The sequence below is a fragment of the Colius striatus genome, chromosome 3, assembly GCF_028858725.1.
Source record: "Colius striatus isolate bColStr4 chromosome 3, bColStr4.1.hap1, whole genome shotgun sequence".
Classification (NCBI taxonomy): Eukaryota; Metazoa; Chordata; class Aves; order Coliiformes; family Coliidae; genus Colius; species Colius striatus.
In genome coordinates, this window is record NC_084761.1 from 22,156,850 (window position 1) to 22,390,654 (window position 233,805).

A 233,805-nucleotide genomic window follows, 5' to 3' on the forward strand; every position below is an offset into this window, starting at 1 on the left:
AACCTGGGGGTGGTTTCCATGGCAGCACCTTGCCATAATAACACGTGTTTATGATCCTTCTGTGTATTGTATTTTGACATAAAAGCTTCTCCACGCTGTCAGAGCTGGAGGGGCAGCTCGATGGCCCCCGAGGGGGTTTACAGCCCTCCTTGGCATAAGAATAGTGACAAGAAGCCAAACTAGTGCTGGGGTGAGAGCAGCCGCACCCCAAGGGCTGGCGCTTGCTTGCTTTCATGGCACACATAAATCTTGCCAGCATTAAACAGCACGTTCCCCATACAGCCCTTGTCTGGCTGGCGGATTTGTTGGGCAGCTTTCAGCCTCCCTCCCAGGCAAACACCTCCGAGCCCAGGCAGGGAGCTGGCCCTTTAGTCTCAGGCACCTCTCTGCCAAGCCCCTGGATGCTCCCTGAGACTCAAAACGAAGGTAGAAGGCTTGGGAGGACTATATATTCAACTTCAGTAGCTCTCCGTAAATCTGAAGATGTTTAGGCTCAGTAGGAAGGGTCTAGCTAAAAAAACAAATTTCCTGAAGCCCTATTTGGATGCCTCGAGGTCCACCACTCCCAGGCTTCACTGATTACGTTATTGTATTGTCACAGTGACACCCGGGCTTCCTGATGGTGAAAAAGTTGTCACCTCCACACTGGGAAGCCACTCAATGGGGGTTCACCTGCTATGGGGCATCCTATGGAGCTCTCTAATGACCTTGTTATCGAAATGTATACGACATTAAGTAATTAAGCACACAATGGCTGGGTTGTTTTTTGGGTTTTTAACACTGGATACATTAGTGATTGCATAATGTTGAAAAATTGAAAGGACCAATCATCTGGGATATTAAACAGTTGCATGTTTTCTTATTTCTGTCAGAAAATACACATGCAACCTAAAGAAATTGCTCACACTTGCCCTCTCTGGTTTGTTTTAATCCTCTGAAGGCCCCATGTCCCCAGTCACCTCACAGAGCCCCAAGTGACGCAGGGGGAAAAAGATGGGGGCTCAGGGAGATGGCAATGGGACTACACAGCAGCTACTGCTCCAGCCGTGGGATGAGGGGAGGTCCCGGAGAGGGGCCAGGAGCCCCCAGGGAGAGAGATGCTGGACGGCCTGCCTGATGCAGGTGACCAGGGGATGCCTTGTTTTGGGCCTGGCTTACTCTCCCTGCAATGCTCTCGTGGGACAAGACATGCAGTGGGTCCTCCAGGCACCAGAGGACATGGGTGGCAAGAGAAATGGTATGAGTCAGGGGAAGATGTAGAGGGGCATGGCCCTGGTGGGTCTAGGCGGGCAGGAAGGGTCTCGTGGGTAGGAGCGAGCCTGGCCTTGCCAAAATCTCATCCCTGAGGGGTTCAGCTGTTTTGGGTGCCTGGCAAAGCGCTCTGCCCAAATGATTTAGGGAAAGGAGCTGCGCCAGTTCCCAGGTCCCAGCCCTCCTAGACAATGGTAACCCTCTTTGGAGCCAGCTCCCTGGAAATTGCAGTGCTGCTTTGCCTGGCAGCAGTGAAGTCTTTGTGACTCTCTGGCCAAGCCCGGCTTGTTCTGCAAGCTGCTCTCTGCCTGAGGAGGACATTCTGAGCATTCACCAGGGATGTCAACAGGCTGTCTGTTTCCCTCGACTCAAGTAATCAGATAAACTCAGCGTGAAGGAATAAAAGTGAGCCAGGAGCAAGGCTAACAGTGACGTGAAACTAAGCCGGCATTTTTCAAGGCAGCCTAGAAAGCTTAGGGGGAGAGCCTGCCTTGGGCAGCTGTGGCCAGCAGCACATCCAGGCCAGTGGGTGATGGGAAGGGGCTGTTTCACCTCAGCTTGTCACATCAGCGGGAAACCAAGCAGCAGGAACTGCCTAGGCCGCAGCACGGGGAGCTGCGAGCGTAGAGGTTGCTCTCGCAGGCCAGTGTTTGGGATAAGGCACACAGGTGCAAAATGGTCATTCGTGATCTTGGGAAGCCCCAGGGTTGCAGATAATGTAGAGCCACCAGAGACACTGCAGGCTCTGCAGAGGTGTAGGGATGAGGGGGTCACAATTTATCACTCGGGGAGTGAACTGTACACACCAAACCCTGTAAGGGCTTGGACTTCACAGAACCACAGAATCGTTAGGGTTGGAAAAGACCTTTACGATCATCGGTCCGACCGTTCCCTCAGCACTGCCATGGCCACCACTAAACCATGTCCCTAGGCACCACAGCTACACGGCTTTGGAATCCCTCCAGGGATTTATGATACCTTGCCTTTATTATGTGTGGATCTGGCCCACGCAGCCCCGATTCCCATCTTGAACAGGAAAACCCCCCCGCTGAAGCACCCAGCTTTTATCACAGTGCCGCAGTCCACTTGCAGGAGCAGAAATCCTGGTGGGATTTTTTGTTTTTGACCTGGTGCAGGTTGTTGCCTTAGTACATGGCCAAATCTCGCATCTTGAAGTCCGAGACAGACTCTTTTGCTCTGACAAGCTAACTGACACTTCTGCTTAAGGGTACATCCTGCCCTCAGCTTGTGATGCTGCAACATTTGTGCAGGTCCAGCAAACTCCTGGCAACCTTCTCCTCCCTGTCACTTCTCATACCAAATTCAGATTTCCGATGAAAGACAGGCTGTGCTCTTTAAGATTTAAAAGGAAGTCTTTAAAAATTGGTTGGAGAAAAAAATCCGCCGTGCTGCTGCCTGTGCTGGAGGGATGCTCAGCACCTCGCAGCAGCCAGCAGCGTGCGGGGAGGGAATACGGACGGTGCTGGTGTGGCTGTGACACACAGCCGTCCCCTTTCCCCTGCCTCCCTTCCCCCTCCTTTCATTAAAAAGAAGAGAGACTGGACCAAAGCTGATGGCATATTTACCTTCATGAGTTTTAAAAAAAGTTAATTACTGCTTGGAGCAAGTTGGTATGGCTGTCCTGAGCTGTCTTTTATTAGTAGTCGCCTTCATTAATTTCCCTCGCTGGATTTGCTGCTAATAGCTGCTTGGTCCTGGGCAGCACAAAGCAGCATCTGTGCCATTGAGCAGAAAAGCGAGAGTCAGGCAAAGGGGGGCATTGGGGAGGGCTGACGCCGTTTGCAAATCAACCTCTATTAACGTGATGGCCTGCTTGGAGGGGACTGCAGCCCCAGTAGTTTGGGCTTCACTTGGCTCTTACTGAAGGAGGAAAGGCAGCTGGGATTACCCTGCCCTTCATCATCTGGGCTGCCTGGGCACCTCTGGGTGCGGGCTGCATCGCGCTTGCATCTCCTTGATGGGAAGGGGAACTTGGGCACTGGTCCTGACACTGCGAGCCCTGTGCGTGCCCCTTGGTGCTGCAGGTGCTTCACACTGCTTTGGGCAGAGATGATGAGCAGGATCCTGCAGGAAACAAAGTATTAATAACGTGGTATTCTACGCTGAAGGATACGGTCTGTCTTAAAAATAGCTCAGGGGAGATGTTTTCCAATGAAAGAACAGGATTAAGTCCCATTTGGAGAGTGGCTGTGGGCAGGCGGGGGGGTGCTGGGGGCACCAGCAGCTCACACGAGCCAGGGCAGCGGGCGGCTGCAGAGGCCAACAGCCCCATCTGCTCCCACTCCATGCAGAGACCCGGGAGATGGTTTCACCCAAGCGGAAAAAAGGCGGGTGTTGCGTGCCGTCCCTGGAGAGGGGCGAGAGCAGCGCACGGCTGCCACAGGGCCGGCCCCAGGCTGGGCGCGGCACCGGGTGCCGCTGCACCACATCCCTCCCAGGCAGCAGGTGATGGTGGCAGTTGTCAGTCGATCCTTTGCTAAAAATATCCCCGTTCTGGTTGTTCCAAGGGAGCAGTGGTTACGACAGCACATGGCACCACCTGTAAATAGCATGTTTATCCCAAAACTCATGCGATGCCTAGAGATGCAGCTGTGTGTGCCTGGTCATCCTTCTCCTCAGGGCTTCCCCTGCATTGTCAGGGGGTCCCCACAGCTCTGCCAGCTGGGGTGCAGAATAAGCTGGGAAACTCCTGTGCTGACTGCCCATCCTGTGCCTGGAAGAACAATCCCTGCTACCAAGCCGTAGAGTGGGAAGGAGGTCACTGGGGAGGCTGCTGCTGCTGCATTCAGTGTTAGTGTTGAATTTTGCCAAGCAGAAAAGATTTAGCTGCCATTCTGAGCTTGCTTACATGAAGCTTTCCCCTCAGAAGCCATGAATAGCTCTTTCCGGTAAAGGGGCGATGCCTAAATCCAGCAGCTGGGCTCTCAGGGCAGCTGATGCCGGGTCTGTGGCAGAAGGGACGTGCCGCCTCAGGTGCAGGGGCTGCCTCACAGCTGGAGGGGTCACCCTGTGCCCGCTCTCCACTGGCCTTAATGGCTCAGGATGCTGCTGGCTCAGAGGGAGAGGGAGGCAGGCAAGCCTGGCTCACCCTTACATTGTTGGAATATATGGGGGTCTCCCTTTGATGCTGCATCTTTTGGAAGTTCCCTAAAATGCTTCATAGTGACGTTAGGTCTGGCAAATGAGTGAGAAAATCATCCTGCCTGTGGTTAATAGGCTTTGGTTGTATCAACTTGTTCCCTCTTGAGATCAAATTGACTAACTTTTATATATAAGTACATGACACACAGCAAACAAGGCCTTTGCCTTTCACCTGGATACCTGCAGAAAGGTAAGGGGGAAAAAACCTCTTTATCTCAATATCTTCCCTGAAGGACAGGGAAGTGTGTCATCACCTTGCCAAGAGCAGGGACAGTTCTGTGCCTGCCTGACTGCAGCACTTACACTGGGTACAAACTCAAGTCCTCAAGCTGGCTGCTTAACCCAGACAAGGAAGTGTTTCTTCAGTCTTTATGTCCCTACAGTAAATACTTTCTCGCTTGCTTTGATCAAGAGGCATCAGCTGGAAAAGGCATTACTTTTCAGGGGTCTTGAACCTGCATGTGCTCCTACAGAAGAGTTTGCGGGGCCGGCTGTGGCAGCGTATTAGGACACTTTGTTCTGCAGAGATTGTCCGGGAGGTTTTGTTTTGCCTTTAATTGTCTCCATAGAGAAGGGAAAGCCTCTGCAGTGAGGCTTTAACACAGCATCTCTGCTGCCTATTAATTCCTGAGATCTTGCTAACTAGCTTTGTTTCCTCTTCAGCGCTTGGCGCTCTCTTTTGCCGGAGCACGAAGCTATGTATGCAGAGTGTTTGTCACTTGGCTAAAGCCAGCATCTCCCCACTGCTGCAGACAAGGCCATCCTTTATTGGCTGCAGAACAAGATAACGGACTTAATCTTCCCAGTAACACGTGAGTTTTCATGTATCACTTTAATCTGCGAAACACTGGGGCCGAGTGTACCGTCACATGCCGATTTTACTTTTCTATGAGCAAGTGACTCCCTGGCTCAATGATGGATTGTTTGCTTGCTTTTAACAACAGTCAAGATGGTGAATGCCCCGGGGTGATAGACAGTGTGCAATGGGAACGGCAGCAAATCTGATGGCCCAGTTCAAGTTCACCTGACAAAGCTGAAGCAGTCTGCAAGCAGCATTCGAGAAAGGATTATTCACACTAGCATTATATTTTTGAATGCATTTTTCTTCCTGCGCAGCTGCCCAGCTCCACAACACTGAAGGTTTATGCACCATAATAAAGAGATTTATTTTTTTTTCTCTTCTTCTTCTTCTCTTGCCTCTCCCTCTTTACACCTAGTTCTAATCAGTCAGTGCAGTGATAGGGCATCTTTCCAAACAACTCGGCACAAACATCACCTAGAAAACAATAGCATTGCTAAAGAGCGGGAACAAAAGCCTAAAGATCTCTGCTGGCTGCAGAAACAAAAGCGGATGGTTTTGTTAAAGCTGATTCTCTGTTGGGGACCCCTCTTTTTTTGTGGAAGTTTGATGCTGTGTTCCCTTTCTCATCAGGAAAATCTCCCCAAAGAAAGGATCCCAGCCTTTGAGCTCGGAGGCTGTGGGACATCAGAGCTTTGGAGAAGAAGAGAGTTTGCAATGAAGGCAGCTTTTCACTGCTGATGGAGGGAGAAAGCTACCTACCTTTTTTCAAATGAAGAGCCCTGTAATACACGTGGGAGTGCACATGCATATGCATGTGTACACGTATTCTGGAGGTGCTGGCACAGTCTTGGAAGAGTAAAACCTGGGTCTTATCATAGTTTCTTTTGGCTGGAGAGGCAGCAACAAATGTTAGCTCCAGTCCTGTGTGTTACTCCAGTCTTATGTGGCACTGCTAAGGGGAACTGGTGTAACTCTTGCTTGAACATTCCCAGAAGTAGCTTTTCTGCCTGCCAGTTAGGCTAGGAACACTTGGAAAGATGTGCTGGAAGAATGGATAGATCACTTTCCTTCTCCTGTGGAACAGAAAACCATCTGCAACTTGTAGATGCCAAGATGTGCCCTCTGCTTTTAATCAAGATCTGCAATACATTCCTGACAGAAGTGAAAACAAGCATCCCTCTGGAATGGGTCACTCACCCATTACAAATGAAGGCTGAAGCCCACTCACCCTGGCCAGGCAACTCATCAGAAATCTGTCTGCAGTAGATGTAAAATGGGCAGTTGAATATTTTAGGACTAAAATATTCAGCTTCTTTGACTTGAAAATACTTCTTTCACCATTGTCTGAATTTGGGTAACATTGCCAAAAGTTGGCTTGGTTTGTTGTCCTTTTTTTAACAACCAGACACTCCATTTGTCTTAGTTCGGTATTGAAGGCGGGGAACATTTTGTGTGAGGAACTCCCATCTTCTTGGTTTTATGCCTATTTTCTTTACAGCAGACGTGTACATTATAAGACCATGCTAGTAAGTTTGACTCTTTTAAGCTAAACAGCCTGTGTGGGCCAAAAAAACCCACAAACCACAAAGATTTCAGGCGTTCAGCTAGAATTCACAAAGTTGGGAGGATACTGCCTTCCTCTACATGCTCCCCAAATTTGCTGTGACTGAGTAACTCTAGCAGTTGGGTCTCTTGGAGGTGGGTGAGGACTTATCGGTATGGAAGCTGTTGTAAGTGTCCAACGAGATGGCACAAATGAATAGGCAAGCTTTAGTTTTAAAAAAATCCCAACAAGCAACAAAATGAAACAACAACAACAACAAAACAACCCAACACAAAAGATTGTTTCATAAAAAGTAAAAGGCTGCAGCTGCCTCTAACCCAGGCAGGCACTGCTGAAGCATGTGGCCAGCGTACATGCCACAGGCTGTTCAGTCCTGGTGTTAAAAATCAGAGGCTCCCTGAGTACACTCGATAACAATCACAAACAATAACAAAACTGCTGCTAAAATGTTGAAGAACGAAGTTGCAGCTGTTCGCATATGTGATGATAAAGCCCCTTCCCAGCACAGGCAGAGTGGTCAAGAAACCTCCCCATAGCATAGGTACAAATTTAGTTTATGTTTGTATAAGTGGGGTGGGAGGATCAGGGTCTCGGTGACGGCTATTGTTAGTGGCAGCACGTAAATACATCACTTAAATATTATCAGACATCTGTTTCACTTTCATAAATGTATTTTCTGGGATGTGTCAGAATAACAGCAAGTTAGAAGCTCTACAAGCTGTGCCTCCACCAGTGCCAAGGCACAATGCATAGTCCATGGTGTCCTTGTTATGGGCATTAAATGGCAAGTCTCCTTCTGTCTGCTTCAGCCGGGGACATAGCTGGGAAAGGCACTTCCCGTTTCTGAACACTTTCCGCGTTGCAGCTCTGTCAGTCTGTATGACAGAGGCTCAAAGAGCCCTAGGGAGTGCTTTGCCTGCCTAGTTGGAACCAAAACTGGTACCGAGGCTGCTTACTCTGTGGTCATTAGATGCTGGAATCCCTGCAGAACCACTCCTTTGTACAAGCAGGCACACTTCAGTCAAGTGAGATTATCTCTGGGAATTAGTTATAGAATCAGACACCAGATCTGTGGTGTTCACAGTGTCCTTACAGGCAGAAGATATGTTCTTAAATGAGAGCTGCTTTTCTCTTGGGAAAGTTTTCTGAGGGTATGTTAAATGTAGCAGTCCTAAATTATTCACGTAAAGCATCTCTTGGTTCAAGAACATTATTTTTCCACTGCAGAGCCGCAGAGCTTCCTCAGCTGTTACAGTCAAAACCAGATTTCCATCTGTTTGAATGTTGTGTGGTCACAGATACACATACATATATATACCTCTGAAAGAAACTTTGTTATTTTTTTAATCAAACTGAAACATTACCATTTGTTCTCCTGAAGCATTTATACAAGTTTTTAAAATGTTTACAAGTGGTTGAAATGCAGCTCTCTGCTTCTGTCTCATTCTATTTCATAGTCCATTTCCAGAGAGCAGATGGTGCCTATTGCCATTACTGGGTCTCAATGCATTAGAAGTTTACAAAATCTCATAGTACACCTCCAGCTGAATTTGGGAATTGAATTACTCTTAGTATGTTCTTCTGTTAATTCTTACAGATGGCTATAACAACATGAGGTTCAGATGGTACACAAGATGGTAACATGGTATTACTAGCCTGGATGCAAAGACCAGAACCTGTCATTCTTGTGCAAGTAATGACTGACCTGACCCACCTGGGTATCATCTCAGCAACTCTGTTCTCACAAAGACAATGTGCCCCTAAAACTGTGTAGGATAAAAGAGTGTCCAGGTTTGTACGACTGTCTTGTACAAGTCTACATTGTCACTAAAGGTCTTGATAAAGAAAGGCAGTGACAGATTTCGTTGCATTCCACGTGCTGATTTTGAAAGAAGTAATAGATACCTTTCTTTCCAAAGTTGGAGCGTGAAATGTCTTTGCTATTCAGAGAATGAATCTGAGGGTCAGTGAGGTAGATGAGGCCTTTCCCGTTACCTGTCACCCAACCTGTGGAAGAAAGGGTTCTTGGTATGAACATCACACCGCCTTTGTATTATCGTGCTCAGGATTGTCTGCTTGGCAGCAGCTCTGTTAATGCTCCTTCAGTGATGCCCAGTTTGCACCTATGTCAACATAAGCAGAAGCCTAAGAGGTACATAATGGTGATTTAATGAAATGAATATCCCAAAGATGCCTGCATGCTAAAGGTTGAGTCTGAAAGGTTTTACCCTTGGCTCTTAACCAAAGAGCTCTGTTCTCCATTAGCTGAATAAAAGACCTCTTTTTAGACTTGACACTTTTAGGAAGGAGGAAGCGTGACCAAACCCACTGCCTCTTTTAGCAGTTCTCCTTTAGATGGTTCCACAACACACATCCTTGCAGACTAGCCTGAGTCTAATTGGATGCATTTAGTCTAATTGGGATGAAGCTGTGGCACACTTGGGAGCATGCAGCTTTTGTGCCCGTGCTGTGACACAGTGGGGAACAAGAGCACTGCTTAGGGCAAAACCATACTTGCACTCACCTCTCCCTCTTTAGGTCATTTAGAGACGGTACATCCTTTACACAGCGTATTCTGCAACATGAGTAGACACACAGGAAATGAAGTGCACTGTAATACAAACCTTGTAGATCAACAACAACGTCTGTTCCACTGGAAAACTCGTAGCAGAAATGTCCATAGGCCAGACCGTACTCTGTGGCTTTGTACTCATTCTTTGCTACCTTTGTGTTATTGGACAGCTTCACAAACTCCCCGAGGATGTAGGGCTCCACACTCACACATCCTTTTATAGTTCTGCCTTCCAGTATCTGAAAAGAGAGTGTTAATCACAGTCCTGCAAGTAGAGATGTGAAAACAACGCTGCGCTGCTAAAGCTCTGCTAGCTGGTCTTGGTTTTGCTTCCTAGCACTTTCCATCGTAAGATGGATGGAAAGAGTCTCCATATTAACCCGCTGCTGATTTAAAACACAGGCTGTTTAGGTAAGGAGCTCACACTTAAAGAGAACGAAGGTGGAACAAAATCCAACACAAAATCTTGTGAGGCTTAGACCTTTTTGTGGTGCTCAAAATGGGTCACTTTGCTGTTTAGATTTCATAACTATCCCTAAAAATAGATGACACAAAAGACTGGGCAACTCCTGGAGTTCATCTACAAATGAGTTTGTGACTTCTAACAGTACGTGTCATCTTTTCTGACAGCATACCATGAGCTTGTAGCTCAGCAGGTTGGTGTCCTGTGTCCTGAAATAGCAAATGCAGCTACCAGGTAAGATCCCATGAATGGCAGCATGTCATCTATAGTTGGCCTAACTGCTAGCATTTTAAAATCCAAATCGACTTAAGATACTCTTCCCATCAGTCCCTTTGTATTGCTTAGAAGACAGTTCTTACCAGGAGTACTGCAGATGGGATATAAAAGATTTGGGTGGGAATCTTTTGCTCATACAGCCTTTTGTTGAACTCTGTCACATAGTACTGAGCAGTCATTTGCCGTTCCACATCACTGAAATGATGGAGAAGTCCTTTTTCTTCTTTATATTCCTTCCCAACATATCTAAACAAAAAGAGAGGTGTTTGGCGTAGCCAGATTTGTGGCAGACTATTCCTGGGGAGCCTTACTTGTGATAGAGAAACACCACTACAAAGCAGTTTGTGTGCTAAGAAGCAAAGCCAGTTGTTGGTGATGTATTTAAAGTGTCAGTGATTAAAGTTTGGGCTTTTCTCTTTTCTAGCTCTTACAGGCATCAAATGCTGTACCGATCAATCAAATACTAGGATCGTCATAACACCAGAATGTTGAAAGTAACTCTTCTTGATCCTAAAGGGAGGCCTGACTTAAATACTCTTACTTAAGGTACTTAAAATACTCTTCTTAACCCATAAGAATTCAGAGGATGCTCCTAATAACAATCCCAAATCTGCAATTAGCAGCTAGCAGAGCTCCCCTTATGCAGAGATCTTTATGAAGCAAATAGATTATTTTAATCCTGCTTTCAGAGAAGATGCATCCATTGCATAAACATTAAAGAAAAGCAACTGAAATACCTTTCTGTTTATAGATTTTGAGATATACACGTATACTGCTATATTGATAACTCTCTGATGCAAAGCTAAAGGTCAAATAAAAATGAAACAATATTAAACTCCCATCAGATTATCTCAGCACAAATAATGTTAAGACATGCCTAAGAGCCATCACGAGCAAATAAACACTAACATGGCTGTTAGAAGATAACAGTGAAGTAGCTTTTTCTTCCCAGAAATCAAGAAGTAGAGAGTCAGATCAAGTGATGGGAAAGATTGCCAAAATGCCCAAGAGATTTGGACAAGGCATAGAACATTCTTGCTACAGAAGATCAGTAAAAATCTAACCAAATGTAAAGAATACATCAAAACAGACTAAAGACATAATATTCTCCCACTGTTACTATGAATCCTGTAGTTGTCCAAGTAAAAACTCGCACTACCTTCTGAAAACACTTGATAAAAGCTACTGTTTAACAAGGTACTGGACTATCTGAATCGTAGGTATAAGACTAATTTCACCAGGCAGTTTTCATCCCTATTTACACAACAGTAGCATTGATAAGCATTGTGTTGCAGTAAATCGGTTTCAGCAATACCTTCCCAGGCTTTCTTCTTGGTGCAGGAAATGTATCCAAAACGCATTTCTCTGTTTGCCTTCCTTTGCTACATTCAAGTAGTCCCCAATGAATACAGTCGTTTCTTGTCCTGTCCAGAGGCCTGATTTCTTTGAGTATTTCAAAAGAAGAGCAGCTAGAAAAAGAAGACACCACAAGTAGAATGGACAATTCCACAGGGCTGCTCTAAGCCTCTCCTGAGGGGTAAAATAACCAGCACCCAGGAGATAAGATATCCAGGCTTCTCTGAAACCAAAGTGCAGGGCTATAAAATGTATGCTAAGAGGTATCTAAGTACAGAGTTAGATATTTCACATTAAGGACAAAAAATTTTAAAACAGGCTTGAGACCTCTGAGATGGGATAAGCCCTAAGTGGGTTTTATCTAATGAGCTAAGGGAGGCAGGCTGTAGTGTTGTTGCTCCTTGATTCTGTATTTCTTAGTATATTGATCAAGTGTCTGCATATTAATGTATGACTGTTAAGTTACTTCTTTCATGAAGGGACAGAAGCAGGATGTACTGTGTGGGCATGGAGATGGAGCCCATTTCCATGAAGGTGTGACTGACGTGCAAATGAGTAAGGAGGAACAGGAGAAAATGGTTCAAGGGAATGTGCTTCCTTTGCTAAAGTTCTTATACAAAAACCCATAAACCAATAAAAAATTAAGTCCTAATTAATAATGACTAAAACACTATTAAAAAGCCTGAGTCAAGACTGTTCTCTATGGGAGTACCTGCTGCTATGTGGAAATGCTCATCACTGTATGGAAACTTACAGTATGCTTTACGGAGCTGTTTAGACTTAAAAATTCCAGTAGGCTTCAGTCTCTGGACAAGCCAATCATGTTCTACCCCTGCCAGAAGCTGCACGTAATCATCATCTCTCAGAAATCGAGCATCAAGGATTTCTTCCTTTGCTCTCCCAGGCATGAAGAGAAACCCGCTTCCCCTTGGGTTCAGGGATGCACCTTCAGGGGAACTCTTGGGCATCTGTGCTGATTTGTACTCTGAACTCAGAGATGAACCGGATTGTCTCTTGCCGCTCACCATGTCCTGAGATTTTTCTTCATCTTCTTCAGTAGTGTCACAGTCAAAGCACTTGGGTGTGGATATCTTTTTCCCAACGGGCAAAGCTGTTGATGCACTGGGAGCTGGTTGGTGCTTTGGAACAGATGCCATAGGATAATTGTTTACTACGTCTCCAATATTGACAAAATCAAATTCAGTATCATCTATTGTTTCTGCTTGGGTGTCAACTTCAGGCGCTTTGAGAGATCTGTCTCCCACCACAGCAGATTTCCTCAGCCAGTTGCACACAGAGGAGTCACTGGCCATTTTTGGCTCGATGCTCGTCGATAGGACAGAAGCATACCAATTTGTGGGTGGACGTGCCTCAATCGAGGGATCTTCTGTGTCATCTACAGTTTCTCCTTCTGGGTCGACCCACACAAACTGTCTCTGCGGCTGGGACGCGGCGCCCCCGCCGCTGCCCGCCCCGCCTCTGTCCTTGGTCCTGCAGCCCACCTCCACACGCGAGGAACACTCCTCCTCCTCCCCCTCCTCGCCAGGAGCAGAGGAAGGAGTGGAGAGGGAAGCAGCTCTGTTGTTCACGTCCCCTGCTTTCTCTTCTGAAGAGCTCTTTCCACGGTGTCTTCTGTCCCACAGCTCTTCTCCATGAAGAGATGCCTTATCTACCAGCCTCCCAGATGGGGGTGTATCTGCTTCAAGGGAAGGCTGAGGAGATCCCCAACAGCTACGTAGAGGCTCTTGGGCAGAAGGATGCCAGGCATGGGAAGACAATGAGCTCAAGCATGCAGCTTGACCATTTTCATCAGATTCTGTCGTACAACACCTCTTCTCTGCTGAGCCCCTCTCCTGCTGCTGCCTTTCCCTGGAAAACTCTTTGCTGCCACTATAGTTTAGTTCCTCCCAGCTGGAAGAGTAACTGGATTTTGACAGCTTGAACCAAGAACTCTCTGAAGTCGTGGTTTGACTCCTGTTTTGCCATTTGCTGAAAACATTGTTTTCACCATTTTTTTCTATTTCTAATGGCTCAATTGCTTCATCGAAGGAAATTTTCATCACATCAGAACCAATGTATTTATTTCCCCCACCACTGAGTCTCTCTGAGCCACTTCCTGCTGTTGTTGAATTCAGCATTTTTGCAGCTCCTTTTCTCTGGCTTGCTACTTCTTCAGTAGTACACACAGTGTCTATGGTTTTGGTTTCTGTTCTTAAGGTTGTAATACACACTCCCACTTGGGTTTCTCCTGGTGTGGTTTTATGAATCCTGCAAGTATTTTCAAACACTTCACATACTGACAGATGATGCTGAGAATGCACAGCAAGGATTTTCTCAAAGCTGGCTTCCCCTCGCAGGATAGGTTTTTCCATTGTGCTTTTATAACTGTCTGGAACGTAAGACCTGGCATCAGAATTAGGGAAGCTTTCCACTTGCAAGTGCTTCTTCATGGATGTGATCAGAGACATGATCTCTTTGGCAAGCATTCCTTTCTCTTCCTCTTCTACAAATGAAGTGCTGTATGAATGCAGTTTTCCCATGGCATCTCTGCATAGCTGCCTCGCCTCTTGGAGTTTCTCGCTCTCCCCATAGAGCCACCGATGCACAGTTGTGAGGCAGAAAGCAGCTTTAATAAAGCTATGGAGCTCCTGCTTGCTGGTGATGGGACTCTTATCACTCTTGGTAAGGAGGCCAATCTCAAAGGATTCCTTGGCTTCAGACAAGTAGACCTTTCTCTTTTCTGGGGGACAGTCTCTGGAATGACTATAGGACAGCAAACACACCCCACGGATGTTCTGGGAGGGGATGAAAGAGGAATGAAGGAATTAAAAACCTGGAACTCTGTCAGATAAATAAAAGGAGGAAAATCTATGTTTCTTTCCCTTATACAATTTGAAGCAAATGTTGGCTGTAATTGCCTGCTGCTGTGTTTCCTGGAGGAAATACTCTCGCTCTTTTTCCATTGAAACAGAGCAGTAGTTACAGGAGAAGCAGCATTCCCAGATGGGCTTGAAAGCGCATCCTCACTCTGTAGACTGCTACTGCTCTCTGCCCATCTGCTTAGTTTCTGATTGGAGTTCAGAGCAACGTACAGCATCGTACTCACAACACAATAGCCTGCATGATGCAATGTTTGAAAGCCGGATTAGAGCCAAATTTAATAGGGTGGCCTCTACCCTTATACAAATCTCACTTTCAGAGCAAAGACTAATACTTACCACAGCCGTGAGGACAAACAGTGGGGTGTACTGGCTGTAGGCTGCCGCTAGTTTGCAGGCCTCAGCAGCTGATAAGAAGCGATGACTGGACTCCCTGAAAAAGCTCTAATAAAATGGAAAAAAAACAAGAGGGAAAACTTCACCTCAAAGACACTGTTTTCAAAGAGATGAGTCTTCCCAGTAAGCAACTCTGTTAGACTGAAGCCAGGCAGACTGGGATTTGTTTCTTGTCTGCTGCAGGTTCCCCGAGCTCTCTGAAACCTTTGAGTCCTGATGAAGCAGGACATTATACCTTAAACAACACCACCCAGGTCTGTTTCTGCAAGAGCCTTTTTGCTCAGTTTTACCATTGATGTGTGAAATTTTGACCCTATAAATATGCTATATATTACACAGAGACACACACACTCTGTAAATATTGTCTTCTTTTTCCTGAAGCAAAGCATTCTTCCGTCTAGGTGCTAATTAAGCTTTTCTCCATGGAAGTTTCTTCAGCACAGGAGAGGAAGCGGAGGTGGGTGAATTTGTGGTAACAATATACAGTCCATCTGAAGAATCTACACACACACCAATACCAAACCAAGTCTTACCATGTCAATCTCAGCATTGGTTTTAAAGCGTACATAATCCTTCTCACTCATGGAAGCAAAGATGTCTGCCATAATACCCAAGGAAGTAGCAATTCCCTGAAAGAAACGGAAAATTATCATAGTGGTATTTTGACTTTTATTGCTCACAGTAAAATAGGCCCTGTGTAGAACATACCAGAGAAAAAAGAAAAAAACAAAAAACCAAACCAAACAAGATCCAAAGAGAAGCACTGGTAAGAAATACAGAGATGTCATATTGGTAGGATTTGAACTTGCAGAAAGTGTACACTGGTGGATATGTATGAATTTCCACGAGTGGTAGTGATCTCTGTTACCATTAGCTCTGGTTTCAACTAGCACTGCATTTTCCTTAGCATTGGTGTTTGTGACAATGAAAGTGAAGTCTTGTGATATCATCAAAACATACATTAAGCCCATGCTAATTCAATCTGCAAAAATATTCCATCTGGTTTGTGTTTCTGAAAAAAACCTCACAAAACAAAAAATGATTAAGAACTGGCCAGCTGATCCCAGTCTTTCTAAATAATCCGGAGTGAAGATGTCTAGAGTGATGACAGAAGTAATAAATGCTCATCATGCATGGCCTAAGAAAGCAAGTGTATTTTTTTAACACACTACACTAACTTATCAGCAGTTTAAAATACAAATAAACAGAGTTGGACAAAAGAAAAAAGTTCTTGGTGTTGATATAATTGAGGACGTTTTTGGTAATTTGTAGTTGGTTCTACAGAATCAATTAAAAAAAAAAAAAGACATGATCATGTAACATATAGATCTATGAACTTGCAAATTGTCTCTCTGTCTGGAAAATATGATCTATATGTGATAGCTAAGGGCCTGCCCAGCTAAACAGTTAAGAATGCCAGGAAGTACCTGTATGCTTTCTGCAAAATTCACAACACATCTTTGCTCCCATAGGAATGTTCTGAGCTTGAGGTCAAGCTTTAAGGTATTGCAGAGGGTAGGTAATGAGATCTGGTTTGTGGTATATCTCATGCTGGGTTACAATTACAAAACTTCTTAAAGCATCACCCTAGGACGTGCAAGACTTTGGTTCACATTCCTGTTTAGTTACGGACACATAATGTGACTGTTGCTTCATCTACAGCAGGAGGATTAATGTGGTGAAGCCTCACAAAGGTGTTAAAGAAAGATTTGGTAGCTGTTGCAAGGTGTTCAGAGATTGCAGTGCAAGGGAATCCATCACCCACAACAGACACTGTAGTGCAGCCCAGCAAATTGACATGCTTGGTTACTAGGGAAAAAATATATATATCCTCAGTCCTAATAAATAAATAAAATCTATGGCTGCATTCTGGGATTCATCTGCCCTCGTCAGAGGCACCTGTGACACTCTGGTTGATGGTTCACTTAATGAAAACTATTACTCTCATTCCCCTGCAGGAAAAAAGTGTCCGTAAGTCTGTGTATGCATGCGGAAACAACGTGCAATACTGACTAGGGCTAGAATATTTGTCCTGCATGTTAACCTTGTCCGAGGTGCCTAATTGAAACATTACTGCTAAATGACTTTTCTCAAGTAAACAAAAGCTAAGCTGGAATGATTATTAGATTGGCAAAGATATCCAAATTAAAAAGGAAATATTACCTTTTTATCTGGTTGAGGAAGTTGGAAATATCCCACAATCGAAGCCCAAATCAACTCTGCTGCCTCATACCACATCCCTGAAATAAATCAGAAAAACAGGATTACTGCTGCAGATGGCCTTCAGTAGTCTTTTAGATCTCCTTGAGTCACAAGCCCTCAAAACAGTATAAAACCATACCAAAACAAAAAAGCTTTGGTGACACAGAGCATTTATCAGTTTCCTTTAGCTTTTGGCTAAACACATATTTTATGCTCATAAAAGACTTCAGCTCAACAGTCATGGAAGATGAAAGGCCATATCAAAAGCATAAAATGAAGGTTGTTGGCCTCAAGTACCAAGCTCTGAATAGAAAAGCCCATCACACTGAAAACTAGGGATTTTCTTATCTTCAGAAGGGAAATTACTGTGATGTAGCTGTGATAAACTACTGCATGCCTTTGGGAACAGTAAATTTGGGAAAAGCATTAGCAAACATGCACAGGGAAAAAGGGAACAACTTCTGCTAAGATTAATAATAAAATGATAATTTCTAAAATGTATTTGCTTGGTACATGGCTCTAGGTCCTTTCTGTAAACAGATGGGTGTACAATTCAACTTGTACTAGAAAAGTACTAGACAAGCTAAAACTCTGGCGTATGCCAAATGCACCACTTTAAAGCTTGATTGCAAAGCAAAAAAAGATAAGGGAAAACCTTGAGCAGACCTTTCCAGAAAAAAAACAAAAAGCCTTTACCAAGCTTTTGTAGAATCTGTCCTCTGATTTGTAAGCAGACTGACTGAACGAGAATCCTATCGCTTTCCTTAGCATATCGCCAGGTACCTGCAGAAAGAGTAGGAAAATTCAGTACAGAATGAAAAATGGTGCTGTGATTTTAAGCCTCTGAGGGTAACCTAAATCTCAATAAACTGCCAGGATTCTCCACACTGAATTCATCTGGTTTGAGTCAGGACTTGCAGCCAGATAGATGACAAAGTGACAGTGCATTAAGGAATATAAGTAGACAGCTATATGTGTATGTAGCTTGAGTGGCAGCTACACAGAGCATAAAAACAATCTAAAAAGTGAAAGCAAAGTAACAGAAAAAAATCATTGTATATAAGTATTGTACAGACTTCCACTAAAAACGAGTCAAGAGGATTAATACAGGTATCTGTTGTCACCAGTATATATGGCAGGGCAAAACACTTTGAAGCACTGTCAGAACAAGATTTTCTTCAGCTATCAGGACCTCATGAAGCTAAAACAAGTATCTGTGTTGATACAGTACAATTATGTAGTGGGTCTGGGATGGCAGGGATTTTCCACAGCAGCTCTTGGAGTGCTGTGCTTACTGTTGGTATCGATATTATGACTACTGCTGGCACAGCATCAGGGCTGTCCCTCCAGCATTTCTTCCCCCACCTTCACCAATAGCTGTGGGTGGGCATGATCTTGGGAGGGACCATGGCCAGGACAGCTGACCCAGGCTGACCAAGGAGATATTCCATACCATATGATGTCAGCTCAGTAATATAAACTGGGGGAGAGGAGCAGGAAGGGGAGGCAAGATTCATTTTTGGCCTTCCAAAAGCAACTGCTACGCATAGTGAAGCCCTGCTTCTCAGGAGGTGGTTGGACATCACTGCTGATGGGAAGTAGAGAGTAACAGCTTTATCTGCTCTTGCTTCGCTTCTCGCACGCGGCTTTGCTGCTTCTTTATTAAACTGCTTTTATCTCAACCCACGAGACTCTCATCTTATTTTCTCCCCTTCCCTGGCTTGCTGAGGAGGTGGGGGATAGAGCGGTTTGGTGGGCACCTGGCATCCAGCCAGAGTCAAACTACCACAAATTAATTATACAAAGTCTTTCATTATCAAATCTGTATTGGATTTCAGAATATGACATAAAATTACTAAGTTTTCCTAAGCATTGTGAACATTTCACTGCAATTCTCAGCATAAAATATCTATTCAAGAACAGATTTAAACAAATAAATATTATCATTGAATGTTATGAAAATAATCTGAAAAGAAAAACATAAACCCAAGAGATGAAATGCAGTGTTTTGCATCCTAGCTAGTTCTACTTTAATAGTGGTGGACTATAGTATTTTGTTGAAAGTCTTCTTGCATGACGGCCTTTCTTGTATAAGAATCTCAGCTTCATATGAAAAAAAAACCAAACAAAACCCAGAACAGGCTTCTTACATTTTCTGACCCACATGGCTGTAAAGAAACCTGAATATATTGAGTAAATAAAACCTGAAGGCTAAGAAAATGGAGAACAAATATAAAATTCTGAAATACATTGTCTCCAAACCATAACTAAATAATAATTATGGATGCCTGTCAAAATTAATGAATTCTTATTAAAAATACTGCACATCCCTCCAGACCTGAAGCAAGCCACACAACCAGTAGTACAGCCATTTGACAGAAAGTGAAAAAAAAAAGTGATTTCTACAAATATCATCATCCATTAAGGAATGGTTCCATTTTACAGTTTTAAACAGAATCACAGAATGGTAGGGGTTGGAAGGGACCTTTAGAGATCATCTAGTCCACCCCCACTGCTAAAGCAGGTCCACCTAGAACAGGTCACTCAGGAAAGTGTCCAGGTGAGTTTTGAAGACTCCCTGAGAAGAAGACTCCACACCCTCCCTGGGCAGCCTGTGCCAGGGCTCTGTCACCTTTACAGTGAAATAGTTTTTCCTTATACCCCTTGTCCTATCACTAGATACAACAGAAAAAAGTGATGTCCCAACCTCCTGACACCCACCATTTAGATATTAGCACTGTGAGAACCAAAAGTCACTCTACTTTTTTCCATTACCCCTAAAAGATAGTAAATAATTGCACTGCAGTCTGCTACAGGTCTAGAAAAAAAATATTCATTCAGTTTGTAGTAAGCTTGGAGGATAAGCATTCTCCTTACAATCTGGGTTTTTTGTCTGGGGAAGGAGTTGTCTTGGTCTTCTGGATCAGTCAATTCCTTGAAATTGATCCACATTTTAAAATTCTCTGGGCGGAGAAACTAGTAGGAAGGCTGTCAATCCAAAATATTTTCCCACCCACATAAAGATACACAAGGATGAACTATGGGAATTTCAAACCAGAGTTGTTATTTCTACATTTTAGAAGAGTGAAGAAGAGAGAAACGTGATGCAAAGAGTCATTACCAAGGTCAGATTGTCTGTACTCAAAGCTTGTGTGATTGTTAAAATTAGTATCCAAAATGGCACCAAAATAGCAAATATGAAATTGGAAAAGAAATATATATGTACCTGTTGCTCCATTGTCATTAATAAGGCTGCTTAGGATATATTCAGCCTTTAAAAGTTTACCTAATGAAAAAAAAAATTTAAAGGGTAGAAAATTAATATAAAAATGTATCATGTGGCATGAACAACTACATTAATCAGAGAAAGCCCCTGAAAATTCTACTCTTCTTCCCAGCACCATCAGTGTGTTCACACTTAGACTCAACTTCCCAATTAAGTATAAGCCGTAGATGCTACCTCATGCTCAGGAATCTCTTTAACATAGGCTATTTCACATAAATGACAAATACTGCAGAAAACACTGGTGAGGCAACTGTTCCAGCCTGATGCTGACTTCAGAAAATGTCATTGAGAAGCTGTACAATATTTAAGCTGATATATTCCAGTATCACCTGCATTTAGATTTGTTGCTGTCAAATGCACATGCACTACATTCTATAATATGTGGTTGCACGGTAAGATGAAATTATGTATCTATCTGTTTTACTTAAATTCCTGGAAAAGAAAATGTGAGAAAGTCTCAAGACAAGCTCTGGTATTTCTGTTAAATTTCCATGCATGCTGTTCACGTTACACAGTGTGGCTTCAGAAAACTGACTACAAGGAGAAAATAGCAGACATCTCTCCCTTACTGGGGAGGCTAATGCTGTGTGTTGGTTTTAGAGCAAACCCAAGCTCCAATGAGTAGGCAGATGGCTCCAGGCACTCACTCCTGGCTCTTCTTCTTCCCATGCCTTGGGCTGCTGCAGGATTCAGGGTAGCTGACAAGACTGGAGCATGTACTGAGCTACCAGCCACTCCCAGGTTGGGATTCCCTGCTCTTCCTTCTCATCCAGAAGAAAGTAGTCTAGCCAGATTCATTCAGTAACAGAGAGCTGCATGTATCTGTCCCAAGGAAACATGGAGTTTGGAAACCCATTTTGGTCTCACTGGGGAGTTCACCAGGAGGGGAAGTCCTGTAGACGCACCTTAAAGTCAGTTGATGTGACATCCAGCCACAAAAAGCACAGCTGCATGCTATGCTACCTCCCTGTCACTCTGTACCTAGCTTTTAAGAGCCATCTTAAGCACAGAATACATGGGCAAAAAATACACAGAAAGGATGCAGCGTGTGACAAAGTGAGGAATCTGCCTTTCAGTCCCCTGTCATATGGTTCAGAGGTTTTGTTGCATGGCCAGTGTCACCCGTGGCAGACTTGATGGGCTGCAAGAGATGCCTTAAGGTCTAATTTGATCATCTTGATTCATGTTGAATCTTGCCTTTTGTCTCAATCATCCAGCTGAATTCAAGAAGGCTGCTCCAGCCAGTGATGTGTAAGTGTTGGCTGAACTAGCCCACTGATTGGAGCATGCCAGCACCCAGACACAAAGGGAACATGAGAAGTCCACAGGCACAAATAAAATTAGCTACGCAGGGAACTTATCATTCTTTTTTCCTGTAAATAAAACATTCCTCATTTGAGTTTTTCAAAGTAGATTCAAAGTAGGTTTTGTTTTCTTCTCTGCAACAGGACATGGGAAGATGCTTTAGAAATCCTTCAGGTGTTGCCCACGTTATAGGAATGATGGAATTTTTTTAAAAAAGCCTCAGTTTATCCTTGAGGAGTTGAAAGCTGCATTGTTTGCTTAGTCAAGTGGTACCACTTTAAAAAAAAAACAGCTGGGACAGTGCAGAGAAAATGCCAGGATTCTAATTTACTTTTTAAAGGCCCTTGGTCAGAAGTATAGCAATTCAGATATCCCTGTTTGAAACCAGCAGGGAAGATTTGTTAAGGAACAAAAGCTCCAATTAGTATTTTCCACACCCTTTCACAATTTTCTCTCCTGCTTTTGGCTCTGAAACCCTTTATACCAGCCCCTTTGTGCTAGTGAGAGGAGTTGTGAGGGCTCAAGGGGGCTGGGAGTGGGCTGTGTGTTTGAAAAGATGGCACCGGGGCCTAAAGCATGTCATCCCCAGCGAGGGACAAAGCGTCTTCTTCAAAGTCAAGTAGTTTCTAATTGGGCTTGAGCTGAGGAACTGGTGCAGTACCTGTGTTGACGGAGAGGCGAGCCTGGCGGATGAGCACCTGAGGACTGATCGGTGTAGTGGGCTGCAGCCTGTGCAGACCCTTGGCAATCCTGAGGAGTTTGCTGGAGGCATCAATCCAATAGAGGAACCGGTCAATCAGGAACACAATAGCAGTTGCCGTTAGGCAGTCCTTGACCATGATGGAGGCTTTCAAATAAACCTGAAAAGAACACCAGTGCTGTGGAGCAGCCTTGGAGAGACTCACCTCGCAAAGGCTCAGCCAACTGTCTGCAGAAAATATTCAGCTTTAGCAACCCTCTGCCTAAACTGTTTTAGAACAGATGGGATATCCTTAGTGATTTGCTGTGGCTACACAGTTTTACAGCAAGAACTAAACATTACGAGAAGCAAATATTCACTGACAAATAAAAGGCTGTCTCAAAATTTCTTCTCACATTATAATCTTTATGTTCTCAGGCATTCATATAATGGAAAAAGTCTTTGTGGCAGTGATCAAATAGGATTATTGTAGTCTACACTTATGACTATTTCTGATCATATTTTCATTTTTAACATGGGCAGGTTCCAGCTGTTTATTTTGTTTGAGCTGTAGATATCATTTCCAAGTTGTTGGGGTTTTTTTGGTCTTTCTAATTCTTGTTTAGAATTTGTAACTACACAATTTGGTGATCTGTGATGAATTTAAGTCATGCCCAACATATTACTAGTATTAACAATTAGTTTAAAAGGTGGGCATGAGCCTGGAAAGACTGGAAATGGTCACTATAGCTACTGCCCCAGATGGAGCTCAAGCCATCCATTCTTTTGTACATCACAAACAAGCGAAAAGGCCAGGAGTCTGAAGGTTTTCCACTGTAGGTCAACTTTACTGACTACTAAGTCTGCATGCACTCTCGTGGACTGCCACAGCAGCTGAGCCATCACACTGACACAAGGAATCAGTCGGAGTTCCTAAGACAGCATGCTGTTGAGCGACAGGAGACCAGCAAAGACAATCACGAGGAGGCACACAGCCTGATAGCAATTGCAGAAGTCTACACAGACCTGAGGACACCTACTGAAAACTGGCCCCTTCCCATGGGGTTGGTACTCCTGTCCAGTTGAGCAAGGAGATGCTCCACATGCTGACATGCAGGTGATTCCTTTTTTACAGGTATATCAGGCAGGACAGGGAGGATGGCATCCAGTCACTGTTTCACTGGAATATCTGCCTGAAATACAGTCACTGGCTGTAAGGAGAGACCCATCTCTTCAGCTACGGAAGTCTTGTGGGTGTCCCGACCTGTCTGGTCTTCATGGCCACCAGACATTAACCAGCCTCATGCTGCCTACAGAGAGGCTGGCTTCCTGCTGTCCAGACTGGCTAGAACACCTGGGAGCTGGCAACAGTTAAGTATTGCTTTGCAGTGTGGTCAATTACAAGAGGAAAGAAAACAGAGAAAACACCTTAAACCATACAAAGCTGCCTCAGGAAAAAGATACCTTTCTCATCTCACTCATGTTTGAGAGTTAGCTCCACTCATATCAGAGTAAAAGCAACAAAAAAGGGGAGAGACGATCAAGCCCCAAAGGACCATCAGAAGATAACAGACTGCCAAGAAAACCTTGTTCAAATCCCCACTAAAACATCAAGTTTGGCAGCTATCTCTCCTTTTTGTCTTAGCACCAGCCTCCTTCCTTTGTCCCTTCCTTGTGCAAACACAGGGGCAGAGCCAGGGAGACAGCAACCTCCACAAACTGCTTTAGACATTGCTCAGGCTTTCCTGGACTCTTCCCCAGCCTCATTTCTATTTTATTTGCTTTTAGCTCAGAGTCCCACAACCTGACAGCAAGAGTCCTCAATTCTGCACAGGTGTGCAGGAGAAAGCCCAAGTTAAACCAGTTGGAGAAGAGCCTACAGCATAGGACATGAAGGCAGGCTTGCAGCACCTACCCGTTGCAAGTATTTGCTGGTTTGTTTGCACTTCAGCGAGGTGGATTTGTACAAATTTCCTTTTTTTTTTCTTTTCCCTTTCCTGAGTTGGATTTTCTAAGAGGATGGCACTTGAAAAAGATTCCTGGGGCTGGGCACGCACAACTCCACTTGTGCTGGCCAACAATGGAGGAATCCCCCTCTCCAAGCACCTGTAAACTGACACTGCAAACCAGCCATTCGAAATGCTCATCAACAGGCCATATATTTAAGCACAGAGCATCGCCTAATCTATTTTTTTTTCCCTCCCCTTCTCCCTTTAATAGATTGGAGCACAAAAGCCTGAGAGAGGGTGACCTACCAAACAAAAGATCCTTTGAGTTCCTAGGAAAAGTAGACTTGGAGGAGGATGGAAGGAATCCAAGTGGCCCTATTATTTCCACTTGCACTAATTAGACATTTTTCTGTCAGCTATTGAGCACTGCTGAGAGGCCAAACTCACTGAATTCATTTCTAAAGTGTTTACAGAAGTTTGCATCTGTTTGTGTCTCTTCAGGAGGAAAATAAGCACTTCAATAGCATTGTGGAAAATCTAAATGAAGCATCCTATTCTGAAGGGCTTGGCAGTCTTGCAGCTGCATAATTTAACTCTCCACTCAATGCCGAAACCTCTTGTGTCCCTCTCCAAACCCAAATGGACATAAAATGTAGAAAAGTCAAGCCAGGGAGAGAAACTCGGCTATTTTTTTTCAAAGGCAGGGCTGCATGCTGTGTGGCACACAGCAACACGGTTCCATGTCAATCTCTGCAATTACGTCCCCCCTGTTCCGAGCAGTACACTGAGAAATTAATACCCGCTCCTTTCATTCCCTGCCAACTCGTGTGGCTGGAAAATTCCTCAGCACCTATATAGCTAATGCACCAGAGTGTCAGGCATGCACCCAAACCAGGCAGAAGGACCCTCCCTGTGTCACTCTGAAAGGAAACGGGGGAGCGGCTCCCTGTCACCCAGTCCAGACCCAGAGAAGTGCGATTGACTTCCGAGATGTCACAGCCTGCCCCAACACAATCAGAAATTCGTCACCACCCGCTGCAGCTGGACACTTTGTTCTCCATAGTGGGCTAGTGCCCCAAACCAGATTTACTCACTTCATCAGCTTAAAGGTGCTGTAGGCACATCGACACAGAGAGAGAGAGAGGAAAAGCGAGGTACATGCGCACTTTGTTTTCACATCTGTGTCCATGATGTGAAATGCATATGTCTAATTGAGTTTACGACACAAAGGGAACCTTGCGGCTGGGAAGTGGAATCAGGTGGTGAGAGAATTAAATTTGTGCCAGATTTCTATACATGGACCATTGGGGAGAATGCAAAACAGTCTTTAGTGAAGGGGTTTTTTCCTTAATGGTGATGAGTGGGAGGGTGTGCTGTTTGCATGGTTCCCTGCATTAGTGGGTTAGCTCCTCCTCACGACGTGGCTGAAGTTTGGGTCCCAGCTTTGGGTTCAAAGCCACGATGCCTCCTTTGCATTGACAATGGAGGCCACTCCCGAGAGAGAGGAGAAGCTCAGAACCGGGGCCATCTGGCACTAAGACTGGCAGGAAAGCGTCAAAGGGAAATTATTGGTGCATAGTAAATGAGGATGAGGAGGAGGGGAAGAAAATAGGGGAAAATCTTTATGTGGCAGCTGATGTAAGAGGAATTACAAGCCCAAATAAATGAAATATTGATTTAATCCACTCTCTCTGCCCTCTTTATAAAGCGAAGATCCCAGAGGCAAATCTCCCCCTTCAGCTTGTGGGCTCAGGAGGGTCCCCTTCGGAAAAACTCCTCTGCAAGCATCGAGGTTATAAAGCTGGGGCAGGAATAATTTCATTTTCAGAGTGTCTCCACAGTTTTGCATGTGCTCTAGATTTCTGCATTTGCTCATATCTGTTTGTCTCAGACTGTTTCAGTCTTTGTTTCATTTGTAACTGCAGCTGACGTTTAAAATCTTTAAAGAAAATCCAAGGCCAAGAGCAACCATCAAAGAATTTCTAATTCTGTGCATAAGGCAGCAGTTTCAGGGGCACGTACTTCCAGGTGCTTTAGTGCTCCCCCAAGAGCTGCTCCTAGTTAGCACTTCACTGAACCTTAACAAATTACCAGGTTTTATTTTCCCCTATGTTCGTCCCCTGTCAGATTAAACACAGAGTCACAACACCAATGGATTTGGCTGAAGTCTTTCACCCCACACACTGCTAGAAAAGCCTGTCTTTCCAAGAGACCAAAGCTGCTGTCACCGCACGGGACTTCTCTATCAATCTCTGCCTTTCAGCTGGCAATCAGAGCCCACTTGACAAACAACAAGGAATTAAGCCTCTACCACCTCTGTGATGGGCAGAAGAAAGCATGTCGGTGAGGTGCAGACAGATACGCTTGAAACACAGGAAAGTCAAGACACACAGTAAATAGCTGCAGACTGAGGAATAAGAAGCTCCTGAACACTTTCCTCCTGCTCAGAGCAGTGCAGAACACCATTTAATGGCTTGAGCTTCTGTAGCTGTTAATGAGCTCAGGTTATTCAAGGGAGAGTTGGGTGTTTATTCAATAGAAGCAGGATTAGGTCCATTATTGGCAGCTCAAAACACCACAGAATGGGTCAGTTTTATATAGTCGACCACATCTTACTTCACCAATTGAGAAAGTGGGAGATAACTCCTGCTTTTCTTAAGAGCCCTCTTCCCCCTCATCTTTTTTTTTTTTAACTTAGCTTGCCACTGATTTCGTTTTACTACTATTGGGATGTTCTGCACGCTGCTCTCAGCTTCCACTTTCCAGCTGAGAGCTATTGCTGGTTGTAGGAAGCAGGCCTCCAATGAAGCAATGCCTGGAGAGTCAGCTGGCAGGACCAGCTCCATCCTCTACAGGATGGCGAGGGCCTCTCACAGCCCAGGGACACAAAGCAGAGAAGGCACCATCCCTGATCAAGCTGCTCTTGGAATGTAGCTCCTGGGAGCCTCATCTATTTGACAAGGTAGCAGGGGTTTGAGGGACCACAGTCAGCTGCAGGAGCACCTCTTCTTAACTACTACCAAAGATAGGTACAACAATCATTTTGTGGCCCTTATTAGTCCTGCTGTGCTCAAGCTCCAGACTATTTACAGACTACTGTGGTGATTCCCTGTGGTACATTAAAATACCGTGTTGAAGGGGGATATTTTATTACTTACAAATAGATAAGTGACAGTGACAGACTCATCCCCAAGAACACAGCATCAAGACCAGCAAAAACAGCTAAAAATCCCCGAGTCTCTTTCCTAAACCTGTGTCCTCAAAACATCAATCCATTTGAGAAGCAGTTTAATTTGGAAGGAAAATACAACATAGAAATCTCAGCAACATGTCATTGGAAGCCTTTTCGAGAGAGGAAATGAAATCTCCATGAAGATGATTCTGAGAAGAGGAAATCCTGTCATGAGCAAAGTGAACTAACAGCCCTACAGACATCCAGGACCAGACTTTCCAGTTTTTTTATTTTGTGCCCCACACAAATTCTGCCCTAGTTTTCCCACGAAGGCAGCAAAAGACTGAATGCTTTGCAGCGTCACACGCTGGCAGCATCATGGCAGTCACCCCAGACAGCTGAAGATGCCTGCCTGTACTGGATATCTGACACTTCTCAGTTACAAAGCGTCAGGGATTGCACAGCATAAGGGAGGCTGGGGTGCCATGGGTTCCCTCTCAAGCTGAATTCAGCCCACAGTTCTCCCTTATGTCACTCCTCGTTTCACTGGGATCACCCAAGAAGCGCTCTTATGAGGCAGGTAGCAAAAGGTCAGCCTGAACAACCAAGATCCCAGGGCTACAATTTAGGGTTTTAATTCTCCTGTTACCACACCAACAGTTAGGAGGAGGAGAAAACTAAACCCTCAGCCCTCTTCTTTAGTTCTTTTTCAAAGGCTCCCAGCTCTTAAGTGCCACACACACACCTAAGGGTAGTTAGAGCATATCCCTCAGAATGGTTTCCTTAATGGCAATCCATCAGCACATAATTAGCCAAGGCCCAGCCTAGGGCTGAGGGGGCCTTATTTTCTATTCTTGTTGATATTCCCATTGACTCCCATGAGATGCTGTGGCCAGGATCCACCATGGCACAGAGCACAGGGTCAGCCTGCACAGCTCCCTACAGAGGGACCTGCAGGTGCCCTGCTATTGGTGGGGCTTTTCTTTTGTATTTGCACTGTACCTACCCCAGACGATCCTGGTCCATGGCTGAATGCCTGAGTCTAGATGCAGGAACTGTTGATACATACAATAAAAATGAGGTAAAGCCTCACATAATTACAATGGGTTTGCAAACAGGCTCTGATCTTGCAAAAAAATCATTCTAGTATTAAGATGGCATGAATCATCCCACAAGAGGACTGCTTCTGTGTGCACAGTTGTCCTTCATGGAAACCTCCAGCAGGGTTTGTGGGATCAAAGCCTATGTGTACATGGGCATGTTGCCCTCTATTGGCTATTCACTGAGAGTAAGGATATTTCTATCCCGTGGGACAGCAAAGATCTGCAGGAAGGGTAACCCCTGACAGCCTCCCTTTTGGACCTATAGCCCCAGTCCAAACCCCACAGAACATATGAAACAGAGAGTAAAAGTAATTCCTCTTTATTTATACCTGTCAGCAAGGATGCTGCTACAATTCTGATCTTGCTTTGATTTGTTAGAAACAGAAATCCCACTGCTCCTCAGTTTTTGATGTGGATACAGACATTGGTTATTACCCTTCAAGCCTCATGCAGATTGCCACCCAGAGGAGTGTTCAGGCTGGGATAGGGGCTGCAGGATGGGCTTGGTTTGCTAGCTGATGGTAGCTGACAGGGAAGCTGTCTTGAAACCTCCTAGAAAAACCTGGAAAATGGTATGTTGAGCTTGTTGAACTGAGATGACCTTTGTATTGGTTGGTGAATCCCTGGCAGGGAAAATCCCCCTCAAAATCCCCAAAATAAGAAAAAAAAAAACGCAAACCCTCACTCACTATAAGAGGCAAAGATTTTGTAAAACCAGAAGTGCTGGTTTGCCTTAAGGATTACAGTAAATCTGTTGCCTTAAAACCCTTGGGCGGTTCAGTCATTTCATATAGCAGAGAGAGAAGAGGAAAAAAAAATAGAAGAGTTTGTGTACATTGCCAAAATCTGCCTGAGAGAGCACCAAGGAAAGCCTGGCTTGCTGCTGTTCCCTGCCTTCCCCATAGCTAGTTTTGCCATGCCTTCCTATTGCTTCAGCCAGCGTGCAGAAGTAATGAGCATCCCCCCACCAAGGAGAAGAAGAGCACTTGAAAAGGCTGCAGGTGCAGGTGGCTTTGCCTTCTTGATGTGTCAAACTAGCATGCAGCCGCCAGCAATGGGTATCCCACTTTTTAAAGTGCCACACTAAGGCAAACTCTTGAAGCCAAAGCCTAATCCGCTTACTCACAGTGCTGGTCTCATGGAGCTTTTCAGCCTACTCACTGAGTAAAATATCCTCATGGTGAGCCCTGGTAGCCAGCTCTGCCTCCTTGTAACACCACCAGTGTGTTATGGTAATGAAGTGCTTTTCATTCATGGATCTCAAAGCACTTTTTAAATGTAATGAATTGCGGTTTATGAGCTTATTCTAAGCATGGCAAATTAAAATAAACAGAGATTAAAAATTTTAAAGGTTTTTCTGAACAATAAATTGACAAAGACTTTTTTTTTCCCCTCCAGGGAATTAAATTATCCTTCTATCCCCCATGCCCAAAAAAAAAAAAGAGAAACAAAGTTGCTCAGACTTTTATCTTTCCCCATCACACTGTAATCACTCTCTTCAGCCTCATTTCCCCCCCCAGCTTTTTATTCAAAGTACTGAAGCAGCCTTTGCTCTGCCTTGAAATTTTATTTTAAAAAAAAGGGGAGGGGGGAAGGAATGGATGAAGGGGAAAAAAAAAATCCTTTTTCCTGACTAATACTAATAATACAGGTCAAAATGTCACTCTATCTACAATTAAATGGAAAACAAAAAAGGTTTTCCCTTTTTCCCATGGTACAATGGCACTGGAATATAAATTACCAATGAAGATGAAATAATACTTCAAAGCACATGGGGAAAGGCAGCACAACGTTTTACAAAGTATTTTCAACCGCAGGATGAAACAGTGAAGACAACGGTAACCAATGGACTTCAGGGGGTGTTGGTGAATAGTCTAAAACTAGCATGCGGTAGGATTTTAGGTCCCTATAGTCTATGACCCCATGATATGCTTTGTTTAACAAGGGCAGCTGCAGTTATCAACAGATGTTTCAGCAATAAATAATTGGTATCATCTCAGAAAAGCTCCATCTACCTGGGGAGAAGGCATAATGCTGCAAACACTGCTCCACTATTACAGCCACATTAATCTCCCATCTAGCCAGGTCTCTCAGGGAGTTTACTGCAGGTGTTTATCCTGGGAGAGAGCTCCAAAGTTGGAGTGCCGCGCAGGGATTGTAAAGGAGGTCAACCTCTGCCATAAATTTCTGTCTAAGGCCACACACACCAAAGAGAAAAAGAAAATAAATACCCCAGAGGCAGCCGCTGCCGCCTCCCAAGCAATGTGAGACGCTCACGAGGGGATGCTGGGGCGGATATCTCCCAATTTTCCTGAGCTTCTCGTCATTCAGTGCTATTTAAAGTATTTGCTGTCCTCAAAACAAAACTTACAAGCCTTACTTGGGCAGGACTGTCTCTGAGGTGGGTGAAATTTCCTGGCCACCTCGGCCTTAATAGCAGCTTTGCAGCTAGGATTTCACCAGCGCCAGACCTCCCTGCCCCAACCCCAACCCAACCCCAAATTGCCCCTTCCTACAAGGAATGGGACTGTATTGACTTCAGACATGCGCCACAGTAAGCAGAAAAAAACCCAAAACCTCAGAAAACTCGTCTTCATGTCTGTCCAGTCAAAGGGATATCCATTAGCCTAGACATTGCATTCACCATTGAAAAGAGTCCGTTTGCTACAAGACATGGCTGATGTGCGTCTGAGAAAATTAGGAAAGCAAGCAACCCACATTTCTTGCCACTTACTAATCTTTAAGCTCAAACTTGTCACCTTACGGGACGGGATCCCCAAGAACCAATTGGATCCTGCAGGTCTTTGCACAGCCAAGTACCCTTTACTCACAGAAGTCACATTCAGTTCTTGCCTTTCCTGCTTAGGTTTTGGCCAGTTTTGATTCTCAAAGGGATCTGTCCAATAATCTTCTTGCAAAAAAGAAAGGCAGGTGATGAATTCTGCAAGCCCTATTGAAGTGAGTAATCCTCATCACCTTCTAGGAGCACTGAATTAAGGAAAGTACAGCATTCTTTTCAAACTAATGGGTTTTTAAAAACTTTGTGTAAACATCCAACATTCTAGTTTTATTACAATGCCAGTTTTTCAGAAAAGAGGTAAGCATTGCCTTAGTGGCAACAGAAATACAACTGCTCTGTGAAACCAGAGGAATGGACAAAACTAACATGGGCAGTGCATGAAAATGAGCAGAAACAGCATAAATACCGTCAAAGTTATCACCACGTTTCAACGAATGAGGCTGACGTTCCTCATAGACAATCCCTGTATACCACTGGGATCATTCCTAGACAAGGCAGAGCCAGTGCTCACCATTCTGCAATGTCTTTGTCATAACTACCTAGGCACATGGTTTTTTTCCTTGTACAGCAGCAGCCAAATGCCTTGACATGCTCAAAACTTTATCATTTGAATCCACTTTATCTTCCCTGCACTGGGAAAGCATATAAAACTGTAGGTACCAGCAAGGCCTCCAATCAACAGCCTTGTATGGTGTTGCACACCTATCCGCCATGAGCTGCGTAACCAGCAGACCAGAGTACTAACCCTGGGAGAGAGCTTCCACTGATCTCACAGCCTTGGCCTGGTTGCAGTGGCAGCAGAGGGTGGGACTTTCCCTCCCTTGGAAGATGCAGTTGTGACATAGAGAGGAGCTGTTTCACATGGAGAAGGAAATCATGATTCACACATGTTGCTTCATAGCAACTTTAATGATAAACACTGGAAAACATATGTAGCTTCTGGGTCTCTCTCTTGTCTGAGGACTGAAACAAATAAAAGTCAAATCTCTGCTTTGGTCCTTTGACCTCTGTGAGCAGTATCTTTCCACCACAGACTCACTCACCCCTGCTTGCCAAGGAGCTCCTCACCTGCTGCTACCCCCTTGCAGAAAATCAAGCCCCTGAACCCTCAAGCATCAACTACCAGAGCTCTGTGTTCCCTCAGCACCTCGATGGGACATTTTACACAACAGGTGTATTGAACTTCATACCAGCAAATCAGGGAGCCTCGCGCTGATCATATCTTGCAGATTTGTTTTGTCTTCTGGGACGAGGTCTTGTTTGTATTGCCACTTCTCTGGCACAAAGGGCCACTTCATTTCCTTTGCCTCCTCCAGAAGAGTCCTCAAGTCCTCAGGAAGCAAGGCTGAAAAGGTCAAAGAGCAGGTAAAAATATTGCAGCAGGTTCAGCTGCAACACTTATGACAGAGCACCTACCCCACAAAAAAAGCATACCTCCCCTCCCTCTCAGATGTCTCAGTTGCTACCAGCTTTTAACTCTTGCCATCACCCCTGTCCAGAGGCAAGCTGAGCTTGCCTGTCATCTGTTACCCTTGGCTGCTCTGCCCTCCAGGTAAATGGAAGCCATTAGCCGTTAAAAAGGCTTTTAGCAGGAAGTCACGCAGGCTGGTGGCTGGCTCCGCGTGAAGAGCTACTCCAAGACAGACGGGAGGAAACCTGTTTCCCCATGTGAAGAGAGGACTCCTGGTAGAGTAAATGGGGCCAACAGCACAGAAGACCTGTCCCATTTGCTCAGGGCTTGCTGGTGATAGTTGCAGAGCTAGCTTGAAAAGTCACATCCAAACTGGGAGACAAGTCCAGACCATATAAAGCAATTAGACAAGACCTAAAGGGCTATCATGAATAACAAGCATACACTCTCGAGAATAATTATTTAACTGATAATTCTATTAAAAAAAACCCAGTTGCTGGACTGAGTGACTCAACCTGCTCTCAAAGCAGTAGCGGTAGACTACAGGATACCGTCTTCCTCAGCACAGGAGAGCTCACTGCCATAGCAAGACAAAACAGTTTAAGTCATGTGCCTAGGAGCCACTATTAACACAGCAGTGTCCATAGACACGTGGCAGACGCCAGCTGAGGCCTTGCTCTGAGATTCCCTGTTTGAAACTGATGTACCTTCTTGGAAGCTGGCTTAGCTGAGTAATTTATGTTAGCCGAGGAGATGGCCTGAGCTCCTGCATTTCTCTGACAGTAACAGAAGTTAAAAAGAAGTTAAGAGGAGAAGATTATTTCTGTCCAGGCATGATCTCACCCAGGCACAGCCAGCATGGAGCCACACAGAAACCTCAGTCCTCACACCTTTCACCCGCGAGTTTCCAAATGCTACCCAAAGCACAGCTTCCCTCTCAGCTGGCAGGGTCAAGAACAAAGGAGTCAAAGGATGGGTTTGGGTTTTGGTTTTTGGGTTTTTTTTTATTAGGGCACAGTACTTCCAGCTCCCACACCCGTCCCTTGATCCTCCAACAACACGACAGCGCTTGCAAGGCAAAAGTGCAAGCTGGCTCTTCACCTCCTGAACAACCATCAGCTGCTGTTGGATCTCTAACCTGACCTAAGGATGCAACTGCTAGTAGGAGCACACAGTTAGAGACCTGGGCTTGGATTTGTCCCTTCCTTTCAGCTGCAGCCCACACTTTAATTTTCCTTGAAAGAGGGGTGAAGCTGCAGCCTGAGTGTGCTGTGCTAACCACTTGGCCAGGCAGACTCTCTGGCCAATAGAAGTGGATTAACAAGGATTATTGACCAGATGGGGTTAATGGCGATCATCAGCTGCAGATCTAGCCCCTTCTGGCCATTAATCCCCAGGAAAAAAACCCTGCTCAGAGACCATCATTGCTTTAATGAGGCAATGCAATAAATGTATGACTACATATTTTTTAATCAGTCCTTTACAGATGACTGTAGAAAAGGCACTACATAAAAAGTCTGTTTCATGCTCACATTACAGTGTATTCACCGGTACATTTTTCCCAGGAAAAAGAGAGAAGTCAAATATTTAAGGCCCTTTTTCAAAAAAGCCATCTTTTTTAAAAGACCGTTTCTCCCAACCCAAGTTTTCTCAGTTGTTGCTGCAGCCCCAGACACGCTTCCCATGAAGTGTCACAGCTGCACGTGAAGCCACGTTTCCCTGCCCTTCTGAAGGGGTGTCTGAGAGGCCTCAGCAAGATGGCCAAGCGGCAAAGCTGGAGGGGAGAGGAGGTCATGCTCACAGCTCACACCTCCCACTGCACCATCAGTGCAGGAGCAGCGATATCCATCACAAAGAACACGGAATGGTGGACAGAGGGTTTATCCCCGTGTGTAGAAGTGGGAAGATGGAGCTTCCTAGCTTTTTTTCCAAAAGCAACTGGGGGATGATGCTGAAGGCAGTCATGACAAGCCCAGGTTTCCCCAGATGATCCCAGAGGACTGACATTTTGAGGAAAGATCTAGTGAAAGAAATAAGATGCTCACACAGACCATCTTCCTGTTTCCACCTCCACCTTCTTTTTCTGTCTTTCCCACATGAGCTCACCCTTACTTCAATAACACTGAAGATAAAATAATAGTGTCAGCAACTGTGAAAACAATCAGTGGGATACCATGGACATTGGTATTCTCTAAAGTATAAAGGTATTGCTGCTGTCGTCTTGTTCTTGTTTTCCATGTTATGCTTAGTTAAACCTTAACCCTCCTCCTACCTGATGCACTAAAGAACAAAGAATACTGACAGATTCTTTAATATTGAACTTTCATTTTTAAAGAGGCAAGCTCAGCAATTGCTACTGCTGAGTTGGTTAGAAAAGGAACCTAGGGTAACACTTTCAGAAGGATCTGGCAATCTAGCAGCCTTCAGTCATCTTTGGGGTTGGACATTTGTGCAAGTCCAGCAGGATACTGCTTCAAGCCTTGCTGTATACTCTAGTTGTCACCACATGGAAATAAACACAATTTGCATGTTAATGACAACAAAATGACGTTGTATCATGCGAACATCCGCTAGAACCAAACCAAGCAGCTGGGGAGCTTGTGTGAACAGCCCTGCAGTTTCAGCTAAAATACAGGTCCCAGGACAAGAGTTTTCTCTTGTAACAGATTGCTCTTCTCACTGTAGGCAACAGAAATTAATTAATTCATGAAGGCTGAACTGGCACAAAAGTTGATTGGAGCCATTTCTAGCCTAAAATCCCTTCCACCTCTGTGCTGGGATAGTCCCCCGAAGCCAAGAGCCACTGACCTGCGAGGCCTTGCCTGCTCAGGGCACAGAACCCCAGCAGTTATTAATGTCCCTGTCACTGCCCCGCTGCTGGGTATTTTTCTTTCAGCTGATGGGAGCACTCCCGGAAAAGCCCGTGCATCACTTCAGGCTCTGATCGCCCATTTCCTGAAGCAGTTTACCTGACGGACCGTGTCTAATCAAGTGATTATAAGGGCACTGATTTACCTTATCTGGAACTAAACTGATTATTTCTCATACTTTGTGGTATTTAATAGGAGAAAAAGAGGGAGGAGGATGAGGGGAAAAAAGCACTACCTGATTAGGAGTTCAAGAGCTTATTCTAAGGAGCCATAATAAAACTTAAAAGAATTTGTGGTGAGGAAACAAAGTACCCTTTGTTGAATAAAAAAAAAAAAAAAAAAAAAGAGAAAAATCTTCCAGTATCCATAACAGAAACCCACACACCACCCTCCATCGCAAACAGACTTAGGTGCGTCACAAAAAGGCAGCTGACCTCCCAGCAAGAACACGGATGGTCAGAAAAACATATTCTCAACAGCTCTGCACTTTGAGACAAAGGATTTTAAAGATCAAATTAACGTTATGGTCAAGTCATTCATGCAAACAAAACTAAACATTATTAAAACTAAACTGGAAGATGGATGGTGCTGCAGATGTGTCATGCAAAGGAAAACCTGAACACAAAAAGAATTTTTGTTGGTTTTTGTTGGTTTGGGTTTTTTTTTGCTAAGGCCTTTGTTTTATTCCCCAGAAATTTCATCTTCATCCTTTACTATATTCTTCCATACTCAGTGAAGTTATTTTTATGTGTGGCAGAAAGGAGTATGCAAGGAGTATTCCCTACCCTGTACCGAAAAGGTATGATTCAAACAAAGTTCATCAATTCCAACATGGCTTTTACTTAATGAAAAAAAGAGCCGTGGCAAGGAAGTTGTAGACCTTTCAAAGTCTGAACTTAGAGAAAACTGAACCACGTGTATCACATCCTTTCCTCATTTACATGAACTAGATTTCCACTGGAAGTGAGGAACAGTGTTATACTTTTGTTACCAACCACTCTCAAAGCACGGTAGCAGTACCAAAATAAATGCTGGTTTCCAACAGTCAATGCCAGCATTAAAACAAATTAAAACCCCTTCTATTACAGCTCTTGCTAAATACTGCTTCCTTTCCCAGCTATTTATTCCAGCCATTAGCCAGTATGGATTTTCCTTTCAGAAGGGATATTGCAAGTTGTTTTTTGGATTTTTTTTTCACTTTGGACACCACTTATAGAGGTCACACACATTTTACAAGATAAAGATTCAGGCAATGAGCTCTTTAATATATTAGGAGAAGCTCACAAACAGAAAAGGCCCTCCCCCCGTTTCTATGAAAGGAGAGGAAATATGTGCCCTTATTCAGAAGTTGCATCCTTTTTTTTCTTTCTTTCTTTCTTTTTTTTTTTTAATAACTGAAATTTATGTGCATCAGCAAACTTTTGGGCATTGTTCTTCCCAAACTAAACTGTTCCTTACAGCCTCATGTTTACTGAAGCCTAAAATTAGAACTGACAGCAATTCACTGCAACAAAGTGGACTTCTTTCTCTGCCTGCCTGTGGCCCACATCCCATTCATGGCCTTGAAATCCAGGCATCTCTTGAACATTTATCTACCAGAAGAAAAATAGGGCAGGGCTGAGGACTGGCGGCTGCTGCCATGGTCCTGCTGCCTCTCCTGAGGATCTCACCTTGGCACCACCTGTATTCTCGCTCCTCTTCCTTGCTCGTGTCAGCCTTTGCCAACAGGAGCTTGTCCAGAGCTCGCTTGCACTCCTGCAGCAGCATGGCCACGACATTTTGATTATTCATGAAGGCTGATCCCACTCGGCTGTGAATTGGGTGTCCCCGGGTGCACGATGATCAATTACTTAAGAGAAGACACGGGCTCTAAATGAAAAGGATCCCTTCAAGGCTGAGGTACCTACAAACAAAGGAGGGGGAAAATGATTAACTAAAGTATCATCAATTATCTGAAAGGCTCAAGCAGAGAGAAATAATAGGGGAAATACATGAAGATACATGACAGCCTAGGAGGACTTTATTAGAGTAGTGTGTGAAATTACTGCAGGGTCTCGGTGACAAACTGTGCAAGGCGAACATCTCTGAGGTGCCAGGGAGAAAGGACAGGCTCTTCAATGGAGCTGTGAAGTTCCAAGCAGGGAAGTGACTAACCAGGCTGTGCCAAAGCCCTTTGCACCTAGGAGGCTCAGGCTGTCGCACACTGTTAGCCGGGATTGAATGGCAGAGCCATGCATGCTCTGACGAGGCCATCTCTTCTACCCTGGGCCATGGGAGCCCATTGCTCTCTCACCTTCTCCCACTTTAGCCTGGCTCCTGCCACATAATATGGCATCCTTACATGGTTTGGTTGAGGCAGTGGAGCAAAAATGATCTTTGAAGGAGTCTGCCAGAATGAAAAGTCCTTTTGCTGATGTAAAAGAGAGCTCACCTAGCACAGAGCTGCAGGCTCACAGGATGAGTACCGGATTCACAGCTTCACCAGCTCTGTCAGACAGAATGCACTCGGGCTGTCGACCATCTTACCAAACACACACAAGGCTTCTTTTTGTGAAAGTCAGGTCTTCCACAACCAGATCAGCTCTCAGGAGCCTTTCCAAATCTGATAACCCCTTCTTCCCACCTTCTGCACTGACACCATCCTGTAGTTTAAACCACAAGAAGGGTACAAAGGCCAAATCCTTTCCAGTTACTACAGTAATTTTGGAGGAAGTCCCTAGTAGCAGAGGTCTGCCAGGTTCAGCTTGGACTGCTTCTATCCCAAGCCACCTCTGTACATCTACCTCTCTGACTGGCCTGCTGTAACTTTTCCACTGCAAAGTCCTTCAGGTGCATAGGACATTGTCAATGGTGATGCAGGAAAAAACCTCACAATTTCAATCCAGACACATCTGACAAAACAGTTGAATAGCTTTCAAAAATTAAGCACAAAAGAAATACTTTTGTGTTTTTTTCCCACCAATTTGATGATTGTCTTACTTAGGAAATTACTCCCACAGATTGAAGCAATGTGGTCTGTAACAGCCTCTGTGAAAACACTCCTAAAATTAGGGAAACTGTAAGGCTATGAAAGAGGAAGGGGAGTGCAAAGGAAAACACATACAGGCACTGTTTGCCCTGCTGACTAGAAACAACTTACATTTCAGCAGCTAAAGTTCCAGAGAGTATTTTCTGTGACAGCTCCGGGACTGCTGGATCCCAGAGCTGGTGGCAGATAGCCTGTGTTCTCAATGACACCAAGTAAGAGCAAGCTGCCAGCCTGAAAAACAGAGGGCAAAAGAGATGCACTCATGCGAAAGCAGAGAGGATCAGAGAGCCTGACGGGGAAGGGCAGGTGGAGCAGGGGAAAAGATGGGATTCATCAGCAAAGAGCCTGGAGGCAGGAGCTAGTCAGTGGGACTGTGGCTAACTCTGCAGACAAATGTCAGAGAAAGAAGAAATTTTAAAAGTACTGTAAAAAAGAGACTAGGCAGGAGCACAGCCACATAAAAGCAACTGGAGAGCAGGGTGGACAAAAAAAATTAGATGCAGAGCCACGGATAAAAACTTAGGCACAACACTGTTAAACACTCAACATTTCCTAGCCAGCATCTGAGGCTTAGCTTTGTGATCAGAGTGGTGTTTTGCTGGAGTCAACCCTGTGCAACCCACACCATGAAGCACCTCGGCAGGGCTTCCTTCTACTTCTGCTGCACTCCAGATCGCAGAAGATGCTGGCACAGTATTGCAACCAGCTGCAAAAGCAGGCTATAGTCTTCACATCCAGGAGGGTACAACCATCCTCCACTAAGAATTAGAAGCACAGAACAGAACCACAGAATATCTCAGAATGGAAGGGACCCCTAAATATCATCAAGTCCAGCTCTCTATGTAAAGAGTCTCAAAAGCATGGCATCAGACTGAGATGCAGAGGAGCTAGCTTCAGTTCTTAGGTCTGTCGTTGATGTCCTGGTGATGTCAAGTTACATAGGCGGTGCCCCATTTCTCCTTGTCACATACAGGAGAGAGGAACAGAGATGCCATCTGAAATCAGGCCCGTTTGCTAGGCCTCTTAATGGACAGCTAGAAACCTCGGGTGCTGTGAAGCCAAGATTGTCAGGGTCTGCGAGGTGTCTGCCCTATGAACGAATGACAAACCCATATTAACTCTCTGAGGAACAGTACAGTTTCACTGTTGTGGTTGCAACACTCAGCCAATCAACTCTGCACAGAAATCTGTTAAAAAATTAACCCACCAGGAAAAACAAGCAAATAACATTGACAATACAGGTCAGAGTTCTTATAATTAGCGCAGGTTAAAGTCTGCACTCAGGTTCAGCTCCCATCCCTCCAACAAAACACCGAGGTAGGACTTCTGCTGTTTTCCTTCCCATTTATAACTCTGCTCAAGTTGATACTTCTACCTTCTTTTTCTCCAATGACTTTTATATTGCAAATGCCTTCCTGGGAGAGTATTTAGAGGTGTTTTCAGAAAAGAGGTGTACATGCAGGTATCAACATGGTCCAAGAATACAACTCCTAAGCATGGCAAAGTTAAAAGAAAGCCACAAATGCAAAATTTATAGCTGAAGACCTCTCCTAGCATTCCTTTTCTCCTTGTCCTGGTAAAGGACATTAAGAAACAAAGCAGAAGGAACACTCAGAAAGGGTTCTCTGTCTTTTTAAGCTTTAAGTGGGAGCGAGCAGGGCTGCCCCATGCAGTGCACCATTCCGCAGGGTTCGAGCCAGGTGAGCATGATAACGAGATGCTGGGATCACCCCTCATTTGGCAAAAGGATGGACCAGGCACAGGGCCCATTTAGGGGCTCCCATCAGAAGCAAATCAAGGTGGGGCAAGAGACAGGGCTGGAGACATGGTTACAGTGTGGTCCAAAATCCGTCCAGGAGATAGGACTGAACTGGCAAAGATAATTCTAAAAAAAGGCCACCACACTGATGGGATTTTCTCATAACACAAGGTCCTAGTCCACATGCTGGTTCACAAAGGTCCCCTCTCCCTAAGCACCTCTCCTTAAGCACAAACATCCCAACCTGGTGACAACATCCAGGGAGCAGACTCTTGGGAAAAGCAGAGTCCTCTCCTCCTAACCTGCCAGGTCTACAAAAGCTGATCCAGTTGTTAGTTATCCATCAGGGAAAAGAAAAGCAGCCCTCTGCTATCATCACAGTAATACACCTATGCTAGCGTCGCTTGCTCTGTTAACTGCACTGACATCTACTAATTGATTTCTCTGATTACCCAGCCCTGTGGGAACGAGTGTGCAGCCGTCCCACGAGTATCTCCTAGGTTGGGATGAAGCATCTCTGCCATCTGGCCCTGACTCCATTCCTTTGTGTAATTGATTTCTCAAAAATCTCGTTTGCTAGGGAGTCCTCCCCAGTAAGCTCTGAGCACGTATACCAACATCTCAGACCCACTGTGAACATTAGTCTGGCTGAGCGGAAGAGACTGCTTCCAGAGCATAGAAGCATGTTGGAGGGAGCCTGCATTGACTTCCATCTTGCAGCCCTGGTAAATTTATGTTCATAAACACATTTTTTGTGAAGAACCTACAACATTAAGATCATCCAAGAGAACTTACAGACATGCTCCAGCTTATCTACGTATGCTGTTTTCCAGAGCCTGAAATCAGCCTTTTAAACCTAGCTTGTGGAAAGGCTGGAGGGCTGAAGTGCCACCGCCTGGAAGATCATATTGTGTCTTTACTGTAAGCAGGAGGGCCCCGTGGCTTTGTGAACCACACAGATTGCCAGTCTCACAAAGAACTGATGGGGCTTAGAGAGGAAGCTTAAATTAGTGTAGAAGTACAGCACTTGGCTTCCTAGGATTGTAAAGATTTAACTCACCAGGAAACTGCCAGATCTATAACAGTGATATATGAATGTCAGCAAGCGAGAAATTTTTCTTCATTTTTCCAAAGAACTGAATAAACAGCAAGGACACTTGGAGCAATAAATAATGATTTACAACAGCAGAGACAACAAAGTGCTGGAACCATACAGAAAAGTGCAATAAACTGTACACTAGTACTCAGAAGGAGGAGAGCCTTTTGAGACTCATCACTAGGGGCAATGACTCGCATCATAAAATCAGCTTAAAATGCACCATCGAGCTTTAAACTATGGCAGCATCCTTTACACAGATGCCACTTTGTAAGTTGTGGTTTGTGACAGCTGTAGCATTGAATGACAGCTAGGATGTGAAAATAACCGAGCACGCAGCTTAGGGACCTGGGGCAAATGTAGGACCTGAGGCTAAAGCCCAAGCTTGGTACCAGGAAAAACTTCCAGAGGCCTTTAGAGCCCTCTCAACGCTTGCTAATTAGCTTTCTTAAAGTTCTTTGTTAAATCCTAACAAACTACTTTAAGGGGATTACAGTTCTGAAGTGCTAAAAATTGCTGCTTGATATGCTGCAAAAATGTCTAGACAAAAATGTTTTCTGAAGATGCACTAACAAATGTGGTAGCTACCACTTTCAAAACACATAATAAAATGATTTTTGCATCATATTGAGGACTTTTTTGTGACGGGAAAGTGTCTGTACTCCAGCTTTGGGCACAGAGTGTTTTTTTAATGGTCAATGTAATTGTTAGGCACTTCAGAAACATCAATGCTGAAAAAAGACATCTGTGACCTTTCTTGTTCGAGTCTGCATCAAAATAACTTCTTGCATCAAATACAATGGAAAAAATATTACAGAGGTCTCAGGGAATGAGAAAGTATATTTCTGTGCTTGCCCTCTAATCGGAGCTGGGGTTCAGAACAAGAAGGAGAGAAGGAAGAATCGGGTGAGCTGCAGTGAAGTGATCTCTTTATTAAAAAATGGTCCATACTGTGACATTTCAGAGGCCTTGGGCTAGAAGACCAAAAGATCTCTCAAGAGAAAGGAATTTTAAGTTCTACTAAGGACAGAAGGAAGCCTGAGTGTCAATCTATATAGTTTAAGACCACAGTTAGCTTTGGAGGCTTTAAGAACAAGATGTAATTGCTGCATTCAAACTTCATATACAGCAAGCATAACAAGGAATAGTTTCTCAGACAACACAATTTGGTAAATTTTCCACAGCATTGTGGTCTTGAAACACAAATTAGAGATCACTAGATCTTCTCTCTCTGAAAATATATTATCCTAATTTTCATCTTATTGAGGCTACTCTCCAGTTCCAGGGAGACTAATGAAAAGGAAGCAAAGACCTGATGAGTTCCATGTGGAGACTACATTTATGGATTAATCCCAACAGGGAGCAAATAAACCTTATTCCCAGAGCGCTCGGTTGGGACTCGACACAATCAATCGAGGAATGGATAGTTATTTATGACTGTGGCTGCTTTGACTTTCAAATAAACATTTTAATTATTTTAAGTGCTACACTGGAACTTAGAATCTGAGCCCTGTTTTCATTTTGATGGTTTGCTCTCCTCCCTCCTAATCCCAAACCACTCCAGTCATTATGATACCGTGCAAATTATACTGATTTTCAGACCAATAATATTTGAAAGTATCTTTCAAAGTAAAATCCAACAGTCAGACAAACGAGGGAAATGAAAGGAGAAAAAGGGAGGAGGATCCCTTTGAGCAAAGACAGTATAAATGAAAGCAACACCCTCAAACTACCCTGGGCCTAAAGAAGCAGAGGTGCCCAACTCTGAAATCCCCTCGTAATCTTGTTGGCACATCCCGATCCATCTTTGTGTGCTATTTTCTCTGCCTGCTCTTACAAGCAATTTTAATAATCAAAGTATTTAAGAGTGTTTCTTTTTTAACAGTTCTTTTTCAATTCATATAACTGTACCACTTGCATTTCTACCTTTTCCTTCTGGTCTAACTCAACAGGCTTTCCCACACACTTCAGCTATGCCAGCACCATGTGGATGCATTTTTCCTGTGTGTTGGGCTAGGAATTCTTGCCTCCAACTCTGTGAAATCCAGTTTCCTCATTCTAAGCAAGTAACTGCCCAAAAGACAGACTGCACATGGCAGCTGACGGTGCACTGTGGACTATCTACATGTAGCTAGACTGAGGTCAATGAAGCTACACTAATTTTTGAGGAAGGTTTTTAAGCTGGTATAGTCTCTTGCTATAGAAGGAGTGCAGGGGTGAAATCATGACACAAAGGCAGTGCTGGATCTATTCTAGCTGCACCGTCTCCTGCAGCTGATCAAGTTAGTCTCATCTTCATTCTCTATCATGATATTTTGTCTCCCTTTGCTTTCTGCAGGGAGACTGAAAATACAGCAAAAGATTGTCCCCCTAGAAGAACAATTGGACACTAAGGATGGTATTTTTTCCTTCAGCAGGTATCAGGGAGCACGCACATTGTACGGTACCCTCAACTGCTCTCCCTCCTGCAGATTTACACACAAGCCTCCTGGAGTCATTCCCATTACATGTCTCAAAAATAACTTGCCTAACTTTATTTTCAGATTTGGCAGCTCACAACAACAACAACAGCAACAAATAAAAAAAGAAAACATATGTACAATAATTTAGCAAAGGTTTCTGTGATTGAATTAATATTATCTTCCACAGAAAGCAAATTCAGCTTTCCTGACTATTTCAGTGCACACATGCTTGTATTTTCCTAGAGCATTTACCTTTCTTTTCAGTACACAGAGGCTTTGCCACATGAAAGAGAAAAGATGAGGTGTTTTTTTTTTAAATAAATCGATTTGCTAGGGGCTTTATTTATTTTGTTTGTTAGTTTACTTCTCTGGCTTAAAGATTAGATGTTTTCTTTTGGTAAAGCTGGATATACCAACTGGCATTGGCTGTATTAAAATAAGGAAGAACCTCAATCAAAAAGCCTCTCCGAAGGCAAGCTTTCTTGTTAATATGCACCAACATGAAAGGCTTTCTTTTCATCCTATACAACTACAGTGTGTGTAAATTGCAGGGGGCTCATTGGCATAAATCTTGGCTGTGACCTCTGAGGTAAACTGGATTTACATTACTTTCTGACAAGAATTAAATGAAGGCCTTGTGGATATATGAACAGCCTTCTAGACTGCAACAGATGGGCATGAATGTGCTCCCTAGGCAAACTATCAGTGACATCTGTGTCCTCCAAATTCTGGTGGTCTCAGCCAATTAGCAGGCAAAAGGAAAAAAAAAAAAAACCACAACAAAAAAAGCCCCAAGCCAGCCTCTGCACAGCTACTCCAGCCAAAGCTGAAGAAGTGCTTCTGTTTAGAAATAGGATCAAGAACAGCCTCCAGCAGCAAGGAGGTGGTTAGCCAGCTGGGTATAATACAGAGGTAACATTACAGAAAAAGCTGAAGTAATTAGGTAGAACAGATATTAACACAGAACAAACGCCAGCCTCAGCCAAGTCTGCGTAAGGCTAGTGTAATGGGCTAACCATGATGGATTAGCCCTGCTATAGCAAAGAACAGAGTTTTGGCAATCCTAAAAAGCAGAGGAGGGGTCAAAGTGAAGCCTGATGCCTGACATAGCTAAGGCAGGCATTGCAAAAGCCCCACTCCCCAGCCATCTTCAAATCTCCACTACATCTCACTCTCCCTGCAGCAGTGTGAACCACGTACCCACAGAGAAACTCAGCCCATAGGAATCACAGAATATCTTGAATTGAAAGGGACCCATAAGGACCATCAAACCCAACTCTGAGTGCGTCTCCTCAGGCAGATGGGGTTGAGTAAGCGACGTACTCAACGGCCACTGCATCTGCCTGCTCCGAAGTTGAGCTTCGTGCTTGGGGAAGAGCTTTCCTGGGCTTGTTGGTGAGAATGGGGTACCGGGGAGTCCAAATTGATCACTGAACTATGCAAACTCGCTGCTCAAGATCCATGTTTTTAGGCCATTCTGTTATACCAAAGGACTGACCCAGACAAATCCACAACATGCAATAAACCATTCCTTAGGAAACATATTCTCTGTCTCCCAGTTTTTAACAGAGCTCTACAGCCAGTCACACATCCCTGCCATGGCAGGAGCAGGCAGGACCTCTGGCTAAAAGCAGATCTGCAATGGAGCCGGCGCTGGGTGCAGAACAAAAGCACCTGTTGTTTTGCCCTGGTCATGACTTTTCAGAGAGGCCATTTGAGCACTTTCCCCTCACCATTGCTATCTCATGTACTACTAGAGGATGAAAAAAGGGGAATAATTGAGGGGCAGATCAATAAATTTAAGAGTTCTTAAAAAAAAAAAAAAAGACATAATGAATTTGGTACAGCACATATTTTTAGATCAAAGATGCCTTTGAAGTGACAAACCCTTAATCCATAAACTACTGAAGCACTTCCTTTCTCTCCCAAACTACTTATTGTCAAATAAAATGGAAGTTAAGGAAATTATCTTTATCTGAAAATGGCCAAAAGAAGCCATCACCTAATGACAGCCTTGTCAAAATGACAATTGGGGAAATTGTTAGGAAGGGGAGGCCTGTCGACTGGAGGAATAAGCTTGCTGTTTGCTCTAATCTGGTCAGGCAGGCCCCACACAATTCGAGTCAGCTTGCTGTGTGAAACAGCTAAGTCTTTGTCAATGCAAGCAGGGGCTGGAAAGACTTCTCTTTCATGAATATGTATCACCACCCTCCATGTCTACAGAAAAAAACCTTCCAAGTAACAAAATTTAAAAAACAAAACAAAACCACTCTTCCCACCACTAGAAAAGATAAATCCCAGAACAACAAAATCTTAAAGATATGGAGCTGTGCAGAAAGACAAAGCTATTAAGTAATGAAAGCACATGATTTGGAAACAGAGCCAGAAGCATCTTCTTCCCAAAGGCTTTCTTTGGACTTTTATTTCCCAGCAGACTGGGATGAGGCACTTAAGTCACCGCTTGTAAGCACATAAAAGCAAAATGGCCCATCAGGGTATATAGCATCTATCACTGTGTTTTATATCTAGCATTGGTCTGAATGTGCTGCACGGGCACCAAACCCCAGGCCAGGAATATACACAGCTGGGTTGGCAAGATGGAGCCTCACAGGAATGCTTGCTTACTTGTGCAAGGAAGTAAGACCCCACAGCAGGTCTAAATGCTTCCATGGGCAAAGGTTTCAAGTCCAGACAATAAGTCCGCTTTACACCAGGGTAACAAATTTCCTGTGAAGCTTACAAATATATGACATTAAAAAGAAAGATGATTCTAGGTTTTAAAAAACTACATAGGGCACATTAATCCAGTAAGAATGTTCCTTTATGTGCACCAACACAACCGAGGCTTTTGGAAGTGCTCCTACTAAAACAATTTTTGAAGAGATGTTCTTAACCTTCTGCAGCTAAAATCCTTCACAACATCTCAAGTCAGACAGTGTGAATCACAGACCCTCTTGAAGTTTGAGGGATTTTTTTTTACATATATATAATATTAAACTTCAAGCATTCAAAAGACTGGCATAAAACTGAAATAAGAGAGTCAAGTCAAGCCCATTGGACTGCCAGTTGAGCTGACATATAGGCAAAAAGTGCCTTAAAAAAATGAAATGGCTCAGAAATGCATGTCAGAAATATTTTGTCTCTGCAGAACTGATGCTGAAACTCTACTAAGCCCAACCATAGTGTTTGAAGCAATGGAAGGGAAAAACGAGAGAGTACATAGTATTGAACCAAGCCTACACCTGTGGCAGAAAACACAAAGATATTTTAAGATGTGGTGGACTTTGTCCCTGTTGGAGAACTATGACATCATTAAAGCATTCAACAGTGTTTGAAAAGTGGCCTTCAAATATCTGTTGTTATCTTTTTTACCTCTGCTTGCAAAACTGCAAACTAGATCTTAATTTACTATAGACAGCTTGTGATGATATTACAAACTTCATTTTTTCTCCAAGTAGAAAACAGAATATGACAGTTTGACTTCCAGAGGAGGTATCAAGAGACAATGGTCAGTTTTGAGGTTTACAATATTATGCAATGTTTGCTGTAGACATTTCCATTTCATTAGCATATTCTACTCTACATGAAATCCAGCAATGAATGCTGTCCCTGATCTAAGGCTAATCCTCTTTAAAGAGCTACAGGCTATATTACATGTGGCCACAGCCACGGTTATGCCATGGCTGAATCACTTTGAAGCCTATTGAACAGTGTTCCCTTGTGAGACCATAGACAGAGCCATAAAGCAATGCTCCCCGTGCTGTGAAATCCCACTGTTTTCACCAAGAGTTTCTGTAAGTGACAGACCCTCCCTAGTCCCAAGCAAGGGGAGGCACAAGAGGGAAGAGATCTGTGGCTGCCTTCACCACCTCTCAACGCTGATTTACAACTGGAGCCTATATGTAAACAAATGCCTTGTTTCTGAAACATCATCAAACAGCAACTGCTCCAAGGGGGAGTGGGGGGCAGAGAGATGTTACCAGAACAATAAAAGGTAAAGATGAACCAGGTACCTGCTTCCTTGGGCAAATCTCGCCTCTCAAAGTCCAGCAAAGCTTTTGAAATACTGCAGGTTGCAATGGCTCAATCTGAAAGGGTGACAGCCAGTATAACCTGGAGTGAGAGAGAAGATGCCTAAGTAAGAATATTTACTAAAATGTGGTTCCCTCTTGTCTTCTCTTTCTGCCGCTATTCCACCTTAGATCCCTTGCTGTGGGGAGGCTCCCATTTATTCCAGCAAGGTTCACATTTATTTCAGGTCAGTTTTTAGGTCACTTGGTTTTAGGATGCCAGTTTGAAGGCAAGAGGAATACCAAACTGATCCACTAGAAACTACAATTAAAGCCTATGTCTGAGGAAAAAGAAAAGTGCTGTATTGTACCAGTAAGCTCCACAACAGAAAGACATCACAAGTAGAGTAGTTCAGGACATGATCATATATATCTTTAAAGAGAAGAAATTAAAAAAGGTTATGTACCTTCAAGGCAGGCTGCATCTCTCACAGCTGGGTGCCCTTAAACTGAGATAATGGAATAAAGTTCTTATTGCCACACAGCACAGAATGTGGAATCTTTAATATCTTAACATCTGTACAAATTCAAAGGGAAAAAACCCAACCATGCTATATTCTCCAGTTGTGCTACCTATCAGCAAAAGACAGCTTATTTTAGTGCTTGTCTTTAACTCTCAAAAATAACTTTTTCTGTTCAATCCCAGGTTTTGAAGGGAGCTGGAAAGGTTGGTTCCATTCAGTCTGCACTATATACATGAAGTTGTCTCTATGTAAAAGTGTCAAACCAGACAGAGTGAGATTCAGTGCCTATGGTAAAGTCTTGGTCCTGGTGAAGGCAATGTTTAAGCTTCTTGCTATCTCATCCACAATGTCGATAATGCAACACATCTAGAATTGCGAATATGTACCTAGGAGACAAGAGGACATCGTCCCTCATGTGGCGAACGTGAAGAAGTACAGGGATGGTGTTCTGGAGGCTATTACAAAGTGTGCTCAGCTGGTGAAGCTCCTGCTTTCAACCAAACCATTTAACTGGAGTGTGTATCAATTGTTGCAGTTTTTACACTCCAATGGATTTGCTTCAAAGCAAGAAGAAACGGATTTTTTTCTAATACAGCAAGTAGACTTTATCATTGTTAGAACCTTATAATTTCCCAATACAGCATTTAAAATACTGGCCACTAGCCAAACTATGTATTGAGATGCCTTTGATTACTGCTGGTACCTGGCCACTTTGACAAAGCACAGCTTCCTCCATTTAGTTCTTTAGAAGAGGAAACAGCAAAGACCAGAAAACATCAAACTGAAATGCAAGGATCATGATTTAGAGGGAATATCCTTACCTCTACTGTAACATTTCTAGGAAACCTGGACTGTTGTTCCTTGCAAAGCATGCTGTTGGTCTCTTAACAGTCACAGTTGACTGGCAGAATTATAAAGGTTAATAAACGCCCAGTCAGTGGTTGTAATATAGCAGTTCAAGCCTTCCCTTGTTCAGATCTTCAATGTAAGATTTGGTGTGAAAGACAGAGCTTCCACTTCCTGGCATGCTCTGCTACACAGAACTCAAAGTCAAGGTGTCACACTGTTCCGAGATACTGATATCAACACAGATTTGTCCTAAGCAAGACTTGATAAGGTCTGATCTCACGGAGCTGGTGAATCTGACAAGGTCAAGAACAGAGATATCATAAAGATATCACAGGTCATATGTGGGAAGTTCGCAGCATATCTGTTGGGCGTGGAATCACAAGAGCTGCATTCTTCTTGGAGGTAATTACAGAAAGAAAAGCCTCGTCGATCTGCCAAGTATTTTATCTTTCTAATTTGAGAGAAGTTCCATAAAATAACAAATGTAGGGAGATGCATATGCCAGCTAGAAATGCACTAAGGGAGAAACACTTCAACTGGTACATCACCTCCACATACAAAGATGGGAGATGACCACCAAATAACCGAAAGCTAGACTCACGGCTATTGATAAACAAAGAGAACTCCAGCAGAGCTCACCAACATAAACCTCACAGCTTTCTAACTATTATTAGAAGATACAGAGGAATCCTGCAGGCATGGTTACAGCCAGCAGCTGTGCACAAACTACCCAACCTCAACATGTTTCTAAGTTGCACAAATTATTTTTTCATTTTGAGCTCTGCTGAAATTCATGAAGATGCTCTTCTCTGAGAAACGTGATGCCCTGACACACGTAAAACTCCAGGCTTTATTCCAACTTCCACTCCCCCCAAAAAAAGACAATAGGGAAGAGCTGACAATATTTCTTCAGTATCAGGGCTAAAAGATAATTTAATTTTGAGCAAGAAAGAAACACCTTCTTTATGGCATTGAACTTCCCTTACTCTTCTTTTTACATTTCTTGTCCCATGAAAGCTGGAATTACGGGAGCTTCTCTCCCACCACACTGCAGCAACTCTTCTCCAGAGACATAGCTGTCAGTAAGAAGGGGTTCCAAGTCACAAGGAACATCTCCACCTCTTTCCACAGCATCCCTGATGCACTTTCTTTTGACAGCCTTGAATCTCTACCAGTTATTTACAGAGAGAGCAGCCATCCTTCCAACAGAATAAGGAGGGAAATGCTGAGGACCTACTACTGGGTCTTGCCAACACGGATCAGTCTGTTCCACCTCCCAGTCTCTTTGTAGTGTTTATTTCCTTGCTGCCCCATGACTGTATGGTTTTACCTATCTTGTAAGTCACCTCACGGGTGTCTAGTCCTGAGCAGCATAAGCAGAATTAAGGAGGATTAAGGGCAGTGAGATGGGATGAAAGGGAGAGAATTCAGAGGGAGAAAGGCCCCAGAGAAAAAACACAGAGTGGAGGGAGTGACAAAAAGGGGAGGAAAAACAATCAGAAGGATGGTAAGAGGGAAGAACACAGTGAGAAGAGCACGAAGATGAGAGAGAGACTGAGAGAGCAGATCAGCAGGAATGAAGCGAAGGAGAGAAGCCAGAGAGGTTCAGAAGGAGGACCAAGAGCACACCACAGTATAGAAAGAGGGGAAAAAAAAGAGAATAGGCAAAAAAGTAAATAAACATAGAGGGAACTTGTGCTCTCTCTTCTTCCTTTGGAAGACTTTCTCTCTGCTTCATGGAGTGGAGCTGTTCTTGGCACTGTGATCTAAAAGCAAATGCACCTCCTTTCTATGCAGCTCTCCTCCCTCTCACACTGAAATCCATCTGAATATCTTGCTTTATCTTGGAGAACGGCCTCTCTCTTTTCTGTTTGTACGTGAGACACTTAGTTGCTGTACGGTAACAATAACTCATTGCAGACCCTAGCTATAGGTCATTGTGTACCCTGTCACACCCTTCCCAAACAGAGTTTGGAAGTTGCCACTGCCGTTATTACCATTGAGGTACAAGCACTACAAAAGCTCTTGCAATAGCAAAATGAAGTTTCTAATGTAAAAAACCAACCAAACAAACAAAACCAAAAAAAACCCCAACAAAAATCCACTCTCCTCCCCAGAAGACAAAAAACCCCAAACAAAAAAACCCCACAAAACACCAACCCCCGCCCCTTCCCAAATAGTGCCTTCCCATGTTTGATCACACATTGCCACCTACTGGCTCCTGCCTCTGTACCCTCAACAGCCCTAAGGTGATTTGGATCCAGAAACGGACTGTGAAGCAGAGAAGAGCAGCAGGAGGGCACAGGTTGATACTTGAATCCAACACGGGTGTCACAGGTGCAGGCAGTGAATACAATTATACCCAAGCATCACTTACTCGCTACAGAGGCAGCACTTGACAGCTTTCGTGTGCATGATGCTGAAACATGAGCAGATTGCTCATGTCCCCATGGCGACAGGCCAACCCTGCAGGCACCATCTCTGTATTTGCCCTAAAACCAAACCCCAGTGTAGTCCAATCCACTGCAAGTATTTCTAATGCAAAGTTTGACATGAGAGATCTCATAAGGTCACAGCATCTGCTTCAGTATTCACATGATGACACCACCAATGAGTTGTACCTGTGAGTGTGAAAGCCAGTAACCAAAAAAGGGCCATCATTATTCAACATTTACAAGTGCCATCACCCTTTCTACCTGCATCTGTCCTGTGACACAGCCAGTGAACCTAAGCACTACATTGGCAGTTTTGACAATCACATGTAAAACTCAGCCTTAGGAGGGAAGAATAAAACTGTGGTGAAATCTTAGCACCACTGAAATCAGGCCAGAGTTGCTGTTGATCCAACAGGATAAGGATACTTTCATCACATTAATTTATATAGTAGAGAGAACTAGAAATTTTCAGTCTGGCCCAGACAACTGCTGGTCTCATACCTTGTGTCAAATATCCGCAGAATGGCTTTTATGCAATAAGAGAGACATAACTATAAAGTACATGATTCCTGAGCATCCAAAAAATATTATCACAGCATTCCCAACTCATGACCAACCAGGCAGACCATTAACAGCCCCTAAGTCCACCATGTGACAGAGGACTCAAAAAAACCCAGACCCAGGGATGTTCTGGTAAGGTTTCTTACAATATGTTAAAGTACATGGAAGAAGCTCAGTAACAAAGGTTTCATACTGAATCATTCAGAAAGAATTAGCTGGAACACAGATATCCAAAGACCATTCTTCTAATCACTAACCAAAATACACTATTACTCTTCTGCCCTACCATGAACTTCCCAGAAAGAAACATATTTGCTCTCACTGACTCTCAGATTTTCAAAGCCAGTCATGACTGAAAGCAATGTAAGAGTTCCTAGCAATTTTCCATTTTCCAGTTTTGCCTATTTAGGCTCTGGAGTTAACTGAAGCCTCGTGAGTCAAGTTGTTAGAAAAGCAATACACCACTGCAGCCAACCACCTCGGTCTTTCAGCCTACACATTATAAATACTTAATTAGTTCAGATGCCTAGTGTCACTAATGTGCAACCAGTAATTGCACAGAGAACCTACACCAGGCACATGTAAGCAGGAAATATCCATCTAAAGTAATGCCTGTGACTTTTCCTAAGCCTTTCTCCTCTCTAGGGATTGGCAAGGCAATAAACACAGGTTTCTGAAAACCAGCCAGCTGGAAGGCAACTTGAGAGTGTGGTTCTGCTCCACCTTTCTTTTCCTATCCCATCCCATCCCATCCCATCCCATCCCATCCCATCTTTGTTATCCAGGGGAATGCCATGTGCCACTGCCTTTGCAATCCAGCTCAAACTTCCATCAGCCCAATTATCTGCTGGATAACTCCAGGGATGCCACAGTAGATTCATGCTCCAGAAACAAAAGAACACGTGGGGAGAATGACAGTCCTCATGGGATGAAGGGGTTGTGCAGGCAACACAAAACAGGAGACCAGCAAGAACTACAAGGTTAACGTTGACATCAGCTCCCCTGGCCCAAGTCCCAGCAGCTTGTTCACCATACAGCGCAGCTCAGCCCTACAAAGCTTTACACATTTATTTGCAGTTTCACTTTTGACCAAAGAAATTTCAATTAAAAAAAGAAGTTATTGTAATACAGGAATGAACTCTATAAACCACATAACCATTTCAGCAGGAGGATTGCCCTAAAAAACGCAAAAGCACATAGCACCTGAATTATTTTTAGGATATGGGGCAAACCTGGAGTTGTTTTCCTGAAGTTGGCAGCATTTCAAGCAGTTAGAAGCTTATGGAAGAGAGGAGCAGTAAATCTAGTTCCTGTCCTCTCCTTAAATCACACAGAGTTATATTTAAATCATAAACTAATAACAAATATCTAGTCAATATGAGGTTATACAATCATAGAGGGGGAAAGGGAGGGTACTTACATATCTCAATAGGTACAAGTATCAAAATAATCTTATCAGAAAAGCTCTCTCACAGCCTGGCAAGCAGACTTTCCGGAACGAGAGAGCTGACAGGAATTACAAACCATCAACAGAGGAAATAAATAGCAGGGTTGCACAACTGCAGGTTTTCCAGAAGGCAGAAAAGTGTTTCGTATGAGCATACATGCCCAGCCCTGCCTGCTGCAGGAAGGGCATACAGCTAAAAGCGAAACTTGAAAGAATCTGTTTTTCTTCTCTACTTTTCAGCGTGACTTCTTGTAAAACACAGTTTAACCCCCTTTTTTGTGATGCAAGGAGAGAAGGGCACATGCATCAGACATTAGCCTGTGTACAGATAAAAGCTATTCTACAATAACCTACAAAAGAACTTATCAACCCATGAGTAATTTATCTGTTTGTCAAAGAAATAAAAGGAACCCACAAGTGAAAAATAACTTATATGAAGCAACACAGTATTTCACCCCCCATACCAAAGACATCAAACCTACAGTACTTATTGAGGTATAACACCTTGCTAGGCACAGCACTGTACAAATGTGAGCAACAAAGGACAACAAGTATCCAGGATTCAGTCTGAGATGAAACATGAAGGTGTTTGTACTCTGACTCTTGTTGAGTGCTTGGGAGTAATCTTGCTTAATAAGAAAAACATGGCAGATAAATGAGAGAGAATTGCACTTTTTTGGTTGTGGGTATTGTTTTGCTTTGTTTTCCTATCAGATGACAGAACTGCTTCTGGATTTCTAGTAAAGTGGAAAGTTTTCGGATAAAGTTATATCAGCAGCCAAGGAAAGATTAGGTTTTTTCCCCAAAGGCTGTACCATGAAGCTGAATCCCTGTTGCTTAAACCAAATAACCAAATATTTGGAAACACTCAGTTTTGACAACATCATCAGTCAACTGTTATGATGTGCTGCTTCCTAAAGTGTTTTACTCTTCAAAGTCTTAATTTGGGGGTGAGGAATGAAACTGAAATGACTTGGTCTGAAACATGACCCTGCAAACTCTTGATGGTATCCTTGATGTTGGTGTGACTCCTGGTTGGATTAAGTGATGAGATTCTTATGTGTACATATAAACCCCCAGGTAGAGCCGAGGCAAATTTGGGGGGTTTTTGATTTATTCACTAATATTATATGCTTTGATAATATCCTTTCAAGGATAACTCGGTATACTTTTGGGAAAAGTCACATCAATTCATTCTCCGGTGCCACAGGCGGCTCCCGCCGTCCCTCACGCTCCTGCCGTCCCTCCCAGGCGGCTCCCGCTGTCCCCTCCCGCCGTCCCTCACAGGCGGCTCCCGCCGTCCCTCACTCCTGCCGTCCTCTCCCGCCGTCCCTCCCAGGCGGCTCCTGCCGTCCCCTCCCGCCGTCCCTCACTCCTGCCGTCCCCTCCCGCCGTCCCTCACAGGCGGCTCCCGCTGTCCCCTCCCGCTGTCCCCTCCGGCCGTCCCTCACAGGCAGCTCCCGGCCCCGCCGGCTTCTGTCAGCGCGCCCACCGTCTGCCTCTCGCCGCCTTCCCGCCTGCCGACGCGCTGAAGTACCGGGAGTGAGAAGTCGTTGGCGGCTGCAGCCGGCTCCGCGCAGACCCTCCGTCAAACACGTGAGGCCCTCTAACCGCAGGAAGGAAGGCGGCCGGAGGCGGAGAGTGCCCTCTCCCGCTGACAGGTGAGGGAGAGAGTCTGGGCCAGGCCGAGGTGCGGGGAAGGGGGCCGGGCCGAGTCCTAGGTGACGGCACAGAGGAGACCGAGATTTCTTCAGTAAATTCCGAGGGAGTTGGCGGCTTCGGACTCTTTAGTTGCAGGTAGAGAGTTACAGCTCTTGAGTCCATTGTTAAAACACTCAAGGAGGAGCCCTATGGTTCTCAAGTTAGGCATCCTTGTTAATGCTCTGTGTCATTTACCTGTCTCTAAAAATTTCTTAATGTGCTGTGTCATTCGCCTGACACTACAAATGGGGATAATAGTGCACACAGAAGGAGACAAAAAAGGTACGATCACAATTTGACTCAAGGTACAGACAACAGCAGTGCAACAGCCTACCTTACAGTTGCAGAAGTCTGGATTTAACCACAGAAAGTTTCCTTCTCCAGTTGGAATTCTCTGAAATCTGTCTCCTGTCCAATACAATGTAGTAAATAAAAACTCCTTCAGTATTTAAGTGAAATTATGTTCAGTGTGACCTCAATAAACCCTTAATGCAGGACTCAGCTGCTGAGCTGGGTCTGCCTGAGGTGTCAGACGTGAACTGATGTCAGGGTCAGTGGAAGCTGCTGAGATCCCGGTTCACTGGGTGCTGCTGAAGCAGAGTCCATTCTTCTCCTTCCCTGATTAATAAAGGTAGCCATTTGTAACATTCATAAACACATGAAAAAAGCCAAAATTTGCATTGATGTGTTACATAGTTGTATACACTGCAGATTTCTCGAGGTATATTGCTTTATATTCCACTGTTTTGCTCAGTCCATATGCATTTTGGAAACCAATTAAGGACTGTACTAACAGGAGCACAAAATATGCTTTTGAATTAGCTTCAAATTCAGCCCAGGCCTTGCGACAGAAAACTGTCTCTCTAGGCAAGTAACTAAGTGAAAAGACTTGGTTTTCCGCTTTAACCAAAGCTGACCTCATGTAACATCTCAGATCCTTTTATTGGTGAAAAAAAGCAAAAGGTGGAACTAAGCACAGAAAGAGACAATTCATCCACCTGCTCACAGAGCCACTTCAAGCTCCTTGGAGCTGAGGCACAAGAGGAGGAGGAAGCACGGATGGATGGAATAACCTGTCATCAGGGCCCTTCTCTACACTTCTGTTGAAAGCACAGATCATATTTCCTAGGTTGTTTTAAAGTGAGCCCTGAGAACTACTTGAAATCAGAGGTCAATAGAGGCACTGTTGTAGCCTACTTCAGTAAGTAAGCTGAGGTTGCTGAACTACTGTGTCGGAGCTGTTCTGGTACAGAAAGGAGGTGATTCTCAGTTTTGAAATGGAAAGTGATGCAGTGATAAACCAGCATTCACGATGCTTGGAGTTTATGTAAAGTGGCATAATTTCGTCTTTAAAAATCCCACAAGTCAAGGTACTTAACTGCAGTGCTGATTCATCTACTCATAAAAAAACCAGATTAAATTGTAAGCTGTTTTTCAGCATTGTTCACTGAATAGAGCTGGTGAGGCAGCACAGGATTGGTGTGTCAGGAACGTATTGCAGTCTAGAAGGAGAAACATTACAAACACCTGCACTGTATGATTCCAGTTAAATGGCTGCTCACTTGTTTCTCTCATGAGTAACTGAGAACTCATTCTCAGGTTCTGACTTTAAGTACCTGGCCTTTTCTTTAGAAAGAGTTTCAGTGCAGTCAAATACTGGCCCTGCACATATAGGGGATGAGATCACAGTGTTTCCAAAGGTGTCTTGGAGATTTTATTTGGATGCCCTGCAGTTCAGATTTTGGAACAGAATTTAGAGAAGATTAAAAAAAAAAAACCAACAAACGTAACCCAGCAAAAATTATTTGTTATTTTTAGTGCCAGTTAAGTACTTGTGCAGCAGATAGCTGGGATTTTTGATAGGCAATGGGGAAATACCTATGAGTTGGTGACAATACTTCCTTTAGGTCTGGCTGATACTCTAGTTGTTGCTGCATTCATTTTACATACTGTCACATCAGTCACTTCTAACTACTACATTTTGTTTCCTATAAGAGGTAAATTTTGATCAGAGCCAAAAGTGTGCTTTGTACATTTGAAATATTACTGCCTACAGTCAGGCTGCATTTGTAAAAGTCCTGGGACCTTCTAGTCAAAGGACTATGGTGTAAAACAGAGCACCCAAGCACAGAGAGTGCTACTTAGTGCTCCATTTTCAGTCCATAAAGTAAACCTTAGAATCACTGCTAAGTGACATATTTCTTCTAAACATAAATCTGCCTGTGAGATCCCATGAAGCACTAGTTGGCAGGAATTTACAGTTGTGGGTGTTCGTCGGAGTTTTCAAGTGCTACATGGTCATTGCAAGAGATGCAAGATTTACTGCTGGGAAGAGTTCAGCACAGAGCACTCTGTCACTTAGCTGTGGTCACCAAAGGAGTCTGTAGCAAAGTGGGGGGAAATGATGTCATGAACTGGGTAGGCTCAGCTCCCTTTCTTTTTTCCAGCAGTTTGGTTATGTTTACTGGCAGACAATTTGCTATGTACAGTCACTCTACAACAGTATATGATATTTTAATGCCCCACTGAAACCATCTTTTTTTGGTACTGCAGTAATTCCATGCTGTGATTCTACTTTCTTCTTGTAGTTTGAAGGATTCGTTTCATCATGACTTCTTTTGAAGAAGCTGAAACTGAAGAAACAGTAACTTGTCTCCACATGACCTTTTACCATCCTTGCCAAGAAGAAAAGATGATGTTTCGTTGCTTGAATTTCTGCAAGCGAGAACAGGTCAGGGCAGATGAAATGGCCAAGTTTGGCCGCGATTCTAATGTCTGCCATTATAACTTAATGGATACTCGTGTGTCTCGGATACAGTTTTCATTGCAGTTTTACAGAAAACTGAACAGCTCAGAATTTTGTTTTGAGATAAAGAACATGAGCAAGAAGACAAAACTGATAGTGGACCAAACAGAACTGGGTTACTTAAACAAACTCGACCTGCCATGGAAGTGCATCATTTGTTTTGGGGACTACCAGATTTTAGCAGAGGTTCAAGAAGGGGAGTCTGTGGATTATTTTGAGACTCACTTACACTTGGCTAATGTGCCAATCTTACAGGAAAGACACCTGCCATCACTGCAGCCTATACCAGAGGTTGGCATTTCTTCGTCCTCATTTCCTTCCCAAGGCAAAAGCCCCATAGAGATTGATGAAAATGAGTTGTGCTAGTGGGGAGAAGGAGGTTGGATCAGATTTTGATAATTTGAAACCTGCACAACTTCCAAAATTGAAGGCTGTTATCTCAGTCCACTTTCTTGACGATTCTCACTGCTACACATCTTTCTTTTTGTGTTCAGCATCGGCGTACCAGAACATACGTTTTGTTCCACAGAATCCACAGATTCTCGTTGCTGTCTTCACCAGGGCATGAGTGCTCCCTGGTCACTTTGCCACATAAACATATGGAAGACATTGCAGCAGATTCAAGAACTGGGACTACGTGCCTTGAAGGTGTATTTAATAGGCATTTATGCAGAGCATAGGGAACAGTCTTTTAGCTCCAGCGTAGGTTAGTCAAGTGGGGACGTAACATCTCATGGCATTTGTTATACTTTGTGCTTTGCTTTCAACATGAAATTCCAAACAGTATTTTCAAGCGTAGGTTGTAATTTCCTAGGCTTTGCAGCTTAGAAACACATTGTCAGCATAGTCCTTTAAAGTTAATGTTTTAATTAACTTTGCAGTGAGTTATATCTTCTATTTTTAAAATTAATTAAAATATGTATTTTTTGCAAGTTAACTACTATGGCTTGAGAATGTAAATAAACATGCAGTCCCAGTGATCGTGGCATGTAAAAATTCAGATAAATTTTATAATAAAAGCATTTGGTTTCCTAGTAAGGATCTGCTATCTCTACAACTACAATCTAAAAGCAATCACATGTGGTGAATAAATTTATTTCCAGGACAACCCAGATAAACTCTCACTGCAACTATTCTGGGCTTTCTAAAAGTGTTATTGCTCCAAGATAAGAGTTGACTAAAAAACTTGGAGCAAGTTTTCTACCTCTCCTCCCCACCCCAAGCTCTCTTACCATCTTGTTTTCATTGAAATATTTCTCCGGTTGTTCCAGGAAAATTTTTCTTTGCCTAGGGACTCACCTTTTCATTGGTACTTGTCTTTTATCAAGTATTTTAGTTTGCCTGAAAGACACTGGAAAGAATAAGACTGGAGCAATAGGTAGGAGTTACCCATCTTAGCATCCCTAAAAATTAGGATGCATTTCAGCATTAATCCTTATGAGAAAAACAGAGTTATAACTGAGGGGAGGACAGTATCACCTGAGATTAAGGTGAGTCACAGGAGAGGCATTGCAGCTGAAACACAGGCTCATGAAGGATTTCATCTGTCTGTTCCTCTCATGCCAAAACTACCTTGTCTGCATGTTTTCATCTCCTTGAACTAGAACTTTATTTTTAATCTTTGGCTTAGATGTGCAGTTCGGCTACTGTCTTGGCACAGGTGCTTGTGTCACACACCCAGCCCCTCAACTTCACAAAACAAACCTGAGGAGGCATCAGTGTGTCACCACACATAGTGCTACTGGTTTTTGCGTGCTTGCATTTTTTTATTCCTTTGGCATGAGTCCTCCTACTCTTTAGTTAGAGCAGCCAATACCTGCAAAGGCAGGCTGTCTTGAAAAAGATGCAAATATAATCTGAAACAAGTTCTTGGGTATACAAGCTTTTACACGGAATTGATCTCTCATAAAATACATGGACTTGCTTAATTTCACTAATTTGGCTCATGCATGAGGGAGGAGAGACTGTTAGCTTTGTTTTCCCAGTAATCAGCTCCTTTCTTAGTAGTGCTCTTATTATGGATGACATGCAAGTGCTTGTTTTGTATTGCTTTGGGCATAAAAAAGGTTCCTAATACTACAGCTAAGCAGTATTGTTACCCAGTTTCTATTCACTGGCCCTATCACACAGGACGTTAACCTACAACACTGATCATATTAATTGCCTACACTTTCTGGGCTATTATCTAAAGAAGAAAATGACAACCCCAATCTCAGATTTTCAAGTGCAATATATAAACAGAAGTACCTATAAATAGTACTTACCAGCGAAAAATCTTCCACTTGGTCTGCAGAGTTCAGAGTGCTGTGTTGCAGTAGATTTTGTATTTGCTCTGTAGAGAGGGGCTGTATGGCTATCCACAGGTTTAGAGCAGAGCATTCCATAAGCATTTCTCCAGGAACCAGGAGAAAAACCTAATCGTTTCCAAAACTAATTGTTTCTACAGCTATATTTATCTGAAGCAAAAATCAACCCCAAAATACATTTTAAAATATAAATCCTCTCCTAGGAGGATCCTATCAGAGTGTTGACTTGACCAGCAGAAGTTAGTTTGACAGAAGAAGAGTTGTTTCACTAGAGGCATACCAGAACATACTTTGTTCGCGAGAAAGAGAATCCACTTCTGCCTCCCTCCAGCCCAAGGCTTCTGTCAGCTCCAGTCATGCACTAGCTCAGGCAGACACAAATCATAGAATCACAGAATCATTGAATGGTTTGGGTTGGAAAAGACCTTAAAGCTCATCTCATTCTAATCCCTAAGGGCACCTTCCCCTAGACCAGGTTGCTCTAAGTCCCATTCAACTCGGCCTTAAACACTTCCAGCAATGAGGCAGCCACAGCCTCTCTGGGCAACCTGTGCCAGTGCCTCACCACCCACACAAAAAAAAGGATATCCTGCTATCTAATCTCCCCTTTTTCAGTTTGGAGCCATCTCCTCTTGTAGTATGACCACATGCCCTTGCAAAAAAGTCTCCTGTTTTTTTGTCAGCCTCTTTAGGTAGGGGCAGGCTGTTTCAGTAGCAGGGCTCCATGCTTCTCACCTCCTCCATTATCGCAGCTTGTTAGATCTTCCCTTCCAAAGCAACAGGTCTCAAGAAGGGATATTGCAGAATCAGTAGTTAGACTCAACTATTTATTTTTTAAAATCTTCCTTAGCTAGTGATTTTAAATTTGGGTAATGTTTTAGCAATTCACCTTCACATGCAGCTTTCACTATGTACCAGACCGCGTAACCACAAAACCAACGACAGATAAAACACTGCCAAACATAAGACTGACTGAAAATTTTAATGACTTCTAAAATTTGTACAGATACACATTTTACAGGACTGTTGAATCATTTCACAAGTTGTTTATATCGTCTTTCCATTTCTTAAGTTTCCACAGATAGTAACCATAATTTCCGAAGTCCGTCCATGTGCTGCACAGAATTCTGAAAAGTGGAATGCTGTTAAACATGGCTACAAAACATGCCCACCACAGTAAAAGCCTTCAGCTGGAGCCAGATTCCTTTTTCCTAAATGCTTGCAGGACTATCAGCTAGTTTAGTCAGAACAACTTAACCTCACGTTTCCTAGTCAGTGACCACTGCAGGGTTAAGTTACAGTTTCATCAGGTAAAAAAAGGTGTTATTTACATGTTGAGAAAGTTGCCTTCATTTCCATAGGAATATATTATACAAATAAACATTCAGGAGAAGTTACACAGTAGTAGCCTATGCCAAACCAAAAAATATACATCTGATGTGTACAAATTTTTAAAGCTTATTACAGGCCTTGCAATAGTAGATAATTACATTAAAATATTTTCAATGACATAGCTACAATTTAAATTAATAAATGGAATGTTATCAAAATTATGTTCTCTGTTTATTAGTGTTGCTATTTGTACCAATTTAATCCAAGTGTGCAGTATTTTTGTTCATGTTATCTTGAAGAGGGCCATGCTGGAGTGCCCCTAACATTATCTATAGGTTTAGATCTAAAAAAGGGACACAATTTGCACTAACAAATTCAGTTCTGATGACGATGCAGACTGACTGCTTAAAATAGGATGTTGCTTTTACTCCACACTGGTGAAGTTACACCCTGTCCCCCTTTTTTTCAGGGAAAAACAAGACAGCTACACAAAGTAACAGTAGAGGAGAATGGCTTTACTGAAACTTTGGGAAAAGCTTGAGATCTACAAGCGCTTTGCCCTTTCTCTTTAGTGAATCGTTTATTTGGGGTTTTTTTGGTAAGTAAAACACATCAAATCCCAGGGGAGACCACAGGAAACATTACACCAGATTTGCAGTAACTGAACACCTCCTTGAATTTCAGTCCATAGCAGCAGCATTAGCCACCCAGTTTAGAGGCACGGGAAAGCTAGAGCACTTAAATACAGTATTTTGTAACTGGAACTTCTTGTTTTTCTTTATAAAATGCAGCTATAAGAATTCAGTCTTTAGGTTCTTGTTCTCCCCACCCCAACAGCAGAGCAATAAGCCCCAGTTTGCTCAGGGAACAATCCTTCTCAATCATTGTTCCAGTCGACAACAAAATAGTTGTAAGGATCATGGAAATAACAGATGTTGGTCTGTTTGGGGTTGGTGGAGAAATCAAGACTTTGGTCCTCCCCGTTCTCCACTAGATACTGGTTAAAAATTTCCAGTTTGACACACAAAGTATTTTTATAGTTGTTACTCTAATCTAGCACACGCTTACTAAGTCTGACATATTATACAACATAGGATCTTACCTTAACCTGGTGATTTATACTACATTTATTGAGGTTATGTGCTTAGCACTATGTGCTTAGCATAAAGTAATTAAAAAAAAATGGAAAGAGGACAACACAAGGCCAGGAAGACTAGAAGCTAGACCAGGAAAAATGCAATTTACCATGTGTGAAATCTGTTTTGCAACTGGCTAAATACACCCTCTAAATAGCTAAAGAACAAGTCAAAAAGCACATATTGGAAATAATTATTTTTAAAATTATTTTTCTATATTCAAGTATTAGATAAACTATATAAGACTGTTTCTGAGATAAATGTTAAGCCAATGATGAATTTTAAAAACAAAATCAGTAGAAACATCACCCAGAAAAAAAGGCTAGTTAAAATATAGATATGTCAAGCTATGAAGCTTAAATTAGTGCAGACAATTTTATATTAAATCCAGGTATCCAGAAATATACACAATAGAATCATCCCAGTTCTCATAAAAGTTTAAAAGGTAGATGATAAAATTGCACTTAGTTCTGAATTAATTCAGATAGCAAGTCATTCCCATTCCTTGCTGATCCAGTTATAAGAAAAAAGGGAACCATGTTATAAAAGAACAAATTGGTTTTGTACATTCTATTTCACTTTTCAACATTTGGTCATAAACAAGGGCCAGGCAGTTTCACTATCTGTCTTGGTGATCAGAATCAGATGTCCTTACATCTGACACAGACAAATCTAGTACAGGGTTTACAAATCCCGCATATTCTGAATTGCCGTTATCATCCATTTCGGCGCTGACAAAGTCATTCTCCCACTCCAGTCCATTAGAATCATCAGAGGCTGAAGCTGGATGACTTCCTGTCTTCTTGCTATTAAATTTCAGTGCCGCCCGGAGTATATCTTCTTCTGTTTTGGAGCGTTCTCTCATTGGAATCATCCTGTTCATGCCTGTGATTTAAGACGACGTTTATGAGAAACATGATTTTGAGAGAAGTACTTTTATGTTTGTTTTCACATTAGAAGAAACAAGAAAAATCCAGATTCCAGTACTTTCACTCCTGAGCATCACCGTACCTTTTTTTCTGGTAGTAGTGTTTACATTAAATCCTTAGTTTGCAGTCAGACTGGGGCCAAATGAACACATATGTCAGCCATGTTTTAGAGAGTTCTGAGGGAGACTGGCAACATAGTGAAGCATCTCACTAGCAGTGTTTATTTCTCCTATATATGCAGCCTACTGCCCTGTATTATGGGCATATAAATACTACAAGTAAGATTTTTGGTACTGTGCCATTTCCAGAAATGCTGAATGTCTGTGGAAACCTGTGATACTTCCAAAACTTACTGACAAACAGATGAACCATCATGATGTGAAACATTTTAAACAGCAGCTAAAACTTATTTAGGTATTGGGTGCATTTGTCTAGGAAAGATCTTCAGTTTGTCTCAAAAGGTATATTTAATTTCACACAAAATAAGGCAAAACATTGGTCAGAAAACTGCACAAAGGCATCAGAGATGCTATTTAATTTGTCAGTAGCTATAGGCTTTCTGACAGTGTATCAAAAGAACCTCTCCCACATCACTGGAAAGGAAAAAGGGAAGGATTTACAGTGTTATCATCATACTTTTTGTATTTCTGTATGGTCCTCTTTATAAACTGTAACACTTCAGGGCACTAACTATCCATCTGCAGTATTCCAATCCACAACCTCATTTCAGTAGTACCATTATAGAATGATTATACACTACTGTTACTACCTAGTTCAGGATCTAGGCAATTCCCTGTTTAGAACCACATCATTTGGCAACTCTTCAGTCAAACAACATCATCTTTTGTTACTATTCTTTGTTTTTTTTAAAGTGAATATACTTTCAAAAACACTAGTTCTCTACTGTGTGTTCAGCTCCTGTACAACTTTATCTGCTAACAGTAAAAATGTGAGACTAGACCATAAATGAATATCCTAGATCACTAAACCCCACTCCCACACACTTAGTTTGTGGAATTGTTCAGTCTTCACGGTAGATTCTGAGAGCACGCACAGTGCCTAGACTTCTGATCCTGAGCAACCAATCAGTTCCTTCACGATTTAATACACTTCAGTTGGGCCAGATCTACCAAGAATGTACTGAAAACTACTAAAAGCCCTTGCAATGTTTACTAGTACTTCTTTCAAATGACTTCATTCCTTCGTTTGCAGACATTAAGACAAGTTACATTCTTGGGCATAAGCAATCTTCCATAGGTTACCTTACCATCTCTTCTACTCAAGCTTTGAGGTTACTAGGGAGAAAAGATGCACAGTCATCACAATGAGCAACTCTGAAAAATTATTCCTCTTTGTAGAGCCCAAGCTGGTAAGAATCAGAAATGGATCTATGTAGTAATTTTGTTCTCTTTTTTCAGGCAGATTTTGACACTTCCCAGCACTTGCTGTTTAGTTACTTCAGAACCAGATGAATACTTTTAAGACAATGTGACAGTGATAAGAGATCAATGAATAGCAAACATCACAGCTGGTTAATTCTACACACAAAATTCAATTTCCCAACAAGAGGGATAACACAAGGCTGTATGCAACAAGACCCTCAACCAGTCAGAAGGACAAGGCAATTTTGCATGCAGGTATGCCTGGTATAGACTGAATCTTGCTCTCTTCTGATCTGCAGTAGTTATCTAGAAACATAGAAAGTTAAGGTAACACGGGAGTGAGAGGACAACCCCATTTGTAAAAAAAAAAACAAGGAATGCAATTTTCCCATTTCTTAAGCACAGAGAGGAATTACAGAGTTCCCAGAGCACTGCTTCTGCACTGATGCTAATGACTCTGTGTAAAATCCAGCATACTTCAGCATATATGATCCTGCCCTAGCTTAAGTTCCTCTTTAATGCTAATAGCTCTTGCACAAACCAGCTAAAAAAAGACGCTGGATATTTCTGAGGAAATCTGTGAAAGTTAATTCTTTCAAAACAGGTTTCTGAACCAGACATTTTAGTGTTCTCAACAGTACTGAACATTTAAACTAAAAATTGTGGAAAAAAAAAAATGAGGCAGAAAAAAAATCTGCTATGCACTGACAAAAGAAATTCTAGCTTACTTTTGGTGAGCTTTTCAAGACTCTGTCTCAAAATTTTGGATTAACTTGGAGACAAAGACAAGAGATTTTTCAGATTACTGAAGAGAACAGAAAAGATCTGAAACAGCAGCAGCAATTAGGATAGTTGGGATACTCTGACATAAGTTTCCCATAGAAGCTGCAATAAAAGTCATTGGGATTTAAAGAAACGCTTCCTGAAATGCTTCAGACTCCTGGCCCACTTCCACATTTTTAACAGAGAACAAGCTGTTTCTTCTGCTGCAACCTCACAAGAGGGCAGCCTTTCTTTACCATTAGATTTGTTGGCAGTTCCACAAAATTCAGGTAGAGGCAGTAACTGAAGGTTAGAAAGAAATCGATTAATTTATTAGGCAGATCATCACATTCATCAAAAGAACCAATTTTCTAGGTTAAAAATAATTTGCCATTTCATTATTACACACTTGACAGAAATTCCAACATCATTAAGTTTTAAATCGCCTCTTTTGAAACTGACAAATTTACAGTCACCACAGTTTAAACTGTCAGAATTTTAAACTTTTCAGAATGAAACAGAAAGGCAGAATAAATACCTTCTTCATCTTCCCACTCTAAATCCAATGAAGTGCTGTCATCATTTCCACTCGTCGACTTTGTTTTGGTCATTAAGTCGCAACTGCTCTCTGTGTTGGGTGTCAGCACTGTGGCTTCAGAAGAAAGTCCTTCATAAAAAGCCATTATTTTAATTCATAAACATACTTGAATGTGAGGTTCAATACACAAAACTAAAATTTCAAATAAAGTTTTTATTGTGCTTTGTGCCCTTTAAACCTCAGGAAAAAATACTTCATCACTTCAAAGCATATACAGCAGCTTTTAGTATACAGCTATCACTAAGATATTGCAAGAGGGCATTTTGCAGTACTGCCTAATAAGAATTCCAGAGATATTTTGTAAACTGTAACCTGGACTTGTGTAAAGCCTTGCAAAAAACCCCCCAAACAACCAACAACAGAAAACAACCTTCCCTCCCAAAAACCCCAAACTAGTGTTTCCCGAGAATTACCATCAAGTCTCCAGTTCCTTAGTGACTGTCATTCATCAACATTGTTTATTATATACGTTTCTTTTCCTCTAAATGGTGACTGGAATTTTTAAATACAGGCAGAAAAATCCCATCTTGTGCTTCATCAGGAAAAGGTTAACCATTAGTACCGTTCTAATTATTTTGATAAAAGATTATTTTAAAAGCTATATGCACACATTTGCACCTTTAATACACAGTTAGGTTTTACTAGAAAAAGTTAACTGCGTTGATATTGCCTCCACAAAGATGGTTGGAAAGCCTCAGTAAAAAAATTCATACACAAGACTGATTGTTTACAGAACTTGCTTTTGAAAACTGGAATGGCTGTAGCACAACTTGTACATGTTGTGTTTTTCAAACACTTGAAGTATCAGAATTAGAGAAGAAAAGAACACACAGACGTGTGTGTTTATATGTAAAAAATATTAATAAATTGTTTATCTAGAAAAAGAAATAGCAGTCTGTACTCCTCAGGGTCATTTAACAGTTAAAGGCATGGTTAAGAAAAGGAAGACTTACTACTACTTCGAAAAGCTTCATACTGGAATTTTGTATTTCTTAAGAAAAAATCAAGGTCTTCCTCTGCCACAGAGCTGCAAGAACAACACAGATATTGTTTTTAGCTTTATAAACCTTTAAAGATGCCATAAAAGATACATGAATCTACACAACCCCTAGTTCTACGCTACAAAGTGCACAGACCTTTAACTAAAATCTTTATAAAATTATCTACAAAGTGCCTTTCCATCCCTACTCATCACATTCATACACTTCACATCACAGGCCCAAGTTTTAGTAGCACTTTCAGTTAAAAATAAACCAACTTCTGTCACAAACTAGCTCTTCCCCTCTCATCCTTTGTTGCTTTAAATAATGCCACCTTAATTTTTAATTCCTTGTTTAACTAACTTAAATTCAAGTCCAGCTACTGCAGTCTTTTCTAAAATCTGGATTTTAGAAATCATGACATAAAACTTCAGCTTTCACCTCTCCTTTCTAACTATACTCACTTAACTGAAAATCCCTCCTTCTATTCCATTCAAAAATAGGTATTTGATTTTAGATATTTCTTCTAAAATGACATATCATTCCACAGGGTTTGGGGTTTTTTTTGGGGGGCTGGCTTTTTTCCCCCCTATTTTTTTCCCCCTAACACTGAATACAGAAAGTGGTAGCCAAGAGAACGGAATGAAAAATATTAATGAAGAAAGAAGCAGACTATACAAATGATTCAACTCCCCATTTGATTAGGTGCATTTTGATTTGGCATTTCAAACAGGCTTCTGAATAATAAAAACATGATTACGTTAGCCAAGACTTTATAGAAAACACAGTTTTAATATAAAACACTAGATTGTTTGTGTGTTTATATATTAGTAGCTGAGAGAAGGTTCCATTTTGTATGTATTAGTGTAATAACTAGAGTGAAAATCAGAATGAATGCTAACCACTCTCTAGTTTTGAGGATTAATGGTAGCCAGATTGCATTCAGTAACTATTTCCTGTGAAGAAAACGGCAATGAATCAAAACAACTCTGACCTAGAAATGCTGCATATGTAAGGTTTGGAAAACATGCATTTTTTTTTTTTAGTGAGGGGGAGATGAGCAACAGGAGTAAAATTGGTCACAGTTCTCAAATGTAATTCATAAAATTTTGTATCTTACCTCTGATGTTCTCCATTATTAACAACATGAGCCCTCTGCGCTATCCTTTGCTGTCTACGTTGCTACGGAAAGAAGTAAATTGTTGAAAAAGCCAAATACAATCTCTGGGAATAATACTTGATACACTAAGCATTCCTTTAACTGCAACATTAGAAGCAGCACTGTCCTGGTCCTTGGAGCAGTCTTAAGTACAACTCATGAAAAGGCCAACTTTTATTCAAATAAAGGTCAAATTTTATGATACTGAAGAGACTTGCGGTGCTGTTTTTCATCTCAGAAATCTCTCAATTTACAAAAAGGTAGCTTTGTGAATACAGCTCTCAACATTTTCACCTATTTCATGCACATAAAAAGGCATCAATTTGTTTAGAAACATGTGATCACCATCTCATTCATGATTGCATCTGTCCATCTCTCTCTCTATTGTCTTCTTTTTTTAAGCCACACGTACTTTCAATGCACAACTAACATTTGGATTATAATTGACTTGGTTTGCTCTGTGTGTAAGAAGAGTCAGCCCACCACTTAAAAAGAACTATTTCCTACAGGTCCTTTTATCCCTGTACAGAGCCATATTGCCATCCCCTCTGGTTGTCTGCATCAGCACTAAGTGCTTCATTTATATTAATAAAAGCTTTGTTGCCTTCCTGGGACTGAAGTCTTACAGGACTTATAGTCTATACACTCTTAAGGTAGAAAGCTTTCATGGTATCCACTAACAGAATGAAAGATACAAGAGACGAGCCATAAATGCACTTATTTTGTAGCTGCAAGAGGAACAACAGATGTCATGGAAGTGGGGTTCAGCTCAAATTAAGTTGCTTAAACCCTAAAACCTGTCTCAAGTTTTTTTTTCCCTACCTTGAAAACATGGCAGCATAGAAACTGAGCACATCAACTATGTGAGTAGAGATAAATCAGTTACAAAATAGTAATTGTTCACTGACTATGACAAAGACTAAGATAGAAATGAATGAGATAGCTGTATAGACCACTCTGATACATCTAGCTACTGTAGTTTCTGAAAAATCTACTTTCAGTCTTAATGGAAGAGCTGTTCCAGCAGAAAAACAGCAGAAGTATATAAACCAGAATTTTTAATGTCAGCTTTAACTTCATCTTAAAATTGCTCATTGCTGGGTAAATAGTTTTGTGAGATAACTGCATTGGATCAGCTAGGATATTTCAATCTCAAGATGGTGATGGCTTCATTTCTTGGCACACTTTCCATCTTGGGTATTGAAATAAGTATCAGAATAAGCAGATTTAAACCAGTAACAAAATAGGAACCATTGAAGAAAAAGAAGTATCACGTAACAGTGGTTATAGTTGAGAAGATCTAAGTATGCAGGGAGAAAGAGACAGGAATTTGTCACCACCATAGTTCACAAGTCTGTAAAAATCCATTACTAACATATGCAGCAATTTTCATATACTCACATAATACCCATTTTAATTATCTTCCCATTTTGTCAGGTCACATACAAATACCTAATACTCTAAGTTCCAGGATACACATGTACTAAAATTTCTCTGCATGACATTTTTAGTAGGGCAACAAGCCAAACTAGTTTTTAAGGGGATGCCATACTTCCAGTGAGAAAGCCATTTTTTTCATTAAGAAGATTGCTGCTCACAAACAGCCAAGACGTAAGTCACATCTTCAAAAATGGCTTATAGTTTATTTAGAAAGGTTAAATGGTTGATGCATATGTATACAAAAATGCCTCCTTAAAAATCCTTGTAATCCTTGGGGGTTTTTGTAAAGGAAATAAGTGGTACTAATTTTACTAGAGGAGGGAATTAAAGTCTCTATAATGCATTCTATCTCAGGTCCTGACTAAAAGAGATGCACATTAAAAAATACAGAAAGTCAAGTTCTCGCACAGAATGCCACAAAATGCCCCCAGCTAAAGCCATAAAACAATCTATTTTTGCTCACTTTATAGACCAGAAGTGTAAAAAAAAAAAACGCAGGCAAAAAAAAGTCAGAAACAATTAACCCTCTCATATCAAATGTCAAGAGGATAGAAAGAGAAATGTGAAATGAGACCTATATTTAGCAACAGAAATACTAGATAAAAACTCAGTCATTGCTATCAAGCTGGAAAGAACATTTCCAATTCCCTCTTCTGAATCTAGACAATACAGTAGGGTTAAAGATCTCTCCAATAGTCTGAAGTGTACAGTGGGTTTCTCCAATTAACCTACACTTAATCTTTTGAAAATTTACTTCTGATGGAACACTTACCACATGTCTAGGGGACTGTCTCCCTGAACATGCATACTACAATTGCAGCTCTACACATGAGAGATGAACAGACAGCAAAAAGTGAAAATGGTCTTTTTAGCATACACACTTCTGGCAAGCTGAAATTTGTCTGAGAGCACATATTTAACAGCTTAAGATAGCAAAAATATTAAATGCACCAATCACATGTAACACTTTGAACTGCAACATGAAAACCATCAGTAATATATGCTATCAGGATACAGAACAGCATCTGTTTACAAAGAAAAGCAGGAAAACATAACGTGGCTTTTGTTTTGCTTGAGCAAGCTCCAGAAGCATGGACACCAGACATCTCAAAGTAGGCACAGCTGTATCAAATACAGACGACAGTTAAGTCATTACTGGACTTTGGCTACTACACATACGACTCACAAAATGACAGAACTCAGGTTGGAAGGGACCTCAGGAGGGCATCTACTCCAACCTCCTGCACAAAGCAGGGTCAACAGTAAATTCAGACAACTTGGAAACACAGGGGTTCATGTTAACACAAACCACAGAGATAAGGAACAATTAATTGCATACATACACAAAGAACATTTTACTAAGTCTAAATGATATCATAACGTGTGCTTAATTTCAGGGTTTTTCACTAGAAAATCATCGTAGATCACTTGACATTACAGATCAGTAACTTTTACATAATGTAAGAAGCCTGTTAAGCTGATTATAGATTCAAATCATACATCTCTCATTCAAAATCTATACTTGGCTACATAAGCCACTTCAAACAATTAGGATCATTTTCAGCTGTTTCAGTCAGCTGTACTTTCAAATCACGTATTTCTTTCTCTACTGGAATTTACAAGCCAAAGCCATTTCCTCATTATGTTTTCTGAGATATAAAGGATATTAGGAAAGTCTGCATACACAGAAACAGAACAGAAGCTCTGATATATATTGGGGTCTTTTTCCCCTCACCTCCAAGAGCTTTTTCTGCTTTGCTGCCCTGGCTGCTTCACGTTGTGCAGCATATAAAGCCTCCTCTTCTATTCTTAACTTCTCCTCTTGTAAGGCTAACTGTATATGAACAAAATAGTAATGGTTAACAAAAGCAGAACCTATCTATCTTCCTATGAATAAAGCTGTAAGTTCAATAAAACAAAAGAGCTATTAGAAAAGAAAAATAAAATAAAATTGACTATAGCTAAAACATTTTTCTTCGTCTGCCCCCCACCAAACATCCCGAGAAATCCCGTAACTAAACATTACGCTATTGAATAAACATCATTACTAGTGAATTGCTGTAAATGCATGTTGTATTTTATTGTGAACGGCAGAGTGAAAAACTTAAATCTTTTCAGTTGCATATTTCATTGGTACTTTAAGAAAAATCATTCTCAATTTCTTCGTAGTATACCACAGCACAGTTCTTTAATTGCTGCAACACACTAAAACAAAACTACAAATTCTGGGGGTTTTTTTTCCCCTTAAGAAAAGCTTTGAGAAATATTGAGCACAAGAAAAGTTGAATCAAGTGCACTCCCCATTTGCCTTTTATAGAAAAAGATTTTTTTTAGAAAAAAAAGAGTTCAAATTTAACATCTCAGAGAGGCAGCCTATTCATCCAAATTTTCAGCAAAGAGGTTCTTAGAAAGAATCTCTGATGCAAACAGCTGCGCAGCAATCTCTTTGTGTCTCTTCTAGACTACAAAATATCAACTGATAAACAAAACCCAGTTGTTTTGTTCAAGCAAATGGAGTCTCCTTGGGTTCACGGCTGATCTTAACTACTTGAAAAAGAACAATTATCCATACCATACTAGGCATCCATAACAGCTTACCTCTGACTGAAGTTTCATATCAACAACTCTCTGCTTTTCAGCGATGGAGTCATAATGTCTGTCTTTCAAGTCAGCAATTTCTTCCTCAGTCAGAGGTCTAGAAGCATGGGAGAAACACAAAAAGGCTCCATCTATTATTTACACCTGACAATCCTAAGTTGCACTTCAACATATCCATATAATATTTCTGGACACTCCTTCAATGCAATTCAACAAGCTGTGCCTTTTGTCTGCTCCCCTGACAGCAGAGTTCCAAAGTTCCAGTTTACTCAGGACAACACTGTCTCTCATTACTCTTACGAAGCATTCCTTCTATCTGTATAGAAAGCATACTTTTAAAAACATTGTTTGCTAACAGAACTACTGGAACAGAATCATTGATATCAGGGGTATAAATATCACTTTTTTTTAACTTGTATTGGTCCTTTAATTGTAAATTGTTCCCCTTTCACCTGTTGCCTACTTTATTTCCACTTTGACCTACCCAACAAGCAAGACTGCAAAAGCATTACAATAATTGTAAGGTTTGCTCTATTGCTTCTTTGGGACAACTGACAGGGAAAAACATTTCGGGAACTGTCAAATGTACATAACACAAGACGTCTAGAATTAGATAACCAAAGTATACCTTCCGGTGCCTTCACACATTTCCTGCAGAGCAGACCTCTAAGCTTCTATTGCTTACGTAAATACTAACACTCACAAAAAAATTCACTGGCTTGCAGCACTAACACCAATGTAACTTGCATTATCATCTAAACCGTTTTGATGTGGTAACACATTAAGGTTAGTTTGACATGCATCCTTTCCATGTATCTGACAATGAAAAACACAGAAAGGCTTTTGACAGGAACTCTGAAAAACTTCCTAGTCACAGTGGAAGAGGTCCTGAACCAAAATGTCTTACCTGTGACTGCTTCCTGGGCTTTCCCCCTGTTAAAAACAAACAAAAAAGAGCTTTTGAGAATCCCATCAATCAACGAATTTTAAGATGGGGAAAAAAAACCTCCATGAAATCAGTTTCTCCCATATATTGCTTTTACAGCTGGGGGAAAAGAATCCCCTGCTCTAGTGTGCATTTAAAAAAATTCTTGTTATGCCATCAACCAAAGTGGCTAATTAAAATAAACAATTACTTCCAGCTTACTCAATTTTCAGCCAGTTTACCCATAGTTGTTAAGACAGAGTTCTCCCAAAGCTTTCCTTAGCAAAGCAACCCAGTGCTACTTACTCATACAAGAGTTACACTACTGGCAAATTCTTCAAGTCTTCCCATCTCTCCCCCTTTTTTCCTGTCTTTTTATTTTCTTTTTGTCTTCTTAATATCCATAGGGCTCTCCTGTGAAAGGATTACTTCCCGTACTCCTCCAAATCAGTTCTCTCTTTGCTTAGGTCTTTATCTCTCCCAAAGGGTTAAATATTAATTCCCAGGGCAAGTAAAACTAAAAAAAAATGGATTTTAAGTCTATAATATAGCTTTAAATGGGAGAAAGATATAGATCGTGGAACCATGTTTTGCATGATGCTCCAGTACCTACCTCATCACTTTCCACGAGGTTCTCAAACTGTGGAGAAAGAGTAGTAAACAATCTTTAACATTCAATAGAACTAGTCACTAAACATACAGAACAGATATGATTACAGATTTCATCTGTCTTGTAAAAACACTACTCCTGTGATAACAGTGGGACTGTAATGCCAGTTATGAAATGCTCTACTTCCAAAGAAAGTATTGATTTTAGAGTAGAATCTTTCTTCTTACCAACATCTCTTTTCTTAAACATTACATTCTCCTAGAAGAGTCAAAATTAAAAACTATTCACACCTTTCAGGGCCCTGATAAAAATGACATTTCATTATCTTATAAGATTGCTAAGAATTCTGTAAGACAAGCAGTGGAAGGAATGGTATGGCTGTGACAGATACCAAAGCAACCACTCAACTGAAAAATGTAGAAGACTTAAGAGATACAGTGCATGTAACCTCCATCTTATGTGGCAACTGTGACACTTAGAAAAAAGTATTTGAAGATGTATTTAATTTACAGAAAATGCAGAGTTCTGGGAAAAACAAACAAGCAACAACAACCTCCCCCCAGCTTTGCGCATAAGAAACTAAAGGTCACTAAAGGCAACCTAACGCTTAATGACAGGACGCCAAGAAAAGCCTAAACCAGACAAGAACACACAAAGCATTCTAAGGTGCACACTCATCTAGCAGAAGTTCCATTATCACATCAAAAACAAAGCAAATGGAAATTCTCTGTACTATTTTCAGTATGGTAACCTTACATGCAGTCAATACATCAACCTCAGCGGTCAGTACCTACCGCAAGACTCCGTACTGACCTGCATACTAATTGCCCTAAGCGGAATATGAGTAACACTTTGGGAGGATGACAGAACCTTCTTTTCCCTATCATATTTCTGCTGCAAGAACACTCTCACAACTGGAAGCTGTGTGCTAAAACAGATTTCATCCCCTCTATGTACATCTGCCCCGTTTCTTAAAAGCCAAAGCAGTGATTACAGTTATTAATATTATTCTCAGTAATGGGGGCAATTTGAAATGTCTGGAACGTCCAGATCATAAGAAAAGCTCAAAGAAAGTAAACCAGGTTATTCTGAGGATCTTAAGTTATACCAGTTAACTTTATACTACCCTTGGAAAAGAGGGGTGATATGCAGTTGCCAAGGTCCTCCATAGTGAACAAAGTGGACTACAAATGCAACTAACCCCATAAGCAACTACCCTGATGAGTACCCTCATCAAATGGTAGCTTTTTGTAGAATCAGGTTTAGGATCCCTCAATCAAGAACTAAAATATCCTGCACTTACGTAAGTGGAAAAGAAAAATGACTCCCAATAGAGCAATGATGAAAGATGAAATAGACTTTGGAATGCTCTGGTGCCAAGTCTCAGATCGCCAACGGATACTTCTTTTCATTCTAAGTGACTTATCTAAATGAGATGATGTATTAATGTTCTGAGGCACTATCTTGCCACTCAGAGCAGCAGCAATTTGGTCTGGAATAACACAAAATATTTCCCTGTGCATAAACTGCAAAAGGCTTTGAAGTTGTTGCTCAAATTCAGCTTTTTTCCACTTTTATTTAAAACAAAACAAAGCACTAGAAATGGAAGCACTCACCTCTATAGTGAAGTGTTCTCCTGTTGAACATGTTCTAAAATACTTTGATCTGGAAAAATAAAGCTGCAATTACACTAAAGAACAGTCTTTCATAGCAAAAGAAAAACTAGCCTGTTAATTTTAAATAGCATTTGAAGCATATTGAGTATAAAAGAAACATAATATCTTTATTTATTAAACACATTTACGTGTTAACCTGTGCTCTGCATCACTACCCGAGCAGAAAGAGACATGCATCCCAGAAAATACGTTGTTTTCCCACCTTTGCACAAACATAGCAGCCTGCACAGATTTTTGACAACTGACCTCAAATATCTTTCTAGGCTGCTGCTTCTGGAAAATCACCCGTTGAAGGGACTACGAGCATCCCTGTAACCAGTGAGTCTAAGCCAGCCCTGGTAAGGCACTACAAAGTGCCTTACCATCAACCCTGCAAACTGCACAAAGCCAAGCAACGGGCTCGTTTCATCATTCGATGGCGTTTCATCAGCTGGAGCTGCCAAGCCATACGCTAGGTATATATGCTATTTCTCTCTCCCGCTTTCAACCTCCCCGCGCTGCTGCCGGAGAGGGCCGTCTGAGGGGCGGCAGGTGTTCGCATCACCTACCGACCCACCTCGCCTCCCGGCCGGGCCCAAACCAGGCGCCGCGACAGCCACCTGGCCTCCTCACCTCAGCTCCTAACCCAAAGCAACCCAATTTCCAACTATCAGAAACCCCGCCGACCGACGACGAAGAGCCGTCTTAGGGCCCTCCAACTCGGCCGCTTCTCCCGCCGAGGAGGAGGAAGGCGGGAGGGAGCGGGGAGGAAGGCGGAGCCGGGCGGGCTCAGCACCTCCCCGCCCCGGGGAGGGGAAAGGGGTAGCCGCGCTGCCTGCTCACCCTCCGCCTCGCTGAAGCCGGCTGGCTTCCCTCCGGAAGAAGTGCCCGCAGCACCACTGCGCCCAGCAGTTCCCCATCGCATCCTGGGCAGCGGGGCAGCAGCTCCTCCTCCTCCACCCTTCAGGCGGGTTCAGACCGCCCCTGCCATCAAGGGCGGCGAGTAAAGAGAGGAGGGCGGAGAGGAAAGGCAGACGCTGCCCCTAGGAAACAAAGGGCCAGGCGGCGGGCGGAGGCTCCTCGCCGACAGCCTCATAGCCGCGGCCGCTGCGCAGAGGCCGACGCCGCATGCCCCGAGCGCTGGCGCCGCCCCATCGGCAGCGGCCCGCCCCTTCCCGGGCGCTGTGGGGAGGCGGCGGCCTGAAACCGCCCCATGCAGCAGGAAAAGGCGGTATCCTATCAAACCTGCGGATATTGGAGGCTTTTCTCCTTAGGATGCGTCCACAGAGGTATTTATTTCCCCTCCAGGTGTCGTTTCAAGGGACGACACGTTACGAAAAGGTGAGGTGGAGGCGAATGAGTTGCTTCTGTAGGTGTAAACCAGGTAGGGAAAGATCCTGTGCGGAACCGAAGGTGTTCAGGTTTTGTTTTCCGGGAAAACAGGGCGAGTCAAAAGAAAAAAAAAAAAGGTGGCTTACCACAAAACTGCCTTGGAAAGAAAGCAGTGACATCTCATTATCAATTATGTTGTTATGACCACATGCTACATGTGTGACTTATTTTTCAGTATTATTTATTTTATTCTTCTCCATTTTGTGTGGTGAAGAGAAACGGGGTATATTGTGAAATCCTGGCTTATGTTTGCTACAGCTTGCATGCTGTATGTGAACAAAAATACCTTAATTAAAAAAACAAACAAAAAAACCACCATTGAAATTTCAGCCCTTAAAAGATCATTCGGGGCACCAGGCTACTTCATCCCTAACTTCTCTAAGTCACTGGACACTTCATTATCAAAAACATTAAGTAACTAGTTTTCAGTATGATTCCATATAAACCCCAGTGATTAAGCAAAAGGGGCTAGTGTTTGTCTCCTTGAGGTTTAACTACAAGAAGTACAATGGATGATTCTGGCAGATACCATGATGTCTGAAAATTTCTAGCAAATGACGTAGGAAAACAAAATCAAGACTGACACTGTGTTGACATCCTCTAAATTAACATTTCTGAGAGCAATGGCAAGGCAAGAATGATGCAGAAGGTACACAGCACAGCCACATGTTGTTTGGTATGAAAAGCTAAACAACATATAAAAGAAATGCCCCATATTAAAAGGATCCAGAATTTGCGTTGGCAGAAATCATATCAGTTGCATTCAGCTCAGTACTGGAAATGTCTAGCTTATACTGTAAATAGAAAATGAAACTATCCAGTTATTCATGGTTTAGATACAGGGCTGTAGGACTACTAATTCTCAGAAAAAGAAAGCTCTTCTAGCTATTGACCTTAAAACTCTGTCCCTTTCTGATCAACCCAGGAAATGTCCTTTCATGTGGTCGGGGAAGACTGGAAGAGTTCACAGTAGTCTGCATTTAAAAAAGGAAAAATATTCCAGGGTTACAAAGGCCAATACAAGAAAGCAGCGCCAGTAATCACCCTTTTGAGGATAAGAATTCAGTTCAGGGCCCCTGTTGGCTATAGGCATCCCATTATAAGAGAAAAAAAAGGATTTCTCTCAAATTATCAAGAGTTAACTCAGTCAATGCCATTGAGTTCCCAACAAGCTGTCAGACGTACCTGGATCGTGGGTACTATTTGGCTTAGCAAGATAATCTCACTTGTTCGGTCTCACACCTTCAGTCCCACTGGCTTTCAATGAGAGAACCCCACTGACACACATCATTGTAAGTTGAGTGCTGTTATAAAGAGCACTCAGAAAACAACCTGCAAAGCAAGTTATAGCCAAAAGAAATCATTATCTTTAAGCTAGATGCTGATGGTAAAAACCAGCATTACTCACACAGCAGTGAGGCAGCTGGAATCTCTGGTTAATGAAGATCCCACTGGCACCGGTCACTGGTTCCCCATATTGTTTGCTATGATTAAAAATAAAATTGAAAAACCATCTGCACTGACAAAGTCTTGTCAGTCTGCTTCTGAAGTCTGCTGTGCACGTATGGTTTGTGCCTTTTGTTTAACGAAGCCAAAAGTGGTATCTTGTCAGAGGAGAGTTAATTGGTTGCCAAGTTAGTGCTCTATTAGAGCAGTGCTGAATAGAAGCCAGCACCCAGAGAAAGCACTTGCTACAATAATGATGAGTCATAGAAGTTGGGAAGAACATCAATAAATTAATGCCAACTGAGCTCCAGTTTTTTGTTTCCTGAAAATGTGAGGTCAGCCTTGAAAGGTGTATGAGAGTGAAGGAGAAATAAAACCAACCAGAAATGAATTACAGAAGGTGGTGCGTATTGACATGACTCACGAGAAATCCAATAAAGGTTTCAGAAAGCATTATTGGAATATGTGATGCCTTATGATGCCATTTCCCAGGGAACTGGCATTTTGGCAAGGTATATTCTGCTGCTCTCCCAAGGAGAAATGTTGTAGTAGTCAAAGCTGGCAGGTGTCATAAATTTCTTCAGAGTACTTGGAAGACCTTTGCTCCTGCAGGACCCAAGCCTGTGCAATATGAGCTACTAAACTGAGAAACTAATCAGTAAAAAACATCTAGGAATTGATAGGTAGGAAACAGAAGAGGACAGTGGCTCAGCCCTCACATGATGGCCACAAGGTGTGACATTGCCCTGGCTACCTGACAGGGTAGCATTTATGCAGCTTTGCAGTCCTTTGAACAGACACAGCTAGTCTCTACATCATCATCCCTGTTGCTTTCATCTGGGGTTATTTTTCCCCCTCCAGCTCTAACAGCAGCTTCATTTCAGGCATATGCATGCAGAATGTCTTTGTTTCTGTCATTTCAGTTTCCGATTGCTCTCTCCTGCATGTATCCTGCCATGCCACTCATCTCCATCACTAAACACATACACATGCCTCTGCTTTGCTGGAAGCGCCTGTGGAAGGAAACAGGTTACCTTCATGCCTGGTGCTAAGCTGCATATAATATATACAGAAGCTGCCCCTTTTTAAAAAGAAAATGCACAGCAAGAGCACTGATACGGGTATTATAAAGCACGTTATTCCACCTTTATGGTTGCCACATTCCTCATAACATCTGCTGCCTTGCCACAGCACAGAGCTGCTCAGGCACAGAATATTCATTAAATGCTGGATTTTTGGCTTGGCACTCTGCCCACCTCATGTTTTCATCCCAAGATAAGTTTGCAAGTCCTTTGTTCTTGGCATGTCTTAATGGTTTTAAGAAAAGAACCTCAAGAGATAAACGCTTTGTAAGGCCTTTTTTACTCCTTGGAGCCGAGTAGATTTCCGGCACACCTTAGGCTGGCTTTGGTAGGAAGGAGTTTGACACTGCGTGTGCCATCAGCTCACAAGTTTGTTTACCTTTGGTGCAGTCACTACGGAGTAGAAATGTCTTCTTCTTCTGATGAGAATTAATCTTAGACTTTTAAATTAATGAACATAATTACCCTTGTCTAATGGATACAGAGGCAACTTTTTTTTTTTAACCTTGAATCAGTAGAACTATTTTTTGTGCTCTCAATACCTTTTCTTGCATTTACTAGGAGAACGATTTAGCTAACATAAATAAGGCTCCCTCCGGGCTTCCACTCATTTCCAAAAATTTCAGTAAAAGATTTGGAGGATGTCATGTGTTTAAAAATCCCAAACCACAGGTGTGTTTTGATACCGAATGTCAATGACTTATTAGTAGCCAAGTCATCTTTTATAGCCGACACCCGTACCCTGCTGCTGGCCATAGCTGAGAAGAGCCATCCGACTCCACGTAATTTACATTTCTTTAAAAAAGAGAAGTGTAAAAGATCTGGCCTACATTCTCCAGCAAGAGGAGTGGCGTTACTGCCTGGTCAGGCTTGACATTAACCCTGCCCGCAGAGGGCTGGCACAAACACACCAGACACGGGCCCATTAGCAACGACTGCCGGTAACAAGCCGGGACGCGGACACACGGCACCTGAGGAGCTCTGCGCCGGGTGCCACTCTGCAGCGGCCCGAGGCTGCCGGCCACTACCCCGCGCCGCCGGCGGCTGCAGCGCTCCGCCCCCGCCTCCCGGCAGCCCGCCTGCCCTCGCAGCCGGGCCTGCGCCGCCGCTGCGCCCTACGCCGGGCCGTCGCCCTGGTGACGGTGCCGCCGCGCCCCGGGCTGCCGCTGCAGCTGTCCAGCAGCCGGCTCTGAGGCCTCGGTACCTTCAGCCCGCCCCGGCCGCGGCCTTGCGGAGCTCTCTCCGTCCTCGGCCTCTCGCAGCGAGAAAGCTGCGGCCATGGAGAAGTACCAGGTGCTGGGGCTCGTGGGAGAAGGCAGCTACGGGGTGGTGACCAAATGCAGAAACAAAGAGAGCGGGCAGATCGTCGCTGTCAAGAAGTTCCTGGAAAGCGAGGACGATGCGGTGGTGAGGAAAATCGCCGTGAGGGAAATCAAGCTGCTGAAGGTGAGCGGGGCGCAATGAGGGCTGCTGAGAGGAGGGGGGCCTGCGCTTCCCGGCAATGTCAGACCAAGCCGATGCATGGCTTTTTGATGGCTTTGTGTTTCAATTTGTAGCTCCTCGTTCAGCAGGGAGATATTTATATCACAGTACAGCATCCTCCACAAACCACTGCACCAAGGTGGTTAATACAGAGCGTGATCATTTTATTTTGAAGCTCCTGTAGTTATTAGTCCAGCAGCCTGCGCTGCTGCAGACAAAGGGAAGGGCAGGGAGAGTAGTGGCGTGCAGGTCCAGCTTTCAGCTGTGCTCGAGGCACCTCTACACTGTGTATTATGAATCCTCGTCAGGTGTTTAAATTCATATGTGAAGGTAAATATCTCCTTTCAAGCAGAATGGTAACCTTTGTGTCTGATCTGAGTTTTTCTTGCAGTAAAATTGCTAATTGTTTAGAGATGATGGGATCTACGTGTAGGGAGTCAATGGGTTCTTCGGAGTAAACTACTTCTTGAGACTCTTTAATATTCCTTTAAAAAGTGGTATCTATCCAGTGAAGTTATAGCATAGGTGTAAATTTACGCCACTGGGTCAGTTTTGAAAGGAAAACACAGATGCTTCCAACCACAATTTACAAGTGTAACTAACAAAGTCCAAACCAAAAGAGACTTGGGCTCTGTTTGTATTTCCATGAATAGGCAAGCAATGGTAGATTAATTTAGCTTTTGAGTTGTTGCCTCACAGAGCTGCTTTCTCTTGTGCTGGATTTGCCTGGCTAAACCTGACTTGATTAGAAATCTGTTTGTGTCCTGTATTCAGCGGGGAAAGGCATGAGGAAGGGAGTCACAAGGTCTCCATTCTATCCTGGAAGTAATTGTATCTCTCTGTGTTGTGTACCAAATCCTAGCACGTTGCTGCTGTGAAATTGCAGAAGACAACAAATGCTAAACTTTTAAAGCCTGCAGGTGGATGGTGACCCAGATGTGTGATAGTTTGCCTAACATCACTGGGTACCAGTGTTACCCAATACAGAAAAAATACTTCTAGGAAAGTTTTTCATTATTTTCTTTTATTAATGGCACTTTCTTGGCAGGCTAGAGGAGGACAGGTATCAAATCCCCTGAACCTTATCAATTGATGGCTAGTTCCTAGGCTGAAGCCAGCTGGCATAATGTCCTTTTGCTCTTTGATTTGCCTGGTGTCAGTTGCCAATGCTTTATACTCACCTAAATGTCCAGTCATACTTCAGCCTGTTGACTTCTTATCAGCAGTGTTATGTGGTGCAGCCTTCTTGTGTGAGCTGGCTTGTTAAAATACTTCTCCTTGTGGGCTATAGATACTCCGTCTGGCAACATACCCAGGAATAAAGATAAAGAGAGGTTTGTGTGTGTGCTTTTCAGTGTTTTGTCCTCTGGTCTTTCTGATCCCTCTCTTGGCTTTGTTCTTCCTAGAGAAGCTTTTGCAAGTTCCTAAACTGTTTCTGCTGTGTTCCTTCATGAACAGGGTGCCAAGGATGCAGGGTGGCATTCTGTGCCATACATGGATTGTTCTGCTTGCTCTTTTGACCACCTTCAGCCCCTGTGTTTGCCACTGCCATCTCTAGCAGTAGTTGCAGCATTCTCCTTCTTCCCTTGTCCCACAGGTGGTGTGCACAGAAGAGTCCTTGTCCCTGTGCATGGGCACACGTGGGAGTTTTAAGCATTGAGATATGGGTAATCTGTCTGGTGAAAAAATGAAGGAAGACTTTTTGCAGTTGGGGTGGATCTGGGCTTTTCTTCTGACACAGGGTGTTATGGAGCTGGGAATACATGCAAGCCTCTCTCCCCTTCTCTTGGCTGCCATAAATGTATCATCACACAACTGCCAGACTGTAGTCTCTGTGCTGTGAAGGTAAAAGAAAATGTTCTCTGCCATCCCTGCAAGAGCTACAGACCCATAAAGAGCTTGAGATGCAGCCAGCAACTCTGAGCGTTGTCCCCTGTGAGAGTCTGTGTTGTAGCTGATCCGATGGCCTGTCTCACCTGGTTACCGAGTCAAAGCACGTACTGCCTCCCACGTGTGTGGGGAATTAACTTGTTTTCCTGGGTAAATGGGAACATAGCGAGGGGAACCTTTCCATAAATAGCTGTTGCAGTGAAAAGAAATACCTGGAGATTTAATGTTTTCATAGCTTCTTCACTTGCATGCTCCCTGTGAACCCAATTTATTTTTTTTTCTCCTGTTCTGGAGTTTGGACACAAATTTTATTGTACCTGAAAATGGCAGAACCTGTTCAGGTCTCCTGTGCTGGGAAGAAATTATTCTTGATAAACGATCTTGGTTCTAATTGATTCTATTTTTTAAAATCTTTACTTTTCAGACCTTCTGAGAAATCTGTGTCTTTGATAGACCTAGGTGCAGGCTGGCTGCCACCCCTTCTGGGCTGGCAGAGCATTTCCACTACAAGTCCACCTGGTCTACAGTACTTTTGCGTCTCTCTTGGTCATGATTCCTGGGCTGTGGTGCTGCTGCCCTCAGGCAGCCTCCAGTGTTCTTTCCCCACTAGGCTCCAGGCTAATAAATAACCACGCACTGTAGCATGGTCTGTTTTGTTAAAGTTTGGCGTGATAAACCGCTGTTACAAATGTATAACAAATTGGGGGTGGATTCTTCTCTGGTCAGAACATGATGAAAAAATAACTAGCAGCTTTTTTTGTCTTTTCATTTAAGCTGAGGGGTTTTTTTTTTCTATCTTCAGCTTCCCCCTCTGCATAATATTAGAAAATAAAAATCTCTTCAAATCCTTGGCTTGTCAGTTTTCACTCTGAATCCATTTGACACAGTTTAATAGAAGCCATTTAATTGTTAACACTGTTCTAGGTAAGAATGCTGAACTTGGCTTTTATCCATTCAACGTATCTGTATTTTGGCACATGTTAGTTGTTGTAAATGTATATAAGCTGGCAGTGCCAACAGAAATGCTTTGAGTATGGTAGGAGCTTAAAAGAAAAATCTTCTATCGGCCTTATTAGAAAAAATGAAGATACAGACACTGAGTAGCTGGTGATGAACTGGCAGCTAGGTAGGGCAGAGAAGTATTGCAGCTGCTTTTAGTTTTCTTTTAAATGGGGATGTAAGAGATTTTTAAACAGAGGACCTAGCGAAAGGAATGAGAGAAGAAGGAATGAGTAAAAGTTCCTGGAAACATGAGAGAAAAGAGATGACTCAGCTTTGGGTTGTTGGGAGAGGCAAGAAGTTTTCTTAAAACCAAACACTGAGGTCCGTCTTCATCAATCCTCAGAATCCTGCCTGGAAGGGGTAGCTTGCAGTGCTCCATGTGCCCTGCCCTGAGGGAACAGGCAGGTTATCACGGTATTACTTGTCATCTTGATGAGAATATCTTCAAAAGGAGTTTGAGTCACAGATACAACACAAGGTTATAGGAACAAGCTGTACTTATCGCTGCTTGATTTTTGTAAGCAAAACCAAGGAACTAGCAAGGAGCCTTTGCAGCTCACCAGTCATGGTTAAATGCCATGTTTTTCTTCTCAGTGCATTCAGAGACATACTTGGCAGCACACTGAACTTTCCAGTACAAACCATCCTGCTTTGTCTTTCCTGTCAGCTCAGTGACCTCAACATTTTCCTTTGCCATGGTGAGTCTTTGAGGGAGATACAGTTAGGTGCCTGCTGCCTCTCATGTGTTAACCCCATGTTTCTCTGAAACTGTTCTTGACTTTCTCAAGATTTCTCTCACATGGAACATAAGTTTTCTCTAAAGCTTACCAAGAGCGGAGTATGAGTTAGTGTCAATCACCTCTTATGTGAAGAGAGAGTACTGCTGAGAAGCAGAATGCATGAGGTTTTCCAAAAAAACCAGAGCAGTGTATTTTGAACCTTTTCATTAAGAAGAAATGTCCTCAGTTTTCATTTATTTTTAGGTTACAAAACCATATGTCTACATATATGAGGTGATGGAAATCACATCAAGAAGAGCATTCCAGAGCAGTGCACTGGATGGGTTGCAAGTGAAATGTATGTAGTCGCAGTTTACACATTTTATACTGTCAAGCTCTCACAGAATATTTCTTGTTTTATGGCAGCAACTCAGGCATGAGAATCTCGTGAACCTGCTGGAAGTGTACAAAAAGAAGAAACGGTGGTATCTGGTTTTTGAATTTGTGGATCACACAGTGCTTGACGACCTTGAGGCATTTCCAAACGGACTAGACTACAGCAGGGTTCGGAAATACTTATTTCAGATCATGAGAGGAATAGCCTTTTGTCATAGTCACAATGTAAGTATGCACAAGAAGTCAGGTCTTGAATTAAGAGATACAGGAGTATGTATTTTTGATATATATAAAAACTTAGAGAAATTAAACTTTGACTGAAAAAGAAGAGGCAGGGCAGAAGGGCCAGACCGAATCTCGTATAAAATGTCAGAACTCGATGTCAGCTAATGCAGTGGTCTGATTGATTTTTTGAGAATGTTTCAAAGGAAAGATTCAGAGCTCTATGGGGTTTCCATAGCTGGTGGCACGTTATTGTAGGTTGGCTTGCCTTGCAGGAGGAGATAGACTCTTTCAAAAGTTTGATTGTGATAGTGTCTATGTAAACATGTAGGCTTGCATTTTCTCTTCAGTATTCATAAGGTTTTGTTTTCAACTGGTTTCTAAGAGGTTTGCTCATTTAATCGTGGATGTGTAGCTATATATATAAAGACACACACATTTACTTATTTATTTTATGTTTGAGAAACTGTCTCTTATGAAATCCCAGCACACCCTCCACATTTCACTGCAGGACATGCCTGTGGCTCTTGCAATACTTACAGCTTTTAAACTTGTGCTCAAGGCCAGATTTTCAAGCATCGTGCCTGTTAAAATACCTGTAGTAAATACACCTGCAGAACCTATGCAGAATGATACATAAAATAAACACTTCTGTGTGAAAAACTCAAAAGGTTCTGTGTTTACCTGTGCACTTGGGTCGGCACTTGTTCATTGCCCGTGTGCATGTAGCTGTCTTTTACAGACTCCCTGTGTTTCCAAAAATGTAGTTTTCTACCTGGATGTAAGAAGACACTATTTTGGTAAGCCAGTCCATTTGCTACGTAGAAATAGGGGATTTATTTGTCTTGTCTTGCTTGTTTCTCTGCAGATAATACATCGTGACATTAAGCCAGAGAACATCCTAGTTTCCCAGTCCGGAGTTGTAAAGCTCTGTGACTTTGGATTTGCCCGTACCTTGGCAGCTTCTGGGGAAGCTTACACAGACTATGTGGCAACCCGATGGTACAGAGCTCCGGAGCTGCTGGTGGGAGACATCAAGTATGGCAAGTAAGTCTGACATGTGAGGCTGCAGAAGGGTTGTGGGAATTACTGAGGGTTTTTGGGGAGGCAGGGGACTGTTGCTTGGCAAAAAGGTAAAAGGGCTGCTGTTCAGCATTCCCTGGCTGTTGACTTGTAAAGGTTTTAACCTTCTCTCTGCCGCTATGCAAGTAACTACTAACTAGTGCTAGGCTTTCCTGGCTCAAAAGGTAAGGAGAGCCCTTAGCATTCCTGGTCTGTTTAAACAAGCTTTTCACTTGTCAATGCAAGAATATTGGGGGAGGCAATGATAGCCCTCCCTCCTGTGCAGTTACAGTCAGAAAAGTCTATCCAAACAATTCTAGACAGACATTTCAGGAGGGAGGAGGTGGGATGAATGAGATTTTTCTTACTGGGATCCCCAGTCCTGCAAAACCAGGTTGGAACTTAAATTGTGTTATTCACAGGTCTGTTAGTACAGTTGTGCAGGTTTATGTATGTCCCTGTATTACTTAAACTTAATTTTTGTTAAATGTAGCTGAAGAGTGGATGCTTGCAGAAAGAGGAGCTGTTTTACATGTCAGTCATCTGCTAGCATTCACCTGCTTCAAGAGCTGAATCCTTGTTATTCCTCTGGCACTTGTGAGCTTGGAAACAGCTGTCTTGCTGTTTAGGAGACAGTGGCCCTCGGGGCTTGTAACCAGATGAAGATGTACTGTGCACCAGCCTGGCTCAGCCCTTAGATCAAAGAAACAAATGAAGCTATGCTGAGCCAGGATGTTGTTTTGTTTGTTTTCTTTTCTAGGGCTGTGGATGTGTGGGCTATTGGCTCGCTGATAACAGAAATGCTTACAGGAGAGCCCCTCTTCCCTGGAGATTCAGACATTGACCAACTCTACCATATCACCAAGTGCCTGGGTAAGAACAAGCTCCTAGTGCCTGCTTGATAATGAAGAGTTTAAATGCATTTTGACAGGGAGAGGGGTGTGTGAGGAGAAAGAAACAGTTCACACCACAGCCTGAGAGCATGTGCTCTTAGCGCCTTTAACAAAGAGGGAGCTCTGAGTTTGTGAGTACAGCATCAATCCATGGCACACAGGTGGAAAGAGAAGGACCCAGACTGCAGCCTTTAGAGTAGTGCTGAGACAGTATTTCAGCCTCTTGAATGTTTCACAGCCTGTTCTGTATTTCTTCTGTGTGGTTGCTTTGTTGGTGTGATTGCAGGTAATTTAATTCCAAGACACCAAGAATTATTCTATAAGAATCCCCTCTTTGCTGGCATGAGGTTGCCTGAAGTGAAGGAGGCTGAATCCCTGGACAAACGATATCCCAAGCTCTCTGCTGCAGTGCTAGATTTAGCCAAGGTAATTGATTGTTTACTGTGAACATTTCTCTGTTTACTTATCCTTTGCCTTGGAGAGCTTGCAGAAAGGGCTGGGGCTGTTAAACTGGCTTCCTCTCAGCTACCTATGCAATGTGCAGCTGCTTGGGTTGGTAGCTTATTGAGGATTGCAAGGACATGACAGCTACCATCCTAGATGACAGGTGAGACTAAGCTAGTCATCTTTAGAGCCAAAATGGTCACTGCATATCCTTCAGGGAGGATTTGTAGCTTTTAGTGCCCCATTGATTAAGTCCTCTGAGGAGATCTGAAAAATGAGGAAGGGCTTGAGTGTTGAAAGCATCCCCCATACACCTCACTGCATCAGTTGACCTTTTGAAAGGTCTCCCAACAAGCTTTGTCCCTTATCTGCTACCTAAACAGGTGTTTTGTAGGTAATACACAGCCCCTACTTGCTAGCAAAGCTATGTGAGTACAGTGTTTTCTGCCAACCCTCCATCTCCACTGCAAACAAATAGGCATAGATGGGGTGGCATCCAAATGTATCCCTTGCTCTTGAAGCTATATGTCTGCTACGTGGGAGTTAAGAAACCTACAACATTGTATTAGATTCTGAAGAACCCCTCCAGAAAGTGTGTTTTTTTGCTTCCACACAGTCCTCTGTAGCACCCATAGGCTGAGTAACTAAAGCAACTGAAGAAACGGTTGTATTTGGAATACCTAATGGTCAAAGCTTATTCAAAAGCCTTACTCAAACAAATGTGACTGAAAACAAGGGAGGTTTGCTGAGAGCAGAGTGATCTATTTGGATGACAGGTATTCTCTGAATCTTTGTGAGTGTTCGTGATTGGAATGGAAGCAGCCAGCAAATATTAAACTTTTCTGTTAGTGGTGTCTCTTGGGCTCACCTCAATATAACAAGCCCTAAAAAGGGGAGTGTTGCAGCATTTTTCTTGACCTCATTTGGAAATGCTAAAGCCTTTGTTTCATTTCTGATGTATTTGCCTTCTAATGTTAACGTTGATTTGACAGAATTGTTTGCAGATTGATCCAGACAAAAGACCATCCTGTGCTGAACTCTTGCAGTGCGATTTCTTTAACAAGGATGGATTTGCTGAAAGGTGAACAGTTCATTTCTAGCTCAAAGTGGGCTAATATTAGAGGAATCTAAGCAGTTGTGCTTGAAGATTGCATGCTGGGTTAGCAGAGCTGACAGCTGCTCAATGTCTTGGGTTTGTTTGGTTTTAGCCTCCCTGGAAATAGAACAGTTGAAAGAGAATGCACTGCAGAGGCATGTTTTCCTCATTACCTTGTTGTGACGTTAACTCATCAGCGTGTGCACCCGGCATCATGCCGTGTTGGGTAGTGGAGCCTTACACCATATTTCTTGTCTGCATCTGCACCAGACTGAGATACGAACACCATTACTGCTGTAAGGGGAAAATCACGTGCTTGGAAGATTTTATTTCTTTTAATGAGTATTTCTTTTAGTGGATAGGTCATATTTGTCTGGCTTCTCATTAGTTAAAAGGGCATGGTTGGTTTGGTTACTTAAAAGGCTCTGGGAGCCTGGGCTGAACACAAACTGATGATGAGATTGAGATGAACAGAAGACTTTCTTTTCTTTTTTTCTTTTTTCCCTGGATGTAGATTTGCTCAGGAGCTTAAATTGAAGATTCAGAAAGATGCCAGAGAACATCAATTACAAAAAAAATCAAAGATAAGCAAAAGGGACAAAGATGATGTTTTAGAAGAAAGAAGAATACTTGATGTCCAGGTTGGTCCATCTTTCTTTTCCAAACTTGTTTGGTTTTTTTTTCCCTGTTTTAAAGTCACTATATATGTATGTGCAGCAGTTTTAAGTTTGTAGCAAAAATATGAGCATAGTTGTTCATTCCATTTCTTTTAAAAAAGCCTAGGTGTGCTGTGCCAGAGAAGCTGACCTTTGGAGGCCACTGTGAGTTTGAGTGATGAAGACCTTGGTGTGTAATTCAAAGTAGTGCATTAGGCACGTGCCCCCCACAGTTCTGACCGGAGGTGCACTGTAGCTTGCAGGCTTTTGTGTAGAAGTTCTGTGGCTTTGATTGTAGCTGTTTGGCTGCTACAAGTTTGCTCTAGTGCTTGGCTCAGCAGTCTGCAAGTGGCCATTTGGCCAGTTCTTGGCAGGTAAACTAGGTTGTGATACAGTTACTGGTAAAAATGGAGCTAAAGGGAGAATTGATTGTGAAATGTAAGTCATGTTGAATCACAAAAACATGCTTGTATGCTGCTATTTACCTGTGTTAAAGCCTGGTCTATAATATTGCATACTTTTGACTGAATATGAAGGAGTAGAGGCTTCAGAGAGACTTTGAGGTAACATTGGGCTCAGTTCTTACTTCATTTCTTTAGAAGTGACACGGGATACAGCTGTTCTTCCTCCATCATGTCCAAACCCATTTTAAGGTGATTGATTTATAGAGGATACTGGAACCCTGACAAGCCTTCTCCTGTCTAATGGCAGAGTTTTTCTACTAAAACCAATTCCATCTCATCAGATCCTTGCAGAATAATTCAGGTTTAGGCTTTTGACTTTTTTTTCCCACATGTGCTGATCTTAAGCTACTTTTTAAACATGACTGTAAGAGAAAGATGATGCTTATCTTCCCAAACAGGATTTCACCATTGACCCAAAGAGCAGAGATGCAAAGCTCTTAAAGGCAAAGCGCTCTAAAGCTGGTACAGAGAAAACAAATCGTTCCTCCAACCTAAGCTCCCTCTACGACAGTGCGATCAACCCATTTAAAATAAGCTCTCAAACAAGCCTAAAAGATTCCAGCAGCAGCTTGGACTACCCCAAGAATCCAGGCATATTTATCCCTCCTATCAACCAGAACTTTTCTCCCACTATGGTTGGGCTGGGTCCTGTGCCTGGAAACCTTAATTACAGGTATGGGAGCAGAGCTAGAAGAGTTTGTATCCATCGTGCCTGTTGCCAAGGAACTGTAATGTCCTGAGGGAGATACAGGGTGACACAGAAATGTGAACTATGGGTGTGGGGCAGGGCATGGCTAGGAACGGCTCGTGGGTGGAGGATTGTACATGTATGAGGTAGCATGGTGTGCCCCTGAGCAGCAGTGCCTGACTGCACAGGCTCAGGGTTCCTATGTTGCTGCATTTGCTGAAAAGCAACACTTTGCCACCTGTAGTGACTCTGGCCTTTCTTTGACTTACGGCTGGTCCTTTGGACCAAACGTCTCCATTTCCATTAACTGAGCTCACAAAGGATATTCTTCCCTTGAGCCTTCTTTCTAAGCATTTAATGACAAGGTTTCTGGATGTCTTGCATTTGTTGGCTTTATATTCACTGTGTTACCCCAGTTAATACCATTTGGAGCATTTTTGATTACAGAGTTGATGAAAAAAGCAAAAAATACTTGAACCCATTTCTAAAGCAACGGAAGCTTTCTCCAGCAGGCCATTACAGTGTAAGGCTGACACCGGTAAGTCTTTCTTCCTTGGCAAAGTAAAAATAAACTCTGAACTCAACTACAAATATTATTTTCTTTTCCTGTTTTTTTCCTACAGGTGCGTTGTCTGTTATCCTTTGTTAATATATTACCTTATATGAAACATATTTTATGTCAGAGGACAATTTTTAATGAGGGGACCAACAGAGGCTATCTGTGAGACTTGGAATATATTTGGAGTCTCCTGCCTGGCCGGGAAAAGGAGACTGTGTGTGCTGTGCTACTGAAGTAGAATTGAGGTTTTGGATTTCACATGGTCAGGGCCTTATTTAGTCATGTCATAAATGCACTAAAAATTGACAATGAAAACAAGTGAAATGTAAGGACTACACTCACTACCTAGGCAATATTATTTCCATGCCATCAGGAACATTTGTCTGTTTACAGAGAACAAATGCAAGCTATTCTTCTGGTGTTGTATTTTGTCACTCTGAGAGCAGTCTCACTTTGATGATTGTTGTTTTCTGCTGTGGCTGTTCTGTTGTTTATAATGTATAAAATGAGACTTGAGCAGAATAGATTTCTTCACACATATTAGAGTCTTGCACAAGTTCCAGCTACAGTGGAACATTATTGCATTGATGCATTTTTAAGCTTGAGAAATAGCTTTGAGGTTTTTTGTACTTTCATGAGATGGTACTTCTGCCCTTGATTACAGGTTACTAATGAAAAAAACATCCTTCAGCCAAATAGGAAAAAATGGGAATTCTCCAAGACAGAGGTGCGTTTGCCAGAACTAAACCATCTCCCCGAACTGAGAGGAGTGGAAGGTATGAGCTTTGATGGACTCTAGATAAAAACTGGAAAACAAAACCAGTGGCAGGAAACAGTGTGCATTACAACAGTCAGCTCTTGCTTCCTTAACAAGGTGTGCATTGGTTGTGTTTTGCAGCATGGCATCCCAGATTTCTGAAAAAGGAAAACAAAACCGTTTCAGAGTCCCGTGTCCCCTCCCTTGCTGCTATTGACCTACATAACTTAAGTCTGGCCTCACAGCAGGTAAGAAAACGCTAACATCATTTCGGCTGCTCTGTATTTGTTTGGTTCTAGACTTTCTGAACAGTGACCCATCAGTTTCCAGTGTGACTCTTAACAGAAGCAGAACTTGCCTTGGTATCTTAACTGTCTAAGAGTAAAAGGACCTGAAGCCCTAATGTTGTGGGAAAAGGGAGGAGTCATGGATGAAACATGGGATTCTGTCTCTCTGGGCTTGGCTAAATAGTAGATTCTCACTGCTAAGACAACATGAAGTATTGCTATTTCAGCTATCTGGATCAGGATGGAAGTAAACCTGATTTACCAGAGTTGAGGAGAGACCGGGAGAGACGGTGGTTTTGAGGAGAACTGTTCTGTCTATGCTGGATACTAAGAGGCTGAGTGCACTAGGGAAGAAGAAAGCATAGGAGCCAGGCATAGGGATGGAAGAGGAAAACTTGCAACTCGTAAAGATTAGTTCCTCGTTAACACTGAGATGTTGTTTGAGAGGTGAATAATCTCATAGGCAGTCACTTTGGCTGTCTTGCTTCCAGTTGTCATTTGGCACCTGTACTGGGGGGGAGTGTTTTTGAAGTCCGATTTGACTGAGGAACAGATTTCCTTTAAGTTACGTTGCATTGCCTATGTCCCTAAAAAGCAATTTACTGATTGTTCTGTTCATATTACACTTGGAAATTGACCCTCTGTTTTTTTTTTCTTTCCCAATTTACAGCTGTCAGGGACCTTGATGCCTGATGCATCAGAAGCCAGCTTCCCCAGAGTTGAGCACTAGCTTTATGGAGAAGATCACAGCTGCCTGTAAAAGGTAGGCTTTGTTTTCTGCAGTGTAGCCTTCTAGTGGCTCTAATTTCTGCTGTGTAGTCTTCTGGCAGCTTTCAAATGGATAGTTTCATGAACACTTAACTAGTGTTTTACATTCTCAGTTAGGTCATGTAGCTACCACAGACTTGTTACTGAGGGTACGTTTCTTTACAGGTACTGAAGTTGGCTGTGGCAGGTAAATAATTTTCCTGAGCTGAGGCACTAGGCACTGGTGTTGGAAATTAGGCAGCTCATGAAGTTGGGGGTTGACCAAGCTGTGAGAACAACAAAAAGGGGAAATTGCCTTCACATAAGAAGTAGAAAAAATTGGTTGAACGTACAACATTGTTGAGTGCGTCACAAAAAATGGACTTTCTTGAAAGGAGAAAAGTGTTTGGAGAGGCTTGTGAAGCTCAAATTTGGGGAAAAGTTTTAGTAACTATGTTACACAATCTGAATGTATTCAATGTAGCTCTTGGTACCTCAGTGCTCTCCAAACAGGAGGTAGGAGTCTGGGAGAGAAGGAGGCTTAGGAAAGGTCTTGGCTGTGTGGTTTACTTGTAGTCTTAAGGCGAAGTTTGAACTCCACCACTGTATTTGCACTTTCACTCAGTATTGCATCTTGTCACCCCAGATTATTTTAAGATGAGACTGTTAAATGTGGTTTTACTAGCTTGTCATCTAGGAGAGGGAGCAACTGCTGACTCTGAAATCTCTGCAGCAGTACTGCGTGTGCTCTTAAGCTGTATGAGTGTATTTGTCACATCTATTTGTGTGGCATGATGGCTTAATGCCACTAGGAAGAAAAAACATTGGGTTGGAAAGCAAACCTGATAATAGAAATAGGAGAAAAATAAACCTTTCTAAAATTATTTCGATCTGTGAAACACAGAGGTGTAAGTGCACAGCTTTAGCAAGGAAAGGACATGTCATAGATCGGAATAAAAGCAGCATATCGTCGGGGAACACCTTTGTGGTTTTGTTAGCCTGTTCATAATACCATTCTGCTTTTCTCCTCTTGATGCAGGTGACTGGAACAGCAAGGACAGTCCACCTGAGTTCCAAGGTGCTAAAGCTGCAAGGTCTCAGCAGGAGAGAGAAGGATCCCTTACTCTGCTGTTAGCACAGTGGGCTGCTGTGGGACGCGGCTCAGGTCCGGCCCAAGGCCAGAGCTCGCGCTGCCATCACTGCTGGATTTCTTGCACATAAACAGCTCCTGAAATGTTGACTTTCTGGCCAAGGGCCAGGTCTTGTCTGAGGTTGCTCTGAGAAAAATAGCAGTTATTGGTGTGTGACGAGAGCAGAAGCTGGTTTGGAGGATTTTTATGTAAGATGGGCTTTCTTTTGTCTAAATGCTGCCCTCTTGAGGGTTTTCATTTTAAATGAAGAGAGCAGATAAGTGCTGAATATGCCATGTTTCGGTGGGTTAACTGATCTGTATTGGAAAGCACCTTTGCCTTGAGAAATATGTCAGTGAAGAAAATGTTTGTGCAAGAAAAACAATGTTTAAATGTGTACATGTTCCCAGCTGTTCCTTTGAAACCCTTGCCTAATGCTCAGCGTGACCTCACGTCAGCTTCCTCCATGCTTTTGTCTCCCAGCTTTGGGGCTGTTTGTCTTCTGGGTGTTTATCTGGACCTGTTTGGCAACACTGAGTCAATGTCTGGCTGCTGTTAATGGTGAAGGAAGAAGATCAGTGTAAATCACTGAGCCCTGGAGAAAGTAGCATGTGAAATGGCTTCTGCAAGCACTCAGTAACTTGAGTTACTTTAGGTCTCTTGGGGAAAGAGGACATACGAGTGTAAAAGCTTGTGGGGAGAGAAAGATGGCATCATCTCAGGGACGTTGTGAGACCATTTTTGTTTAACCACCCTCAAGCTGGCTGTGGTCTGTTCTGTGGTGTCCCTGCCTTGCTCCCCACTCTCTTCCCCATCAGCCCTAGGCTGCTGTCTCAGCTCGCACCCCTCTATGGTGTAGTTAATTTTGGAAATGGTCTTTCCACAAAACCTGGTACCATGACAGAATCATAATTCAATTGCCATTGCATTTAGAGCTTTGTGGCTATGCTGTGTTTTGACATGTACATTAAAATATGTAAATAAAAGGATATTCAAATTCTAAACTTCGTGGTGCTCACGTGTGCTTACAGATGCGAGACGTGCTCACCGAGTCTTCCCTGGACTTGGTGTTCTGTCTGCTCATTTGTACTGGTGGCATTATGGCATTGAAAAATAACACCTGGCGATCAGTTGGTATTTAAGCAAACGTCGAGTTTATTGCCACCACGGGTTCCTGATGTTCCTCAGCAGCCTCTGGGCAGCACAGAGCCGACCCTGCTCATCCTGTCCAGGGCCGAGTGCCTCCCCCAGCACAAGCACCAGGATGCTCGGCCTCAGCACTCACGGGCGGGGCAAAAAAGGAAGGTTTTTGGGGAGAGGGAGAAAACTGGCTGAAGCTGAAGAGGAGAGAAAAAGGGAAAGAGAAGTTTAGGAAGAAGAGCCTGGAGAGAAGAAAGAACGGCTTAGGAGGAGCTGGAAGGAAGGCTTCAGGTAGGGCCGGGAAGCCAGGCTCCGCCGCCGGGGCCGGCCCTTGGGCCGCGGCCCCCCCGAGCGCCGGTGCAGGCGGCGGGGCGGAAGCGGAAGCGGCGGGGCGGCCGGGCCGGGCCTGGCGAGGCGAGGCGGCGGCGGCGGCCATGGCGGCGGGCGGGCAGGAGGGCGGCTGCGAGCACTACCGGCGCGGCTGCCTGCTGCGGGTGAGGCAGCGGTGGCGGCAGGGGCGGGGGCAGGCGGGCCGCCGCGGCGGGCGCTGAGCTGTGCCGTGCTTCCGCAGGCGCCATGCTGCGGGAAGCTGTACGCTTGCCGGCTGTGCCACGACGGCGCCGAGGAACACCGGCTGGACCGCTTCCGAGTGTCGGAGGTGCAGTGCACCCGCTGCCGCCTCCTGCAGAAGGTGGGCCGGGGCGCCGCCATGTTGGGGGGCGGCGCCGCCATGTCGTGTCTGGGGGGGTGGGGGCTCGGGCGCGTAACTGAGGGCAGTCTCCCCGGTGCCTCTTCCCGGCGCAGGCCCAGCAGCGCTGCGAGGGCTGCCACAGCCTCTTCGGCGAGTACTACTGCGGCATCTGCCACCTGTTCGACTGCGACAAGAAGCAGTACCACTGTGCCGAGTGTGGCATCTGCAGGTGTGTGAGGGAGCGGCGGGCGGGAGGGAACCTCGGCCCTGCCCCGCCGCTCTGAGGAGCGAGGGGGAAACCGGCTTTGGGCTGACGCTTTTCTCCTCAGGATTGGTCCAAAGGAGGATTTTTTCCACTGTTCGAAATGCAATTTGTGCCTCAGCTTGAGTCTTCAAGGGAAGCACAAGGTAGGAATAAACTGGTTAACTCTTAAATCTTGAAAAAAAGACACCTTGAAAATGAAAGCTGATGGTGTCACAGCTCCATCCAAGGCCATATGGACAGGGGGAAGTAGCAGGTTCTCTTTAACTGCTTCTGACAACAACATAGAATACTCCTGGACTGGCTTGGCTAGCAGTTGAAGCTACAGGCAATAAACATCTCATTTTCAAAGTAGCTAGTAGTTGCAGATCTGACAGTCTGTAAGCTGGAGTTCTTTTCCTGCTGTGGTATGGGAAAAGCTAGTCAGCTTGCCACAGTGGGAGATCTGAGAGCCCTTTTCTTACATACGCTTTCAAGCTGTTTGTTTGTCAGTATGCTAAGCCAGAACTTTGAACCTAAATGCAAATAGTAACATTTCATATGTCTTTTATTACCATACTAAAGGAATTTGGGGATTTGGGAACTGCAAACATCCATGCAGTAGAATAACTTTTTGGTTTTCTCTTTGCAAAGTGTATTGAAAATGTCTCCAGGCAGGACTGTCCGATATGTTTGGAGGTGAGCTGCTGCTTTTTGTCTCTTGGATTCACATGTGGCTATACTTTGACTGTGTTTGAATGGGGTTTTTATTAATATTTTTTGGTCTTTTGTCTGACACTTGCCTCGAAACAGGATATTCACACATCTCGTGTTGGAGCTCACGTTCTGCCATGTGGCCACCTTCTCCACAGGTAAAGCACGCAGCTACTCCAGAAAGGGACATAGCTGACGCTTTTTGTTTGACATTTGTTCAGCAGCACAACAGGCCTAGTTAGTCTCTGTCAGCTACTTAGAACTGGCTTCTAAGGGACCCATATGGTAGGGGATAGTCTGTTTCATCAGGAAGCACTTTCTTTAGAAAGATTGTCTTCCTTGCGCGGTAAATTTTGGCAGTGTTGGAGGGATCTGTGTAGCACTTGTTCTGAGTTTTCCCACGCTGGATTTCCTTCTGTTAGTACTTAAATGTCAAGAAACCTGGAGAGAAATCTGTCCTTGGTGCAGAAAGCAGTTGGCCAGTTGTTTTAAGAGGTTGGTGGCAGTTCATCAGTTAAGGTTTAGACTCTTCCCTTAAAATGGCTCTCCAAGACAATGGAGCGCTCTGTTGCGCTCCAGAAGCTGCCAGCTCTGGTTCTTTGGAGGAATTGTTACTACGTTTCTCTTTATTTTATCTTTCTGCTTGTGACTTGTGTTACGGATGTAGCATTTTGTTACTCCCTTGGCTCTCTTTCCTTCTCTCCGCATTGTCTCTGTGTGCTAAATGAATGGTCTCTGTGTTTGATGTTGGTTTCTCAGGCTGAATCTTCCTTCAACTCCTGTCCGTTGTAAACTTACCTTATGATGCATCACACTCCATTTTTCAGCAAACTTGGACCACCCAATCCTTGTCTTAGTCTTGACTCGGCGCCCTCACGTTAGAAGACCTTAGAGTAGAATCAGATGTGCTTTGTCTCCAGATTTTTGTCTAAGTAGCCACTGAGAGTTGGGAAACTCTCTTCTCACTTGGGCTCGGGGCATTTTTTAACATCTGGTTTTGGTGATAGCTGTGTTAATTTTCCCTTTGTTCAGTCCAAATGTGTTACTAGGTGGTAAGTGCATTCTTCTTATTGAGCTTCTCATTGTGTTTTCTTTTCAGAACATGTTACGAGGACATGCTAAAGGAGTAAGTATTTCTAAACTCTCTTAATATTGTTGTAGTCCAAACAGACTACTTCAGGAAGCAAAGATCATGATGCTAATCCTGTACCAAACAACTCCTAAAGAGAAAAGGAGCTTTAAATTTCAACTTCTGTTCACAAGAACTTTTTTTGTGTTGTTTCTCTTTGACTGGGATGATAAGAAACTTGTCTTTTTGAGTGGACTTGTTTCATGCCATCACTCCAGCTTTTCTGATTTAGACTTTTGGGTTTTTTCTGCTTTCTGCCAGAGGTTACAGGTGTCCTTTGTGCATGCACTCGGCTTTAGATATGACAAGGTACTGGCGTCAGCTGGACGATGAAGTAGCACAGACTCCTATGCCCACAGAGTACCAGAACATGATGGTGGAGGTAAGAGATGTGACCTGCGCTGAGAACTCTGTTCCTGGCAGACCTGTGCCTCTGGTTACTAGCAGCAGAGGGCACTAGGAACTTGTCCTGAATCAGAAGTCAGCCTGACAGTTAGGGAATGCTGAAGAAATGTCCTGTAGAGTATTCATCTACTGGATTTATAACACTAAAAAAAAGCACCTCCCATCTGCACTGGGAAAAAAAAAAACCAACCCAACCCCAAAAAACAGAGCCTCTTAGTGTTGTAGTGTCACAGAGCAGAAAAATGGCTTGTTCTTTGGAAGTATCTTGCTTTCTGTGGTACTGTGAGGTGCTAGACACGGTGGTTTGCTGCAGAAATACTCAGCTACTGATTTGTGCAAGGTTAGCACAGAGACTTCTGCTGCCTTTCTTTGTGTTACCTGGGAACTGTGAGACTGGTTGTTCTTTACAGGTAACACTGAATTGCACAGCACTGGTCATTAATGTTTAGTTCCTTCTGTTAGCTTCCAGACAACTCATCCTACCAACTTTTGGAGTCAAGATATTTGAAAAAAAAAGTCTTTATTGCCCGTTTTCGCAAGAGCACTCACATGCCTCTCTCATTTTCAGTGGAGGGTTTCTGTGGTGGTTTACTGCCTCAGGAGAAGAACCCAAAGCCTGTCTATCTCTGACATAAGTAAGGAGTCCCCTTGCCATACTAAAAGTAAATTCTCTGTGATTATACAGTGTGATCTGAGCAGTTACAAATGGAAAAGTGAAATTGATCCTGCTGCCTTCAAAAGGAAGTTACTCCCTGCTTTGCGGTTTCAAGAAATGTGGTGGTAGTATTTTACTGTGTCCTGCTGCTGAAGCCTCTCTCTCTTTTCCCCTCTTGGTGTGTGTAGATCCTGTGCAACGACTGCAATGCCCGGTCTACAGTGCAGTTCCATCTCCTAGGCATGAAGTGCAAAAACTGTGACTCCTACAACACTGCCCAAGATGGAAGATGCCGACTGCCTTTGGAAGAGCAGTGACGGAGAGCTGCACTGCCTTCACTGGGCGAGGACAACTCTGACATGGAAGAGACTAGTTAAAAAAAAAACCCACCCACTTGTCAGTAAAAAAGTTATTCCCAGTCGTCACAGCACCAGTGGAATGGTTGCGAGATGTAATTAACGCGGGTGCAAAGCAGTTTTGCTAATTGTGTCGCCCTCCCTGGGGCAGAACGCAGTCGAGTCCTTGGGGATACTGCCGGTGGAGCCCAAAGGTCATCATCTAGGGACAGTGGCACCCTTTAAAAGAGCTCTTTCTGGGTTGGAGAAGAGACAGCCTAGAAGATTAACTAACGAGATGCAAAATGAGAAATGGTAAGCAGCTGATGCAGCAGAAGATGTTCTGGGGCAGCTGAAGGTTGTGAGCACAACAGGAGGTGGAGGTAGAGCTATTCCAGTCGCAGCTGCTGGGGAAAATTGGTAGCTTGGAGAGCAGCCTTTTTACATAAAGCTGACATCCACAAAGTCTGGCATGGGTACAGTTTGTTCCTTGGCAGTGACGTGTTTGTTCTGGGGCTTTGGAGCCATCGGCACAAGCGGCTGGAGTGGGTGAGCTTGCAGAAATTACATCCTTTGGCTTCATTTGTTGTTGTGTATGTACAGAATTGCCTTTGAAAGGAGGCTGGCCTACCTATGTAGGTGCAAGGAACAGCCCAAAAATGAAGCTGCTGCAAGGTCACCCTTCCGACCTGCTGTCCCTCCACTCAGATTTGTTTGCCAGCTGCCTCTACACCCATTTCTTCCTCATTTTTCTTTATTCACTTAAAAAGGCTGAGGTATTGTAGGGTTTAGACACATTTGTAGCTCAATGTTTTGGTGGTCAAGTAACACTGTGTGAAGTCAGGATCATGCCAATGAGTTGGGCTGAGCCTGAGGTGTTTGCTAATGTAAAAGCACTTCACAGAGGTGCTCGAGTAGCGAAGGGACCAATTTTCTGTTGTTTGGGGTTGTTTCTTAAAGGTATGTGGGGGGAGAGGATGAAGGACTGCTTTAAAAATTAAAAACAAACCTAAGCCCAACCAACTTTCCCACCCTTCATGTGAAATCCTGCCCAAGATTCTTTGCAGTCTAAATGTAACAGAAATTTCTTAGTTTTGGAGAATTTCAGAACATGTAAATAGTTTCCAATAATCAAAATGCTCCAGAAGCCCAGTTACTCTTCACCATACAACTGCCTAGTTTTGACTTGTTCTACTGTAAACCACCAGCTTGTCTTCACCCGGCTGTGCCTCCTTAGGCCTGCCAGGGCAGGCTGGGCTGACAGCGTTCCCATAGCTTGCCTATCATGGAGTAGCTTCTTCAGACTCGCTTTCCTCGTGGCTATAAATAAATGTACAATAACATCTCTATTAAAGCAGATGACGCCATCTGTGATGTGCTCTGCCTCTGCACACGTTCTTGGGGAAATTCCCGGCTGAGCTTAAACTGTGATTCAGCCCTGGGAAAATGAGGGTGAGATGTGTCTGGATGTCTCACCCTTGGGTCTCTTTTTATGAAAAAGGTCAGTTTAGCAGCCCCTCTTTCTGTAGTTCTGTGGTACAAGAGATGGGGATCTCAGGGAATTGGTCGCAGCCTAAGCTTCTGCAGTACTGGGGAGCAGGATAGTCAAGGGGCAGAGCAGCTCTAAATTTGTTGCCAAAACCTAATTTTCTTCATGTCCCATCCTATGTCTGCTCTGCCACCCCAAACTTTGCTCTGCCACCCCAAACTTTCCCCCACTGCCCTGCCCCTTTCCAGCGACTGTACAGGGGCTGTGGTTGGCCGTACCTACAGCAGAGCAGGCGCTTTGGATTGAGGCTGGCTTTCTGCAGTGATTCTCTGGCAATTTGGATGAGTCCCATGGTGGGGAACTATGTGTGGGGCCAGGTAGGCTGCATCACCTCACCCAGAGCCCATAACTGGCCCTGGGGCTGTGCTGGGGGACAATGAGTGAGGGAGCAGGTAAGGCTGCCTGCCTTGGTCATGCTGGAGCAGCTCCCTGTGTCTGGGGGTGCTGTGAGGGAAGGATGCTTTTTGGAGATGTTTGGGCAGCAGAGGTGGGTTATGGCCTGTGCTAAGTACCAAGTGGGGCTTTCTCACAGGGCCACCAAGATGATCAGGGGACTGAAACATCTTTCATAAGGGGAAAGGCTGTGGGAACTGGGGCTGTTTAGTCTGGAGGAGACTGAGGGGAGATCTTATTTACAAATATCTAAATGGTGTGTGTCAGGAGGTTGGGACATCCCTTTTTTCTATAGTAGCTAGTAACAGGACAAGGGGTAATGGGATGAAGCTGGAACACAAAAAGTTCCATTTAAATATAATAAAAAACTATTTCACTGTTCAGGTGATGGAGCCCTGGCACAGGTTGCCCAGAGGGGTTGTGGAGGCTCCTTCCTTGGAGGTCTTCAAGACCCACCTGGACATGTTCCTATGCGACCTGATCTAGGTGAACCTGCTTCTGCAGGGGGTTGGACTAGATGATCTTTAAAGGTCCCTTCCAACCCCTACCATTCTATGATTCTACGGTGAGGGGACTGTGGTGTCTTCAGAAGTTAAGGTGCAGAAGGAGCACGGCTTAGCTCCTTGCTGTCTCCTCAGCGCTTGCATGAGGGGACCTTGGGATTGAATGTCCTGGGGAACGCCTCTCTGAGGAGATATGGCTCAAGGAAGGGGCTAGTTTGATTATGGGGCTGTGAGCCCCCCCTGCCGTGGTCCTATGGAGTGAGGTGTTCCCATGGCGCTGACATCTCTGCTTGACTTCAAGCTCCTGCTGATGTTGAAGACTCTCTTCTCTTGATTGTGAATGGTGGTTTTAGTTCTCCACTGAAGCCTTCCCTCAAGACTCCCTGCTGCTTCGGAGCACCTTCCAAATGTGTGCTGTCATTTGATGGCTTCAGTACCATCCCTGGATGGAGACTTGCTCCCAGGTAAGCCCTGAGAGCCCACAGGGCTCCTATCAGCCTGCAGGAGTTGTCATCTCCAAACATGTAGGGAGATGTCCAGCTCCAGCAACAAGGCAAAGGGGAGTATTTTCTTTTTAATGGGGAAGAAGCAGCAACTCGGGGTGTGTAAGGGAATTTGGGTGACTGCTGAGCTCATCTCACCACCATGGCCACCGTGACTGCTGTGCTGGGTTGTGCTTGGAGGCTGCTGAGGCTGCAAACAGCTCCAGCCCCATGGTGACTGCCAGCAGCTTGGCATAGTGGTTTTGGCTGCCCAGAAACAGGACAGAAAGGGTTCAGGTGATGCCACTTGGATGTTTTCAAGGGACTCTTCTTGCTTGAGTGTAGCTGCTTGAGAAGTGACTTCCCTCTGGCTTTGAAAGGACAGGCAGGACTAAATGAACTGTAAATGGGATAAAAATGCAATGTCAAGTGATATTTTTGAGATGAAGCTGAGGAGTGTTGGGCTTTCTGTGTTAAAGCAGTTATATGTGTATTAAAGCTGTTCTAGTCCTTATCTCAAAGAGGAGGGAAAAATAAAAAATCCCTTGAGCATACTTCTTGTTTGACACTTGAGAAGCCCACAGATGGCAAAAACTGGGTCAGACACCACTCCATAGGCAGAGCTGGGAGCAGGGGCTGGGCTTTGAGTGGTGCCTGGAGAAAAAGAGAAGGCATGGAGATGTGCTAAGGGCATACAGCAAAGCTCAGAAAAGGGCAAATGATACATTCCTCCTCCCATTGAAAGCCACTAGTGAATGGATGCAGAGCTGTGTCTGGTCCTTGTGGGCTCCAACACCAGGGCAGGCTGTCTCTGCAGAGGAATGTGACCTTGAAGTGCTTCTAGAGGTAGAGGATACAGACAATAACTTGCCTTTTTGTGTCTCTCACAAATTTTATGTCTTTCTAAGGATGTGTGCTGGCAGATGGAGAAATGGAGGCTGTGAGGTCCACACCGTCTCCTTGGGAAGGGCTGGGCTTGCCCACCCTAACTGGGGGACTGTGTCACCACCCCAATTTCTGTGCTGGTGAGCCTTTGGAAGTGTTTAAGAGATTGGTGGATGTTGCACTTAAGGAAATGATCTAGTGGTTGGTAGGGCTGGGACAAAGACTGAACTCAGTGATTTTAAAGGTCTCTTCCAGCCGAAACAATTCTATAAGGCTGCTGTGACCCCACTGGGTCCAACAGACCTCATGGTTCTCTCTGGTGCGTTTCTCCCTCCATGAGGTGCACTGTGGCTGTGAAAGCCCAAGTGCTGCTGGTGATGGTGGGCCATGCAGGACACGTTGCTCCTCAGCCAGCAGATGCTGCTGGGAGCAGCTAGAAGCAGCAATCCAGACTTAATTAAAAAAAAAAACCCAGAGCAGGCAAATTCTCCCTGCGAGCAGCTGCCTCGGGGAAACAGATGCAGCAACTTGTTCATTAACTGCACGTAAATGTATATTTAAAGAGACAAGGTCTTGCAGGGCTGCTGCTGAGGTCGTGGCCTTGCAAATGCAAGTGGGGACAGCTAAGGGAGGAGCGGCTCAGTTCGGGCTGCGGGATGCAGGGACAGTGGGGATTGCTGCTGGGGAACGGGGGCTTGTGGCTTGCCAAGGTGGGGGCTGGCTTTCCATGCATCTCACAGCTATCACTTCCAGAAGGCTCTGCTCATTACCAGCAAATTGTTTCCGCTCAGTGTTTTTGTGTTGGGTTGGTTTTTGTTGTTGGATTGGTGTTTTGTTGGTTTTTTTTTTCTGTAAAAGTACTGTCAGATCATTTTGCTGATAGATAATGCCATGGTGCAGCTGGGAAGGCAGCTTTGGAAAACTCAATAGCAAAGCAGCCCTTGGCTGCTGCTAATTGTAAAACTGTGCTGGTCAAGTCCACAACATGCAGATTTGATGCTAAATGGTAAGCTAATTTTATCCCAGCTGGAAGTATTCCTATTTGGGTGCCAATCATAAGAGAAAGCTGAAAGAAACCCCTTAGCTGAGCTGAGCTTTGGAAGAGCATCTCTCTCCCCAGCTGGACTTTTTCTTGCATTGGATTAAGAAGGAAAATTATATTGGGGATGGGGTACAGCTGATTTTTTTACCTTTTTCTCTTCTGCTTTTGGTATTTGCCCCTGCAAAGTGAGGGGGGCAGCTGGGGAAACCTGATACCAACCACTGTATCATGCATTTAGCTTGGCACCAAGCCTTGAATTCCCTTTGCCAGGGAAATAAAAATACATTGTGCAGCAGAAAAACAAATGGCTTTCTGAGATGATTAGGAGAAATGTAGAGGATAAAGACAAGCAAGGAGCTGCTGTATGGGATGGAAGGTGCTGTGCTGATCTCTGCTGCCCTGTCCTTCAGAGATGCTGGATATGGTCTCCTTGCTTGTGGGGAGGAGAGTCCTGTACAGCAGCATGTGAGCAGTGCTGCTGATGGGCTTTGTTCCCACATGCCTGGGCTTCAGTCCCATCCTCCCAGGGACTGGCACCTCTGAGGAGGCTGGTGCCCTCTGTCTGGACCCTTCCTTCAATGTAGCAGCAGGGTTTGCTCAGATGGGATGCAGGGCAGGCTGTGGGGTAGCCAGACTTGTAGAAGGCTGAGCTGATGCTGCTTTCCATCCTTGCTGTGGGCTGGCATCAAAGGGAGAAACATTGTGTTGACCTTGGTCACTCCCCTGGGGCAGGCACAGTGCCACCCATCTCTGTCCTGCTGTGTGCTGCTCGACTTTGGCTGTGCCAAGCAGCCAAGCACTGCTGGAAGCAGGAAGGATGCATGGATCAGAGTGGCATGTGATGGTCCTGGGATGAAGGCAGCATGGCAGCTTGGCTAGAGCTTGCCCACTGGCTAAGGGAGCTCTTGCAAAACTGTCCTTAAGGCTGCAGGGCACAGCAGTGAGCTCCCATGCTGCCTGCTGCTTGAAACCCAGCCTCACTTGCTGGCCTAAGGCAAATTGGAAGCAGATGGGATCATTGCTGCCTTGTGGGAAAAATGGAGTGTTCCAGCAGGCACGAGGGCCACAGGCACAAACAAGGTCAGCAGAGCTATTAATAAAGCCAGGGCCTGCCCAAGTATGCAAAGCTCGGGAGGGGGACTCAGTAAGCCAGTGGGCAAAGCAACATGGGACTGGGGAGCCTGGCTGAACCCTGCCTCCCCATGAGAGCATGCAGGGTGATGGCTGAGGAGCAGTGAGGAAAGGGGGTCACCAATCTGGGGCTTGAAGGATCGGTTTAGTGATTCTGGTGTGGTTTTTGGCTTGCTGGCAGAAAGCAGCTAAGTGTGGTCTGATAGCCTTGAGTCCAGTAACATCACTTGGAGGAGAAGCAGGGGTATTGCATATTAACTCTTCTGTACAGCCTTCCTCTCCCATGGACTCCTCTCAAGCTGGTGGATGGGGGTGTGTGAGTCCAGGACTGGAGCTGGAGAGGTGCAGGGAGGCTATCCCAGAGCTGGCAGATGCTCAGCTGGTGTCAGCGGCTGTGAAATTCAACCTAAGCTCTCCTGGAGCAGTAGCAGCATGTGTTTTCAATCTGCATCCCTGGGAGGGCTCAGGAAAGGGCTGGAGTGCTCTGCCACTCACTGTGGCCTCTTGGGTGGGAGAAGACCCTTCCTTGAAACTGTGCAGGTTCCTTCTTGCTCGTCCACACTTAAAACCCCTGTCCTGCAGCAGGAGAGCCCTGGATACCCTGAGGACAAGGCTGATGCCTTGCCCCTGCCTGGCTGCAAATAAACCATCTGTTTTTCTTTCCAACTGGAAGGAACACAATTAGGGAAAGGCTCATCATGTCGTGCTATTTATAACTCAGAGGGCTAGCAGAGCATCTGTCTCTCCAGCTCCAGGCATGGCTGGTTTAGCCCAGGGATGTGCCAGGACTTCCACACTGGAAACAGTCTGATTTCCCTGCTGCTTCTCCTTGATGGTCCATGTTGAAGTTGGGGGGTAGTTTGCACATAGGACTTCTAGTTTGTCACTGCCAGGAAATAGTTGGTTTCTGACACCCGGACTGATTTCTGTGTCTCTTGCAAGCAGATGGCTCTGGCCTGGGTGGTAGAGGCTGGAGCAGAGCCTCAGAGAAACCTCGAAGTTCTGGCTCTCCTGCTTCCCTTCTCTTGCTCATCTCCTACAGCTTTTAAGGACAGGAGTCTCTCAGTGTTGATGAATATTTGAGTCCAGGTTCCTGTAATATTGCTGGTGCCCATCTGAGCAGATGGGATTAGGGTGAGTAGAAGAAGTCCGGATGCTCTATGCGGGGGGAAAAAAAACCCAAACCACCTTTCTAAACGTGTGTAATAATTGCAAGGATGCCCTTGGGAGGTTGCTCACCCAAGAGCCAAGGCCCACCAGAGGCTGGTGGCTCTCAGTTGTGTCCCAGGCAGAGCTGCTGTTGGCTTGCTAATGCTCAGGCCTTCGCCATGCCCTGGCTGTGCTGGGGCCACAGGCACAACCCCCCCAGCTGGGCCTTTCCTTGGGTTAGGCACCTGAGGCTGCTGACTGATAAATAAAATAAGGACTAAAAATAAGAACTCACAAATCTGTTTTATAGTATCTAGGAAACAAGCTGGATAGGGTGAAGGGCAAGTGGTTTCATGGGAGGCAGTTGTGAGCCATGAGAGCTGAAGGAGAGGGTTTCCCAGAGCTGCATGCTGCTTGAGAAATGACCTTTGGACAGGAGGAGCACCTGAAGATGACAACAACCCAGCAGTGTGTGCTATACAGGCCACAGAACCAAAGCTGGGGACATTTGGTCCCAGTGTTGCAAACATCTCAGTGGGTTGTTGGTGGAAGTGAGTGCTGAAGGCCAGAGCTGTATGAATATGCAGTGCGAGGACAGGGTGATGCCTTCAGCTCTGGTCCCAGCTCCTGGAGGCTGCAACCCAGAGCTGTCTCTGCTAATAAGTCATTAATACTCACTCCATTAATTCCACCAAGAGTCTGAGAAGATAACACTTGGAAACATGTTGATGAGGTATTAGCATCTTCACAAATGAGCCAAACAAAAGCACAATTAGGGAGAGGCCAGAAGGAGTCTGGAAATTAAAGCAGGCTCCAGAGTGAGGGCAAGGCAGGAGACTGGAAGGGATCCCATCAGGCACAGCGCTGCTGTCAGCCGCTGCCCGAGAGGCCAGGGGAATGGGATGTTCTGCACACAGCTATGACAACTATTTTTTCTATATAAATAAAATACGTCTGAGAGTAAATTGAGCCAAAGCAGGGGGAGGAGGTGGAAGCCTTTGGAGGAAAATGGGGGGTTGCTGTTTTTGCAAATAAAACAAGCTTGGGCAGAGAGTTTTCCTCTTTTTTTTTTTTTTTTTCAAGAGAAGAAAAAAGGAAAGTCTCTATTTTTTATGGCATGTCCTGGCTGGTTTGGAGTGGGAGTTTTTTTTCCCTTTTTCCCTGCCATAGTAGTGTGGGAGCAGAGAAACCCCTGGGTCAGCTGGAGGGTGTGAGGTAGCAAGTTGAGCGGTTTGCAGCCATTGCCTTGAACACGGGCGCCCTCTCTTTGTGGGCATCATCCCCCATAATAAAGGGCTCTTTTTTTTTTTTTCCTTTCTCCACTTGGCAAGTGCATCTGTTGGATTTTTTTAGGCTGGCTTGTGCCTTGGCCCATGCCAAACACATCCTTGTAGACAAACACATCCTCCATGTTGCAGCGTGGGTGAATTCTGAATAAAGATGATGGGCTGGGATGCCTGAGCTGTGTCAGGTGCTAGCATGTCCATCCTTTCTTCCTTTACCCTGCCTGTTAGGTGAATGCTTCAGGGCAGGTGCTTGGCTCTGCTACTTGTATCATGCTGGGGAGCAAAGAGAAGGTGCTAGGGATGGTTTCAGGCTGTTGGGGGAAGCCAGGAATCTCTTTTCACTCTGAGATATCCCAAAAAATGTGTATAGCCTCTTCTTTGAGTTGTTGCAAGAGATTTTCCTTCATTTGAAGCATCTAAGTGTAGGGTTGAGTGGAAAAGCAGACACCCTCTCCCCAGCCTTGCAGACCCCCAGCTCAAGGACAAGACAGTGTATCCAGGTTTTGCTGCTGCAGAGAAGTGTGAATTTGCATGTGAAATTAGCCCTTAGGTCTGGTTTAACTTCTTGGCCAAGCCTAGTTTCCTCTTAGAAACTCACAGTGTCCTGCAGAAGGTGACACATGGTTTCTGTTATTTGTGAAACAGGAATGTTTCCCTGGGGATTATATTTCTTTTGAAGTGAAGGTGGTGGCTTTTCCTCTCCTTTATTCCCTTAGCAGCAGCATTTGAGCAAGGGTGAGTGATTTTTATTCTTAATAGTTCGGGATGGTGTGGGTTTTTTTAATGCCTGCCCTTTGCTATTGCTGGACCACTCAGGAGAGGTTTTAAATCCCAGCAAAGCAGACAGACTTCCCCCATGGTTGACTTCTTGCTGGCAAAGTTTGAGGGAGAGCCATTTCTGCCTGGTTTTAGGGAGAGGAAGTGCAGCCCTGCACCATACAATTTATTTCAAGGGAAGAAGGGTGTGGGCTGACTTAGCTTGTGGGTTTGCTGAGCCAAGGTGACCTAATTTACTGCTGCTTGGCTACCAAAAAGGTGAAAGGGAGTTTTGCTGTTCCTGAGCATCCCCAGAGCCCGCACTGCCACTGTACTTCCCACTTTGGCATTGTGTGCCTTTCTCTGCCCCTGCCTTCCCACGTGTGTCCTGTCTCTCTGGAGCCTGCTGGGAAGAGCTAGCAGGATGACGTCCCAGGGCACAACCAAGTGGGATAATACATAAATCTCAACTCATATACACTCCCAGCCCCAACAGTTTCCCGTGTTGGCCGTGGGTTGAAGGTGCAGTAACCATTTGATGATTTACTCTTTGTTTCTATCCCCTTTGAACAAAAAGGTGAGGAACACCTCAGTATCCACAGCTTAGTGCCAGCAAACCCCACTCTGAAGCCTCATGTTGAGCTGGGTTTCAGCCACCCAACCAATGGCAATATAGAAATGGTGGGCCTCTAAAGAGGCTGAAAAGGGATAGTAAAGAAAAGGAAAATGCATAACGATTGCATTTCCTCTTGGGAAGGGGAGCTGGAGAAGGTGTCCTCATTTCTGCTGACCTTTTCAGGTGGCCATCATGGTGCCAGCCACATTTATTACACTGGATGAAAATCAAGAGATTACGTATCTATTGTAGGCAACAATCATGCAAATGCCCTGCACTTTGATGTTCCCCCTGAGCAGAGCCTGTTTCACAGCCTGCACTGCCAAGGCCAATTAACCCTGAGCAAACCCACACCTGCCTTTTGGGTGAGATGGCAGCTGCAGCCTCTCCTGCATCACCTAAACCTCACCAGGGAAGGTTTAGATGAGAGATTAGGAAGAACTGAGAGGGTTGTTAAACCCTGGCACAGGCTGCCCAGGGAGGTGGAGTCCCCATCCCTGGAGATACTGAAAAGTCGTGCAGCTGAGGTGCTGAGGGGCATGGTTTAGTGCTGGGCTTGGCAGTGGGAGGTTAGTGGTTGGATTCAATGAGTTTAAAGGTCTTTCCCAACTGAAATGATACTGATTCCATGATTTTATGATTCAACAGATGCCACAGCACCAGCTCAACTGCCATTTCTTCCCTTTACCTCCCCCCTCTTTCCCCTGGGAAATATAGGTTCCCTTGCCTAAAAATCAAGTGATCACCATGCCCAGGACCCAGAGCTTCCTCCACAAAGGCCAAAATTCATGTTTATTGTGGGGGCTGCAAGCCCGAGCTCCGCTTGCCTGTTACCTGCTGGACCCACCACAATCCTGCCTGTGGCAGTGGCTCAACGCCCGGACATCTCCACAGCAGATGCTCTGCTGCAGAAGTGCTTATAAATTAAGGATTTGAGGGTTTTGTGGTGGTTTTTTTCCCTCGTCCCTGCTAAGAGTCGTCATAGAGAGGGTTGTTGTAGTTGCCCCAGGAGCCGTAGTCGTGGTCATCCAGGAGCCTGCCGTAGGAGGAGTGCCTGTGGGGGGAAAGCAAACCGCCCAGCGTTACCAGTTGCTTGGGTGCTTTATTAGTTATTTTGCCACAGGGCCAAAAAAAGCCCCACCATGCAAGTCCTCACTAGGTCAAGCTTTGGGACATTTTAGCAGGAAGCACCAGGACAAAAAGTAAGCACAAGGAGGATTTTGCCCCCATTGAATCTGAACACGCCAGGGAATTAAAACAAGACCTTTGCTCTTGTCAGTTGCTGGCAAAGCCTCGTTACTGATGCTCAGCACTGGGCTGTACTACTGTTTATTGTCTAAGCCACAGCAAGAGCCGTGGCAGCAGCTTGCCTTTGGGATAATTACTGGTTATGACTCTGCTGAGCAGCCTCTCCAGCATTTGAGTGAGGCTGTTGTAAAATGAGGAAGAGAAACCTCTGCTTTTTCAACGTGGAGTAGAAAATGCTGTCAGAGGGGGATTAGAGGCTGTACCAGGCCCTACTGGATTTAGGGACAGCATCTTCCCCGGGACTTGTCCCCTGAGCATCACCCTCATAATGGGAAGCGGGGCTGTAGCCTCCCAGAGGGGGGCACAGCTCGAGCACCCCGGAAACAGCCTTACCTGATCTTGAGGTACGCCGCTGCCCCAAAAACCAGCACCACCACCACAATGACCGTCACGGTTATGGCCACGATGCTCCCTGCAAAGGGTCCATCAAAAAGGGCAGCGGTCAGCCTCACAACATCTCAGCCCCAATGCACTCACCCCACACCCCAGCTGCTCCCAGTACATCCATCCCAGCTGTCTCGGGGTGCATGGGGACATTCCCTCTGATTCCCAAAGGTCCTAGTGAGGATGTTGGGCACCCCCATGTTTTTGCAATCACTCCCTTTCCCATAAAGGTGGGACAGGTGGATTGGGGAAAAAACCCAGCTGGGCTTTGCTTGAGGACCATAGACTTGCTTGTCCCAGCAGCAGACAGCATTTAGTGCTGAGCCAAGGCTAGAAAATGTTCCAAATCCCTCCCTTCTCTGGCACTTTTAAGCTATCTGAGCTTGCAGAGAGGACAGATCAAAGCTAGTGCCAGTTTAACACGGTCTCCAGGAGGGAGAAGCAAAACTTACATCTTCCAAACTCAGGCTGCACCCACCCTCCAGGTACTTGTTCCTCCCTTCCTTAAGTGTTTCAAGTCAAATTTGCATCTCAGGATCTTGTTCACACCTCAAGAGCAGCTGAGGTTTGGCTACACCTCCTTGTCTCTGCAGGCAGAACAGATGGCACAGGCTGCTCCCAGAAAGCTCAGCTTTCGCTGAGTGGTGGTCTCAGAGGTGTGACCACCTCCCCCTTCTGATCGGGGCAGGGGGCTGCCCCTTGAGGCTGGCACTACCTGTGGGTAAAGGTGTGGGGAGCAGGGTGCTCACCTGCGCTCAGGGCGTGCGGCACCTCTTCCATGGTGACGCTGGTGGACAGCGTGGTTTTGCCGGTGGCCGCCGGTTCGGCTGCGGTGGGGCTGGGGCCAGTCACTGCGGGGGACGTTGGCTCCATGGCCAGGCTCGATGCCACGGGCAGCGTCCCCAGGGAAGGGACAGCCCTGGTCAGCGCCGGCGGCTGGGTGGTGCCAGGGCTCATGAGGACAGGCGTTGGGGACAAGACCGTCCCAGGGGATGAGCGCAGGTCGCTGGTGGGGAGGGAGGAGGATGCAGGTATACCCGTGGGGCTGGGAGAGGCCCCCATATCCATTGGGCCTCTTGCCAAGTTGGCAGTATTTGCTGTCCGAAGGCCTGAGGCTGTTTCCAAGGTTGGTGGCACCGAGGTGGGGCTGGAGGCTACAGATGGGCTGTCCACTGTGGTGAGGGAGGCAGGAGCAGGGGAAGGTGCCACTGTGGGGGTGGCATTGTGGCCAGGCCCTTCCACTGGCCCAGAGGACACCTCGTCACCAGCAGGTCCTGTGGACGTGGGCAGTGAGGGCTGGCCAGGAGCTGGCACGGGGAAAGCAGCATCCCTGGAGCTTGGGCCCACTGGGATCCCCTCTGAGGGCGAGGGAGGGCTGGCAAGGGTGAGGGGCGATGCTGTGGAGTTCTCACACAGTCCTAGGAGTGACACAAAGAAGTGTTAATTATGAGGAAGTCCTTGGGGCCACCTGGGGTTTGGGAATGATGCTGGAAATTAGTTTATTGGTTTTGAAACTGTGGACCATCTAAAATAATGTGCAATACTTCTGCATAGCTACAGGCAAGGCTTAAAACCAGACCAGTTGCCCTGGGATGGGTCGGGTCCATTTTTCCCCAAGGCTGGGTTCCCTCTCAGCCCCAAACACCCCCTCCATCTGCCCAGCATCTCTTCTCAGCAGTCAGCCAAGCAGCAGGCAAGCAAGCTCCTCCTCAGCAGCAACCACCACACAGCTGGGAATAATAACACACGATGCTTTTTTCCTCCTCTCCCCCCCTTTCCATGTGCATTCATTTGTCTCTATTTGTTTGCATGAAGATGAGTCATTTTTGCCCCTTCCACCCCCATCTCCAGCAGCAGGCTGCTGGGGCTTCTCCCCTCCTTTCTGCTCTCCATGGCTAAACTCAGGACTGAGCCAGCACTAGCAACTACTGTGCTGAGGGAAGAGCATGCCAACACTGAATGACATGAGGAGGGATTTGTATTCCCATGAATTCATTTATTTCTCCCCCTAGAGCATCTCAAGCCCCACACTGGGAAGAGCAAGAGCTTGCTCTGGTACAAACAAGCCACAATGAACTGATTATTAAATGAGTGTAAAGGACAAAACAACTCAGCAGAATGCTGATTTTGTGGAAATCCTGAAGTCAAACTCCCATCTTGGCTCTAGAGACAGAAGGTTGGTGTTTATCTGAGGAACAGCAGTAGAGAGCACAGACAGCTCTCATGGTAGTTTGTTATGAGCAAGAGCTTGCAGATCATGCCTGGCTGGTGGGCACACATAAGACTCTCCCCCTCACTAAGCCACCTAAAAAGATGTCATGCCCGTGTGTGAATGGTGAGACACCACACTGGTGAACAGAGACTCACTAAACCATGGTTTTAGAGTGCTTTCAGCTATCAGTGCAAACAGAAGACTTCAAGTATTTAATATGGCTTCACTCCACCTGCATACCTTCAGTGAAGGACAGCAGAAGGGACATCTTGGCTGAAGATCTTCAGCTCACTGCAGCAAGCACTGGGTATGTAACACACCTTTCATGAAGGCATTTTTTGTCTAGAGACTGGAACCATACTTTTGGCCATAGATTTCAAACTATCTTTGAGGTACAGCTATTACCCAAGCATTTGAGCCCAATACAGCTATTAGAGCCCAAGGCATTTAGGAGCAAAATTCCCTGGCAATCCCCGAATTTTTTTCTTGGCATTATAGATACCCTTGTGAGGGGTCTGTGAGGTGAGATCAGGGCCATGGGCTCTCTTCTCCTAGGGAGGGACACGTGGAGATGCCTGAGCTTTCACCCTCAGGGTCTGCTGAGGTGCCAGGCTACCAGTCCTTGGGGTGAGGGACAGGAGATGGATAAAAAGCTGCAGTCTGATTACTGAATAAGCTGCTTGGCTCAGAAGCCATGGTTTCCACACCCAGCTCAACTGCAGCAGCATCTAGGCATTCTGTCTCCTCCTTACCAGCTTTCCAAAGCATACCAGGCTCCTGTGAAGGATCTGCTGTAAATAAGGCACTCTTGTCCCCTCATCCCAGGACCTCTGCATCTCAGGCTTCCTTGTTAATACCTTGGAGTTACTAGCATGTGAACTTGAGCTGCATTCCTGTGATAATCCTGAGCTTAAAAGCTATTACTTCCTGATGAATGCACTGTTTTTCTCAGCTTGGCTTCACCCACAAGCATCTCACCAGATTCCAAACACACCCAGAGGGCTGGCTCCATCCAACAAACCCAACTGATGGGTCCCCACTCATCCTGTCCCCTCCTCCTGCTGAGACCAGTGGCTCCTTTGCTCAGTTCAGGCACTGCAACACCAAAATAAATTCAAATATATCCTGTGCTTCTCCATGCCCTGGCATAGCTCTCCCTGCTGATGTGCCACAAGCTCCCAGTGCCAGGTCCTATACAGCACAGGCAGATCCCATGCCACCATGGTGAGACCTGCCAAACACCTGCAACAGCATCTGTAAGGGATCAACACCATTTTGCACACCACTTGCAGTGGCCAGAAACAAGCTGCAAGAATCTGCCTCTTCAACACATTGATACTGAGGTTGGAGTGGTTAATTTGTGCCCTTGTTGCTTTTACACTGGCACCTAGTCCTTTCTCAACTGGGTTGGTACATCCTCATGTCATCTTCCCCACACTCACTTGAGGAGAAGGCCTGCACTAAAGATAGCTAAGCCAGGGCAGAAATCAGCTGCCATGTAGTAGCACAGGGTGCTGGAAGTGCTGACAAACCCACACCAAGCATACTTTGACCCTTGGTGTTCTTCAGGTCAGGGTTCAGCATCTATCTATTTCTGTAGAAGAATCCTTTCTCCATCACACCTCAGCATTTCAGATGCACCTTGCCCAACAAGTAGGTGACTGCCCATAGCACAACAAGTATAGGAATACCCTATCAGGGCTGGTAGCACCTTGGGAGTTTATTATCTTTCTGTAGAAGTAGTTGATTCCAGTCTCTTGGACACAGGCAGCTTACCACCTCTGCAAAGCCACCCTGGCATCCCACATTGCTTGCCCATGGCTTTGGGTCAACATAGCTCTCATGATCTGCTTGAACTTCAAACTGAGAGGGCCCTCAGAAAGCTGGCAGTGCTACTAGCCAGGATGAGTCAGGAAGTTTCCAATAATATCTAAGGGGTATAAATTCAGAGGGTGAGCCAAAATGGGATGCAGGAGCAAGCCTTGGCTGCTGACTGAGCCCTCCCAGCCAAGGATGTCACAAGTCACAGGGACAATTCACAGGAGGCCAAGCACAGCCAAAGGCAGCACACAGCCCTAGTTTTCTCTAGGGCTCTTCCTGCTCCTGCAGTCATTGCCAGCCAAAGCTTTGGTTTCCAGATCAACAGTGCTGCATTAATCTCTACTAGCCCACCCTGCCTGTGCCAGCTCTCTGCTATCCCCTTGTTCCCCTGAGCCATCACCTCCATCAGGTCATCTGAGACCCTGCAACCAACCTGGGACTCAGCTCACACCACCTCACACACAGGTTGTGCCCTCTGGCACAACAGAAAAAGCCCAGATAGCATCCCAGAGGTGATGCCAGCTGCTTCTAAACCCAGTTAGGATGAAGGGATAAAAAGGACATGGCTAAGAACTCCCTTGGCTGATAGCTGCACATGTCCTCATGCCACTGCGCCCAGCTACTGCCTCACAGATGGGTGCTGCCTGTCCCCAGGGAGCTGCTGAGTGACCAGAAGAGCACCCAGCCTGTCTGTATCCCAGTCCTCTACCAACACATCTGAAAAGGAAAAGAACAGCCAAGGCCAGGGGTTGTCCTTGTTTCTCCAACACCTGGTCTGTTGGAGCTGCAGCTGTGGGCAAGAATTTGAGCAGTGCACTAGAGAAAGAGACAAAAAGCTCACTAGACAACTTTTTTAGGACCACATGACTTCAAAGGCTAACATAACCTCAAACAGGGGTTGTCAGAAGGATGTGAGCTATCCAAGGATGCCAAGCATAGTTCAGCCCTGAGGAATTTGCCCCTCTAATTCACTTAAGGCAGTTGACCACCCTGCTGGAATCCAGCTCAGAGAGAGGCAGACAGGAGACTACCAGGACAAGATAACCACCTGAAACAACAGCACTGTCACACTTGGCAGCCCTACATGAGCTTTGGAAGGTCCTTTTTCTAGGTTACCTTCTGTAGGAGCACGGCAAACAGCCAAGAAAACCTCCAATGGCTATCATTCTAATATCTTGCTCTTAGGGAATAGCAACCTTAATCCCATGCATGCCAAGGCACGAAGCCCCCACCTGATGGATCATCTCCCTCTCCTGTTTGCATTCTGTTTTCCTGGCTTTTGCAAGCCATGCAAAGGTGGATTGTCTTCCCTTGCAAAAGCTGAACGTTCTCTGTGCTAGAGAAACAGCTGCCTGACCTGGCAGTTTCACCAGCACTGCTTTTCTCAGCTACTCCAGAAGCAATGGCAGCAAGCTTTTAAGTTGTTCTTCCAGCTGAAATGCAGCATCAAAAACAAGAGAGCATCTCCAGCTGAAGTGAATGACATCAGATGGAGGAGCCATGCCACAGCAAACAAACATCCACTGATAAGGCAGAAACTGAGCTTTTAACAAGCTTCTCCTGTGACTCATCACATCTGATGTAACTACCAGGAGCTCCAGATGACCTAAACCACACACCTGCTCTCAGCCCAAACTAACCACAGCACACGTACCCCATCTGCAGGAGGTGATACAGGGACAAGAAAAGTACCTGTAACACTAGTATTTATTCTCCCTCCCAGGAACTTGCCCTGACTGTAGTTACTCAAGGAATATCACCATCCTTTCTGAGTAAGAAGTGGAACAGCAGCAGCAGAAGTATAAACTGCCACAATATGGTCTGGTGGGAACCCCAGCATAGAATCATTGAACCATTTCAGCTGGAAGAGACCTTTAAGATCATTGAGTCCCAGCCCTATCAACCACTTGACCATTTCCCTAGGTGCAACATCCACCCGCCTCTTAAACACTTCCAGGGACAGTGACTCCAGCACCTCCCTGGGCAGCCTGTTCCAATGCCTGACAACCCTTCCAGTGAAGAAATTTCTCCTCATATCCAGCCTGAGCTTCCCCTGGCGCAACTTGAGGCTGTGTCCTTTTATTCTTTTGCTTGTCACTAGAGAGAACAGACCGACCCCCACCTGGCTACAACTTCCTTTCAGGTAGCTGTAGAGAGCAATGAGGTCTCCCCTGAGCCTTCTTTTCTCCAGGCTGAACAGCCCCATATCCCTCAGCTGTTCCTCATATGAGATGTGCTTCAAGGTTCGGTACCCCTTTCCCTACCAGGTCAGCAGCTCTTTCTGAGGCAGGCACTAATTAAAGCATGTAACCAAGACCCTACTTAAACATCACATTATTTTTTTGAATTAGAAAAATAAACCCTACTATAGGAACCTCACTAAATACCTACAGGGCCTATATAAGAGTAGGCAAAGAAGGATGTTGGTAGAACCTCAGCTCAAGACAAACACATTTTCAGATCAACACAGGAAACAAGTAACAGCAATATCTGAGTACTAGCCCCAATCAGAAAAGATCAAGTTAGAGACAACCTGTACACAAAAGAGGGCCAAGAACTCCCCCAAGACTGTAGCTCTATACACCTGCCACACACTCAGGCAAGAGAGTATGGCCACAGCCCAATCTTAAATGGGCTCCTGTCCCAATGGGCAGAGGGTGCATGGGTGGGGGGATCCCAGGTGAAGTTTGTCTGGCTGATTAGGGGCTATTAGCACAGTTGAGGACTCTGACATAAAAGGTGGTGGCTGGAGCTACACCCTTTTGGCTTAGCATTCCTGGGAGTATGGGAAAAACATTATGGATAATTAGCTGTAAATGAGAATCCTGAGGAAGGAAAGTGTCTGTACAGGGGTGAGTTCTTCTTTTAGCTTTCTCAGAGGAACCTAAAAGCTCTGGTAAGTTGATGGGGCTTGCTTTGAGAGATATCCACTCTTTTTTTGCCCTTCTGCACATCCTATTTTATGCTAATTGTTGCCAAGTAATGATGATGATGACCCTGATTCCTCTGGTGCTGCAGCCTACATCAGTTTATTGCTGGGTTAACTGATGCAAGGCACTGAACTTCTGCTTAAGTATAGGATGAGGACTTCCTGCTCGTGACCTTGTTGGCTTGGCTTTGGTTTCTGTGGGTGGGGATTCCAATACCTTGTACTGTTGCTCTGCAGTTCCCTTCCCCTTTGAAGCTTTTCTTGTGCTATTGCTTCTTAGTTATGAAGCTGGTAACATCTAGCTGCAGCTGGAAAAAGGTCTCCCTTGTAGTGGCTAAAACTAAATAAAACTGGTTTTTGCTTTGGGTTCAACTTGTTTTTCAAGATAGTCGTCACAAAGCTGCTTCACCTTCTCTGTCATCATGTAATTTGGGCTTTGGTGTTCACTTCCCTCCTCTCTAGTTGGAGGGCCTCATCTGTAATAAACAAGGTCTGACTAAGCTCTCTGCTCTTATTGAAGAAGGAAGAGAGGAGGATGTGGTGGTTGTACTGGGCTTTGAACCTGTGCTTCTGCCTTTCTAGGGCTTTGTTGCAGATCCCTGCTTTGTTAGCCCCACAAAACAAGGGCGATGGGGTGTTTTGTGAACAGCTTTGCAGGGTCAAAACTGTATCTCAGACTTACCAAGCTTTCTATGGTGTCCCATGGAGGCACCCAGCTGCATTGGCTCTGGGAAATGGCAACCCTTGGACAATTTCTAGCTGCTGTTGAACCTTTATAAGTAAATCAGGGCTAATTTTTGAGCCTGTAGCAAAGCTCAAACACTGTGCATGCTGGTGACATACAATGTGGGAGCACCCTGGGTGATGTGCTACTTCCCTGTTGCCTGCTCAGCTCCTGCTGTATCACCCTTCTTTTTAACGCCAGGTTGTGTTGGTGATGATACAAAAATTGATTGTGAGAGGAGGAAGAAACTAAGTGAGAAAACCAGAGGCCAGAGCATCAACAGGTAAAAGGCAAAGCTGTCCAATAACTGCATAAAGAAGCCAAGGCCATCAGATAAAATCTGTCTGCAGTTGCTCTGATGTCCTGGCAAGCTGAGCTGGTTTCCTGTGTGATTAGTTTGCTGCTGCTGCATAGTCATTAAGTGCTTTAGGCCTAATTGCTCCAAAGCCTGGAGCTTTCTCTAGCAAGAGAAACAGCAACGCAGTGGAAATCCATGTGCTGTGTCCCTGTGTCCTGCCCCATCTCTGGAGGTCAGGCTGTCCTTCACACACAGCTGACCAGGGCACCCTGGAGGTGTCCCTTGGCAGCCCTCCTCCAAGACACAGCCTCCTAGGAACTGCTGCTGAGTGAATCAATTCACCTCTCTGGATGTAGGAGGTCCACCAGCACCTCTTGTAGATGCATGGCCTGCCCTTTGCAAAAGGCAAGAGTGAAATCCATGTGGCTAAACACAAAGCTGGGAGCTTTGGGCAAGCTGGCAAGGAGAGGCTTCAAGTAAGGTTGGCACTGGGTGGCAGATTATGGCCTGACTTGGGAGGAAGAAGCTGATGTGGGGGCTGAGCTAACTCTGGCATGCTTCTCGGACCCTGAGGAAAGCTGTTGCAGGCAGGTGGTTCTTGAGGAACCAGCTTCACCATCCTGCAGTGTCTGCTCTCCTCAGCTAAAAATGCCTGAATGATGCATGGTCTGTATGACCAGCTCCTTCCTCATCTGAGGAAGCTTTAGGCGAGTGTCCACATCCTCCTCAGGCAGCCATCTGCCTGAGGAGCAGCTGCTCAAACCCAGCAGCAAGGGCTGTTGGCTGCACAAGGAACCCACACTTCACTGGAGGTGCAGAGCTGTGCAGCCACAACACTCTCCATACAAAGAAAACATGTTTGCCCCGCTATGCTATATTGCTTAATTATTCAACTTGTGAAGCACTTGATCCTGAAGTTACAATGAAATTAGAGCAGAAAAGATGATGAAGGGGAGTCTTTGGAGGTTTTTTCTCCTTATGAGAGTGACAAAGCAACATGGGGCTACTAGTCAGCCAGAGGTATGCGAGGACCTGGGGTGGAAAGCCTCTGCACTCCTGGAGGACCCCTGGCTGTGCCACTTGGGATGTGCTGGCAGGCTGTCACCTCCTGTGGTGGCTTTAGCTGCAGGTTGGGCACAAGAAAACTGCTGGGCACTGTGGGAACTTTTCTTCTTGGTGTGAGCTTTGCTCCCATTAAATAGCTCATAGCAACAGCTCTTTATATAATTATTTTAATTTGGTTTAAATAAAAAATAGGTATTGTATGGTATGTTTTTGAAACATGCAAATCTGTGTTATGCTGTGTTTATTTCCCTGGGATGTTACACTATGGGAAGAGAAACAGTTTGTCAGCTCCTAGAGCTGGAAGGCTGGCAGATGGGCTTGGGCCCCCCACAATACATTTTCCCAAGCAAATGTATCTTGGATGTGGCTCTCAAGCCATCCAGGCATGTTGCAAACAACAGCTCTGTCCAAATGATGACACGCCACCTAAATAATTTTCCTGGCTAGCTGCTAATTACTGCTTCTAGGTGCAGCTTTCAACATGCATCAGCCCCATCCCAACCTTCCTGATGAGGGGAAGCAAAAGAATTTCTGAGCATCCTCTAGTATCAGAGGCCAAAGCTGTTGCTTGTTTGGGCTGGGAGAGAGGGTAATTAACTACCCACCTCCCCTGTCCTTCAGATCACAGAAGGGCAAGAAAGGCCAGGAATGCTCCAAGTGTCATCTCCTTTGTGGCAGCTCAGAGCAGCCCATAGTGCCAGTCTCTGAGACCCCCAGAAAGTAGTTCTTCCTCCCTAGAGGCTACCTGTGGAAGTACCCAAATTATTTAGAACTGAAAGCTGCCTCTTTCAGGTATTTTAAAGTGTCTTGTTTGGTGAGTGGAGTGAATTGCTAAGGGAGAACGTAGGCTCATGGCTGCAGCAACCAGGTTTTTGTATGGGGATGGGCATCATGTCAGGGGAGCAAAGCAGGATTGAATTTACATCCAGAATAAGAAATAACACTAGGATAAAAACTTGTGCAAGATGCTGCTATTTCATTGTGTGGCTAAGCAAAGCTCGGTCTTATTTGACCCCTGCCCAGTGTCATCCTCTCAATCACCAAGTCCTGAAGAATGAGCTCAAAGCATATTTAAATCATGTTTTTTGTTTTCTTACAGCTGATAAATTATATGCATTTAAAAGTATTATCTCTGTGGGGTCAAAACAAGTTTTAGAAAGCATCTGAAAGATTTGGGGCCTGGGAGGTGGTTTGGGAGCAGTCTGAGAGCTGTGGAGCCATACCCCAGGGAAATCTTTCCCAGCTCCTTGTCTGAACCTCACTGGTGCTTTAGAGAGGCATGGTCGTGGGAACAGCTTTGGGTTTGGCCAGGGTGCTGGGAAAAACCCGCCTCCCAACCCCAAAGTAGCTGAGGGCTGCCTCCCAGCAGAGGCTGGCTGCTTTGGGGTGACAGACAAACCATGGCCAGGCAGAAGCCCCAGCGTCAGAGCAAAATCTGTTCATCCCCCATCCCTCTCAAATGCACTTGCTTGGAAAGTACAGAAACAATAGCTTGTTAGCAAACTCCTCTTCTACAAGCAGAAGGATTTAGCCAGCTCTCCCACCTCTTGCAGTAGTGGTGTCACTTCACAGGGGAAATCTCCTCCAGGAGAGTGTGGCCCAGCATGGTGGTTTGCTGTCTCTGCAGAGGTGGCCTCCCCAGCTGCTGCTTTGGGGACACAGCTGTGGGCTTTTGCCGAGTACTCAAAAGCTCACCCAACCTTGTTCCCTCAACACTGCTCTGCTGCACGATAACAGCAATTTCATAATCACAGCTTTGCCCAGTGTATTTCTTTCTCCTTGTGTGTGTCCCTGTCACTTGGTTATGCAAGTGTGTTTTTCATGTTTCTGAGCAAGCAGAAATGCTCTTGGTGTTATTAAAAACCCAGCCTGGATAGAGGGATAACCTGTGCATGCTGTCATTTGAAAGTGCTCACTGTCACCCCAGCCAGGAACTAAACTGTCTCCTCTGACTGTCTTAGTAGGGGAGAGATGTCAAACCAGGTGTTGCTGTGGAATGGGGCAGCTGATCTTGCTGGGAGGGCAGAGCGAGAGAGATGTCATTGCTGATGGGGGAAATGCCAGGTGCTGGATGTGCAGAAGCTTTTCTCTCAAGGCCAGGGCAAGCAATAAAATCCATAAAAGCTCCTTCAAAGCAGTACCCGTGCTGGGAAGGGGGATGCCAGGCTGGGGGGTGAGCTCTGGCCTGGGCAGGGGAGCTGCCTGCCATGAGACACCAGTCGTCCTTCTGAAGATGTCCCTCTCCTTCCCCAGATTCAAGGCAGCGAAGGATCCAGCCGGGGACCTCTCTGCTGGGCAGTGGTCGAGGAAAGGAGGGGGCGAAACGCCTCTCGGCCGTGCCCCCTGGTGTCGGGGCAGCCGTGGGCACGGGCCGGGGGGTTAGTGGGACCAGTGTGGAGGGGTTTGCGCTGAGGAGCCCTTCTCCGGGCGTCCTGCCTCTGCCGGGAGGGAGTCAGGCTGGCCCCCGTCCCCACCGCGTCGCTGCCAGCCCGGCAGCGGCGGCGGTCCCGGTACCACCCCCACCCCCCCAGCCCCGGCAACCGACTCCCACCCCGTCCCGGTGCGGCCACGGGCTCTTACCTGCCGGGAGGAGGAGGAGGGCGAGGAGGAGGCGGCAGCAGCAGCCCATGGTGCCGGCGGTGGCAGCCGCGGCGGGAGGGACGCGCTGCCCGGCCCCGCCGCCGCCCCGGTCCGGCCCCCGCCGCCGCCCCCCACCGCCGCCGGCACCGGGCTCACAGCGGCACCTGCCGGCACCGGGGCTCCGGGACCGGGCCGCGCCAGCGCCAGGCGGGATACCGGCGGTGGGGTTCGGGTCCCTCAGTGGGAAGGTCCGGGCACGGGCACAGGGAACCCAGCGGCTGAGCACCGCGCCGGGAGCCAGCCCCCAGCACAGCACGCCGCGGGCATGGGCTGCTCTTGCGCAGCCGGTGGCATCAGGCAGCGGGTCAGGGTGCCCAGTGGCACTGCCCCTTGCTCCTCTCAGGGCCTGACCGGCTCCTGCCTGAGTAGAACTCGTGCATTTAAAGAAATAAAGGCACCGTGCACTCTGACAGAGCCTCCCTCTTCCCTTGAGGGGACGTGGAGCAGAGGCCCTCTCCCACCATGGCTGGATGAGACTGCCCCTTTCTGCCACAACTGAGGGGTCTGGGGGCCATGGTGGGGGACACTCCAGGTACGTGCACTGAGAGGAGCCAGCCCAGAGCCAGCAGCCACGGCCCTGCCTTTCCACGGCTCCTAAAGCACAGCTCTTGATGCCCAAAGGAGCCAGCCAGGAGACACCTGCAGCACAGCAAGAGGCACGAGTGCCGTTGGGTTTTACCTCTTTCCTTCTGGAAAACACTTTGCTGTGCGTGAAATGTTTTCAGGCTGAACTCATCTTCTCTGGGCTTTTTCCTGCTCATCACAGAAAGCGTCGTCATTGAGCCCAGGGCCGTGGCAGGCTGTCTTTAACCGAGGCTACACAGCCATCTAGTCCGTCGCATTGTGCTGGCTGCCTTTTCTCTGGACGGATCCTGGCTCTGGGCCTAAACCAGCAGGACACAAAATCCAGGTCAGCTGGTGTTTCTGGAGCAGACAAGTCACCAGCTATCTTGCTGTACATCGGGCTACATCAGCATCTCAGCTCTCCTTGAAGCCTTTCCTCCGCTTGGGAGGAGGGAAGATAATGCTGTTATCGCTGCAGGAACTCGGGGTCATGGAAACCGTGTGATACTTTCCCTGCTGCTGGTTTCCCATCCTGGTGGTTTGGTGGGTTTTTTTTTACTTTCTTCTGCAGAAGGTGCTCTGTGTTTCCATGGGCAGGAGGAGGGGTGCAAACCTCATGCCTCAGCTGGGTGCTGGGGTGCCAAGGGCTGGGCTGTGGACTCCAGATGCCATCTGCTGGTCACCTCTGCCTGGTCCCATCAGCATTGGCACCTCACCAGGGCAGCCTCTGCCTGGCCACTTCTGCCTCGTCTCAACAACCTGTTCTCATTAGCAGAGCCGCCACACCTGCCCAGTCACTGTGGCACAGTCAGTTCTGCCTGGCCACATCTGGGAGTGACATCTGCCTGACCTCGTCTGGAGGTGACACCTGCCTGGCCATACAGGTCCCTGGGTGTCCCCCAGGAAAGCTGTGATACAGCATCACTGAGAGCAGAGCACATATGGCCAGTGAGAGACCTCTTTTCGGAGATACCTTCTGCCAGCCCTTCCCTGTTCTGGACAACGGTGTCTCCAGTGACATCTTCTTTGGGGCTCCAGCTCTTTTAAAATCTCTTTCAGATGCTTTTTTTTTCTCCCTAATTTTATCCAGCTATGAAGGATGTCAAGGGGAGATTGTTTTCTTTTGGTGGGCAGAAGTTTTTCTGCCTGTTCCCTGCTTTTGCCTGTCCCACGAAGATGAAGCCAACTTCTCTTGGGTGGCGCCGTGCCACGTCCAGGTGCCAGCTGCTGATTTCTCCAGTCTTGCCCAAGAGCACCCTGTCCCCAGGGGAGTTTTGCGACGTTTCCTTGGTGGTTTTGCACCCCTTGCCTGCTTTCGGGGGCTGGAGCGGGGCTCTCCCCCCGCCACCGGCCGGGAGCCGGGATGGCCCCAGCCGAGGGGCCGGCAGTATCGGTGTGCCCGCCTTGCAGCTGGGTTTTTTGGCTGCCCCGGGCCACGGGAGCTCGCTCACTGCCTGGTCGGCGGCCAAATGGCATGGCTGGGTGGCTGCCAGGGCTCACATTAATAGCTGCCAGCCTGTGGTTTGAGGTCACTCGTTCTTTCCAGTCTTTCATTTCCCGCCCTTCGCCTTATTTCACGCCTGTAATGACCCTGAGCAGGTGGCAGCCCTGACACCCCTCCACGCCTTGACTCTTCTTTGGAGGAGGACTCTTCCTTTGGGCCAGGACAGCATTAGCTTGTGGCACTGTATCCCTCGGTGAACACTCCCAGATGCCAGGAGGGGATGTGCCAGAATCCTGGGGAGGGACACCTTTCACTCCCGCGAGGCTGTTCTCCTCCGTGGGGCACCAGAAAACAGCCTCCCAGGCATCCCAAGGCAAAAAAAGACCCCAAAACACCAAAACCCAAACTCAAAACCCAAGGCCAGGATGCAGAAGGCTTATGCCAAGGCACAGTCCCTCGCAAAATAATTTGTAGCTGCCGTCATTCCCTGCCAAGGGCTCTGGAAGGGTGTTTTATTAGTAACTCGCTATGAATAAATCTCCCTTTTCATAACAGGCTGAGCAGGGATAAATGGCTCAGGGGAGGAACGCCCGGAGCCTCGCTCGGAAAGCAGGCTGGTGGGATGGAGGTGGGTGTGCGGCGGCTCTCGCTCCCCGAATCCCCAGGGAAGTTGTGGGGGGACAGGCATGGGGGCGGTAAGGGGCTGCGCGGGACGCGCCGGGGCATCCCCGTGCCGTCATGGGATTCCTCCGGCGGGGTGGGAGCCGGGCAGCTGGAGGAGGAGGAGGAAGAGGAGGAGGAGGAGGGCGGGGGTGCTGGCAGCGGCCACCCCCGTCCCGGCGCGGCCCGCCCCGCCGTAGCTGCCGCGCACCGGGCAGGCGGCGGCAGCGGCGCGTATGGAGGCGGCGGCGGCGGCTCCGGCGCTGGGAGGCGGCCCCGGTACCCTGCTGCTCTGCCTGGCCCTCGCCTCCGGTAAGCACGGGGCACCCGGGGCGGCGCGGCTCGGCACCGGCGGTCCCCCTTGCAATGCCACGGTCCCAGTCCCGGACTGCCCCGGCCGGCTGGATGCTTCCCGGGAACGACCCCAGGGTGCTCCCCGCTGTCCCAGCCCGGTGTCTCCCTCCCCTGCCCGGTGCCACCTCCTCCGTCCCGGCCCTGTCCTCTCCCGGTGTTGCCCGTGTCCCAGCCCGCTGCTTGCTGGCCCCACCTGCTTTCCTGTCTCATTCCTGTGCTCCCCGGTGTCTATCCTGGTGCTACCTCATCCCATCCCACCACTCCCGCTGTCTGATCCCACCTCTCCCTGTATCCCAGTGCTCGCGGTCCCCACCTAGGCATTTCTCCAGTTCCACCCCACTGATTCCCTGTGTCCCCTGGACAATCTCACTCCAGTCCTTTCCCCATGCCCAGCCTGGTGTTTACCTGTCCTTGTGCTCCCCTAAGCTTCCCTGTGCCCATCTCCATACTCCCCTAGCTCCCATCCTGCTTGTCCCCACCATCCCATCCCATCCCATCCCATCCCATCCCATCCCATCCCATCCCATCCCATCCCATCCCACTGCTGCCCCATGCCTGTGCTGCCTCATGTCTGAATCCCTGAATCCCTCAGGGCCAGAGTGTCCTGGCTGGGCCCTGGGGTGGGACTGGGATGCTTTTACTGACTGTGGATAGAACACTGCTCACGGATGCCCAAATACTCACGTTTCACCATCCTTGGCCGCACTGGGGATGGGGATGAGGGGCCAGTATCTGTTTGTCAAGTGTGCGAGTGTCCCCAAGTTAGTCTGGGATAGGGGCAGTGCTGCAAGCAGCTGCCTTCTCTGGGCAGCCAGGAGATAACCATGGGCAGGCCTGAACATCAGCCAGGCTTAGCAATACCCCCCAGCAGAGAGTGCCAGCCCTGGGGTTTCGGGGGAGCCTTCCCCTACGATGGGAGCAGTTTGGGTTTGGCCCTTTGGCAGGGCTGGTGACAGCAAAACCTGCCAAACCTGTGCTGGCAGGAGGAGATCAAGAGTAGCTGTCCTGGGACAGGGCTGGGATGCCCATCTGAGCAAGGCACTGTCCCAGGCAATTGCTCTCCTGAAATTCAGGCTTTCCCAGGGCAATGTAGAGGGTGTTATGGCAAAATAATCCAGTGTTTGGGATGCTTTCCTGGGTTATCTCTGGCTGCTCAGGAGAGGCTGCAGCCTTAGATAGAGGAGCCAGGCTCTCCGTGCATCAAAGAGATGAGGTTGTTTTGCACCCACAGCTCCTGGGTGCTGGGATCTGAGTGTTAGGAGGAAAATACTGCAGCCCAGAGCTGATAATGCTACCAGGCAGTCCTTGCCATGGGGATGCCAAAGCTCTGCATCTGTTTGCAATAAGGGTGGGGATCTTGTCTTGGTGGGGATCTTTCCGTACTGAGCTGTGAACTTGGTCACCATGGGTGAAATCAGCCTCCCACCCTGCACCGCTGTGTGCCCGCACCACCCACAGCTGCTTCCCGGGGAGGCAGCCGCCCCGTGGCTCATCCCCTGGCTCCCACTGAGCAGCTCCCACCCTGCTGCATGGGCGAGACCCCAGTGGTGGGCTCCATCTCCTCCCTGTCAGGACCTTTCAGCCAGGGAGGGGATGCTTGCTGATGGGCAAGCCCCGGCAGAGGCTCGGCCCCGGCCCTGTTGCAGCTCTGTTACCCAAAGTTCGTCATTAGCACAGCAGTGGCTATATATAGCCAGGAGGGATGCATGTGCTGGGAATGTCTCTGCCATGGGACAGGGGAACAAGGCTGTCTTGGCTCTGTTGTACAAACTCTCCCCTCTCTGTGAGGCCTCGGTATGGCCAAGCTGCAAAGCCGGGTGGAAACACCTCCTCACTTCGGTGTGCCATGCCACAGGAGCCACCCAGCACCCTGCCCCGTCAGGCAGGACCTGTCCCCGCTCCCCTGGGTGTCACTGCAGGTGGGTGAACCCTGGGGAGGGCTGGGCTGGGAGCAGGGCTGTGCTGAGTCAGTGTCGGTATGCCAGCGATCCGGTTACCACTGGTGTGCCAGGGCTCAGCTGGCCCTTAGCCAGAAAGTGTGGTCACCCCTTTCCTGGCTCATTTTGTGCCAGGCAGCCCATGGCCTGGTGCAGCAGTGAAGGATGTTGCAATGGGGATTTAGGACACTGGAAGCCACTGGGCTTTGCTGAGTGTCAGTGTTGCAGTCTCCTCACTCCCATGGCCAGCTGCTCTGAAACCCGGGCTCTTAAAAATGGTCAGTGCAGTGGGTCAGAACTCCCTGAGGACCTGAGGATCACTCCCTGCATCCTTCCTGGGGAATGGAGCTACTGGCTGCCTGCAGGCAGGGCTGCTTCCCCCAAAACCCACCCTGATGGCTCCCCAACCCCTGTGCTGGGACGTTGGTGGGTGGAGCAGACAGACAGGGATCAGCTTTCCCTTCTCCTCTCCCCTGGGGAAAAGCTGCCGCTGCCAGGGAAGGGGAGCTGTGGGCACAGCTGAGGAGCCCTTTGTAGGTCCCCTCCCTGCGGCTGTGTGGGGCGGTGGTGGTGGTGCTGAGGCTCTGGCCAGCTTCCCCCGCTCTGAGCTGTCTCTGCTGTGTTTCAGGCTTGCCATTTTTCAGTTGTGTGGGTGCTGACGCCAACGTCACGGCCAGCCATGGCACAGAGGAGCTCACCTGCGGCCCGGCTGAGAGCTGCACGGGTGAGGATGCTTGGGGGAGCTGGTGGCATTGGGCAGCAGCTGGGCAGTGTGAGGGAGAGGACCAGGAGGGAGGATGGGCAACATGTTTTGTCTAGCGTAGCCATGTGGCATCCACCAAGTCGGGAAGCAGCCAGGGTGGGCACACTACAGCCAAGGACACATGCCCCGGTGGCTCTTTGCAGCTGCCCAGGCTTGGACATGCTTTTGGGATGGACTAGCTCTGGGATGCTCCTGCCTCTGGGCAAAACCATAACCCCCAGAGAGGGAGGATTTCTTTGTCCATGTCATCCCCAGGGAACGTAACGCAGCTGAGGCGGCAGAGTCACTTCTCCAGGTGCCCGGAGGAGTACAAGCACTACTGCGTCAAAGGGAGATGCCGTTTCCTCGTGGCCGAGCAGGCGCCCGCTTGTGTGTAAGCCACCACCAGCGGCGGGGACATGCAGCACGGGGTGGGGATGTGGTACCCAGCCTCCTCGGGCAAGAGGGAGCCTCAGGCACGGGCATCATGGTGGTTTTCAGACCCCCCCCACCTCTGCCTCCTCTGTGCCACGGGGCAGGTGTGAGCGAGGATACACGGGGGCTCGCTGCGAGAGGGTGGACATCTTCTACCTGCGAGGTGACCAAGGCCAGATCGTCATCATCTCCTTGATTGCCGCCATCGTCACCCTCATCATCCTCATCGTCTGTGCCTGCCTCTGCAGTTAGTAAGTGAAAGGGGCAGGGCAAAGGATGGGAAGGGAAGGGGCAGCCCCAGACTGGGAGGGAATCCTGCCAGCTCAGGGCAGGTTGAATCTGGGCTGCCCTAGCCTGGTGGGATGTGGCCTGTGAGGCTGCTGGGAGATGTATGGCTTTGGGGTCAGGTGTAGTCCCATCCAGAGCTCCTGCATGGTGAGAGCAGAGGGAGGAGGAGCAGCATTGCTGCAACACCTCATTTGGCTTTTTCTATTTGGCTTTGTTTTAATTATTCCCCCCGTGTTCCTCAAGCCACTGTCGGAAGCAGCGCAGGAAGAGAAAGGCAGAAGAGATGGAGACACTGAACAAGACTTTGCCTTCCAAAGGCGAGGACGTGGTGGAGACGGGCATCGTGTGAAGGTGCCCGGGGCTGGGGGGCTGGGCAGAAAGGGTGGTCGGGGTCCCTGCTGGGGACATCGGCTGAGGCCAATGCCATCCTCTCTCTCTGCAGGAGCTCCAGGAACCTGCAGGCGGGTCCCGGACGGCAGCACCGGCTGGCTCGATGGGCGAGGGATAAAACTTACAACCGGCTGAATAAAGGGGCGATGGAAAGGTGTCCGAGTGCCGCGTGGTCCTTATGGGCCCCTCTCACCACCATCCCCCAAATTCCGGCACTCTCCTCCCCTGGCGCATCCTGCAACAGTGACATTTGCCCGCCATCCTGCCTCTCCCCAGCCTTGCCAAGGCCGACGCGGGAGGGGAGGGCACGGAGAGGTCCCACCGTGCCCGGTACCGGAGGGGCTGCAGTGCCGATCGCCACTCACTAGGGGGCGCTGCCCATCGTGGTGTCGCGCCGCGGCCGCCAGAGGGCGCCGCCGTGCGGGGCAAGTGTGCGGTGGCGCCGAGAGGCTTCAACAGCCCCGCGCGGCCGCCAGGGGGCGCCGCCGCCGCGGGAACGGCTACAGGAAGCGGGACGCGGCAGCTGCTCCCGCCCCCCCATCACACCCCCGCACACCACACACACCCGCCCCGTCACACACCACACACCCGCCCATCACACACCCCACACACGCTCCTCATCACACACCACACACCACACACACCCGCCCCATCACACACCCCACACCACACACACGCCCCGTCACACACCCCACACCACACACACCCGCCCATCACACACCACACACCACACACACCCGCCCATCACACACCACACACCACACACACCCGCCCATCACACACCACACACCACACACACCCGCCCATCACACACCACACACCACACACACGCTCCTCATCACACACCACACACCACACACACCCGCCCATCACACACCACACACCACACACACCCGCCCATCACACACCACACACCACACACACCCGCCCATCACACACCACACACCACACACACCCGCCCATCACACACCACACACCACACACACCCGCCCATCACACACCACACACCACACACACCCGCCCATCACACACCACACACCACACACACCCGCCCATCACACACCACACACCACACACACCCGCCCATCACACACCACACACCACACACACCCGCCCCGTCACACACCCCACACCACACACACCTGCCCCGTCACACACCACACACTGCGCGCGGTTCCGCCGGGCCCGGGGCAGCTGCCGCGTCTCCCCGCGCAGGGCCGAGCGGAACCCGGCATGTCCGGACGCGCTCCGGGCCGGGCCGGGCCAGGCCGAGGGTGCCGCCGTGCTAGGGCGGCTCCGGGCGCGCCTCTCATGGTCCCCGGAGCGGGGCGGCCGCAGCCAGCGGGTGGGAACCGGTGACGACGCCGTGTTCGGGCCGCCTCGGGCAGCCTCGGTGTCTCGGGACACGGCCAGGTGAGGGAAACTGGGCGAAACTGGGGGCAAATTGGTGAGAACAGGGGTAAGATGGGTGAACCAGGGCCGTGCCGCCCCTCCTGCCCCCGCTGGCGGGCTCTGTGGGCACCGCCTCTGCCCTGGTTCTCCGCGGGGGCTCTTGCTGAGACTCCGGGGGCCGGCAGCCGCTAGTCCCGGGCGCAGGCTTCGCAGCAGCAAGCGCTGCCGGCCCTGCCTGTGCTGGCAGCCACGGGGCAGCGGTTTGTTTCCCTCTGCCCCTGGGCCCGAACCCCATGTTGTCCCTGAGGACTTTTCTGGTGGGTTTTGGCCCCACTCCCCCAAGGTCCCCTCTTTGGAGTCAACGGCTGCAGCTTGGCCTGGGTGGCTGGAGGTCCCGAGCAGCTCCTCATTTGCACTTTGGGGTCAGCTTCTGCTCAAACCAGCACCTGGCGTCCAGCTGTGGGGGCCCATGCACTGCTTCTCCCAGCTGGTACCTGCGGTACCAGGCAGGGCTGGAGGCTCCAGGGGCAGTCAGTGACTGGGCTTCTTCCCCTCGGCACAAACACTGGCTAGTTTCTTCTCCCCTGGTCCTTCCCGAAGCGGTTGCCGGCAGAATGGACCCCTCAGCCTGACGCTGGCTCTGCTGTAGCTGGGGAGAGCTGGGAGCAGTGAGTGTGGGAGCTGCTGCAGGAGGACACTGGTTCCCACTGGTGTTCAGCCCTTCGGCCCTGCCCAGTGTCATCCTCACAGGGGATGCCCCAGGGCCGGAGCTGGCAGTGTCGGGCACTCTGGGAGGAGCTTTGCTTTGACTGAAACCTTCCTTTTGAGCTCCAGACACGCTGTGGTGGGAGCAGAGGCTGCTCTGGGGACTCCCACCGGCTCCTGCAGCCCCAGCAGCAAGACGGTGAAGCCGCCTGGCCAAGCACAGGTAGTGATGCCATCACGGTGCTGCTGGTGCCTCAGGAGGTGTTGGTGGCGCAGGTGGTGCTGTGTGGCTTGTGCTGGCACGTGGGGAAGGCTCATCCAGGCACCTGGATGGGGAACACGGCTCCAAGGTGATGAGCACCAAGTGACACCAGTGGGGACAATGTGCCTGCTGAGGCGAATGCTGTGACAGTGGCCAAGTACAGCTGCGCAGAGGGACCTGGGTGCTTGTTGGGGCCAAGTCCCTGCAGGATCCCCAGAGATGGAGGGACTGATGGAGTGTCACTGGCCATGGGAGCAGGGTGCTGGAGCACCAGAACCAAGAGAGCATGAGGGAGCCAGGCCTGGCTGGTGCTCAGGGAGTGGTTTTGTGCTTGAGACATGTTGGCTTTGCCCTGGGGGACCCTGCAGTTCCTGTCCCCACAACTGCCCCTGAGACAAGGATGGGCAGGTTGGTGCTGTGCGTTTGAGGAAGTGACAGTGGGTGCTGGTGGGGTTGGGTCTAGACCCCCCTAGCACTGTAGCTGCTGGTCATGGGTCTGTGCCACCACTGCTGCTGTGCAGGGTGAGGGATTTTCAGTCAGGTCTTGGCTCTCACACAGTGTCCTGGGAAGAAGTGGGATGTCCCACCTCAGGTGTGCAGTGCTGTGTTGCTGCAGGGCTGCCTGTGCCCAGGAGGCAGTGGCGTTTGCCAGGGCAGCAGCCCCAGGGGCTCTGCAGGCCAGACTGTGCAAGGCCACTGTGAGCTCTGACTGTCTTTCCCTCTTTTCAAGTCTCTGCTGGGACAGAGTTAAACCACAGTATGTGTGCAGGGAGAAATGGATGGACGGACAGAGGAGCGCCAGCCAAGACCAGAAGCTGTGTGGGGCATGAGCCTCAGGAAGGGGCCAAGCTGCCTGTGCTGAAGCCAGTGCTGCAGCCTGTCCTTTCCTCACCCACCCAGAGCTGCTGCAGGGACTGTACAGCTGCAGCTCAGTGTAGCTTCAGGTCAGTTTTTGGTTCACGCTCCCCTTTGTTTCAGGTCCAGCTCTGGGACAGCTCCAATTCCTGACTGTACTAGTTGGTTTGTGCTCTGTTTTCAGGTGCAGCTCCTCTGTGGCTGCATTTCATTGCAAGTTCTGGCTCATTTCAACTCCAGCTCACCTGTGGTTGCAGCTGTCAACAGCTCCAGCTTAACTACAGGTTCAGGTTGGTTTTTTCTGCCCCTGTGCATTTCAGCTCCAGATTGTTTGCACCTCCAGTTCATTTTTTTTCTGCTTTGACTTATTTCAGGTCTGGCTCATGGACTGCTCCTGCTTGTGTTTGATTCCAGCTGGCACTACCTCCTGCCTACTCGCAGCTCCTGTTCCAGCTCAGTCCAATCTCCAATTGCCTCCCAGCTCCAGTTCCTCTTTAGTCTCAGTTGGATTCAGCAGCTCTTCAGTTCTGCTCCAGCTCCTTCCAGCTTGTGCTCATGTCACTGATCTTTCTGCCACGTTGTAAATCAATCACTGTCATAACTTGTATCTGAATATGAGTTGTCGTCACTGTAGGTGCACTGCCCAACAAGGTTGTGCTTATTGTTCGGGAATTATTTGAGGGCAGGGACACCTCTTAATAAATAGTTGGAAGCCAAGTTGGTGCGAAAAGTGCCTGGTCCCCAGACCATCTCAGCCATGTAGTTCAGCCTGGTGCATGGCAGCCTCCCAAACTGCACAGAACAATGCGACCGGACCCCCACCTCAGGTGGCGTCCATGCACCCTGCCGGCCTCCCTTCCCTCTCCCAACCCTGTGGCAGCTGCTGCCAACCGAGCCCCTGGCTTTGACTCCAGAAACATCTGAGAGGGTCTCTGCTTCTGAGCACAATGGCGCAGGAGTCGGCCCCTGCTCTGGCCCCGGGAGCCCCTTTCCCGGCCCCAGCCGCGGGGCTCCGCTCTGCGGCCTGTGGAAGGCCCGGCTCGGGCTGTGCTGCTGAGCCCAAAACCGGCCTGAGGCTTCGAGTCCCCCAAGCACCCGCTGAGCCCCAGCCCCGCGTGTGGCGTCGGGCCGGGCCTGGGGGCCCCGGCGGTGTCGGCAACGGGCCGGTGGCCGCGGGCGGCACGGGAGCGGACTTGGGGCGCCGAGCTCCGGCTTTCCGGGCTTTATTCCCCGCGGCGCCTCGAGTCCAGCGGCCGCGCCAGCTCCCCGGCAGGTACCGGCACTGGCCCGCCCACCCTGGACCGAGTGCCCCGCGCCGCACTGGGCGCCGCCCGAGAACAGCAGCCCAGCCCGGCCCGGTCCTGCCGCTGCCAGGGAACGCGAACGCGCCCGGAGGGGGCGACGGCGGCCGCCGGGGCTCAAATCTCCTCGGTCCGGCGCTCCGCCCCGCGCATGCGCTTCCTCTTCCGCCGGCAGAACCGCGCCGGTACCGGAGCTTGGGGGGGCGCTGCGTCTGCCCAGCGCCTTCTAGGAGAAGGGGCTGTGCGGAGCCCAGGGATGGGGAGGCCGGGTCGGCGCTGTCGGTGTCCCAGCCGGTGTCTCAGCCGGTGTCTGCTTCTCCCCAGACGGGCTCTGAGCTGGAAACCAGCGGCAGCGTCGGGGCCTGTGCCGGCCTTTCCGAAACGCCCGGAGCCCCTAATTGCCGTCCCTGTCCAGCTGCCGCGGGCAGGCGGAGCCGCGCTGCGGGGCCGGGCCCGCGCTGGGAGCTGCTCCGGGCCGGGAGCGATGGCCCAAGCCCCGCGTCCCCTTGCCGCTCGTGCCTGGGGCTGCGGCCGCGGTGCCTGCCGGTGTCACGGTACAGGCAGCGGCGGCTGTGCGCGGACACCGGATAAAGGCCGGAAAGGGCCCACCGCGCTGGGGCTGCACTGAGGTCTCTTGAGCACGCACGAAGAAGCGTCCGGGTGATGGGAAGGGGTGTGTCGGCTCCCGAAGCACCTCATAACCCTGGTCTTGCCCTTGAGGGGACTGTACCTCTCCCAGGAACAGTGATGCGTCCAGGGCTGAGCCAGGGGAGCTGGGACCTGACACGGGGACCAGGCCTGTTTCCAGCTTCTAAATGGAGGATGGGGGCTGAGTGCTCACAGTATCCAGACCCATCCCAAAACCCCTGGCCCCAGACCCCAACAGGGCAGGGCTTGGGTGCCACTTGTCAAGCACTAATACACACCTGCTCCAATGAGCCCCAAACAAAACACGTGACAGATGCAGTATGTTTATGAGCCTCAAGACACAGGACTTAGTCCCTCTTCCTAGCCCTCAAATGGCCCAGAGGAATCTGCCGTCCCACTCCCCAAACATAGGACTTGGTTTCACAGCCCTATTACTCATTCTGAGCCCCTAAATTCAGGACTTAGTGTCTGTTGCTGAGCCCTCCCAAAATACATGACTTACTACTGCAAGTTTCAGGGCCCTGAAACTGGCCAGATGAGCCCAGTTTCAGAGACTGAGTACTCACCTCTCTTTTCAAGTGCTCAAACTGCCCCAAGGAGCCTGCACCACACTCCTCAAACACGAGAGTTGGTTCCTTTCACAGTCCCAAAACTGTCCAGATGGGATTGACTCCCATCCCCAATAACTCTGGCTGTTTCTGAGCCCACCCACACAAAGCACAGGATTCAAGTCTGTTTTGTGATCCTGAACAAAACGTATCATTTGTTAGTCTGAGTTTCATGGCACCGAAAGTGGCCACACATGCCTGCTGCCAAGCCCTCAAAACACAGGACTTAGTCTCTGTTTTCTAAGTACTAACACATGGGACTTGGTCTCTCAGCTTCAAAACAGAGGACTTGGTCTCCATTTTCAGGACGTGGAGGTACCCAGCCCAGGGTGCCCATTGCTGAGCCCCACACAACTCAGTCTCTTCTTTCCCAGCTCAGTCTGGAGGTCTCAGCAGCTGGACACAGGCTGGGAACAGGGTCCTCAGGCTCAGAATCCCCACCTAGCCAGGTGTGCCATGCCCAGCTTTTGCTGGTGAAGTCCTTGGCTGTGTCTCTGCACCCCAAACCCCAGGACTTGCTTATCTCTAGCACAGGTCCTGCTACCTAAAAATTCACCATCATACCTGGCTCTGAGCCCCAAATAAATCCTTTCAGTCCCGCACAAGCCCTAGGACAAGTCCCGAGCCGGGGGTCCTATCTCCCCCCACTCACTGCCGCGTCTGTGCTGCTGAGCCCCGAAACTAGCCCAAGGTTTTGTGTCCCCAAACACCCCTGGGCGAAGCCCCAGAGCCCCCAGCCCAACCCCGGGTGCGGTGTCGGGTCGGGCCGAGCCTGGGTGCCTGGGAACGGGCCGGGGAGACCGGCAGGACGGGCTCAGCCCCGGTGGCCCCAGGTGGCTCGGGCGCCGACGGAGGGAACCGGGCTTTATTGCCCCGGCGCCTCGAGCCCAGAGGCTCCTCCTCATCCCACTGGCGCGGCCGCGCTCGCCCGCACAGCCCCGGTCCGGTCCGGCTCCCCAGGCCACTCTATTCGCTCGCTATTCACTTGCGGCGGGCGGACACCGAGCCTCCGTGGGTTCCCCCGCGGGGCGGCACGCGGCACCCGGCACCCGACACCCGGACCCCGGCCCTGCGGCAGCCGCCGAATCAGGGCGAGACAGCGGCGCGCCCCGGCCCCGCCCCGCGCACGCGCTCGGGTGCCCGCGGGGGCGGGGCAAGGGGCGGGGCGTCCCGGTGGCCGCAGGGTCCCAGCGCCCCGCCGCCGCCGGTGGCACCGGGGACCCGGCGGGCAAGCCCCGGCGTCTGAGTCTCAGTGGGCTGGGGACTGGGTACCTCCGCGCCCAGGGAACAGCGCAAGGCCGAGGGGCACGTCCTCATTTTCCCCCGGCTCTTTCGTTATCACTCGGCGCGACGCAGGCGGACTCCGCCCGGCCCCGCGCAGGCGCCGCCGTCGGCATCGCTGTCATGGCGGACAAGGTACAGAAGAGGTGAGTCCCGCCTCCCTCCTCCGCCCCGGTAGAGGCGCCTTCCCGCCGCATCTCCACCCGCTCCGCGCAGCGATACCCGCCTCGCCCGCTCCCAGCCTTTAATTCCGCCCCCGTCCCGCGCGCGCCCCGCCGGTTCCCCGCACAGACCCCCCCCGTCTGTTCCCGCAGCGTGAAGATCGCGCCGGGGGCCGTGGTGTGCGTGGAGAGCGAGATCCGCGGCGACGTGACCATCGGTAAGGTGCAGCCCACCCCCACCGCACCGCCGGCCCTGCCGTGGGTATCGGACTGACTCTGGGCCCGTCCTCGGCAGGGCCCAGGACGGTGATCCACCCCAAGGCCAGGATCATCGCCGAAGCGGGGCCGATCGTCATTGGGGAAGGCAACCTGATCGAGGAGCAGGCGCTCATCATCAACGGGTCAGTCAGAAGGTGGACGGGGCTCTGCACAGAGCTCCTTCCCCAGCATTTCAGAGTCGTTTCAGGGAAATTTCAGGGAAATTCCATTTCGAGTCGTTTCAGGGAAACCAACACTTCCAGCCCCTCCAGTGCATTGGGGAGGGTCGGTTTGGAATCCTGCACTATGTTCCGAGGCTGGTTTTGGCAGAGGGTTGGTGATTTCAGAGATATCTCCACGCAGGTCCCATATCGGCCTTGTCCAACATGAACTGGTGCTTACAGCTCTATGTGTGTGTGTGGCACTATGGCTGGGGAAGAAGTCCTACTTTGGTGAATCCTCCTCTAGCTGACAGAGGAGAAGGATCCTGATCCTGAGAATGAGAAACTGTCTGCGAGACCAAGCAGTTTCAACCACCTGACAGTCTAGCAGGATTGGATGGGACATACATGAGCTACCAAACAGGACAGTACCTTTGGCATCTCAAAACTTGAAATATATTCTTATGTTTTGCAGGTATCCAGAAAATATTACACCAGAGACTGAAGAAGTAGAGCCCAAACCAATGGTCATTGGCACCAACAATGTTTTTGAAGTGGGGTGTTGTATCCTTGCTGCACAGTGAGACAGACGGTGCTGTCGGGTCAGTATAAGAGGGAGGCATGCATGAGCTCTGCCAGGATTTAAGCAGCCCAGTGCTATTTAAGGTGCAGGATGTTGGCTTGAAAACAGCATTGGGGGTTTAGTTTTTGAAATAAAAGCCAAACATTTTAGAATTTCTTTAACATGAACCCACATATTCCCAAGCAATGAAGGTGGGAGATAACAATGTCATTGAATCCAAAGGTAAGTCTCACCTTACCATCTCGGCCCTTGTAAGTGTTTGCTGTTTAGAGGCTGGGAATCCACAGCCATGCACTATGTGGTGGTGTCACACTGTAGCTGAGGCCAAGCTGCAGCTGATCACAAGGCACACAGAACCCAGGTGTGTTCCTGCCATGGCAGGAGCCGGGCTGGGCTGGCACTGAGCAGCTTGTGATGGGAAAGTTTGGCAGTGCAGGGTTAGATCCCCTCTGTGGGCACGACTCTCACAGGGATTCCCTCTCTCTGGCAGCATTTGTTGGCAGGAACGTGATCCTGACGAGTGGCTGCATCATCGGGGCTTGCTGCAACATCAACACCTACGAGGTCATCCCTGAAAACACTGTCATCTATGGGGCCGACTGCCTCCGCCGCGTCCAGACAGAGCGTCCGCAGGTGGGTGTGACAGAGGGGGACATGCCACCTCCCTCCCCTCCTCATCCTCAGCGGGCTACCTGTGCCGTGGCACTGAGGCCACTGCCGCACCTTGCCTGCCTCTCTTTCCAGCCCCAGACGCTGCAGCTGGATTTCCTGATGAAGATCTTGCCAAACTACCATCACCTAAAGAAGACGATGAAGGCCACTTCCACTCCTGTCAAGAGCTGAGTGCCTTCTGCTGACAGGGGCTTTTGTCTGGTCCTGTGAAGCATGACACGGCCCCAGGAACCAGCCAGCCTCTGTGTCCCTCATTCCATGTTTGAAAAAACAAAACACATTTTGCATATGTGTCATTATTTATATTCTACTGAGCATCTCAGGCCAGCTTTGGGCCTGTTGCTTCTCACACACTATGTTGTATGTGCTTTGCTTTGGGGAATAAAAGGCCACCTGCTCTTCTGTCTCAGCGGGGCTGCAGTCCTTTCTGGGTCAGGTAACTGCAGCAGCACTGTACCTTGGTCATACAAATCCTGACATTGTGCTACCGTGGCCATCCCTCGAGGACAGCCCCAGCGCCACTGCTCTGCCCCCTTCCTGGCAGAGTGACACAAGCCCACACTGCTACAGAGCCGGGCTCCTCAAAGGGAGGGGTGGGAAAGGCTCCAGGGCCAGTACTGCTCTCTCTCCGTGGCTCCCAAAGAATTTCCTCCCAGAAGATCTGGAGCAGAGCAGCAGCTTTTCTGCTCTCAGCTGTTCTGGTGAGCTTCAGGCACGTCCACGCTTCCCTGACGGCCCCCAAGATTCCCGAGGGACGTTGTTCACAACTTCCTGTTCTATCCTTGAACAACGCAGACCGGCATTTTGTCTCGACACAAGAGGAAATTGTTGTTGGAGCAGAAATTCCTGTAGGAAAGAGAGAGAAGAGAGTGTCAGCGACCACAAGGCTGAGCACCAGCTGGACTGCAGGACGCGAGGGCTGGGTTTGGGGCTGGAGGCTCAGCTGGGACAGGCTGGGGCACAGAAGCTGAGCAGCACCCACTGGAGCCTGTTGGCCTGAGTTCACTTGCAGAGATACCAAAAATAAAACTCCACCGTTTTTTGGTTTTATCTTTTCAGAGACACCTGCCCTTGTAGCCAGGCACTTCCCACTCCCCCAGATCCAGCTGGCTCAGCTCATTTCCATTTCCCTCACAGCATGAGAGGTTCTGCTCTGTAAATCACCGCTGCGGGGGCTGGAAACTGAAATCCGTGGCCATGCAGCCTGCCGGACACATGGGAACTGCCCGCAGGTCTGTTTTGGCCACTGAGTCACAGAAAGGCGAGCCATAGCCTTAAACAGCCATTCAGTTTGAGCCCTCTGCCATTGGCAGGATGTCTGCAGCATCACCTCCAGTCCCCAGGCAGCATCTGCTCCAGACACAGACACTTGGCAGCCTGAGGGGTTCCATCTTGCCACTGCAGAGGCAAGCGTGGCCCTGCAGGTGGTGAGCCCCCACCGCCCTCATCCCACCAGTGGCAAGGGCAGGGGGTAGGCACACCACAGTGAGGACCCTCCCTCTCCTGTCACCTCCTGTCCCACAGCCCTATGCCCTGTGTCACCAGCACTATCCTCCTCCTGCCTCGCAGCCCTGCTTCAGCCATGTCCCTGGGACTGTGTCACACATTCGCAGACTCTATCCCATGTCACCAGGCTTGTGTCCGGCATCCTCAGCCCTCTGTCCCACGTTCCTGGGACTGTGTTCTGTATCTCCAGCCTGTGTACAGTGTCCCCAGCCCTCAGTCCGATGTCCCCAGCTGTGTGTCCAATGTCCTCAGCCTGCATCTCGTGTCCCCGGGACCGTGTCCCACGTCCCCAGCCTTCTGTCCCGTGTCCCCAGCCTCGTGTCCTATATCCTCAGCCTGCATCTCACATCCCCGGGACTTTGTCTCATGTCCCCAGCCCTGCCCCCCCGTCCCATCACCTCCGCCCTCCCTTCCCGTCCCCCTCCGCCCCATTCCTCCCCCGGCCCCCGCCCCGCCCCGGCCCCCGCCGCCCCGCCCCGGCCCCCCGCCTCCCACCGCCCTCCAGCCTCCAGCACCGCCCGCCTGGACGCGGCTGCCGCCGGCGGGACGCGGAGCCTGCCCGGACGCACCATGAGCAACCTCCCCGCCGATCGGGAGGGCGGCCCCGCCGACACCGGCCTGCCCGAGGAGGAGGTAACGGAGGAGGGGGGGGTTGGAGGATGGGGGGGGGGGTCTGGGTTTTGGCGGGGGTGGGGTCCGGCATCCCCCTCCCCAGCCGCGATCCCCGGCCCCTGCGCTCCGCGAGTGCCCACGCACCCCACGCGGGAGGGGAGGGTCCGCGACGGAGGGGTCCCGGAGGCTTCTCCGGCTCCGGGAACCGGGGGATGAGGGAACGACCGGCTGTCAGTTCATCCCCGGCTCCCGGAGACAACCCCCTCCAGCCCGGCGGGACCACCGCATCCCCCCGCAGTCGCCCCTGCGCTTCGCCGGGACAGACTTCCGGGCACAGGGGAACCCCACTCGCGGCACGCAGCTCCCCGGCGAGTGGGGCAAAACACACTCCCCTCCCCGGCTCTGGGGCCAGTGCCGGGGTGCTGGTGGGTACCGTGCATCCTGCCGGCTCCATGTCTGAGCCGGCTCCAGTGGGTCTCACCCCCACAGACAGACGAAACGCTCTCGTTCCCACGGGAGACAATCCCCGCGCCCCGCCACGGGGACGAAGGCGGGTTTTCTCCCTTACCACCGCAAAGTTCCTGGTTTTGCCAGTGACCTTGAGATGGGAATTTGGACTTTGGGAGGGTGAAAGCAGGCAGGTAGGATCTCCTCCTTGCCTTTCACCCGCTGGGCTGCTCCGGCACGTCCACACCGGCTGCTCGCTGGGGTCTCTGGTTGCTAACGGTGCCGGGATGCACCACAACTCTGCTCGCCTGCTCTCGCCTACCTTGATTTTTTTATTCCGGAGGCACTTCTGGCCTGAAACTTCCCAAAGTTTCCCAAAGTGCTCCACTAAATAGGGAATTTTTCTGCTGGCAGCCTTGCTGGGTGTGGGGCAGACAATGCTGCTGGGTCCTTGCGGGTGACACGCTGATATGGTGGCTTGGACGGGCTTGGTGGTGGGAGATGTCTGTGGAAGCCTGTTGTTTTTCCCAGTGGCATGGCACATGTCTGCTCCAGCACAGGTCATGGGGACAAGGGGCTGGCCATTGCACTGCTGGCCCTTGGGATGCAACTCTGCCCAGGGGCATGCTAGACAAGAGGTGTCCCTGGAGAGGATGGCCATGAGGTGCTAAGATGCCTCACCACGCTGGGGATGTGTTAGGAGGGCTTCAGCCACTCGTTCCTGCATGCCACATTGCTACTGTGCCAGGCAGGTATTTTTCTCTGCATGAGTTTTTCCAAGCCCTGGCTGGAAGAGTTGAGTATTTGCTTTAGTGGAGGCAAAGGTGATTGCCCAGTGCCTCTCCACTCCCAAAGGCTTGCCTTCCAGCCTCATGCCCCCCTCCCCCAAAAAAGAGGGAGAAGCAGCACTCATTCTGGGGAGGTCAATCAAGATGCTGCCAGGTGGGACAAGCCCCCTGCTTCAACCTCTCTCCTCCTGCCTCCTCATCGGGAGGGTGCCTGCTCCTGGCACCCCAGGGTGGCCTCCCCATCCCTCTTGTCTTCCCTCCCACAGCCGGAGGGACCCGGCAGTGCAGGGGAGCTGTGGGCCAGGGGGGTTCCCCACATGTGAGCCTGGGTTGGCAGCCGGGGAGAACAATTTGGAAAGGAGGTCACGTCACTTCAGCCGGGCGAGAACGGCATGTAAAAGGCTCGACGGAGGCCTTATTTGGTAGCGGAGCAGCTTCGGAGAGCTCGGCTCGTGGCCCTCGTCCCCATCCCATGCCAGATCCCTCATCCCGGGGGACTGGGTCAGGGGGAGGGGATCCTGAGGATGGTTTCTGGGGGGAAAGTGCCCAGTGAGTGGATAAGTTTTGCCCCTGCGGCCCCTGTGTCTCATCCTCCTGGGCTCCCGCTTCCTTCCCTCCTTTAATCGTGGGGTCTGGAGGATTTGGGAGCAAGTCCCGTGACCCCCCACCCGTGCCTGCCGCTCCTCCGCTCTTTTGCAATCCCCCATCTGCTCCCTTGGCTTCTTGCTATCTCCTTTTCCTCTGCTGCTTCCTCGTTCCAGCCCCAGCAGCTCCGCACTCGCTCTTCCCCGAGGGCTGCTCCTCTCCTCCTGTCCTCCGCACCTTCGGCTGCCGGTGCGGAGGAACGGCTCCGGGCGCCGGGGCTGGAGGCTGAGCGCCGATCCTCCCGCATCGCGGCGGCGGAGGAGCCAGCATCCCTCGGCCTCAACGTTGTTTATGTCGGGGAGCTGTGTGGGTTGATGGCGTGCATACACACAGCCCAGGAATCTAAACGCGGCCGAGGAGGACGCTCCATTAGTGGGGAGAGTATTTACGCAAGGGCTAATCCCCGCGGGGCTGGAATGCGCCCCGCCGCGGGGGGGGGGCTGCGCCCGCCGGGCCGCCCGGGCCGGGGCAGGGCAGGGCAGGGCAGGGCAGGGCAAGGAGGGCAGCTCCGCTTGCCTCGATTCGCGGCCGTTGCCTTCCTGCTCCCTCCGGGGCCCGCGGCCCGTCGGTGCCTCCTCGGCGGCGGGCAGCCAAGCAGCTAATCGGCTGGTAGAGAATTAAAGTGAGCCCCCGCTGAACGGTGGGGGACGGGGAGCTGGGGTTGAAGGAGACGATTAAATGCCTTGTGAATGAATCACCCGGACGCCTTCCGCCTCTCCCCTCCGGCCCCCAGCCTGTTAACGTTTACCGAGGAGGGGAGGGGGGTGGTTTGCGAAGGGCAGGGGACCGTGACCGTTCCAAGGGGCACCCGGCATCCCTCGGGGTGCTGCTGTCTGAAGAGGGTCCAAGGCAGGCAAGTGCCTCCCGAGTGTCTGCTTACCTTCAGGAGACAATCGTGGCTTGTGGCTTCCTGTGAAAAGGAGGAGGCAGAGGGCTGCTGATGTTTTGCCGTGAACTTCTTCATGCTTGAGCCTTGGTCCCTGCATCTCCTTGTGTGTTTCTGGCCCTGACTGTCTCAGCAGACCACCCCCCAGACCCTCCCCAACATCCTTTAAAAGAGCCCCAGATGGGACATGGCTATTTTAGGGAAGGTAGAAGGTGATATTGGGACACAGAAGAGCTGAGTTGAGAGGGCCAGGCCGTAGGTGGGGTGGAGATGGCTTCCTAGGGATGAGAGAGTAGTAGGGAATAGGCGAAGACTTTCTACAGGGATGATGAAAGGGGACAAAGCAGGAACGAGGTGGCAGAGGTGGGATCCATTGGCCCTGGCAAATCTGGGAGCTCTGGGGTGCAGCCACAGGAGCAGAGGACCACGGAAAGCAGAACTGGCGTGCCTCTCGTGCAGTCCCATAGCTGCCATCCCTGCTGAAGGAAATCAAAGTGATGGTCACCTGCGAGGTCCTGCACCCATAGCCAGGAGCTTCCCAGAGCAAACGTCGTTGTTTCTGACCCAAAAGAAACCTTTGGTTTCACCCCAAATTGTAAGGAGAAGGATAAATGGAGAAATACTTCTCCAAGAAGAAGCAGCACTGAAAGGAAACAGCTCAGGCAGGGGCGTTTGGGCTGTGGGAATCCCACTGCCCTGCTCGGCTGCCCTTTGCTCATCTGTGCTCAGGAGCCGTAGGTCTTGGCCCCCTCACACAAGACACTTGGAAGCACATGTCTTGCCTGATCCACCTCTGAGGAGGGGTCAGGTTTCCCTGTGGAAGAGCATACACTTGTGTACTGGCTGGTGATTTCTCTGATAAGTCTTTCCTCCCACCCTGCTCCCCAAGTAGAATTTTGGCTGGGGAGCATTTCTTGGAGACGATGGAGGCTGAGCCCCTGGGATCTCTCAGCACAGGAAAGCCTGGAGCAGCTCCCCGCGGGCTGAAGCTCTTCCATTTAAGGGCAGAAGTAATATTTCCGCCTAAAATCTTTCCCTTGGCAAAAGGATATCCGTCCAGCGGGCTGGGAATTATCCCTGAGGACGCTCCTGTTCTCTGCCGGTCTCACTTGATTTTAACACAGCCCAGAGCCTCCCACCTGCTTGTTACCCAGCCCAGTAACAGGATGCTCTTTAGACAGGACCTACTCAAATGTCCCTTTGGCTGCGTACAGCAGCCCCCCTTCACCTTTTTCCAGGGTGCAGATGGGGTGCACCCATCACCTTGTATCCCCTCCGTTTTCCCCCAGCCCCCAAATGTCATGTTGGGGCTGGAAACCAGCTGGGGGATCCTTTGGAGCCTTCTCCTTCTCCCACTCACCACTGTGTAATTTTATGGTTTAAAACTTGGCCGACCCGCATTTGAACTTTCAAAGAAAACAAGTAATTACTGAAGAGAAGCCCTTCCTTTGCAAGGCCAAATTTCAGAGGGTTTTTCAGGGTCTTTTATCTCTCCCATCTCTCTGCCGTGCTGCTATGGGGCTAAATGATCCGACGGGGCTCGTAGGGGTTTGGATTTCAAGGACGCGGCAAATTGGCGGCAGGCTCTGCCCTGGAGACGCCTTTGGCCTTTCACACAGCTACCCTGGGAGAGGAGATGGGGGAAACCAGTGTGTCGGGGAGGACCCGAGGTTCAAGGCATGATGGAGATGAGAGGGGACCGTGGCCTCCTGGGGAAGGAAACCCAGCTGGGAGGGTGCATGTGTCTGGTGAGTGATTCCCTGGGTAGCCTCTGCACTGAGGTGGGCCTGTCTGAAGGGGAATGGCTTTTTCCTTGCTGGGAAAAGATAAATTTGCCTTCTTTACATTGAATTTAATGGACATAAGGGGAGATTCCCAGCCCCTGTCAGGGGAAATTCAGGCAGCATCTCTGTTGGGAGTATGGGAATGAATGCCTTGGGATGCTCCATCACCCTCTGATATCAGAAGATGGGCAGAAAGCTGACAGGGGTCCCCCCAAGGTGCCTTAGTGGGGGCTTCCAGCCCATCATGGATGGTCCCACTAGAGGATGCAGGCTTCCAAGGCTGTGTCAAATTCCAGCTCTGGCTCAGAAAGGGGTAGGGACATTCCTTTGTGGATCCCATCCAGCCTGGAGCTCTCAGCATCCCTCTGAGGAAGGCCCTCAGCATCTTTTCATAGCTGTTGCAGGGTTTGCTTTCCAAGAGGAGCCAAGCGTGGGATGGCAGTGCTTTCATTCATGGCTGACTTGTTTTCTGGCAGCCTCTGTGCTCCCTCCTGGCCATGGGTACCAGCTGCCATGGGTGCCAGCAGCATCAGGGCTGTTGCCACCAGGGCTATGTGCAAACAGCCCTGAGTACCTTTTGTTATTTAATAGATATAGGTCAGCCAGAGGTTTTGTTACACAAAGCAGGAATGTTTGCTACTCCCAGGCTAGGAGATGGGGTAGATAGCTTATCTGCAAGAGAAAGAAGACATGTCAGCAGAAGAATAGGCCCGAGCTGGCTCTTTCACATGTCTGTCCCAGGGAATGGGGCGGGCAGGGTGCCTGGCCAAAGAAAATACATTTAAAAAAAAACCAATCAAGGTTTCCCCCCTCCTCCAGCCCAAATCTGGCAGCTTGGCACTGGGGGATGGGAGACCTTGGCCTAGCCCCTTCAGACCAGCTCTCACGAGGCATTTGTGTGCCTGAAAAAATAAGCTGCATCCATCAAATCCTCTAGATTACCTCCTGGTAGGATGCTACGGGAGCAGCAGAAGCAGGGCTTGCTTAGAAGCAAGCCTAGAGCTGAAAGAGAAGGTAAGGCAGGGATACCAGCGACATGGGCACCATCCTCAGGTGCCCCAGTGAGAGCAGAGCTGGTGAGGGATGGCAGCCAACATCAGACCCGCATGTGGGGACACATCAGGGCTGAGACCAAGCTGTCAGCTCTCTCCCCAGTGAGGTTTGAGCCTTAAATACAACCCTGGGGCCATGTGCAGGGTGCATGGGTGAGGGGGTCCAGGTGGGGACAAGTTAGGGCTGTTGTCAGTCCCAGGCCCCTGTGGCCCCCAGTCATTGGTCACTAAAGTGTTTGGATGAGATTTGGGGGATTAGGCGAGGGGGACTGGCAGCAGACCCAGCTGTTAGTCTCCTGTACCACATTGCTCTCCCGGTTACGAGCTGGTTGTAAAGCAAAACTATCCTGGCATGGGTCTTACCCAGCCGGGGTTTGCTTGCCCCCAGGGAGCCCCACATCAGCCCTGGAGATCAGTGGAAGCAGGGTTTCTGCCAGCCATGCCAGCCTGAAGGCATGGCAAACATTAGATATACTCAGAAAGAGTTAAAACTCCTTAAAAAGCGACTTTTTAAAAGCTTAAAGAAAAAGCTTAAAACCAGCCCCCCTCCAAACCAAGGAGATGCTGTCAGCCTTTTCTACCCGGGGGGCACCTCTGGTTACCTTTCCATGGTGTCTCAGCAGCCTGCTCCACAGTCACCCAAAGGACAGGAACACTCCTTCCAAAAATTGCCGCATTCCCCAAATGTGGCTTAAGGCTTTTGGCTGCCCACGAGGATCCCCTTGGGCTGGCATCGTCCCTTTGGTATGCCAGCAGCTAAGGCTGTGGGAGGCATGGGGTATCCCCAAGAGAGGGCTGAGGCAGGGTTCCCAGGAACCTCCTTTCTTCTTTTCTAGGTGAGGACACTCTTCGTCAGCGGGTTGCCTCTGGACATCAAGCCCCGGGAACTTTACCTGCTCTTCAGACCCTTTAAGGTACCAGATTGGGGAGGGGAAAGAGGAGCTGGAAGCACAGGGCTGGCCCCCTGCCTCATCCCCATGGCCCCACCAACATTGGTGGGATCTGAGAGCCCACTGGCTTCCCCTCAAATATTCCAGTTCAGTCATTTTATTAATAGAAACAAGTTTCTGTGCCTTTTTCTCCCCATTGAACCATAGGAAAGTGGCTTTGAGTGCTTCGGCTGCAGCAGGGTTTTAATTACACGTTGATTTGCACCCCGTTTAGCAGCAGGAGAGCGTTGGCTGGAAACAGCAGCAGTGCTGGTGCTAAGGCATGGCCAGCTCCCCCCTCCCCATGCTCACCCTCAGCTGTGGGGCTGCTGGGCGATGGGTGCAGGAGGTTTCCCTCTCCAAGGGGCAGCTGAATGGTGGGGATCTCCACCAAGCACCCCTTCTTCTTTTTCTTGTAGGGGTATGAAGGTTCTCTCATCAAACTCACCTCCAAGCAGGTAGGAGCCTCTCAAAACAAGGGCAAGCAGCCCACACCACGCTCCCCACACCATGCTCCCACCCTCTGCCAGCACTGCCAGTCCATGGAGGGGGGGCATCCCCCCTCTGCTCCCCACCAGTGTGACTGATGGTGCCTCCTCTCCTCCCTCCCCAGCCTGTTGGCTTCGTCAGCTTCGACAGCCGCTCTGAGGCAGAAGCAGCGAAGAACGCTCTGAATGTGAGTGTGCCTGGATGCTCTCATTTTTTTGGATCTTTTTTTTTTAATCCTTGTTTCCCCATCCCCAGATACTCTCCAAATTCCTCCATCCCAGGGACAGGCATCTCCTGCACCTCCCAGCCCCACCATATCCCCATTCCTCTGGCTGATCCCCATTGCTGCTGCTCATCTCTGTTACTGCTGCTCATCCCCCTCTCATAGAGGCTGCATCCCCTGCCCCCCCCCCCTTCCCAGGGCCCCCTGGGAAGGCTCAAACCCTGAGGATTAGAGCCTTAGACACAAGGCAGTTATGTCTTTCCCAGCCTCTCCTGTTCCTTCAAGGGGAAAAATCCCAGTTAAAGATGCAAAAGAAAAAGCAAATTTCCTTTTCCTTTAACAGCTCCCTCCTACCTCTGCAGAGTTAACCTCCTGAAAACAGTCACGGGGAGAAGGGCATGGAGCCTGTTCTCCAGTTCCTCCCTGGGTTTTTGTTTGTTTTTGGGGTTTTTTTTTGTTTTTTTTCCCTTTCCCCTTGTCTTCATTTTCAATGTAAAACTTTTGCTTGTTGTTGTTTTGGCTCTGCTAATCCCTCTGGATAAGAGCTCGGCTGTGCGGGATGCCGACTGCCAAATATGGTGCCGATGCTAAAGATGCTGGAGGAATGTGAGCTGCCTCGGGGCCTGGCAAATTAGCTCATTTTCAAGGCTGGAAGTTGACAAAAAAAAAAACCCAAACAGGAGAATTAAAACTTGGGAGTTATTTTAGTTGCGGGGCTGGCACACAGTGGTGCCTGCCCACCCGCCGAGCCTCCTTCCCTCCCCGCAGGGCATCCGCTTCGACCCCGAGATCCCCCAGACGCTGCGGCTGGAGTTCGCAAAGGCCAACACCAAGATGGCCAAGAGCAAACTGGTGGGCACCCCCAACCCCAGCACGCCTCTCCCCACTGCCGTACCTCAGTTCATCGCCCGGGAGCCCTGTAAGTACCAGCCCTGGCTCTCTGTAGGGTCTCCCTGACCTGCCACCATGGCAGTGCCAGCAGGTTTTGGGGTGGCAGGCGTTCAGAGGTTGTCCCCATCCCCCTTTGCCTCGGGAAAACGCCTTATTCAGGCAATTCAACGTTGCACAGAGATGCTTGGCTGCCGGTACGGAGTGCTGGAGGGGTTGGTGACAGGGCACACCAGGTCCAAGTGTAAGCAGCAAGGCCTGCTTGCTGCAAGCAAGGCAATGGCACATGCCAGCCAATGGCCAGGGCTCTGCAAAGGGGGCTGCCGGTGCTGGAGACGCCCTGGGAGCAGGTGGCAGCTAGCTTGGCAAGCGGGAGTGGGAACGAGCCCACGGCGCTGCTCCACCATGCCGGGGAGCGTGTGGGTCGTGGCCAGGGGCCTCAGCAGAGACCTCGGCAGTGAGTGTGCCAAACCCGCAGCCACCACTGGAAGAGCATCTTTCGTGGGGACGTCCATCCCTCGCCACGCTGTTGCGTGTAGGCACGAGCCACACGCTCTCCTCCGTCAAAGCTACCTTCTCTGGGGTAATGAAAGCCCTCAGAGATGATTCACCCAGCTCGGCCTTCCCCGGCGACAAGCTCAGCCCACAGCAGAACATGTTTGTTTTTCCCAGTGGGCCAGTTCGGCACTGGCTTTGCTGGCTGGTTCTTCTCTGGGGGAAGCTCCACTCCCACCCCCATTCCCGCTGCTTTTGGGGGAGAGAGAAGGAGCGGCAGTGCTGTTGAGGGACACGTGGCATGGCAGGGCGGTCACCATTAACTCTCCTTCTTCTTTTCTTGCAGATGAGCTCACAGTGCCTGCACTTTACCCCAGTAGCCCTGAAGTGTGGGGGCCATACCCTCTGTACCCAGCGGAGTTAGCACCTGCTCTACCTCCTCCTGCTTTCACCTATCCCGCTTCACTGCACGCCCAGGTAATTCAGACCCCTCCACCACCACTGCGCTCACTCTCCCACCCACCCTGGATCCCACCCGGCCCCTTGGTGCTCGCCGCACCACTAACCTCTGCCCGCCTAACAGCCACTCACTCCCCCCTTCCCTGAGATTTTAGGGATGGCACCCAAACCGAGCTGAGCGCTGGCCGCAAGGCACGTGGGCAGCACCGCCTGCCTCTCCTCAAACATCTCTCTCTGCCTTCCTACCTTCACTCTTGCCCGTGCCAGGCAGGGAGGGAGGGATGGGGGCTGCTCGCCGGTGCTGGACCATCTCCATCACTCCTGGCACCCAATGACCCATCGGCTGCCGGCACGGCCCAAGACGGGGGCTTCTGGATCCTGTGGCCACCCCTTGAGCATCGCTGGGAAGCAGCTCGCTGGATGCAGGGTGTGAAGCCAAGCAGCTCTGACGGGGAGGAGAGGGCGAGCAAAGCGCAAGTGAAGGACCCATCTTTTATTGACGAGGTGCTCTCCTGTCAGAAGCACTTTTCCGCTGGCTGTCAGTGCCCGTGGCCCCCGACGGCAGCCTGTTAAAAATTAACCACCGGCCCTGGGAGAGGAGTGGGGAAAAGAAGTGGAAACGGAGGCGACGGAGGATTTCTTTGCAGTGCCAGACTTTGGGACATTCCTTGGGGAGAATGAGAGACTCCCACCATGGGTGGGGAAGGGCAAGGGCCTCCATCGTGGCCGTGTGGCCATCATCCCGGCTTTCACTCCTCACTGCTGGCTCCAGCTGTGGTAGAGAGCAGGAGGAAACGAGAGCAGGAGAACAGACTTACTGGATAAACCGCATCTGAAAAGCTTTGGGCCTCAGCCTGCTGGGATTGAGCTGGGTTACCCAGAGCCGTTGTTGCTGCGAGCCAAGGGCTGGTTTGAGCAGGAGGGTGAAGAAAAGCGCTCAGCCTACAAAGTGGCTGCGGCCTTTGGATGAAACTCCAGCTTTTTGGGCCCTGTTGTTCATAGGAAGAGCGGTGGTAAATATTATTGCAGCTATGCACTTGCCTTGTCAAATAACCACTAACAGGCAGCACCTGCGCTGCTCAGGAGGCCGGGGAAACAGCTGGCGAAGGAAATAGAGGCATCAGGAGGCTCCAAGGGCCCCCCAGAATGCAGGCTGAGACCTCACGTTAGGCGCTGTTAGAAGTACTCCCTGCTGTGGATACAGAGGCAGCACGGTGGGGAAGATGGTAGGGCCCGTGCGGCGTTACGTGGCAGAGCACTGAGTGCCCACAGGCATAGGCTTTTGGCCTCTGATGGTTCTTCCCCTCCAGGCCAGTTTCCTACAGGCTTTGCAGCTGTTAGGAGGGGATGAGCCCAGCTTCTACTTGGTAGGAGTGTGGTGCTGCCTTCCTGGTTCAGTCCTACAAGCAGCAATGCTAGGGGCCATGCTTGCTTCCGCCAGCGTTCCTCTCCAAAGCAGAGCCAGGCTGGCTGTGCTGTTTGCCTTTTGACTTCCCTCTGCCCTGTGTTGATGGAAGGCTAGGAAAGAGGAACCCAGGTGGCTCTCGCCAGGGTAGACAGCCACCACTCCTCTCACCCCGTGACCTTCTTGTCTTTGCAGATGCGCTGGCTCCCTCCCTCCGAGGCTGGTTCTCAGGGCTGGAAGTCCCGTCAGTTCTGCTGAATGCCGGGTGAGTGCCACCTTCCCATGCCCATTCTCTTGCACTGTCAGGGTGGTCCAGGGGCCACCTCTGCCCTCACCCTGAGCTCCCACTGCCACCACGCTCAGGGTCTCTGGCAGCTTGGGGTAGGGGGGGCCAGGCCCTGCACCGGTGAGGCTGCTTTCCAGCAGGCACCATAGATCTGGGCACTTCTCTGCCCATCTCTGCCACTGCAACCTCAGTACTTTCCCCAAATACCCTGGGGCAGGATGGCAAAGCAGGTCTGTAGTGGCCCATGCTGTTGCAGCAGCAGAGGCTGGGTGCCCTGTGTAGCGATGGCACAGTCTTGCAAAGGAAGGTAGGAGCAGGACTGCCCAGCTGAAAGCATCCTCGGCAATGCAAACACATCGTTAAACCTTAATGAAACTCTCCTGGCAGCCTGGGGTGGTCAAAGCGAGAAGCGCAGTGTTACCAAGTGCCTGGCTTGCCTGGCCAGCAGGAGTGGGCTGGTTTGATGACAGCTAGGACCTCTTTGGATGGAAAAAGCCTTGCAAGATATGCTCCACAAATAACGCAGCCTTCTGTGAATAAACATACAAAAGGGGACTCAGGTGGAAGAGGGGGAAGAGGCTTGGTTGTTGCTGCCACATCCACATCCACCTGCAGAGAAACCCCATCAGGTCCGAGGAGGCAGCAAGGCTGCTGTGCTCTGCTCATGCTGTGGGCTCACCTGGGGAGGGCAGGAGGACTGGCCATAGCTGCAGCCAACCCCAGACTTGGATCCACACACCACTTCCTGGCTATTTTAGGCCTAGCAGATAAAAATAGGGAGCGTCAAGTCTTTGGGAACTAGTGGTTCTTCCAAAATATGGAACTTGCCAGTGTTTCCAGCTAAAATGTAAGCACGGCCGTATTTGGGAAGAGGAGATGAGAAAATCTGTTGGAACAGGTCCACCTGCCTGCAGCAACCCCAGTAGCCACAATGGAGGGTCGAAGACCTCCCGGCTCCTTGCCAGGCTCCTCTGGCTGGGAAGGACTATGGTGCAGCCCAGTGAAGGGTTTTGCTGCTGCCCTGTCTGCATCCTCGCTGCATCTGCTGCACAGAGCCCATGGGGGCAGGGTTAAACTCCAAATTACCCCTTGAGAAGCACTGACCCTGGGCACCTTAAGATAACCCCTCCCCTCGGCATACTGACCCTGGCCACAATCACAGTATCACAGAAAGGCAGGGGTTGAAAGGGATCTCTAAAGATAGTCTAGTCCAACCTCCCTGCTCAAGCAAATCCACCTAGATCAGGTCACACAGGAACGTGTCCAGGCGGGTTTGAAAATCTCCAGAGAAGGAATACTCCACACCCTCCCAGGGCAGCCTGTACCAGAGCTCCCCTCACCCTTATAGTAAAGATGTTTTTCCTTAAGTGGAACTTTTTGTGCCACTGTCCCTAACTCTACTGTGTCCTCTCACAGGTCTCAGGTGTGTGATGGTGGCCTACAGTCAGTCTTGTGGGTATTAATGGAGTCTTCCAAGGCGGCTACTGGGTTGGTGCACTCTCTGCAAAACCACAGTGTGCTGGTAAGGCTGAGGCACTGGGGCCACGGCCCCTTGGGCTTTGCTGCTTGGGGGAAGGGGCAGAGGGGTGAGGAAACCAACGCAATGTCCCCTAGGAAATGGGCAGAGAAGTGGTTGTGTCCCTGGCTTGATCCTCACAGCCTGGCCTGGCCCAGCCAGTGCCATTATCACTGCTATCTGGGGTGAGAGTTTCAACAGCCGAGGAATGCCTCTCGGCTTTGAATTACCCCCCGTAATCTCATCTCACTCCAGTCCTCCTTCCTGCCTTGGATCAACAGAGACTGAATTCCTCTTAAGTGCAAAACTCAAACTTAACTCTCAGCTTCCCAGCTGGTGCCTCCCCGAGTTAAAACCCCAGGAGCTACGGCCTCAGATCTCCTCACAGGCATTTCCAACCTTGCCCTTTCCCTGTCAAACAACCGTCCTTGGAGCACAGTCCCTCTCCCTTCCTCACTCTGTTTCCAAAACAAGCCTCCCTCTCCCCTTGGAGGAGGAGGGATTAACCACAGCCCCTTTTCTGCTTTGCTTCAGCCCAAAATAGTGGCTGCTGCTTGCCTTTTTTTTTTTTTAACACCTCTCTCTCTTGTTACAGGCTTGAAAAAAACTAAAACCTCTCACAAGTTTGGATTCCTCCAAGACTTTCCCACAGCCTCTATCACACATCTGCTCTCCTAGAAGCAAGACAAAAAGCATACCTAGTAATAATATTTTCCTCTTTTACACTGTATATTTGTAAGAAAGAGTGTGTTACTTCTGAAAGCATGGTTTGACAGGCATTGCTGTAGCGTTTGAAAAGTCTTTTCAAACAGAACCATAGGAAAGCGGACTACAAAAAAAAAAACCAAACTGCAAAATGAGAGCAAGTATTTTTGTACCAAACCTCCTAAATAGGACAATCCTACACTGGGTCGAACTGCAGGTGTTTGTGCGTGGCTCTGGAAGGCGCGTGGGGCCGCATCCCGAGCGCCCCGGCAGCTGCATGTGGAAGGCACGACGTCCACACGTGAGGCAGGGCGGCGCGAACTGTGCTCCGGCTCTGTCGGCGAGACGCCTGCGGACACTGACAGTATTACCCTTTGCTTCCCAGTTGTACCAAATGACAACCAGGCAGGACAATCAGAAACTTTCTTATGGTGATTTTTTTTTTTAACCTTAGGGCTCTGTTAATAGCTTGCTGTGCAAAGCTTTGGTGTGGTACAACAGATCAGGGATGGGCAGAGACAGCCCACATGTGTAGCAAGGTGACAATTTGCCTCCTTCTCCTGCCATGATTGCTTGAAGTTGTTATGGGCAACGTAAACTGCTGTATGAGAAAATAACCAAACCAACTAAACCCAACAAATCCTCGGTTCGCCAGCTTACTCGAGGTAAGGCACGAGTCCTCAGCGAGCCGAGGGGCTTTGATGCCAAAGTGCTGGGCCCAGCTGGGCTTTTAGCATCCAGGTTTTGCCAGACTGGCAGCTCACCGCGTAGCACTGCCATGTTTCCATGGGCAAAGACAAGAGGGAGGCTGCTGACACCCTTGAGGCACCATCTGTTACCCTTACAGAGGGAGTGCACCAGACCTCTTGACAGGCTAGTCTCTCCTCCTTGCTCCAGGAGGAGTTTGGGGGGAAAAAAAATGAATAAAGCAAACCAAACCCAAACAGATTTCAGTTTCTTGCAAAAGGAGGCACGAAACTCTGCTCCTCTCATTGCCTTTCCCTCCCTCCCCACCCCTGCTGCAGGGGAGGCCAAGCCCAGCTGCTGCCCTGGCTTCCCTGAAGACACAGGGTGCCCATGGCCTTGTTAAAACATCAGAACCTTTTTTTCTTCCTCCTTCCTGTTATTCTGTGGGTGGGCCAAAATAAGACGTCTTGAGATTTTGGCTGCTGGAGCCAGTGCAAGGTGGGGGAGGAGGGTGAGATGGTGCCACAGGAAACCGCTGGGGTCTTCTGTGAAAAGTGGGATTGATAGAGGGCGACGTGAGAAGAAATCAATTCCCAGGCCGACCTCTGAGTGACTTGAACAGAAACGACACCAGTGTTTCCAAGAGACAGACTCAACTCTTTCAGCAAACTTATTTCCTGTACTTTGTCTCGTGGAGAGGAGAGGAGCTTCCACATTGTCTACTCCGCTTTTGGAAATATGTTTAAAGGTACTTTTCTATTGTGATTTTTAAAAAAATAAAACCAGTGATTATTCTAAGTTACGTGCAGAGCATCACCGTGTGCTGTGTGTCTGGTTAGGAACAGGGAGAAGGATCCCAACACACACCCTTCAGGGCCTCAGGGAACAGCAGCCTCCCTTGGGCTGTTTGACGGCAACTGCTCCTGAGGGGATGGAGGGGGAGACGGGGGATGGGGGAATTTTTCAGGGCAGATACGTCCAGCTTGGCTTGCTTGGATCTCTAGGAAAGCTCCAAAATCCAGGCTGGAAGGATCAGGAGGCTTAAAGAAATGGTTCCAAGTTTACAAAGATGTTATCGGTTAGTTTTTAAACCTACTAATCTTGGCAGAGAGCACACGAGCTAAGCTGCGATTTTCCATGAGCTCAGCCACAGCAGAGGCAAACGTAACCTAGAGACCAAGGGCCACATTATTATTCTTCTTTCTTTTACGTGCTGAGATTTTTTAAGAACTGTTCATAAACCCAACGTGGAAAGTGCCCCTCCTTCCTCTGCTCCCACAACTGTGACCAGTGTCCCCAGGAGCCCCAGCCAACAGGCCAGACTCTGAGAACGCCGCACCAGGAGTGAGCTTCAGCTTCAGCAAATGCAGCGTGGAGAACGGTGCACAGAGGACATGACTGAAGCAGGCTGCAAACTGTCCTAGGGCGGAAGGAAAAGGCACCGTGCTGTTACTTGAAACCCTGGTCTGGCAGGGATGAGCCAAGGAGTTAAGCCTTTAATGTTGGATGTTAATCCCTCCCCCTTAGCCACCACGAGTCACAGCTTTCTTTCCGAGTTTGAGTTCAGGGGAGAGGTTTGTTGGCAGGCCTGGGGTGGGAAGGGAAGAGAGGGATGAGCTGCAAACGCATTGCTCAGACTGACTGTTATTCAGAGTGGTGGCAACTGGCCCAGGCCACTGGCCCAGGCACCGCTTCAGGGAGACATGCAGATGTTTTTGGGAGCAGACTCAATGGCAAACATCCTCCTGGACCTGGTCTGGGCACAGCATCTGCTCCCTGACCAGCCCCACAAAAGGAAGTGGGGCCTTGCTGAAAATATTTAACCTCCTGAACCATTTTCTTCCCATATATTTCCCCTGTAAGCTAAAACGTTTTCATCTCCGCGCTGCCCTTCCGGGCGAGGGGCGGGAGCAGCGAGCTGCTCGCCTGGCCCCCGCGTCCCCTTTGCCCATGGTGACCTTTCCCCACACGGCCGGGGGAACATTCCTTCCCAGTGACCGTCGGGGCACTTCCAGGAAGGCCCGAGCTGCTGGCTGAAACTGAGAGATTGCAAAATGGGACCAAGGACTCCCAGGCCAGTGCTGGCATTGATGCCAGGGATATCTCCCAGAGGGAATGAACAGGCAGACTTGGAAAAATCAAAATGAGAAAATCTGTCGGTCTCATTGTTTCCGTTTTCCCAAGCCTTTGCCCGTGCCCCTAGGACCAAGCCTAAGCTCAGGGAGCGGGGGAGGCAAGCAGCTCCTTTCCTTGCATCCCTGTGCAGAAGTTTGCTGCTTGAGGCTGCCAGGAAGGAGGCTGGAAGTGATGGAGGGGCAAAGGCAAGCAACAGGCCTGCAGAGTCTACAGAGAAAAACACAGCAGTAACTCCCCATGTTGGGTGGAGGAAGAGGACGGGAGCAGAAAAGCTGTACGTGCCAGAGGATCACACAGGGGGCAGGTAGCAGCGAAGGCAGGCAGGCAGCAGTGGCAGGAAGGAGGGTATGGTGCTCTCCAGGGACAAGGGGATGGTGTGTTTGGTGACAGGCCAGCCAGCGCAGGGAGAGCAAAGGGCAGCTGGAGCTGCTGCCGAGGCTGGCCGGGGCAAGGAGAAGCAAGGCCAACACCAGTTCCCACCAGGCTCCTTGGGAGAGGGGGAAAAGGAATAACAAAGGCTGAGAGAGGAAAGATGAGATAGTGCTGGGGATGGACCAGGCAGCTTTACAGGCTGAGACACTGGCTGGGAGGGAATAATAGAATCATTTTGGTTGGAAAAGAACTTTAGGATCAAGTCCAACTACTAACTTCACACTGGCGAGCCCACCGCTAAACCATGTCCCTCAGCACCTCAGCTCCACGGCTTTGCAACATCTCCAGGGACGGGTACTCCACGACCTCCCTGGGCAGCCTGTGCCAGTGTTTAACAAATCTCTCAGTGAAAAAGTTCTTCCTAATCTCCGATATAAACCTCCTCTGGCACAACTTGAGACCATTTCCTCTTATCCTGAGAAGGGGCTAAGAGCAAAGAGGTGGCTTTGTGAAGAGGGCTGGGGCTCGGTGCTCACTGTGGGCTTGCTCTCCAGATTCTCAGAGCTTGGGACAACTGAGAGATGCCAGCCAGGAAGGATTCCCTGCCGGAATGCTGCCAGGCAAGGCTGCTCTATGCTTCCTGCTAGCACAGAAAGGCTCTGTGCAGGACGGGGATAGCTGCACACCCAAGAGCACACAGGGGATGGCACTGCCCACCTACAAGCCTGAAATTCCACTGGGGCCTTGCCTGTGGCTGAGAGCCAGGTCAACCATACACAGGCCAGACAGAGCTTGTGCCACAGAGACATATCAACCCAGGGAGATGAGCAGGGTGCTGCAGATATGTGCCCTGCAACTGTGGGCCGCCCAGAGAGTCAGGCTTCAACCCACATTTGAACACCCTTATCTGCTCAGGCTAGCAACCAAGATGACAGTGGAGCTTAAAAAGCCAAGTTAAGAAGTACCATTTGCAGATCCCTGAAATGCTGCTTGTAAAACACGGGGAAGTCAACCATTAGCAGAGTCTGGACTTCATCTCTGCAGTTTCCATAATTAATAACTAGCTCAGGAGGGAATAGAGACTACAACGTAACTGATGGAGACAGGAGAAAATTGCACAAGTACTTCAGGCCTTGGATGTAAGCCCAGAAGTGCAGGTATAGTCAAAAAATTAACTTAATGGAAGGACAACCTCCTCCCTTAACCATCCCTTTCCCCTGCTGTGCTTGCACTCTGCACAACATCCAGCCCATGAGGCCGGTGGAGGCCAACACGTGGGTCCCAACAACAGAAGGGCTGATGGGTTTTCAGACTCATGGCTGGAATTTTTCTGGGGCTGCTGGGTAACACTGCCACACACATATGTGAACCAAAGCAGGAGAAAGCCAGCCAGTGAGAAACAAGAATTGCTCTTGCAGCAAGTCGGGGAGCACTAAAGGAATTGGGGCTCAGATTCAAGAGGGGCATGTAGGTAAAAGGGGCTGTGGGAGGTCTCTGATGCAACCTCCCTCTTGCAACAGGACTGTTGCCAGTATGAGATCTGGGCAGCTTGGTCCTGGGCGATGCTTGAAACCTCCCCACCAGCTTTTTTCTCCCCCAATATCTAAGCCAAGCTTCCCATGTTCCCCTGTTAAGTCATCTGCCACGTCTGCCAAGAAGCATTGGACGGCATCATCTTACAAGGAGCCCTTCACATCACTGTGCACATGATTAGATACACCCCAGCTACCTCCTCAGCGCAGTGAGCTGTCCCAGCTCCCCATCCTCCTCCCAGGCACTCTGCCCCCAGCCCTGAGGAGCCCTGGAGCCTCAACCAGCCCTCCTTGGCACCCCTGCATCCCTCTTGAACAGACAAGAGTTTGCAAGTGTGGGCTGCCTGTTGCTGAGCAGAGTGTGCAGGGCTCCCCGGGCTCCACCAGCCCTCCCTAGTGCGGTGCAGGCCACGTTGGCCTCATCTGGGAAAAGCAGCTGTGGCTCCACGACACTCAGTGCGACCAAGAAGCTGCCTCCTGCTGAGGTTCTCCTGTGTCCAGACCAGCTCCAAGTCTCTGAGGAACTGCCATTCTTCCTCATCAGCTCCCGGGAATGCCCTTTTCAGGCTGATGTCTCTCTTGCTGACAACCCAGCGGTGGGCCTCGATGATCCAGCCCTATCCCTGACCTTGCCAAAAGTAGAAAGCCACTACCATCAGAATGAGGTCCTGACTCTCCTCTCCCTGATGGTTGTTAGTGGTTAGCCTTGCTAGTCTTAACCAGTTAACAGTAAGCACTCAGCCCTACAGGACATCCTCCCCCAGATGCAGTAGCTGCCAGAGGCCCCTGAGGCTGTAACACACAAAGGAATTTGGGTCTGGTACATTAGCAGCGACCGGAAAGCAAGCAAGAAAGCTGGAAATAATGAGATGTCAGGACCATAGTTGCTTCTAGTCATCTGCAAATGCAGCCCCTCCTCAGCAGCAGGTACTAGGAGCTCAGCTCTCCCTCGTGGCCCTGCACTGCCTGCCCATGCTTATCGGAAGCGACAGCCCTCGCTGGCTACATCCACGTGCGGGGTCTTTATGTCAGTTGTTGGGGCTCCCCGGCCTCTCTCTCCTCTGCTCTCTAAAAGCCTTGAATGATCATGATGAATTATAGATTAGCTCTGGTACACACTGCCTTATGTCAGTTTTCTCATTCAACCATACAAAATCCCGCTGTTTTCCATCCCCTTCCAGAACAATCATCGTAGTGGGGGAGAAGGGGGAATAACTTTTCATTTAGAGCAACTTTTAGGAGAGAAGCCAGTAGACCTCCTTGTTTAGAGGTGTCACATCCCTGGGCTATTCAACTTGTACCTTAAAAAAACAACAGTGCTTTTATTTTGGAGGTGAGGAGGAGCAGATGAAAAAAATCAGGTCTGGGTCACACATGTAGACATAAAGAAGCCCTAATGAGCTCCGCTTGAAGGGTCAGAGAACCCCTGATCCCTGTGGGTGGCTGTGCTGACACTGCTACCCATATGCCCAACGACGATACCTTTTCAGAAGCAATTCCTAGACCAGCAAATCCTAGTCAGAAAGGAAGAGCCATCAGCACTGCAATCCAGTTGACCCCACCAGCTCCCTCCTCCAGTTTCATCTCGGTGGGATTGACACACCTCCCTCCCAAGACAATGACCTACTGTAACATCAAGGGGAAAAACAGAGGACTGAACATGAGTCTGTCTGCTTGCAGACCTCAGAAGAGCTGTGTTCCCTTGGGAACAGCTCTAGCCTCTGCTACAGGTACCGTCCTCACAGCCGCATGCTCAAGATGCAATTGTGCAAGTGAAAGGATGATATAGACAGCCAAGGTGTATCTCAGAGAGCTCCCACCATTGAAGAAAAGCATCCTCCTTTCCCCAGGGCCCTGTCTGTATGTCTGTCAGCATCGCAGAGGGTGGGAGCTGAACGCCTTTCTGCTCCTGGCTGACATGGCAGGGAAAGAAAAGGAAGTTGCATCAGAACGATTGCTCATCCTGCACTCTTCCATTGCCCCAGAGGGATACAAAGACTCAAACATCAGCCTGGCTGGGACTGATACACTGAATTCCAGAGCTGAGGGAACCCCATCCTTGTTGGATGGGACATGCATCACCTGAGGAGCTCAGGAGAGCAGAAGAGGCAAGTCCTCACCTGGCAGGGAGAGGTACAGACTGCATTGAGGTGAGTTTCTAAAAGGGCCTTTCCAAAATGGGCGAGGCAAAGGTGCAAGCCATGGACTAGATGATCAGTGTAGGTCCTTTCCAACAGAAATATTCCATTCTATGTTTGACCTTGGTCAAGGGCAGCCTGAGTCTATCTTGTTCGTTTGTAGTAGATGCTTTCAAGGGAAGGAAGAGAAAAATGGAGTAAGTCCATGGCCCCTAAGAGAAAGCATAATGCCTTTCAGCAGCCCCTGGCACTGCTAGACTGAGGGAAGGAAGATTTTGACAAAGAAAGCAAATTGAGGGCATGAGGGTTTTGGCTAGTGGTGGAACCTCTTTGCCAGACACAGAATACATGAGAACACCCAGAGTGAATATGAAGTAGGTTTAAGTTTTCCACAGCTGAGAACTCTTACGCTGAGCTTCTGCGAAAAGCCCGATTTAGATATTATGCCATGAAGAGACTGAAGTCTCTACCACTGCAGTTGTACCAAAATGTTTTCAGCAAACAGACTCCTCCTGATATAGTCCCAGACATTTTCAAATTGCATCACTTGATTTTTAAGAGGTCTTGGAACAAGCACGTAAGGACCACCGGAAGCATATTTGATAAGAGAAACAAAACCCAACTCCTGAACTCCACAAAGAGAGGGAGCTCATGTTTACCTTCTGAACTTGTTTTCTTCAGGACTGCTCATCTGTATTCCACCCCTCCTCTACTGGGCCCATCTGAATTTCCCTTCAGCTGTTTTTGAGAGTGTACCCAAACAAGACGTAAAACTTACTATGCTCTGTCTGTTAGTATGGCAAAGGGCAAGCCTTCCCCCAGTGACACAAAGTATCAAAACCCAGTCTTCCAAGTGGACATCAATTGGACTGCTTGGTTCCTTTCAACACTGAAGCCTGACGATGCCAGCACAGCGCAGAGAGTTGATAGTTAATCTTCCCTTCCTGCTCTCCTATTTTTGTCTTAAACATATTTTTAATCTTTCAAAGTAGCCAGAGGCATTTTCTTTAGAGTCCTCTCTTAATCACTTGAGCAGAGAAATAGAACAGGCAGCCTGCCTTACAGTCAGCTTGGCAAGCTTTGGTTCACAGATAAAGGAAAATGCCATGTGAGATAGCTGGGAATTCACCCCATCAGCCATCCCCAAAAGGTACAAAAGGCAGCTCAGAGCTCACTAACAGCAAGCACCACTCCCCATCTCCCCAAAAAATCACTGTTCAAAGATGCAGCAGATGGAAGGAACCAATTTTTTTTTGAGTCAAAATGACAGAAGAGAGGTGAACAGTTCTGCAGGTGTGCCACGGGTGCTTTAAAGCAGAGCTGTAATGGAAAACTAAAAAACTCCAAGAGGAATTGCTTGTGCTGGCCTAGAAGGTACAGGAAAGAAAAGGTTTCAAAACCAGCTGGAGCAGCATGCCTTTAAAAAAACCAAAACAAACTATCAAACCACAAAACATATAATAATGCATTACATATATATAACAAATAATTGAAGCAGCTTCCTACTGGTGTTTAGTAGCTTTTTAAACAGGGCTGATGTCTGTTTCACAAAAGAGCAGTCTTTAAAACCAGAAGGACAAATTAAATGCTACACTTACGAGAAAGATATTTCTCCTCCTGTGCTTCCCCAAGCAGACATAACTCATTCCCCGTGACAGCAACAAAGCCTTATTCTTCCTCTGCTCGTGTGTCCAGATCCAACGGCCTCTGCTTCAGTCCCAACACATCAAGCGAGACAACAGCTCACGTGCATGCAGCAGCATTCTACTGTCGGTGGGATATCATGGTCACCTATTTTATCTTTGATCCCAGACCTAGAATAGCAGAGAAACAGCTCCTCTCCCACAGGGCTGTGAAAACAGTATCAGCATTGATTGACTCCGGTTCAGTATGTAAAAATAAGTTACAAAGAGGACATAATTTGGCCACGTTCCACCTTAGTATCTACTGCACTGGACACTAGGCTTCTACAGGGAGCTTTCATTTAAGGTGGTTCCTTCTCCCTCTCCAACCAAGAATAATAAAAAGATGACAGTATTAGCCCAGAACTGTAAGTCGTTGAGAAGACAAAATTATAGCAAAGATTGCTTTACCACTTTGAAAAGGAAAATGCCACAAACATGAAAGATGTTGCTTCTCTCTTTCAGGAAGCAACACTGGAAACCAGCATTGTAAGTTTATTACTTTAAAAAAGAAGAACTTGCTTCAGTATTACACTGTCATTTTATTTCCCTCCTGTCCATAAAGTAGAACTGTGCAACACGTGCATCCGCTACAGTGACTAGAAATTGCCGAGGGCAATCTCTGATTAGCATGAGGAAGCTACAGCTGCATTGCCATCCTGCAGCCTGCTGGGAGTTTGGAAGAGGGTGTTTTTTTCTGAGTCTGAGCCTCAGATATCATCCACTGTTCAGTCCCAAGGCAAGGAAGAAGCATACAGACCTTGTGTGTATTTGATCGTGCAGGAAACTTGCCTGCAGTAATTTTAGGAAAAGTTTTTTCTGAAATAGGTAAAACAAATGCTGTATTCAATTCCACTAGAAAGCCCCTTGTAAGTAATTCCAGGTAAATACCCATTAAGCAATGTAAAAGCAGAGTTAAGCACTGAATGGGAACTCCTGCATTACATGCTGAGCACCATTTATCACTCTAAAGAGGCAACTAGTGAGAAACTCTTACTTCAAGACGCAATTCCCATTAGCCAATTAAATTAATCCCTAAATTTAGTAGTCCATTTAGTAGTTCTCTGAAACTGACCTGTTTCACCTCCGCAGTTGCTGGGATGGGGGAAAACACATCACATTACTATACACAGTCAGTCTTTCTGCGAGCAGCCGCTGAGCCCAAGTGGCAAAAAGCCTGCATAAAAATGCATTGTTTGCTCCAGAATTCAGCTGGTCACTGTTTGCCAGGAACGACATCAGAGTAATCTTTCAGCACTCCGGCCAAGTGGTCATTGTGAGTCTTAAATCGACGTTTCTTCTGAGAAGCAGGCTTCTTCCTCCTCTGAATAGGAGCCTACAAGAAGAAAGGAACAGCAGTCAAACACCTGCCCTCCAGCTGCTGCGTCTGACCTGACGTGTGGTGCTGTGCTAGTCATCACTTCTGCCAAGAGCAGCTCTGCCCTGCTTGAACCAGCAGTGGGCAGGAGGGGAAGGAAGGTGCTTGCTTGGTTTTGCATTCAATTCAAACTCAGGCAGGGAGAGGATCCTGGGGACAGAGTGCAGACTCTGCATCCCATACACAGATGGCATTTGTAAGTGAAGTTTCAAAACGCTCCCATGCAGCTACAAAAGCAGGTACATGCCCCATAATTCTGTCCACAATGATGTGCTCCAAGCCACACTGAGCATACAAGGAATCAGTGAGGCATGCCCACGTGGTGACAGGCATTAAAGCACCTAGGGCAGTGACAATCAGAAACCAGGAACAAGTCCTCTACGTGAGGGCTCTCATCCAAGGACAGTTTGAAGCCAAGTGCAGAGAAGACACGGTATATCACGTACAAATAAACGTAAGCAAGTAAATGTCTGAAGCCAGGAAGAACGTATCTTGGGAGAGTTTGCAGCCATTTTGGCTTCCCAGCAAAACCGGAGCATATTGCACCCAGTCTGGAGAACAGTGTGTGTGTGGTGGGAAGCCTGTTACACTGTTCCCATTGGGATTTCAAAAAGCTATGTAGCAGAAAATAAAAAATTATCCCTCCCCCCTCAAGTAATTTTTCTTCTACTCCTAACATATTGTATAGCTTCAAGCAGAAGCTTCCACTCTGGAGCTCATGGGGATTTCTGGCATTTGCCCTCTTCTTAAATACTGCTTGGATTACACTGGCTCAAACGAGTTATAAAAACACTGACTGCTGGCTACAGCATTGTTTTTTGCAACTTCTTAAAACTGGTCACACTTCCCTGAGCTACACAAAGCAGCTGTGCACAGACTCAGCAACATGTTTTGGAATTAGAGCTGAGGGGTCAGGAAGGGGGAATCTCCTAGAAAGATCTGAAATTTGTTTCTCTTACTATTTTCTTTGGTCCAGTCTCTTGCATGGAAGAAATACCCTGTCGTTTCAGATACTCTTCAATTTTCTCCTCATCCATAGAGTCCACAGGGATGCTCCTCCACAGCTTCTGAAATTCTGCAACACAAAACAAACCTTCACTTTACAGCCCAACCAACAAACCTTGGGCAAAACCCTTGAACAAAGGGAAGGGAAAGAAAGAAACCTGATTTCAAATACTGAAGTTTTTTGGTGTGTTAGCCTGTGACTATAAGGGTGCAGTGGTTGCTGCCAGCAGGCAACACTTAGCATAGCCTTTAACCACTCCAAATGCTGGATGCACTTCCAAAAAACAAACAAAAAAACCCCAACCAATCATCAAAACAACAAAACACCCCCAATGCTTAAGGAAGAAAAATGAGCTCATTCTCATCTGTGCTAACTGCAGTCCAGCATCCGGAGCAGCCACAGGCAACATGTGCTTTTCACGTTAATTTGCTACAGCCTCTCTTTTTGCCTGCTTCTCTAGAGCTGGATAGACTGTGAATGTGTTTTATAAGCCTCAGTTCAAAAGATCATGGTGAAGGGTAATAACTAACAATAAATGGCAGCTTCATTTACACATCTTCATCTGCCATTGTCTTGGGAGACTTGTCATCTCACAGTCCAATTTACTCAAGATTCAGGACATTTACTTCAATGAGTTTCAGGTCGTTTATCACTGTAATGTAACACATACCGTGTGGTACAGATAATAAATTACTAAAATTCCTCTGGTGTTAAAAACAAGAGAGATACCTTAAAAGCCACAGCAGCAGTAAAAAAAAAAAGAAGATGGAGACAGTAAGTCTTAATTAGAGCAGCTGCCATCTGCCTGCACACTTTCTGCCTCATGTAAAGTTTCACAGAGCCTCTGGAATGCCTTCTCCAGGCAGCGGCTGGTACAATCCTACCTCCCTTCATTCCCCAGGCAGTCAGTTAGATATATCCTGTCAGCAGGTTTGGCTAACAAACTATAAATAAAACACAAGGCACACATAGCAACGCAAGACTCAATTTTTCCCTTTATTTCCAGATAAATTTAGTATACAGTTGTCAAAACAACCCCAACTTCTGCATGCTTAAGAAGCTGTCCTCTGCAGCAGGCGACAAAATGCTCCGGTGACGGTCTGCCACAGATACAACAGCTTTAAACATGCTGCAACAAAAGGGTGCTATATCCAAGGTGTACCTAGCAGACTTGGTTCCTGCACTTGGACCAATTTCCTTCCTAATTCAGTTTGTTTTTTTATGAAAGTACATGCTCTAAGTCCCAGGTCTTTCTTCCTATTGCTGACAGTAAGGGGCTGTTCAAGCTTTCCAGGAAACAAAAGAAAGGAATTTTGCCAGTGTACAACAACAGTGTTCATTTTTGGTAATGCAGTATTTTTGAAAAGAACTCACTCCTGTCAAAACATCCCTCTGGGTTACTCAGAGAGAGGGCTCAGCTTGTCTCTCACACAGCACAGTGGGATCATCGAGACTGCTGTTTGTGGAGAACTTAATGCAAGAACTGACAAGGTAGTCAAGACATTCTCCATCTGCTCATCCATTTAGAGTGTGATTCTGAGCTTTCAGCACAGCTTGTGGTGCCTGCTACCACAGATCACCCCTCACCTAATCCTGTGGCAGCAGGTGGAGAAGGTTGTGTTATGATCAAAGCCCAATGTGCAAGAGAGATCTCTCAGTGATGAGCACTCAGATAAAGTCCTAACAGCAGGTACCTGTGCAAGGGTCCTAACTGTATCCTCTGGACTAAGCACAACATGCTCTTCCAGGCTATTGCCTTTCTCTTTGTGCCCCCTTTCTGACCTGGAGAGCCAGGAGACTGGGGACACTGAGACCTTGGAAAGGTGAATCAGATGATGGATGTGCAACTGCAGTGTCGCACTTTGTGAGCAACTGCATTTAAAATTGTGTGTTTCTGCAGCTCACATATCACACAACAAGGCTGCATGTAAATGCATGATTAACCAGACTCTGGTGAGAGAGACTTTCACAGAATGGTAGGGGTTGGAAGGGACCTCTAGAGATCACCCAGCTCAACCCTCCTGTTAAGGCACTTTGATCAGGTCACACGGGAACGCATCCAGGTGGGTTTGGAAACCTCCAGAGAAGACTCTGCACCCTCCCTGGGCAGCCTGCCTTATCCTCACCGCAAAGAAGTTTTCCCTTGTGTTCAAACAGAATTTCCTGTGTTCCAGCTTGTGCCCATTACCTCTTGTCCTGTCACCGGCCACCACAGAAAAAAGACTTGCCTTATCCTCTGGTCACCTGCCCTTTAGGTATTTGTAAGTATTGATGAGGTCTCCTCTTAGTCTTCTCTTCTCCAGGCTAAACAGCCCAGGTCTCTCAGTCTTTCCTCCTAAGAGAGATGTTTCAGACCCCTGATTCTCTTGAGAGTCCTGCATTGGACTCCCTCTTGAAGTTCCCTTTCCCACTTGAACTGGGGAGTCCAGAACGGGACACAGGACTCCAAATGTGGCCTCACCAGGGCAGAGTAGAGGAGGAGGAGAACCTCCCTTGACCTGCTGGCCACGCTCTTCTTGATGCTCCCCCAGATACCACTGGCCTTTGAGGCTGTGTTGTGCTCAGCACAGAGTGTTCCCGCTGCAGAGATGTAGCCCAGTCCCCCAGAATGCACAACAGGCATGTGTACATGAGATGATTTCATATGAGTGACTTGGCAACTCTGAACTTTTACATGACAGTGTCCTTTTATTTAGAATGTTCTGCTACAAACACAAATGGTGCATCTCCTTATTAGAGTTCATGATGTAGAGAATTATATGTCCCATTGCAAAAAAAAAAAAAAAAGGGCTGAGGATAGGTGCTCAAGGTTCAACTGGTCTACATTCTTCTGGGGAACAGAAGTGAAAAATTAAACACTAGAAAACAAATGCTTAGCTCTTCAAGGATCACCATGCACAGAAGTGCAGATCCCAGTTAATATCTAACCATGGCGTTTTGCATTTCTTGTAATGCAGCGGTTATGCCATCATTACAGCTTCACATTCACCTTCTAAACCCAGCCAAGAAACACAAATATTAACAACCAGCAAGAATCAAACCACAAAGCTAAAACCAACTATATATAGATAATTTAATCTGCTAATTTGCCCCACCAGAGTTACTACACGGTATTCCACAACTCCATTTAAAAATTCCTTCAGAAATCAGGCTGCTTTCAGTGCTACTGTTTCGATTGTGCTAACAGCAACAGAACCTTCTTCCCATGCTAAAACTCCACATAGGGCACTAAAATATCTTATTGCGCAGGAAAGGCGGGAGTCACACCACCATGGCCACCCCCCACCCCCAGAAACACTCTGTGCCCAAGGAATGGTTCAGAATTAAAAGCAGAGGATAAAGGTGGAGAAGTGTACAGAGCTACCACCCTACAAATGGCTGAATCACAGAACCCAGGGTGCCATTAAAAGTGAAAAGGAGATACATCTATCATCACAAAATTGACTCAGTGTTACACCAGATACTGAGCTAAATGCAAGAATCAAAGAAATAGAGCAGCTGTCTGGCATGGAACCATTTCCACATTACCTGTCAGATTTATTCAAAAGGAGTCAGATTCGTTCTCCAAGGACTATGCCCCTATCAGCTAGTGAAAGTTTAGACCTTGGGAATACACTATCTGAATGATTGCGACATCCCCTCTGAAATATGAGAACCTATGGGAAAAAACTGGCAATAAACACAGCTCTCCAGAAGCAACCTCAAAATCCATACCCTTGACTGAAGAGATAAAGAGATTTCTCCATTTTCTTTGAGAAGAATCTGAAATATTGTCACCCTGGCCTTTGCTGTGCACTCCAAGCGAAGGGAGTGATCACTTGTTAAAAGCAAAAGTTGATGAGAGAAGCCAGGGAGGAGGAAACGGCACACAACGACCTGATTACTGTGTCCAGGCTTATGGCTGGCCAGGCAGGAGGATGTGGCTGGCTGGCCCGTCTCTGGGGAGAGGAGAAGACAGAAAGACAAATGCTGTGAGGAGTTGATGTGTCTGAAGAGCAGACAACAGTGACAGAAAGCAGTTCCTACAGATGGTTTCAATATACTGGATCCATCTTTTAACGTCCTTTTCTCTGCAGATAGGGCACAGGGGGCTGGGTACTGGTCCGAGGAGCAGGAAGGGGATGGCTGGAGCAGAGAGCGCACCACGCTCCTGGCCTGCTCCAGCCAGGCATGGAGAGCGAGTTCAGACACACACATTCCTGCAGTGCATGTAACCATTACGAGTCCGAAGCACATGCAATTTTCCTTCTGCACGTCCTGTCAGCTGCCAGGTGATCTTTACACCATCAGAGCACGGTGAAGCTGAGAGGCTCCTCTATCAGAGCAACCAAACTATACGATACATCAGCCAGAACGAGCACATAATAGTCATGGAAGAAAAAAGCCACCGTCCAGCAGTCAAGACTGTCAGGCTTCACTTGACTGCAGCAGGCTGCATACAGCCAGGCCAACAATTTCTCCTGATGCTCGGGCTGCTATGACAAGACAGAGCCCAGAAAAAATTCCCTGGGGAGAAGTTTCCGAAGAGTTTCTGGCCAAAGTAATGCAGGTGCTGCGAACCCTCCATGAGACACGTGCATTTTTCATCTTTTAAGTCCTGATGCCAAGGCAGATCTTCTCCAGAAGAGGCAGAAAGCTGTCATCCTGGTACCTAAGGCAGGTGCTCAGTGTCTTGCCTGGACTGTGACCAAATCGTATATGCAGTTTCTTGCAATTTGATCACTAAGATATTCTAACTCAGAGGCTTGATAGAATCAACACTAATGACAAGCTGCTCCCTGGCTCTTCCAGATAGCTAATTTCTGTCTTCTCAAGAAATGAGAGGAGAAAATGAGACCACAAGCTGATTGAAAGGCCAGTTTAGATGCATACTAACACCTCCAGCATCATGACATCCACATGCACGGCCTGAAAATGAGCTTTGACAGGCAGTAACCAACACATGGCAAAGCAGAGGGCAGTACAACAAAGATCTTCTTTCTCTGAAACATCCACGGGGTAAGAATGCACAATAACCTCAACTTTACTACCTCACAAGGTGCCTCATATATGATGACAATTTGCACTGACATTCCCTGAGTGATTATACTGTAATATGTTCCCTTTGTATAAATGCTTACATTTGGGGAATGAAATCATGGGTAAATGACTGTGTGGTGACTTCTCTGCAGCTTATCCTGCACTTCTGACTGTCTCACCTGCTCTTGCAAAAAGGCTGAGACGGTTTCTGGAGACAAATTGCTCTATGACACTGGTAATAAAATCTGCCAGAGATTAAAAACAGCTTAAAATTCTTCGTTGAGATGAGAAAAAATATGATCACAGGACAAGAACAGACAATAACAAGGCAGAATGGAAGAAACAAGTGAGGATGGGGAAGATGGAGTCCTATTGTCCTATTTCCTAACAGTCCCAGGTAACACAGTGCTAGATTTCTACCAGAAAGAAAAGGTGCTTGACCTTAAGCCTGTGCTGCTCCTGGATCACCTTGGAATTCAAAGTCAGAGCTGTAAGTCATCACTGATCCCAAGCAATTTTTGCACTGCTAAATTTAAAAGGCTATGGTCATTCTTTAAGTCTCTTCAAAGGTGCTCAGAAAAATATTAAAAACATGTACAATTCAGCATCTGAATTAGGCATTAAAATACCTCCTATGTTGCATTCAGATGTGAAAGATAGCATCTTAGAGTTAAGCAATCAGACTAGCCTTTCCGTATTTATCTAAAAGCATTTCGGGGTGAAAGCTTGGTTCACATGCAAAGTGCTTAGCCCCAGCACAAAAAGGCAGTGCTTTGCTTGGCTGAAGCACCTGAAATCTAGCCCAGCTTTTATAAACTCAGCTACACACTACTGACAGAAGATTAATTAGGCAGGAACTCAAGAAGGAACACATGCAATCTGAACCTTCCTGGGCTAATCACATAAAAGGAAGAACAAAAGTAGTTCCTTACTGCAAAAACCTTCTCCAGTGCCCTTGAGATCACGATACATAGGTACTGCACCACTGCTGCAGTACACTGGGATTTATTTTCAAAAGGGGAGAAAGAAAAGCTTGTTCAATCATCAAAACAACTGTAGCAAGGGCAGAGGTAAGTGCTGCCAGAAAGCACTTTCTCCCACTACTGGGCAGGAAGCTCCAAATTGCCCTGGCAGCTCCTCTTTCTCTACTGATAGAGCTCAGACAGGAGAGGATGTCTAACTTTGAGAGGATATTAAACCCAGCCAACATATGTTCGAAACTGGAGAGTGTCATAGGGTAGGATCATGCACTGATGAGCACAAAGTTCTTATTTCTAAGGATGAACATTAAACTAGAAACATATTCTGAACTGTCATCAGCTTCCAGATCAAAGAGTCTGACAAGACTTCAAGGCTTATTTTGCAGTCTTTTAAAAACTTTGTTTTAATGTTGCTGGAGATAACAAGCTGAAATAGCACCGTTAATGCAGAAATGTGTCATAACTCATCCTGCACGCAGACAATTCTGCCAGTGACTCCCTAAGAGACATGCTTCTGGTGCTCTGGAAGGAGCTGTAAAGAAAAAACTGCTTGGGAAGGATGGGCTTTCTTCGTCACAGGACACAGGTTGGTAAAGGACCCGTAAGTGAATCCACTCAGGGATGTTTTAAGAGTGGTGACATATGCAGGTGGATCAGTGAATTAACAAAAGAGAAAGTATTGCTGCTCCCTCCCAGAACAAAGCATCATCATCCACATGGAAAGAAAAACCAAAACCACCATGAACAGAACAGCTACAATAACAACAACAACAAAAAAATCACTTTCAGATCAGATGGGAACATGCTGCCACCTGCGGATAAAAGGAAGGAAAATCCCCTTGAACTATAAACGCTGCATGCTAGCATTCCCCTCCTTAGAGACACTGCAGCCTTCAGGGCCTGCCTTCATCTGGAGATTGAGCCAAATGGCTTCAACATTTTGTTTCAAGGGGTTTTAAGAGGTTTTTTTTTAACCTTTTTCCTCCCCTTCATAGCAGTAGGCTGCACTGCTTGCTCCTAAACAGAGAGCAGTGCTGTGTGTACTAAAATACAATCTATTGTGTAAGAACAAGCCTTGGATTTATACTGGCTACCTGATGAACAGTTTGCAGATGTCTCTTGTTACATCTTAATAAATCTTAATAAAATGGGCTTTTTTACTAAATTTCACAGTTACTTCTGGAGTTATTACAAACTAAGAGCAACAGGGTAGACATCTCCAATCTTTTAGGACTGTTAGGTACCAGTTATCTTGAAAAAATGGCACAAGAAGAAACGATGATCAATTGTGACTGTAATAAAACCAGTAGCAGCTAAAAACTTAAAAGCTTTGTAGTCATAGTTACTCTAACAGCACTGATTTCGGAATGGTTTTGGATCCCTAAAAGCTGTGGGCTGACAGACTGGAGAGACACTATCTGAACAGGACGGCAGTGTTCATGGTAAACACATAAGCATTTGGGAGATTAGAAATTCCTCAGTGAATACAGAGTAATGGCTGCACATTATGGTTCTGACTGCTACTGTCAAGAGAGACAGAAATTACAGTCCAAGAAGGGGTTCCTTTCAATATTTTGAAAGAATTTTAATATTTTTCAATGCTGAAGATGTCACATTTACTTAATTATCTGCATGGAAGAAAGCTATCACTGAGAGTACATGACTCGTACATAACTAAAAAGTTGACAATACACTTTCCAGTTGCTTAATTCTATCAAAAATAGTTTGTCTGAGCTAGATAAAGAAAAAAAGAGCTTTATTCTTTGTGGTCCTGTAAGTTCAAGTTTCTATCAAAACCCTTCCCTTTTGTTTTACCATAACATGACATTATATGATAAGATGGCTTTATGAGGCATGTTACAACAATATGATAACATCAGAAAGTGTTCAGTGTCATTCAGTCATTTAAAATAAGGTCTTTTTATAGAGTTATAGAATGATAGGGGTTGGAAGGGACCTTAGAGATCATCTAGTCCAATCCCCCTGCAGAAGCAGGTCAACCTAAATCAGGTCACATAGGAACATGTCCAGGCTGGTCTTGAAGAGCTCCAAGAAAGGAGCCTCCACAATCCCTCTAGGCAGCCTGTGCCAGGGCTCCCTCACCCTCACAGTGAAATAGTTTCTTCTTATATTTAAGTGGAACTTTTTTTGTTCCAGCTTCATCCCATTACCCCTTGTCCTGTTGCCTTCCTTCTCCTTTCTGTACGTACAGGGATCTGATGTTGGCATAAATGTCATTATTGGAACACACCACAGTTGGTGTAATTAGTGTCTCTGCATAGACAGGCACATTGCACCACAGGATTTTCCCACTATTTGTTAGAATGCATATGCTGAACTTCAAGTCCCAAACCTACTCCAGCTTTAGGCAGCAGCATTACTGCACACCTACGCTCTCCTCACAGATGTAAACTACCCCTTCACAGGACTTTTGCTCACATCTCATTTGCTTCCTCCTTCTGTTCCATGCTTCTTGTCATGCTCATCAATAAAAGGCACATTATTAATAAACCGGAGAAAAAACAGCCAACTTTTACCCAGAAGACAGTCTTCTGGGATTTTTTGGCTGCCCTTTACACAGCCAAGTGTTAGGTGTCATTTTAGTCACAGTCAGGTGATTTTTATTCTCTTCCGTACTGCTACACTTGACAGAACCATTGGACTCCTAGTGCCAGGTTCCCACGTATCCATTATAAACCAGAGGATATTATCCCCAAACTCAGTAGCTAGTCTTGTTAGCCTTGTGTTAATATAAACCATTCTTCTGACATCTGGATACACCTAATTTTTCACTACCACCTTAAAAGAGGGTGATACTCAAAGAGCACTTATATGTATAGGTGCTTAAGAAGAATTCAAATAAACCATCATGGAAGCATATGCAAGCAAACACCTACCTTCATCCACAGTAAACTGACAGCTCTTGTCATTGTAGAAAAGAATTTTCTTCTTATCAGGGCGATTGACAAAGATGATCTGGTCCCCTAAAGCCTCAAAAACAAACGCAAAAGAACAACTCAAAATCACTTCGTTTCCAAGAATAAGGATTCCAAGTTGAACAACCAACCCAGATCTTGTGCTGCAGAACAGCAACACAGCAGAGAAGCAGCAAAGTAGCTGGTAATGAAAAGCATCCAAAGCAGATGCTGATGACATGTACGCTAATAAATGAGATGAGATCCAGAGGTCTGAGATCCAGGTATAAAAGCAGAACTAAATGCCTACAGTTGGAATGCGGGAAATTCAGAGCCTTTCATGAGAGAGAGCTTTGATAGTTCTGCTGAGACATCAGGTCAGCTAAAAGATGAGAGTAAAGGATGAAGTACAGAAAAAGCTACAATATTAGATCTGAAATAGCTTTTGAGTTACATGAAGAAATTCTCTTAGTCTCCACCTCTCCTTTGAGAAGCTAACCAAAAAGGGTTTGCTGAACGTGATACTCACCTTTATAGCTTTCTGTGCGTTGGGTAGCCCTTCCTCAATATCTTCTAGAAGGATTCCTCCCAGTCCTCGTTGGTCATGCTTGTCCAAGAGCCTGAGCAGAGCCTTTTTATCTTTCAAGTTGTACTTGGGTTTGAAAGCGTACTTTCCATCTACAACTTCTATTTTTGGATTGTTGACCAGAGCCTATAGTAAGGACATAAATTTTATACCTTGACAAAGAGCACAGGCCAGTACTTTTTTTTTTTTCTAGTGTGCATTTGAGCAGCTAGAGCACATCAGCCACACGTTGCAGCTGTCAGTTTGGAAGTTTGAAGCGGATTTTAAATCTTTGGATCCTAGATCCGCCAGCCTAGGCATAATGTGCCACAACATAAAGGGCAAAGCACCACAGGAGGCTTAACATCATTCACTTAGTGCCTTTAGGCTCGAAGGTCTAGGAAGCCTCTACAGCAGAAAGCCACACATTTTGCTCTCTGAGAAAGAAACAAACATGAAAAGAGGGAATGCAAATCAAATGTGCTGTGGATGGACAGGAAGTGCAAATGGACAGCTTGGCATATCAGCCTTGGGTCATACAGATGTTACAAATGTCAAAGGCATTAACCTGGGATGAACAAAACAGGAGTTAGTCTTCCCCAACTGCTTGACACCAGCAGCTATAGAAAAAATTGAGAAGAGTAGACCTCCTGCACAGTTGGATTTTACTTATGATGCCAGCTTCAGAGCGAAGCTGGCCAGTTGTTCATGGACAACTGAATGATTTAAGATATGCTCCGAATTAGTTTTGCTGTGCAGCTGGTACCACAATGGAAGTTCACCTGTAACAGAGGGCAACTCTACTTAGTTTCTTCTGCAGATGCCAGCCTGTCCCTGAAAGGAGAAAGAGAAGAGACACAGAAAGAAGAAAGGAGGGAGAAAACACCTGTAACAGAGAAGGTAACTAACATTGGTGTTGCAGGGTATTTGTTCACCTTTTCTCATCCAGTTACTGTTCAGTGATCATTTCATATATGCTTCTTGGGAGGAGCTTTTTCATTCTATCTTGATATTCTGGTTTTTTATGGAAGCAACCTGGAGCTACCTTTTGAATAACTTCAGCAAGTCAAGCTTCCACCACAACCAACACTGCCAGACTGGAGGTTTCTGTATCCCAGAATATTCAGTAGTGGTAACAACGGAATGCTACAGGCTGCATTAGCTACAATCATCCTAGTTTTACTATTAAGAGATTTCTTTCCCATGTCTCAATAGCTGTTACTACTCTGTTGCTAGGATTTTAAACATGATCTGAGCAAAACCAGGTGCACTAATCAGTATAAATACCAAACATAGTATTTTGCTGATTTATTAATCCTGAAATTCCATGAGACATTCAGATCAATTAAGTATGAAGATGAATATGGTGGCAAGATACAGTGAATCTGTAAGAAAGAAACCTAGTATCTGGAAGTAATGAACTCCAGTACTGGAATTTGCAGATCTATTCCCCTACAATTTCAGACATTAATTTCACATCAGAATTCTTCATTTCAGCAAGCAACAAGGAATTGTAAGCCTATGAATTTTGTGCCATTCTCCTTTGGTTTAGTTCACGTAACATCCTTGATATTGGAAGAGTTTGCTGCTTCAAATTTTTTTCCAAAAGAAATTCCTTAGGCAAAACTGCTTGTTTATATAAAATTAGTAGTGAATAAATTCCATTGACATAAAATATACTCTGTAGCTATTCTAACAGGTCTTTAAAGATACCAGAATAGCTTCCATTACACAGATACCTCAGCAGCAGGAGCTACAAGACAGAAAGACACATAGAATCACAGAATGGTAGGGTTGGAAAGGACCTTTAGAGATCATCTAGTCCAATCCCCCATGAATCAGTGTAGTTTCTTAAAGGGGGGATTATATATTTATGAGGCTTGCGATTAAATAAACACATATAATTGAGATTTACCATAATCCTCTACCTCTAATTAAAATCTTAACCTATGTTTTCTTTACCTCGCTCATTAACCATTGTTTCTGTTTGAGTCCAATATCTAAATGCTGTGTTTCATCCAAAATCTCTTCTAGGGTTAATGGATGTGTATCACCACGCTGGTGCCGAGTCTGGAAAAGTAAATAGGATCTATTAGAGCTCTGTATTTATTTTATTCACTAACCCAGTTATCACATGGTAAGTGAAATCAGTATAATGTGATGGCTAAACAACTCTTGCAAAACCAAGATAGACACAGTACACATAGTACATGAGTTTCAATTTAGAGTCTTTGGGAATGTGAGGAAAAAACCCAAAAGTACCAGCTGAGATTGATAACAAGGTCATTTGTTAAGCAAAAAATTACACGTTATTTTGATAAATAGCTCATGCATCTTAAAAGTTGTCAGCCTCTTGCAATTCCTATTGCCTATTGCAAATAAAAAAACCATTATCCTGGAATTAAAGCGACCAGGAAAAAGCAAGATTTCACTAATGGACCAATATGCTGACCGTTTTGTTTACTGACAGCACTCAGATCTTGAAATTCTCACCCTTGCAGTAAGGGAACTTTAAATTTGAAATATTCAGCATCTTTCAGCTACCACAGAAAAATAACTAAAGTATTAAAAACCTTATAATTTTACATTGAAACAGCGTACCTTCATATAATTCACTATTTTTGCAAGGACTCCAAACTTGTAGCCAGAGCCTCCTGAAAGGGCTTTCAAGTTAAATGATCCATTGCTGTGATCTACAAAAGGAGAAAACAATTAAATGATGCTTTCAAGTTCCCTCTGTTGGCTCTGCACTCCACCTCCTTCTCACTGGACTTCCATAAGCTCTCAGAATTACAAGCAGGAATAGAGATGTGTCTTGCAGGAGTGGTCACTCTTGGGAGGACTCCCTGCTGGTGCATGTGTTGATCCAACCCACAGAGTTACCTGTCACGGAACATTTCTGAGCAGAGCTCCATAAATACAAAGTTTTTAGACTTGACCAAGGAACTCAGCACTGAGCACACCTTTAATTCATCCTCTTAAGGTATGACAGTAACTTCTGCTACATTGTTTCCCGCTGAAATAACACACTGCACTTTTTCCCAACCGTTAAGCTCTACTGATAGTTTTGTACTGCTGACATAGGAATTGAACGTTTCATTTAGTTCTAAAAGGTTTTCATGAGCTCCATAACAGGTAAAGGAAGGCTGTGCTTGATGTGCTGGGCAGAGGTTTTTTTACTTATTTAAAGTAGCTCTGGGGAATAATTAAAAAAAAACAAACAAACCACAAAACCCCATGAATTCAAAACAAATGAACCACTGTTACAACACTTCAGAGTTCCCTCTGTGTCAAGTCTGGCTCTGTCTTAATGTATCGTGAGGTTTGCTGCTGGGTAAAGCTTGTTTCAAATTCTTGCAAGGTTTTTAATGACTGTTTCATTAACTTTAGCTATTAGCACAACACATGAAATAGAAATGTCCACAAACTACCATCAAAAGCCACAGGCCATTACCAGCATAATGTTGCTCAAACTCAACGGTAACAGCTTTACAGAATTTCAGCTGCTCCAGAAAAAGACTATTCCCTCTTCATCACCACAGGAATGTTTTAATCCACTGGTGATTTCTAATCCCATTTGACAGGACAGTAGGGATTCTCAGAGATACTGAGCTCCTATTATTTCTGTGGAAAAATCAGTTGAGAGAGAAAGAACAATTAAAGTTGGTGCATGAACTGAGAGAGAGGTCGTAGAGGGTGCTGAGCAGAGCAGTCTTTGCTCTGCTGAGCAGCTGGAGGGTAAGGACAGTGGAAGAGCTCACGGTTTGGCACTGGTAAGAAAAGAACAGAACAAAGAAAATAAAGATCATTATAACCTAGAAAAAGCACCCAAGATGTTTGTGAAAGATCCATCACCTCCACCAAGCAAGTGGCAGGCTTAGAGAAAGCCTGCTATAGTCACAGTGGATGAATTTAGATGCCTGTGCCAAGTTCTTTGCAGGAAACTCCCCATTAAGTTTCCAAAGTCACAATGCTTCAGGTGGATATTTTCAAATCCGTCCCACTGCATTTCAGTCTAATAAGCTGATTTTTAAGTCACCAAAAAAGGCAACTACAAAGTGGGAATTTTGGATGTAGTCTAATTTTAGACAAACGCATTTTTGATAATTATTGTGAAGGCTTCATGAAAACTGGTGCTAGTGCAGTAAAAAACGTAATGCCGAAGGAAAAAATGGCAAGTTTAAAACTCAGAAACTGGTAACTGTGAAGCTATTATGTGACATCATTTTAGAAGCTTTACATAGCACAACAATTCTAAAATTAACATACAAGAATCAGTACAACTCCAGCTACAGAAGAACATTTTATTCTGGTTACTAAATTAAGATGGAAAAAAGGAGAAAAACAACAGCCATCTCTCCCTGAAAATACAGCCCACTGGCAACCTACAGGGTTCCCTTTTGTCATTAAAAATTAATCTCTACAAAGGACACTTTATAAATAATAATAGAAAAATCATGCGTGCAATGAGAGGTCTAAATACAGTCAGAGGTACACCAAACAGCTGAGATGACTTATCACGTATTCTTTCTGTCAATTGAATCAAGAAGATGATCTTTTTTAATCTGCCTGCCCACAGCCTGCCACAGCTCACAAGTAAACCCAGCCGCATGGTGAAGCTGGCAATCTGCAGCTATTAACACTTGAAACGTCACGGTCTGACCCACACTGCCACCCTGTGCTCCCAGCACTGCTTCTCTGCTAACGAGCTCATCACACACAAAGAGCACCTCAAAAATGAGAGAGGGATGGGTTTTGTTCCTTATTCAAGGCAGTAAAAGTCCAGTTTATGAATCATTTACTCCTGGGGTTGAGGGCTTGATGCAAATGAGCGTAAAGGAAGTTGTCAGCAGCATCATGCTCTGGCCAATGGTAGGAAAGCTCCATCTTAGCTGTGCCACAGGCTGCATTAAAACAAGGGACCAGAACAGCGCTCTTTCAGCATCCTTTCAGAGGTAGGTGTGTATCATTTTATAACATTCTCTTAGGTTTATCTTGATTGCTGGAAGAAATATGCCTGTAACCTGTAAAGAGCTTCTTAGAAGCAGCACGATTTTTCTTGAGGTTTAGGATTTTATTTGGCTGAATGCAGAGGAGCTTGTCTTGCACTATCAGACAAGCACTTTCACCATCTGTGCCCTAATGGAAAACTGATGACCACTCCATCTTATAGAAAAGCTAATCCACCAAGCCAAGATCGAGTAAACAAAATGGATTTCATGCTTACTGGGGAGATGGCTTGTTTCCTGCAGCTTCACGGTCCTTGTACCCAGTTGTATGTATTTTTACAGAAACGACAGTGAAAGGATTTTTCTTAAAACAAAGGCAGCTAAACCTGGAATGTATGAAATCTGTCTCCCCAGCGGGTATTCCGTAAACTGTATCAATTAAGCTGCCCAAGAGATCTATGTTGGTAGGTATGCTGGAAACCTGTTCTAGCAATTTGGTACGTTAAAAGTAGGATGAAAATCCCACTGCATATTATTATCCTTGTAAATACTGTAGCAGCGATGAACACAATCCAAACAGAGAGGTTAGAATCCATCTGAGATTTGTAAATGCTCCTACTCTGAGATGTCTATTCGGTGGTTTCTTAAACAGGACTTCCTCGCTGCTGCACTGAAATGATTTTTTTGCCAGTCATTTCCCTCTGCTCCATGAATATGATTTCAAATAAAGCTGCCTCTCTGCAGCGTCTGAAGATGATGATACTTTTAAATTAAAACCTAATGCAGATATTATAGAAGCCAATTCATTAAATATTGAACTCGCTGCATTTTGGATCCGTACAATAGCTGAAGCGCATTCAAATCAGACCGGCTTACAACATGAATTTAAACTGTGCTTTTACAAAAGAAGTAAAACTGCAGGAAACCAGCTCATTTTTGACAGCTTTTAAAGACTTTAAACATATTAAGTGCTGTGTTCATTCTGAAGGCTCTGCCACGGCTACTTCACTCTTGTATTTTAATAATCACAGCAACGAGTAGCTGATATTTATCTGCCTCACTTCACTCAAATCTAGGGAAATCATCATCATCATCCTCTAGGGGCACAGGCCTTAAATTCCACCTCCCTGCATAAAAAGGAGCTTTTCTATGATGTGCATACCGCTGCCTTCATTGTGGCTGTGGAGTAGGAAGGGGCTGGCTGCTGTGCTGCACTGGCAGCTGTGTCTTGTGCCTGGGAAGCCATGCTGTGCAGAAGATGCTCCTCTCCTCTGGGGAGTAGAGCACCCTTGTTGGAGAGTTAGTGCTGGCAGAGGGTCCCAGCTACACAATGTAAACATGCCCAGTTTCTCCAGTGGCCCCAAAAGTTGGATCATTTTTAGAAGTGGCTAAAATACTAAATTTTGCATCAGCAGAAACAGTTAACTTTTGTGCCTGGTGTTTAGAAACTAAAGTGTGCCTGATTTCAACAAAACTCTCAGTCTTAGAAATCTGCTTAAAAAGTTCAAAACAAAACTCCTTTCCTTTCTTTTCTGAGGATATTCTCTTGCCAGTTAAAACACACATATAAATCCTGCTTGTTTCAATTAGCCCTCCAAAGGGATTCCAAATCCTTTTTCTCAGCTCCCTTTCTCTGTCATAGATTTTCAAATAAGACCACCCATTCAAAAACTCCTGACTTTTGGTCCCATAAAACAGGTCAGCTGAGTTTCCTTTCTAGATCGTGACCAAACCAAGCCATGCCCTCAAAGCCAGGTCCCAACACCACTCATGACAATTTTTAGCTTGTTTCTTCTCAGTAAACTTTTGTTTTACAAAAACCTCCAACAGTTTAATTAATCCTTTCCAGACACACTTTGTGTATTACAAATTTGTATATTCAGTTACAGATTTAACAGAGGAAACATTAAGTTATGGTAACTGCTTCAATAAATGTCTGTATCAAATGCTAATGGAAGGTATCTTCCCAAAAAAGCTGTTCTGTTTCAATTTAAAACCTTTAAAGACAGAAAGAGAAATACAGAGTATCTGAACAATAAAAATAAGACCTAAATAGAAAAATGGTTTGGTTGCAACATCCTGGTTTTCACAATAGCCTTTTTAAAAATAATGACACAAAAATAGAGCTGCTTAGACTGCTCTTAGTTGTTTTAGTAGACACTATCACACTTTGTCACTTCCCATTTACTCAGGCATTTTGTAGTTCTCACTGTTGAAACAGGTTGATTGCAGAATTATTTCTGGGATCCACAATTTTGCAATGAACATAGCCAAGTTGTCACTGTTTGCTTTTTGTTCAAAGGAAAAAAAAATGTTTCATTGTGGCATGGAAATAAAAGCCTCCAGGCTTCTACAGGGTCACCATCTTGTCTCTCCTCCCTTTCCATAATCCCACCCTTTCTGGGGCACTCCATCAGACAAAGGCACATTGTGCAAGCTGCCCCTCAGCCAACAGGCACTCACTCACAGAACCACATGGGAGGCACAGGTTGGCTACCCACCACCACATTTCACCTAAAAACTCCTTCCTGTTTCCTCAAAGGATTATGGAGAGCTGACTCAATCTCCTTCTCATGCACTCAGTTTTAAATTGCCTGAAGGATTCAAAGGCTATTACGGTGTCTTATGGTTCGCTATGGCAGGTAACCAGAGGTTCCTGTAGCTCTTTGGATGTTTATTACATTAGACTATATACAAAAAGCACCATAAGTTCCCTCAGTTTTGGGAGGCAAAGCCAGGGAAAGAAGGAAATTGGGGGGAAAATAGACTTTTGACTGTATAGATTTTATCGGCAAGCACCTTATTGCCTACTTAACCATAATTCACAGTGAAATTCAGAGGCAGACAGAACTGCTTTTTTTCTTCTAGAAATACTACAGAAATTGCTTCCACACTTTTGAGCAATAGCCTTTCTGAAACAGCCCATCTTGACACCAATCCCATTCATGCCAAAGGCAGATTTGCTGAAACCAACTCCTTGTCTCATCTCTCTCCCCTACACCACAAAGCAGTCTTTTCTTCTGCTGGGTAAAAACAGACAATATTGGACCATAAATGACATTTCGTAATAGTTATGCAGAGAATTCAGTTGAAAATAAGAAAACAGAACTCCTCAGAAAGGGCTGGGTTATTCTTATCATCTTAGTGCCCATGGCACCACAAATGGGCCAAGACTTCCAAATGCTCTCAGTATCATTGGGGTGGCTGCAGGAAGCAAGTGGATTTCCCAAGCACAAGCTTCTACTCAGTAGTGGAAGAGCAGGGGAATGAACACATCAGAAAGTCTGGCCTGCTGATGTCAAAAGAGTTTTGCAGGGTTAACAAGTCTGTGCTAATAGGTGATTCTAAAATAATGAGTTTCAAAGAAGCAGGATTATTTTGTGCTAGAAGAATGACCAAAAGTTCAGTTACATTCCTGGGAAACATCCTCCAAAATAGTTACGATTTAGATGTTTTTTTTAAAGAGTGATTTCTTTCTCCTAAATAGGAGAACGCTCCCACCCTCCCAAGCAAACACACACCAATGACACTAGCATGTATTCTAATCACTTGGGTACAGAAGAGTGATACAGGGATCTTGTGTTTTTCTCATGATGCCGAAAGAGTGCTGAGGGCTTTCCACTGTGCACGTACCAACCTCAAGGCTAACAGGTCAAGGCAGGTCATTGTATATCTTGAAAATGACCTTTGTAACCTTTTTGTCTTTGCATGTAAATGACATAAAGCAGCACAGCTCTCATATAAAAATAACTTATACTACATGATGCATGCGTGGACCAGTCATCCCTGAAATAAATGTTCCAAACAAATCGCAAAGTTGTACTTCTTAAGTTTAATGCTTTTGTGAGCAAACATGGGTATGCAACAACCCATGTTTGTAGAAAGTATGATCACTAAAGTCTGAGTTGAAGTTCTTACTGTTTGGGATAAAAAACACAGGATGTTCTTTACCAACAAAGTCCTCAACAGCTTTGTTTTCCTTTTCAGCCTCCAAATCTGTGACAGCAAGCACACTAAGACAACTCTTCAAGAATGGCAACCCTTAACACCACTCAGTGGAATGAGACTACGTCCATTTCCCAGTATCTGGGCTTTCAAGTGCAAAAAATTTACCCTTTCCATGATAACTGGAACACTGCCTGCTTTATTATCCTGATCATATTCATCTTTACTGTAGTTTCTCTGGTGGTGTTGGCTTTCCTCTATGAACTGCTGGACTGTTGCTGCTGTGTGAAAAATAAAACTGTGAAAGACTTGGAGAATGAACCCAATCCTGTTAGAGCAATGTTGAACAGCTTCAGAAAGCATGAAACAGAGGTGGTATAGGAAGGACTGAGCATCAGCACTTGAGGAACGTTTGAACACTTTGAACGAAGCCTGGTGTACCTTAGGAATGAGCAAATCACATGCTTTTTTCTTTTGGACTTAAATGACAGCAACAGTTACCGTTTTTCTCTGGATGTGAACCTGAGCAGTTGACATTTGAACAACTGCCTTTCTGCCTAGCAGAAGGATGATATGACACAACATTACAGGGGAAGAAAAGATTTTTGGTTTTAAAATGAATTTTTGGTGTTTATATTGAGTTACTAGCATAGATGTTTGTCTGCCTGAAGGAACAAATGTGGCCTAACGTGCATAAAACTGTGTTGCTTAACTAGAGACAATGTTTATAAAAACGCTCAAGGATCTGATTGTGCCTAGTGCAGAGACACAGTGCAGAAACATCTCACTGAGGTCAACAGAGACAGGAATGACATGCAAGGGGTGAGATAAAAAGATAGGAGATAGAAGAGTTGAATGGTGAGAGACCCCATGACACAGGAGAGGCTTGTGTGAACTCTTGCCTTCATCAGCTCTTTTTACTACGGGTTTCTTGCTTTTAGAAGAGAGGGTGGTGGGAGGTCAAGTCAACATGAAATGTATTCCTAAAACGCTCTTTCCTAACCTCCTGTAGTACAATTTGACCATTTCTCCCTCCTCTTATCCAGCTCAAGAGAATTACTCTCCCTTTACCTCTTATTCAGCCTGTCTAGGAACTTCTGGCTGTCAAGATGTGACTAATGCTCTATCTTAATAACACCTGTCCGTTTCCACAAAAGCATACTGTAGGGTACTGTGGTATAGAAGAAACAGGGACATTCTGCCCCAAGGCTGCTACCTCTGTGGAGACCACAACACTACAGGGAGTCAGAATATCAAACCTATCTTAACTTTTCAAAGCTGAACAAGAACTGAACAAGCTCTTGGCAAGAAACATAACAATGACAGCCCTGTCTACACACAGCTTTCAGGTGTCAACATGCTTTACCAAGGAGGCTACGCCAGGATAAGCCTTGTGCTGGAGACATCAGGATGGATGCACTACCAGAACTGATTTCATTTAGCACAAGACAATCTCAGTTTGCTTGATCAGCTTGCTAATGCATCCTGGAGAGTTCACATTCATATCTCCCTCACAAACTGTGACTGTGTAATGCTCAGACCTGTAGCTCACCAAATTATTTTCACCCTGTAGCTGCACCGAGTCTGTAGTTTTTAAAACCCTAAAAGTTTTGCAATTACAAATTACAATAACGGCATCCACCAGCATGGCTATTGGTAACGCCTGGCAAGTCCTTCACACTCCTGAACCCACAACAGACTGAAGCTACAGAGATAAGACACTGAACTACATAAAACCCAAATCACATTCCTGGCATGAGGGAAACAAAACTCACCCAGCAGCCAAACAGACAAGTAAGCTACAATGCCTGTCTTGCAGTCTGTCTAAGTCAGAAATAATCTCCACTAGGAAGAAAATTAACTCTATCCCATCCAAGCCCAGGACATATGGCCAGCATCTAATTGTATCTTTGTTTTTAAAAAAAATGATTAGATATAAACTTCCTCTATCAGGTTTAGTACACCTAAGCTCCTAAAGATCAGGACACAATGAAGGACTTGCTAATTTCACCTGTGTTCTTCCTGGTTGGTGAGGTGGAGTAACAAGATACTCAGGCCATTACTAACCAGCACAGCTGGTCCAGTGATTCACCTGGGGAAGCAATCTCTCTTCTGCAGTCACAAAACTACACAACTACCGCTGCAATCTTTTGTCTCAGATATATTTGTTTAGATGAAATTTTGCCTGTACCAGTCCCTCATGCAGAGAATGCTTTTACCTAAGAATCAAACTACAAGCACAATTCACGGAAGCTGTCAGTCTGAGTACAAGACAACTTCAGATTCACACCAAGAAATACAATGAAGATCATGTAAGTGATGATAACGCCTTCTGTCGTCAGGGACACTGGGTAGATGCCTCATTACCTTATGCTGTAGCTGACAATGTTGACCCTGAAAGCCTGGTGTCCTGCTCAAGAGAGGCAAGAGTAAGCCACCTTTCTTGAACGTAAACACTTCAAAATGCAATAGGACAGCTGGCCACTTGCAGCATTCCTACAAAAAGCTCATCACGGCTGCACACAAGAAGGCAGTGTGCAGTAAGTCACACTGGCTTCATCTTCTTATGCCTTCCCGAGAAGCACACACAGCTGAAAAACCTTGGGACTCATTCCAGCTACTTATTTCACAGATCTATAAAGGGGCTTGGGTGTCTGCACAAAGAACAGAAGACAAAGATCTCCCTTTGCACAGTCCTAGATATAGACTAAGCCAAGAAACAGCTCCTGGAAACTTCAGCTCTTAATTACTGTTGGCTAAGAGCAACAAGACTAAAGTCTTAAAGACTAAGACTTCAGCCACAATTCGCTATTCATTAATAAAAAAAAAATAAACATATATGACTTATTTCATTTATTTTCCAGTTACTATTCTGAACTGAGTAAACAAGGCAGGTTTGAATCATTCCAGGTAAGGCCTATTCCTGTTAGAAACCTTACAACATGTCTTTGTATACAGGCCTGATTTAGCTATGCAGTCATTCAGAGACAAGCACGATCTCAACACTTCTGCTCCTCAAAACAGTGACAACTGCAGGTTCTCTGAGTTACAGAACCACAGAGTGAGAGAGAACCTGCAGGTGCTACACACCCAGGGATTATCAATGCCAAAACGTAATCACTCGGACACTATTTATCATCTTTGTGGTCACTACACAAACAAAAATAGGACTGATAATCTTAATTTTCATGTCTTTGGCAGGGTAGGTGGGGTGTGACGTGGATTCTTCAATATCAGGTATTTACTGCATCTCCCCAAGACCAATCTTTAACACAGGTGTATCCTGACAGGTACCAAACAGTGTGGCGATGCAAGCAAAAGAAGGTTTTGAGGCTAAAAGGACTCAGACTCCACAGCATCACAGGGTGACTTGTGCTGCCTGAGGCTGCTTAACCTGCTTAGTTCCTTGCCAGCCTGAACACTTATTCTGAGACAACTCCTAAGACCAAGAGGGAGAAAACTGGTCTGCTTGCTCTCCATTACTATTCTTCCATCCTCACTACTTCTACTGTAAATACTCTCCAGGGGAAAATGAAAGGAAGCTGAACTAATTTTGCATTAAAATGTTACAGAAGCCCTGAAACCTTTCTGATACTGTCTGGAATGAGGCCAGCAGCACAAAAGATAAAGCAAATTTCCTCCGAGGCACACATTCCTATTTGTGTAAGCTAATCATTCGACAGCTGCAAAAGCACTCGAAGAACTACTCAGCCCACAAAACCACAGAAAAGAAATTACACTTTATCTGCTCTGCCATTTGGCCACACATCTACTCAAATCCTCCAAATCAGATTCACCTTTGGACTGTCTGGTCTCTTCCTGCCTCCCCATCCCGCTTTCCCAGCAAACCACTCTCACTCAGGACACACAGTTTAGGATATTCCACACAGAATTCTATTTTATTTGCAGAGGAGAATATGGCAAAGAGACTGATGGAGACCTTGCCTCCCTTCATTTATTTTAAAATGCTTAGCTGATAACTTTATTTGATGCCCTGAGAAGCTGGAGGTACATATACAAACTCCGTACTCTCCCTCTCAGACAGAAGATGCTCTCCTCCTCCCATCATCCTTGAGGTTTCTCTCTGTTGTTTCTAGGTCTGTTGTTTCTTATAGTGTTTAGAAGAGAGTCACACATATGGTATGCAAAATATGAGCATGCAATGAGTTTGCACAATAAGGTATTTTGTGTTTTAGTAACTCCTGATCTTTGAGGTTTAGAGAGCTTTCAAGAACTGTCAGGGTTTTCTGAAAACTTAAAAAGGACCCCCAAGTTTTGCATCTCGCACAGTGAAAGTGAACAGAGATCATGCTGCTGTGTGCACACAAATCCTTTCCCTGCTGCTCCAGGTGATGCACTTTTCACTTGCTTCCACTATTTTGGTGCTGCTTTATTAACTGGTTATGTGATATTGAGGGATACATCAACACCACCATCCCAGGGAAATGATTAAACTCCTAAACAAAGCAGACAGACACCTACAGAAGCCCTGGTGTTCATGAACAAAAGTTAGCTCTCAGGTAAAACAAGAGTGACTACTAATCCCAATATACTAGCCAGATAAGATCTAACTTGCAAAATCCATCTCATGGATAGACAGTCTTACAGCTTATGACTTACAGCTAATAAAATTAAGTTTCAGGTGTGCTCTCTTGGCAGAAAGACAGCAGAGATAAAAAATGAGGCCACCTGTTACTGCTTATCCTGTGGGTCCAGCAAGCATTGAAATCCACAAATCAAAGCTCAGCATTGTAGAAAACGACATTTTGGCAGTAGTGATTCCTCTGCCTGAGCAACAGCAAACAAGTCACAGGTTGAGGCCTGACCCATACGCATGGCAGCAAAAGTGGCTTTCCCCATTGCGCAAGGCAATTTCTAAACAAAAAGTGACAACTGGAGAGAAAGAATGACATCAGCCACTAGCAAACTTCACAGACAGACTTATTCACACCAATAAACCACAAGAGGAAGAGTGTGGAAAATACCAAACAGCTATTAAAGAGGAAACTTTTACCAACCTGTGTTTTGTTTTGAGCTTGATGAGCCACCTTGTTCTACCTTAGCTTTCTTCTTTTTTGAAGAGGAGGAGTCAGAAGGTGGTGCTGGGCGTTTTTCTACAGCTGGTGTGGAGAGAGCACGCTTTTTGAATAGCTCTCGTTCTCTCAGTAAGCTTGGATCCATAATTCTGTTAGAAAAAGCAGAAGGAAAAAGGCAAAAAATAGATAGTAGATAGTAAGGTATCAAAGAGCTATCTATTTATGAAGTGGGTTGTTTCTTGTTAGTACTCTTCTCTTTCTGTACGAGGACTTGAAGAAAACAACACGATCACGTCAGAACACAACTTGAACCGCAAGGAAGAACCTGACGGTCGAGAATGTGGTTTCTGACCTCAGACTCCCACGGATCTGGGAAAACCAGAGCCAGGGTGCTGGATACACATCTGTCTCAAAGGCACTCAGCGTTAACAAAGAACTTTGAAGACTGCGACGCGAGGGGAAAGTTTGGCAGCGAACTGCCCGCTCACCCGCCCGCCGGGAGACGAGCCTGAGGCTGCTCGCCCCTCGCCGCCGTCTGCCCACGGCCGCGACAGCACAGGACGGGGCTCAGCACCGACGCCGGGCAGGGGCCTGGGGAAGCTGCGTTTCCGCCCCCCTCCCCGGCCAGAGCCCCGCGAGGCGCTGCACCGCACTAGTCCCCGGCGCGGCCCCGTGCCATCGCGGCGCCCCCCGGCCGCGCCGCGCCGCGCCGCGCCCCGCACGCTCGCCCGCTCACCCGCCCGCCCCGGCGCGACGCGCAGGCCGAGCGCCGCTGCTCCCCGCCTATTGGGCCATGCCGCGCTCCCGGCAGCCCCCGCGCCGCGCCGCCCCGGAAGTGGGCCGGCCGTTGCCACGGCGCCGCGCCGGGTTGCCGCCGCCCGCCCTCGTTGCCTCCAGCCCGCCCCAACACTCACACGGACGGCGCGGGGAGGTGTCGTAACAAACTTTATACAGGGAAAAAGCACTGCGAGGGGCCGAGGAGGCTAGAGGAGGGAGGAGTAATGCAGGGACGAAGGAGGAGTCTGTACATTAAAGGCCTGTAATAGGCGCAGGGAAGGTAAAAAAAACCCCCAAACATCTTCATTTCTGTATTCAATTAAAAATCCCCTTTCTGGCGTCTGCTTTGGCTTTCTTCGTCTGGGTCACAGGCAGAACTGTCACCTCTGAGGATCCAAACCATGCCGGCACCTTCCTCTTACAAGGGGGATGCGAGCTCTAGAAGGAGAAACACGAACAAGTGAAAAGGCACGCAGGGACAGGCTCATTTACACAGCTGTGCCCCAAATCCATGCTCCTCCGGCGACAGGAGCTGCCTCTGGTACTACTGGAAGGTTTATGTCTCCCGTTAAATGCAACATCTTGTTCAAGTAATGGAAGTCCTAAAGCTCATCCTAGAGCAGTGGGAAGAATCAAGACAAGGGAATATGTGACTTAAAACAACAACTGGCACACCTCTGTTACACTTGAACTTCAGGAATCCCCTTTGAGATATAAACCAAAAGCGCCCCATCTGTTAAGAAAACAAATAAAGGAAAGGCAGCTCCTTAGTGTGACCTGGGAAAGAGTTAAGCCCCAAGCAGGGACTGAAAGGATATGGCCCAAAGTGGGCCATCGGCAATACCTGCTTCTTTTCCCATTTACTACTTGGAAAAAAAGGACCCACAGCACCCCAGTGGCAGCCATGGGTGTCTGCCACCAGCTGTTCACAGCCCCTTCTCTTCTGCAGGTCTCATGTGCCCCAAGGAGAGTCTGAACACACACTGCTTGGTACATTTCTTGCACTTCCAGGGGGAAAAGATGCTATGGCAACACAAAGACATTAATTCCTCTAAGAGCTTGCAGCTGAGAGCTAAATGGGTTTCCCCTCACCCTTTAGCCACCAATTTCTAGATGATGGAAGACCAATCTGAGCTGTTCAGCTCAAGATGAGTAAGGCTGCTGGTAAGCTGCCCTTAGGAAACACATCAGGAGGCCTCATCTACAGCCAGGAGAGAGGTTGGTCTAGTGTTTCCATCAAAAGGTGACCACAATGCCAGCCCAACCTGGGGTGGAACAAGACCGCTACACTGATGTTCTGTCACCAGGGGATCAGAGGGTTTTCCCTAGAAGTTCTAGGCACCTAGAAGTTCTGGGCACCTCTAGGCACCTAGAAGTTCTGGAACTTCTCTCAAGGTCATCATCAGCAATCAAAAAGATCACGTTAAATGTGTTTAGTGTCTCAAATAAGATAGCTCCTGTGGTATGTAAGAGTTAAACCTATCTCTGACCACACCATGAGGAATGGTTTGTCTGCATGTTTTGCACTTACATCACTATACAGTTTCAAACTGAAACAAGTTGTAAATCAAGGAGTGCTGGTCAGAGCCCCATAAGCTCCCTTTAGAAAATAGCCCACACCATATATGCTCAAACAACTTACATTGAACTAATCACCACTGCAAAATATCCTTCATATGATGAGCTCATGATTTTACACAATGCTGTATCTCAAAGAGAAAGAGGAGTCAAATGTCCTCTACAAGTGTTGGAAGCATCTGCCACTAGGTGGCTGACAAAATGTACTGGGGAAAAAAAAAATCTGTAGCAGGTTGATGCTGAGAGAGGGGAATATTTGGGCAGAGCAAGTGCAATAAAAGCAGTGTGCTGTCACTATCATAGGTATCAACAAGGGAAAGGAGATTTAGATTGGAAATTGGGAAGAAATTTTTCACTGATGGTTGTTGAAGGCTGGCACAGGCTGCCCAGGGAGGTGGCAGAGTCCCCATCCCTGAAGCTATTTAAAAGCTGAAGTGCTGAGTGACATGGGTTAGCTGTGGGCTTGGCATTGTTAGGTGAGTGGTCAGACTTGATCTTAAAGGTCTTTTCCAGACAAAATGATTACATGATTCTGGCAACCCAGGCCAAGGTTTTAGACACAGTAAGGACCCCAGACAGAAGCTGGGATTTTGAGTTATTAAAAATCAAGACCGCAAATCATCAGGTTGGGGCTCTGCTCCTGGCACACAACTCTAAGCAGCCTCACCTTTGGCTGTGAGTCAGCAAACAGTTCTTCCTCATCAGGATTGAGGGCAGGTTGATTCCAGGAGGCCAAGCTGATGGGCTTCAGTCGACCTGCTGCCTCTCTGCTCTGCCTGTCAGCCACACTCTGTATAGCCTTTCCATGGGACAGGAAGGAAGAAGGCTGTTAGATACATCACGGAATTAAAGCTTAACCACAGATCCAGGGCAAAGGCTGTGTTCTGAAGGGTTGGGTGGGTTTTTTTTTGTAAATAAATGAGTCTGTAATTATAAACAGTTTCAACGCCTCTGCTTAATGAGATCACTAGCTATTTCTTAGCCATTTCTTAGCCAAAATTTGAGCAAGTGAAGTACATCTATTTCAAACACAACAGAACTGGAACTTACACTTGGGCATTTTTCTTTTGCAGTGAATAAGAACACTTTCTCCATCCCTGTGGCTCTGACAAATTGAAATACTTGCTTCTGACTCAAGTGCTGCGTTTTCCAATGTGTATTTACAGCAAAGGTGTCAGTTAAAAACAGCATAGCAGGCACAGAGGTGTTAACTTCCAATTACTGTACAATGCCTGCTGCTCATGGGTTGGAAAAGCAACATAGATTTTTGCATCAACTGCAGTTCTAAGTGTTATTGAGAGCATTGCTAATGGTAAGGCTACAGCACGCTTTATTACAGTAAGAACATCTGTTTACCGAAGACAAAGGCACCTCTTGCAGATGTGTTTTCTCTGGTTCTTCCTTCAATGTCAGATTGATCAAATTACCCTGTAAAAGCAGCAGCAATGCAAGGTTATTAAAATCCAAGAACACTCATTAGCACATTCAAAAGCTGCTTGCTACGGGGAATTATTAGAACAAGGATATCTTCTGAAGGAGAAGTAAATAAAGACTATTTGGATTAGCTTTTCAATTTGCAGTCAACTCATTTGTATAATATTAATTTGATTTGTAATAGCATGTCATTCCTGTTATTATCTCCAGCAGCTAACAGCAGCAGCAAAAAGTGTAATTAGAGTTCACACAGTTTGACTGCCAGGAGGGCAACTTCAGGAAAAAGAAAGCTCAGACATAGATATTGTACAAACAAAATAGCACTCAGGGATGCAAGAAACATTCAATATGGCAAAATGGCAAGGCTTAAAAAGATCTGTTTAAGCCAGAGTTCCAGAAAGGAACTCCAAACCCTGCAAGGAATAGTCAGGAAACCCTAGGGCAGGCAGCAGAAGGATTTAGAAATTCCAATTTCTTTTTACCGTTCTCATGAGGAGCCACTCAGTGCAGAGTGGCCTTTTGTACAGGTGCTGAACTGGGACTTGGGAGATGCTGAGAGGCCACCTGAGTGCTCAGAAGGCCAGCCTGGCCTCTCTCAATCAGCAAAGAACTCCTTGTTTCCTGAAATTTTTCTCCTCAATGAGAGAGACTTACACCATGACACTTTTCTTGTTATCACAGCTATAGACAGCAGTTTCAAGCAGAATAGCCCAGGACAGATAGATACCCTTCTGGCATGCATTGGCTCTGGCTTTGTTACACTCTCAACTTCCCTGCTGTCTTGGGAGTTTTTTTGCACAGTAAGAGCATCACTGTTCCCACATTAGGTTGGCAATCAGCACAGAAGCAAGGCAAGGGCAGAACACAGACTTTGTGGCTATGAAGGATGCTGCTGAACAAAGACTTTCATACTGGGCAGAACTTGGAATTTCAGCTTTTTCCTCCACTGCCCCAGCTACTGTAAACCTGGAGACCTTTTGCCTTGGTGTCCTGAAAAGCTGGACAATTGCAGAAAGTGCTCATCCCTCCTCTCCAAAAGGCCACCATGAAGTTGCAGTTGTGATCATCTACAATGGTGGATCATCACATGTCTGACCATAAGTCCAGGAGATGAGCTGACAGTCCCACATGGGACCAGAGCAACTCAGGTGACATGCTTAAGGATTACAGCTGAGATGCCCAGGGGCAGCCCTTTTCCTAAGGCCATTCCATATTCCCCATTCCAAGGGGAACCCTCTGGTTCTGCTCAAAGCACTGCTCTTGGAGCAAAAGGAAGCAAGTCCTACAGTCAAAGATGAGGGAAAGATAGATTGTGAAGACATGAAGCACTCCAAGGAACAGCAACAATGTATGAGCGTCTTTAGTCTGCTTCTACAAAAAAAGAAGAGTTTTACACCTTCTTTTACTGACCTTTGTTTTATTACACAAGACATCTTGTCTGCTTGCTTGATCTGCTCCTGTTTCTTCCTGCTGGCCATTTGACCAGACCAACATCCTTTTGACGCCCAAGCTGTCCTGAGACTTATTTATATCTTTTTTCTCCAACAGTGCAATAGTCATCCTGATGAGATACAGTTCAATATTTGCAGGAACGAGTTTTCTAATTGCTTGAATTTTGGTGGTGTCTTGGAAAAAATAGAAATGCAATTTTTTTTTTAATCCTCTTGCCCCTTGTTCACTTTTCTCATGTTGTAGAACACATCATCTGTCCCTCATTAAAGCATAGGATAGATGAAAGCAAGGACAAAATTACTAAGGAATAAAACATATGGCTCTGAATCTTAAGAAAACAGATTGTGAGGTCATGGGATAAATCCTCACCTCGTTCATGCTCACAGAAACTTACTGTCCTCAAATTTAGTCTAAAACACCAGAATTGCCCATGTCTAACGTGCATGTCCTAGCAATAATTTTCTCAAGAGGAAGGCTATATTAGCTCAGGCTGAGAAGCCTCTCTTCTTTCTTAAATATAGTACCATGTCAGTTCTTAATTCCAGCACGGCACTAAAATTTAAGACGGCAATCTCAGTCTGGTTGAGCCTGTAACTGCTGCTGAAGACATATATTAACCTACAACAGGACAAAAGCAAAGTGACTAGCAAGTCAGCAAACTCTGCCAGCCTAAGAAATTAAAGTATTAGGGCAAGACTGAGTTTTAAGTCACTCAGTCTCAGAACATCAGTATGTGGCTGTCTTCAGCCTCTGAACTAGCCTGTGGCACCAGATGGCAGTGTCAAGAGGAAGAACCCATTCTCCTCCTCATCATAAACACCTTCCAGAGAAGTTGCACTGGGAAAATTCTGCAGCTCTTATTCAGCATATTTTTCTGTAGATATCAGTACTTAGAGGAAGGCTTTGTCAGGCTAACGTTTCCCCTAAAAACACTTCAATAAATAGATTTAAGAACAGTGCTTGAATATTTTCAACAGCCATACAATTGAGCAAAAGGATTTGTAAAGGGCTACTCTGTTTTGCCCTTTAATAAATCAAAATTGCCTTATTTTACAATGTAACCTCGAAAGGAAACCATGACCCTAGCATTGCCATACTTTGCCCTGCCACAGCAACAGGCCTTCCAGAAGTCATGGGCTCTACTTCAAGAAGCAGTTGAGCTGTCAAGTTTTTCATCCCCTCGATGCATACGCTGCTGCCATGAGAAGCTTCAGAGAAGGGCTGTGATGCTCACCCGAGTCAATGGGAGGATTACAGATAACATCGGAAATCATCTGCTGAACTTCAGGAGTCAAACCTGCTCGCTCCAGGTTGACAGGGAAGCCAGCTTTCATTGCCTGGAACAGATGAGTGCCAACCTCAGATACAGGCAGAGATCTGGTCTCACTTATAGTCCTCTAGGGTAACAAAGAAAACAGGAATTAAGATGGCAGAAGTGTCTGAAACGCAACTGAAAGCTCAAAACCTGGCAGTCTCCCACTCCCAAAACATCATCAGGTGATACTGACACACAGCAGTGCAACAAAGCTCCCTAAAACAGTTCTTACTCCTAATGTTTAGTTCACTTCTCCAGCTTGTAAGGAGCACTTTTTTTCTCTTAAAGCTATTATTTCACAGCTAGAGTGCATGACTTCTTTTCTTAAGATTATCTGCCTTGAAGATAAACATCTCAAGCTTAGCTGCCCAAACTTGTACTTTTCAAGGAGAGATTCCAAAGTGGTTATTTGCCTTCCTTAAATGAACATATACCATACATATAATCACCAGGATTAGTGGATAGTGAGCATCAAGTGACCCACTAATAATTACACAATTGTTCCTTGTTAATGAGTCCTTAGGTATACATACCTTAGGTAAGATAGGGACTATTTTACAAAGTTTACAGTACTTTTGGGAGGGGAAAAGCAAAACTCAAAGAAACCTCAGATTCCTTTGCAGACTTGACAATTAAACTACCTCAAAGTAGCTCATGAGGCCCATCTCCACAGGGCACGCAGCACAACTCCAGTTTTGCCATATGCCCTGTATCACTTGAACAGAACTTGTCCTCACCTTGTGTTCCTAGCAGGAAACATAGCCTTCCAAAATCTAAACTTGAAAAGCGTGATAACACTAAGGACTTAGACTTTAGTTTTGCATGGAGCCTTCTCATGAGCTTTGTCTCCTGACATGCAAGTCTTATATGGCATAGGCAAAGCAATAGAGCAGTCAGTGAAATCTGGCCAGCCCAGTTTTCATATGTTTCCCAGTATATAGAGGTAAGTCTCATTTGCGAGGAAAGACACTGCCTCAGTGTTTTAAATCAACCTTGCCCCAGCACTGGGCAGAGGATTTCGGACACCTTGCAAATCCTCCTCCTCTAGACAAGGTATCGCTGCCATTACTCTTCCAAAAGGAAGGGGCTTCCACAGAGAAGGGCTTACCACAGAGAGATTTTTCTCTTGGAACAGGACATATGTAACGTGCTCTGAGGGAGAGAGGACTCTAGTAGCCTTCCAGGGAGATGCTTCTTTCTGATCTTTAGATCCTGATGTTGGGAATATGTTTGTCTAAGTGAGAAAGATTGAGAAGAATTATATCGCAGTGACAACCAATGGATCACCCTCCTTTTCTCTTAAAGATTAACATGGAGTCATTCATCTCTGTAGAGGTTGGTTTTGACCCCAAGGCCATGTTCACAGGAAAAGCAGCCCCATGTAACAAACAAGGAATCGAGATGGACATCCACATAAATTCACTCTTATTAGAATAAGCTTGGGCTTATCTGAGGGTCTTGCAAAAAAAAAAAAAGGCAACCAGAAAAAACATGTCCAGATCAGTGTTGCTCATCACACATAAAACTATTCCATCAGAACAAACTGTGGTGTTCAGCCTGTTGCTTAGGATGGTGAAATCCCTCTACTTCTTGAGAAAAACCCTCAAACCAAACAAGAATATGCTCTTGGTCCTCATCCCTAGACCATAATAGCTTTCCTGAAGTAGAAAGAAGACTCCACAGAGTCTTATCAAGCATTACAGAGAAGTAGGACTGCTGCTCTACCTGCTTTCTAAGGTACATTAATACCGTGAACTCTTGATTTATATAGAAATTCAGATCCCCAAAGCAAAACTGCTTCATAGTTCCTCTAATGCTCCTCTCCATGGCCCCTACCTAACAGTCTCTTACCATACTGACTGGTGAGGAGCCACTGCAGAAAGTCTTGGACAGAAAAAAAATCAACTCCGAAAGGAGAAACAAGAAAAGTATTTCCAACAGCTGGAAACCTAAGCTCTACTGCCAGTCTTCTAAGGAGAACCTTTGAGGATGCAAAGTCCTGCTCTCCAAGTCTGAGTCAATAAACCATAGTGAAGGAACATTTACTGTAATCTTTGACCTTAATCCCCAAATCACAATCACTACCAGTATGCTCTCAATAATGCGACACTGATCAGACAACTCAGCCTGGCCAGATGGGTGAACTTTCTAAGGATGTCCTGGACTTTCAAGATGATCACACCAATGTGGATCATTAGTCAAGTCTCAAGGCCATGGCTAAGTAGCACATTCAGATTTGGGAGATCTCTTTGTACATCAGGCTAGCAACTTTCCCTCCCGTGCTTGGATGGAATAGTTGTAAAGAAGATAAAACTCCAAAGGAAAAATTCAACTGCTACAGACCAAATTTCAGCTTTAAGGCTCTTACAAAGTAGCAGAAGTAAGGCATACCTTTAGATCATTCACTAGGCAGAAGTCCTTAATTTCAGCCAGGAGAGGAACCAACAGTATGGATTTTGCTTCAGATACACCATCAATCCTCTTCACATTCTCAACACTTGTAGGCCTGGTTTAGGTCAAATAATAAAATCTGTGGTAATGTCCTATGTCAATGCTTGCAAACATCAAATATCTGCAGTGGACAAACATTTGGACTACAGATCTATCAGTCAAAACTCAAAAAGGTTATTACTGTGCCCTCCTCAACTTTGCACCTAATGAACTTCACTGTTTATGCTTCTGAATCATGAAGCTTGATCACTGCTGCTTAATACTTTGGAGGACCCATTTACCACTCAGAGCTTTATTTGGCTTTTACCTCTGAAGAGCTCTTCCCTGCAGTAACAATATACACATTTCAAAACCAGTATTGTCTAATGCCTTTCAGTAGCTGGGAAAGGCACTTCAGATGCATTACCAACTGAGCTGCTCCACAACACCCTCATGACATGAGGAAAATAATTGAAGAATTTCTTCCCCTTCTTCTGGTAGTTGAGTAACACTAAATTATGCAGAGCTACTCATGCAAGTTAAGGGAATTATCTTGCCCTGGAGCCAACTCTTAGCAGGATAGGGGCATACTAAAATGATTAGAACACATGGGACACACAGGCAGAAAAACTTGTCTCTTGGTTATTTTTTGATAGCAACTAGAACGAAGAAGCAAGTCTGATGCTGACAACTGTCTGTCTGACTTACACCAGTCAGTGGCCTACAACAGTATGAGAACAAAAGACTACACTCAGGAAAACAGCTGCTCCTCTACCAATGAAGCATACTCTCCCAATGAAAGCAGAAAGGGGATTTCAGTTGGCTTGCAACCTTCTCAGTTTGTACTACATGCATGCATACTGGCATTACCTTACTCGAGTCATTTCCACCAGGATCTTATTGGTTGCCAAGACAGCTGGAGGAATTACCTTCTCATTAGCTACCTTCTGTCTAGCAGTCAGCAGCTTGCCATACAGAGCAGTCTGTGAAGAGAAGAGCCAAATTCTCATGAAGCAGCTCTAGATCACACACAGTAAAATTAACATGGGAGGGAAAGTTATAACTTCCCTCATCTTCCCACTAATATACAAAACCCCCACAATCTATTAATCTATCTTCACATATTTAAAGCCTTTTCTAGAACTTTTATTCAAAACATTTTTGTAACAGTAAGAGCTGCCTAAGCCAGCTGCTCCAATACAGCAGGGTTGTGGTCTGCAGCCTGACTGCAATTCACAGATATGCTATGTCCTCCAAAATCTTACCTCTAGTTCTTTTTCTCGAGGGGAAATAACACGTTCTAGGGGCTTGGAAGAAGGTGATTTTGCTGGTGAGTGCTCTGCCACACTGACAAAAAAAACAAGTCCTGTGTTAGATTAGTTTATTCAGGAACTTTGCACAAGGCTGTGAGAGAACATCAGTCCAACTTATTTTGCCTGCCCTGACAGCACCATAAGACTGCAGTCTGGCACTTTGTGCTATTGCTGCACTCAGACAGGACTTTCGGCCAGTATCCCTAATGTAACACAATTCCTCTGTACCTGCTCCTGTAACCTAAAAATAGCATCTTCCTGCACAAAGTTCAAGAGAGGAAACTGAAGTTTTATGAAAAAGAACCCCAAACACCACCAACATTGGACATCATCAAAACATGATCTTACAAGCACTTGTCATTTATGACATTCTAACAGCATTCCACAAGGAACACCTTTTACCTTGCCCTCCGCCCTCCTAGCTGTTAACATTCATCCTGGCCAAAAAGAGCTAATAACTTCAAAGGCATTGGTAACAAGGATACAGCTGCTATGCTGGAAGCAGAATTAGTTCACATTACCACTCGTATGTCTCCAGTCCACAGGCTCATGTACACAGGGACATTTACTCCTATTAAGACTGCTCCTATTATACTGCAATATCTATTAGCACACAAACTGGACTAAGAGCATCCTTTCCTAAGCCACATGTGAAATAACACTTGTTTTGGACTGTAGTTGTTCCTACAATGATTTTTCTTCACAAGGATAGTGGTAATTATTCAGCTTCATTGACAGATCCTATTTTCTTGTTACTTGCCAGCATCAGGCTCCTTGCCTGAAAGAAAAAAATTTCCTGCTCAGAAATGCAAGGTGGGTTTCATCAGAAGCACCATACGAACCAGAAAAACAAAACTACTTTGTCCTACTTTTTGCAAAAGCTTATTCTATTTCTTTTGACCTAAGAAAGCCTCAACTTGATCTCAGTCTTATCCAGATCAATGTAGAAAGGCAGAAGCCTACGTGCTCATCCACAGCCCCTGCAGAAGGCATATATTCAGTCTGCCAGCTTTAGGACTCAATTTTTCTCCCTTTTTAGCCTGAGTTATATATGCCAACTGTTTGGAGAAAATCCTGAAACAAACAAAAAACCAAAACACCCCACCCAAGCACACAACAATTCTCCATTTCTTATTTTAAATCATCACAAATTAAAAATCCATCAACCACCACATTCAAGACAGGATAAAAAAAGATGTGGGCCCAGTAAAAACATCCAATGTAAATCTGCTATTGCTTTTTATCAACATTTGCTATTTTTCTTGTTTGGATTTGAAGTAATATCAGTGAGAATATGTGCACTTCAACAATTGCTAAAGTGTTTTGCCTGTAACACTACAAGTATACACAGCTTGTCAAATTCAGCAAAGCCTGTTTAATATCAAACTACTACAATATTTTGTAATACAATATGGAGTACAGCAAGTTTTAAGTGCTTGTGTTTAATTCATTAAACATTTTTACCATCACTTCACATAGGAGAACGCTGGTTTTAGCGATACTGTTTGTAAGATGATCCTTATTAACACTGTCAAAGTTAGCTGGTTCGTTTTAATTTAGAATACGGTACCTGTTAAGCATGTCATTGCCTCTTGTAGGAGTTTTATTCCTTCTCTCATACGAAAACATATCATACAGAGATACCTAAAAAATGAAAGAACAAGAAAAACAAATGCTACTTTACCAATCTTTCCATTGAAGTTGCTGTTAGCAGCAAGATGCTCACTTGTGATACTGTGACACACTTGCAATATTTTGTTTAATACCAACAAGGATGGACCACAGTGTTCAAGAGAAGTTGTATTCATACAGACCTGCTTCACTGGTGACTGCATCGTTCCTTTCCCATCTAGGGAGCGCTGTGTTGAGAGCACAGGTAAAGGTCTGCTGCTGTAATAAAAGGAATTATATTCTTAATCCTACCAGACCAAGTCATTGGTACAGGGATACTGCTGCTTAAAATAATTCATGTTTTGCCAAGTGAACTGATTGGAACTTGGTATAGGGCTCTCTGACAAATGAGAAGTTCTTCCTGATTTGTTTAGAAATTAGAATCACCATTTTCTGTGAAAAGACACTGAGGCCCTCAAAGCCTGTTAATACTAGAATTTTTAATAAATAAGAAGAATCTTGTCTCATGGAAGAAAGATTTTGGTGACAAAATCAGAATTTGTGATGACTTAAAAATTTAATCTTTCTGAAGATCTCATTACTGAAGAAAAAAACGAATACCAACTTTGTTTTGCACCAAGCACACAGCTCTGTTGTTGCTTACTGTTTAATAATATGCATATTGTTTCTCTTCTAGAACACCTGTAGCTGAAAGTTAAAACAGTAGAATACTAGAAGACAAAAATGGTATTATTACCAGATGTACTTGTTTTTTAGCAAGACTAAGACGATTTAGACACCAGATGAGGCTCCTAAGACCAGCACTGAAGAGCATTGTTCTAATACTACTTTTCACAGCGAAGCCTCTGCAACCTCCAGTTCATCTTTCACTTGAAAAGGGTTGCTCAGAATTACTGTTTGTGAAGACCAGCACAGCATTCTTTACTTAAATATAACCAGAAGCAAGAGAACACAAGCAAAAACTTCTCACGTCACTTTCTTGGAACTGAATACTGACAGGAAATACCTGACCACCACTGAGAAAACACCCCACTTTGGTAGACATGCTCACCAACACTTTAAATAGTCAGAATACACAAAATAAAGAAATATATAAAGACAAACAACTACACATCTGTGCTGAATTAACTCTTGTTAGAATGAAGGCTTTTCTGTTCAATCCTCAGCTTAAATTCTACGAAAAAGTAGGTCAAGTGCATAATTGGGAAAACAAGTTGTTTGCTGCTCTATTTCAAGTCTCACAGTTTCACTCACCAACACACGATAGAACTCAAATCTTGATGGATTTTCTTCTATTGTGTTTTTGTCCTCATCTGACGACTTCCTCCACACAAGGATGCATTGCCACAACATGCTTCCAGGCTACCCAGAATCCTTTGTAACTGAAAACCCACACTTTCTTACTAGCTTTGGTGGACGAAGGCACAAAGTCATTTCTACAAACTTCATTTCCCCACTAACCTTCTCAGTTACACAACCATCTGATTAGCTCTTCTGAAAATCTCCAGTGATAAAGCCCTGTGAATTTAAGCTGTGAGCCACGCTCTTAGAAGGACTAGACAGCATCACCTTTCACACCAGCACTCAGAGGCGTCTATCCAGGCGCTCCCACTGACAGTTTTTGGTTATTATGATACTACTTAAGGGAAAGCTTTAGCTAAGGAAAAAAAACACAACAAAAAACCAACCCCAAGTGCACAAGTCTCCCATACAACCCATCCACCTCCAGAAGCAGCCTTCAGAAACTGATGTTAAAATAACAAAGAAGCCTCAAGAGAACATGTCACAATTACCTTCTAGGAGGCTTTTGCAGGTTAAGGTCTTCACTGGACTGTAATAGAAGACTTGCATTTGAGGTGGATCTAGCATTTAACAGCCAATTTCTGCCCTGTAAGAAATAAACCATATGGCTTAGCTACAGACTACTCAGAGAAGCCTTTTAAGGGTAGGTTCATATCAAAAAGTACCTTCTGGGTATGCACGCATATGGTTGCAAACTTGCTCATACACCCAGAGACTTCTTTGAGGAATCCTTCCATTATCAACTGTTGGCAGAGGGATTTCCACCAGTTTTCTGACCAGTCTTTTCCACTGCCAAAGAGAGGGTGTCGTCGGTATCTGTCTGGCAAGCGTTGAGAGTTCTGAAATTATTGAAGGGATAGGTCATTGTTCTCCAGTCCTTGGAGAAAAAGTTTCCAATGCAACCAGTAAACCAAGAACCTGAGATATGAGAAGCATGTCCTCGAGAATACTTCTCCACAGATCTGTACTCCAAAATATTTTGTGAAGTTCACATAATACTCATTACAATAAATTCACCTTCAGCAGCTCAATGATGAGAGCCTAAGCTATGGTTATTGCCTCCTTCATGTCACCCAAAGAGCAGTTTCACTCTACTCACCTAATCCACTTTCTGCCAAGGCTGTGACAAGATTATTACCTCCTTTTGTAGTAAGACCTCAGATAAACCTATGCCTATATGACAGAATTGTTCACCTTCCCCCTTTTTATACAGAGCAGGTTACAGAAACAACTCAGCCATCCACAGCAATGAAGAAAGTCACCTAGTGCAGTTTGTGTTCAACCACTCGAGGCCAATCTTTCATTGCATGTGTTCAAATAGAACCAGTTATCCATTTTGGTTTTAATTAAAAAGAGTCTACAGAAAGAAAAAATAATTGTCTAGTCTTGTTTACATCCCAGAACAGTGGCAGAAAGCCAGAAGCAAGCTCACTACAGATGTCTGCTCTATTCTTCCTCCTCTGGCCTTCACTGCCATGTGCCTTTAAAACAAAACAAACAATAAAACAAGTTGCTGATTCATTTTTACTAGTGGTTTAGACTTAAAAAAAAATCTGATTGGCTCCTGTCTGATGAGCTCTCACCCTGCCTGAACTCAGGGCGCAAAGGCTAAAGCCTGTCTTACAAGAGAAACTCTTGGGATGATCTTGAAGTGTTGAGAACTTTTCTGAATCAGGGAATTAACAGGGGATCAAGTGTTTAAAGTGTCTCAGGCAGAAGAAAAGCAGGGCTTGTGATTAACAGCTACAATTTTGGACAACAGTAGGGTGGAGGCTCACTTCTTGCCATTTATAGGGCTGGTTGTTAACACAGGTTTTCCAGATCCTTGCTAGTATTTATATCTGAGTCCCTTCATGCTAAGCATGATGTAAACACAGAAAATCTATCCCCAAGAAGACCATTTTCCTTGTAAAGGAAAACGGACCAGGCTGATATAGAAGAAGAGAGGAAGCCAAGTGAAAGAAATCCAGGTCAGGCAGTGGTCAGCATACGAGGGTCTGCTGAGCTCCGTATCATCTCCAGGGATCACAGTAAGAAGCCATCTGGAGAATTTCAAGTTGTCAAGGAGCTGCTATCCTGCATGCACGGCAAGAGAAGCAGCCAAAGAGGGGCTTGTTTCTGACCTTCAGCAGCAAGGAATGGAAGCTGGAGCTGCCCAGCTGCAGCCAACAGGGACTCAGCTTGCTGCTGGTTAAGACCAGGGCACAAAGTCCTGACAGTAAATAACAGAATCACCTATTCACCAGGCAAAGAGAAAGCATCAAGTCCCATTTCCTTTCCTCTACACAGCCCTCATTCAACTTTTAACATTCATTACTTAAAAGCATGGCTACATTTCTAAGCTTTCAGTCATGCCAGCTGCATTAATTACTCCAATGGCTGCACATTTTCAGAGTATGGTTTTGACTTGGAGAAGAAATTCAACCATGGAAATAACTATAATAAGACTGAGATGCAAAACAGTAAACTGTGTCCATATTTGGGGGAAAACACCTTCAATTAAGTTTGGCATAAGACTGACCAACAGAAGCCAAAATGGCAATTTCAATTGTGTACAAATCATTAAATGCTAAAAGGACTACTAAAAACCAGTCATTGAGACTACTAACAACAACAACAAAATCATTGCTAAAATAAATAATTGCTGAAATAGCTAGATTCCCCTGTTTGCTGATAAAAAAGAGGCTTTAAGAGACACATATTCTTCATTTGGCAGGGTTAGTATAGTGTTTCTGTCAACACAGCTCTAAATCAGTTTCCCAGAGACCCTTGTTTGTTTTCATGGTCTGACTCAGCATCCAAATATTAAGTGAAACATGACCTCCTCTATGGATCACATAAGGTTTGTCAGGGGTCACCTGAACTTTGCAAAAAGATACCACTAACTTAAAAAGAGTAGAATTCCCTATAAACTATACATGAGATTTTAAAGCAACATACCAGTCAGCCTCAAACAGAGACAGCATGTAAACTTAGGGCAACATTATTTCTTTCATTACTTCCAGAGCATATATTGATACAGCAAAGGAAAGCAACTTTAAAATTTAGAGTTATGTTAGCCCAGAAAAGGTATTCTTGCAGGTAATTAAAAGTTATTCGGTATTTGCAGTGAAAATTTGGCGTAATCTTCACTTCTTCCAGTAATAATGAATTAACAATCAAAACTACATTAAAATATGTAACCAAATATTTTTCCTGTAGACACATTTGTGTGACAACTAGCAACTTAACTTTCTTATTAAAAGGAAAAGAGAGGGACATTGTTCAACTAGTTTTATCAACCACCATAGGTGATTGATTTTTTTCTTCCTCAGGTTCTAAACATAAGTAGTGACTCCCTTCTTTTGTTATTTTATTTCTGATGAGTTTTTTGACAAGTACCTCAACATTTTAAGTAAAGGTATGTAGAGATAATTTACATCCATTCTAGTACCTTTCTTCTCATCTCACTACTCCATTAGGCCAGCATTACAAAGCCACAGTGTAAGCCATAATTTGCTTTAATGTAACAAATAAACCAATTACCAAGCAAAGAGTTTATTCCTCATTCTGAAAAGACTATTCCTTTCAGGATAATGGAAATTGTGCATCCTCATAAAACCCACTTAACTCTCTCTACAAAAACATCAAACTTGCCACAAAGGAAACAAAAACTTGAGCCTTACAAGACGGGCTTTAGAACCTCTGCCAATACTTGGGTTGGCAATCGTGTGTTTACTAAAAATTGGCTGTTACAATAACTCAAAAAACCCCACAGAATAAAGAACAGCTCCACACAAGACCAATAACAGGTACCCTTTCTAAGATGAACTCTTGGGCCACAGAGGACTGAACATTGCACTACTAAGAAAAAAAACAATGAAGAGGGCAAGAGCTTGGAGATGGAAATTCTTCATTTGATCTATGTGCATGAAATAAAGTACAACATGCTTAGCAGGTCCACTAATTGTATGGCTGTTGCCTTGAAAGCTTGCTGCATGGAAAGTGCTGCCTTCAGAAGGTCTACACCACCTCTCTTTACAGATATCCATCTCTCTGAGAGGAAGGTAATAAATATATAGGAGTGTGTACATAAATTTATATGCACGTACTTTAATGTATTGTTTGGTATGTCAATAAAGAGAGATACTCCAGTCCCCACTGTCAGAACACGTATGAGGATTGTTACTGTCACTTACAGATCCTCGGAGAAACAGAATTGGAAGTCTAGTTCCAAACTTCTCTCCCAGGGCACTCACTGCAGATAACAGCTGATAAGCTTGCTTCCCAAAGTCCTGCAAGCCACCTTCTGAGTCACTGGCGACTGCAGAACAAGAGGCTCTAAAATGCAAAGAAAACCAAGTTGAACATGTACAAATGAAATACACTCTCCTTGCAAGTGAAAACTTCATACACACTTCAAGATACATTAACATAAACAAACATGTTTAAGAGTAAAGAACTAGGACTGAAAACGTGAGATCAAGCAAAAGTTAAAAATGACTTGTGATTAAGTCAGCTGTCCAACACAACAGTAAATAGTTTTTTGTGGAACTCGTGGTGACAGAACAACCTTGTCTCAGCAATCTTCTGAATTTAGTATTTGAATATTTGGGCTGTTTTAGGAATATAAGACATTTCTTTAATTGCACTTCATAGTAAAGAGGTTTTTGTCTTTTAACATACAAAAGGAATAAAACAGAAGGAAAGAGAAAGGCCATTAAAGATTTTTTAATGTTTGTTATGCATTCATTATTGACTGGAAGAACCCATTGAAAAACTGACATCAATTGTAAAGAGGAGAAAAAGGACAACTACCTATTTCAAGTGACTTTGGTTCTTCAACCAAAACTGACTATATGTCTCTTTACTGGCACAGCAATGTGACTGCAAAGATAGAAATTATCTCTCAAATTCTCTTCTTGGTTAGCAAGGCTAAGATTTCTCACTCCTTGAGCACACAGGAAACACAGGTGAATTGATAACATGCTTCCAGAAAGCAACCCAGCATAATATCTTGTCTCTGATCAGGAAGCATCAGGCTACAAGCAAGAACAAGGAATCTTTTATAACTTCGGGGAAAGCACACACATGTGCCCAGGAGAAAGTGAGGAAGGTGTTCCTGCTCATTCCTGCTTGAGTACTGACCCCCTGGATGTGTTGAAGGCAAGCCACAAGATTAACAGCAATGCCAGAAACAACCTACGTCGGCACACGCTGGAACAAGAGAAGAGCTCCCTTCACGCTCCAGCAATTTAACCTTAGACACGAATATTGCACTCAACTTGCAAGTATTTTCTTTTGGGATTAATTATCTAACAGGATTTCAACGGGTGAACAGAAGTGTATTTCACAGTCTGAGTGTTGCTCTAAACTCTTTTAGGATGTGTGACCATACTTTGTAGGCTTTCCCACAGCCTAACTTAGAGTTTATCAACTGCCTCGTGGCTTGCTCAACTACTTAGAAGGTTAGAGACAGTTCAAAGATAAACTCCAGGCTCAACATCTGCCAGATCAGATTCATAACAAGACAATTCTTTTAGATAATTTGCCTTTTAAGCTAGTCTGAGAGACCATAATCTCTTGTATCAGTCTTCAGGGAAGAAAGCTTACCTGGACCTGCAATTATCACAGCATTCTTCCGTGCCCGTGATGCCAGAGGAAACCTTCCGGAGTTGTTTGTCTTCAAAATGAGACAAGATGATTCTACCCAAGGGAATGTAGCGAATTAGAGAAAAGACCAAGAATTTACACATTAAATTTATTGCAGAAAACCAAGTTGAAATCAGCATCATTAATTAATTCACTGGGGAGCCAATTATTTGGCCTTGATTCCTCTAAAGAGAGAGTTAGGGTTTGGGTTTCTTTTTTTTGAAAAGTAAATAAGGAAACACTTGATGCATATGTATAAATATGCCAAAGGCTGTATTTTTTGATACTGCTTTTTAATACACAGCATATTTGCAGAACACATTGTGGGTCTAAGATGCCTTCTGGTTACAGCCTCCAGTTGTGACTGAGTCACAGTGGCTCTTATCGAAGCTGATAGAAATGATAGAAAGCATTAAATGGATTCCAGCACTCACTTCCTCCTGCAGCCATTTGACACAAGGTACTTCTCTATTTTTGTCAACATCTTCAGTTTGTACAACCGGAACTTTTCATTGCGTATCTCATTTAGAAGATATCTGTCAGTCAAAAGGAAAATGAAGAGCCTTAAATACTGACTACAATTCCCGTCCCACACCAAAAATGAAGTATGTCAGACAACTGCCTCAAATTCAACAGAAACAGACAGAAAAAAAAATCGATCCTGCAAAAGCCAGACTCAAACTGCCTGCCTGTTTCTTGACAGTCTTAATCCTTATAGCACAAGGCATACTCAGATGAGCTCCTTATTGACATTCTTCTAAATACGGCCATTATTCTACGCAAGGCAGAAGTGACAGATAGTAGCTTGTGGAGTTGCAAGAAGCTACACTTCACAAGTCCATGTCAAAAGGCACAGAGAAGGAAACAAAGAGCAGAGGGCAATTTGTCTTACTCTCTAGTTGTTCTAACTCCGGCAAGTTCTCATCAATGCCACTGCCAGATGATAAAAAACTCAGAAGTGGCATGCCTATTGCTATACATCTACCTATTGCTAAAGGTTTTATTGCTGCCTGCCTTGCAAAGCATCTTCACAGAAGGCTCAACTGGAACAAACTCATTAACATCAGTACAATTGTGAACTATCTTCTAGAAAAGTACAGCATACTTGCACTGCATGTACACAGGAAAGGATGTGCAACCACTCCAAAAGATAAACTGCATTTTCAACCAAACCAAAAGAAAGAGAAGCAGGGTGAGTATGGTTTGACAATGCATATTAAAGCAGTTGTCTTCTGTCACTTACCTGTTAAAAGACAAGTCTGTTGGAGTCCACAAGATGTGACAAGAAGCAGGAAGCCCATCACGACCAGCTCGCCCAATTTCTTGATAATAGGATTCCATTTCCTTAGGGGCACCGTAATGAATAACCAACCGGATATCTGCTTTATTGATGCCCATGCCAAATGCCACTGTAGCCACAACACACTACAAAATAGGAGGCACATGCTGAGTGTTTTGAAATAAGCATCCAGAACATGTCTAGATTAATGCTCACATACTTGGTGATAACTCTTGCTACAGATCCAGAACAGTCTAAATTACAATGGCTTTCAACTCACCTGTGATTTCCACACATTGATTTCAGTAAGAACATGAGGGCAGTATTATAAACAAGAGTGATGGTATGTTGTGGCAAATGCTACAGCATTTTTAAGCAATTACTCTCAAACAAAAGGCACAAAGCCTGTTGTGAAGAGGAACGTAAGTCTCAGGGTAGCTCTTTGCCTACTTATCTGCAGGACGAAGAAAGTAGCTCACAGAACTTGTGATACTGTTCCAGCTACCCCTATTTTCCTCAGATGCTATGCTTTAAGAGACTTGCAAGGAATTAGAAACGTAAGTCAAGAATCCTATTACTGTCAGCCTACATCAACAATTTCTTTGCCCAGAACTGGATAGAAATGGGAAATAAATGCCGGTATTCCCAAATTATTTTCTCTACCAGAAACTCCGCAATTATAAATAGGACCAAATGGACTTAAGTTTCCTACATACCTGAATTTCATCCCTCATGAACTGGTGATGAATGTCTCTCCTTTGTTTGATTCCCATACCAGCATGGTACGCACCACAGGCTACACTGAGTTTAATCAATTCAGATACAACCTGTTCAGTAGCTTTTCTGGAATGGCAGTAGATAATGGTGGGGCCTTCAAACTCATACGCAGAACTGCTGTAAGTAACAGCAACAGGTAAAGACACAGAACAGAAGTCACCCTTCTGCAAAAAATCTAACTGAATCTAGTTGGAGGGGCAATGTAACTTTTCCAGCAGTTCACCTTCTTGGGGATTTAGAAATTGAAAGATATTTTAACTGTTCCACTCGTACAAAAATTGCATGTGTTTCAGAAAAATCGATTTAGAAGTTATTTGGTGCTCTTGATTTTGCAAAACACGGATTTTGGTCTTTGTTGAAACAGCAGACTATGGCCTCCTGATTTCCTTAGTCATGGTAAAAACAGGCCTTTACAGCTGTCACTTTTGAAAAGCCTACATTTAGGTAACAAGCTACAAATGAGTGATGATAATTTATATTGCTGTATAAAATCATAGAATTGTTTCATCTGGAAACGCCCAGCCTTAAAGAGGCACATACTGTAGCGTGCAACAAGAAAAATGGGACCAGAATGGGTACACTACTGGGACTGCTAACAGAAAAGGACTGCTGTTGTTCTCTGATTAGCTTTACAAAAAACAATATTACCATACATTTAGTACAGCACCCTTCCGAAAGTTATGCACCAGCCAATCCAACATAATCATTCAAATTGCTACAGTGTCAGCAGGTCCACCAAGGATCAAATGATCCTAAAGGCCCTTAACTCAGTAGCATGCAAACAGTGAAAGTGCAACTCTCTGACTCAGGAGGCTTTTTATAAATTGGGACAGAGGTGGGCACAACATTGGACATGATAGAAGTGACTATAGCACGATATCAGAGCCATGCTACAGAGAAAGCCTAGGATTCTCCTCATCGACTCGTTTTAAGACTGCTATCAATTCTTACCATACAATACCAAAACTGCAACATAAAGTCTGAGGGGGTCAATAAAAACAGGCTTAAATCCTTACGTTCCTTTCCTAGTAAGGAACTGCTTCAAATCCTTAAGGATATCTCCACTTTGTCGTCCCACTTCTAAGTACAGGTTAGGTCTGTCAAAGCTAGTACATGTGACCTGAGGTTTCTTCAGGTTCAGACAACGCACTATGTCTTCTCGGATTGATGGACTTGCAGTTGCAGTTAAAGCAACAATGGGAACCTGCAATCAGAATTAGAAGAACAAGTCAAGAGCTCCTATTTTTAAGAACAACAACAACAAAAAAAATCACAAATCAAAGCATATACACAGGCACTTTAAACTGTTTATGGTCACCAGATCAGACCAGCTATTTGGAAAACATCACTAATGTTTAGCTTCCTAGATCTGTAGTCTACGTTGTTCAGGAAAGTAGTCAGAGACAGAAAGAACACTGTTAAAATACAGAGTTCTGTTCTGAATGTGTGCTTTCTTAGGTGCATATTCAACAAGTTAACAGGAATTTTCTCATGTTATTGGCTAAATTTAGGGAACATAGCATAAATCTTCCAAAAACAGTATGTAAAGTTCAGGTCTAAATCTTTGAGCTTATGCCATAAATGATTGAGGAGTATCTAGAAATCATAGTTGCTTGCTTATGTAAGCCACTCAGCCAGACAATTTAAAAAAATAAATAGATCCCTCAGTATTAAACCAGATGCTGTAGGAGATGGTAGGATCACAGAATCATTACAGTTGGAAAACACCTTTAAGATCAAGTCCAATCACTACCCTCACACTGCCAGGCCCATCACTAAACTAAACCACATCCCTCAGCACCTCATCTATGCGTCTTGTGAATATCTCCAGGGACAGTGACTCCACCACCTCTCTGGGCAGCCTGTTCCGATGCTTAATAACCTTCTTGGTGAAAAAGTTCTTCCTAATGTCCAATATAAAGGGGCACAACTCGAGCCCCTTTCCTCCTGTCCTATCATTCATTACTGGAGAGAAGAGATCACCCCCGACCTCACTACAATTCCCTTTCAGATATCCCTAAGCTGAAGGATTCAACAAAGTAATGTATTTTTTTCAAAAGTTTCTGGTTGTCTGGGTTCAGAATATCCTCTATTTAAGCATTTGGGAAAAATACCACAAAACTCAGTCATTGACAGTGACTGCATGAACAACAAACAGCATGGTAAGTACATGCAAAGAGCAACATCAAGAAACCGATATTACAAAGTATCATATAGAATGAGACAGTATCTTTCTCTTACATTGGAAATAAAGCATATCAAAACCTCACCGATGGCAGAGCCTTCTTTAATGAGCCTAAGCTTCTAAAGGAATTTCTGAAGTCATGGCCCCACTCGGAAATGCAATGAGCTTCATCAACAGCTATGAGGGTAATACCTGCAGCACAAAACCACAGCACCGACACATCAACAGGACAAACCAACATGGGAAGTGACAAAGTACAAACACTCTATTCTGCTCAATTTCAAGCTTTCTTAAGAAGGCACCAGCAGTCTGCTTAAGTTCTTGTTTCTAGAATGCTTTCTGCTATATCTACTCCCCAAGCCCATTCTTATGACCTCTTCTGTGGAAACATCTAAGAGCTTTTACAGATTACCCCCACCGCCATCTCTGCTTCCTTTTCCAAGCTCCAAGTATCCAACATCCCTCACAATGGCTTGAAATCAAAAGCTACCTCTGACAGGACTTTTTCCTACTCCCTGCTTCTCAGACTTTTACTAAATGTCACATGTACCATTAGTTCTACTTTCTGGATTGTAACAGTCTGAGTGCCTCAAGTCTGCACTGAAGAGCTAAGTTAAAAGTCCAGAAAGATATGAGGGGAGAAGGGTTAAAGATGTCCCTGAAAAATAACCTTACATTTTCTGAAGCAGAAAAACCCCACAACTTGAGTACAGATATGCCATTCTAATCTGCGTGCTCAAAACATGTTTGTCTCACAAAGCCACACATACAGTTTCTTGGTACTCTGGATATCCAGATGACCCGTCTTCTTGCTAGATAGTTCTTGCTGCCTATAGCACTAGAAACTCAGTTCCTTAGTAAAAGAAAGTTTACATGTCTTCAGTTTATCCGAGATGCATCATCTTTGATGAAAAGGGAATTTTTACGATGCATTACAACGTTTCAAACCACAAATTTAATTGTTACATTGAGAAAAAAAACAGATTAGAATAATTAAAAGACTAAAATAGTGATATACTTTTTGCTTCCTGTGGTTTAAAGTTCAGTATTTTATCACCTCTGTTCCCAATAAGCTGTCTAATGTTCCCATGCCATAACCACTATTATCAGATGTTCACTTTTCCATCAGTGACAGGATCTTCCAACACCATTTATGGCAGTCACTACACTAGTGTCTGAGCTCACTAGTGATAAGAAAATGGTGAAAAATGCCCAAGCATTAAAAAAAGTTTAAGTGTAGTTATGAATTTAAGCTGCCTGTCAACACATCCACTACCTTATCCTCAACTTACCAATAGTTCGGTCAAGATCCTGAAGGAACTGCAAATTCCCCGAACAGAACTCAGGAGTCATATATATGACTCTGTATTGACCCCTGAAACATCAAGAAAATACACCATCACAGAAAGAAAAACCACAGAGAACTCAATCAAATGAAACAAAACCATGATTGTCTGAAAGATGCAAGCGAGGACAAGCACACACTTCTGAATAGGGAACAAGAGGAAGGAAGTGAAAGTTGTAGAAAGCATTCCAAAATAGTAGGAAAGCAAGACAATACACAGCCTTACAGGAAAAGGAACAACAGCAGACAAATGGACTAGCCTTTTGAAGGAGAAGGGACAGTTGTGATGACTTGGTGACAAATGCAGGTCAATGACCTGTGTAAAATCCTCTATAAATCAAAACAAAGCTGAGTCAACAAGCCTCATTCTCCCCAGCCAGAGTACACAGGCTCTTAGCATAGTTGAATGCAAGCAATACCACTGACTGTCAGTCTCCAGGTCTGGGCCAGAAACTAGAATTTCAGTAACGAAAGATCAGGGAGACGTCCTGCCTCTCAAATACAACTACATCAGAGCCTGCAGTCCCAAAAAACTTAACTAAGACTTACGCTTTGATGTCGTCTTTGATGTTCTTGCACTGAGCTGAGCCAAGCAAACAAGCTGGAATCTGTGACATGCTGCAGAAATAAAAAGCAGTCATGAACAGATTTACTTTCAACACTTTGTCTTTGCTTTCAGCACCTTGCAAAGGAAGTTCAAGCCGCAGGGTCAGAAGCTACTTTTTTCCAAGCATCTATGTGGGATAAACCTTTTGAAAAACCATGAGCGGTCAGCAGCTATTCCTGCCACTCAAATGCTCTTCTACTTTCCCTCCAGCTGTCTCTCAGCACACACAATTGATTAGTGCAAGAAGGAATCACAATTAAGACCATTTAAGAGCAATTAAGACCATTCTCCTTGCACAAGAACTAAGTTAACTAATACCACAGTCAAAAGAATAAATACACTAAGTATATTTTCTTTAGTAATGACCTTATGCAGTTCATCACATTTGGATGTAAAGCCTTTCTAGCTTGCAAGCTTGAGAGCTACTGGTGCTGCATCTGCTAATTTTCTACCAGGTGGCTGCTTTTTTTGACAGATTCAGTAATTAAGCTTACCAGCTCAGACATTTCATGTTAACTTTATTGTACCTTGGTGATTTAGTGGATTTTATTTGCCACCCTTGGCTTTGATAGCCTCTCCTCACTTACGCCTCTCTATTTCAGCCCTTGGCAGAACTGCATCCAGACTGACAGACAAATTACTGAATTGCATTAGGCTGTAGAAATTCAGTCTTCTCAGCCTTCAAAATAAGTGACCTACTGAGAGGGTAGTGAATAAACCCTTTCCACTGAGAAAAACAATATAAAAGCCAAAGAAGAGGCTGAATACACATAGACACCCTGCTGATAATACTCAGTTGAGGAGCTGGCTATAGAACCAGCTTAGGCTGTCCAGCCATTCATCTGCACATGGATGTGCAGCAGAAAATACCATATATAATTGATGTTCTCTACTTCAAAAAAATCTTCATATCCTCTCTTTCACAAAAGACCTGTTCTCTCCAAGTTGGACAAGGCAGGGATGAAGTAGACAGCATGACTCCTACAGCTTAAATGAAAATGTCAGAAGTGAAGAGCTGTTATAACGGAAAGCAAGTACATGCAGAGAAAGCATTATCAGGTATTAAAATAAAAGACATTTACCTTGACAACACCTATAACTGCTCACACACAAACTATTCAGTGTCACCCACTAGTTTCCCCATCAGACCTTTTAAGTAGTGAAGAGGCCAAGTGTTAGGAGACCTACTACACCATCCATCTTAAATGTCTGTGCCATAACTTTGATCTGAATGGCCTACAGCTTCCAGCTGTACATTGTTCAGATGTTACTTTTCATACTCAAAGGAAGCCCTACCAAATTTTACAGCCTGTGAAGCTCCTTCATCAGTTCATTCTGTGCAAAAAGGGCACGTGAATCCAGAAGTACTTGAAAAGGACCTACCTCCAGGAGCCACTCATCAGCATATGTGAACCCATCAGTTCACATAATTGGCAAATCCAGTGGTTTTACTCTGTTTATACAGTTTGGATGTGTTCCTTCAGAAACATATGCTTTACAGCTGACACACAAACAGCTTGCTGTACAAAACTCCAACCTTTAACACCAAGGAACACTGCAAGGAGAACCCGTGGGTTTCTACAAGCAATACAGCAGGAGCTTGTTACTACCATGTTACTCACGTCAGCTGCAGCACCTGGTCCTCCATCAAGGAGATAAGAGGACATATCACAACTCCTATATATCCAGTGTAAACAGGAGGAAACTGGTAGCACAAACTTTTTCCATAGCCTTAAAGAAAAAAAGGCAGAAGTGAAACATCATGCTTTCTATGCAACTATAACATACATCTATACGAGACAATTCTAACACCTCATTGAGCCCTAAAAAGAGAGATGTTGGTCCTGATAGTAGAGGAACAAAGATGAGAAATAAACAGGGTCAGTATCCATTTGACACCTCTCTCTACACCAAGGTCAGAGACAAAAGCTAGGACAGAAAATCAAGCTGCTGGCATAACTGGCACCCTGCTCATATGAGCCACGTGGACAGTTTCCAAGTTTGAGTCCTACTCTCCCCAAAAAGGAAACATTTTTTCCCTGCTTTGTAGAATGTAAAGGTAACCTTACCAGTTGCCATGACAACAAGATTATCTCTTCTGTCTTCTAAAACAGAATTGATTACTTTCCACTGGACCCTTTAAATTAAACAAAGGGGAATACATATTATGGGTGGTGGCAAAAATCAAGTACATTTTGTCTAACCGCACATTCAGTTGAATTTCAGCTAAAGATACCCTTCCAGCTGCCATATAGTGCTGTCTTTGCATGCTGCAACCACTCAGACATCCCAACTACTGCAGATAGTTCCAGCAGCATTACAGTGGGGATCTCTAACAGGACTAAGGCATGTAACATTTGATGCAGTCATTTGTAGATGATCACAACACAAATTGTCTCCCCTACGTTAATAACTGATCCACAAACACTGTCAAAACCACAGTTAGCTTCAACACGAGAGATTCTAAACAGCATCTGGACTTTGCCGAAAAATTTTCATCTCTTTTGTGGTCTCACAAGTGTACATAACTGCAGGCAACTAAAAAATCCCCCTGCCCTCATATAAAAAAAATTGCAAAACAGTATGAGCAAAACAGTTTTCCCCTCAAGTAGTGCCTTGCACAGAAAGCATGCCACCACCAGTCATCCAGGAAGATTTCATCCCATTACCATACAACTTAGAAACCACAGCAGCAATGCTTGACTGTGTAAGCATATACCACACAGATTGTGCCACACTAGACAGACAGAAGACTATTCCTCCACAATTAGAGACACATAAAGGATAACCTGACTAAGGCAGTTTATCATACAAAGACTAACATCTGTGCAGTTTGTTGCTTGCTGTTTACAACACCTGAACTAGATTTGACACAATAAAGCTTCAATCACAAGGAGATATGTCATCACAGGAAACAACAAACTCATCCTCTACTGTCAAGAGTATAGCACTATAGTTAATACTCCACAAGATTTATTTTGACATCTTGTTGCAGAAAGGCTGTTTTCCTTTTCTTAGAGATTTTGCACAGGTCCTAGTATGTTAATGGTTTTCAAACTCGTGATAAAAATTCCAGGTTGAAAGAAAGCAACAGAAATGAACCCCAGAATGTCCATTTTAACAAAACATATACTTACGGTTTAAAAGAAGAATGCCCAAAATAAGTCTTCAGACATGTGACATGGCTTTCACTAGGTAGTGGCAACAATGGATCTGTAGTGGAAGAGAAGAGACCTCAATGACTTGGTTCTGAAGAGATGAAGCACTGTCTCAACGTGTAACAGTCTGCTCATGGTTAGTGATGCCCAGGGCCATTTGTACAGCTCCAGTGAATAGTGCCATCAAACTCTCATGACATTTAGGCACCAGAATAAAGGATTAAAAAAACTCAAATAGGCTCCCAAGAGACCCTGCATGAGGAGGAGAACATATGGTTGGATTAATGAGATAAAGCAATAGGTATTGTAATGCATTGCTATGTTATTTGGAACATGTTCAGATCGAGTACTGGAGATATTTTACTAGGCATGCACAGACCTTACTGAAGTGCCACCAATCAATACCCGACACTGCAAGTTGCTAACAAAGTTATGGTCCAAAAATGACATACAAGGGCATCCTGATCACCGAAACCAAACAAAGAACACCAAAGAAACATGTTCAAGATCTCCAGTGTTAATAATTAGGATTCCACAGTAAAAAATATGACATTTCCACTTAGATTTTGTCTGTTGGGCAAGCACTCATTCCCTGTACAGTCTATCTGGCATCTCTAAAGAGAGGCAAACTGAATGAAGAAACAATTAACTGATTCATCTCCATCTAGCAGTCTACCTTCTGCTTGGAAGAAGCAAGCAACTCTTCTCTCGAATGAAGCAGTTACTTAAGAGTGACAGGGTCCACAGACTAATTGCATAACCAGGAGAGAAAATTTCCACACAGCGACAGTCCTGACAAGTCAAGATGTATTTTACCTCACATTTCAACCTCTTTTCCCCATTTGATTTGTCTCTACAGGGCCAGCTCCAAAGTATTAAGTCAAGGTCACTCTCAAGCCACAATTTCCTAATAATTCTACAACAAAGCTGTAGGGGGATGACAGAACAAAGGCATGTAGTAGAGGTATGATCTTGCCCTCTGCTGTCCTCTGAATAGGTTCCCTTAATTCTGCATGACCTCCATATCTCCAGATCAGTTTTACTTCCATTAAGCATACATACCATCAGATCATGGCAGATGTCAACTACGTTTTGCCAAGGACACCTCTAAATTTTCATCTTGACAGACAAGTACTCTTTTTGAAACTCAGATCAGCTTTAACTTTCTGCTTTAAGTACAAAATGTTGCTGTACTTCCACATCTGCTTCTATAGACAGTGGATTATTTTTATTTAATTGTGCAATGCAATTTTAAACATACCCAAACATTCCTCCTCTTCTTCCTCAATGCCCTCATCTTCATCGCCATCTGGTGCAACGTTCAATTCCATGTCAGGAGTTTTCCTGGCTTTATTGGACTCTGTCTCAGTTACTACTCCTGCAGAGTCATCCACATTTTCTAAAGACTGAGAGATCAGGAAGAAAAGCTGTTATTTCAGAGCATGAAAGGGTAAATATCTTTTAAAAGGCCTGCAAAACTTGTCTACAAAGCAATTTGATCTACAGTCCAGGTTGGCAGCACCTGCAGCACACAAACCATCCTTTCAGCTCACCCCCTTGGTCAAGGGTTTGGAAGCACGACAGTCGGAGTAGATTAGTTGATCAATGATAACCTACACAAATGCATTAAGTGGGTGGATCAAAGATCTGGTAGGATACAAGTGATATTGAAGTCTAACACTAGTAAATTGAATTCTTTAAGTATCCACACATTCACCTGCCTTCTGCCCACCTTTTGTAAGCAACACTGTTTTGCTTCGTCCTTCCCCTGTCAACTACCATAACTTTGACTATACTTTACTGTGACCCAAGAGCATCACTACAAAAACAGTTAAACTCACAAACCCTTGAGGCACTCACTTTAAGCATCTCCATTTCCAGTTCTTCATCACTTTCAATGACACAGGAAATATCTTGTTCATTGTCTGTGGAGCATGTCTCCTAAAGAAAAAAACAAACCAACCTATTTTCATATCAGCACCATTACTTCTACCAGCAACCTTATAATCTTCTGTACATACTATAAACCATTTCTCTGCATGCATTTAGTCCTTACCAAAAACAACTAAGCTCAACATTCAGCTCCGACGCTTGTCCATCAAAAAAATACCTGCCAGAAATATTAGAACATAACAAGGCACTGCAGTAGGAGGCAAAACCAGCAGTATCAGCAGATGTGTAAAACATTTGGAACATAAGGAAATTATCATCCTATTTTAGAGGCACTGATTGACATTCAGCAGTCACTAGAAGAACTGCTATTTACAGATGCGTTAGGAAAAGTCCTGCTTCTTACTCCTGACCAAGCTGGAGATGCTTGAGTGCAGAATTTGTCTCCATAATGCAAGGAATTCTTTGAGAAAATATTAGCAGTTGAGAGAGGAAAGCTAATCTGACTTTTTGGAACTTCCATTTACAGAACTAATCCTTCCAAGTGCAAGACTCAAGTGGCTCAGTGCCTCACTACCTCCACAAATATTTTCAGACTCTGAGCCCTTCTTCCTGTCCACTTTAAAATTTTCTCAGAAATTAAAATCTGATGGGAAAATTAAAGATGAGATCACTTCCTTTGCTGAGGGTCCATGATTAACGAGGGCTTTTCTTATTACCTCTGGTGCAGCTTCGCTGACCAATTCCTTTGCAGCCTGATGTTCCAAGATCTGAAGTTCTTGCTCAGTAATGTCTAGTGACATGAAGTCATCACTCTCTGCTTTGTCCTTAGAGCTGAGTCTTGCAGCCTCTTCTTCCACAACGGCGTTAACTTTCTCTGCCTCTTCTTCAGTAATGTCCCCCTCCCAGAGGCCAGCTAGTGTAGCATCAGAGCAGGTGTTGAAGTCACATTCAAGTTCTTTAGCAAGTTTGGGCATTTCAACTTTTTGTGCTTCAACATTTGCTGACTCTGCTTCAAGATCTGTTGGAGTTGCACCACAGCTCCTCTCCAGTACAGAGGGGGAACCTGAACCAAACAGCACGTTTCTTAAGGCAGTGACATTCTCTGTGATATCAGCTAGTATTTCTGCAGCCCTAGAAGGTAAAACAGAAAAGTACAACCACAATAATAAAGGCAGTTACTACATACATCTTAGCCACAAGCAGAACTGAAGTTTACAAAGTAGCCTGTTTCTCCAGATAGTTTGTCCAAAACTTCACATAAAAAGGCTCATCACTCGTATACAACTGGCATTCCTTTTAAGAAAACTAAGTTTCTTTACACTGAAGAAAACCTATACTCTCCAAAAACATTGTTTGTGGTATTGTCCCTATGCTCATATCAAGCCTCCAAACTTTCAGTAGTCATGCATTAGTCCTAAGCCCTTCTTATGAAAGAATGTCTTGCTGGACATTTCAGCAAGAAGAAACAGATTCAGTAAAGTTCAGTTGCAATTATTAAATCAGTGAAAACCTATGTTTCTATATAAACCCCCAACATTTTCACACTGAGCATGCTTTCTCATCTTGGAAAAGGACAAAGACGTAACAGACAGCTGTTAACATGTGTTTTGTTGCATGGACCTCAGATTAAAACACTGATCCTACAGGTAATACAAAGACATCTGGCAAAAAAAATTAAAAAAATCTAACCTCTGCAAGTTTTCAAGTTGTCCAGAAGAGTCAGGGATGCGAGAAGCTAAATCCATTACCTCTTCAGCTAATGAAGTCAAGCGCTCCTTCACAACCTCTGACAACATGCCATCTGTAAGAAATGACAGTTAGTTTACAATAACTGAGGTCTAACATTTACATGCAAACAAGATGCACTCAAGTAACTGCATAATCTGAGACCTGTAGCTGAAAAGACAGACTTTTTCAGTACTCAAGCACATAGAATCAGCCCAAGCTTCCAGGTACTTCAGCACTGCATCTTTTCCAGTGGTCAGTTATACATGCACCAGGGAAAAAGGGACATTGGGGTAAATGGACACACAACAGGACCATCACAAGGTCATCCTTCCTCAGTTTGCCCTGCAGCTTCCAGAAGAGAGCTGCTAACACAAATATGCCAGCTAAACCAAAGCAAAAAAAGTGTACATCATATTACGGGGGTAGCATTCTCACTTCTTCGACAGAAAAGTAAAATTCTGCCCTTTATTATATATAAGCTAAATGCAATACTTAATTTTCCTTATGAAGCACAGAACTAAAAAAACCTAAGATTTTGAAATCCCTTACCTAATCAAGAAATAATGCTAAGCTGCTCTAGAAAATTTGGGTCCTATTAATCCGCCTCCAGAAAAGTATTACTTCAAAATACATATTTTGGTGGCTTTATTTATTCTTAAACTAGATTTTTTGTCCTTGCACCAGCAGAATTGTTATTAACTCATTGAAACATTTTCATAAACAAACTGGGACGAGAGTAGGAATTCTTACCATCTCTGTATACAGCAAAAACATCAACATACCAAGGCGGCATTCCTACATCACTAGGGAAAATAGTTACACAGTATGATAATTCAGGTCAACTAAGAGCCTTTACAGTCTGCTCTCTTTGGAAGTCATCTCTGATCACCAAGAAGCCAGACAATTCTGACAAATACTATGAAAAAAACCTGCTGGGAAATAGCATATGGAGTTATAAATCAAATTAATTCATTATGCTTGAATGTCTAATTTACCTCTTGCACAAAATAATTTCTGGTCACTGTTATTCATATTTTTGAGTTTTTGATAAATAATGAAGCCAGCCTGCAAAAGAAAGGAAAATTAATTCGTACTCGGTAGCTTGCAGAGAAGCATCATCTTAGAGACCAAAAAAACCACCCAAGAATTAATTCAAACCATAGCATAAAGACATTGTGAACACCAAGTTCTGAGCTGTTGGCCCACACTGTACACCCATTAGTGGTCTGCCTTTCTGTATTGTTCATTGCAATCAAGTTACCTTTTACAGAACACTTCACAAAAGAAAGTCTTGACTTTGGGTCCCCATTGTAGGGGATACTCTCATACCAAACCCAGCATGGTTATCTTCTAAAGTTTGCTGCAAACAGAGAGCTCAAGTACTTCGCTCTCAGTCTCACCATCTGCTCTACCTCATTCATATTTTATGTAGTGCTCCAAGAGAATACTTATGAACCTACTAAGGTAGATTCTGTGTGCTTAATATTTCTCTTGATATGAATAATAATTTCTAGCAGGAAAACACAGTTTAAAGTCAGGAATGTGCTAATTAGGTTACATGTGTTAACCAAAGCATCTTAAAGAGGAATAAGAAAGAAACAAGTTATTCCCTTGTATTTTCCTATGAGGAAAAGGCAGGCCAGGTAAATAGAGCATAGGAAGAAAGAGGTATCACCTGGAAAAACCTGGCTACAGCACCAGGAACCAAAACCAGAGCTTCCTTCCTTACTGGCTTCAGACTTACCAGGTGCTAAACCCTTCAGTTTCACATTTAACTAAACTACAAAATACATGTTTCTGGAGTGAGAAGGGAGACCACTGTCCCACTTGCCTTCCTCTATCTAACATCATCACTAAAACAAGAGCCTTAGGGGGATTTTAGTTTGCTGCCATAAAGAACAATTTTTTTCCCCAGGAAGCGAGCAGCACCCAGCAGCATACTGGTAAATCCCCTCACAGAACTGCACTTTCAAAATGGTGAAGAAGCCAAGATTTCTGCAGAGCTACAAAAATTCATATGCAACTCAATTACTCCTCCTGGTAATCCATACTGTGGTTCTGCTGTATTAGCCACTGGAGAAGGTGGTATTTCTTCCAAGTTGCTTATTAATTGAATCTCATATATTTAGCAGGATTTCAGTTCATAAGCAGCTGAAGAAACATGAACAAAACCCCCAGCAGAAAACACATCCAGAAGTGTTAATAAGCTACACTGAATATCTGCAGACAAGGGAACCAAAAATTAATTACCCACTCTTCACTTCTGCAAGCGATTATTGTACTTAAATATACACCAGCCACGTTATACCTCTATGAGATAATCATGTTGCTAGAATTTCAGCTTACTCCATACAGATAGATATGAAATTCACTTGATAGCTCCATCAAAACTCCCTTCCCTGAGGTTACAACTTGAAGCTAGTCCAAATGGAGAGACAACCAGGCACACTTGGAGCCTGTGTTACCTGGCACATTCAGAGCACAGCAGAACTTCACTAAAAAGGTAAATTTTGCAACCTCATGAAATATTAAGAGGTAAGGACCTCACAGGAGGCTCATAGCTTTTGGGGAATGGAATTTCTTCCATCGACATCCAATTTTCAATGTGAAATGTTCACCACAATATCCTCTTCAAGTGACCTCAAGACAGGTTACCAAGTAGCAACAAGACAGGTACAAGCAGTAGCTTCTTCATTAGGGAAGAAATTATGAATCTCTAGATGAATGCTGAGGTTTAAATCTTAAGACATAGAAGGAACTAGGAAGCAATCTACTTGGTGGCATTTCTACCTTATGCACAGTGGACTTCAGAATCTTTTGGTATTAATGCCTTTCTGCTACAGATCATGATGAAAACCAGCAGCTAACAGCAAAATGGAGAAGAAATTTATTGATGCAAAGAGAATGGTGATATCTTCTTGTACGTACATAGGCATCAGTGGCTGCGTACAGTTTCTGCTCCTCACTGAGTGGAAATTTGTCCCAGTTACTACAGCGGATAGACTTATCCTTCAGAAGCTGCTTGCCAAAAAGGTGTTTCACCAGACCGTTTAGACTCCATATCTCCTTACACTTCAGCTGGGGAAAGAAAAAAAAAGATCAAAACAGAGGGCTTGCTTAATGGAGAAAGCAAGTAGACTTGTCAGAAATGTATTCCTAGGAATTGCAAAGTGTACTTAATCTCTCATTAGAGGTGAAGAGCTCTATGTTAGTCAGAACAAAATAGTGTCTCAAAGCAGTGACTGTTCTCCAGGCCTAATTCTGCTCTCGTCAGATTAAAATGTAGTTTGGCCCCTCACAAGCTGCACTTTCATACCCTGAAACTGCATTGTTAGAGGACACAACTACCCTGTCAAGCTGGAAAGATGGTATGAGAGTCAGATGAGTCCATGCAATGTGAGGTGGTATTGCCACATGACCAAAACCAGGAAATATACACACAATGCAGTCTCCACATTAATAAAAGCCATAGATTCTCTCCTCTGAGATTTTCCTATTATTTGCCTTTCTAATTAGAGAAACTCGTGATCAAACACCAGGAATTTAACATCAGCACAGCAATATTAAAGCCTTTCTGTGTTTTGGTCCAAAGCCAAGTGCAAGAGAAAGAGGGCAGTCACAGCCCACATCAGCCACTATTCAGCATGCCAGGAAGCGGTTCTCCAGAAGACTCTACAAGTCATCCCACCACACTGCTGGTTTTAATTTCTTTCGCAATCAGATTTGTCCATCACAGTTGCTACATGCTATTGTCTCCATAGCCCTTTTGGGAAACTTTCTTTCAGACTGTGACCCCAAGGATTCAGGACTCATGGGCACAGCCTTCGGCTGTTCCAACTCACGAGGACCTGCAAGGCATGCAGAACTGTTGGGCCTAACAGAAGTGGTGCAGCATCATCAGCTCATCCCCTTAAATTGTGTGTAGAAAAACCTACCAAGAGCTCATTTTAAGTTTCTCCTGGCCCCCCTTCCCCTTGCATTGTGCAATTACACATAACCCTGTTCTCTCAAGCTTCACTTTCAAGTTTATTTTTGGTTTGTTTTCTCTTCAGCAGAGGACTTTCAAACTGATATCAGAGATCACATTGCTTATCTTTATAACAAATTATCCCAGAGTCAGATGGTGAGATTAAAAAAACGGGGGGATGAACTGAGCAAACTCTCAAGTCTCAAAAGAAACAGCTCTTTCTATTGTTTGAGCAAAGCAGTTTACTTTGTACAACTTCAGACCCACTAGGAGCTGAAACTTCAAGGTGGCTCTTATTAAGAGCACTGCTTCACATGCTGACACATCACATTCCCCTCTCCTCTATTGTGATTTAATTACACAAAGTACATGAAGCACAGAAGACAGAAAAGGTGTAAATAGCATTATTTCTGGGTATAAATCTCTGTCTGCTATAAGGAAAGACACAACTGTTATTATCCTATCAAACAGAAAAAGGGCAGAGAAGAAAAGAGACCATGCATGAGGAGACCAAGTGCAGCTAAGGAAAAGCCTTACATATATGAAAAGAGAGAAAAGCTTTAAGGGACATGCTAGAAATAAGCATAGCAGGATAATTTGGGTAGTAATGAACCTTTTGCTCTCTTTCCTAATAGGATGGCACAGATTTCCCTACATCAAGTGATATCTAACCAAAATCCAACTGAACTGAATCTCAGGGTACACCAAATGCAATGCTACTTCTAAACAACAGGTCATCAGGTGCTGCACCCACATGAAAGCAGAGGTGACACCAACTTCACAGTTATGGAAACAAAGATATTTTTCTGGTTCCAGATCATGTGGCAAGTACCTCTGCATGGTGGACTTCAAGGAAGATCTTGATACTGTCTCCTTCAAACAGACAGCAGTCCTCTACTCCCTCCCCAGTATTTCTTGTCTCTCATTTTACAGGTTCAGCCGTTGCTGGGACAAGCACATCATTGCCAGCAGAAGCCTGACTTGACAAAATCTGTCAATTTCTATCACTAAGCAGTTAAAAAAAACTCAAAAGAATGCACTTGCAGTTGAAGTGAAAAGCCATATCTTGTAAATGCAGAAAGTTCATTAAGAACTGGCTCACTAAGGACAGTACTTAGCTCTGCAGACTTTCCTGAGAGTTCTTTTTCAACTTCTTTAAAAAAATAAGTTACATCTCTGGTTTATTCTACAGATTATGTTTGCTATCAGAATTGAACTCCTACAAAGACAAGGAAGCCTCCTTTTGTACAGCACAATAACAAGATTCCCTCCCACAACAAAAAGGTTTTAAGTTTTACTTTCTCATTAGCAATGTCAGCCAGCTCCACAAAGCTCTTCAGTTTGATTTCAAAGTCACTCATCAGCTTCCATTGATCTCCCTCAATTCCTACGCCAACCTTTTTAATTGTTTCATCTTCGAGCAGTCTTTTCAGTCCCTTGGGAAAACCTAAAATAGATTAAGCCCAAACATGAGAAACTAAATACTGCAGCATGCCAGAAAGTCTATTGGAAATGATAAAATCCTAGCACAAAAGCCATCTGCAGAAACCTGTACTTTCAGAGGAAAAGCTCCCCAGATTCCTCTGTTTGTGACTGTTTATACTCTGGAATGACTGGAAACACCAATTGGTTGTAATTTACCTTCTGAAGACAAGCAGGAATGCAATATTTGAAATACACAAATTCATTCTGCATCTGAAAACAAATCTGGTAAAAAGTTCAACAACTTCATTTGTCTTACTGATCATTAAATCACATAACTAAAAGGGAGCCTCCAACTGGAAGAAACATTTTCTCAGAACTGGATGCTCATGTAACCCAATGCAATATTATTTTACTATTTTCCACATTATTCCTTCCCAGTTGTCACTATTTCACGTTCCAAGGAAACAGTTTAAATGTAAGCCTGGGGAAACACCAGGAAAATAGATTCTGTGGAAGCATACTGAGTATAATGCTGGGCTTGCCCAACAATAGCACTTGTAAAACAGAATTTGCCAACCAGATCCTCCACTAAGCCCAGACAAGTCCATCTTGGAAAATGGAAGAAATCTTCAAAGTGTACACAGATGCTAAGTACTATATTTTGATTTACCCTAAATTGATGGCACAACCCTGAGTCAAAGGCTGTTTTCAAGTTCATAGGCCTGAATAAAAGCACGCAGCTTTCTTATCTGGTTTTCTACAGCAGGGAATAGGCACATCCACTTCATATTTGAACAGTAGCCCTTTTCTCCCCTCTATCTCCATTAAGCTATATACCCTGAATTAGTCTTGAGTGTAGTTCTAGAACCCACAAACATGCAGTATTGCACAAGTGCATAGGACTTTATGTCTGACTTGGTCATGATTTCACCTTTTCACTACTATAATATGTATATATACATATTATATATATATATATATCTATCTCTATATCTATATCTATATCTATATCTCAACAATCACTTTGCATCATCAATTTTATTTTTGTATTATGATCTTCACATCCTCACAGCTACCACTGATAGACTCTATCGATACTTTGTTGCAGCAACAGCCATAATTGGCTGTGTGGAGGACTGGGAAGCTATAGGTGAGATTCAAAACATTAGAAGATTCCTGTTAAAACCCCACAAAATGGTAGTAGCTTGGTGCTGTAAGATGCAGAGTATAACACTGCCAAAATACTTCTGCCATAACACAATACACAAAGTCCTTTGTAAGAGGAGATAAATACAGTTGACCTGAGTAAAAGCATGCAACCTATGCAGCTGACTTACTAAACAAGGGATTTTTTCAATGAAGAATACCATCCCGAAAACCTTTAGGGATGAGAACATCCCAGTAGTGGACATAATCTTCATTTCTATCACCTCATTTCTAGAAATGTGACTGTATAAACTAAAAAAAAAAAGTCTAAGTTCAAGACTATACAGAGGCTACAATCTGAGAAATGTGCCACATAATCTTAGAAGACTGTAAGGGGGGAAAAAAAAAAGAATAAGAAATGGAAAATTATCAGGAATCTTCCTGATAAATATACATAATTTTTCTCCTTTATACACAGTTCAAAACCTCCTCACTCTCTTCCTCCTACAGAATGAAGTGTTACTTCCCCCCTGCAACAAAACATGATAAATCTTATCCAAGTAGCTAATTCTGCCAACAATGACATTTCAGGAGTTAAAATGTATTCCGCATAAGCAGAAATTGGCTGTGGCTCTTGCAAAAAGGTTGTCATCTCACCCAGTTCAAAGTGCACCTCCCATTGACAAAACCTTGAGCTTTAGAAAAAAACTGAGGAGGAAGCATCATCTTCTGCTGTACCACACAGTAGCCCCCATGCAACTGTACTCAGCATGAATGCACAAACATCTTCACTTTTAGAATCAAATACATTTCAGCTCTTTCTGCCTCTTCTTCCCTTAGCTTCCTTTCCTCCAATCTTCTTCCTTTGTGCACTTGTACCTTTCTGCCTCCTGGATTGAATAGCCTCCAGCAATTAAATTTTCCACCCCATTTGCTATAAATGACAAAGGATTGAACACCAACATTAAAATTATCGCTATTACGCCTCAGCATGCACACCCCAGGGAAATCAGAGACATCTCACAGGCACAATTTCAATCTAACATTCAAACCAAAGGTTATAAAATTGCAGTCCCCTTCCCCCATTCCTATTTTCCCTATTTGGAGGCTTTTATTCACATCCGTAACAAATTCAGACTCTGTGAAGCACACCCCTTTCATCTCCCCACAGCTGCATCACACCAGGTAGCCAGTATTCCTTTCGAAAGCCAATGTCACAAAACACAGGTATTAGGAACAAACAGCATGATGGTCATAATTTTTGAGGGTTTTTGTTATTGAAGCCAAACGAAACACAGCCTGACAAATTTAGGTCCATTGTTTATTTTGGCACAGAACAGGAGGCTCATTATACAAGCAGGGAATTCAATTTTAAAAACCAAATTAAAATATTCTTTTCCAGAGAGAAAAATAATCCTCAAGTAAGATTCTTTTGTCTTGTTCAGAGCCTAAAACACTGTATGCCAGCACACAGGACAAGAGATGGGCAAAGATCCTCTTGATATATATAGGCAATACCAAAAGAATAAATCCCTCTATTTTAGGCCCCGCAGAGAAAAATGATGGATTTTTTAATGATTCAACATAATGTGAAATAGCAGTTATTGCTTAAAGCTAAAGTTCAAATTTGATCACAAGAGGACAACTCATGCCCTAATTAATAAGAAGGGAGGAAGTACAGTACCTGACATTGAAGAGATGTGAAACAAATAACATCTCTCCTCAGTTATACATATCTGGATGACAGCTATTTTTGCCATTTTTCCTTTGGCATATGATGGTGGCCATTCAATATCGAATCCCACAGCAGCCCCATCTGATAAACTCTTCCTGAAAGTAAACAGATGTTCTTCACATTTAACTGTTCTTCTAATAGTATTTAAAATATGAGGCTTAAGACAGCTTACATAGATGAAGAGAAGCACAGCCAGTATACCTTTCCCTTCATGAGTACCGGACACAGAAACCTGTTTTAAAAGATCAAGACCATAAGGAGGTGAAATTCCTTGTGGTCCAAAAAGTGATGGAAACCTTTCAAACTTTATCAGCCCTTGCTGCATGCCTCAGGAAAGAGTCAGATACAAAAGGTGATGGAGTAGTTGACATTTGCTTGAAAACTTGTTCATGATCTATCCCACCACACTGAAAGCTTTGTACAGATTTTTTTGTCCCTGGGAATAAGCTGTGTTATGCGAGAAGGGGTAGGGGGAATAATCACCTATTTGTATCATGAATTCACTAACTTTTCTTCAAACATACAGTCTCTAGTTATGAATTAACATGTACCCTTGATTTCTTACAGCTCATACTGAAGCTGATGGAATTATCCATCCTGTGAAAGGGGAAGAACCTGTGTTAGAGCATTTACTGCTTCGGTTTAAAGCGACTGCACAGTTCAGCAATGGCATGTCCCATAAAACAGGAAACTAAAACTGCAAAGCACACTGAAGAAGTGTTTTTGAATTGCTACACACCATAGACAAACCAGGGATCTCTCTCCCAGGAAGAGTTCATCATCATAAGAAATTGTCTCAGTTTGTACTTGCAACCAGTAAGATGCATTTGCCATGCATAACAAGACAGCCAATACAACCAGGTGTCTTCTATGGCTGAAGTGGGGACTTCTGGATGCATCAAATGAACAATCAGCCAGGAGGAGATTGAGAGAAGAGAGAAATCCTTTTCAGAGAGGAAAAAGCACTCAAAATGACAACCAAGTAAGAGCTATTACCTGATATCTTCTGAGATAAGGGAACAGTCACTGGCTTCATAGCTGTAAACAATAGAGCCACAGAACTCCAGGAATGGCAGCCCATCTTCCAAAACACTCCTCTGAACAGTGGATTTCTGTCAAACAACATTAGACAGGTATTGAGTTATCTAACCTTGTCACAGAGATGCCATCAGAGCACTGCAACCACTACAGGTGACCTCAATGCTGTGTCCTAGCATGGCCAACTGGTAGGTAACAAACCCTGCAGCTGAGGCACACTTCACATATGGGGCCAGGATTGCTGTTAACTACAACGGCATGACGATACCGCCGCCACAACCCCCATAAGAACTTTTGGGATCATGCCCTCATTTCATGGTTTAACTCCAAGCACCTGGAGTGAAATCATATAGGCTGAGTTTTCACCTCAACTTAGTTTAGTGGTATTTCTATCGCCAAAGAAATTAAATTGCTTTCCAAGAAATTGCTTGCCAAGATTAGGGAAAAACATCCCTTTTTGATAGTGTCAAAAACCTGTCAATGCTACTTCAAATGCTCCAGCCTTTGAATTTGAGGGGGGGTGGGGGGAAGAACACAATTATTTGGTAAGCTACTTCTCAAGCTGTTCAAATCTGGCCAGGCTAAAAATCCTCCAATACATCTCTACTTCCCTGCAGCTCCGCTCCCCATTTCCTCAGTGCAACGTTTCAGTCAGCCCACTTCACCTATCAGATGTCACAGCTGAGGAACTTCACAAAGGCCTCAGTAAACTACATGGATTTAAAACTACATGCAATGTTTAAAAGCACTTACAACTTTTGTCAGCCAATAAATACCGATTCACAAAGTAAAGCTTTAAGCACACAAGGTACAGTGAAAATTAACGCTCCACTTGGCAATTTTTGCCCCCCTCGCCCCTTCAGAAGCATATTTACTAAAAGTTACTGACAAGCTTGAACTGCAAGGCTTCTGGTAACACTGACCTGCCTGAAAAACCTTCAGGTTGGTTTAAAAATAGCCAAGTAAGCTATGATGACAGTAACAGCAAATATGGTGAAGTACCACCCAATAACACTTGAAAAACATAATCAAACGAGGCTATATGACACAAAGCCACGTTTTAACAGAGTTTCTTAAACAATAAGTTTCCTGGACGGGGGAGATCCTGAAACAAAGGAAGATACTGATTTTATGTTTGTACAACAAAACATTCCAGTTAACCAAGGGTGAAAGTTTAATCAAAACCTGTCCTCAAAGAGCTTGTTGAGGGAGGGTGACAGTGCATGGGCTGTACCACAGCAAATGAAAGTCATGTTGGTTTTAAGTGACACTTTTTTTCAACAGTGACACTACTAATTTTTCACTCCCACTTTTCAGATGGAAAACTGCTCACCTGAATCTTCTGCTTTTCTCTCATTAATTAGTTTTCTAATTGGAAAAACAGTTTCAGATGTTACAGGGAGAGGTCCTTTTAATGAGAAATGGAATGCCGCAACTACTGATACATGTGGAAAAATGCTATCCAAGGACACATTAACATTCTTGGAACACCAGGAATTGACATAGTCTTGATGATCAATTAATCCTTCTGATACCTCTACGCAGCAGAACCTTCTGAAATGCTGAACACGTGCAAGCGAAGAGAGCTGGAGGGCCTCACCAGAACTAACTTCCCTGTCAGGTTGCAACTTGAGCTCTCCAATGACTTGGATGAAAAATCCCTAAGTCCTTGCTGGTCTACAGACCACCAAACCAGCTGACAACTAAAAGTTTACTTACACTTTGGTGATAGTGTCACCAAAATTCAAGATTGTCAAGAAGAAATTTCTACAGAGTGAACAGCAACAGCCTTCAACTGATACATTATATTTTAATTAAAAAAAAAAACTTCAACAAGAAAGAGCACAAGAATACCTACATTCAACTACAGTTCATATGACAAAACAGCTGTAACCGTTCAAGAAGACCAGAGACGTGGGTTCTATGGCCCAATACTGTTTTATTCTGCAGACTGCAACCAACTACGCTTCCCCCATGTGATGACGTACCTTTTTATCACCCGAAACTCCCTCCTGGTTTTGTGTAAGCATCCACCGTGGATATTTGTTCTGCAGAGCAGTAGTTAGCAAATCCATTTTATTCACTTTTCTCACATTTCTTGTTACATAAAAAAGAGGGGGGGAAAAAAAAGACAGCCGTCAGTTTGTAGAAAGACAAACTGCTATCACCATCAGGCCAGAACAAGGTTACAGAAGATCAAACTTGAAACTTCAAACATTTTGTGTGGAAGAATGGACATTCACAGAGCTGCCCACATGAAATAGCAGAAGAGCTTTAGGCCTTATATTCTTGTTGACACTTTAGTGAAAAAAAAAAAAACAAGCAAGGAAAAAAACAGGAAAAAACCTCTTAAAGTCTTTCTGAGAAAGAAAGTTTATTCTAGTTTTATGGAGATCAATGACCCAGACCAGAAGAGTACACCTGCTTATCAACTCAGCCCTCCTCAGAGAAATTTATCAGTTGTTCTGGATAACAGCATTGGAACCAAGTACTTAACTTAAAAGGCCTAAGCTGACTCAGCTCCTGTTTTGAACTTGCATTTTTTTATCAGACTCATGCAAGCACTGCCCCAAGGCCTGCACTCCCTTCACTGGAAGAGCCTCAGGGCTGTGAGTCCACAATTAAGATAAGCAAAACCATGCCACACAAGGGCAAACTACAGTCACATAAGGCAAGTGTTGCTAAGTTCTCTACTGCAGTCTGGATGACGGCTAAGGTTATGTTTGAATTTGTCAGCCCTGAATTCAAACAAAACAAACTCACCAAGCAGATGCAGCCCATTTCTAGAGCATCAGGAAGCAGGGTGCATGCCCTGAAATGGGAAACGACTCCATAGAGAAGAAGAGATTTAAGCTAGAAAGGCATGCTATGCTAAGCTTTTTGAGCCCTGACTACAGGGGCTTTCTTTCAGCGAAGGGCAGCAGGATTTCCTAGTTGTGAGCAAACAATTGGATCAGAACTGTTCCAGCTTCTCCCTGAACTGCTTCTAGTGTGATTTACAAATTCTACCGGAGACAGCTCACAAAGAGGAAAATTTTCATCTTGCTTCTTCTCACCCCTACGTGAGCATGAATGACAAAGTTGGGACACTACTATCTTATTAAGAACATGCATTTTGCCCGCTTTGCACAGCTCCACCAACAAAAAGCAATACAAATACTACGCAAATCTTCCATGACATTAAAATAAGAGGGTAATTTTTAGTGTCTAGGCCAGACTTTTCCCCTAGGTTACCTGTCTGCTTCTGTGGCAATGTGACAAACTACCATCTCAAAGACAACTTCAAAGAGTATTTTAATATCAAATCCTTCAACAAATAGCCACTAGCAAGATGTCCCAATGAGCAATTCTGTTCCCAGGAGATGCAATTGTTGGAAAGAAGGGAAGACAGTATAAAGGCTAAAAACCGACAAAAGAAGCTCGACCTGCAGCACTAACATCAGCAGCCACCATCCCACAGCTCTGACGACGTTTCACATAAAACAGCTAAAAGGTTCGAGAGCCACACCACACGAGCAAGCGCTGCCCACTGCGGCATCGCTCACCTTTCTCATCCTAACTCCCAAACCTCAACTTCTGAGAGGTAAGTGCTGCACGGACAGCTGCCGACGAGTCCTGCTCAAGAACTGGCACGGGGCACCGCGGGACAAGGGGAGCTGCAGCGAAGCTTTCGCGCACGGGCCAAAACGCCTTCTGTCCTCACGGGAAAGTGTCAGCCTCACTGCCCCTCACCTCTGGGTATCTGGGTATCCTACCGCTGGGCAGGAAGCGAGCACCCAAAGCCCAGCGGTAACCCCGCTTCCCGCCGCTCCCCCGGGTACCGCAGAACAGGCGTCCCGTGAGCCCGGTAGCGGGCCGGGCCCGGCAGCGGGACGCTGCTCGCCGATCGTCGCACGCCGATCTGCAGCACCGGACTGTCCTCCTCCCGGGCCCGAGCCCCGCCACGAGCTCCCGCTCCGGTGCGGGCCCCGCCGCCGACACGGCCCGGTGAACACCCAGCTGCGCGCCGGCAGCGGCTCAGGCGCCTCCGTCACGGCGCGTCGCGGGACTGACGCGTCACGGAGACGGGCGGCTCCACTCCTCTCCTCCCCCCACCACGTGCCGGCCGTCTCCCCGAGCAGCGGCGGCGGCGGGTTACCCGAGGTGACGCGCGTGCGCAGTGCAGCGGCGGTGCCTGCCGCGGGTCACTGTGGGCACTGTAGTCCCGGGGACGGGCGGGCCGCGCACCCTCCGGCGCTGCCGCCGCCGCCGCCGCCGTCCTCGGCCGGGCGGGGCCGAGCCGGGCCGGCGGGGCGGGGCGGGGCGGGGCGGAGCGGAGCGGGGCGGGTGGCGGGGGCGCGCCAGTCCGTGGCTCTGCGCGGCGGGGGGGCAGTGGCGGGGCCGCCGGCTGCGGGCGGTGGCGGCGGCGGCTGAAGGGCAACAGCGGCGATGGGCGCTGAGGGGTGAGTGATCGGGCGGGGGGATGGTGCTGGGGAGCTGCGGCGGGGCTGGAGGCTGGTGGGGGGCCAGCGATGGGGCGGGAGAACCGATGCTGGGGGGGCACTGGGGGCACTCAGGGGCATTACTGGGAGCACTAGGGGGTAGAGAGTCAATATTGGAGCACTGCAGGGGGGCAGA

At 45.8% G+C, this 233,805-nt stretch overlaps 12 protein-coding genes across 37 annotated transcripts; 7 read left to right on the top strand and 5 right to left on the bottom strand.

Moving 5' to 3' along the window:
* Positions 1–7,460: 7,460 nt before the first annotated feature.
* On the bottom strand, positions 7,461–53,690 carry ALPK1 (alpha kinase 1). Of its 4 annotated transcripts, none has more exons than XM_061992661.1 (14): positions 53,643–53,690; positions 37,169–37,401; positions 32,408–32,562; positions 22,176–22,374; positions 20,150–20,209; positions 17,620–17,706; positions 16,885–16,961; positions 15,255–15,350; positions 14,665–14,769; positions 12,201–14,241; positions 11,406–11,559; positions 10,174–10,336; positions 9,404–9,590; positions 7,461–8,786 (listed from the first exon to the last, which is right to left on the bottom strand). In XM_061992661.1, the coding sequence occupies exons 2-14, from the start codon at positions 37,287–37,289 to the stop codon at positions 8,596–8,598; spliced, it is 3,636 nt and encodes a 1,211-aa protein (XP_061848645.1). In that variant the 5' UTR covers positions 37,290–37,401; positions 53,643–53,690; the 3' UTR covers positions 7,461–8,595. The 4 variants fall into 4 exon arrangements, with proteins under 4 accessions (XP_061848645.1, XP_061848644.1, XP_061848647.1 ...); XM_061992660.1 differs by lacking the exon at positions 53,643–53,690 and adding an exon at positions 38,638–38,702; XM_061992663.1 differs by lacking the exons at positions 20,150–20,209; positions 22,176–22,374; positions 37,169–37,401; positions 53,643–53,690 and having other exon boundaries at positions 32,408–32,494.
* A 1,375-nt stretch (positions 53,691–55,065) lies between these two features.
* Positions 55,066–59,082, top strand: TIFA (TRAF interacting protein with forkhead associated domain). Its single transcript, XM_061993725.1, has 2 exons — positions 55,066–55,330; positions 57,959–59,082. The coding sequence occupies exon 2, from the start codon at positions 57,979–57,981 to the stop codon at positions 58,540–58,542; it is 564 nt and encodes a 187-aa protein (XP_061849709.1). The 5' UTR covers positions 55,066–55,330; positions 57,959–57,978; the 3' UTR covers positions 58,543–59,082.
* Positions 59,083–61,445: 2,363 nt separating this feature from the next.
* On the bottom strand, positions 61,446–77,134 carry AP1AR (adaptor related protein complex 1 associated regulatory protein). The gene is made up of 10 exons (XM_061993115.1): positions 76,832–77,134; positions 75,950–75,998; positions 74,337–74,363; positions 73,706–73,731; positions 72,799–72,895; positions 71,936–72,034; positions 68,722–68,783; positions 67,575–67,648; positions 66,562–66,690; positions 61,446–63,835 (listed from the first exon to the last, which is right to left on the bottom strand). Exons 1-10 carry the CDS (start codon positions 76,906–76,908, stop codon positions 63,570–63,572), a joined length of 906 nt encoding a protein of 301 aa, XP_061849099.1. The 5' UTR covers positions 76,909–77,134; the 3' UTR covers positions 61,446–63,569.
* Positions 77,135–81,093: 3,959 nt separating this feature from the next.
* CDKL2 (cyclin dependent kinase like 2) lies at positions 81,094–95,383 on the top strand. 6 transcript variants are annotated; one of them, XM_010202745.2, is made up of 13 exons: positions 81,094–81,354; positions 85,428–85,622; positions 86,488–86,666; positions 87,442–87,554; positions 87,861–88,000; positions 89,011–89,099; positions 89,629–89,755; positions 90,633–90,907; positions 91,370–91,460; positions 92,146–92,257; positions 92,380–92,486; positions 93,196–93,288; positions 94,312–95,383. In XM_010202745.2, the coding sequence occupies exons 1-12, from the start codon at positions 81,187–81,189 to the stop codon at positions 93,253–93,255; spliced, it is 1,656 nt and encodes a 551-aa protein (XP_010201047.1). In that variant the 5' UTR covers positions 81,094–81,186; the 3' UTR covers positions 93,256–93,288; positions 94,312–95,383. The 6 variants fall into 6 exon arrangements, with proteins under 6 accessions (XP_010201047.1, XP_061849585.1, XP_061849584.1 ...); XM_061993601.1 differs by lacking the exons at positions 91,370–91,460; positions 92,146–92,257; positions 92,380–92,486; positions 93,196–93,288; positions 94,312–95,383 and adding an exon at positions 89,893–89,935 and having other exon boundaries at positions 90,633–90,669; XM_061993600.1 differs by lacking the exons at positions 91,370–91,460; positions 92,146–92,257; positions 92,380–92,486; positions 93,196–93,288; positions 94,312–95,383 and having other exon boundaries at positions 89,893–90,708.
* A 568-nt stretch (positions 95,384–95,951) lies between these two features.
* Positions 95,952–101,079, top strand: RCHY1 (ring finger and CHY zinc finger domain containing 1). The gene is made up of 9 exons (XM_061993105.1): positions 95,952–96,036; positions 96,114–96,233; positions 96,347–96,462; positions 96,563–96,641; positions 97,129–97,173; positions 97,288–97,346; positions 98,288–98,314; positions 98,579–98,699; positions 99,566–101,079. Exons 1-9 carry the CDS (start codon positions 95,977–95,979, stop codon positions 99,692–99,694), a joined length of 756 nt encoding a protein of 251 aa, XP_061849089.1. The 5' UTR covers positions 95,952–95,976; the 3' UTR covers positions 99,695–101,079.
* Positions 101,080–102,135: 1,056 nt separating this feature from the next.
* Positions 102,136–129,840, top strand: BTC (betacellulin). Of its 2 annotated transcripts, none has more exons than XM_061993107.1 (6): positions 102,136–102,621; positions 128,473–128,568; positions 128,863–128,980; positions 129,126–129,272; positions 129,553–129,660; positions 129,752–129,840. In XM_061993107.1, the coding sequence occupies exons 1-5, from the start codon at positions 102,582–102,584 to the stop codon at positions 129,656–129,658; spliced, it is 507 nt and encodes a 168-aa protein (XP_061849091.1). In that variant the 5' UTR covers positions 102,136–102,581; the 3' UTR covers positions 129,659–129,660; positions 129,752–129,840. The 2 variants fall into 2 exon arrangements, with proteins under 2 accessions (XP_061849091.1, XP_061849090.1); XM_061993106.1 differs by lacking the exon at positions 102,136–102,621 and adding an exon at positions 125,790–125,865.
* PARM1 (prostate androgen-regulated mucin-like protein 1) lies at positions 109,989–122,909 on the bottom strand. The gene is made up of 4 exons (XM_061993669.1): positions 122,826–122,909; positions 111,946–112,614; positions 111,146–111,224; positions 109,989–110,558 (listed from the first exon to the last, which is right to left on the bottom strand). The coding sequence occupies exons 1-4, from the start codon at positions 122,872–122,874 to the stop codon at positions 110,474–110,476; spliced, it is 882 nt and encodes a 293-aa protein (XP_061849653.1). The 5' UTR covers positions 122,875–122,909; the 3' UTR covers positions 109,989–110,473.
* A 6,780-nt stretch (positions 129,841–136,620) lies between the features above and the next one.
* Positions 136,621–138,995, top strand: DCTN6 (dynactin subunit 6). Of its 2 annotated transcripts, none has more exons than XM_061992721.1 (7): positions 136,621–136,897; positions 137,066–137,130; positions 137,208–137,313; positions 137,807–137,895; positions 138,098–138,136; positions 138,405–138,547; positions 138,659–138,995. In XM_061992721.1, exons 1-7 carry the CDS (start codon positions 136,875–136,877, stop codon positions 138,755–138,757), a joined length of 564 nt encoding a protein of 187 aa, XP_061848705.1. In that variant the 5' UTR covers positions 136,621–136,874; the 3' UTR covers positions 138,758–138,995. The 2 variants fall into 2 exon arrangements, with proteins under 2 accessions (XP_061848705.1, XP_061848704.1); XM_061992720.1 differs by having other exon boundaries at positions 137,807–137,894; positions 138,088–138,136.
* Positions 138,996–140,606: 1,611 nt separating this feature from the next.
* Positions 140,607–155,199, top strand: RBPMS (RNA binding protein, mRNA processing factor). 4 transcript variants are annotated; one of them, XM_061992388.1, is made up of 8 exons: positions 140,607–140,725; positions 147,143–147,220; positions 147,655–147,693; positions 147,849–147,911; positions 148,716–148,866; positions 151,390–151,459; positions 152,897–153,002; positions 153,592–155,199. In XM_061992388.1, the coding sequence occupies exons 1-8, from the start codon at positions 140,663–140,665 to the stop codon at positions 153,595–153,597; spliced, it is 576 nt and encodes a 191-aa protein (XP_061848372.1). In that variant the 5' UTR covers positions 140,607–140,662; the 3' UTR covers positions 153,598–155,199. The 4 variants fall into 4 exon arrangements, with proteins under 4 accessions (XP_061848372.1, XP_061848371.1, XP_061848373.1 ...); XM_061992387.1 differs by lacking the exon at positions 153,592–155,199 and adding an exon at positions 149,677–149,807 and having other exon boundaries at positions 152,897–152,986; XM_061992389.1 differs by lacking the exons at positions 147,655–147,693; positions 153,592–155,199 and adding an exon at positions 149,677–149,807 and having other exon boundaries at positions 152,897–152,986.
* Positions 155,200–161,849: 6,650 nt separating this feature from the next.
* On the bottom strand, positions 161,850–188,845 carry GTF2E2 (general transcription factor IIE subunit 2). Of its 8 annotated transcripts, XR_009818418.1 has the most exons (10): positions 188,534–188,724; positions 188,024–188,190; positions 176,713–176,804; positions 176,074–176,181; positions 174,076–174,258; positions 173,529–173,622; positions 164,586–164,701; positions 163,324–163,584; positions 162,165–162,416; positions 161,850–161,933 (listed from the first exon to the last, which is right to left on the bottom strand). XR_009818418.1 is itself a non-coding variant. In XM_061992384.1 (8 exons), the coding sequence occupies exons 2-8, from the start codon at positions 188,184–188,186 to the stop codon at positions 163,465–163,467; spliced, it is 876 nt and encodes a 291-aa protein (XP_061848368.1). In that variant the 5' UTR covers positions 188,187–188,190; positions 188,778–188,845; the 3' UTR covers positions 162,771–163,464. The 8 variants fall into 8 exon arrangements, 4 of the variants coding, with proteins under 4 accessions (XP_061848368.1, XP_061848366.1, XP_061848367.1 ...); XR_009818417.1 differs by lacking the exon at positions 161,850–161,933 and having other exon boundaries at positions 161,951–162,416; XR_009818420.1 differs by lacking the exon at positions 161,850–161,933 and having other exon boundaries at positions 161,952–162,330.
* On the top strand, positions 183,093–183,401 carry SMIM18 (small integral membrane protein 18). The gene has a single exon (XM_010206477.2). The coding sequence runs from the start codon at positions 183,093–183,095 to the stop codon at positions 183,384–183,386; it is 294 nt and encodes a 97-aa protein (XP_010204779.1). The 3' UTR covers positions 183,387–183,401.
* Positions 188,846–188,969: 124 nt separating the features above from the next.
* On the bottom strand, positions 188,970–233,292 carry WRN (WRN RecQ like helicase). Of its 6 annotated transcripts, none has more exons than XM_061992293.1 (36): positions 232,921–233,292; positions 231,177–231,285; positions 229,147–229,262; positions 228,100–228,245; positions 225,143–225,291; positions 222,806–222,955; positions 220,873–220,942; positions 219,839–219,950; positions 218,866–219,280; positions 218,117–218,197; positions 217,518–217,662; positions 216,236–216,311; positions 215,168–215,235; positions 214,721–214,829; positions 213,041–213,109; positions 212,439–212,521; positions 211,232–211,338; positions 209,978–210,165; positions 208,901–209,078; positions 208,149–208,330; positions 207,340–207,441; positions 206,867–206,959; positions 205,453–205,594; positions 201,940–202,113; positions 201,766–201,860; positions 200,155–200,230; positions 199,911–199,984; positions 198,293–198,374; positions 197,898–198,010; positions 196,989–197,103; positions 195,706–195,831; positions 194,517–194,679; positions 193,241–193,455; positions 191,753–191,824; positions 191,064–191,195; positions 188,970–189,256 (listed from the first exon to the last, which is right to left on the bottom strand). In XM_061992293.1, the coding sequence occupies exons 2-36, from the start codon at positions 231,261–231,263 to the stop codon at positions 189,134–189,136; spliced, it is 4,428 nt and encodes a 1,475-aa protein (XP_061848277.1). In that variant the 5' UTR covers positions 231,264–231,285; positions 232,921–233,292; the 3' UTR covers positions 188,970–189,133. The 6 variants fall into 6 exon arrangements, with proteins under 6 accessions (XP_061848277.1, XP_061848275.1, XP_061848274.1 ...); XM_061992291.1 differs by having other exon boundaries at positions 208,901–209,075; positions 232,734–233,010; XM_061992290.1 differs by having other exon boundaries at positions 200,155–200,227; positions 232,734–233,010.
* Between the last annotated feature and the right edge of the window lie 513 nt (positions 233,293–233,805).

What these genes read in the sequence shown, in the direction of transcription:
- ALPK1 (XM_061992661.1), bottom strand. Translation starts at nt 37,289, where the DNA reads ATGAATAATCAAAATGTCGTGGCCATGCTGCTGCAGGAGTGCAAGCGA. An exon ending in TGTTTGTCCTCACGGCTGTG is followed by an intron (nt 14,242 to 14,664) that starts GTAAGTATTAGT and finishes ATCCCCTCCCAG; the next exon opens with AACATCCGTGGGGTGTGTTT. An exon ending in ACAGCTCCGTAAAGCATACT is followed by an intron (nt 11,560 to 12,200) that starts GTAAGTTTCCAT and finishes TTCTTTTTCTAG; the next exon opens with CTGCTCTTCTTTTGAAATAC.
- TIFA (XM_061993725.1), top strand. Translation starts at nt 57,979, where the DNA reads ATGACTTCTTTTGAAGAAGCTGAAACTGAAGAAACAGTAACTTGTCTC.
- AP1AR (XM_061993115.1), bottom strand. Translation starts at nt 76,908, where the DNA reads ATGGGGAACTGCTGGGCGCAGTGGTGCTGCGGGCACTTCTTCCGGAGG. An exon ending in AGCAGAAAAAGCTCTTGGAG is followed by an intron (nt 68,784 to 71,935) that starts GTGAGGGGAAAA and finishes TTCTTTCCGTAG; the next exon opens with CAACGTAGACAGCAAAGGAT. An exon ending in TGAAGCTTTTCGAAGTAGTA is followed by an intron (nt 66,691 to 67,574) that starts GTAAGTCTTCCT and finishes CTTTTTATGAAG; the next exon opens with GACTTTCTTCTGAAGCCACA.
- CDKL2 (XM_010202745.2), top strand. Translation starts at nt 81,187, where the DNA reads ATGGAGAAGTACCAGGTGCTGGGGCTCGTGGGAGAAGGCAGCTACGGG. An exon ending in GGGAAATCAAGCTGCTGAAG is followed by an intron (nt 81,355 to 85,427) that starts GTGAGCGGGGCG and finishes GTTTTATGGCAG; the next exon opens with CAACTCAGGCATGAGAATCT. An exon ending in ACAGTGTAAGGCTGACACCG is followed by an intron (nt 91,461 to 92,145) that starts GTAAGTCTTTCT and finishes CCTTGATTACAG; the next exon opens with GTTACTAATGAAAAAAACAT.
- RCHY1 (XM_061993105.1), top strand. Translation starts at nt 95,977, where the DNA reads ATGGCGGCGGGCGGGCAGGAGGGCGGCTGCGAGCACTACCGGCGCGGC. An exon ending in GGCGCGGCTGCCTGCTGCGG is followed by an intron (nt 96,037 to 96,113) that starts GTGAGGCAGCGG and finishes GTGCTTCCGCAG; the next exon opens with GCGCCATGCTGCGGGAAGCT. An exon ending in TGTGGCCACCTTCTCCACAG is followed by an intron (nt 97,347 to 98,287) that starts GTAAAGCACGCA and finishes TTTTCTTTTCAG; the next exon opens with AACATGTTACGAGGACATGC.
- PARM1 (XM_061993669.1), bottom strand. Translation starts at nt 122,874, where the DNA reads ATGGGCTGCTGCTGCCGCCTCCTCCTCGCCCTCCTCCTCCTCCCGGCA. An exon ending in CCTCCTCCTCCTCCCGGCAG is followed by an intron (nt 112,615 to 122,825) that starts GTAAGAGCCCGT and finishes TGTCACTCCTAG; the next exon opens with GACTGTGTGAGAACTCCACA. An exon ending in GCCGCACGCCCTGAGCGCAG is followed by an intron (nt 111,225 to 111,945) that starts GTGAGCACCCTG and finishes GACCCTTTGCAG; the next exon opens with GGAGCATCGTGGCCATAACC.
- BTC (XM_061993106.1), top strand. Translation starts at nt 125,790, where the DNA reads ATGGAGGCGGCGGCGGCGGCTCCGGCGCTGGGAGGCGGCCCCGGTACC. An exon ending in CTGCCTGGCCCTCGCCTCCG is followed by an intron (nt 125,866 to 128,472) that starts GTAAGCACGGGG and finishes GCTGTGTTTCAG; the next exon opens with GCTTGCCATTTTTCAGTTGT. An exon ending in CCCGGCTGAGAGCTGCACGG is followed by an intron (nt 128,569 to 128,862) that starts GTGAGGATGCTT and finishes TGTCATCCCCAG; the next exon opens with GGAACGTAACGCAGCTGAGG.
- DCTN6 (XM_061992720.1), top strand. Translation starts at nt 136,875, where the DNA reads ATGGCGGACAAGGTACAGAAGAG. An exon ending in GCGGACAAGGTACAGAAGAG is followed by an intron (nt 136,898 to 137,065) that starts GTGAGTCCCGCC and finishes CTGTTCCCGCAG; the next exon opens with CGTGAAGATCGCGCCGGGGG. An exon ending in TCCAGACAGAGCGTCCGCAG is followed by an intron (nt 138,548 to 138,658) that starts GTGGGTGTGACA and finishes CTCTCTTTCCAG; the next exon opens with CCCCAGACGCTGCAGCTGGA.
- RBPMS (XM_061992387.1), top strand. Translation starts at nt 140,663, where the DNA reads ATGAGCAACCTCCCCGCCGATCGGGAGGGCGGCCCCGCCGACACCGGC. An exon ending in CCGGCCTGCCCGAGGAGGAG is followed by an intron (nt 140,726 to 147,142) that starts GTAACGGAGGAG and finishes CTTCTTTTCTAG; the next exon opens with GTGAGGACACTCTTCGTCAG. An exon ending in TCAAACTCACCTCCAAGCAG is followed by an intron (nt 147,694 to 147,848) that starts GTAGGAGCCTCT and finishes CTCCCTCCCCAG; the next exon opens with CCTGTTGGCTTCGTCAGCTT.
- SMIM18 (XM_010206477.2), top strand. Translation starts at nt 183,093, where the DNA reads ATGGCAACCCTTAACACCACTCAGTGGAATGAGACTACGTCCATTTCC.
- GTF2E2 (XM_061992384.1), bottom strand. Translation starts at nt 188,186, where the DNA reads ATGGATCCAAGCTTACTGAGAGAACGAGAGCTATTCAAAAAGCGTGCT. An exon ending in AAGCTCAAAACAAAACACAG is followed by an intron (nt 176,805 to 188,023) that starts GTTGGTAAAAGT and finishes CTCCTTTTGTAG; the next exon opens with ATCACAGCAATGGATCATTT. An exon ending in ACGCACAGAAAGCTATAAAG is followed by an intron (nt 173,623 to 174,075) that starts GTGAGTATCACG and finishes TTTGTTTTTGAG; the next exon opens with GCTTTAGGGGACCAGATCAT.
- WRN (XM_061992293.1), bottom strand. Translation starts at nt 231,263, where the DNA reads ATGGATTTGCTAACTACTGCTCTGCAGAACAAATATCCACGGTGGATG. An exon ending in GAAATTATTTTGTGCAAGAG is followed by an intron (nt 219,951 to 220,872) that starts GTAAATTAGACA and finishes CATTTCTTACAG; the next exon opens with ATGGCATGTTGTCAGAGGTT. An exon ending in TCTTGTGTAATAAAACAAAG is followed by an intron (nt 191,825 to 193,240) that starts GTCAGTAAAAGA and finishes CTGCTTTTACAG; the next exon opens with GGTAATTTGATCAATCTGAC.